Source organism: Talpa europaea (genome assembly GCF_964194135.1).
Source record: "Talpa europaea genome assembly, chromosome: 16".
In the NCBI taxonomy this organism is placed as follows: domain Eukaryota; kingdom Metazoa; phylum Chordata; class Mammalia; order Eulipotyphla; family Talpidae; genus Talpa; species Talpa europaea.
In genome coordinates this window covers 9,502,578-9,790,935 of record NC_140084.1, presented here as the reverse complement: position 1 = coordinate 9,790,935, position 288,358 = coordinate 9,502,578, and the positions used below count along the sequence as shown (strand labels likewise).

Genomic DNA, 288,358 nt, shown 5'->3' with positions numbered 1-288,358 from the left:
CCGTTGGGGTAGTGAAGTATTAAAAGTCCTGCTTTCACTTTCAAAATTATCTTGTTGGGATGATAAACTATGTGGCTAACACACACACACAGACACACACACACATATGAATTATTGTGACTCTCTTCTTTGTGTATTAAGGTTATTTAATGGAAAAATCATGTGGAGTTTCTATTAAAAATTCCTGCATAGCTCCCAGGGATTCTAATTCAGTAGGTTGGAGGTATTTTGTATTTTTAATAATAGTTGATTCTTATGAATTTTTGGCATTCATTGTTCTCCATGTTCATAAATAGAGGTGACCAAATTGCATTTTTGGACAAATAGAATTCCAGGGAGGTATGAGAAGACTCTGTAGGAAGTTTGTTGGTTGTAGACTTGCAACAAATCAGACTTTCATGAGGATCAAGAGAACAGCATACAAGTGATACTTCGAAAAAAATACCTCTTCCTCCTTCTCTTGTGAGAAGAAAGTAGATCTAGCCTCTGTTACTCTGTAATAATGAGGGAGGACAGAACCAGTAATGATCCAGCTGGAATGTTCTTCTCCAAAATGTCAAAGGTGGAGGCATTTGTGGTTTGGGGTATCCCTGGCAACTGCTGTTCTACCTTAAAACCCAATATCCGCTGCCTTCTCTCAGATCATTCTGGCTGCTTCCATCCAGGGGCTCCTGACTAGAATTTTATTGATGAGACTTTTAATATTCAGTATTGGAGATGAAAAGAATTGAGGCTGAATAGACTTATAAACATAGGAAAAAAGAAACTTGAGTATCAGGATAATTTTTTTTTTAGTTGCCATGGACTGAAGATTTCTCTTCGCCTCCCCCCACCCCATTCATATGTTGAAACATAATTCCCAGTGTGATTTTTTTTTTTTGGAGGAGGTACTCTGGGAAATGATTAGATCATGAGGAATTCTCATGATGGATTAGTGCTCTTATAAATAAGATCCCCAAGAGAGCTTTTGCCCCTCTGCCATGTTGAGGACACATGGAAAAGACTGTTGTTTCTGAGTTAGGAAGCAGGCCTTCACCAGACACCAAATCTGCTGGCACTTTGATCTTGTACTCTGTAGCTTGTTTATAAACCACCTAGTCTGATATTTTGTTATTGCAGCTACTGAGGAAGTTGGGCCATGGTTTTTTTAAAATAAATATGAGCAATAGGGCATATAGCACAATATGGCCAAACTTTAGTAAAAAAAAAGCAGTGTCACAATTGTATATATGTAAGTATGTATATTACTAAATTCTTGAAATTATTTGTACTTACCTGAATGCAACGTTAAATTGCTTCATCTTCATCGTTTGTTGTTCATATGGAAGAACTCTTCACAGTTTCAAAGTATGAAATGAAAATTGTTCTGAAGAAGCCTGTACATTCCCACATGTGCAGAATTGTCATAAAACAACTTAAGGAGGAAGCAAACATCATTACAAACCTGTTCTCTCATTTGGCCAGATTGCTTTAATTCTTAGCGTTTTTTGCTGCTTTAATCAAGAAAAACCTCTCCTGCAGATTCAGAGTTCTGAAGCACACTCCTCCTTGCTCCTGTTGCCCAAGCTTGTTGATCTCCAGGGAAAAGGTTGACATCTGGGGAGATGTCTTTGTTTCACTTTGTTCCAGCAAACTGTTTGAAATATTCAGGCTTTTTTCTGAAATTTGAGGGTCTTTTCTTCTCTCACTTAAATACTGTCTAAAATTTTTCAGTGTTTAAGAAAGGATTCCTAAAAGTTTTGTTTTTAAGATTTATTTATTTACACAAGAACTGGGGTACAGGCCAGGTTCGCGGGAGGTGAGAAAATTCACCAGAGACAGAGTGGGGAACAGAACAGGCAGATGGACCAAAGACATTGCTGAGAGGAGCAGCGAGCAAGGCAGGAGAGGTCTGCCACACCATTTGGGTTTCTCCCTGGCCGCCCTAAAATCAAACCGGTGCTGCAGAGGCTGCGGACAGCTTCATAGTGCTGCGCTCAATCTGCTGCACCACCGGGGAGGCCCTCCTAAAAGTTTTTAAAAGGATTCCTAATTAGTTGAGGGACTTCTAGGTTGAATATTACTTTATTGTTAAAAAACACCAATTAAACTTCTGTAGTTTCTAAGCTGCTGCTTGTCAATGGAAGATTCCATGCATCCCGTTTAGGTCCAGTATTCGTAAGACATTAACTCAGCAGTGCAGCAATAGTAATTTTCTTGTGATAATTTAGATGCCCATGTTTGGTGATTCTGTTTGATTGGACACCCATAGACTGAAAATGAACACAGCAGTTTGAGATTATCCAAAAGACAAATATTTGGAAAAGATTTAAAAAGTTTTAACCTTAAGGATTATAATTTCTCATCTAATGATGCAGATTTACTGGGCCTCAACAGAAATAAAAAGCATTTTCTAGAAGTAAAAATTTATGATGGATTGAAGTAACTGATTTCAGAGGAGGCCCTTAAACAATAAAATATCAGCAGGCATAGTAGACTTAAAAACACGAGGTTACGCAAACCTCTATGGATAATAGATGACATCAGAAACAGTAAATGCTAGGCACAACCATGGCCTTAAATTTTGAGTATAGGCAGGAAATAAGGACAGTCTGAACTACGGAGTACAACCAAGAGAAACAGTGGCAAGACAAACCTGGTTAAGTAATAGTTCTGATGTGTCTTTGGAAGGGTTTTATTGAACTTGAAATCATAAAAATAAGTAACCCTCTAAGAATTTTTTGTTGTTGTCTCTGATCCTGATCTAGTTTTTCAGTTCTAAGTTTTTATTAAGGTACTTAATAAGCCCTGAAAATCAGGCAAAGGCCAGGGTGACAAGGGTTTTCATTTTATACAAATTCAAGTAATACTGAACCAGAAAAAGAAATAAAGTCCATTTATGGTATTATATTTGTAGAAGAACTGGGTTATGGCAGGGGAACAGTAGTAATAATGAGCAAAGGCTCTGATATCAGATATTCATTATTTCCTCCAATTCCTTTTGGGTGGGTCTATGATTTAACCTATATGACCTTTGGTAGGCTGACAGTAGCTTTAGTAAAGCTTTAAAGCTTTACAGTAGCTTTAGTTTTTTTTTTTTTTTTTAAGTATCTGAGTGACTTCATTTTAATGTTTAAATCTTTAGTCCCAATTTTCTAATGTGGCTTTCTGTTTTACACCCCCACCCACCTTCTACCTTCACCACATCCTCTCTAATAACCCAGTGATTGTATTTATCATTGTGATTTTTGTTTGCATTTCTATGGTAACTAGTAAGATTCAGCCCCTTTTCAGATGTTTATTAGATTCTTGAATATCATGTGTGAAGTGCCTATTCTAATCACTTGCCCTTTTTTTTTTTTTTTTTGAGTTTTTGGTCTTTTATTGATCTATAATTAAAAAAGTACATTGTGGATATGAGCTGTTTGTTGGATATATGTACTGCAAATATCTTCTCATCCTGTGACTTGCCATTTAACTCTCTTAATGATGTCTTGGATGAGCAAAAGTTCTTAATTTTAAAATGTCAAATTTGTCAAATTTTTTCTTCATGTTTAGCACTTTCATGTTCTGTTCAAGAAATCTTTGTTTAACCTAGGTCTTTTTTTTTAAAGTATCTGATACTAAATCTTTAGTCCATCAAGAGATATGAGCAGGGATCCAATTTTGTCTTTTCCCAAATGCTGTTTCGTCTGCTCAAAACCATTTTAAAAATAATTCATATTTAGGGAATTTCCTATCACAATATCACAATGTCTTAATGACTTTGATGTGAAACTCTCACATTTAGCATCATTCAATAAAATATTAAAACACCAAAAGATATAGGTAAACTCAAGCATAAATATCTCAGGACTAAACAGAACAGAAAAGCAAAACAATGAATGGAGCCAAAGTCAATGGCTTTTTGTGATGTTGGTTGAAAGGCGGAGGGAAATCAGGAGTTTAGGTCCTAAGAGGTAGATCAGGAAACTTAAAGTGCTTCATCTGAACCAGGAGTGTATAGCCAGGGGCTTCTCACAAAAGAAGGCTGGGGGAAAAATATTTCTCGTCCTTATATTGGGCTGTGACTTTCAGAAAACTTCAGGATACATTTGAAGGAAGATACATTCTCTTAATTTGGACAGAATCAAGTTTCCTAGGATCTCTGGGGCATCATTAAGTGTACCACCAATATTCAACTTGGGACATGTTGGATCTACATATCATCATTAGATCTCATTCTGGATTGTGGGGGAGAGGGGTCAGGATTTATGTTGTGTTGAACACTGGGGAAAGAGAAACGAACAGGGTGGGGAGACCTTAACATAGGTCAAAACTACAGAACAGAGAAACAAGTTTACTCATCTGAAAGAAGCTGACCAAATTAACGATCAGAATATGAATTCATTCCAGACAGAACTCATTTGATGGAATTTTATAGTAAATATATTTAGGGTACATAAGTACATAAATAAGGAATAACTTCAGTGAAAAACAAAGGTGAAAAATGAAGAACTCCTTCCATAGTGAAGACCACAGTGCAGAAATGCAAGAACCTAGCAGGAAGAAATAAAATGTTGACTATAATTATTCAGAAAAGAAGTAGAAGAAAAAGTAATTGGAATAAGATAATATTGAAAGGAACACAGTTAACTTTCATAAAAGCAAATGGGGGACAGAAATGAGAAAATCTAGCAACATTAAATAAAAATGAATTAGTTTAAAAGTTTGAGAAGAAGATATATATAAGACAGTAGTTTCAATATGTCTTTCACTGTAATCTCAGGAGAGCAAAAACAACAAAACTGGACAAATATCTAAAGATGCAATTCAGACAACACTCCCAGAATTTAATTTATGAATCGGTTACATATTGTAAAGGTCATATACTGTACGTTGAACAAAATTGACCAAAAATAGTCAATCTAATTTATTAGATTACAAAAAAAGTAATAAGTGAATTCTTTAGATAGTCAAGCAAAAAGTTTAAGTCACCTATAAGCGACTTCAGTGTCATGGGTTGGGTTCTTTGAGATGGATTGGATTGGATTTCAAAAAATACCTTTGAAAGGAAAAGGAAGAAGTTCCAGCAAATTGGTCTCAGGACCACAGAGAGTATTCATTATCTCCATCCTTCATTTTTCCTTTCTACGTTCTTTACATTTGCTGCTACCTGTGCTTGTCTCTGTGACTTGTCTGGTACAATGACCCAAACTCTCATTCCCAAGGGCCTAGATCCTTGCTAATCATAACCTTCTCATACTGAAATTAATGACCTTGACATTTCAGTCACAGTTGGGCAAGAAAATACCAAGAGATACCCAGTAATATCATGAGTATCACCCGTATTTCTTTCTGCCCCATTCTGTAGCAGAAACCGTAGTTTCTTTGCTATTTGAGGTCATTGTCCTCTAACTCAGTGATGGTAACTCCTTTTGCAAGGAACTTCCAGTACTTCTGTGGCAGCTGGAGATTGTAGTTCAAAAACACCAATTTGAAGAAATTCTTGCTATATCTCCTGGTGAAATTCTTCCCTCTTTGAGTTCCAGGACTACTAGTTCTGTAGAGCCCAGGCTTATAGAAATAGAAAACACACAGCTTCCTGGCAGGTCATTAGAAGTGGTGATAAGTAGGACTCTTTCTGTGTTCACTGCTTGGTTCTTGAATCCTGTATCCTACTGAGGGCACAACACTACATACAGGTCTCTGATTCAGTGTCTATAACCATCATCTGAGGGGTGGCTCCCTATTTTTGAAGGATAGTCTTTGAGTTGGTGTATCTTCTATTCCAGTGCACTGTTAAACTGGCCATTTCTAGGTGGTTCAGTAAGTGATAGAACAGGTAGATCCCATGAGCCCACTTCTACATTCTCTTTATTATAAAGTGAATTCCCTGGTAGTATTAGATACTGTTTTGTGTGGGATCCCATACCTATGGGTCAGGTATTCCCTAAGCTGCTTTAGAGTAGTCCTGGCTGAGACCTTGGGGGAAATTAAGGCAAACCCTTATCTGGAATAGATATCAATTCATGTGAGTGAAAAACTGTTGACAATTCCAGGATGAAAAGGACCCAGTGTAGTCAACTTCCGTCTAATGGCTGCTTGCCACATTAGTGCCTCAGCATTGGTGTCTGTTTCTGGCAGTTTGGACATTTAGAGACAAGAGATCAGCTTTATTCAGTGAGAGTCCTTGCCGCTATGTCCACGTACAGTCTCCATCTCTGCCGCTCTGGTCATTTCATTCATAGGCTCAGTGTGCTGCATGGCCAGTGACAAAAAGTGGGTAACATTAACCTACTAGGTCATTTTGTTTACTGGTTATAGAGAGTAATACTTCTTGGTTAGCATTAGTGTGTGATGTAAAGATCTTCATACTATTTTTGTGTATTTTTGCTGCAAGACTCTATTCAATCTTTTAATCTAGATCCCTGACCAATAGGCCAGGCTACTAGTCACTGCCTGAGTCTATACATATTCTTACCACAAACCCCTTCTCCTGCCGTATGAAATGAACGACCACTTCCTAAAACTCTGACCACTGGGAAGGTTTTCACTCTCCACTGTCTTTGAAGTCTGCCCCTGAATGAGGCTATAATTGCAGCTGTCACCCATTTTTTTGGCTTGAGTCTAATTCATTACCTCAAAATTCAGACGTTATCACCTACCTCCTTTATATGGTTTACAAAGATGTATATAGAGATGTCATATAGAGACCATAGATATGAATGGAGGGAGAGGCTCTGCTGAATTGAAATAGAGGCTGTGGCTTTGGGGAAGGATGGGGTCTGGTTTACTTGATCATGTACCTTGTGATCTCTGTAGGTATTATTTCTGTCTTGTAATGAGTTTCTTCTGGGCCAGTTTAGCTTAATGAGTTGAATTCAACAGGTCTGCACATCCAGTCACTAGGTGTCCTGTGGTCGTTTTTGATCTCTCAGGTCTCAGTATCATGCCAGAAGTTTGTTTGATTGTTTAAGTTATGTAATTTTATATGCATATGGCATGACTTCTGCAAACCCCCCGGGTCTGTGTTGCGATTCTTGCTACAAACACACTGATTCTTTTATCACAACTGATACCTACAATGCTACCTAGCATCTGCTAGATACATGACTGAAGTGGCTGAGCCACCTCTACCGTAACTTAAACCTTCTACAGAGCTCTGTCCTGTTCCTGGCCTCATTGAAAACTGATCGCCTTCTATATTACCTGATTTGAAGGCTATTAAAGTATTCATAGTTGTGAAATGTGTTGTCTATAGAACCTGAAAATGTCTAATAGGTATTGTGCCTCCTACAAATGATGGTAGTATTACCTTTTCCTTTCCAACTTAAGAATGCCTATTTCTTTCTCTTGCCTGATTGCATCAGCTACTGTGTAATACTGCTAAATGATAATGGTAAAAATCAAACTCCTGAAAGTTTCTTGGCTTGATGCCTTTTGAGGAAGAAAGATCCCTCTTTGATAATTATTTTTTGCCTGTGTTACTTAATCCATTTAGATTTGCTTTCTCATCTAGAGGTATATTTTATTACAGTTCCCTAAAAATGTACCCATTTCAGTAATATTTTCAGATACATGTAGAGAGCTAAACAAAATAAGTTATAATTTGTTTTATGTTTCCTCTGCATTTATTTCCCAGCTTGATTTTGATAGTATTTATGTATTCCATTTTTCTTGCTTAGATTACTTATTAGCTAACTGGTTTGTTGGTGCCCTCCAATTTCTTGAGTTGGAAACTCAAACTTTCAGTTTTATGTGAATAGCTTATTAATTAAACTAAGTATTTCAAGTTGTATATTTTCTCCTGAGTGCTCTGGTAATCCTCTGCAGTTTGGTGTATGCTTATCTCTTGTCAATTTTTTTTTTTTTTTTTTTTTTTGTGGGACCCTCGCCGGCAGCCTGGGAACGAACTGGCGCTGCAGAGGCTGCAGGCAGCCTTGCAGCCCAGCACTCAACTGCTGGGCCACCAGGGGAGGCCCTATCTCTTGTCAATTTTTAAAAGGAATTGCTTAATACTGCTTTTGAGTTCCTTTTTTTCCCTAGGAGCTGTTAACATTATGAAAATATTTCCAGGGAGTTTTTCTTAATTTGATCAGAATTCTATCTATAATGTTTCTACTTCTTGAACTTTATTGATTTTTTTGAGGATTAATGTAACTTTTTTTGAATGTTCCACAGTTCTTAAGAGACAATATTGTGTGTGTCTGTTGCATAAGTATATGCATATTAGATACATATTGAACATAAATATTACCGATGGATTTTCATTATGGTGTACGAATTATTTCTTACCTTGTAACAAATTACCCCCAAACTTAGCATTATTAAACAATCAGCATTTATTTTATCACAGTTTTTGTGGTTCAGGAATCCAGGGTCACCTCCTGATTTAAGCTTCCTTTAGTGCTGGAGCTATCCAAGTTGTGTGTTGGGTGTCCACTGTGATCTTCCTCCCAGACCAGTTCTTCTGCCAAATGTCTGATAGCGTCTCATGCCAGTCTCAGCTTCTAGGCTGTGGCTGAGAAATAGTGCGGGTATGAGGTCTACAGTTGAGACAGGGGCATAAGGTCAGAACTTTTTTCTTTACTTTTTGATCATGGAACCTTACCCAGGGGCACTTCTGTTTTTTAGATCCAGAAACTTAAGCTCTGGTCAGTGAGAGCTTTCAAGTTATCTTGGTTTTGACCACGGGTGAGGATAAGTCAGGTGTTTCCCTATCATAGCCTCGGTTTACAATAGTAGTTTACAAATAGTAGTCTCTTCAATAAGGGAACAAAAGTAATCAGATCTGATTCACACTGGTTTTGGGCTCTTAACTGTTCTAGTGTAGGAGTCTCTGTCCCAAGTTAGCAATCATCACTTTGTATCATTATTTCACTAGTTGGCCAGTTGTGCACCCTCTGACCTGCTTACCAGCTCTGAGTGCCTCCTTCTCCAGTGTAGTGCCCAGTTTTATATTGTCTGATATGGACACTTGAGGTAGTAACAGCAGAGAGGCTCTGTATAGCATCTGTCCCTCCCTCTCCTGGGTTACACTACCCAGTATTGCTCCAGACATGGTTTCATTAGTTTTCTTACCCCTTTGTGCTGCAGCATTGCTCCTAATGTATGCATTACTTTTCAGATATTTCACTTGCTTTGTTGTTACTTGGTTGTGAATATGGAGGGGAGACAAACCCAGCATATTCACAATGCCACCATCTTTCTGGGTTCCTGACTTGTCCATTAGTGTTGTCTGGTTTCCACAAATCAGTGAATTTTCCAGTTTCCATCCTCTTACCAAGTCATACCATATCTTTGTGATTAGAGAAGATACTTTATATGATACCCATGTTTTAAAATCCATTCATAGTAAATTGTGGATTAATACATGGTTTATCTTGAAGAGTGTCCCATTTTCACTTGAAAAGAATGTGTATTCTGTTTTTGGGTAAAATGTTCTGTGTATGTCTATTAATCTAGTTGGTTTGTTATATTGTTCAAGTCCTCCATTTCCTTATTATCTTCTGTATGTTTATTTTATCTACTATGGAAAGTGGAGTACTTAAAGTTTCTAGCTTTAGAGAACTGTGTTCAATTCTGTCAGTTTTTGCTTCATATACTTTGATGTTGGATTTGCTGCATAAATATTCTATTTTCTTACTGCATTAAACCTTTCATTAATATATCATGTCATTCTTTGTCTATTCTATTCTTTGTCTAGTCTATTTTGTCTGATATCAGTATTATCCCTTTGCCCTCTTGGTTATTATCTGCAGGGGATAACTTTTTCCATCCTTTCACTTTCAACCTGCTTGTATTTGGATCTAAAGTGAGTCTCTTCTAGACAGCATGTAGTTGGATCATTCTTTAAAGCCCACTCTGCCGATAGCGGTCTTTTGATTTGGAGTATTTAACCTACTTCATGTAAGATAATGACTGACATGGAGAAAGTTCTGTCATTTTGTTATCTGTTATCACTATGTTCCTTACTTCCTTCATTGCAGCCTTCTTTTGTGTTTGTTTTCTTTTTTATAGTGAGATATTTAAATTTCCTTTTCATTTCTTTTTTGTATTTTTTATTATTTCAATTTTGCGGTTACTTTCACTTTTTCATATGTGCATATGTTCCACTCACCCTCCAAACCATCTATGCCAGTACCCCTCTGTCTCCCTCCTCCATCTGTCCCTGCTCCCCCCGTTTTTTTGTATTTTCTATAGCTACTTTCTTTGTATTTACCATGGGATTTACATTTAATATCTAAAGTTATGACACCCTAAGTTGAATTGATAACAGCTTAACTTCAATAACATACAAAACTTGCTCCTATGCAGCTTTTCCCTACTCCCTTTCACTAACTAAAATACAATGTTATATCGTTGTATCTCACATGAGAACATAGATGGACATTTTTTAATACATGAGTTTCTTAAATCATGTAAAAAATAAAAGTGGAGTTACAAACTAATAATACAATAATACTGACTTTTAGAACAAAACTGATTTTTTAGAAAGTGTGTTAGTCTCATCATGTTGGGAAAAGTCGAGTTTCAAACCAAAGTTAATAGTTGGCTTTGTAATTGCTGTACAGCTGTAGGGCAAACCGTTGTACAGCTCCTTATTTCTTCATATTGCTTCATGTTTTTGTCCTTTCAACCTAAAGGATGCGCTTAAGCATTTCTTGTAAGAAAGATCTAGTGGTAATGGACTCTCGTTTATCTGGAAATGTCTTTCTTACTTTTGAAGGACAGTTTTTCTGGTTAATGGAGGAATTCGTTTTTTTCCTTCACAACTTTGACTATATCCCTCCTATGGTTTCCAGTGTTTCTGGTGAGAATCTGCTTGTAACTTTACTAAGGATAACTAAATGTTGATGAGTTTCTTCTTGCTTTGAGATTTTTTTTTTTTTGTCTTTGTCTTTTGACAATTTGAGTATAATGTATCTTGTATGGGCCGCTTTGAGTTGTGCCTATTTGAAGTTAATTGAACTTCTTGAATGTTACAGTCATGTCTTTTTTAAATTGGGGAAGTTTTCAACCACTATTTCTTCAGATAATTTCTCTGCACTTTTCTCTCTTTTCTCCTAGAACTCCCAGCCTGCATGTGTGTCCTTTTGATGGTACCCCACAGATCCCAGAGGCCATTTTTTTCTTTTGCTCAGACTCAGTATTTCAGTTGCCCTGTCTTCAAGTTCACTTTTTCTTTGCTTTATCTGTCCAAATACGCTTTTGAGTCCTTGTGGATTTTTCATTTCAGTTGCTATACTTTGCAGCCATGAACTTCTGTTTTGTTTCTTTTTATGTTATGTGTCTCTTAATTGATAATTCTGTGTTCATCATTTTCTTTACTTTTCCATATCTTACTGTAGATTTTTGAAGATCTATAAGACAGTTGAAAATCTTTGATTAGTTGGCAAACCAGTATTTGTAAGAGCAAGTTTCTTTTGATTTAATTGACATTTCTGTTTATTAAACAGATTTTGTTTCCAGTCTCTGCCCATTGCCTGGTTCCAAAATCAAGGAAGCACCCCCCCCCACCCCCCGTACCATTTCCAGGCATCAATATCTGTATTATTTACCTGTTATTCTGAAACAGTGCCAAAGGTTAGTAGCTTCAAACAACAAACATATACTATCTTATAGTTCTTGTCAGCTAGGTATTGGGTGTGGCAAGTACAGACTCTTTCATAGCCCAAAAATCATATTATCAGTAGGGTTACAGTAATTTTAAGGCTCAGCTATGTGAAATTCCATGTGCAAGCTCACTTATGCTTGCATTATAAAGCCTTAGGTTCTACTGACTATTGTCCAGAGATAGCAGCTCCTTGTCATGTGGTGGGAGAAAGCCAGGAAGTATAATGGAAGCCAGAGTTTGTAACTAAATCTTCTAAGTCAGTTTTGCCCTATTTTTTCATTAGAATAGAGTCCCTAAGTCCAGTTTACATTGAAGAGGAAAAGATCACATTAGCATATCACTACCAGGAAGCAGGGATCATTGGGAACTATCTTAGAGGCTGTTGACCCCAGTGGAATATTCATTTTTTATTCTTAAAAAATTCTTTTTTCACCTTAGACTAAAGCTTTTTGCCCTCAGAGCCTGTTTATCTCAATCTTCACCAATAAGGTGTATTTTAGCAAGTTTTGTACATAATTGTCATTTTTAATTTTAATTTCTTTTAAGAGAAGTTGAGAATATTTCCTAAATTTGAAAGTCAGTAGTAATTGTTTCTGTGAAGAATCTGTTCATGTCTTTGATACTATTCTCTTGCATTATTAGTCTTTAGATTTTTTTTTTTGTATTATATGAGGAAATTAGCCCCTCATTTGGCATAAGTGTGATTTAATATTTTTCTCACTTTGTCATTCATCTTTTGATTTTTTTCATGATTTTGTGCCAAGTATTTTTTTTTTTAATTTTCATGTAGTCAAATTGATCAAGTATCTCTTTTATAGAGGGACCCTACCCTTGAAAATGGAATCTATTCATGTATATTCCTGCTAATTTATCTTTGGTATGTTGCTGTTGCCTTTTGCAGGATAAATTTGAATCTTCTTAAACTGACATACAAGAATTTTTTTTTGAATTCTTTTAAAAGATTTATTTTATTTATACATACAAGAACTGGGGTACAGGCCAGAGGTGGGGGGGGTGAGTGGATTCACAGAGACAGAACAGGCAGACTGACTGAAATACACTGCTGAGGGGAGCAGCGGGTGAGACAGGAGAGGTCTGCTGCCCCATGTGGGTAGCTCCCTGGCGGGCTGGGGATTGAACTCATGCTGCAGAGGCTGTGGATAGCTTCATAATGTTGTGCTTAACCCCTTGCACCACCAAGGAGGCCCTGCATAGAAGAATTTTTATTATCTCATTCCTACTTAACTTTTTCTTTAATCTACTAAACAAAGCCTTTACTAGAGTTCCACTGCAGTCCATATCCATACCCATTGGTGTTGTTATCTGACTCCTTCACTTATATGTGGACAGATGCATTAGGTATGACCTAAGTTGAAGGCCCAGAGCCTTTTATACTACCCGCTATGCTTACTTCATTGAATGAATGAGTGCGTGATAATAGAACAGTAGTTCAAAAACAAACAACATAACTGTGCCAACTCAACCTATCTCACAATATCATAATCTCCATAGTGTCTGAAACAAAATGCTACACAGGTTTCTTTGGCAAAGACCAATAGCTAAAGAATTCATATACCACCCTTCCTGGTAGTTAAGTGTGGCCAAGTGATTAGGTTCTGGACAATAGAATATGATTAGTAATATGTACAACTTAACACCTTTATAAAGGAAGGAACATACCCTCTCTGTACTTTCTTCCTTTCCTGTTGGCAGGAATAAGGATGTGGGGAGAGGAACTGGAGAAGCAATCCTAGACTTTCATATGGAAGCTATTTGCTAAGAATAAGACAGCAACAGGTAGGAGTCAGAGTAGCTGAAACAATGGAGCCAATTTTCAGTCCTACACTGCTAATGCTTTCCTTGGGCTGTTCTGTAACACCAACATCAGCTGCCATCTTGTTTAAGCCAATAGTTGTATCCTAACAATACAGTGCCCTTCGGTCACTTCCCACCCCTGGGATCATACCCTGCTATTCTCTTTAACAAGTCATTGTCAGTCAGTTAGGGAATTTGAAGCAAAGGAGGTTTGGATCGAGGAAATGATATCACTATCATAAAATTGAAGGAGGAAGTTGGAGGGAGGGAGAAATGAACGTCAGTGAGGTCATCACTGAAAGGCCACTTGTGATAAACTAAGCATGCTCTCCATGACTATGATGAAGAGTTACTTAGGCACTTAGGACCAGACAGGGATATGTGGCAAATGAACGTCCCAGAACAAGAAAGTAAAAGGAGAATGATATGAAATAATACAAGGAAACACAGGGGGAGGGAGACTGGATGCTAGTCTATTGCAGTAATTTAATGAGGTCTAAAGCCTGTGATTGTTAAAATAAAACAGTCAAAAATACCAGTGCGGGGTTGGGGGGGGGGGAGGGCAAAAGATACAGTCCTGGCAAAATGGACCCGGGGCTCCAATTTCAGGCACCTGGTTCCCATTAATTTCTCATCCCTGTAGACTCTTATGGAGCCTCCTGCTTCTCCCTAGCCTTGTCCTGAGCTGGTATGTAAATTAAACCAGTGGCTTTAATCTTTATAACGTTATAACAGAAGGAATGAAGATAGTAAAACTTGAAGATGGAGATAGAGTCCATTGGATCCAAATACATAGTAGCAGAAAGTGCCAAATAGAGAACAGGGACAAGAGAAAGAACTATTATAAAATGAGATTTTATTTCCTCCTTTGAACCCCTATCTTCCCTTTACCCCTTTCTGAAATATGCATACATAGGTCGTGTTAAGAAAACCCTTTCCAGTTGGCCTTTATCCAAGACAAGGGTACAGCTGGGCCGAAGGGCCACATGTTGAAGTTATTAATATGCCCATGCCCTTCTCCCCCACTGAGTACACTGATCAAAGGCCCTGCCAGAGCAGCAATGGATAGCCTCGCATAATGGGAACTGAAATTCTACTTAAGAAACCAGCTTTGCCAAAACACACTACCTTTTTAAGTGAAACATTCCATGCACATATTAACCTGATTACAGAAAGGAAGGGGGATCTTTTTTCCTTCTGTACCCTGCTAATAATTTTCTGTCAAGTCTGATTTGGCTTTAGCTGCACTCCAAGTTCTTGTGATGTGCCCCGATCATCAGTAAACTAAAAACAGAAAGTGCTGCACAAACTCTGAGACAGGATACTCTGTCCATGAATACAGATGTTACAGAATTCAGTTCCTTGCCAACAAGGAAGGCCAGTGACTTTTCTGTCTCTGACAACCAGCAGCCTGCCTCTGATTCACACAGTCAGTGAAGGAACACATGGAGAAAATTGTGGAAATAATTAAGGGTTCTTAGAGTTAACAGAAGCATCGACTCATTATACGGGGCTCCTGCCTCTAAAGGGAGTAAACCATTGTGCTTATTAGAAAAAAGAACAAACGATAACAAAGCATTTTAAAGTCCAATCAGTTCCAGCTTTGGGTTGGACAGCCAGGTTTAAGAGCTGGTTAGGTGAGAAAAAAGATTCAAAGGAAGAAATATCATTTTGCTCTGCCTGACAAACAGAAATGATTTATTTCACCATATTCCAGAATAACCTGGTTCCTGGAACCCAGTGACAAAATTGTGTCCCCAGACAGGAGATCAAAGCTCTAGATAGTATACGGTTGTCCAGATAGAGGGCCAGCCCCTGAAAAGGTCTGAGTATCGTTGTCACCTTTCAAACACATCAGAAGGCCCTTGTGTTGGGAGATAATCAGATGTGCTGACTGGCACCTTTGGGAGCCTCATGCGCTAGAATGTGACCAATTGCCACCCTGTTTTCAAGTTTTACAATCTTTCAATTCAAGGCTTACTTGCCACAATTAGAAGCAGAGAGAAATACAGACTTCTGTGCAAACAAGTACGTCTTATAAAGATATTCTGTACTCTCCAGACTTCGTTTCTTTGCACAAAATAGAAGGTGCCTAGCAATTAATATATCCTTGAAAGGGTGTAGAAGTGCCACCACCCAAAAAAAAAAGTAAATAAAAGACAGCAACAGTCTACACCAGTCATTTTTGTTTGTATTTGGCAACTGTTATGATCATTTGTTAATAAGCATAAAGGAAGATCATTTTTAGTGATTTTCTGTAAGACTTCAGACAGGTGTCCTGTCACGACACATTAAGGACCTGTAGGAGGTTTTTATCTGAAGAAAGGGGTTTGACTAGGTGATATTCCTATCAAAATTCACATAATTAAACACAGTGTTCCATTTTCCTTTAATATGTCCAGTGACTTTTCTTCTTTTTAAATATTGTATCCCATTATGAGACCCATCAGGTTAACCCAGAATCTGAATATTCCAGACTACTTGTCTTGCCTGGACATCTTTGTACTTCTATTGACATCCCTCTGGCCCTTTTTCTCACATTTCTAAAAACATTCTGTTCTTCTTAATCAGAGGAGGCCATATTCTAGATTGTCACTGTTCATCAGTTGAGAAAACAAGAACAAGGTCGTTCTTAACAATGTACATGTAGCCTTTGAATCTTGTCACTGAACAAGGAATGACCACTGATGGAATTCATAGTCCTGTCGGCCAAGAATCTGAAGTGGTTCGCTTTGCCATGGAATTCAGTAAAGAAGAGAATGACTTCCAAGTGCAGAGGCCAAGCCTAAAATGGGATAGATGAAGATGTGTTGACCTTGAGCAGTAGTCTTTAGAAGTTTTAGTTGCGATAGTTGTGTTTTAATATATTGTAATATATTGTAATCATTTGTAAATTCCTGCTAGAGAATCACAATTTCTTGTATGCTAATATATTCACATTTTACTTCTAATGGACCTTTAAATTAAAAAAAAATTACATATAAATCATTCTTTTAGAACAAAGTTAAGAGATTCAGAAAAGAGTTCATTTTCTTCAATAAATTTCTTTATCTTATGCTATTTTGTGATATGTTTTAGCATAGAAAAAGGAAATATGTCTTATGACTTCCTTGATGTATTTAAGGAAGAAATAACATTTTTAAAGTGTAAATTTATTTACACATTAGGATGCCCCCCGTGGACGTCACCACTGCAGTGCACCCACCACCATATCTTAACCCATAGTCCACCACCACTGTCCATTGTGCTTCCTTTCCTTTGCTTTTTACCCCTATGCTTGAGTTCTGCAGTCAGCTCTCAAGGGTTAGTTAGGTTTCTCTATATTCCACACATTAGTGAGGCCATCTGATATTTATCTTTGTCCTCGTGACTCATTTCCCTTAGCATTATCCCTTTCAGCTCCATAATGTTGTCACAAATGGCATGAGTTTATCTTTTTTGATGACTGAGTATTACTCTTTTGTGTATTGTATGTTCTGTTGTGTGGCAGTAAACATGGGAGTGCAAGTTTTCTCTTGAATTACAATTTTTGAAACTTTCGGGGTAGATGCCTAGGAGTGAATAGATTGTTGGGTTTTATGGCAGATCCATTTTTAATCTTTTGAGACACCTCCATATTGCTTTTGTAAGGAAGAGCATTTATAATTAGTTGCTGGAAGTAGGATCCTAAACCAAATGGAAGGAAGGAATGGAGATTGTGAGAAGGAGGAAAGAAGAAAAGGGGAAATAAAGAAAAGGCAACAGAAAAAAAACAAGCAAGTTGAAGAGCATAATTCTCATTCAGATAGGAATATGAGATAGCAAGCTATGGAGGCAAGAAACTAGAGTTGGGTGATCTGGTGGTGGTAACAAAAATAGACATCAGGAAAGAGAGGTATTCTGACCTGGATCAGTTTTAACTATTGCATGGAGTTTTCTTTCCTTCATTTTCCTAGCATTTTAACATTACTGAAATTACTAAAACCTTATTATATTACTAAACATATTACTAAATAGCATCTTCCTTCTGATTATCTAAATGATCCCTCCTATGTGTATTGCCCTTCAGAAAAGTTTCTCAAATGTTTAAAAAAGCATATAGTAATTCACTTATAACAATCCACAAGGACAGAAAATTTTAAGAAAAGTCTTAGAAATGTTAAAATCCACAAGTGTGCCAACCACCTTACAATTCTGTGCATTTGCTTTAGTGGATTTGCTTTGCCGTCATATTCTAATGGTATGGGTCGGAGTAAATCTCTAGGTTTATTGGAGAGAGATGCCATCCTCCCTAATAAACATCCAGGTCAAACCCCTAGTAGGTCAGTGACACACTTTTATTCCTTCTCAAGTCCCCTGTTATGTTCTGTTGTTCCCATAACCAAAGTTACTTTTTCATCACTTGTATGTAAAACTCTGCTGTCACCTCACTGTACCAAAACAAGAAAAATTAGGGATGTGACCTCGTTTAAAACAGCCCAAGAGGTAAGCTGTGTGTCCAAATCTCTTTTTCACTGGAGTAAACCTGAGATGGGCAACTTTTGGGGGACACTTTAATATTACCCTCATGTGTATAATATGCAGCTTTTGGGGTTTTCTAATTATTTTTTATAAAGATTTATTTATTTACACAAACACTGGGTACAGTCAGAAGTGTGGGAGGGTGAGAGAATTCACCAGAACAGGGAATAGAATAGGCAGACTGACGAAATACACTGCTGAGGGGAGCAGCGGGTACGACAGGAGAGGTCTATGCGCCATGTGGGACCCTCACTGAGGACCGGGGATTGAACCAGTGCTGCAGAGGCCGCGGGCAGCTTCGCAACCCAGTGCTCAACCGCTGCGCCACTAGGGGAGGCCCACATAATATGCAGTTTTTGTTATACTTTAAATAACATTCAAAACACATTTTGTAAAAGTAATATATTTGGTATATATAAATTCAACCAGTAAAAAAGGCAATATAATGAAAATTTAGTTCTCCCACCCTTGATCCCCCATTCCTCAAAAGCAACCCTGTGTGTCTTGTGAATCCATCAGAGGTTCTCAAAACACACACATACACACACACATACACATTGTTGTGTCTTTATATAAGCGCTAGCATAGAATGCAACCTGTTCTACATTTTGCATATTTTTAAATTCATTTTATTGTGGAAATACATGTAAAGACAAAAATAGGCTTAAAACTTAAATCTGCAGTTTAACTGAATCATATAACGGAAATACTTTTGCGGGTGGTGGGCTGAGCAACATGGCGGCGAGGAGACGCTGCGAGTAAGATCTCCCATTAAAAAAAGTTAATAGGGAGGAAAAGCGGCAGGTCCCAGTGAGAACTGGGACACGGAAGATAAACGGATGACTCCAGCAAACTACCCGAAGAAGAAAGTGGCCATAAAAGAGGACCAGAAGGGAGGGAAGCGCAGAACCCTGCTCCCCTCCCCCGCCCACAGAGGCGGCACTCTCCGACCGGCAGAGAGGAGGGAAACAACAAACCAAAACGGCCACCAAGAACAAACGACACAGCAAGCGGGACTGTGAGTGGAAAGGAACTATTGCAGCCACCACACCCCTTGAACGGGAGCTGAGGTGAACCCTGCAGGATTCGCCGCGGCGGTGAGCGAACGGCTCCGGGCGCCATTAGAGAAGAACAAAGACCCCGGGAGACATGCACACAGCCTGGGCTGCCGGTAAGCTTGCGCGGATAGCGGCGCGCTCTGCGCGCTTGAAAAGCAAGTGCAGACCAGGATCGTGGCTGCCCAGGTCCCCGCGCCTGCAACCTAGGCTTGGGAGATGACCTAGGCTTGTGGGGAGACGCGCGGAGGTCCTCACTGAGGTGAAGGTCCCTCCCTGAGTAAGCAGGAACCAGGTGCCCAGGCACGGGAGCGGTGCAAAAGGCGCCATTCCCGCGCCACTGAACTGGGCTACAGCCCGCGTCCTGGAACTGAGGGCTTTGGAACTGAGACCCGGAGCACAAAATTAGGGGCGTGGGTTCCCCACGACGGTGGGGCACAAGGCAGACACAGCACCCCAAAGCCGTTGAGGTGTACCCTACCATCCCCGCTCTGCTCCCTGTCCCACGGGGTGGAAAAACAGCTCCCCAAGGACTCTAGGAGAGATCTTTGGCGCCACCTAGCGACTTGTAGCCAGCACAGGCTCCTGAAGGAGCTAGTGGCCAGCTGGGGAGTTAGCCCACACCCGGACCCTTCCGAACAAGTAGTCTGAGCCCACAGGGAGAGCGAGCACCCACAGCCAGGGCAGACCAGGCACGCAGAAGAGTGTGCCTGACACCGGACGCGCAGGGAGTGTGTCCCACATCACCATTTTAGAACAGGGACATTTCTTCAGTAAAGACTACCTGCAGAAGGCTTCCTCAGGAGCCAGAGGTGAGCGGGGGAAGTTCGCCCACGCCAGACCCCCTCTGGCCTGCAGTCCAAGCCCAGAGGGGGAGCAGGAACCCACCGCCGGGGCAGACCAGGCGCACAGGGGAGTGTGTCCCCACATCGACATTTTAGGACAGGGACCTTTCTCCAATAAAGACTGCTTGAAACTGACAGATGACTCCTGGAGGAACCAGAGGGGAGAAGAGAAGCCCACCCAAGATGCCGGCCAGTCCCAACAACACAGTGTCCCAACGCATACGGCAAATTAGAAAACAGACAGTAGGGAGGAGAAGAACCACACGCAACCTAGCAACTCTCCAGAGAAAAAGCACACCACAAAAAGAAAACCAGCCCCCAGATTGCAACGACAGTAACTTGGAAGAACTTCTGAGCCTTCCAGAAAGAGAATTTAAAATTGCCGTGATTAAAAAACTGACAAAGGCATAAAGGAAAACAATGATAAGGGAAAAATAATCAACGATCAGAAGAATGAAATTGAGTCCCTAAAGAGGGAAGTAAAAGAAATGCAGGAGATCAAAGAATTAGTGGAAGAACTAAAGAATTCTGGGAAAAGCAATGAAAGCAGAATTGATGAAATGGAAGAACGAATAAGTGCTCTTGAAGACACAGAAATAAAAAGAACCAAAACAGAAAAGGAAAGAGAAGTACGAAGGAAAAAGAATGAAGAAAGACTTCGGGAACTATCTGACTCCATGAGGAAAGGAAATATAAGAGTTATAGGAATTCCAGAAGGAGAGGAGAGAGATGTAGGAACAGAGAAAATATTCCAGGAGATAATTGAAGAGAACTTTCCAAATGCGAAGAAGGAGCTGAAAATTGATATACAAGAAGCAAGAAGAACACCAAACTTCCACGACGAAAGGAAAAACACAGCAAGACATATAATAGTAAAGCTCCCAAGAATCCAGGACAAGGAAAAAATAATGAAGCTGACAAGAGGGAAGAAACAGATAACATTCAAAGGAAAACCAATCAGGCTGACATCAGCCTGTGTTTCTCTGAAGAAACACTACGGGCAAGGAGAGAGTGGAGGGACATAGTCAACAGACTCCAAGAAAACAGATGCCAACCAAGAATACTCTATCCCGCAAAGTTCGCTTTCCTCCATGAAGAAAGAAAGCTCTACTGAAAAAAAAAGAAGGAAATGGAGGCATCACACTCCCAGACTTCAAACTCTACTACAAAGCCATAATCATCAAAACTGCATGGTATTGGAACAAGAACAGACATACAGACCAATGGAATCGAATAGAAAATCCAGAAATAAACCCACAGATTTATGGTCAACTATCTTTGACAAAGGAGCAAAGACTATGCATTGGAGCAAAGAAAGTTTGTTCAATAAATGGTGCTGGGAAAACTGGGTCGCTACATGCAAAAGAATGAAGCTTGACCACTACCTCACACCATACACAAAAATCAACTCAAAATGGATTAAAGAACTAGACATAAGACCTGAAACCATAAAATATATAGAAGGAAATATAGGCGAAACACTACGTGATCTGCACATCAAAGACATCTTTACAGACACATCACCCAAAGCAGTGATAGTGAAGGCAAAGATAAACAGCTGGGACTACATCAAATTAAAGAGCTTCTGCACAGCAAAAGAGACAATAACAAAAACAAAGAGAAACCCCACCAACTGGGAGAACATTTTTGCACCCAACACTAATGATAAAGGACTGATCACAAAAATCTGCAAAGAGCTGATGAGACTCAACAACAACAAAGAAAATAATCCAGTCAAAAAATGGGCAGAAGAGCTAAAAAGAAACTTCTCTGAAGAGGAAATGCAAATGGCCAACAGGCATATGAAAAAATGTTCAACATCACTTGCCATCAGGGAAATGCAAATCAAAACTACCATGAGATACCATCTTACACCAGTGAGAATGGCACATATTAAAAAAACTAGCAACAACAAATGCTGGCGAGGGTGTGGAGAAAAAGGAACTCTTCTGCACTGTTGGTGGGAGTGCAAACTGGTCCAACCACTGTGGAGAGCTGTGTGGAGATTTCTGGACCTACTAAACATAGAGCTTCCATATGATCCAGCAATTCCACTCCTAGGTATTTACCCAAAGGACACAGAAACATCAATTCCAAAGAACACCTGCACCCCTATGTTTATAGCAGCACTGTTTACAATAGCTAAGCTTTGGAAACAATCCAAATGCCCAAAAATAGATGACTGGATCAAGAAGATGTGGTACATATATACCATGGAATATTACTCAGCATTCAAAAAAGATAAACACATGAAATTTGCAGCAACATGGATGGCGCTGGAAGGGATCATGCTCAGCGAAATAAGCCAAAAAGAAAAAGAAAAATACCGGATGGTCTCACTCATAGCAGGAATCTAGAAAACTTAAATAAGGGACCAGGAAAATGAATAACTATAAGAAAGTGAAAATCAAAATCAACAAAAAACTATGAACCAGAGACACTTTTAGGGGGGCGGGAGGGGAGGGATTGGGGTCAGAATGGGGGGGCTGCAATTGTATGGGGAATATAACAATAAAATTTATTAAAAAAAAAAAAAGGAAATACTTCTGCATCATCTAGGTGAAGAAATAGATCCCCAGAAGGGCAGAGATACCTCCCTTTCTCCACATGCCCCCTCCCTTAAGTAGTGGTAACCGCTGTCCTGGCTTTTATGGAAATCATGTTTTTGCTTTTCTTCAAAGTTTTACTATGTATATATTGACCTACATAGAAGAGTTTTCAGTTTGGGGACTTGCTGCTAGGAAGAATGTTTTTGTATTGTACACGTGTATCTGTTGGTGAGTTTTTCTTGAACATACAAGTAGGAACAGAATTGCTGGGTCATACGACACACACGGCTTCTCCTTTACTGTATAATGCCAAGAGCATTGTCCAGTTTACACTCCTACCAGTAGTTTAAAACAGTGTTTGTAGAATCAACTCTATTGGAACAGTTGATATTTTCATATGCTTATTGGATCTGGTAGATATGTAATAGTGGGTATCATTGTGCTTAGTCTCTCTCTCTGATTAGTGATGAGATTGAGCATCTTTTCATAATTTGATCTTTTAAATTTCTTCTTTTGGCAAGTGCCCATTTAGGTTTTCTTTGGCCATTTAACTCCTTGTCTGATGTTTTCTTAATGACTTGACTTATAGGAGTTCCTTGTGTACCTTGACTATTAGTGCTTTGCTTATATGCACATGCAAATGCTTTCTCCTACTCTATGGCTTGCATTTCAGATTCTTTACAGTGTCTTTTGATGTGTTGAAGAAGTTCTTAATAGAGTCAAATTTTTCAGCATTTCCTTTTCTCATAAATAATTGTTTATTGAACTTACGCATGGGAAAGACGACAAACAACTGACACATGGGAAAGAGGACAAGCACTGAACTTACGCATGGGAAAGAGGGCCTGTTTTCTCAAGGCCCTCTCATTCCCAGCAAAAAGTCCTCCTAGGTATTTACCCAAATGACACATTAATTCCAAGGGGCACCTGCACGCCTATGTTTTTTATAGCAGCACTATTTACAATAGCTAAGCTATGGAAGCAACCCAAATGCCCAAAAATAGATGACTGGATCAAGAAGATGTGGTTCATATACACAGTGGAATATTACTCAGCAATCAAAAGAGATAAACACATGCAGTTTGCAGCAACATGGATGGAGCTAGAAGGGATCATGCTCAGCGAAATAAGTCAGAAAGAAAAAGAAAAATACCGGATGGTCTCACTCATAGCAGGAATTTAGAAAACCTAAATAAGAGACCAGGAAAAAGACTAATTAATACAAAGTAGAAATCAAAATCAACAAGTAACTATAAACCAGAGACACACTGGGGTAGGGGGAGGTAGGGGCGGGAAGAGGAAGGACTAGGGTCAAAATAATGGGGGTTGCAATTGTATGGGGAATATAACCAAAATGAAAATGCATACATTGTGCAAAGATGAAAAATGATGTAAGAATTACATAAAATAATAAAAAATAATTGTTTAAAAAGAAAATTGCTCCTACCCTAATGCCAAAGAATATTCTGTATCATCTTCTAAAAACGTTAGTGTTTTGCTAAAAGAGATTTACATCCATAATCCACCTGAATCTGATGCAACATAGCTTTGATAGTTTTTCATACATGGATTTCCCATATTTTTTTTAGCATCTTTTATTGAAAGGACCTTCCCTGCCTCCCCACCCCCCACCCCGCCCCCAATGCTCTGAATTGCAACCTTTGTTATGAATTGAGTATACATCTGTTTGTGAGTCTGTGTCTGGTCTCTTTTTCACTGTTCTATTTGTGCATCCATGCACCTCTCTCTACTCTTTCAATTACCATAGCTCTATAACAAGTTTTGCTGCTTAGACAAAATATCAGAGACTGGGTAACTTTACTTTATTTTTTTTAAAGGTTTTTTTTTTTTAAGTTTTATTTGTTTATTTATTTATACAAGCACTGGGTACAGTCAGAAGCACGGGAGGGTGAGAGAATTCACCAGAGCCAGAGCGGGGAGCAGAGCAGGCAGAAGGACCAAAGTACACTGCTGAGGAGAGCAGCAGGCGGCAGGACAGGTCTGCGCGCCATGTGGGACCCTCCTCCAGGGGCCCGGGAGCAGCCGGGGATCAAACCAGCGCTGCAGAGGCTGCGGGCAGCTTTGCAACCCAACGCTCAACCACTGCGCCACCAGGGAGGCCCTGAGAGACTGGGTAACTTTAAATGGCAGAACTTTATTTCGCATTGTTCTGGATGTTAGAAGATCAGGATATCAGGTGAGTTGGGTGAGCACCCTCTTCTGAGTCACAGCCTTTTCACTGTATCCTCAGATAGCTAAGGAGCCAGCGACTTCTCCTTTATAAGGGCACTACTCCAAATCACCTCCCAAAAGCCCCACCTCTTAAAAACATTCATTTGGACTTTTGGTTTTTAACATGTGAATCTGGGCAGGAAACAAACATTTAGACCATAGCACTTGTATCATTTTTAAAATTAGCTTGTTGAGTGCTACAATACAGCTTAATGAGTTGATTGGTATGATAGGAAATCTTATACATCAATTAGAATTGACAATTTTGAAAAAGAACACAGCTAGAGGACTTAAGAGTACTCGGTATCAAGACTTACTATGAACCTATGATAATCAAGATAATATGGTGTGTATTTAGAGAGCAATGGTAGAAGACAGAGTTCAGAAATAGTAGTACCATTGTAGTAGTACATGATCAGTTGATTTTCAGCAGAGATGCCAAAAACAAGGTAATTCAATGGAGGTATGTCTTTTCAAAACATATTGGAACAATTGGATGTCTGTGCCAAAACCCCCCTTAAAACAATCAACCTCAACCAATGCTTCACTTTACATATACATACCTTCAAAATGAATCATAGACTTAAATCTAAACCTGATATTGTAAGACTTCTAGAAAAAAAATGGTAGGAGAAAGTCTTTGTGACCGTACATAACACAAATGCTTTGCCTAAATTACAGAAAGTGTATAAGTAGAAAAATGACAACTATGATTTGAACTTTTAAAGTTTCTTTTTTTTTTTCATGATACCTGTTCATAAAACGGAAAGGTGGGTGGTAAATGAGCACATGGCTAATCCAAGATAGTAGTCATAAGGGAAACACAGGATCACGGTGAAATACCAATACACACTTTTGGTCTGACAATAATGTACAAAAACAGACCAAATATTAGCGGCCAAATATTAGTGGATGTGCAAAACTACTGAAATCCATGTGTATTGCCAGTGAGAATGTCAAGTGGTATAATCATGTTATAAAATAGATTGACAGTGTATACTAGTTACCACTTGCTGCATAACAAATTATACATATTTAGTGGCTTAATATACACCAGTGTATTCTCTCACAACTCTTAGAGTTAGGATTCTGGGCACAGCTTTACAGTATTCTCTGTTCAGGATCTCTAAGAATGCATCAGTCATGCCTGGGGTCTCATCTGAGTTTTGGGATCTGCTTTCAAACTCATGTGATTGTTGGCAGGATTCACTACCTTGAGGGCTGTCAGACTGAGAGTTGCAATTCATTGCTGGCTATTGGTTTTCTTGTTTCTTGCTAATGAACCATTCCATATAGCAGCTTACTTCATCAGAACTAATAAGGTAAAGAGTACAGAAAGTTCGCTAACAAGACAAAAGTTACAATTATATAACATAATCACAGAATTGACATCCTATCTTCTGTGCTTTATTTTATTGGTTAGAAGCAGGTTCTGCCTGTATAAGCAGGGGGAAGATATTACACAAGAGCATAAATACCAGGAGGTTGGGATAATTGGGGAGGTCTTAGAGTCTGTCCACCACAGGTATCATTTTGTAAATGTATTCAGTACATTTACCATATGACCCAACAAGCCTATGCTTAGGTATTTACTTGAGAAAAAAGCAAGTATATGGTAGCTTTATTAAAAAGTATCCAAGACTGGAAACAACCCAAACATCCATCAGATGGTGAATTGGAAAATAAATCATGGTGTGGCCACATAATGGGAAACTATTCCATAATAAAAAGGAATTGTTGATACATGTAATACTATGGATGAATCTTCAAAGCCTTATGCTTAGTGAAATAAGTCACACATAAAAGGCTACATGTTATATAATTGTCTTTACATTATATTCTATGAAAGACAAAGTTGGGAGGTGGGGGTGGGGGGCACATTAGTGGTGTCTGGGCAGGGGAATCGGAAAGGATCGACAACAGAAGTGGGGATTTGGAGGGCATAATGGAAATATTCTATATATTGATTTTGGCGGCGGATACACAACATATGCTTTGGTCAAAATTCATAGACCAGTACATCTAAAAAGGATGATTTTTCTTATGTGTACATTAGACCTCAGTAGATTTGATTAAAAATAAGTCTTTAGTAGTCAGGGATTTTTTTTTTTTAACCCAGTAGAGCTTGAAGTTTGACTAATGCATGTATTTTATTTTGCTAATAAAATTCTGAAATTAAAAACTTTTTGCCTTTTATTCTGAATGCTGATTTCTTCTTTATAACACGAGAATGCCTCAATTTATATACCATTTATGAAACTGATTGAATATTCCGTTTATCCTTAGCCTTGTAATTTTGAGTGTTGAATGCCTATTTATGCATTAAAACATGAAACTTAAAGAAATTGGATGATCATTCTTAACATATAAAAGCCTAGTGTAATCAGTACTTCTACTTGCTTCCTGAAGAATACAAGAACTTGTAAAGACTGTAACTCCACTTATTCTCTCTGAACTTAAATGTTAATTTTTGTATATACTTTAATTCTATATATATTTAAAACTACATAATTATTTTATTCAATTAATTTTATTATTGAGATATAATTGACATGATATATTAGTTTTAAGTGTACAGCATGCAAATATGATTTATGAATATATTGTGATTATTACAATTTGTAGTTAATATCAACCACATATAAGTTATATTAAATTTTTTTTAGTAATTTCTTTTCATTTGATGAAAACTTTTAAGATCTAATCTCTTAGCAACTTCCAAATATACACTACAGTACCGTTAGCTGTAGTCACAATGTTGCATAATGCATTCCAGGACTTATTTATCCTATAACAAGAGTTTTGTCCCTTTTGACCTCCACTCATTTTCTCCACCCTACAGCCACACCTCTGCCAACCACCAGTCTGGTCTTTGTATAAGTTTGGACTTTTCAGAATCTACATATAAGTGAAAAACAATATTTGTCTTTCTGCCTGACTTTACAGGGCATAATGCCATGAAGGTCCATCTCTGCTATTGCAAATGCCAGATTTCCATCTGTATTATGAAGGAAATGGAAATAGTATTTCTGTTGTGTTTGTATCATACCACGTTTTCTTTTTATCCATTCATTCATAGATGAACATGTTGGTTGTTTTCATATTTTTGCCTATTAAAAATAGTATTGTAATTAGCATGGGGGGTACAGATTATTTTTCAAGGTAGTGATTTAGTTTCCTTTATATAAATACCCAGAATTGGAATGTCTGAATCATATGGTAGTTCTTATTTTTTATTATTTATCATATGGTAGTTTTAAATTCGGGGGGAGCCTCTATACTATTTTCAGTAGTGGCTGCACCTATTTATATTCCCACCATCAGTGGGAGAACAAGGACTCCCTTTTCTCTATCCTCGCCTACCCTTGTTACCTTTGTCTTTTGGTAATAGCCATTCTACTACGTGTGAGGTAATATCTCACTGTGGTTTTGATTTCCGTTTCCTGATGATTAGTAATGCTGAGGACCTTTTCAGGTACTTGTTGGCCAGTTGTATGGCTTTTGGAGAAAACATCAATTCCTGTTTGTTGCCCATTTTTTAATTGAATTGTATCTTTTTTCCTATTGAGTTTTTTTTTATTGTTTGATTCATTTATTTATACAAGCACTGGGTACAGTCAGAAGTGCGGGAGGGTGAGAGAATTCACCAGAGCCAGAGCGGGGAGCAGAACAGGCAGACTGACGAAGTACACTGCTGAGGGGAGCAGTGGGTGCGGCAGGAGAGGTCTGCGCGCCATGTGGGACCCTCGCCCTGTGGCCAGGGATCGAACTGGCACTGCAGAGGCTGCGGGCAGCTTCGCAACCCAGCGCTCAACCACTGCACCACCGCCATGGTGGCGGGGATGGTGGGGGGGAGGCCCCCTATTGAGTTCTTTATGTGTGTTGAATATTAACCCTTTGTCACATGTATGGTTTTCAAATATTTTCTTTCATTCTCTAGGTTGCCTTTTTATTTTGTTGATGATTATTTTTTCTGTGAGGAAACTGGTTTTATGTTGTTCAACTTGTTGATTTTTGCCTTTGTTGCCTCATTTTGGTGTCAAACCAAAAATCACCAAGTCCAACTTAAAGGAGTTTAACGGTTTGAGGTCTTATGTTCAAGTCTTTAATCCATTTTGAGTTGATTTTTGTCTATGGGGTGAGATAGTGGCCCAGGTTCATTCTTTTGTATACAGCTGTTCATTTTCCCCATTGCCATTTATTAAAGAGACTATCCTTTCATCATATTATATTCTTGACCTCTTTGTCATAAATTAATTGACCATATATATCCTGGTTTATTGTCAGGATCTCTATTTTATTCCATTGGTTTATGTGTTTTATGCTAGCACCATGCTGTCTTGATTACTAAGTTTTGTTAAATCATTTGAAATCCAGAATTGTGATGCCACCAGCCTTGTCCTTCTTTCTCAAGATTGCCTTTACAATTCCGGGTCTTTTGAGATTGAATACAGATTTTAGGATTGTGTGTCCTATTTCTCTAAAAAAATTATATTAAAATTTTTGATAGGAATTAATGTTGATTTCTCTAAATTGCTTTGGGTACTGTGGACATAATTTAATGCATCCAGTTCATGAGCTCAGAATCTCCATATATTTGTGTCTTCTACAATGATTAATTAATGCTTTGCAGTTTTCAGTGCACACATTTTTGATCTTCTTGGTTAAATTTATTTTAGTTTTTGATTCAATTGTAAATGGGATCATTTTCTTAATTTGCCTTGCTGGTAATTTGTTATTAGTGTACAGAAATGCAGCTGATTTTGTACATTGATTTTGTATCCTGCAGCATTACTGAATTTGTTTAGTAATGCTAACAGTTTTCCTGTGGCGATTACTACTCATTTAGATTTGTCTACATACAGTTAAGTATTAAATCTTTTTTTTTCCCCATGTCTTTCTACCAACTCTTCTCTCTGGGGTCATTTCCTTTCTAACTGAAGTACATCCTTTAGTTAATCTAAAAGTGATAAACTGTGTTTTTTGTTCTTTTGAAAATGATCATTTGTCTTCATGCTGAAATTTTACTTTTCCTGAGTATAGGGTTCTCTGTTGTCATTTGTTTCCTTTTGACAGCTTGAAGGTAGCATTCCACTGCCTTCTCACTACCATTGTTGCTGTTACATACTCACTTGACTACCTAAAGGATAGATCTTTGAAGTAACAAATCTGCATTCTGTGCCTACTTTGGCTTAGTTTTCTGCACTTTCAACCTCATATGGCTATGTATAGATCTTTGTCTTTCTGACTTCAAATCTCTGGATTTGTGTCTTTCATTATTTCTAGAAATTCTCAGCCATCATATCTTCAAATATTATCTCTATCATTCTAGTTCTCTTTTTCTGTGATAATGACTAAATACGTCTGATCTTTTCACTATATAATTTTTACCTATTACTCTTTCATCTGTTTATCTTTTCGCTTCTCCATTATACATTTTGAAAAAGCCATTTGATTCTGATTCAGTTATTCAGCTGTGACCAGTGTGCTGTTAAATTCATCATTGAGGCCTTAATTTATTGCATTTTTATTGTTTTTTATGTTATTTTCCTGTGCAGTGGTGATAGCTTCAAGCTTTCATCTTTTTTTCAAATGTAATCAACATTATCATTTGTTATCTCGGTTTGATAATTTCAATATCTGTATCAGTAAGGTTCTACTTCTATTGTCTGCTGTTTCTCATTCATGGAGTCTTATTTCCTTATGTCCTTGGTTATCTTTGTGCGTTGGATACTGATATTTGAAAATTATATATAAAGATAATTTTAGGTTTATGATGAATGTCTTTTCTTCTAGGGAAGTGTTACATTTGCTATGTGAGATAACTGAATCCTATAAGTCTAGCAGCCCAGGTTTAAAGCTTGAGATTCCATAGACTTCCTATGGGTTCTGAACCCAGACTATCAATCTTTAAGAGGCCAATTCCACCAATGAGTTACCCCAACCCTAAGACAGTGGCCTCTTGTGATGTTAGCTTACTGTGTAAGGTATCTAATTAGAATCCTCTTTTGTAGGGACTCTAGACTTTAATTTCTCTTTCCCATCATGATGATTTCATAGTATTAAAAATTCCTAGTCATGATCACAATTCTAATGGTCTCAAATGTCATAAATTTTAAAAATTGTAATTTGAAGTAGGATTTAAAAGTTCATATCACATTATGTTTTTAATACAGTTTTTAGGTATCTTTTAATGTTTCAAACTTTTTCACCCTCCTTGTAAAAAATCTGTGTCTTAGAGAATTTCCCACAATCTTTTTGTTTATTGCATTCCTATGCTGTATTTTAATGTGATCCCATACTGCCCATATGCCTTGTCTGTTAGTTTACTCACACTGCCGTATCAATGCCAGAGACCTAGTGGCTTAAACAATAGGAATATATTTCTCCACAGTCCTGAAGGCTAAAAATCCAAGATCAGTATACTGGAAGGATTTCTTCTAAAGGCTTCTCTCTTTGGCTTCTAGCTAGGCTTCATTTTCTGGGTTCTTCATATGATGTTCATGTGTGTTTGTGTCTTAACCTTCTCTTTAAGGGACATTTTAGAATAGGGTTTACCCCAATGCCCTGGTTTAATTTACCTCTCCAATAAAGTCACATTCTGAGATGCTAGAGGTTAGGACTTAAATTTATGTGAAAGGTGTGGGGTATTCACGATTCAACCCATAACATTCTGCAAAATGGAAGTTGCATCTAGCACTTGATCACTTCAGTTTTTTAATTTCTTTTTTTTTTTTTTGTCAAGGTAATTGCACAAATGATATTTTACTCTTCTATACATAGTCACAAAATGTTTGGTTGCTACTTATTTTTGTGTAACATTGTATGTACCACAAAAGGGCGTACAGTAAATAACATTTATCCCTAGAAATGGGCATGCCTTTTTTCTGCTGAGGGATTGAGTCAATGGTGTTAGGAGTTGACTTGAGCATACCACAGACTCAGTTTCTCTAATGGTATGCCGCTGTTGCCTTGTGTGTGATTCTCAGTTTGGGTATCAAATTGTCTTGGGTATCAGAGGGTTTTTCCTAATGTATTTGTTTTCCCCTTAGGCTTTCAGCTGCTTCTATATGCTGCACCATCAAGAGAGTTTCTTCATACTCTTGTTGCTGACTGTTTGGTGGTGGGCTCATGGGGGGTTGGGGTGGGCATCTGTGGTCTAGTCCAGCCTCAGTTTTAGGCAGGTCTTAGCACCTTGGAAGGTGCTCTTTTAGCATTCTTGCTCTTCCTCCTCTTGTCAGCTACATTCTACTTTGTCTTATATAGTCTTGGGCAGTAGTCTTCTGCTCTGTCTTTATCCACTTTGATATTTAAGACCTCTTTTCACATAAAAAGCATAAAGATGAAAGTGAATACCCTTTTCTTTATTAATGAGTCATTCAAATATTAAATGTTAATATAGGGTGGCAGACTTCTGAGGATCATCACATACATGAATCCGAGCCAAGCAGGCATTACAAGTGCTGCTGTCGGGGGTCATAAAAGGGCCTGGGCAGGCGTGTTGAGCTATCATGGAGTAAATGACATGTTAAGCCTCTAAAGGGAGAGGGAGAAAGTGTAGGGTGCATTTGGATGATAGTCTGGTTTTAGTGAGGTAAGTTAACTGCAGATAAATATAGTGGGAAAGGCATCCTGGAAGAAATCATGAGAGATTTAAAACCAGGTAATGAGCTAACACTTGAAGAATTTCACTTGAGTTTATTATATGCCCAATTTAAATAGGAGCTAGATTTAGCCAAAGTAAACATATAAACAAACAAACAAAAAAACAAAAAAACATGATTTGTGTCGAGCAAGACTAGCATCTGCTGGTGTCTTCTTTTTTATCATTCCTGTCACTCAGTGTGAATTCATCTCAGAATCAGAGCCACACTGCTAAATTAATGGATTTCTATGAGCTACATTTAGCGTGGAAAAATGATCTGAATAAAGACACTGAAATGAAGTGGTTTATTTAAAAAAAATGTGAGTAACTTTATGAATAGTGATAACTCTTACAGTTAAGGTGGAATAGCTGAAATAGTATTTTACCATCATCAGACATCTACTTCCAGGGCTAGCTTACAACTTCCAAACCACTAATAGATGTTTCCCACTCTTATGTGGGATTCTGGCAAGGCAGAAAGTAGCTAGAAGAATTCATGCATGTACTTACCTTTCCTCTGCTTCTGATCATTGTGATGAAGCAAAAGAATAAAGTAGAGACTGCTTGGAGCTGGGGAAGGGCTGCCCCCACAGCCACAGGTGAACTGAAAAGCCCCCACAAGCCAGGCCCGGTCTGCCCCCAGTCAGAGCCCAGAGGGGGATCCAACCACCACTGGGGCAGACTGTGGCGCAGGGAAGAGCCCTCCTGACTAGCCATTTTAGACCAGGGATCTTTGCTTCGGCACACACCTAGACTGTGTGGAACTGGTAAAGGGCTGCCCCCACAGCCAGAGGTGCGCTGAAAAGCCCCCACAAGCCAGGTCCCGTCTGGCCGCCTGTCGGAGCCTAGTGGGCGATTCAGCTGCCGCCAGGGTAGTCTGTAGGATGGACTGCAAGACCCACCTCTGGAATTAAATACAGAAGGAGGAGATTTTCTGTGACAGTGACCACTAACATATTCTTAGTACCACTGCCCTACTGGACATCTGGCATAACAGTTTTTGACTCAATTGGACCACAAGATTCTGACATCCCAGAAAGAGCACACCAAAAAGATGCTGGCCAGTACCAGCAACACTGTCCCAACGCATAGGACAAATTAGAAAACAAGCAGCAGGGAGAAGAAAAACTACAGGCAACCAAGCAACTCCTCAAGGAAAAGACACACCACAAAAAGAAAATCACCCAACAGAATGCAACAACAGTGACTTGGAAGAACTTCTGAGCCTTCCAGATACAGAATTTAAAACTGCGATGATTAAAAACCTGAAAGAAGTCATAAAGGAAAACAATGATAAGGGAAAAATAACCAATGATCAGAAGAATGAAAATTGAGTCCCTAAAGAGGGAAATGAAAGTAATGCAGGAGATTAAAGGATTAATGGAGGAGCTAAAGAACTCCGGGAAAAGCAGTGAAAGCAGAATAGATGAAATGGAAGAGTGAATAAGTACTCTCAAAGACACAGAAAGAACCAAAACAGAAAAGGAAAAAGAAGTACGAAGGAAAAAGACAGAAGAAAGACTTCGGGAACTATCTGACTCCATGAGGATAGGAAATATAAGAGTTACAGGAATCCCAGAAGGAGAGGAGAGAGACCTAGGAACAGAGAAAATATTCAAGGAAATAATTGAAGAGAACTTCCCAAACATGAAGAAGGAGCTGAAAATAGACATACAAGAAGCAAGAACACCAAACTTCTGTGATGAAAGGAAAAATACAGCAAGACACATTATAGTAAAGGTCCCAAAAATCCAAGACAGGGAAAATATAATGAAGCTGACAAGAAGGAAGAAGCAGATAACATATAAAGAAAAACCAATCAGGCTGCTATCAGACTTCTCCAAAGAAACAGTACGGACAAGGAGAGAGTGGAGGGACATGCCAACCAGGAATACTCTATCCCGCAAAGCTTTCCTTCCTCTGTGAAGAAAGAATAAGGACCTTCCCAGACAAACAGACACTCTGGAAATTTCATTATGACTAAATCCTCACTCCAAAAAATACTACGAGGAGTCCTAAAACCAGAACCAACAGAGGGATGAATAAGAATGAAACAAGGCAAAAAAAAATAATTAAATAATAAATAAGTAAAACCAGAGTAAAGACAAACAAAATGGCAAATACAGATGCTAACATATCAATATTAACTCTAAATGTAAACGGACTGAACTCTTCAATAAAAAGACACAGAGTTGCAGGCTGGATTAAGAAACAAAACCCAACCTTTTGCTGTCTCCACTAAACACATTTAGCTACAAAAGATAAAAAAAAAGGCTGATAGTAAAAGGATGGAAAACAATCCTACAAGCAAATGGACCAAAAAAGAAGGCAGCTATACTTATATCAGATAAAACAGATTTCAAACTCAGAAAGGTAAAAAAAGACCCAGACTGTCACTACATTATGATCAAGGGGACAATACTTCAAGAAGAAATAACACTCATTGACATATACTCACCAAATGAAGGAGCACCAAAATATATCAGACAACTTTTATCATCTCTGAAAACAGACATCAGAGAAAACACTTATGTAGTAGGAGACTTCAACACACCACTATCAACAATGGATAGATCAACGAGACAAAAAATCAGTAAGGACACTAAGGCTCTAAATAAAGATCTAGACCTCATGGGCTTAACAGACATCTATAGAACACTAAACCCAAAAAAACTGAGTACACATTTTTCTCAAGCACACACAGATCATTCTCCAGGATTGATCACATACAGGGACACAAGACAAACATCAACAGATACACCAAGACTGAAATCATACCACCCATCTTCTCTGACCATGAAGGCATCAAACTAGAAATACACCATAAAAAGAAGGCAAGGAACCCTCCTGCCTCATGGGGATTAAAACCCACACTACTGGAAGACCACTGGACTAATGAAGAGATCAAAGAAGAAATTAAAAAATATTTTGAGTTGAATGACAAGGAGGACACCAATTTCCTAAATGTATGAAATGTAGCAAAAGCAGTAATAAGAGAATAGCAATACAGGCTCACATCAAGAAACAAGAAAGAACTCAAAGAACAACCTAATCTCACATCTCAAAGAACTAGAAAAAGAACAACAACAAAAACCCCTAAAACCAGTAGAAGAAAATAAATAATGACAATCAAAGCAGATATAAATGAAATCAAAACTGAAAAAAAAAATCCAACAGATCAATGAAACCAAAAGTTGGTTCTTCAAAAAAAATAAATAAAATAGACAAACCCCTAGCCAGGCTCACAAAGGAAAAACAGGAGAAAGCACAAGTAAATAGGATCACAAATGAAAGAGGAGAAATCACAACGGACACAGCAGAAATCAAAAGAATAATCAGTAACTACTATGAACAGTTATATGCAAACAAGCTCAACAACCTAGAAGAGACGGACAAATTCCTACAACTCTACAATCACCCAAAGCTGGATAAAGAAGAAATAGAACACCTAAACAGACCAATTATAAGCAGTGAAATTGAAATGGTAATCCAAACCCTCCCCAAAAGCTAAAGCCCAGGACTGGATGGATTTACAAATGAATTCTATCAAACATTCAGAAATGAATTAGTGCCTATCCTTCATAAACTCTTCAAAAAATTGAGAAGGAAGGGATAATACCAAACATGTTCTATAAAGCCAACATTACATTAATACCAAAACCGAACAAGGACAACACACAAAAAGAAAACTACAGGCCAATCTCTCTAATGAACACTGTTGCAAAAATCCTCAATAAAATTTTAGCTATCAGAATCCAACAATGTGTCCATAATATAATTCACCACGACCAAGTAAGATTTATTCCAGGTACATAAGGATGATTCAACATCCAAAAATCAATCAATGTAATCCAACACATCAACAAAAAGAAATATAAAAACCATATGATAATAGATGCCAAGAAAGCTTTCAACAAAGTACAACGCCCATTTATGATAAAGGTCCTTGAAATTCTCAGGATACAAGGAACATATCTCAACATCATAAAGGTCATATATGATAAGCCCATAGCCAATATCATTTTCAATGGTGAAAAGCTGAAAGCATTTCCATTAAGATCTGGAACAAGGGCCTCCCCGGTGGCTCAGTGGTTGAGCGCTGGGCTGCAAAGCTGTCTGCAGCCTCTGCAGCGCCGGTTCGATCCCCGGCCAATGGGCAAGGGTTCCACATGGCATGCAGACCTCTCCTGCCGCCCACTGCTCCCTGCTCTGGCTCTGGTGAATTCTCTCACCCTCCCGCACTTCTGACTATACCCAGTGCAGTGTATAAATACCCAGTGTATAAATAAATAAATCTTAAGGAAAAAAAAAAAAGATCTGGAACAAGACAAGGATGTCGACTCTAATCACTGCTTTTCAATATAATACTGGAAGTCCTAGCCAGAGCAATAAGACAAGAGAAAGACATACAAGGAATCCAAATAGGGAAGGAAGAAGTCAAAACTATCACTATTTGCAGATGATATGATAATATACATAGAGAACACCAAAAACTCCACTGAAAAACTAATTAAACTAATCAATCAGTTTAGGAAAGAAGCAGGATACAAAATCAACATGCAAAAATGAGTAGCCTTCCTATACACAAACAATAAATCTGAAGAAATCAAGAAAACCATCCCTTTTATTAGGAAAACAAAAAAAAAATCAAATACTTGGGAATAAACCTAACAAAAGAGGTAAGGGACCTATACAAAAAAAAACTATAAAACAGTTAAAAGAAATAGAAGAAGACACAAAGAAATGGAAAGACATTCCCTGCTCATGGATTGGAAGAATTAACGTTATCAAAATGGCCATCCTACCAAAAGCAATTTACAGATTCAATGTTATTCCAATAAAAATATCAATGACATTCTTCAAAGAAACAGAACAAATATTGATGAAATTCATATGGAGTCACGAAAAACCCCGAATATCCAAAGCTCTCCTGAAAAAAAAAAAAAAGGGAATGGAGGCATCACACTTCCAGATTTCAGACTATACTACAAAGCCATAATAATCAAAACTGCATAGAATTGGAACAAGAACAGACAAATGGACCATTGGAACTTTATAGAGAATCCAGAAATAAACCCACAGATTTACGGTCAACTAATCTTTGACAAAGGAGCACAGAATATGCAATGGAGCAAAGAAAGTTTGTTCAATAAATGTTGCTGGGAAAACTGGGTCACTACATGCAAAAGAAAGAAGCTTGACCACTACCTCACACCATACACAAAAATCAACTCAAAATGGATTAAAGAACTAGACATAAGACCTGAAACCATAAAATACATAGAAGGAAATAACAAGCAACTGTAAACCAGAGACAAACTATGGGGGGAGGAGGGATTGTGGTCAAAATAAGGGGGGTGGGAATTGTATGGAGAATATAACCAAGATGAAAATGCATACATTGTGCAAAAATGAAAAATGATATAAAATATATAAAATAAAATTTAAAAGAATTAATAAATTAGTTGCACCCCTTGATCCTAAGTGAGTCAGCACCATGTCCTGTCCAGAAAAGCATTGAGAAAATCAGAATCCTATGTTAATTGAAACTTCTCTGTGTAGATAGAATTTTTAAAAAGTTATTCAGGACTCTTACCCCATATATCTACAAACTAAATGGGACTTCTGCTTGCAAGCTGAGATGGAGTAATAGAGACCATACATCCTTTCCAGCTCAAGGACAAGAAAATACATGAAAGGATGGACTCAGGACACTGACATCACACAGTGAAGGAAGTGTTCCCTGAGACGTAACAAACTGTATGAGCCCTAGAATTATCCCACCTAACTGCTTTGAGATACAGGTTTCCAGACTGTTCACAAGGTGAGGAACCCAGGTGGAGCCTAGCGGATATAAAGATCAGTCTTGGGCAAACAGGCAACAGGAATTTGGAGGACAGAGTTCCAGAGAAGAGAGAGAACTAAGGAGATCTTGATCAAGTCCACCACAAATATTCAGAAAAGTGCTCATCAGTGCATGCCTATCAGGGAACTACTCAAGAGTGAGCAGGAGGGGTAGGTAACCACCAAAAGGGAAAGAGAGAACAGTAGCTGATGGTCATGCAGGGTGGGAAACAGGTCATGGGACATTCCAGTAAAGTTCTCAGAATGGTCCATCTTCAGTAGTGCAGATTAGCCCCAGGCTAACTAGTGATTTGGTCTAAAAAACTAATAGTAAGACCTTGAGGAACCAAACTGATTCCGAGTGGTTGAATGAAGGACATCCCAGGACAAAATGGAGATTTAAAAATACAGGAATATCCTGCATTCAACAAGGTAAAATTCACAATTACTGGTATCTAATCAAAGGTCACCAAGAGCTATGCAAAGAGGCAGAAAACACAGGGCATAGTCAGGAGGATAATAGGTGAACTAATGCAGGCTCAGACCTTACACATATGCTATGGGTCCCAGAGGATGACAGCAAAGCAGTTATTATAACTATATTGTACTATGTCCAGCAGGGCAGTAGAGACATGGAAGATATAAAAAGATCATAATCAAACTTATAAGAGATAAATCACGAAAGTCTGACATGAAAAAAACACTAGATGGAATTAAAGCAGATTAGAAGAAAAGATGAGAAGATTTGAAAACACAGCTCTGGGAAGTAGCAGAAATGAAGTACCCAGAGAAAAGAGTAAATAAACTTTACTCCCCATGCCTCCCCCCCCCCCCAAAAAAAAAAGTGAAAGAACAGAGTCAGTTGTAGGTTAATTTCAGATAGCCTAAACCATGTACAACCAGAGTCCTTGGGAGGAAAAAAAGAGGGGAGACCCTCCTAAAAATGGAAAAAAATGAAAATTTTCCAATTTTGATGAAATATCCTATACATCTAAGAAGTGCAGTGACTCCCAAACAAATCCCAAAATGAGGACTATAAATAAAACTCCAAGATACATAATAATCAAAACATGATGTGGTAAAGGTAAAAACTAACAATAAAGAGAAAGAAAAAAATGAGAGAAAAATAGACATTAAAAAAGTAGAGATGGCCATAGAATAAGAAAATTTTTATACATCATACATACTACAGGGGCTAATGTCTAAGGTCTACAAACAACTCATACAGCTTAACAAAAAGAAAGCAAACCAAAAAACAAAAACAAAACATGAAGAAAAGCTCAGATACTTCTCCAAATAAGATTTACAGATGGACAACAGACACATGAAAAAATGCTCACCATCATTTATCATCAGGGATATGAAATGAGAGACCTCCTCACTCCTATGAGAATGGCCCATATCAAAAATACCAGAAACATGTGTTGGTTAGGAGACAAGGGAACCCCAATATGCTGCTGGTGGGAATACAGGCTAGTACATCCCCTGTGGCAAACAGTATGGAGGTTTCTCGGAACATTAAAAATACCTCTGCCATATGATCTAGCAGACTCTCCTAGGGAGCTACCTGGAATACAGAGACACTAATTTGAATGGATATATGCACCCCTATCATGGCAGCGCTGATCACAATAGCCTAGCTCTGGAGACTGCCCAAAGACAGACGAGTGGATAAAGACGTGGCTTATATACACAACTCAACGATTAAAGAAAAGATTTAAGTTTTGCCATTTGTACCAACATGGAGGGGATTATGCTAAGCAAAGTAAGACAGAAGGGGAAAGACAAATACCAGATGATTTCACTTATATGTGGGAAAAAAATAAAAGCAAAGGAACAAACATGAAACAAACCCTTAAGATTTGACAGCAAAACTTAGGCCACTAGGTGGGGAGGATGGAATGGCAGCAGACAAGGACAAGCAAGGGCCAGAACAGCAGCTCTTGGTGTGACAGAGGCAGAGACATGTACTGTTACCTTCCTCACTTGCTACTCCTGTTTCTTAGCACTCATTTCTCAGGCCATGCGATCTTGGCCCAAGACGAAAACAGTCCATCTCAAGTTTTCATTCCCATGTAAATAAGGGCTTCATAAGTTGAATTTACTTATTAGTCTTTGTTCCACATAAAATTAGAAATGAAGCAACCACAAAGGATCAAGAACAAATTTATTTTTTGCACCTCTCATTTTAAAAAGTGAGTAGATTGAGAGGAATCCAAACTGACTAAGACATCCTAAAAGCCTATGACGGTAGTTTAAACAATGAGGAGGAAGGACGGAAAGAGGGAGAAAGGAAAGGAGGAAGAGGAGAGAGAGGAAGGAAGGAAGGCGTAATGGAAAGCAGCCTCTGTTTTAATGACCCTGAGAACACTTAATTTCTTTGCAAGTTTTGCCAGAGCCTTCTTGGCTGGCCCACCCCCAGCAGTAATGTACAGAGACTGAGGGAGCACATCTGTCCTGCTGTAATTAAGGCTGCGGAGCAGCAGGTGCAAACTTCTCATCCTTCAACTTGACTCTTAAACTGCTTGTGCTCTTGTAACTTAAAGTCTAAACTTGTTAAAAATGAGATTTGGAAGGTCATTAGTCTATAACAGGAGCTAAGCAGTACAGACATTTCTTTAAAGCAAAATTAGAAACAGCTACCAAACGCATATCAGCCATTTTAAGATGTTGCCGTTTCACATTTTCCAGGGGAGAGATTAATTCCAAGGAGATTAATATCCACATGAGCATGATGTTGAAGCCAGGTTGGAAGACTTCTTTACCATTAAGGGAAAACAACAACAAAAAAACCAGTCGCGTACTCAACTCTCTCTGAAAGTAATTTAGGTGCTTAGAGACTTTTGATGCATCACTAAGATTGTGTCTTATTTTCTTGTTAAATATTTATCATTAGAATTTGAATTGTAGTCACCTTCTTCCAAAGAGCTGAAGCAGCAAAACCCCTCTGTAAAATTAGTTCCATTTAGAATGTTTCAGTGATCCTTCCAGACTTTAAAATAATTATAGCTTAGAAAGGCAGATGTGGCTTTGAGTCTGAACAAATTTTATCTTACTGTACTTTTTTTGTGAGCTGGACATAACTGCACAGTGACATAACTGTGTGCAAAGAAAACACACTGACAATGAAGCCACCTGTTTCTGTAGGAACACCCAACAGAAAGGTACAAGGCCTCGGGACAGATCAGGGTTTCTTTAGGGACAGTGACATTACTTGTTTAGCACAGATTCGGGTACCTGTGAGCGAAGCAATTTTTTCTTCCTGAGCACTTGTAATGCCTGTGCCAGTTGTGGAATTCTTTGAAATTTTAAATAAATAAGGCCACTGCTTCTTCACTGTCTAAGCCAACATGGGAACGTTTCATAGCTCAACCTCTGGGGTAGAAAAAAATCCCTGTTGGCCAAAGGCAGATGGCCCAGATTTTGTAAGGGAACAGCTAGCCTGCAATACTGTCCAGGTCCAGCTGCTGGTGCTTTGTAAATTATTTATCAAGTGTGGCTATAAATTAGAGAAGACTGGAGGGCCTGTGGGCCCAATCGTGGCTATTCTCTTTATTAATGATTTTTCAGGAATTTTCTGTTGTAAGGGAGGGTTCTTGAGTATTCTCTTGTACACAGAAGTTTACTAATGCTTCAGCTGTTTTACAGACTGCTCTTACCTAGATTCTATAAAAAGTACTATGCTAGGAAATGTTAGTGTAGTTCATCATCTATCTAAAATTCAACTTGCCTTTCATATCGTCATAAATACTGGATCGAATTCTTCTTCCTGAGAACTTGAACCTACCTTCTCTTCTGGTCATCTACAAAACTTCTTTTGTTAGTGGTTGTACCAAGTGTCAGAAATTCTTGTGTGACTACTTCATTAAAAATCTAGGTGCTCTTACGGCCCTATATTGCATCGAAATATTACCCAAGCCGTCAGCCTTACTCTCCTCATTAAAATAACGTGGCCATCTTCATGGGTGCCAGATGGGAAATGCAAGATCATTTGGGAATACTAGCGCGTTGGTGTACCCTGGAATGAGCTGTCTTTTACACACAACCTCAACTACCACTGTTGAAATCTACCCTTTGCCAGTCATCAACCTCTTTCTCTCTCACGCATGCATACAAAATTGGGTGACAGAGACCAAAACTTTTGCTCATATTTTTTTAATGTATCACAATGAGCAGGAAACATACTTGATGAAATATTTTCAAAGGAGTATATTCAATTACCATCTACAATCAACTTAACTATGACAACAAAGTTTTTGTGACAAATTTTTTTTTTTTTTCAGTTTGAAAGTTCCATGTGGTTCTGTTTGTTAGTCTCCATGTATTTTGGTACAGTTCGAGATCAGCATTGTTACAGTAACAAAAAAGCTAACAAGACTACATTATAGAAAAAACACCAAGAACATCATTTTTGGTTTCACTTGCTCTATTTTTTTTGTTTTTTTTTTGTTTTTTTTTTTTGTTTTTTTGTACATTGCAAAGGCTGTTCATATACCTCTTCACCTCAGGGTCATGTTCATTTATGCTTTCTTTCCTACCCAGACTTGCCCCCCTCCCCCCCAAGAAAGTAAACAAACAAACAAAAGAAATTAGTCAAAGCTTTGTTTCACAGTGGGCAGTATCTCAGCGCCAACAACCAACTCAATTTATGCTTCTATTTAAAATGTTTTAATTTAATTTATTATTTAAAAAAAATATATGTCCATGAATCAAGTGCACTGGCTTGGGTCACTGCCTCTCTCTCCTGCAACTTCCTGCCATGCCTGATAAGCTCAGGTTTAAACACATGCCGTCTGTTTTACTTTATTTTCAATCGTGTAAAACTTTGGCCACATTCATCTCTCTAAATAACTTTTAATTTTTAAAAAAACTTCCTAGATTAAAGTTTTCCACGTGTGTGTATGTGTGTGTGTGCGTTTCCTTCTTAAGTTTCTTTTTGGAAGGATGGAGGAAGGATGAATGAAATGAATTCCCATTCTGTGGGGCCCTTTGGTGCTGTGACTCAGCACAAGCCCACACTGTAGAGTATTTGACAGAAAAAAATACCAACAAAGTGTTAATGGAAGTGAAGAATTAATTTAAAAAGTGAGTTGAGATAGTCTCCTCAGCTACCTACTATGCAGCAGGCGGGAGTAAATTCTCTGAGAGACCAACCTACAATTGAGTAGTGAATTCAGGCTGTGTGAGTGAGACTGGTCATTGCCAGGGTGGAGCTGAGCCCACAGACATCAAACCAGCTCACGTCTGACCTCTAACTTTTACCATCACTGACTGCTTTGCTACTTCTGGGTTAATGCTGACAATTTTTTCTTTTCTGAATGAACATGTATGTGGGCGGTATAGTTGTAGAGGAAGCATTTAGTGTGCAACCCACTCCAGGTTGGAACAATCACATAACCCCTCTGCTGAACAATGGTGGGTGGAAGCATACTCTGCCAATCTACCCAGCCACCCTGCTGTTGCCAAACACACCCACAGGTCAAGGCGTGGCATAACAAAACAAATACCTACAGTCACTCTGCCTCACAGAGGGGGTATGGCATAGTAGCTCAAGAAAGAAAAGAAGAAGAAAAAAAAAAAACCATTGGGGGAAGGGTGGCAAAATTACAAGGAAATGAACTTAAAGTTGAGGGGGGAAGAAACGGTTTAGAAATTGCACTATTACCAAGCAATAATCATTTCGAAAAACCAAGTTTTCAGAAAAGAACTAGCAAAATTTGACAGATAAAACTAGTGTTAAATTGTTAATTGGTATCACATAGAGAACCAAAAACAAAAACAAACCTTTTTTTTTTCTATATGATACAGACACAGTAACATACAACAGTTAAATGGCAAAAAATATATATATATATATTTCATAGAGTTACAAACAAGATAAAATAATGGAAAACAAAAAACTGTACAACTTTAAAATTTAAAAATGTTCATCTCAAACACAGGGAGAAATACAAGAATTCTTGTTAAAAGAAAATAGCTTGTTAAAACAGCAAATGTTTTGCGTACTTGTTTTTGACACCGTATGCTACAACTGGATACTGGTATGAATAGTTAGATGGTATTCTTTAGTATTTCTACTTTAAAAAACAAAAACAAAAAACAAAACAAAAAAGGAGTTTGCACTGTGCATCAGCCTAGTTAGAAATATGTACAACAGTTCAGGATCTACTCTCTCGTTAAACTAGAAACAAATTCATAAAAATAAAATAGTCCCGGCTAAAAAAGAAAAAGACAGAAAGGAAAAAAAGAAAATCCGTTTTCAGATCTTGGAATGCTCCAGTCTTTTGCAAAGTCGATGAGTGGCTTCAGCACTGGGGAAAGAAGCCCGAAAGGTGACCAATGGAACCTGCATTCACAGTCTTCAAAGTTCCCTTTTGAAACATAAGGAAGAGAATGGAGGGAGGAGGAGGAGTCACACTGGGGGCGGGGGGGGGGGGGGGGGGTGTTGCTTCTGTGGATGTTTGCGTGTGAAAGTGAAAACAGCAAAGCATCTATTTGTCTCCAGAATCTACACTTTAGCAGCACAAAGTTTTCCTTTCAAAAGTTCAAACCGTGTTTTAAGATGAGAGAGGTGTGTGTGGCGTGGTGGGTGTGAGAGAGGAAGGCGGGTGCGAAGGTGACACGAGTGCCTCACGGTCGTGCCTTTTCTGCTCTCTGTCCATTGCTATCTGCTGCTTTGTTGGCTGCGCTCGGGATCTCTCGCCGCTCAGACTGCCTGACAAAACTTTGAAGTAAAAAATGTGTCTTTTGGTATATGGAAGTGTCATTAACAGTCGCCCCTCTGCTTGCAGAAGGGGCATCTAACAACCTGGGAATCTTTTGTTTTACTTCTTCTTAAACTTAAGTCTCGTTTGTTTGAATCGGAAACAAATTCTCAAGTAACAAGAACCCTTTCCCTTTTTTCCTGCGTCAGCAGTGAAAGGGTGTGTCTTTGGATTTTATTTAAAGCATGAAATTTATTTTTCTGAGAGAAAACAAAACAAAACGAAAACCAAACCCCTAACCAAGAACTTTTTTTTAGAAAAGCAAAGCACACAGTCCAATTACACAAACACATCCTTTTGTTTAGGAAAAGGATATTGGTAGCTACCAGACAAGGGGGGAAAAAGAAGGGGCGAAAGGAAAGCCCAGGGGAGGGCAAATAAAAAAATAAATGCACGAGGCTAACAGACGTAGGTAACTAGAATTATATGCCTTTAAAAAGTTTCAACTCCCCAACCAAAAATAATCTGTGAGGATCCTAATGACCCCTAGAACCCTTTGAAATTCTTTCTTTAGCTTTATAAAATAATTTTGCAGCTACCCTCCAAGAAATGAAGGCAGCTGCCTTAAGTGGGAGATTACAGGAGGGGAGACGGGAGGAGGAGAGAGAGAGAGAGGAATTAAGGGACAAAGGGGAGAAAAGCTTAGGCGAATCAACGGATTGCAATCTATCTGCTAGGGATGAACAAGACAACATCAAATGAGGAGCTGTCAGCTGGACCATACAAAAAGCTAAATGTACACAAAAGGTTTTTTTTTTTTTTCCTTTTAAATCTACCATACTGCTTCAGTTCATTTCCAATGCAACAATCTACTCAACACCAAAAATGGTCATATCTATCATAAATACAGAAAGTCAGTTTTTAAAACTTATTTTTTAAGCTACAAGTCCTCAACACTCTTTGTGTGTGGGTTTTTTTTTTTTCTCTGAAAGTGGGAGTGCTTAACTTTTCCCCTTGAAATTGGCTTCAGCAGAAAAGCTATCCTTGAAATCCCCAGAAAGCTAAAGCAGTTCACATTGTTTTTCTCGAATACTTTCTGCCCATTTTTAAATTAACAAAACAAAACAAAAAAAAAATCTTTTCTGGAACAAAAAAAAAAAAAACTGAAAAATAATATATATATAAAACAATGATTCTGAAAACAGAACAAAGTGTGAGCGATTGACCTGAGAATAAAAAGACATTACATTTCTTTTTTTTTTTTTTCTTTTAGCAAGCCATTGGTATCTGAATGCTAAGATAGCAAGGAATTTAAAACTGTGACAAGGTGGACTGCTTTCCCATACAGTGCATGCCGGGCTCCTCTGTGCTATCAACGTGGGGCGTGTATTGAAAGGGGGCAAATATACAAGGGGCTTAAGCTCCAAAGACATCGGGGAGGCCCTGCGGACTTGTGTTTCCCAGACCGATAGTACCTTCAAAAGGACGCGCTGGAACGGGGTTAAGGTTGGTTTGTTGGTTGGTTTTTCAATATTAAAAGAAGGAAAGAAAGACGAGAATGTGAAATCACCGGCATAGACAGGTATATGGGAAAACAACCCACGCTTTTTCTTTTTTTTCCTTTTTTTTTTTTTTTTTTTTTTTTGGTTAGAAGCTTTGGAATTGCAGTTAGTCTATTTTTTGAAATTGGTTTGTTATTAATTTTTTATTTAAATTCATTTGTGTGTACTGTTCATCTTCAAAGCTTACAATCTGAAGTGTCCGTCCCTAGGGTCAGACCACTGTCCTGGGGCAGCCGGGGTCCGCGGGGCCCCCCGCCGGGCTCGCCGGTCCGTCGGACTTTTGGCTGAGATCCGTGTCAGACTCCTCCGAATAGTCGTCTGTTGGCATCGAGGGCTGAACCCCTGAGGTGCTGCATGAACTTGAGGTAACCGTTGAAGATGAGGAGAGAGGAGGAAAAGAAGGGGGCTTCGCGGCCGAAGCCCGGGGGCCCACTGGCGGCCAGGACTTCCGGGGGGCGGGGGGCGCGGCGGGCGGGGGCGCGGGGGCCGGCGCGGGCGGGGGGCTGTCGTTGGCGTGAGCGGCAGACTGCGAGGTAGATGCGGTGCTAGGATCGGGGAAGCAGGCAGAGTGAGGTAATAAACTAGGGTGCTCTTTGGCGTTTCTTGCTGCTCTCGTGATTGTTCTGTGTTTGTGCAAGGCCGACTCGAGATGTTGACTCAGAGCTTCCTCCCCGCAGAGCGCGCTCTCGCACGCCAGGCAGTGGTACGCGCCGCCCCCGCCCGCGCCCCCGCCCGCGCCGCCGCCCGCGGGCACGCGAAGCACCATCTCTTGCAGGTTCGCCGCCGGCTGGCCGAAGCAGCAGAGGGACTGCAGGTGGCTCCTGGCCGCCGCCTCGTCCCCGAAGCCCGCCTGGCACTTGCGGCAGACCAACTTGTACTGCACCTTTGGAACAATGAAGGGGTCGTAGAGGGAGTCCGCACTTTTGCTTTCTGCTTCTGGCTCTTCGGGGGGTTTCGGCAGGAGGGGGGACACCTCACGGGGTGCGTTTTTCTGCTCTTCTGGTTTGGGGGATTCTTTGGCAGGGTCTTTGTCTGGGGAGGCAGCCCCCTGGGGGACTGGGGTTTGGCTTGCTTTGGGCTGCTGCTGCTGCTGCTGCTGCTGCTGCTGCTGCACTTTTTGCTGCTGCTGCTGCTGTAGTTGCCGCTGCTGCTGCTGCTGGATCGCCTCCTGCAGACTCTGCTGGTATTGCTGGTACTGCTGCAGTAGGGAGCCCGGGGACAGCCCCATTAGGGCCTGTGACAGCGCAGGGCTGTAGGGAAACAGCCCTTCCATGCCATACATAGGCTGCAGGTACCCGCTCTGCAGGGCGCCAGGGATCTGGGGGGCGTAATAAGGAGAGAAGCCTGGTACAAAGTAAGGAAGGAACTGGCTCGTGAGCAATGCTGTGGGGTCCGAAGTCAAGGCTGCCTGCAGGGCCTGCAGCTGTGCAGGGTCCACCGCATATTCCATGGCGGGCAGCGGGGCTGAGATCGTGGCTGCAGCCGCCGTGGGGGCCTCTCCTTTCTCCTTCTTGGGGACAGGCAGGGCTTCCCCTTTCCCTTTGTGTGCCTTTTCCTTCTCCTTTACCTTCTCGCCGTCTTTGTCCTTGCGTGGCTGCTGTTGCGGGAGCTGTGGCGTGGCTGGCGGCTGGGCTACTGGCGGGGGCGGCTGCACCTGTGGCTGCTGCTGAGGCTGGGGGGGTTGCTGAGGGGCCATTGCCATGGTGGCTTGTGCTGGGGTTGGGGAGCTCAGCGACGCTGAGGACGGTTTATTTGGTAATCCAGAGGTGGGGAGGCCAGGGGAAGGAACTGTTGTGCTGGGCAGACCCATCAGGTTCGGTTTGGGAGACGTTAAAGCTGAAAGGAATGGAGACAGAGAAATCACAAGTCATTCTGAGGTGGCGAGGTTGAAGCTTAGGACACTTTTACCTGTGTCACTGGCACAGAGTCTGAGATCTCAAGGGGTAAGCTTGAGGCATCCTCTCAAAACCAGTGTTTGTTTCAATGGAGGCCTCCTACTGGATTCAGGATCAGACAGCCTTGGATTCGTAATAGGACCCAGTTCTGGGTTAGGTCCCATACTTCCTCTCTGGGCTAAAAACCACCACCAATACCTTCCTTTCCAAAATGCCACACCCCTGGTTCATACTGTCTTTGCTGCGCTCCCAGCTACCATCCATTCTGCCCAATGACATCAGCCTCAAAACGAGCTCTTCCACTTGGGAACTCAAGGCCTTCGTCAAAGTTCCAATGGAAATAGCACAGCAAAGAGGCCTCACTGGAAGTTGTCCAGAGGAGAGAGGCAACGGGAAGAGAGAGCAAGATACCCGCCAGACCCCAAGGCCACGAGAACAAAAATAACAGGTCCCACACGCGCTCCTCTCCGGCCTCCACTGCTGCAGATGATTGGGTCCAGTGGGAAGGCAGAGGGTGGAGAAGGAACGGGAAGGAATTAAAACCGTCCTTTCAGGGAAAACTGCCCCACTGCCTTGGCTCAGCTGGTATCTACTTCAAGAGATCTTTTGGGAAATTTAACCAACCAGGAATAAGATTCTGGACTTTGCTGGGAACGAGCATTCTTCTCTATCTGCCCACCCGGGAAGCTAGGGCTGTGATGCTTGAAAAGCAGTCACGGGAAGAGGAGCAATGCAGTGTCAGAAATGGGAAAGCCCAAGGTGCTGGCACCACCAATTCCTAAGCAGCAATCTACCCCTGGTACAACTGCTTATGGAGAGGCAAAGGACTTTTGATTAGGTGACTAGGCCCATGTGGGGGTACAGTTCTACTGTCACACTTAGGCCTAGTCTATTATTACCTGAAAAGCCTCACCAAGCTCGCAGCCTAATAGCCTCCTTCACCCACAGCTATCTCCCCGTCTCTGTTCCGTGGTGGTGGAAGACAGTCTGCAGGTGCATTAAGCAAGGAGGTGGGATGGGACAGGGTGTGCTGACTCAGGAATTGAGTACAATTCACAGGCAGCAGGCTTTAGACATCACACCCAAAACACTGGGCAGTACTCAAGCCTTTATTTTAGAGGACATAAAAATGTAAAATCAGAAATCCTAGCGTCCCTTGCTAGTTCATCTGGACCACCTCCTGCCAGAAAGCTGGATACGGAGCACCCTGACACGGTCTTGGGAGGAACACACTCTGAAGCCCAGACCTGGGTGAAGACAATGCTGGCTACGGTGGTGCATGTTCATGGGATCATTAAGCAGCATTTTCAAACCCTCAAATTTCAGATGACGAGAGAACAAGGTTGCCTCAAATTGCCAATCCCAGAAAAACCACCATTAGCATTTGGACAGCCAAGAGTGACGCATCTCTCAGAATCACCTGGCTGTTGCTAATTTTTACTCTTCCAGTACAGAAAGGATAGCGGAGATGAAGGCATCCAGTTTCCTCAATGCACATGAGACTGATAACAGAAAATCTATCTCGACTCGGAAATATTTATAAAGGCCCACTGATTAAACTGGCACAAACAAGGCAGAGAGGGTGGGTAACGAATTCTAAACTTGGGTTATAGCTCTTGCCAGTTTTTTGCGACGGGCCTGCTCCACTTCTCAGGTTTGAGTTAGAGCCAAAACAGTAGTGGGGCCAGGAAGGAGTGTCTGGAGGTTTCTGCAGCCTGGTCGCCAGGCTTTCTGGAGTAAGTTCCAGGTCAGAAGGCCTTAAGCTGACTTTCTCGATCTGGAACTTACATTCCACATAAGACAGTCAAATTTTAAGAAACATTTACTGAACCCCTGCTAGCTCAGTACATCATCCAGAATAATTTCAGGGCCTTGTTTTCTCGTTTTCAAGATCAGAACCAAGAATGGCACCTCAAGAGTCATGCATCTCTGGAGTCAGACCGACACAATGGCTGATCCCACATTTGCCCATGTGACCCTGGATCCATTAGGTGACCTCTGGGGAATGCAGCTTTACACAGTAGCTGGTTGCAGGGAGTAAATGCAAGATCATATGGGAAGGGCTTACTATTTATATTTAGCCTGACGTATAACAGATGCTCAATATACAGCTTCCCTCCCATGCCAAATCCAGTGCTTCTGTGAGCTGTGGTACAGTCAGGTGGGCGCCTTGAGTAATTAAGAGCATATCTTTCTATCTCGAGTCCACTTTAAGTGGTCAGAACCTGAGTAGCACTAAACATATACCTGTTGACTGACTGGCTCATATTGGGTGTTGTGGAAGGAGCACATAGCACTGGGAGCCCGGAGGCCTGGGTGGGAGCTCTGGCTCCTACCCTAGCTTGCGGAATGGTCTTGACCTCTCTGGGCCTCAGTTTTCTCATCTGTAAAACAAGGGGAATAGATCAGACATTCTGATTCTAATTTTTTCACATTACGAAATGTTGGGCCTTCCCAAGCCCCTCTGCCAAGGTCCTGGGCTGCAAGGGTAATTCAGCGTCTGGCCGCTTTCCACAGCTTCTCTCCTGGCATGTGTTTAGCTGGCTTTAGCATCATTCTGTGACATTAGTTGCCAATATATGTAAGCCATGACTTCTACATCTTAATACTTCCTTTTCTTGCTCTTCTCTTTGGATAACAAACTGGGACCCAGGAATGCTGTAGCCTCGTGTTCTGTAAATACTGCCAAAATTACAAAACTTAGAATTAATTCAACCAGAAACCAGAACTACCCTGGAAAGCAGCAGGCATGCTTCCACCCCTGGGCAAGGGACACACTGGAGCACAAAGAGGCACTCCGTGGGGGTGGTGAATGTGCTGCTCAGTGCAGGCCGAAGGGAGAACTCGCTGATCTACACCCAACCCTCACGACGTCCTGGAGGTGAAGGCTCCTTGAGGAAAGACAGCTAGACCCAGAAGACTGGTGAGGACAGAGCAGGAGAAACGAGAGCGGTACCCAGAAGAACTGGGAAACTCCCTCTTTGGTGGGGCAATAGTACAAGTGTATCACTCTAAAACAGAGGGCCCGGGGAGGAGAAACGGTGATGGGCAAAAGGAAATAAATGAAAGGGTAATTGCAGAACCCTAAAAGTGACCATTAACATTTATTTTTTTGGCCTGGAGGACAAACACGTCAAAATCCCAAGCTAATCACATACACAGGCATGCTCATCAGGAACTAGCAGTCTTGCTGTCGTAGCTAGAAGAGAAGCCCAGGCCTAAGGGTGTACCACACGAGGACTTCCTCCTCATAGCGTTTCTACTGCCAGAGTTGCCCTCTAAGGTGAGGGGTGGGGGGTGGGGGCGCCTAGGGACTCAAATGGGGTTCAATAGTTGACTTAAATTTTCCATAGGGCACAATTAAGAATTAGCTGGCTTGTTCCAGTGTCTTATGGCTTCAACAAGTGTCAAGAGGGGCTCAAGATTTCCACAGGGACCAAATGGAAAGGTCTAGGATGGAAACCTTTTTCTTGAGACTATCCCAGGATCTAGTATGCCAGGACCTTCTCGTTCTTCCCTACTTCCCTGCTGGTGCTGCTCAACACAAGACAGGACAGTGGTTTCAAAGCAGATTGTTCTAACCAGCAGCTCCGGTCCCAGGAAAGCAAAGAACCACATCCATCACAGCATTAGGGGAGCTCAGAGTAAGGGACCCCAAGTTTTGTGGCTGTTAGTGAAGCACAGAAAGTGAGTTTCCTGTCTGCACAACACTCAGAAGGTCTGGGTGGGTAACTGCAGAAAACACACTACCCGGGTATCTCTAGAATGCCGAGAGAGAATGCCGAGCCCGGAGCAGAACCCACCTGTGTTGGATGGAGTAAAACCTGGCAAGGAGGGGCTGTTGAGGCCGGGGAGCAACACGGGAGGAATGCCCTGGAGCGCTGGGTATGCCGTCGGAAGGTTAAGAGCCTGAAGGGGGGCATTGTCAAACATCCCTTGCTGCTGAGCTGCCAGTCCGAGGACCTCATTGGCCTTTTTAATCCGGTCCAACTCTTGTTGAGCCATCAACTGGCGTACAGTGGCTGGGTCGAAGTATTCTTTCTCCTTGTCCAGCTGGCTTCCAATGGTGTCTTTAACTTTGGAGATATGCTGTTGGGAAAAGATATGGTCACGTACAGACAGTCGAGCGCTGTACTTGATGCCACACAAAGTGCACTCTGTTTTGGGTCCCTCGTAACTCGTTTGGTTTATACCAAAATGCTTGGCCATGCTCAACTTGGACTTCTTTTCTTTTGCCCGGGCATTCTGGAACCAGACCTGAACAACTCTCTTTGGCAGTCCAATGTCATTGCCCAGGACCTCGCACTCTAGCATGGTGGGTGTCCTGTAGTCATTAAAGCATGACTTGAGGACCTTTAGCTGCAGATTGGTCATCTGAGTGCGAAAACGTTTCTGCCCGGGCCGATCCCCGCTGTCTCCAGATTTGCCTGCCGACCCACTCGCGCCAGGACTTGGGGAGCAGGGGTCTGCGAGACTTGAGGTTTCACTGTAGTCCACGGTACCTTCATTGTCATATTCCTTGCTGTAAAAGCTCGGGGCTGGGCTGACCAGACCAGATGACAGCCGATCTTCGTACTCGGACATTGCCATCATGGCCGCTTTGGTCAGCCCCTCACTGGGCGCAGAGGAGGATTTGGTTTCAGTTGCTATTCCTGTGGCACTGTCATTGTCTGCGTTGCCCTCATCGCCAGTGGTGGTATCCGTGATCGCCGTGTTGACGGAGGAACAGTCGTCGTTATCCAGTTTCGTTTGGTCAAAGTTTAGATTAACCGAGGACATGGAGGGGCTTTCAAAGTCTTCGATCCCTTCTACCTTGATGGAAGAAGGGCTGAGAAGAGTTCTGGGAGACAACTCCATAGTTTTACTCACAGGCGAGAGGGGAACACCTTGACCGTCACTACTAGTTGGGGGAAGGTGAGAAAAGCTAGTTCCATCAAAAAGGTCTCCTTTCATCTGGAGTCCCCCATCGCAGTCTAAGAGCATTGCAGACAGAGTCAGGTTGTAGCCAGCTCTCTTGGCTTCGTGCCAATGGCGGGACCGGATGTGAGCCTCAAGGGCAGTCTTGGCTTTGAAGAGCGCCCTGCAAAAAGGGCATCTCCGATGGGCCTGGGCTGGGCCCACGGCCCGGAATTGTCCTTTTCTTTCCCGGGCTCGGGTGTTCTGAAACCAGACCTGTACCACACGCTTCTTTAAGCCCACCTCATGCGCAATGTGATCCAACATCTTTCGAGTTGGGTTGGAGTCCAGCAGATACTTCTGGTAGAGAATTTCTAGCTGTTCTGGCGTGATGGTGGTCCGCAAACGCTTGTCTCTCTGCGGTTCTTCGCCTCCCGTTCCGCTGTCATTCTCCCCGGGACTGGCGCTGGCCTTTTCCTCCAGCTTCCTCTTCAGAGTGTTCATGGTGGAGGTTGGAGTTGAAGGAGACGTGGCCGAGCTGGCTGGAATCTGAGGTATGGCCCCAGAGAGCAGCTGGCTGGCCAGGAGTGGGTTGCTAGGATCGAACAACATGAAAGGCATATCCAGTGACCTGTCCAAAAACTGGGGGTGGATGAACTGGTTCTGCGCGCTCAGGAAGTGAAGCTGCTGATGCTCTTGCCAGTGCTCAAATGATGGGAATGCCAGCTTGCACTGGTCGCACTGGTAGGGGATTAGCTGAGGAGGTAGGTTTGCCAGCTGTTGCGGGGTCGACGTGTGGAGAGGCTTGAGAGGCAAGTGGGAGAGCTGGGAAGGACTGGGACTCGACTGGGGTAAGGGACACTGAGGCGGGGGTGCTTGCGGGGGAGGCTGTGGTAACGAAGGGGGGGCATTCAGCTGTGGGAGCTTTTGCTGGGCTGTGTTTGTCTTTTGCTCAGGCTGGTCTTGCTGCTGCAGCTCTGCCTTTGGTTGTCCTTGCTTTTCTTGGGTTGGGTTTGGCTGCGCACTGAGAGGTTCAGCCTGCTTTGGTTTCTCATCACTCGCCTCCGCTTTGGAACTGAAGGGGGCCAGTTCTTCCGCCTCGGCTGTGAGCTGCAGGAATGCAGAGGAAGCCGTGTTGGCGGATGGCGCCGGGGCGCTGTAAGCTTGGGATGGCATCGGGGTGCTGCAGGAGGAGCTCGTGGGCGTCAGGATTTCCATGGCGTCCATCGAATCCTCATTTTGGCTGTCTTCCTGCCCCTCCTCATCCTCATCCTTGTAACACAGCTTCTTCTGGTGCTTGATGAGATCAAAGATGCGCTGAAACACCAGGCTACATTTTTTACACTGGTAGTTCAAGTTGCTCGTGCGGATGTACCGGTCATTCGTAAGTTCACGCCGCTCTCCGTCTTTGCCCTCTCCCTGATTCTCATAATTCTTCCGGGCCTTCTGTCGGGCATTTTGAAACCAGACCACTATGACTCGGGTCGGAAGGTTCAGTAAATTCGAGAGTTGTTCAAACTCATCGTCCTTGGGGTAAGCGTTGGCGTCAAAGAAGTCCTGCAGGACCCGCAGCTGGTAGTCCGTGAACCTCGTCCTGGAAGACCTCTTGCTCCCCCAGTACTCCTGCTTCTGCGGTTCCGGCGAGGGGGGCCGGGAGTCGATCTTGAGCTCCTCCAGGCTGGTGATGGGCGGGTTGCTGAAGTTGTAAGGGGAGTCCTTGTTACGCTGCCGCTCTTTGAAGAGCGTGTTTCTGAACCAGTGCTTGATCACTTTCTGGGGCAACCCAGACTTGTCGGCCATCTCTTTGATCTGCTCTTCACTGGGGGAGTTGTTAATGTCAAAATACTGCCGCAGCACTCGAAGCTGGTCATCCGTGATCCTGGTGCGAGGCCTCTTGTTCTGCTGCTGGAGCAGGCTGGGGTTGAGCTGATGCTGGTACAGCTGGGCCAGGTCTGCGGGCAGCGGCTCCACGGGTCCAAGCTGGGGGGGCAGCTGGGCCGGCAAGGTCTGCAGCGGCATGGTCTGCATCATCAGCGGCGAGAAGATGGGCAGCTCCATGGGCATGGAGAGCTGGGTGAGCGGGACGGAGGGCTGAGCCGGTGCGATGGTAGGGGAGGTGATGGGGGGCGCCGACGCAGGGATGGCGGGCGTGGACGCCGGCTGAGGTGGCGCTGCGGGAAGGGGCGGCGGCGGCGGCGGCGGAGGGGGCGGCGGGGGGGGCTCGGGGGTCTGGGGCCTCAGGGGGTACAGTTTGTCGTAGTGCTCTCGGTACTGTTTGGCAAACCGCTCCAGCTGTTTAAAGGGAAAGTAATTTTGGTGAACGTGCTCTTGATGACTCTTTAAAATCAAGATGTTGGAGAAGAGCTTGCCACAGGAGTCACACTCGAGCTTTTCCAGATTCTCTCCCTGCTCGGTTTTCCCGTTCTTCTTCTGCACCTTCTGCTTGTTCTCGTTGTACTGAATGACCAGCTCAAAGCCAAAGTTCTCCAGCAAGGCCTTGGTGGCGTTCCCTCTGGCATCCGAGGCGATGCGTGGGGGAAGCATGGAAGACTCAGAACTACCCCCTGGTGCCAACTCTTTCTTCTCTTTGGCCTTCAAGGCATCTGGCAGCGATTCCTTTGGTCCCGCGTTGCCTTCCCCCTCAGCACCATCCCTCTCTCTCTGGCTCTCTTTTTCCTTCTCTTTGACAACCAACTTGTTCTTCTTCTCAGGGTGCTGACTTGGCTGCAGGAGGGCAGAGTGACTCTGGGACAGAGACAGCTGGCTCTGCTGCTGCTGCTGCAGGATCTGCTGGTGGCTCTGCTGGGGGAGCTGCACCTGAGCCTTCAGATCTTCCAGCAGGCCTGGGCCAGTCCCGGTCAGTGTCAGTGCCCCACTGGTCACTGGCAGGCTCACCTCGGGGTTGAGCTGGAACTCGGCACTGGGGATGTAGAAAGGGAAGAGGAGATGCTGCTGCTGCTGCAGCTGCAGCAGGGTCTCGGTGGTCATGGGGAAGTGAGGAAGGAGGGTGGGGTTGAACAGCTGAGACTGAATCAGGGCAGCCTGCTGCTGCAGCTCTTGCTGCAAGTGAGCTTGAACTTGAGCCTGGGCCTGAGCCAGTGTCTGTGCTTGTTGCTGTTGCTGCTGTTGCTGCTGCTGCTGCTGCTGCCTGGATGCAATCATATCTGCCAACTTCTTCCGATTGGCCTCCTTGGGCTCTGAAGGGGAAGAAAGGTTGGCACCAATGGGATTACCCAGGGGCGGCATCCCTACACCTTCAGTGGGCACTTGGCTCAGTAAGCTGGAGCCTGGAGCAATGGCGGCACTGCCTGGATTGGTGGTGGTGAAGTTGTTACTACCACTGGTGCTCACAGGACTTGGGGTGGAGGAGCTCAAGGAGACACTGCTGCTGTTCCCGGTCCCATTGCTGCCGCCCCCTGCAGCCTCCAGCTTGGCCGCCCGAGCTTTGGTTTGATGCAGCACAGACCGCATGTGGATCTCCAAGGTGGAACTCTGGCTGTAGGCCACGTTACAGGTGTTACACTTGAAAGGTTTATTGTCTGGGCTGCTGGTGGGTTCTGGCTGACCAGTCGCTGATTCTTGAAGGGCTCTCTTTAACTTATGCAGGTGGGAGACAGAATTGTAGTGCACGAGAAGGATGTTCTTTTGAGTGAAAGATTCTTTGCAGACAGTACACTTATAAGGGCGAGAAGGGTCTAGAAATTTCTCCATGGTAAAGTTGGGGCCTTTTCTGAAAGGTAGCGCTCTCTTTGGCTCTGAGCCCGAGTCTTCCTGTACAGACCCAGAGTCACTACCTGTTGGGCTCTGCTTATCTTCCAAGTCACTCTCTTCCTCCTTGTCTTCCTCAACGATGATGGTGTGGTCCTCGGCTAGGGTGGGGTCTCCCATCGCCAGGAGATCACCATTGGCCAGAAGGCCGCCGTAAAGCTGCTGGATGTCGGCCTCACTCAACTCCAGGTGGCTTGTCTCGAGGTGTTTTTTCAGAGCCTGAAAAGTTCGGAAACTGCGCTGACAAAGGCAGCACATGGTGGCCGCTCTGATCACGTGGTACTGAGAGTGGAGCTGCAGCTTTTCGATGGTCTTGAAGGCCAGGCTGCACTGATTGCAGCGGTACTTGTACACGTGACGGTCTGACACAGGCAGCTGAGGCCTCTTGGCATGAACCTCATTGAAGTGCGTCTGAAGAGCGGCGGAAGTTTTGAAAACCTGGTTGCACCCCTTCTTCCAGCAGAGGAAGCCTGAATCTTCTCTCACAGAACCTGGGTCAGCAGGAGAGGGTTTCACATCTCCGCTGTGCTCTGTGCTGGCAGAGGGCATGATGCTCTTTCCCAGATCCTCTGTGGTTTCTGCAAACAAACACAAGATTCAAGCCCAATGACAAAGGCGGCTTTGTTTCAAGGGTAGCGCCCAGAGCAGTCTACCCAGCCTAGCTAGCAAAGCCGCGCAAAAATGAGGGAAATAGCCACTCTCAACACAGGCTCTCTTCACAGGCCCTCTGCATCCAGGCAGCATCTAGTACAGATCATGAATGAGAACATATGAACAGAGAGGAACATAAAGACATACAGAAAGTTTCAGAATAGGCCTGTGTCATATCACAGATCTGTCTTGAAACAATGTTTAGTTGCTTGACTCAGAATCCTGAGTTTCTCCGAAATCACTCTTAGACCGGATTCCCCTTTCATGTTTGTCAGTCACAGAGGAATCTAGCTCAGTGGATCTGAATCGTAGGATATGTGAATTAACGCTAAGTTCTAAGTTGTGGGGAACTTAGGAGAAATACTGTCTATTATCATTAAGAAGTTCTGGAATTTTTTAACGTTCATTCTTAATGTCCTGTTAGAATGTGACTTTTGATGATCCTCTCCAGAAGTAATGAACAGTCAAGTGTCCAATTATTAAAATATACCAGTAGTTTTTTGACAGTGAGATCCCACCCACAAACATTCTCATCTTTTTTAGGTCATCTGCCCCCTGCCTCATACGGAAGAATCCCAAGGACAGGGGGACAGCAGTTTGCCTGAACTCTTCCCCGCACAAGGTGAAAGATGGAGGAGAACCTCACAAGCGGGGGTCTAATGAGCCTCTCGCTGGGGGCACCAGCAGCAGTCACGTCCACCACATTCATTCCAAATGCACCCCCATGCTAATTTCTAAGGCTATCACAGAAGACTCAGAGAACAACAGTTGCAGAGGAGCCCCAGAAGAGAACTAATCCAGTGCCCCGAAATCACACAGGTACGCCACAAGTCCCTGCAATTAAGGCCTCAGTGGTGGGAGTGCTCGGCCATTGAGGATGGTGCGCCTTTCAGATGATCAGTTAGTACTGAAAAGGAGCCTTGTACCCCCACTGTGTAAAGATTCTGGCCCATAATTTCACTTTGTCTCCATTCCCAGAGATCAGGAGTAACAACACTAACCAGGCTGCTTGCCGGCCTCTTCCAAACTGGAGCTCCCGTCTCGATCTGGAACAGCCGCTGGGAGGAACATGCTGCTGGGCATCACCATCTCCGGGGTGGTCACCTGGACGGTGAGAAGCAGAGAAACAAGGTGAGTCAAATCGAGAGGAAAGAGACACAAAGTAGGGAAATGCGTAAGGAATTATTTAATAAGCAAAATTAGCCTTCACTCGTGTAAAAGCTAGAGGTGTCACTTTTCGTAGCTCACTGAAGAGTCATGTTTATTAGACAAAGCTCACATCAGTCAAAAGTGTTTCTACGGTTACATTCTGGACATAATTAGCAGTGCACACTTGAAGAATAATCTTATTATTAATATTTTTCCTTTATGCAGAATTTTGACTTTGATCACTGACAATGTTTTGTCATGGGCTGTGAAACTTCTTGTGCAACCAATTAGGTAGATAAGTTGAAAGGCCCACCTTAAGCTGCTGAAAACATAATAAGGGCCCTAATTAAATCATACCTAGTAAAGTACACTGTAATCTTGACGCAGGGAGCATTGTAGTACTGTTTTCAAATGTATTCAGGCAAGAAGAGGAGGGAGTAAGAGTGAAGGGAAGGGTAAGAAGAGGAAAGAGAACAAAGGGAAGGCTAAGGACTCGCAGACACACTGGCACTCTCTCCAGGAAACAACATTTTGTAACCCTTTACAAGCTGAGATCAAGTGTCAGCGAGCGTTTCTCATGACTCACTAAAGCCAGGATTTCTTCTGGAGCTCTTGCCCAAGGTACACAACAGCCGAAGAAACCTCTGGCCAGTGTCCCAGACGGAGCGCGCCCCGCACGGCACTCCCCAGCAGCGTCGCCCCACCTTCACCATGCCATGGCTTCCCGGTACAGCAACTCCAGAATGAGGCTGGATCAAAATAGCTACAATTTCAGGTCCGATCCTCAGCCACTTCTCCAGGCTTCCCTGCCATCTGGCTAGAAGCTTGTCCAAACAAGTTGTCATTTGCCCTCCAGCTAAGCCCTCCTACCCTCAACAGCCAATGTGAGGAGTAAGAGAATCTTCGCTTAAAAAGCGGCACTCTCTCTTCGCCTGCTATGGTGTCAGCGGTGATATGCCCAGACGAATTAGGAATGGTCTACAGTTTGAGACAGCCTGAGCTATGGACTGACCTAGATCACAGGGCCAGAAACTGCAGCCATCACTAACCTTTCTACAGGGCGCCCAGCCTCACTGGGAAACGTTATGTATGCCTGTCAAACGTGGCTATCGTAATCGCACCTCACCCCCGGTAACAAAGATTGGTCAAAATTAAATAGCATTTAAAAAAAAAAATATTTTTCCTGGCCTGCAGATCCCAGCCTTGTTCAGAGTGGCTGCTGACATGCTCACCAGAACCATCAGCGACAGGCTCGACCCTAGACGAAACCCAGACAGCTGTCTCATAAACACCAGAGGCAGCTCCCCCACGCGCTCAGGAGTATCAGAATCATCTCAGCAACCCAGATGCCAATAGGTGCAAAAATTAAGCAACAGGCACCCCAGAGAAGCGTTCTCAGAAAGCCTGTGTTTACGACGAGCAGGTGCGTGGCAGGTGAATGTGTGTGACATGAATTCCTGCTCTCAGACATCTGCACCCGCACACAAAGCTCGTCGGCAGCTGGCGAGGGCTCGCTGTTGATGAATCGTTAGGAGCGGAGCGGAGATCGCCAAACTCATTCCAGCTATTTTCTCTTTAATAGAAAGCATTTCTGACCAGTGTGGTTGGGGAGTCCAGCGGGAATCCAAGAAGTGAAAGGTCACCGATTAATTTATAGTCCTAAGCCGAGGGGGAGCACGAGGTTGGGGGCAAGACGGGGAGAAAGGGAAAGGAAAAAAGACTCCCTCCCCCCTTCTTTCTCGGCTGTAGCTGCAGGATCAGTCCTTTCCTGGGATCTTTAGGAATTATGAAAAATGAATCATGAGGAAAAAAAAAAAGCCCTACAGAGTAAAAAAGAATAAAATTATCTAACACCTCAGCTGCACATCATTATAGAAAACTGTGGGCTTTTCATACGCATTACAGTAAGGCAGACATCCCCTCTAACAGACTCAGTACGACGGATCAGTAATTGTTTTCATACACTTTAATTAGAAAAACTCAGATGGCTATGAATAATAATGGAAAAGAGAGACTTTTGCACTTGAAAGGTTGAAGTCAATCAAGTGTGAATGACGGCAAAAAAGAAAAAAAAAAAAAAAGACACCAATTCATCAGCCCTCTGTTGTCTCGCCGCGACTTTAATCATAATTCCTGATTGGGATTCAAGAAGGCAGTAAGCAGCGGTTCTTTGTCTGCCTTCACCTTCCATCAATTAACTCTCCCCGAAATATAATCATCAACCTCATATGCTCCTCTGCATCTTAATCTGGGCCACCAAACCTGTAAGTCTTGCCCCTATGTGTTTAAGTAATTACTTCCATCTACCTGCGTCTTATCTGTAGTATCCCCAACCTCCTCCAAAAAAAAAAAAAAAAAATATTCTTTTCCATATCAAGCCTTTAACAAGCTCGTAATTCCCAGGAGGCACATCCCTAAATGGAACCCTAAGGCTCTAGAAGTGCTGGTGGGGCCTCTGCGCCTGGGTGTGCACCTACGCAGCTGGAGAATGGACGCTTCCTTGCTGCACAGGCTGCCCCGCGTCAGCTCTCACACACGAAGCTCCCGTGTCCTTTCCTCTCTCTCCCACCAGCTTCCAGAGCTTTCCACGCAAATCCCTCAAATGCTTTTTGCTAAAGAGCCATAAACGTAACCCTGCCAGGAGAGCTCACTGAGGAAAAGAGGAGGTGGCCAACGGCCGAGTTCCCGCCACACCTGCTTGCAGAGCCCCTCTGTTCTCCAGTTACTGGCTACCACGCGCGGAAGGGCCAGAGAGCCCAGCCACGGCCTCCAATGGACAGGTGCGTATCTGCCTGTCCCACTGACATGCAACCGTGTGGGGCAAACTCGGTGATGTCATTCTCTCTCCGGCCTCTCCCCAGCCCTTTCCCTGTCTCCTCTTCTCCCCCAGCCACGCACCCACAGGCCAGACGAAAGATGGAGGCACGCAGGCGGTCCTCTCCACAACGACTGCAGACCATCCGCGCAGACACTTTCTCTAAAATATCTCTACACCCAACAAATGTGTTCAGGGATGCCCCCATCGTCACGAATGGACAGGGAACTGGCACTCTTGAAACAGACGTTTGATAAAAAACTAAGTTTCTCTGTAAGAAAATTTCAACTGACTTCTTTGGACTTTGGGTCTTTTAACATTGGCCTCAGCCACATAAGGGGCAGCTCCCCAGCGGTTTTTTTAGTTACCACGTGCTCCACCCCTCCTCCACCCCAGCTAAGTTGTCTGCATTCCTTCCACAGGTGACGGGGCAGAGGAAGAAACCATCAACTGAGCTGTGGCGCTGGAAGTAAGAAAACAGTGGCTCTTCTACCTTCCAAATAAGCAACGGGATCTTGTGTTAACAATACAAATAGGAGAGTTCTGCTCCAGTGCTGGAAACCTTCAAGCTTAAGCAGTTCCAGAATAGTCGTTGGGGAAGGAAGAGTCGCAAGTGACTCTTTATTCACCCATTGATTTGACCCCGCCTGCCACACATTTTACAGACTCCCTATGCTGCAAGCTTGAGAGACAGGGCAAGACAAGGTACCTGGTCTTGTCCCCGCTCCTAGGAAGCTCACAGTCTGGAATAACTAAACTTCTCATAAACTCCTCAGGAATTCTGGTGGAAGCTGCGGGTGCCTAGAAGTCTGTTTCCACATAGCCTGTTTACAGACAGTTCCAGGTACAGTACAGTGTCCCTGGCAGGAAAGACATGGATGCAAGTTCACTGTCCTTTGAACTACTAGGAGAGGGGACACAGATGCATTAAATATCTAGTTCCTACCGCCACCTACTTCGGGTCATCGTTATTCTGGATTGTGATATCACGTCAAGATTCCATGAAGTGTGTGTGTATCCTAAAGCCCCAAGGGCGCGCACACCTTATAAAACCCAGCTTCTTAAATGTGAGTTCCCCGCCAGGACATTTGGGAGGGGTCACCCACGTTTAGTCTGTCTCCGGGAAGGAAGCTGGAATTGCAGGGAGCGCTCTTCCCGCCTTGCTTTGTCTCGGTCATGGAGACAGAGTGGCCAGATACCACCCCCTGAGCAGGGAATGCTCGTGCAGATTCACCACGCGAGGCCCCTGTCTGGGTTACATACATGTAACCAACAGGCTCCACGTGCTCTCGAGAGCAAAGAGATTTTCTTTGAAAAAGTGGTTTCTCTCAGACCTTCATCCCGAAGGCTCGGACATGCCTTGCCTAAACAGGGCTTCTTCCCGAAAGGGTCACTCTTCCGAGTAGCAGTGTAGATTTGCCAAAATCTGCACCGCTGAGGAAGCCTCAGATCCTTCTCAGTGAACATCAACAGAAAGAAAAAGCTCAGGCAGAGCCCTCGTGGCAGTGACCTGGGCAGGCTCTCCAGCCCAGCGAATGAGGTGTCGGTTCTGTTCCCAAAACAAACAGGAAGTTAAAACCCAGCTGCTTGCAGAGCTGAGGGTCTGGCTAGTGTGGATCTCTAGCCGCTGCTCGCTCCCTGTCCTGGCTGCCGGGGCCAACACCTCTTAGCAGCAGAGCTGCAAGGGTCTGTGTCCCCCTGTCTTTACTACCTGCCCGCGCACAGGCTGGGGCGCTGGACTGTGGAGTGGGTCCGATGGCTCTCTCTGTACTATCTTCTGTGGGGTTGTCTATACATTTAAAAAAAAAAAAAAAAAAAAAAAAACAGGAAACCCATGAGGAGAAACTGCAGGGCCACGCTCACATTCATGTGAGTTAGAGACAAATGTAGCCCTGAACCAGATTTTTAAACTCATTAAGAATGAGAAAAACTGAAAAAGGATGTGGGTGGGAGAACAGTTTGCGCGTGTGTACACACACACACACACACACACACACAGAGAGAGAGAGAGAGGAGAGCTGAGGAGGAGAATGAATTGGAGAGAGAAGCTTCATTAGGCTCAGAGAGGCAAGCAGTGGCAGTACACCAAGGTCACTTCTAATTTAGACCATCTAATTGGCAAACAGGCTCCAAATGGCTATCATCTCACAGGGCTTGGAATTAATGAAGCCCGATTATTTTCATTACCTTCCTCTGAGATGGAGACAAAGTGAGCGAGCTGGTACCCGGGCGGGGGCAACAGCCCCAGGGCCAGTGACCACCCAAGAGCCCCAGTGGGGTGGGGGGGGGGGGAAACGGCAGCAGCCAGCTCGTCCCGGAGAGCCATTACCAGCAGCAGAGAGACACAGACCAAAAGCAGCACAGGAGACAGACTTGCTCCCAGAGGGGAGCCCACGGGCAGTGCAGGGCCAGCACAGAGCGGGGAAATCTGTGCCTGTACAAAGACCCAGAACACAGAACTGGCCAAGGGAGAAAAGCAGAGCTAGAGAAAAAGGTGTTCCTGGGTGACTCGGGAGCCATCTCCACTGTGAGGTCATATTTGGTCAAGTCATCGAAGAACAAAGACGATTTCCCCATATTAATGTTCCAGGATCCAGTGATTGTGTCCTGTCGCTCAGATGGACAGTGATCAATTGGAATAATTCAAGAGTATGGCCATGCATGGTAGGTGGTCTTCCCCAGGCTCACTTTGGGGCCAGACACGTCCCCCATGCCTGCAACTCTCCTGCCTCCAGAAATGGAAAAAATGAGGGCGCGGAACAGCAGTTACGTCCCCACCCCCGATCTGCGATCTCCACCTTCTCCGTGAACAGGTGTGAATTCGGACACCAGGGGTGGGCTGCTCACTCAGGTCTGGAAGGACACCTGTCTCCCCACCCCGAAGCTTTATAGAGTCCCCCCTTTCAGAGGACGTGACTGTAAAGACCCCATTTGGAGCGGTTTCCAGTGTGCCAAGGAGAATGAAGTGCTGGGGGTGCAGTTTCCATAGTGGAAGGCCAGAGCTGCAATTGTTCCCAGTGGAGAATATTTTTCAAGCCCCTTCATCGGTAAAGAGAAGGGGGCCCATGGAAGACACAGATATGAGATGCAGAGCATAAGCAAGCAGCTGTTACCATAGCAACAGACATATTAGACACTGCAGGTTCCTGAAAGCTGTCTGATAAGGTATTATTAAATGAAGCCTCCTCAAAACACTCTCCATTTACAACTGAACGAAAGACATTGTTTAGAAAGTAATCTATTTCCATTTATCAGGGTGGAATTTGCTTTTAGAGGGACTGAAAACCAATTCAAGCCAGATCCTGAGACCTTGGACCCAGATAGCAAAAAAATATTTGCCAGCATTTATAGCTTTAGCTACCCTGGACACACCCCATGTCTGCCAGGAATTGTCTTTTTGGTGGATTTTGCCAGCTTTTCCTTTTCTGGTGCCAAAGGCAGCTACTCCGTCAATGCCTCAGTGCCAGCCACCCCGGCCACGCGGGGACAGAGCAGACATGACTTTCTCCTCTTGGTCATCCCCCGACGACAGAGGTTAGAAAAACAGAGCTCTGGTTCGAGGGGCATTTCTCATGCCATTATCAGAGTCGCCTGCTCTGGCTGCCTATGAGCAAACAGATGGATCCTCAGAAAACCTCACCAATACTTTCCCCATGGCCAATTTTCTAATAAAATTACAACAAAATACCCTCTAGGGTGTGATTTTTAACCGCAGGTTCATTAAAATCACTTAGTTGTAAAACAAGCGCAAATTCTGTTCTAACACCAAACTTTTCAGAGGAAGGACAGTGGCATCTGTTGTGATTCTTCAAGGAAGAGACACAATTCAGTCCCTGAACATGATTCCGGGTGCTCCCTGAAGTGTGGCCACCAACTCCCCTCTGACCCTGCCCACCCAGCTCTTCCTGCTGAAGGGTCAGGTTGGTAATAATGGTTTGCTGAACTCAGCACGAACCAGCCTCACTGCTTGAAAAACTTCGGTACCAACAGCCACGCGGTCACCCCTGCCCACGCCGAGCCAGCACACGCTCACCCTTCCACACACCTGTGAGTAAAGAGCAAAACCCTCCCTGCTTCCACCGCCTGCAGCTTTCAACTTCTGAATGCATTCACTTTCTCCTGTTGCTAGCAAATCATCCTCACAACTTGCACGCACTTCAGAATTTCTAGAAAACAACTCCACTGTCTGCTGTGGGAAGATGAGGCGCATGAGCGCTTCTCTATATAAGGTGCCAAGCAGAACCCCAGCAGGACGCCTGTTTCTCCTATGTAATTACGCTGCCAGGGATTCTTCTAGAACAGGGGTTACTAACCTGGTTCCATCGCTGAACTTTAGGGAAGCCCTGTTCTCCCTGGCATTGCACACCTAATTCTGAATGTGCAGAACACTTGAGGGAGGTCTTAACTGTGGTTGTCAAATGTTAGTGTATCCACAATTAACCCAGTAACTATCCAGTAAGACTCCTGAATAGTTTTCATCAGCCTCCAAAACGGTGGAGAATCAGTACTTGAGAAGGGGCCAGATGGGGTGATACCTAGACATATGCAAGGAACCAGCAGTGGCAGCTCGCAAATATGCGAGCAAGCAGCAGTAACATCCTGCTGTTGACGACTCTGTTGGTTCATGAAGAAAGTTCCCAGTGACCGCCAGACTCACCCCTTGAAATGCACCTCACTTTCACTGTCAGGAAAATCTAACAATGGCTATTTAAAAAGAAATTCCTGCTCTAGTCCCCAGAGCTGTGTAAGTGAAACTGGCATACAGATTACTATAGCCCCCCACTTCCTAGAACAGATTTTTATATTAAGCAGTAAAAATAATCACCCGAGTAATAGAAAAACATACTTAAGTAGTGAAAATGCTCCCCTTCCCACATCTGTTCATCAGGCTCCCAAGGATCCAAGTTATCAGTGGGAAATGGGATGAGGCTTGAGAAACAACAACCCCCACCCCCACCCCAAACCTCCACCAGGTTATTTCCAAGGCTGGTGAGACCTGGAACAGAAACCCACCCATCCACAGAAGGCGGTTTGCACTTACAAAGCCTTGCAACAGAGTTCACCAGTCTTTTTGAAAATACCCATGGCAAGTGAATTCACACTTGAAAGATCTTGGAAATGAAACTCATGCTAGGTCACCTTTGAATTTCCCATTGGCTGCTAAAGTTCTCTCGATGCACCATCAATTATATGTTCCTCGCGACTAAACATCACTTACAACATTATTAATTTTGCATAACCAAATGGAATAGGAAATGCCTAGAGGTTATTATATGTCTGTGACCTGCACATTATAACTGGAATTCTGAGCAGAGCACCTCTCTGGGAATCTTCACGTGAAAAGGCAATCAAATTAACTTCTACTCACTCCACTGTTGAAATAATGCTAAGTTAGAGGTGAGAACAATTCTCTTTGGTGGTTTTTCCTCTAGTGATTAGGGAAGGGCTTGCGCAGCAGCCCCCGGCACAGATCAAAAAGTAGGACATCAGGATCCCCTGTGGTGTTGTGAAAGGTTTTCACAGTACAATTAGATTTAAATCTTTGTACCCACCTTTGGGTCATGTTTACAGAGGCCAGTTAGAGCCACACTTTAAAAATCTGCAGATGGAACAACATCATGTTCAAAATGCAAAACCCTTGTTCAGAAATCAAAGCGCGACCCCCACCTAACCACGCTCCTGCTTTGAAAAGAAGAGCACCCACTCGGTGTGTGCAGCCCACATTTTAGGGCGGTACGCCCTAAATCCCACCTGGAAATTTGATCCCACCTGGAAAATGTGGGATCCAATCTCAGTTCTGCTACTTACAAGTCAGTGAACTTCCAGTGAGCCTGTTTTCTCGGTCATGAATGCAAATGTGCCCCCCCCCTTCTATTTTTTTAAACAGGGTTGTCATGAGGCAGAAATGAGAGATGACTATAAGAGGCACCTAGAACATGACCTCCCCAAAGAAGGTTTGGGGCATCTGAATAGCGATTTCTTCGTACAAACGGCTAGCTCATCTAGGCCTCTGCACCCCTCGAGGAGAAAGGGTGACCGGGAAGGCTGAGGACCACAGGTGTGCCACGGCCACACCAGGTCTGCTGCAGGTGCAGCGGGACCAAGGCCGGCCACTTCGGACACTGCGCTGTCTCACCCAGGCGACGACGGCACCCCTGACCCCTGGGGGAACAAAGGCCACGGGTCCTGCTCCTGGCCACCTTACCGTCATAATGAGCTTCTCCACGCAGTCGGGGGCCACGCTGTGGAGGTGGGTGAGGTGCAGCTGGAGGTGGATCTTGTTGTTGAGCATGTCCTGGCACAGGGGGCAGCGAAGCATGGGCTGCACTGAGTGCTGCGTCATGGCATGCACCCGGAGCCGGTTGACGTCGGCGTTGCTGTACTTGCAGTAGGGACACTGGTACATCTGTGGGGGACACACCCAGCCCTCGGGCTGAATCTTCAGTTCCCACGAGCAAGTGCGTCTGCCCCAAACCCGCCCGCCCCAGCGGTCTCTGCCCGCGGCTACGCAGCACGGCCCGCCCGCGCCGGCAGAGTCCCTCCTGCCTCACCTGCTCCGGTTTGGTCTCCTCGGATGTTTTCGGTCGCTTCGAAGAAAGAGGAGGTTCTGCGCTACCTGGGAAGGAGATGCGTTTGGAGGTTGCAGGAGAGTCTGTCAGCTCCTTCTCTGTTTGGCTGGACGATGCTGGAAGGGAAAGGAGAGGACGTCAGACAGCAGCCAGCCCAGGCCGGCTCCCGGCAGCCTGTGCTGGGTGCAAATCAACACTCATTTCTAGCGCCGGACTTTCTTCCAACACCAGAGCTCAAGGATGCGCAACCGGACTGATGTATCGAGCACGCTGGAAAAGCAGCGTTTCTTTTCCCCTCCCTGAATTTGTGTCACTGCTTTGCCAACTGACAGCAGAAAAGAAGGTAGAGAAGGGGCCCGAAAGGCTCCGAGCCAGAGGACACCACAGTCAGTTTATGCTCATTTCCCCCCATCAAGACACCACCCGCTGCTTCCAGGCAGGAGCTGCTGGGCGCTGGGGCACTGGGGCTGAGGGGGGTGGAGAGTTTCGCCTGGGGCTTTGCCAGCCACCGCTCGACCAGAGGTGCCCCCCGGCTTTCCGCCTCAGCTGCTGGACTCTCAGCGCGGCACCTCGCAGGCAACACAGGTAAGGTGACCCGAGAAAGGCTGGGTCGCCACATGCCAGTGCACAGGGGAAGGTCAGGTTTGGGCCGAGCGGCTTGCGTTTGAGGAAGGGGGGCATGAATCCAAGTTGCCAGCTAGTCAGTACTGCAGACACAAGTTTCCTCACAGTGGGTGGTGAGCGAGAAAGTTTCCAATCTCCCCCAAACCGTGTCCTCATACCCCACTCCCCCAACAACACAAACAAAAACACCAGTTAATGAGGAGAGTCACGGGAGGCTCGAGTAGCAAACAGTGGGTATGGAAGAGCCAGTGGCAGGAGCTACCCAAAGCGTGGTCCGAGATGTGGAAGATTCTGATGCTAAGGCAGCTCCTCCACTGTCAACAAAAATCCCCACCATGGCCGGATGTGGTCCTTCCGAGGCCTGGTCCGTACAGCTGAGGGCTAGCCCTCCCACTGGTTCTGGACATGAAGTCTGTGCTCCAGGATTCTGTAGAAGCAGCCAAGGCAGGGAAAAGCCCTGAAAATGGTGTCTGAAAGCATGTATTGCCATCATCAAAAAATAATGTGACTCAGCACTGCGGGCGCTGGTTCACAAAGTTGAATTTCTACTCCTTGGTCAAACTCCTTTCAGTCTCACCCTGTCTAGTTATCTAGCTTGTGTTTCCACTTTAGGCTCAGCTTTGAAATCTGTTCTGACGTGGAGACCAAGATGCTGTCAGTACAGACGTGTGCTTTAATAAACAATTTTAGAAAATCAATTTTATTCATTAAAATCATAAGGCCACAAAATAATTTCGAGAAAAATATTGCAAAATGCAGGAAATATTCCAGGAAGTTGATGCTTTTCCCAGAATGCACATCTTGTGACCTTTAACCCCAGTATCTTGGTAACCTGGTCTCCATAACTTGGTACGACATCTATTATTTAAAAAGTCCAAGGACAAGCATATTACACACAGACCCCTCCCGCCTCCTCCCAACACACACATTCATAACAGTACTTTAATCTGTCTCGAATCGACTTCCAACCCATTTTGCTCTTAATGGGAGTTATTCATTTTCACTTGAAAGGTAATACATGACGGCTGGATATTTAATGTGATGGACTGGCTGCTGAGTAACTAGGTGCTGTGACATTCTAGGCCGGTTCCCCCATGACCCACTTCCCATCTCCTGGCCCCCCACGGACCGGAACCTGTGGAACTGTGTGTGGCGGGTTTCAGCCCCGCCAGTGTGATGGCCCCTGCAGGAACACACCCACCACACGAGTCTTTAATTAATGTTTCAGGGACTTAAGTAAGCTGCCCCTGCTCCCAGAAGGAGCTTCTTCTCCGCCATTTTTCACTTTTGCTTACTGGTTATCTCCTGTACATGAGCCTCAAGTGTATTTTTTTTTAATTTATTTATTTATACAAGAACTGGGGTACAGGTCAGATGCGTGGGAGGGTGAGAGGACTCACCAGAGACAGAGCGGGGAACAGAACAGGCAGACTGACAAAATACACTGCTGAGGGGAGCAGCGGGTGAGCCTGGAGAGCAAAGCCACGCCCTGTGGGTTTCTCCCTGGCCGGCCGGGATCGAACCCGTGCTGCAGAGGCTGCAGGCAGCTTCACAGTGTGGCGCTCAACCACCTGCGCTGCCACGGGGGCCCCTCAAGTGTATTCTACAGATGGGGTGGACAGACTCGCCAGATGATGGTTTAGAAGCTTATTTGTGAGAGCCACCCCCTCCCTTCCCTATTTCCACCTCCGACCTCTCTCTATTCAGTTAGGCTGAGGGCTGGTGGCTGGGCAAGAGCCGTGCTCTCCTTCCCCTGGAGGCAAACCAAGATACAGATTCTATGCCCAACACTCGCTCACCCTCGCCTTTTTGTTAGGCAGCCTGACCTGACACGACGCATGCCTTTATGGGACCCTGACACTACCTTGTAAATGCCCTTCATCTGCCTGCTCGTCCCCTTAGAACGGCTGTCAGCTGTGCAGCTGCTCGGCGGCGTGAGTGAATGGGCACTGAAGCCGAGACCACCCAACTCATCGCACTCACTCGGAGCTGAAAAGCAAAGCACAGTATAGAACCCAGTGCGGCGTCAGCGTCCGCGTAGGACCAAAGAGACCATCGTCTCTCCGTCGATGCCGAGCGCGTGATGAATTGTGACAAGGTGGCAGAGGTGAGAAGTCTGGTTTCAGAATCCACTATTCTTTCCCCCTGCATGGAGAGGGGAACTTTTATTACCTTTTTTTTTTCCAAACTCAAACTGCTCTGGAATTCTAAAGCTGCCTTTGTGAGCTTGAGCCAAGGAGTTCTTATAAAATGTTTTAAAAAATCAAATCAGCACTCGCTCATTCATTCCTCTTTCTCCCCAGCAACAAAAGTCCTGCTGTAATAGGAAATGCCGCATCCACTGGTGTAGCAGCTCCTGAGGTGGTTCTTCCTTCCAACCAGGACAACCTGCATTTTCACGAGATCAGAGCTCTCTAGAAGTGGACACAAGCCAGCTGGGCACACTAGCCCCTTCTCTAGAGCACAGCCATGTTAATACCCAGTGACAACCCCACCACGTTCCCCTGGGTGATACGGGGAGGCCTGGAAGAGTGGGGTTAGCCAGGCTGCCAGCCCCCTTCCTGGCTTACTGCCGCTCCTGTCAAGAGATGGCTCTGAAGTCTACGCAGTTTCTGTACACACTGGACAAACACTGGACACACGGCTGTACACACTCTCCATCAACATGCTGGACGAGGGTCACGACAAGCCACAGTCTGAGGCTTTTGCAAGCTTCTTCCCTCAACAACTTCAAAGGAGCACAGTCGCAAAGTCAATTTCTACTTCTCTTCTGCCGCTTGCGTACAGGGCAAGTGTAAGCAACTGAGGCTGTGAGGACACCGAGAGAGAAAGTACTGTGCTTTCCTGCTTTGAAAACTTTTCTAAGCTTCCATTGCCAGAGAGATACCCCCGTCTGTACAACACTAGTTAAAACATCAACTACGGGTCACTCTAAGGCTGCTATGGTGTCGCGTTGGTGAAGTGCAAGTGGGCGCGCTCCAGGGACAAGCCCCCGATGAACCGTGCTGGGCACCTTGGGTCTACACTGGCAACAAAAAGCCAAACAAATGGAAGGGTTACTACCATGATGGTTTTTACAACAATGACAAATGAACTGGGAAAATATCTAGATCTCTTACAACAGGGCATGGTTAAATAACCAACGGTGTGGCCCTTCTATTGGGTATTAGAAGACAATGAAAATGACAGCTTTCAAGCAATGTGGGGAAAATCCCTGTGAATGGTATTTGGAGGGAAAAAAGAAGATACGATGTCCATCACCCTATGATGTAGCTATGGGGGGAAAAAAAGGTATTGAAATAAAAGACTGAAAGAAAATGATGGTTATATTTAGGTGATATCCTCATGGACCATTTTCCCATTTTCTATGTTTGTCATGCAGTTATATTATTTTTAATATTATAATTAAATAGTTCAGCATTTACATTCAGCTGTCCATGAAGAAGGTGATATTTGGATCCAACTGTGCAAAACATTAGGTGGTATATTTTTACTCTGCTGGTTAAAGCAATTTTTCTCTTTTTGGCAGCTGTGTCATATGAAAATATGTGTTAAATCTCAATGAATCTCCCACAGGCACCATGCCGGGCTCCCGGCACTTCAAAGGGGATTAAAAAAAAAAAAACCTAAAAAAAACATGGCAAGGAATCACACAAGCGCATGCGTTACTGATCACACACCCCGCACACCAGGCACCCCACACATCCCAGGCAAGTGGCAGGGGGTGACGACAAAATGCTGGCTCCCGCCCCTGCCAAAACCTGATAACGTGACTCCCTGCCACACATGCTTTCTAAGGAGTGGACAAGCACCTGCTCAACTTGCTAGGACTTATGGTTGCCCTACCCAACTGGCTTCCCTGGCACTGGAAGGACTGGCAAGCCCTGGTAGTGGAGTACAGGAAATTCAAAGCCGGCTTTCTAAGCTAAAAGCCACTTCCCCCTTCACGTGTGATGGGTTGGCCACGACAACTGACGGAGAAAACTGAGACGGGCAGATCCGAAACAACGCTCTCCATTTTACCCTCTCGGGTTGCTCTGCATTCTCGGGGAAAGAATTTCATCTCAAAGGGAAACACAGGGGGCCTCCCCTGGTGGTGCAGGCGGTTGAGCGCCGCGCTGTGAGGCTGTCCACAGCCTCCGCGGCACCAGTTCGATCCCGGCCGGCCAATGAGGGTCCTACATGGTGGGGTAGACCTCTCCTGTCTCGCCCGCTGCTCCCCTCAGCAGTGTATTTCGTCGGTCTGCCTGTTCTGTTCCCCGCTTTGTCTCTGGTGAATCCTCTCACCCTCCCGCACATCTGGCCTGCGCCCGGTTCTTGTATAAATAAAATAAAAAAAATCTTTAAAAAAAAAAGGGAGGGGGGAAACACAGGTGTGTGCGTGAACACAGCCCTCCAGTTACCCTGTGCTTTTTAACATTCATTTGGAAAGTGCTTCACCTTTGAAAATAAGTACTTAAAAAGTTCCTCCTGGTATACTAATTACAGGGGCCCGGGAGGAGAGCCAGTCCGAATACATGCAAATTTGTTTGCAGTTTTCAAAACATGTCTCTATGTTCTAAACACAAAGAATAATTTTTTTAAAGGCTGGCAAAGCTTCATGTAGGAAGTGACTTACTTTTTGAGGAATAGGTAAGAAATTCTAATTTATAGGCCTTAGACAGTGGCCAAGTATGGTAGAAACGCAGCCCCTGGAACCCGACCTTCCTAGAACAAATTCTCACCCAATCCCAATCTTCCCGCTCAGACTAAAATCCAAGTCACTACAGTTTGGGCCACAGGACAGTTCAGAGTCATACGTGCATCACCACAGGCGACCAGGGACTCACTGCCTCTTTCTCCCCTGGTGACATGGTCTGGACAAGGCTGAGGGCATCAAGTTGCTACCTCATGAAAAAGAGCCCTGAAGAACAACTGGAAATGAGGTAGGACTGGAGTCTGAAGGCAGCTAGTTTTTCACTCCCGCCAATCACTGGCAGAGGCATCTCCGTGCTCTCCCAGAAAGCCTGAGCGCCGGGAGAAGTCTTTGCTGTTTCAGAAACAAAATTCATCTCGTCACTCAACACACCAGTGGGGCCAGTGGCAGGGCAGACGCTGCGTGGGTGATGTTTACCCAAGTCCTGATCCCCTTCCCTTCAGGGGTGTCAAGAAGAGTCCACTAAGGGCTGGGGGTGCTGCCTGACGCTTACTCCTAGTGGAGCAGCCCAAGGCAGCTGCTGCCTCCACTTCTCAACCATCAGACTCTTAGCTAAAGTACCACTGACAGCCCCTCCATCTAAACTTCCATCTCCCAAACCAGCAACATAATGGAGGAGCCAATTAAATGATTATTAATTCATGCTACTTTCCGTAAGCCAGAGGTTCTCATCGCCTTGCGTTCCGTAAACCAGCTTGCCACCTGCCCCAGAAATTTACAGCAATCCTTCATCTATCTCGAGACAGTGACTTGACTGGGGGGGGGGGGGGAATTCACCCAACTCCACACTCCAGGTCTGATGTGGAGGAGCTCGCCCCGCACACCCGCCACAGAAGCATCACTGGATCTGGACGGGGTCGCTCGGCTCGCAGGGAGAACGGCAGGGTGACTCCCACAGCCCTTCTCCCGCAGCGGCTCAGAGGCCCCAAACTCCCGGGGGCAGCAGTGAGCACTGTTTCCAGAGGGTAACCTGTGCTTCTGGGCTTCGCCATCTTCTTGCTGTTGTTTGCAGTGGAGCTGTCCCTGGCATTTGCTTGCCTTGGCTTCCCCAGGGCACGGGCTGGGGGCGGCACTCATCTCCTGCAGACCCACCGTGCCGACACGGCTGGCGTTCTGGCTCAGGTCTCTTCCTCCCCGAATACAGAAACCAACAGTTCCGTTAAAGGGTCTGCTTTGCTGCCAGCTTGGTCTTTAAACATGCATGGTCTCATTCTGCTTCCAACCAAGCACTTAAAGATGTTTCAAAGAAGGATCAGGGAAGTTGTGTGAAGCCAAAGCAAGCGCTGGGACACCCCGTGGGGGTGGCCTGCACCCCACGGCTGAAACTAAGCCAGGGCCTCGCCCCTCCCTGCTAAAGGTGTGGAATCGGACTTAAAGTCCAGCCCAGGAGGTCGAGACCCTTCTGTTGATAGCACAGTCCTCTTCTGAGCAAGTGCCAGCTGCGCTGCTTTGCCCATCTCTAGAAAGCACTTCAGAGAAGCACAACCACCTGCTCAAAAAGTACAAAATATGCCTCGACAGGTAGAGCAAGACATCCAAGCCTCATCAACTTATCGGACATGTCTTTTTTGTTTCCATAAAGGATTTTAAAGAAAATGCGGGTTATGCTACAAATGGGTGTAGCTGGTACTGGGGAGCAGCTAATTGTTTTTCTCTTCCAACTCAAAGATGAAACAGAGTCACACTTTGAATGTCCGGAAGATCCTAGGTGTCACTGGTATGATTTTTGCTTCTTATTTGGAAATAATTATAGATTCATAGGAAGGTCCAAGAGCAGTACAGGATGGCGCCAGGAAGGCGCCAGGTACCCTTCACCCAGGTGTGATGCTACAGTGTTTAGAGATTGTCCAGTTCTTGGATTCTCTGCTCTGTGACCCTGTCTCTCCCAACACCTCTCTCCCACTCAGAACCCCACTATCCAGGACTGCAGTGTTAAAGCTTAGAACTGGGGCCTCCTCTAGGCTTAGCCCATCCCTTAGGAAAGTTGGGGCCCTGCCCTCCAGTTAAAGGAGAGCTAGGTCTCCACACCTCATGCGCGGCACGGAGATGACAGCCCCAAGAGTCTCAAACTCAAACTTGAGTCCAAAATCCCCTGGAGGGCTTGCGGAAACAGACCATGGGACGCACCCCTAGAATAGGTCTGATTCTGAGAATTTAAGTGAGCTCGCTGGTGATGCCGATGGAGCAGTAACCACACTGAGAACCACTGGCAGAGCCAGGCTTTCTGTAACTGGTAGGAACCCTGTCGCTTTGTGGGGGGCACCAACACTTAATAATGCAGGAGAGGCCCAGCAGGCTTGAAGGACCAGCCCACCTAAAATGACTCCTGCCCACGCGGTCCTCGGAGCAGCCACACTCAGGGACGAAAGCCAAGCCTGGTCTCAAAAGGGCGGGGAGAGGTTTTCCTCCTCGGGCCAGAGGTGAAAGATGAAATAAGGCTGTCCCTCGGCGATCCTGCTCACCCCAGCGCCAAGGCGGACACAGTTCCCATGTCAGAAGCAGGAACGCCCCCTGTGCTGCCAGCGGGGGGATCCGGAACAACGACCGGCCGGCGGCCTTGCTCACGGGCGTCTCTTGGCCGGGAGCACCTCTGCGAGGAGAGGGCGGATGCCGACAGGCTCTCTCCCCTCTGCAGAGCTGCTTCCCTGGCCTCGGCACCTGCGGCACCCTTGCTTCGGCCGTGGGAAGGTCACAGAGATCCGCACTCGCCGTGGGCCTGGGGTCAGCCACCCGCAAACCACCCGCAAACCGAGCGCACGCCACACTCTGGGCCCTGCCTTCCCAGTACGCGGCCTCCGCATGGAATGGCAGGCCCAGGGCGACGGGGGGCTGCTAGAGCTTGCTCTGCATCTTTGGGGAGAAAAGAGTGCTAAGCCCTACATCAGAGGCATCCATCTGTTGCACTAATTCCTTGTTGAAATATGCATAAGGCTGCTTAACTCCACTGATGCAGGCTCCCAGAAGGTCAGGCCGCAATTCAATTCCAAAATACCTGGCTCCCTCTGTGTCAGGTTTATGAATGAACCAGTCACAGCAGAGGCACCAGGCACCACCTCGCTTTTAGACCCACATCAACCGGCAGGCTCTCTACTAACGTTTGGACACCAGGCTGCCTCTGCGAGGCCGGCTGGGGCCAAAGGGGCCGAGACCTGAGGGTGACTCCGTCAGCCTGCCTGCCTTTGCCTCGTGTCAGTTCCCCCGGAGTCCTGAGCTATGCACAGACGCCACCCTGCAGCCGTGGTCACAGTGTCCTGTGAGGACCGGTGGGAGACTCTGGGGTCTGCACTTACCACTCTGACTTCGTTACAAGAAGGTGACAACCCTGGACTTGCAGAAAACCAGAGCAGGAAGGACCTTAGGGACCCCTAACTAACAGAGGGAACATCGGCGGTGCAAGATGTAGGTCAAAACAGGAGGCAGCGTGGGTCATTCTGGCACCAGGCCAGAGTCACTGAACAACAGCTCAAGCGGTCCCCGTCGGATCAAGCATTCATTAGGCTGGCACAGACTCCCAGGAGGGACTCTGTCAGGACTCTGTCAGTTTTTTCTCCACTCTGAACATATCTTCTGCAGATGCTTTCTCAACGGTAAGACTGAAAGTGAAACTTAGGGAAAGAAACAGCATCAGCATCTGGACGCGGCCTGCAGACGCACACAGCCCTGCACTCCTCAGCGCCTTACCAGCCCGCCGAGCTTGCTTCCCACTAGTCCAGGTTTGGCCGGAGAACGCGACCGTGGGGCTCACACACCACCCAGGCCCCCCTGGCCTGGAAACAGAGTGACTCTTGACCTTCCCCTGGCGCATTAAAACATGAGGACTGGCGGGGTCTCCTTTTGGGAGTTTATACGCAAAGAGGCAAACCCCGCCCTGAGCACCACTGACATGGACGTTGGTCCGTCTTCACCTGAGCCCCCACGCTCAGTGTGCTCCTGGCACCCGCAAGGCCTGGGACAAAGGATCTGGGTGAAGCAGCGGGACGGGCTCTGGCACACCCCGCAGGGGGGGCTCTTCAGGAATGGACGCTGCCGCCGAGGCCTCGGTCCTCCACATGAAGTAACAGAAGCTCGTGGGCTCGCCGTGCCGGCCACACCTCAGGGCAGATCCTGGCTGTGTGGCCTCCAGCATCTTACTCGACTACCATGAGCTTTCCTTCCTCTCGTCTGTCAACAGGATAACGGTCTCTGCTGACAGGGTTTCGGCAAAGCTTGTGAAAGGTCAGGAACAGGACACCTACCCCAGAGACCCAGCGCACAGGCAGCGCCAGCCAGGGCTTCATTTTGAGAGCCACCTCTGGGAAATACGAGGGGTCCGTGAGAGGCCGCGCACCACAGAGTAAGGAGAGGCCCGGCTCTCGGGATAAGCACAGACACTCCGAAGTAGTCTTTTCTGTGAATCAACAGGCAGCAATCCTACTGATCCATGGCTTTGATGTCTAGAGAGCAGAAAACAGAGTAACTTGGACTTGAAAGTGTTTACCGTCTTACTGTTTTACCGGATGATTGTTAGTAAACATTCCAATAGTAGGAATCACTTGCTAAGTGCTGGGAATTACAAAAATGAGTGGAACCAGGATGCGGATGAAGAGGCAGAGCAGGGGATGTTCAGGGCCGTGGAGTTCTTCTGTGTGAGACTATAATGATGGCTGGATGTCACCACACTTTTGTCTGAACCATGGCAATGCACAACGCCAAGAGTGAACCCCATGGTAACTCGGGGTGATCATGCTGTGTAGGTACACACTTCCGGGGACTTGTGTTCATAATGGGGGAAGCTGTGCATTGTGTGGGGGAGGCAAAGGGTCTACAGGAAGTTTCCGTTTTCCTCTTCATTTTGTTGTAAACCTAAAACTGTGCTAAAAAAAAAAAAATCTTAGAATCTTACTTTTTTTTTTTTTTTTAAAAAGAAACAAAACCAAAAATGAGTGACTGTCAAATCGCCTCGACCATAAAGAGCTGACACTCACGTAGGACAGGTAAAGAATGTGAGGATTTTAAGTCTTCTCCAGTCTTCACATGAGAGCGAGGGACTATGCGGCGCCTTCTTACGCCTCATCATCTGAGACATCCCTGACCCAGAAGGAAAACCGAGGTTGGAGCCTTGTCGGCAGTTGCCCAGCTCTCTGGCCTGCAAAGCAGAGATGATGCTGGCCCAAGGCACAGAGGAGAGGGCCTCACGCGTGTGCTCTGGTCTCCCAGGAGAACGGCTCCGTGGAGGTCTTCATTTTAATCAGGACCACGATTCTAGTAAGAGAGGAGCTTCTCCCTTCAGCACAGAGCGCGCAAACGGAAGCACGGCCAGGAAGAGCCGCACAGCCTTTGGCAGGAAGAAGATGCAAATGCATAAGGTATTTTCTTGCATGAAGAAAAATGACGTGCTCCATCGCTATTTGTCACTGCCCTTTACCTATGCTGCCTTGGCGACTCCTCACACTGCGCCACGGGGGTGATTACTCAGGACGGCCCTGTGACACGGGTTTCTCACTCCCTTGGATGCCCTGCCTCTGCCAAGAGACGGCCTCGAGAAGTATTTGCTCAACTGACAAGGTCCCCGGCTCTTGCGACGTACAGAATCATTTCTCACAGTTGAGACCTCTGAATTACTGGAATTCAGGCAAGTCCAAATATACACCACACCCAGTATCTATTTTTGCTTTCCAACATGAAAACCGTCCAAATGGCATCTGGACTATTCAGACAGAATTCTGCCTGCAGTGACTTTAAGCAGCCAAGTTATACTGAAAGTGGTCTGAGGAGGCTGGGGGAAGGGGCAAGTGGAATCGGGAACAGCTGGCAGAGCCACACCATTCCCATCTGTGTGGGCAAACAGAGACCAAAACAGTTGTCCTTGTTAAGAAGGCGAGCGCGAGGGAACCAGGCCGGCCAGGCTCCCAGAGGCCCCTACCTGGCGCCCTGTCACAGAGGCAAGTGCGCATTTGGGTGAGGCGGAAAACGGAAGGAAAAGTGCCAGAAGGACGTGGAATTTGGTGAGAATAAATTTTGTACAGGTGGGTGGTGAATGGCCCCGCTTCCAGCCAACTGCAGGGCCACTCAGGCACCCCGGAGTCAGCACCTGCCCCCCCTCCCCCCGGATAAATCTTCTCATCACACCGAGCCCCGGCACACGAGATGGTCGCGGCCACACAGGGCTGGGGCCGAGGACGCTGTGGGGCTGCCTCGCTAAGACTAGCGGGCCTGACAGTAGCGTGGACCTGCTGCCTTCGGGGAAAAGCCCACGGGCCTATGGGCCTCTTTCCCCGGACTCCTGGTGCAGGCCAGCTCCCCCGCGGACAGAAAGCCTCCAAGGTTCCCTGCATTCCTTCTTTGAAAACTAAATGCTAACTAAAAATTAATGTTCTCCAAGAGTCTACACCACTGTGCCACTGTCCTCCTCCTAGTTAACATTTTTAAGGAGTTTCAGAATTGCAGGAACTCACTTAGCCCAACCTGCCCTTTCACAGATTTTGAAACTGAGACGCAGCGACCGAAGGCCACGCAGCTAATCTGAATGGTGAGACCAGGCCTCGAGCCCGGGCCTCTGACACTCAGGAGCCGCCTGTTTGTCCTAACACGTTACAACGCACCCTCCGGGCACACGCCTTCTCTCGTCCTAAGGAAAGCAACTAAAAAAGAAGTTTCGTTTTTAGCCTCTTTCCACGTCTGCCACAGATCCCATTTCAGGCACGAAGTTCCCATACAACGTCATCCCCATTTATACAAAGCCACAAACAATAGGGCGGGGTGGGGTGGGGTCACATTTCCACCAGGATGTGCCTGACCAGCTGTATTTCAGACTCTCGAAAGGCAGTGGGTCTGTGGACCTGCTCACACACAGAAAGCGTGCTCCCTAGCTTTATGTCAAACATGTCAAGTTCGACTGAGATCACGCCTGCCAGCATACACACCTTCCCCTAGCAGGGGCCCAGATCTCACCAGGCATCCCGACCTCCTGGAGCAGCCTTCCTTCCAGACTCACCTCAGGGACGCCCCATGCAGTCACTGCTCTGTTAGGTGAGCATCATGGATTTAAAAAAATATATATAATGAAATAAAATCCCTTCAGACGGTCACCCTAGTCACTAGTCAAACAACACTCAAACTACAATTTCAATTCAAAAGTTTACAAAAATACAATCAGTGGCTGTCATCTAAGGATTTCAGAAGCCTCATCATGCTGGCATTTTAAGTTGGGGTACCGTCCCATCTGCTTGTTTGCTTTGGGTGTTACAGCACCAACACCTCCAGTCATTAGTCCCACGTCAGCTTAACTGGACCCAGCTGAGGGCTGGAAACCATGGTGGTTACAGGCTGGAAATACTCATTTTGCCATGATTCTTTGCCAAGAGTGCAATTTTTTGCCCTAATTACTGGTGATAAAACATCACATTAATTGTATATTACTTAATTTATAGCAATTAATGATTGATTGAATAATCACGGCATTAATGATTGTTCAGCTGCTGACACTGGGGGCTCTTCAATGTAGAAGGCGCATTTTCAAATCCACTCTGCTGAAAGAGAACCAGGGATCGTTTTCACTGTTCAAAAGAGAAAACCACAAAGTTGGGTGGTGGAAATGGCTGCGCATTAAGGGAAGAGGCTTTGCTTCAGAGAACCTTCTAGCACCCCCCGCTGGCCCACAAGAGTGCTTCATATTTGTCTTGAGTAGATGTGACCCCTGCAGCGCTCGCCAAGGGCTTGTATATGGGCAAACAATGGCCATCATGGAAACTTGACCACGGACCACTAGTCCTCATTTTACAGATGAGGCACCCAGAGCTCCAGGAGGCCCAGCCCTGTGACCAAGCCCTATGCTGTTAGCCTTACTTCCTCAAGTCTAGAATATTCTTCCCACATCATCGACCTACTTTCAGACCGAGCACAACGGTGATGTACACATGGCGTGTTCGTGGCTGACAACTCCCCTCATTTTGGACACACAGTGGCTGTCGTGCCACTGTGACTTATCCCTGCACACTCAGGACGGAGTCAGAAACTAGACCAGAGGATTAGACTGAAAACCTCCCTTCTCGTGGAGGTGGGCGAGTACCCCGGAAGAGACTGGGTTCTGCTCTTAAATTTCAGTGAGCAGCAGAGCCCGTATGCAAATGTGAACCTGTCACTGGGCCTTTTAGCAAACTGTTTGATCGCTGCAGGGCTGTCTCCTTGCAAAATGGCAGTGTGGGGGGGGTGTTTGGGGAGGGCAGGGGTGCACTCAAGGTACCTATTTCAAGAGTGGGAGGTGAGAATCAAATGAAGCATGTATACCAGGCAGTACTTCTAACTTGGTCACATCAAGGCACATGCAGGAAAGGATGGCAGACTGGTCCAACCAGCTGAAGCTACGACAGACGCTGCCAACAGCAGCTCCAGCCCCACCTAGTGAGCCTGAAGGTGGTGAGGACCAGCGCACGCGTACCTGTGAGCTGTCATGGCGCACCTGAGGCGCAGGACAGGGTGATGCACGTACCGGTACCTGTCACTGAGTCAGAGCTCAGAGCGCTGACTGGAAAGTTGTCACACCTGCAGCGCATTCTTTCCATGCCGGTTTTGCACCCCTGGCCTACCTGCACCTCAGGGAGCCTGTGATCAGTGGGGTTCTGCCCGGCGCCCAGCACGTGGTAGGGACCCCGCTACTGACCGCGGAGGGGTTGACGTTGTCATGACTGAAATCACTATCAAGCCTCCGAGTAAAAGAGCAGACACCTAAGGAAAAGCAGCCTGGAGACGGTCACCAGCCACTCTACACAGGCGAGCAGGGGTCCCGGTCCAGGGTAAAATTAACTGAAAAATTTTCGCCCAGATCCTCCATTCCTGCACAAGCCCCCAAACGGCATAATCAATAGCTGAGAAAATGCCAATTATCCAGGCCCATTTGAAATATTATTAATCTGCATCATGAACAGCTACTAATCAACAGAACAAATTGTGAAATCACTATTTATTTATTTGCCGGGAGGAAGCCCTCCCCATCACATTTAATCAGATAGGAACAGCTCAGTTTAGGGAATAAAGGGAACAAACGCAGATATTTTTTATAAAATATGAAGGATCCAAAAGAAAGCCCAGAAGAGGCTGCTGGCACCTCCATCGATTCCAAGATCAAACTGGCCCAAGTGCCTTAATAAAGCCTGTCATTACACACTCCGACAATGTAGACAAAATTATGCTTCGGGTCAAAAGAGGATCATTTGCAGGAGTCAGGAAAGAATTTCCCTTCTCTCTTCACAACCATGCAACTGGCAAGGCGCACCCCTAATCCTGAGTTATTCCGGAGTTTTTCTCTCTCCCCACTCCCCTCTCTTTCTCTCCATCTGTCTATCTCTGGAGCTCAGACTGAGCATAGCCTGTCGCCTGAATGAATGAATGAGAAAGGATAGCCTTCCTGGAGACACTAGTGTTTATGGAGCTCACGTTAGGTTTTACGCAGCGGCCCCCGACAGCCAGGCGCGTCCACCAGCCGGGTGAAGCTGACACTCCTGCTGAATTGTGGACACTATGGATGTGATTTAGTTGAACCGCCCTGGACAAAGCTTGCCCCACACGGATGGTGTGCACTAGAGAAGCACATGAGCATGCCCAGGACAGGCAGGCCTGAGCACACAGTGGGAGCTTTGCAAATGGCGACGGCTGGTCATTGTCTTCCTAGCGCCCCCAGCACACAGAATGCAGGCAACACGTGCACCCAGCATCATCTGCACAGTCCCTCGCGGTCCTTCTGTACAGTTCTCCCTCCGCTTCTCGGAATTCCCAGAAGCCACATACTGCCTGGCAACGGTTTTACTTCCAAATGGGGTGACCAGAAGAGAAACTGCCACCCATGTCCCTCATTGTACCAAACTACCAAAACCAACCAGCTTGCTGCATGCCGGGCACTGTTCTAAGCTTCCCGTAGTCCAGTCATCCTCACAGCTATCCTGTGGCAGTTGAGTACTATTTTTAACCCCCATCTCAGATGACGAAACTGAGGCCCAGGAAGCCTGCGGGCCCTTGAGCAAGGCGGCCTCGCTAGTGAGTGGCAGAGTCAGGCTTAGGCACCAGGCACCCAAGTCATCCTGAAAACAAAAGTCACAGCCTGGAAGTCTGCTCCGCCTCTGAACTGCTATTTGTGGAATCCTCCTCCCTAGTGAACCTCTTGCAGGCAGAGAGGGGTCTGTGGCCCCACAGTTGTCCACCTCTTCTTCCTTGGGGCTCTGCCCTGGGCCTCAGTGTGGTCGCCCTACAGGGCCCAGCACCTCGGAGCCCCCGGAAAGGGGCACAGCGAGTCACAAGGACACTCGGGTCCACCCAGCAGGCCCAGCGCCACGTCGGCTGCGGTGGCACCCAGTCTCGCCCCCAGCAAAGAATGGCTGGGGGGCAGCACCTGTTCCGCTGTGTCCCTGCCTGCATGTGGGAGCTGTTATGCTGCCTCTTGAATTTCTCTTTTTGAGGCCAAAGAGCTCCCCTTTCTCCAGCCTCTTCAAAGAGGCAATGTTCCTCAGCCTGGAGCCCTCTTCACTGCTCTCCTCGGCCTCCATTCAAGATTCCCTGCCTTGGGTAACCCGTGCAGGCCAACACTGAACAGGCCTGGAAAAGTAACAAAGGCCCAACCCATAGGGGCTCCAGAAAGTAAACGTTTTCTCAAAATAAGTTGCAAAGTATTCCATTATTAATGAAGGAGAGCAGTGAGAACCAGGTTGACCAAATAAAACAATTTCTATCGTGTGTCAGACCATTTCCTCTAATTACTGTGGTGGTTTCTGAAAGACTCATCTGTCCTGGTGAGTCTTCTCAGAAACAACTTTGCTCCTCCTCAAAAAGCCTTTTTCTGAGTCTTGGGCCTTCTGGCCCCTTTCACCTTGAGGCAGTGCTTCCTCTTTCCTCAGTACCAACTTTTCCAGAAACAGCACTTCCCTCCTGGCTTCTTCATCAGCTTCTGCTTTTGCTAAGATATCCTCCCGCCTAGGCACACGACCCACCTCTGCTTCAGGGGAGACCTTACCCAGGCCCCCAGACGCAGGACGAAACCCAGCCTTCACCGCTGGCTTCTTCAGAGATGTGGGGACGACCCCCCTGCTGATGTGGGAGCAGGCAGGAGTGGGCCCTGGCTTCTCAGCAGAGGAAGAACCACATTAAAGGGCAAAAGCACCACAGAGAGGAGCTGCCAAAGAACCGTGGCCTCAAATGCATGGAGTCTCAAGGCAGAGCCAGACACCCGGATGTCACATTACAAGCTGGGCCATTAAAAATACCTGGAAGATTCTTCACTCTAAACGCAACAGAAGGACCACAAAGGTGAGCACACAGAAAAATAGTGGGTGGCCAAAACCCCCTTCCTCCTGCAGTGGAGCAAAGGCAGGAAAGTTTCCTGGGTGGATGAGGAAGCCTCGGGCTCACTGACTCATCAGCCTGGTCCCGCCAGGGGAGAGGGAGCGGGGCCGGCCACACCCTACCTGCCCACTTGCTCGGGTCCTTCTCGCCGCTGCTCTCCTGCTCTTTAGCCAGCTCCTCGGGGTCAGCAGCCGCTTCGCTGGGCCCTTCCACATCTTCAATGGCTTCTTCTGAAACACAAGATAAACGAACTGTCAAGGATTAAAAGCAGACGGGAGACAAAAGCGTCTCAAGAGTTAACGGCGCCCAGAGCAGAGGCTGCGGACGATGCCCTGAAAGGCTGACTGGATGAGGATGAGCCTGGCTCCCCCCCCCGGGCAGGGGACCGGACTCCTCGAGCTGTGCAGAGGGGTCCAGAGGGCCTCGTTTGAGTTCCTCTAAGTGAAAAGCGGTTTCTGCTGAACAACGACCTCCACCTGAGCTCGTCTTTTACATTTGAAAATGCAGCCACAAAAAAAAGGAGCCATGTGGTTGCTCCTCGCCTAGGTCCAATCCCGGGGTGTCCCGGCCGTGAACCAGACAAGCCCCAATCGTCGGCCCCTCATGGGCCTCCCGGTGCTGCACACGTGCCACACCATGCAGGGTGGACGGAGTGTTCTTTGTTCTGTCCACAGTCATTCACATTCTGAAGAGGCACCGCGTGCCAGTGATGAGACTGCCCTCCGCATGGAGAGCAGGCGTCAGATGCCATCCGTGGACATGGCAGGCTTCCGTGGGGCGAAGCTAAACATGTAAAGGGGGGAAAGTGTAACAGCACCATGTGCCTTTCTTTTGAAGGCCGCCCATTCTTCACCCGCCCCTGGGTTACCACTAACCAAGGGCGCGCTCTCCAGCTCAGCACAGTATGTTTCCAGGACGAGACCTTATACTTCGCAGAGACCCGAGGGCCCAGCTGCCCACGTCTGTCACCTGCAGCCAGTCGTGGACCAGACCACCGGGATCAGGAGGTGGGGCCCAACAGAGCACTGCGGATTTGGGGCTCTGTCCATTGTCCCCCTTGGTCCCTCCAACTTCAACTCTACTGTCAACTCAACGGTTTAAGGTGCAATGCTCAGCTACCTCCAAGAAATAGCGTCCAAACGCCATCTCACAGAGGAAACAAAAGGAGTTCTAAGTAAATTGATCTCAAAGAGTTTATAAGACACTTTGAGGAATAAAGTATCTACTTAGAGTCGGATTTTCTTACTTCTCAAAAAGACAATGGAAATTCGCGGACTGGAAAACTGAATTAGGGATCAGGAAACAGTCTTCACGGCCACTGGCAGGTTTTTGGGGCGGCCATGGGGAACAGAGATGACGTAAGACACTGCTTATTTTCGTCATGACCTGAGAGGCCTCCATATATAATTTCAGTGTCTCCTCTGTGTCCCGCTGCATAGTGAGGTTCACATCAAGCCCCGCCCCCACCCAAACACACACCCAAATGGAGAAAAACCAGGCAACCCTGATTTGAAGTCCTGCAGATACACCAGACTAGCAATAGGCCCCATTTGGCAGAGAAAACGTGTGTCGGTAGGTCCTCACCCTGCATGACATATGTACCATCTTAATTATTCCCAGGAAAATATGCTCAATGCACATTTTCAGGCTTTGGAAAAATTGCTCAACACTCTAATTAAAAAATTGTTCTTTGAATGGTAATACTAGCATTCAGTCGATCAATATTATTAAAATGTGTCCACCCAAATTAGCTAGGCCCCTTAGGATACATCCATCTGCCCCAATATACATTGTGATATAAAATATCTGTAGTACTGATACATTAATCAAATTTGATTAAGCAGTGAGAGGGCTCCATGGCCCTCCAGCTTGCACACACACGTGCTCACTCACACACACACACAATCACCTTTAACGCAGATATTCTGAGACCTACTAAACAGAGGACACCCCGATGTGGTGATGAACAACGGCTGACGGTGCTGCTTTCTCTGCAGAGGAGGGAGGAATTTGCCCACTGGGAGGCCATCTCCCAAGGCAGCGCCTGTCTCCTGTGTGCTGTCGGCCCCCAGGCACCCAGAGGGTGCCCAGCGGGCCTTTCCAAACACAGTACTCAGAAGGTGGGGGCTATGAAGGATGAGTAAGCATCACCGATGCAAGGAGCGTGGTGTCTGTGACTGTTCTCGGGGTGCCGGCTCTGGGCCTACTGAGACAGGAAGGTGAGGGCAGCGGAGTCCCAACGAGAGCACAGATGAAAGAGGTTATTTTCAGGATCTTATTTTGCTCTTTTTCTCTGTGGTTTTCTAAAGTTTTACAAATCAAGCCTCCTCTTTTTGAGTTTAATATGATCACTTGTGACTCAGTCACTAGAATGCTGTTACATGCTTGGTGGAAGAAGAAATGATTAAGAAACTTCTGGCCAAGTCAGCTTCCTTTGCAAGCCATCAGGGTCCTCACCCTGGCAGTTCCCCTACAGTTCCACCTGTGACCTACAGGTGTCGCCCTCTGCATGGCAAGGCCCACAAGGGCAGCTAGCTGCGGGAGGCAGACGCTGTCTGGGCTGCCTAACCTGAGCATGTGGAAATAATATACGTCTTCAAGTGAACTGTCTGATCCTGGGGAAATAAAATAGGACATTCATAAGCAGTTACACCATCATCATCAACAGCAAGAGGAAAAACAGCTCTTTAAAATGGATGAAAGCCCAGGCTGACAGTAACTAGAAAATTGTGAGCTCTGAATACCAATAAAGGTAGAGAAATGATTAAAAAACAAATATACAAACTGTGAATTCATGTGGACAGCCTGGGCTCACAGTGCTTTACAGGCAGGGTACGTTTTATTGGTCCCCAAAGTATAAAGAAAGCTCCCTGCCCCCCCACCCCGCCTCCAGCCCCAAGACCCAGGCTTGGCACACCCGTGGGAAGGGCCACGTCTCCCTGCACTGCAAACACGGGCACACGGTGCCGACACAGAGCTCCTGGGGCAGGCAACCACGCTCCTAGCTGGCAGGAATGCATGTCTGCCGCCCCCGGCTGACAGAGCTCGGGGCAGAGTTGTATTCTTCCCACAGATCACAGCTGGCCCCTCCCCAACCCTGGGAAGTCGGTGGCCACTGCCAGGGGTCATTACGGAAGTTGATTTTACCCTCTAGAATATGAGCTTCTGACAGATGGTGAGAACAAGTAAAGACTTGCTCGAATGACAATCCAGTTTTATCTGGGAAATCCTGTCCTCCCTCAGAAGTTGAGGTTGCTTTCTCTCACGACAGACGAGCGCCACTCTGCCATTTTTATGGCCCAAAGCTACAAATCAAAACCGCCTCCCTCCCCCAAAGAGTTGAATCACCTAATTTCAGAACCCAGCCGGGACACTCCAGGAACGCTTTCCCAAGGGCACGGCCTTTGCCCTTTCTCTTCTTGGCCAGAGGGACCCGCTCCAGTGAATTCCAACAGAAGGACTGTTTGGGTTTTTTTTTTTTTTTTTTGAAAGAAGACTCCAGATAAGGCGCCTCTAACCCCATGGAAGACTACCTGGGTGGCTACACCCCAAAGTTGCCTGAAAACTAGGTGTCCCTCCTGTCAGGCTACATTTTATGTCAAAGGAAACAGAAGCAAATCTTGAAAAGCTACAAGGTCTTTCTAGGGTCCCTTGTGTCTTCAACTGCCATAGAAAACAATGACTGAAGGCCTTTAAAAATTCTATTTCTATCACCACTCCTTGTCACAACGGCTTCTCCTAGACAGCACTCCCCAGAGCCCAGCCCGGCCCGGTCTCTCGTGTGCTTGCGGATCCTGGCTAAGGGCAGCGCTCTCGGGTGTAAAAATTGCTGCAGATGACACTGTGTGAAAAGGGAAGGGCTTGTAGGGCAGCTTAAGCTTTGGGGGTGATGCTACCACAGCCCCAGAAACCTGCCCTCCTACCAAGGTGCTTATGCTTGCCACAAATTAAAACCATTCTCGAACGAGTGCACTGCTTCAGTGGATGAACGTGTCTGCACGACTTTCCAGCCTGTGGTGAGGTCGGCTCCCAAGGCAGGCCCATGTGCCAGCTGGCAACCCCTTGGGGATTTGTAACAATTCTAAGAACAGCGTGGAAACTGGTTTGTGGAAGGAGCCCCAGGTAGAGAGGGAAATAGCGTCATCCCCGTGAAGTCGGAACTCACCACCACGGCACGCGCTTCCCGAGCGGTGTCATGCGAAAACACTTGCCAGTTGTTAAAAAATAACACTGTTCCCCAAATCACCGGGGCCCAGGGCTGTGTCCGTGGGGTGCATTTTACAAATTGCTTACAGACTTGAAGGAAGGGGAGTCAATCAATGATTAAGACTAGTCCCTCTGTTCCTAACTCTTAACAGGATAATGTAGATTAATTTAAACCTTCCTCCCAAGCTGACAAAGCCCCCATAGTGCCACGACGGAGAGAAATTTGGGAATTCTCCTAAGAATCAGGGTGTCTGTACCCAAGCCTCTCAGGCGATCGTGTTACTTAAATGATACACCAATCTGGGATCCCTGAAGAATGAAATTGTTCTTTCCTTTTTCTTTGGGAGGAACGAAGCTTGTGTGTGTGTGTTGGGGGGGGGGGGGGCTTGTGAAATAAAGTGCGTTTGCCTGTCGGCAGGCTCAAGAGCTGAGAAACATTAGCTGTCATGAACCACAATCAAATCAGGTTTGAAATATTTAGCAGTGGCTTGGAAAATGCGGCGGTGCAGCTCTGACAGGCGAGATGTGCACAGACACCCACTTTCCATTATAATGGAAATATCAGGCCTGTTCTGAATATGTATAACCCAGAAAAATGTATTGATTTTTCATTCGGCATTAAAAAAAATGAAATAGCCTGCAGCTGTCAAAAGCCTTTTGTTAAAAGCTCATCTTTCCTGGAATGAGGTTTACCAGAAACAAGTTTTAATTGTATATAGGACCTCTTCTTTGAAAAACAAAATAACCAATCTGCTTACTTTGAAGCTAGGGTTAAAGCTTTTCCTCTCTCCGTTTTCAACCTAATTAACCAAGGACAGCCACGGAAGCAGGCTGGAGGGCCCGGCGCGCTTGGGCCCGCAGGAGGGACATGGAGGGTGGCGGCGGGCACTTTTGCTGGGGTCTCTGTGGTGGGGGGTGGCATGGACGCCTCACTGGGCCTCGTCCTCTCGTTCCTGCGACTCCTGTGCATTTGCCCCGCTCTCCGAATACCCGCTGTGGGGCGCTGGGGCCAACCGGCTGCCCTCGGAGGCCGTGGCTCGCGCACCTGGAAAACACTAGGCTGCCCCGTCCTCTTGGCCTTTGTTACCCACAGAAGCCTCTCGTGGCTGTGAAGGGCCTCCAGAATATGCGCGCTGTACTGATAAACACGGGTCAAACCAAATGCTACGATGACAGCGAAGGCCTAGACCGCTTAGAGCAAGATCCAGCGAGTTAAGATTCTGCTACAACAGACACTCGAACAGGATGTGGCCTGCTGCGTGGGTGGACAACGACCCTGCTACCCCAGCGCCTCACCACTGGTCCCGTCTCCCCAGCCCAAGTCAGGGAGGAAGGGGGGGCAGTGGGACACTGGTGGCTACGCCCACAGGGCTGGGCCACCCACTATGCCTTTCTCCCTCGGGGACATTGTGGCAAGTGTGGTCTCCTGGGTCAGTGGATGGTGACTCCCCCCTGGGCTACATGCCCAGTGCAGGGGGACCCCCAGATGCAGGGGCAGTAAGCGACTCTGCATGTTCCCAAACATGCCCTCTCCCGCGCTCACGCCCTGCTTTTACTCTGAGGCATCTTTCTAGCTGACAATGTGGCCAACGAGTGACTTGGGTTTTCTGGGAGAAAACAGTGCAGTCCCAGAAATTTCCCCTCCAATCAGGTGGCTCAGCTCCCTTAACCCGCCTTACACTTAGCACCGTGGTGAGGGGCACGCACAGCTCCCGAGACAAGCACGGAGAATGGGGTATCTGCAAACCTACCTGGAAGGCCTCTGTGGTTAATTGTCTGCATGTTGTTTTTGCCCTTTTTTTTACTTGCCGGCGAACCCTGGCCAGCTCCTTTTCTACATTATGCAGGGTACAGATTAATTGAGCAAATTGCCGCATCACAAGCTGAAGGGCCTGGCATCCAAACAAGAGGTGAGCGGGACACCTTCAGAGGCTGGAACACTCGTTCACCCTTCAGGAGCATGGAGACTGCCGCCTCTCGGGGTGCTGCCACTTCCGGCAACGGACGCCAGGACGCAGTCAACTAATGGAATCTGGGATGAGTGATAAGCGCAGCCCCCCAGCTGGATAGTGGGCAAACTGGCCCCACGCCAGGCCTCCACAGAAGCCCTCTCTTTGGGGGGCTTCCAAACTGGATCTAGGGCACAGAGCATGGAAGAGGCCGAGTCTCCCCCTAGGCTGCTCACCTCTGTCATGGGCAGTTTGCATTTTCTCATCCATCCAAGTTCCTGCCGGGCGGGACCCTTCTCCACCAGTGGGAGGGAAGGGTCAGGGGGCGGCCTGGAGCTTAGCGGGGAATGCTCCCACCTCGCTAGCTTTCAAGCAACAAATGCGGCCTAACTGCTAACCAGCTTTATCTCAAAGATGACATTTATAAAAATGGATTTCAGCTCTCCAAGAGGAGAGAGGGTGGGGGCGGGGGTGCGGGTGGAAGACAGAAAAAAATCAGCCCCTCTGCCTTCCGCCACCAGTCAGCTCCTCTCGCTGGAATCCTTTCAGCGATCCTTTACCACCAGAATTCTTTTTGCCACTAGGTGCCCATTTACCAATATGCCCGGGGCTGCAGCGCCTGGAGCCTGTGGGCAGAGCGTGAAAGGCAGTGGACGGCTGCCAGCCTTCCCAGGGGTGCCGGGCAGGGCTCTGCAGGAAAACCCGGCCCTGAAGGAACTAGGCCTCCGCGCTGCCCCCACCCCGTCGACCCTGCCTCTGGCTGCCGGCTCAAGGAGTCAACACTGAAGGCAATGCCGGGTGTTATTAAAATGACTAATTGGAGAATAGAGACCATTTATGCTTTTGTATATTTGAAGATCTTGCCACTGTTTACAGAAACAAGAAAAATGGGGATTGTGCAGCAAGAAGGAGCCTGGGGAGGTCGGGAGCGCTGCTGCCTGCAGGCTGGACAAGAAGGGGTGCCTGGGGCAGTCTCCCCACTACCCTCTCTACTGAACTCCGCCTCCAGCGAGAGCTCGCATGTCATAGGTCCAACATGGCCTGGCCGGAACCGGTTTTGGCTTCCTGGAGAAAGCCGCACCCCCCACCCCACCCCACTTTAGAGGTCCCTCCTGTGTGACCAGCACCAAACAGAGGTGGAGCACAGAATGCAAAATGCTGCTGGTGTGTGCAAGGGACAGGTCCTGCCATTTTTTTTTTAACTCTCCCAGGCAAGGCCACCTGGTCATCCGAACAGTTTGTCAAAACCACACTAGAATTAAGGGGGTGGGTGGGGGTCAAGAGATGAGAAAAAGGGAGGAAACGCCTAGAGCCAGCATTGCAACAAGTTCCATTTATCTGTGTTCTCAGCAGAAGCACCTGGGTTGCCCCCTGCAGAAATGCAGAAAGGATAAAAGCAAAGGCGCAGTGACAAAGCCCACGGAGCGCAAGACGTGGCGGGCGCGCCTGGTGGCTATTCACTGGAAGGGTTTGTTGTTTTTCTTTTTTTTGAAATAACTGAAAGATGCGAGTTCCCGTTTGTAAAATACAATCCGGACCCTGAAATGGTTTCAGAATCTGCGCCCAACAAGGAATCCAGCTCTGTCCCAGAACTCTGAGGTAAACTGAATTCAGCGGGGATTAGTTCCCTTGGATTTCTCCCAAGCCATGATTGTTGCTGTTGCTTTCACACACGAAATGTAAAAAAAGGCAAATTCCCGGAGCATGTTTGTAGCGGAGCGTGATGTGATTGTGTTGTCATTTATGGGAAATAATCGCAGGCCCATCTCTTCCCTTCTCCCCCCCCCCCCCCCATTTTCCAGTCCAAATAACCATGAAAAATTACACTTCAATGTCAGGACGACGACAAAGGAGGCGCACTCTCTGGGAGCTCAGCGGATTTGCAGGGGTTTTTCCTTTCTTTGGACAAAAACTACCTTCAATTGTACTTCATTTAAAACGTGATCTAACAAATGCATTTTGACAAGTTCCTTTCTCTTTTCCTCCTTTCTTTCAAACAGTATTTTGCACAGTTTAACCTCACACCAAACTGGAATGTTCTGGAAAGAAAGAAACATGCAAAACAGAAGGTCCTTGAAGCCAAGAAGGGTGGCTCCCCACCCCCAGTGAAAAACAGGCTAGGGGAGAAAAAGGATTCACACTCGGTAAGTTACTGAGAAAGGGGAGAAGAGGGGAGACAGCAAGTGGTAAGGACTGTCTTGCAGACAGGACACCTGAGTGGCAAAGGCAAAGGCAAAGGCAAAAAAAAAAAAAAAAAAAAAGAAAGAAAAAACCCAAACACCAACACGCCAAGCTGAGCGGGAGGAGGAGGGTCTTGATGCAGGACGCAAGAAGCAGGGGTCTCGGTGCGCTCATCACCACCGTTTCGAGTATGAGAGAACAGCAGCAGAGTGTCCGGATGGACAGTCAGAACTGCGGGGTCTGCGACCAGCTGGGGGCGGCTGGGGGAGGGAGGCCTCTCTGGTGCTAGTTTCTACCCTCCTCTGCAAAAAGGGACATTTTTCGAGCAAACGGACGGCTTGAAAGCTTTTTAGCATTCCAGGTGTGAGGCCTGAGCAGCTCCTAGAGCATCTGTCTTGCAGTAACACCCTGCTTGAAATAAACACTGCCAGGGCTTCCCCGCTGGAGGGGGAGAAGACAAGGCGGATAAACACTCGTGAATGATAGAAAGAGTGTGAAAAAAAAAATTAACAGCTTCCATTAAAGCACACTGGTATTACCTCTGAGTCAAAACTGACTTGGCTTGTCAGAGAGTCATCTTAATGCTACCTTCCCCCACCCCACCCCCCAAAACCCTAGGAATGTATTTCCTTATTTATTTTTAATTGAAAAATGTGGGAAATACAGGGATGAAAAAACAAGAGTTGAGGAGGCCTGTAAGTGTCCTTAAGCGTCTATGTACAAACTAAGGTGTATGGGAAACGAACGGGGTACACCAGAAATGATATTAAATGATGGTGACTAGAACCTAATGGGTGTAAGTGAAGCCTGTGGGATGGCGCTCGGGGCGGGAACGCCAGCGGCGATGATTATTCTGCACGGGGGTGACGGCCTGGGAAGGGCGAGAGGTGGCGTGCGGACCTCTGGTCTGCTGCGCAGGGGACACACGACCTGACAGCGCTACAGGGAAGGGTGGGGTGGCCGAGGTGAGGATGAGGAACTCAGCAAAATGACGAGGAGAAACAAGGGAACATTTACTTTCTGACATCACAACGCAGGGCGCGTGCAACCGAGAAAACACAAAACCCTGGCTCTGGGGGCGACAGTCTCACAACCACTTAAGTGAGGGACTCGCATTCCCAGCCTGTTTGTTGCCTCTCTCTTCTGCCCCCCGTGTCTGAAGGGTCTCTAGCTTATTAAGAAAACAGATTTCCTCCCGTGCAGCACAAAATGCATGCAGAAATATCAGCCTGCTCTCACCAGTGGACAGCGGAGTGAGGGCGGACTGTCAATGAGCTTCATTTTGCATGATCATAAGCCACTTACATGCACAGCTGGTAAAACAAGCTGATTCATAAAAACAAAGTGCAAACAAAGGCTTACATTTTTCCAAACCAAATCTGGGGGACACACTTCAGGTCAAGTTTAGTTAGGTGACGCGGCACCCAGGACAGCAGGCTAACTCGCCCTCCCCTGACCAGCCTCAGGCCTGCACTGGGGTCACGGCATGGGGGACAGCACCACACACTCCAGGACCAGAGGCTGGCGCTCAGGAGTGGCCGGGATCAGAGCCTCCTTCCCCCAAGCACCCCTGGAGACTTCGGGTGCCTACCACACAGTCACTGCTGAGGGCAAACAGGAGAGCCTGCCTGTGCCAGGAGCATTTATGGTCAAACCAGGCATTTAAGGATCCTTCTACACACAGAGTCGAAAACTGGGCCACGTTCCAAAACCATCAAGTCCCCAAACGCACTTCAGTCTGAAACAACCGGGAGGCAGAAGCAACGTGTTTCCAGTGGCTCCTTTAGTTAACATTTCCTAGGAAACTGCGAAGGAAGTAAAGCAGGAAGCTGAGGGGCAGAGAGAAGCAGACACGCTTTCCTGCGTTCAGGGGAGAAAAGGCAGATGGAATCATTAAACTTGTCATTTTTAACATGCACTTGGTACAGCAATTCTGTGCCCAGAGAAAGGAAGAAAGAAAATTCTTGCATCTTCTTCCTTCAAAGTTATGCTGCCAGGGGTGGAGTCCAAAACCTCTGTTTTTTAAATTTGGATCCGAACAATGAAATATTCTTTTTCCAGGGTCTAGCGAAATGCCGCCACCGCCACCGCCACGCCTGTCCTTCCAGAATGACGTGCGATACTGCAGCCCCCCCTTTAAGTCTCCCAGAGCGAGTGACTCTTCTGGACTCAGCCTGAGGGCTGTGTGTGCTCTGTTCAGCTTTTCCTCTCAGATGGCACTTTTTTCCAGACCCCAGGACAGGCAGCTGTGGCGCGGGAAGCCGGCACGCTGTTACGCCTCCCCAGATCGCACGGCCCTGCCACTCAGGGCTCAGAACACACAGTCGAGATCGACCAGGGCAAACAGCGCTGGAGGAGCAACAGACCCGAGACTCGCACCCATCCTAGCGAAGGGCAGAGCGTTGCACAGCCGCCGATACAGGAGACCAAAGAGCAGGAAAGGCTGGCACGGGAAGAGGAAGCCGTCGAGGATCGGGGCAGACAGGGCAATGCAGAGGCAGAGAGCTGGCGCCTGGGACGGCGCAAGGGAAGGGGTCTGAGAAATGTGCATCACGTGCTTACACGTAAAAGTGGCTCTGGATGTTTTCATTCTTCTGTGCAGACGATGTATGGGGGAACACACTAGAAACCCAGCGACTCGGTCAGAACCCTCCGAAACCTCTAGACAGAGGCAACCTTTGCCAAGTGAACATGGACCCCAAAAGAGCGAGGAGAAGAGGACATCTGCGGCGAGTGAACCGTGTGCTCCGCCCGCGCAGGCCAAGACTCCTCGCAGGGACGCAGGGACGAGTGTGAACGAGCCCGGGAGTGACAAGTAGCCAGAGCGCGGCCAGCCTGAGGCTGAGGCGAGACGACCCAGGGATTAAACAGGAAAGAGTAAATGATTCCCATGTACTAAGAGGCATATTCAAATAGAAATAAAGGCGTATGGAGACAGCAACCAATGAGAAATTTAAAAAGAAAAACCCCAAGTAAAATTATAACCTAAACTTAAATGCATTATGGCAGGAAAAAAAAAGTCCATTTCTGTCTGAAAAGGCAGCTTACGAATGGACTCAACTTTGGTGACGGGCTGGGGAAAAGAAAACGAAACAGGAAAACATTCCAGGAGAACGGAAGCGACAGGGAACCGTGTCTTCAGGAGAAGGACTACAAAGCATGGGACAAGAACGGGAGGAGAGGAACAGGTCCACTTAAAATCTCGCTGTGCAAAATTCTGCTAGATACAGTCATGCGGTGAGATCTGAAATGCCCTTGAAGTGTTTCGGAAAATATTTTAAAGAGCATAGAAATATAGAAAATATAGGCAAGGTATTCTAAACAAGAAGGCAAAAAAGCTAAGTGTGAGGAGAACGCAGTTAGGAAGGAGAAATCTGGCCTTCAGAAGATCAGCCTTCCTGTTGAGGAATGGGGGGGAGCTGTCCACAGCACCTCAGTTTTATAGACTAGGAGACTTGGGCCTGGAGAAGGGAGGGCCTCTGAGACCACACAGTGAAGTGACCCCAAGAAGGGAACCTCAAGGCAGCGAGACACTGGCTGTGTGGGGGGACAAGCGGTCAAAGGGCCGCCACACAAGCACCGAGTGAGCAGTGGGCAGGCCAGAGGGGACAGCCGGCACCCGCCCCTGGGTCCCCAGGAATCGTCCTCGATGAAAGCTGCTGTGTGGAGGCAAATGGATTCTAGTAGCATCGCTGTTCAAAGCAACATCTAGTTCTTTGTACATTTAACTGTATTTTTTACATAGCAAGGATGGAAACGGACTCCCCAAAACCACCATCAGCCCCTAGGAAGTCCGATGCCCGTGTCTCCAGGCAGAGCAGCCTGTTAACATCCTGCTCATGGGCAACTTGGTGCCCAAATAAAACCATCCTATTTGCAGGCAGGACAAGCCACAGCCCCCTTACAGACACCCACACTCCTCCCTTCTTTCTGGAAGGGAGGGATCCCAGAAGCAGCAGAGGGCTGAGGGCTGCACCTGTTCGAGATCCCTGGAAGCCAGGTGAGGTCCAAGGGGCCGGAGCAGCCCCGAATCCCTGCCACAGAGAACTAGCAAAAGCCAAGTAATTGCTTTTTCCCCTTCCACTAATAAGCTTTTCAGCAGAGGAAGAATTCAGCTTCCTGTAGTCAACAGACCCTTTTTTCCCTGCCTCTCCTCGCTCCAAATAATCTAAAGTGACTGCAATTTCAGTGCCGGCTCTCCAGCATTCAGCTCCACGGCTGAGGTCAGAGGGTGTCAAGTGAGGGCTCGCCATTTCTTTTCTACTCTGCTTCACGCCACCCGTGCTTCTTTGTAACTGAGGCAACCCGCCTGCCCAGCCTGGCCATTGTGTGTGCCACCAGCCCACAGCACACCCCAACTCCAGTCAGGATGCCAGGGAGTGTATTGGAGGCCCAGAAAACACCGGGGGTGGGGGGTGAAGAATCCCTGTGGTGCACGACCAACCGGTGAGCAGGGATCAACACTCTGGATGCTCCGGTCCTCGGGCCACCCACTTCCTGGTTTGGAGCAGACGTCTTGCAGGAAGACTTTGTGTTTTGATAGCAGTTAAAGCATGCGGCTGGTTGTGTGGTTTTCGGTTTAGTTTTATGCAAATGACTTTGGTTCCTAAATTCTTTCCTGAAGCTCTCACGACGTATTCATGTCGTGGGTACCTTCAAGCCCGGCTGGTGTCGAATCAGCTGCCAGCAGCCAGCTCAGGGAAGCTCCGCTCCACCCCCGCCCCTGCCTCATTTCCCAGATGAATGAAAAGCGATTTCAATTAAGAAGGGCAGCACTGGAGCTTCCCCTTCTCGGTCTCCACCGAGATCTGAGCAGAGCGTGCAGACAGAACCAAAGGTGGACAAACAAACAGACAAAGGGCGATGGATTGAACGAGAGAAAGAACAGGTGTGTGCTGGGAAGGCGGGAGACCCCAGTGGCCTCCTGCCCTCAGTCTGGATGAAAAGCGGGCAGCGTGCACACGCAGGTGGCCTGCTTCTGGAAAAGCAGCTCCAAAGCAGGGCAAAGAGGCGAGCCTGGAAAGATGCCATCCTTGGGTCCCGCACCCAATGCCCGGGAGGTTCTGGGGGGAAGTACCCCGGGAGAAGGGGAACACCTACACACACCCTCAAGCCCGTCACCCGGGCCCAGAGGAGGCGCACGCTCACTCCCGGCTGCAGCCAGGCCTGTGATGGGAATTTATTTCCCTCAATTATGTGCTCTTGTCCCCAGTCTCAGTTCATCAGCACCGTGCAGCCCAGTCAATGAAAGGCCCCATAATGAAGTAATCACATGCACAGGGACAGCCCAGCACCTGCCCGCTGGGCTGCGGTCACACCTGACCCTGAACCCAGCTGACATGGGATCTGTAACCCCCACTGCCGCTCTGTCCCCCTAGGTGCCAAGTCAGGTGACCCCGAGCCTGCCCCAAAGCCTGGGTACCATTTTCTTTGACCCAATCACAAACGCAAAGAAAAGACGGGAGCAGCGAAGTGGCTACTTCCCCTTCTCCTGCCGGGGTGGCCCTCCGCAGCCCAGAGCCGGGTCCCCAGCACCAGCCCCGGGGGCCTAGAGAAGTCTCCACGAGCTCGCGACACTGGCATCTAGCAATGCTGGTAACGCAGGCACCGCTCAGCTGAAGGAGAACCACTGCGACCTCCATTTCCCACCGAGGAAACTGAGGCTTACGGAGGTGAGAGGAGAGGCCGAGGCTCAGAGGCGCAAGAGCGAAGCCCGAGGCCGCGTTCTGAAGGGACAGCTGTGGAGCCACCAGCACGGCCTTGGAGGCAGGTCCCGCTGCTGTCTGTGCCTCCCTCCGCCCACCCGCCCCACGTTCCAGCAGGGGTAAGACGGCCGGGAGGAGACAGGAGAGGCCATTCCCACAGGACAGGGAGGCGGAGCGGGGCGGAAGAGGAAGAAAGCAGCTAAAGCAGCGACTATGAGTGAAATGCTGGGGGCGGGGAGGGGCAGTCCAGGAAGGAAGAGGGCACGGAGCATCAGTGGGAAGCTCGGGGAGGGCGGCACTGGACGCCAGCCTCAAGGGAGAGAGGGTGACCCCAGGAGGCCTTCCAGGCGGAGCGGACGGGAGCCCAAAGGCCCAAAGCTGGAGGACAGATGGCTGGCTTAGGTCTCGGGGGCCAGTCCCTCATGGGTGACTGCTGGGCCAGAGGCCCTGTTGGTATGTAAGGGACTTCTGTGACGTCCTACTCAGCACCCCCTTACAGGGCAGACGAGGCCCTGGCCTCCTGGCCCTGCCGGCTTGGTACACAGGTCTGGGCAGGATGGAGGGCCTTCCGCCCGGCCCCCGAGCAGAGCGCCGTCTTTCCTGGCGGGTGGGGACGAGCTGGTCTCAAGCACAGAGGGGAAGGGGACACTGATGACCCTCAGTCACAGGCCTGGCCGCCGCGCCGGTGGTCCTGACACCCACAGACCCATCATTATAGCGGAAAGCGCCAGGACTGGCGGGAAGGACCCCAGGCTCGCAGGGGCTGCAACTGGTGCCATTCCACAGGTCTCACTGCCGAACTGCCCTGCCCTTTCACGCGTATCACTTGAAACCGGGCAAAAAACAAACAAAACCAAGAACAACATTTAACCGCCATATAAGGCCACATGACCTCAGCAAGGGAGCTAGTTCCGTTGCCTCAGCTTTGTGAACCACAAGACGAATATGGGGGGTGTGGGGAGGTTTCCTTAAATAGGTTCCACTCAGCATCACCGGAGAGGTGTCTCCCCTGGTGACACAAACACCTCCCTGTCGCCACCCCCCCCCCCGCCTTGCCACCCGCCTTGGAGCCAACATTGGGTAGCGAGGTAGAGGGAGACAGACACCAGGGCTGTCTTCTGCAGCTGGGCTGCATTTGGCCCCATTCTGGCCCAGTGGTCTCACTGCAGCCTGGGGGCGCCAAGGCAGAGAAAGCGGCCATGCCCCCACATGTGCTGGGCTCCCCTGTCCAACAGTAACGGGTCAACCAGGAGCAGCGGCAGGGCCCACGTGCTGTTTCCACGGCCAGGAGACACAAGGGAAACCATCTGAGCCAGAACGGAAAAGGAGGGGCCTGTGGAAAACAAGTCTCTAAACAGGGGCAAGTTGAGAGGGGCCCCTGGAGGGATCCCCTCAGGTATGCCAGAGAGGTCTGGCGCAAGGCCAGAGCAGGAAGGAGAAGGCACACAGGGAATACAGTGATGGGCGAGGAGTCAGAAGCCAGAAAGCGGGAGCTGGGTGAGCAGGACGCTAAACGGGCGGGCTGAACCCAGCCCAGCTGCAAGTCCAGGTGAGAGCCATCCCCAGGGACGGGAAGCCCGAGGCGGCGGTGGCGAGACAGGAGCCACGGTCCTGTTCACATCAGGAGAGCTGTGTTCTGGGGAAGGGGCCAGCACAGTGTGGGCGCCAAAACGTGGCCGCTGCCCTTCACGGTACACTTCCCAGAATAAACTGCCCCAACACTTCCTCCCTCGCCAAAAAAGGCACTGAGGGGCAGCCGGCCCCTTCCCCCACCCAGCACCTCATCCTCCCTTCTTGGGGGTGCGGGGCTCACGCCCCGGGGGATGCTGTGTGGCGTGGGGGCTGCTCCCGCACCGAGCAGTTAGGAACTTCCCGAATCATTAACCTTTCTGGAGAGCGCGCACGGAGGTGCTCCCTCTGCAGCCCATGCAGGAGCCCTATTGATCTGCTGCACACTCGGTGCCTTCAAAGTTGTTTATGATCAATATGCAAATTGCCCGTGGCATTGATCTAGTATTAATTTTCAATTAGGGAATCCACAAGGGGTCTCTGAGGGTCAATACCTAACAATGCAAAGGAAACTCCACCGAGGAGCCGCGGCCTGACGCTGATAAAAGCCTCCCTGAGCCTCCTGTCAGGAGTTGCAGGCCCTCTGGGTTGTCACCTTGGCTTTGGCTCATTTAGTTTCTGCCTCAGACCCCTTTGGCCACAGCCACCTCCCAGGCTGGCTCTGTGACTGCTGCCCTGTAGCTCCCTCTCCACCACCCCCATCCCGCCGGGTGCCAGGGGGACACTCCCTGGCCTGCCAGGGCGCTCAGTGGACACCCGCCCTGGGGAACAGATGCCCCAGGCCCTGCCTCCACCTCGCACCAGACCACGCCCAGACCCAGGCCCACTCTCTCCCCCGGCTCCCCAACCACACATACCTTCTTTCTCCCTCTCTCCCTCGCCCTCGTTTCTGCTTAGTCACAGAACGTCACCTTGGCATGCTGCCACGGCTGGAGCTGGCGAGCTGCATGGTCCCCAGAAATCTCAGGCAGTCAGGCAGAGCCGCCCGGCTGCCAGGTTATGCTTGGCAAACAACCCACTGATGTCATTTCAGAAAACCAAAGGGTAGGGGGGGAGGGGAGAGGAAAAAGGCACAGCTTCAAATCCTTTTTCCTTCTTTCTTTCTTTCTTTCTTTCTTTCTTTCTTCTAGCAAAATGCTTCCTCCTAATGAAACTCGGGGACGGGGGTCCGGGGGGATGTTAATGACTTTCCCACCGGTTCATGGTTCCCAGAAGCACCAGGCAGTGCGTGTGAGCCATGGCTGGGGGTGTCCCTGGGGACAGCGTGCCCAGCTGGGACCGCAGTGACCCTGGAGCTCTGTCATTCCATTACAGCCCCTAACAGCCCCTGGGAGACGCGCGTGGGAAAGCCGTGCACAGAAGGAGCTGGAAGAGATGTGTCCCGCTGTCCTCCCAGCAGGTGGGGTGCCCAGTGGGCCAAGCTGCATTCGGGGGTCCAGCAGAAGCCCTATCTGCCTTCTCTCTGTCAGGGGCTCTGAATGGTCCATGTTTTCTTTACTTTTTCCATGTGGAAAAAAATCCTCCAGGCTTTCAGGCGCTCTCAGGCCCCAGGATCCTGCCTGAAGACAGGATGGGGCGGCCACCTGCCCACTTTCGGCACTGCCAACTCTCCGTGCAAACGGGCACATTAGCTAGCCAGACTAATTGGTTTATGGATAACATTAATTACCATGTTGCTCATTAATGGATGAAATCTTTATTGGTGCCATTGATCAGTGGACTTGTTAGCTGGCCTCCTAACCAATGGCGGATGTAACAAGCTCTCTTATTGGCATATCAATTAATGCAATCAATTCCTGGCCAGCGGCTGCCATTCGCTTCCCTGGTCGTTCAGGGGGTGGGAGACAGAGATATGTCAGCGGGCCTTGAATTTCTAGTTTCCAACTGACTTCCAGGTGTCTGCTACCTAGCTCAGCTATAGGGGGGAAAAAAAAAAAATCACACCAACCCTTCCATCTGCAAATCACATTTTCCTATCCCACTGGTGACACAGCCAGGGCACACACACGAGAAGGACAAGTTGAAGGGTCCTGGGGGCCCTAAGCAAGAGGGTGGGAGGAGTCAAGTCGGGAGACGGTTCCAGATCAGGCACTGGTAGCAATGGTTCAGTCCCCAGCTGAGCTCTGAGCAGTACTCCAGGCAATGAGGGGACCCGCCCGAAAACAAGCCACAGTCCTCGGCCCTCTGACGACAAGAGGAAGCCTTGCCCGATGCACCACCTCACCTGCTCACCAGCGTCCTCTCACTCCACGTCCCTGACCGACAGGCTCTGGATGAAACACCAGCTCCCAGCTGCCATACGGAGCTTAGTATGGAACAGGACTTGTCACGGGAGGAAGCAGCAAGTGGCCAGCGAGTGCCGCACACGACTGGCGTGCTAACGTCGGTTCAAAGACACACGTCACATCGTCTCCACAGCACGCACATCACTGCCACGGCCATTTCTCGGGACAGCAACATGGGCTGCTTGAGGTAGGATGTTTGGGGAAAAGGCTTGGAGATGGGAAGGGGGTGGGTTCGCGGCTGGGCCCCGCCGAGGACGCATGAGGAGCGCGGGGACGAGGGGACACGCCCAGGCTTTGGGAGGGTGCGTGGGGACTGCCTGAGTCCAAGACACGCTTGGGAAGGGAGCTTGCCCCCAAAGGGAACAGCGTGAAATATTATTGCAGACTTGTTCCCAAAAGCCAAAAATAAATTAAATTAAGAAAGGCAAGAAATCACTACTCAGAGGTGCGAGCTCTATTAATAAACTTTGCAAGCACAAACATTTAACCCAAGGAGTGAGGGTGCAAGTAACAAGAACCGGTGAACAGAAGATTGGGGGGGGGGGTGCTAGGAAGGAAGCCGTTTTGGGTGGAGCTGTGATAGGGTGCAGGGGCAGACTGGGGCCTGGGGGGGGGGGCAGCATCGTCAGCGTTTGAAGTGTGACTGGGGGTTCTAGGATGAACACTAAAAAGATTTATTTTATTTGTAAATAAAAGTGACACCTCCCCCAGGCACTTCTATCAGTACTTCCACTTTCACTGGATGTAGGGGAGCAGGGTCCTATGCAGACCAAGATGGAGCCCAGAGAGAACTGTCCCAGATGGCGCCCCCTTTCAGGGTGGAGACAGGCAGGTAAGAGAGAGAGCAAGAGTCTCGGAGGCGAGGGAAGGCCTCCCACCCAGGAGAATCACTGTACATGGGGCGGCGGCTTGCGCGTCCCATGCGGCAGTCACCCACGTGGATGACCGCGAGATACCAGACGAGGGCTTCCGTGGCAGCCACGCAACACCACAGTGAGTTTCCAGCTTTGGGATCTTCCCACGGCAAGAGCCCCAGAGTCCTGGCAGGGTAGTGTCCCTGGGCTGAACTCCTCTCTGGGAGACCCCATAATGCTATAGGGAGTACTTCTGAAATTTCTGACTGCAATTTCATTTTGAATTAGCTACGAAACTCCCAGTAATCGCATGCAGTGAAAATCCAGCATGCTCAAGCGTGGTTTTGGCCAACATGTTACCACACTAGAGCCGAGGGCATCCACACGCATGGCCACGTTAACTGCTTTGTGTGTAGACCTCAGAGGAAAACTCCTGCCATTTCTGCCTCATTCAACTTGGCACTTGCAAGGCAACTGGACCATTGGGAAGCACTTCCCCGTGAAGGAGGGCCTGCCTGGAAATGGAACCAAAACCAAACACGCAAAACAGACGCTTAGTCCACGCCACTGAACGACCTCCTGTGACTCTTCACTGTGACTGACGAGTTGATCGACAAAGCTGAACTCGGTAGCTATACAGCTTTCGGTTACGACACACCACTAGCAACACCACTCTGGCATGGCGGTGACGGTGGGCCAAAATGGAAGGAGCAGAGCCACCATGGTAGGCTCACAACTGACATGGAGGAGGGTGACCTCCTGAGGAGGTCCCGTGACAGCAAAGGCCCAGTCCCTGGCCGTCTCTGGGGAGTGGCGACGGCGTTTGCTTTGATGATCCAACTAGACTGAAAGTGTCCACAACAGCTTTCTCCCCCAGAGACAGGAGCTCAGAAGTTCTTTCTCCAAGACAGAGAAGAGGAGCAGCCATCTATTTGTTTCTTTACTTAGTCATTCAGCACGTCATGAAGCCTATCGGTTTACACCTATGAGATGCCAGGGTTTGGGGCGCCCCCTGGAGGAGAAGGGCACATCCCTGGCCTCCGGGAACCTAGCCCCAGGCAGGCAGAGCTCACCTCAGATGTCACCATCACCCAACCCTGTCACTGATCCATCCTAGTAACAAGAAATGACAAGAAAATGACCTCTTCCTAGGTGTCGCCTCACGTGATGGCTGCCAAATTTGGCAGGGTCGCCAAGCCAGGGTTCTGGGTGGGTCACACTCAACACCACCGGCGAGTGAAGAGCACGGATCATTAATTAAAAACCAAACTCCATTCACTCTCCAGACCTTCATTTCCAAGACCAGGGTCCACGCACCCCTGAAGCTTCACTGGGTGATTATGTATCCAGGTTTTTCCACACCAAACACAATAATAAATCAAACCTTATCAGAATTGAGCTATAAATCTGTGAAGACTCCGATAATTTCTAGCCAAGGGAATAACACCACAAAAGTACTTTTTAAACTAATTACTCGGATTCCGAAGTGCTGCCCTAATGAGTCTGCTTCTGCCCAGAACTTACTAAGAGGAAAAACTACCTTCTGGTGCAGTAATTACTGCTTTCCCCTTCAAACTTCTAACTGGAGATCGATGCTGCATTTTAAGACCCATTGATTTACAATTAGCCTGGCTTTCCTGCTAAAGTGTTTTTTAAGCAGAGTTTACTTTTATTTTATTGTGAAATCTGTGAGATCTGGTTCTTGGATTTTACGTCCTCATGAGAGGGGACTGGAAATCTCCAAGAGGAAGATGCAGTCAGAAGAGAGATGAGCAGAGGGATGCAAAGCAGATTCAGGAGTGGAGAGGGGGGATCGCGAAGTTGGTGTGTTCTCAGAAAAAAACTCTGAGGCAAAAACTTCAGAATTTCAACAAGCCAAAGCTTGGGCCAAACGGGAAGGAATGGAGACATCCAGAGAGGAAGCAGGAGGCAGGCGGCAGGGGAGCGCGCGAGGCACACGGCCTAATAAAGTGTAGCTGCTGTCAGCGTGGCCAGAGCAGCTCTTTATTGCCTCTGCTGTTTATTAGCATCCTCGGGAAGAAAAAAAAAAATAAGAAAGAAAGAATAAGCTTTGTGCATCTTTGCAAAACAAAGCACTAGTTAAAAATAGTGTGTGCAGCAGGGACAGTGTGCTAACATGAGGGTCCTGGCAGCTCCCGCATTTGCACAATCTGTCCCAAGAGAAGAGCAGAAGTAAGCGAAGCAATTAAGAATTTCATGCTGATTGCTTCAAGCATGTTTTTCTATGCCATAAAGATAATAGCATAAAGGATGTGGCCTTGCTTCCCGCCCCCTCCCCGGACCGGCATCTCCTGCCTTCTGTCTCTGGGCTCTTTCCCTCACCTCCCATGGCTGAGGACCCGGCGCTGGTGGCTGGCCTGCCACCGCTTGATGGACTCCGGGGCTACCAAGCCCAAAGAAGCTGAGGTTGTGCAAGCGGGCCTCTCTCCGCCCCCGGCTGAGAGCAAAGCCAGAAGAGGAGACAGAAGCTGGGCTGCACTAGGGCAGCCCCGAAGATGGAAGCTGAGGAGATGTGGATACTGCCTGGGGGCCTGGAGACCCAGGCTCTCCCTCGCCCCCTCCTGCCACTCCCATGCCGGCTCCTCATGGTTGCTAGCTGCCAGGGGTGACACGCAGAAGATGGTCCTGTAGCAATGAAAGTGAAGAATGAAATGCCCCAACATTAAAATGGGGGGGGGGGTGGCGGGGAGAGACAAACACTACTAACTTTTTGCCTTTTTAAAAAAAAAGAAAGATTTTATGGCAAGATTGTATAGGCCAATTTCAAAGACTAAAATGAAAAAAGTGCAATTAAATCCTTGAAAAACTGACAGATCAGCAAAACAAAACCACCCGGAGGAGAGCCCGATTGAGCCTCATTAAGAAAGAGTTCAGCCTGTTTTTAAAACCCTTCTTAACACTTAGCTGGGTACCTCCCAGCAGCCAGGGCTCCCAATGCGGCTGGCATAATTAGTGTCAGGATGGAAAGGGGGGAAAAAAATCAACCTAGGAAATAGAAATTAAAACACAAATTTATGGGGGGGGGCTCAAATGGAAAAACCATTCTAAATTCAGCCAACAAGCTCCCATCAGTCCATGTGAGAGGATGCGGAGGTAGCGAAAGATCCTCCCCACACAGAGACAGATACATTCCAATTAAACAGGGAGAGGGCTGGGGCAGCAGGAGAAGATTTATGCTGCAATTCCCCATCTTCAACCTCTCCTCCTGCCCCCCCAAAACATATTCCACATTGTGGTCGCATCATCTCGGGGAGGCTGGGTTCATGGCAGATGGATAGCAAACTGCGCCGACCTCTCCATCAATTACAACCATCTCGCCTGACAATGGGGAAAATGAGATCTGGTGACAAATTTCCACACCTTCGGCCACCAGGACACCCCCCAGAGCGGGCGTGGACGCACGTGTGTGCAGCAGCCTGCGTGCGAGCGCGCGAGTGAGCGCACCGCACGTGATGCGGCCAGCCTGCAGCTGGGAGATACGGGGCCAGGACCCACACAGACAAGCAGCCACGGCGGAAGGAATACTCTGGAGATAGAAATGATGGCAGGGAGATGAAGCCATTTTATTAAATCAGGCAAATTCTAATTTATTCTGCAGAGACAGAGGAAAGAAAATGGATTCATTCTCATGTATCCTCTGAGCCAGCTCCTATCACCTCAGCAGAGGGAGAAGGGGAAAATGGATGCTGACAATCATCTGGAAAGCCGGGGAGGGTCTCTCCTTTTAAAAAGCAAACATTAAAACATGTCTCTTTCCCTTCCTGCACCAAGAATGTGGAAAATAATGCTTACGCCAGAGAAACTTGGGGGGCTTTCTCTGGTTTTCTGATTACTCCAGCAAGTGAAGGGGATTTCAAATTTGATTCATTGCAATAAGAAGCCAGAAAGGCAACCCCAGCCTAGACAGGATGCTGACAAGGGCAGACAAAAGGAATTGTGGAACACGTCCCCCCACGGCAGGAATACCACCTGCTACCTTCCCTGGGACTGGAACTTAAATGTTGATTTTCAAGTTAGAAAAAAAAATGGAACAGAAAGGCTGCGCATGAGAACACCAAGCACAGAGGTTGCCTTTCATTAACAAAAGGTGCTGGGGTTTAGACTGCAATTAGAAAACCAGGGTTTTAATTAAACAATTACATAAAGTTCGTTCCGCTCCCCATATGGCCCAACACTTCACCAGTGCCTTGGGGTTAGCTTGGCAATGAGTATTTTGCGCCCTGTTACAGGGGAAGGAAACTGATGACACATAGCTGGTGAACTGCGAGCGAGTCACTGGCCTGTCCGTCAGTGGTTCCCCTGCCACACTGTGGGATGCAGAAGCTGGTGGGATGGACATGACTGTGGTTAGAAAGCAACACGGCGCTACTGAGTGGTGGCACAAAAGAGAGGCTTCAAAATGCGGGGGTGGGATGGCCGCAGTGGGGGACTTCCAGATGCCCCCACCCCCCAGTGAGAAGTGCTTTGCTATCGAGCATAGGCCAAGTGCAGCTAGCTCACACAGACACCACTTTTAGCAGGGAGGGGCTCACAGGGGCTTAGAAACCTTTGAGCTTCCATATAAGATCTGGGAGATGGGAAAAAGCAACCTACTTTTTCTGCTTGCTGTTTTTATAACAACTGGGTAGCAGCTGCCCAAGGACAGAGGTGCCCTGGCCCAAGGTCCAGGGCCCCAGAGAAGCCTTTGGAGTGGATGTTCCCTAAGCTCAGGAGCTCCCTAAGCGCAGTCCTCTTTGGCTCCTGACCGTCCACATTCCCCAGGTCACTGAACTGCACGCTGACGAGAAACTGGTTCTTCCAGCATCTTCACCAGCCCTGAGAGCTGGACCCGGCTGCAAGGACAGCATCTGGGCCACCTGCACACCCCGGTGTGTAGACATGTTGTAAAGGCTGCCAGTAATGCAGTCTGGCTCATAAGAACAAGTAATGTGATGCAGTACAAGAACAAGTAATGCAATAATGCAGCCTGGCTCAGAAGAACAAGCAGGCAGATGCCAGTTTTCATCTCATGGCACCCATGTGTGTTGGCCTCCAGGGCAGGGACTGTGGGGAACTCCACACTGACACCCGCAGGCGATACTTCAGAGTGCACCTCCCAGGAACCAAATGCTTCCTCCTCTGACCAGGGCCATGGCAGGTGCTGAAGACCACGGTGGCCAGTCGGCTAACACTGACAAGACAGCTTCCTCCAGGCCTCGCGCTGGGCTATTTTTCCAGGTATTTCAAATCAAGTCACTGAAGAAAAGCCTTCGTGAGAGCTCACCAGTTGGCACATACAATACCACGGATCCCAAATGACAGGGCGATCCATATACTTTAGGTCTCAGAACGCCACCACCATTTCGGGTTCTTAAGAACAGGAAAGTCCTCAGACCACCTAGATAATGTAAAAGCTGAAAACAACAACATCGACGACTAAGGATGATAACAAAAGCAGAGGACAGCGCTTCGTCCCCAGAGCTTAGCAACTTCAGGCCTAGAGGTGTGGAAAGAAAGTGAAGGGTGATTCTGAAGGTTGTGTAACTAATTCATCCCACTGGAGCTGAAACAGCAGAGTTGCCTTCCATGTCAGAATCCTCCCTCCTCCACACAAAGAAAGGATCTTCTTGCCATTTCCACCACCTGATTGTAGGAGCGGCCTAAGCAAGCAAGGATGCGGGACCGGAGCCGCTCAGCCTGATCGCGAGCAGCCAATCAGGGCTAATCTCGGCATGGAAGTACATTCAGCATCTGCTCCAGGACCTGGCACCCAGGAGGGCTCAGGCAGCAGGGCAGGGGGTGGGCCTGTTATGTTGATGCCCCTTTCCTGTCCCCCCAAACCACCACCACCAAGGGACTTTGTGAGCAATGCCTTTCTCCACACTCAGTCATGGAAGAAATTATTTTAGATCAGGTCCAAAACTAAATCTAGAGCAATGAGTTTTGACTTTATGACTTATTTATTTATTTCTTCCTGCACGAACAGAAGGTTAATATAAGAGCAACTCCTTGGCAAGCCCTTAAGGTAATTCAAGCGACACTGATGCGAATCAATGTTCCCTTTGTGAACACATTACTTGGCAGAAACTGGCTTTTTGTAACCCCCTTAAACCTAGCCAGCAAAACAGAAAGAAGGGGGGAAAATGTCCTTCAAACAAAAGGATGAGGTGAAAATAGAGAGAGAGTCGGCTGCACTTTATTCTCTTTCATAGAAGCAAATGGATCTGGTGCTTTTATACATTAATCAATCAATATCACTGACTGTACATCAGCAGGGTAGCCAAGTTATGAATGACCTTTCTGGCAAAGAGGACACTTTTAATGCTCATAAGACTGCTCAGAGCTTAGCAACTTTCCGAATTTATGCCTGCATGATTACCCCTCGGAGGTGATTGGCCGTTAGCGCTGCGCTAAATATGGCAAGGTTAGTCGTTTCCAATTTGTGCAGAGGGAAGGAGGGATGTGGACACGCTGCCCCATTTATGCACGAGCTGCCATAACCTGGGCGAAGCAGAGGGCAGAGGCACAGGCAGCCATGGTCCCCACCTGCCGGGCAGGCTTGGCTTCCCCTCTGTAGAGCTGGCTGGGCCTCCTGTGCCACCTTAGGCCAACCCAAGCAGCAGTTTCAGGGAGCTAATCTAGAAAGCCGTGCACGGCTCAACTTCAGCTGCTGGCTGACTCTCACACTCAGCTCCTGAGTCCACCGCATTGGCAGGCAGGCTGGGCTGGCCACTTCAGGGGCCTCCCCCAGACACCCCCACATCCTCTCCCCCTGGCTTCCACCTGGGCCTCTGTGAGCCCTCCCCACCTTGGCTGGCCTCCTCCAACAAGGCGCCGTCACTTCATGTTTCAAAAAGAGAACAGGATTTTTGTGTTGTAGCTGCTTTCCTATCTTTCTTTTTTCAAAGCGATTCACAGAGAAGGGCTTTCTACCAAAATGATGACGACGCGGTCTTGCTCTCTCCAGAAATATCCAGCTCGGATAAACAAACAGTTGGGCCAGCCCTCTTTTATCTTTCCCTCTCACCAACTCAGCCATGCTCTTCATGTCCACAAGGCAGGAGAGTTCTCTGGATTCCATTCTTTGTGGGTGGAAATGGAGCAAAGGGCCATTCGTGGGTGTGGATTTCTATGACAACCATTATCTTCTGGGTGAGGCCACATGGGGGCAAGAGACAAAATCCCACCCCCCCATTACCAACTCAGCTTTCTTCTTCCAACTTCCCTTTTACATTGTGGTAAAATGCTCTGGAGATCTGTTCAGTCCATCTACAAAGCCCACTTTTTTTTTTTTTTTTAAATCTCCCATAGAGGGAAATAAAGACATCCAGGGTTTGAAAATATAGCTTTAACTTCATCTGAATGACAACAGAAGAAACCACAGGCTAAAGCTCATGGTTCTGAGGCAGAGCTGGGGCAGGAATGAGTTTTCCCAGCACCATTCTCCCAGGTGCCGGGAGCTGCCCAGTGATGTGAGCATGTGGCAGGCAACTGGTCACAGCAAATGGAGCCACTTCTGGTTAGGCACACGAGAAGACATCTATCTGCCCACTCTTGCTGTCAGCAGAGTCTGCTTAGGGAGGCCCCAACTCCAGCTGTGTTGACGGAAGCAGGGCCGCTGGGCCACGAGATGCTCAGGGGCAGGGAACCCTGGGTGGGTGATGCATAGCGCGGAATGGCGTCCCCCACAGAAGAGCGGCTTTTTATAAAGGATGTGACATGGGAATCTCTGCCGGGCTGGAGAGTTTTGTCACCTCCTCCCAAGTGGCAGATGGCGGTGACTCCTGCAGGGTGGGGGAGCGCGACTCTCCCGGCTCAGCTGAAGCAGTGCAGCCCCTTGCAGTCCTGAGTCCTCCCTCCTTGCAGAGTTCCACTCTTAGAAGAATAATGCTGGTCTTGTCGCTGATTGTTTTTAGTAGATTCGATTCCCACCCAGAAAATGTTCTTTCTGCTTGGGGCAGGAGGAAAGCACTCAGGTGGGTCAGCCCTGAGAAGTGGGGCGGGAGGGGGCGCTGACACTCGCTCCGGCCTGATCTGCTCTCATTTTGAAAGTCTCCATCTTCCCGGGGGAGGGGGCGAGTCCACATAGTTAACAGCTGTGGAAAATGCACTAACTTCGCTCTCCCCCCTTTTTACGTCGTTCAACAAATATCAAAAATTTGTCCCTCCCCACTTCCTTCCAAATCACACGCTTTGAAGTCACCGTGGGAGCTGCCGCCATGCGGCTCTCCCTCACACACAGGGCAGGATCTGGCCCAACTCTCAACCCTGCCTCCTTTCCAGAGCTGTACCCAGGCCCGGCTGTTCCTCTGCCACCTCTCAAGTCACCCCGTGCAAAGCGAAAGATTATGAATATTTTCTGTGCACAAAGTTGACTTTCTAGCTTCTTGGGGGGGGGGGAGGGCTTTCCTGAATTACAAATACCACACTCAGCACTTGCAGGCATGTACGAGCTCTGTGCTGTGGAGGTCTCCCTGCTCTTCTGGAAGTGCCTTGGCACCTCGTGTTCCTACAGCCACGGTGCTGTCTAGCTGCAGATGGCCACACAGCAAGTCCACTTTTGCATAACCAAGTCTTTCTATAAAGAATAATCTCATTATGGAAAATGGTATGGAGATTCCTTAGAGAACTCAAAATGGAAATGCCACGATCCAGCAGCTGTTCCACTGCTAGCTGTTTATCTGAAGAACAGGATATGGAAAGATAGGTATGTCCCAATGTTCACAGCAGCATTTTCCGTGATACTCAAGACACGGACTCAACACAGATGACTAAAGCAGGAGTGCTTTAGTGACCATGGATGACTAAAGCAGGAGTTGTGATACAGACACTCATTGGAGTACTACTCAGCTATTAAAAATGATGACATTGCGCCCTTTGCAACAATACGGCTAGATCCCGAAAGAGTGAAAGACAATTACTGGATAGCTTCACTCATTTCTGGGCTGTGAACAACCAAAGAAAATAAACAAACAAACACAACAAAAATAACTCAGGTGCTGCGAAAAAGTATGGTCAATACCTGAGGGGGGTCTGGGGAGGGCTGAGGGATCAGAGGGGGGGTCACGTGACAGGGTCATGACCCAGAATCTCTGGTGTAGGGAGAGTGGGGCATGTGCACGAGTCAAGAATGAGGTAGACTCCCGAATGTATATTGTTATATAAATGAATGGCAAATCAATAAAGTTTGATTTTTAAAAAAGAAAAAGAACAGCATCAGCTGAGATAAAGGGGCATCCAGTCATTCCTCTAAGCACTTAGTGGAAACTCTTACACCAGAAACAGTGGAAGGTGAGGAACCCAACCCACCAGGCCAGGGCAGACAGACCACCCTATTTTTGATGGCACAAGCACCATCTGGAGTCCCAGATGCAAGAACCAGTCTACCCTGGATCTTGGTTTAGTCCTCAAAGTCTGTAAAAAAAGAGACTATTTCCCCAGCCACATGCATATTTCATCAGACCTTAAGTCCCCAGGAATGTCAGTCTTCCAAGAGCAGGACAACCACCTACCACCCTTAAGGATGCCCGAAACATTGAACTGCATACCAGAGTCCGGGACTGGAAGACTACATCAAAGAAAGAACCATGAGCAAAAAAAAAAAAACAAAAAAAAACAAGCAAGAATGCAAAAGTCCATGATTTTTTAAATCGTGAAGAACAGATGCAATGTATAGTCTATCTACTTTTCTGCGACAATAAATTCAAGGAGTATGGAAATGTGGGATGACTTGCATTCCATGCAACCTGCAGGTAAGTCTGATCGTGTTGAGCCACTTTTAAGCTCCTCCAAGGGCTTTCCACAGCACTTAAGTTGCAAACTAGGACCTGTGCTTACAAAGGTGGGTTTGGTGATCCATGCCTTCACCTCTCCCCTCCCCAGGACTCGCTAGCTGCACTGGTCTTCCTTCTGCCCTGGCACTCGCTGGGCCTTCATAGCCCATGTTTACCATCATATCCCCCAGGCGCTGAAGATGCGGGATATGGACGCAGCTTCACTAAATACACATTAGAAAATATACAGGCACATGTACCAATGTGATTGCTTCAGTCATTTAGCAGTAGTTCCTATGTATCTGAATATAGTTTTGAGGGGTGTTTACTCCTTGTCTTAGGGACATGCAAAAGTATTCCCATGCCACTCCAATACTTTCAATAGTATATCTTAGCAACAGACTGTCACGTATCAAAATACACACATTGCACACACACATGCACACACACACAGCTTTGAAATCTTTCTGCAAACTGTGAATGAAACAGCAAATGGTGTTCTGAGAGAGGCACCTGACCTCCCAGGTGGCACATGCTCCCCGGGCCTTACTACTGCCCCCCAGTCACATTGGGGGTGCACGTTAAGACCATTGGTTCGAGTCCCAACAACCTGGGTCTAAATCAAAATCAACCAAGAATGAAGGCCATCAATCATCCCCATGGCAAGCTATTTGGAAATGTCCAGATGTTCCCGTCATGGAAATGGCGCCTAGGGCGATCCAATGGAAGCAGCATTCAGTTATGAGTTGTGATGCTGCCGGGTGAAAAATGACAAGAGTCCCCAGGAATCCTGGAGGATGTGAGCAAGGACAAAGGTCAGTGTATTTCCAGCTGTGGGAGCCCGAGCAGGCATTAGGTGAGGCAAACATTTGTCTACCCACTAGGATAAGTTAAAAAGTGGATTCTAAGTTCCTTCTTTCCCTCAGGCTAGTGACAGTCAGCTGAGCCACCTTAATGAACTATTTTAAATAGATGATGGAACATTAGCATAAGAATCTATGTAAGAAGCTCCTACTTTCTCCAAGTGAACCTGTGACTTGAGGGAGTCCTGACACTGAGGATTTGTGGGTGACTGTCAGTCACCCAGGCAGAGCAGGAATCAGATGAAAAATCTGTGGGCCAAGCCAGAAGGGGACGAGGCCAAAGGGAAAAGGTATTTGTGGCAGGACCGCTCTGAGGCCCCATCCCCATCCCGTACACTAGATGTGCTCTTACTTGCTCAACAAGCCCTCGAGTAAGTCCTGAGTAAGGTCATGAGTGTGCTTCAGGGGTGTCAGCTCCTGAGCACTGGCTCCCTGCTGGCCATGTCAGGCACCTGAGGGATGGCAACCCTCAGATGTCAAAAGGACCCAGTTGCTCCCCAAGGACTACTAAAAAGGAACTCAGATTTTGTCTCCAACCAATGTGCCAACCCAAGGGTGGGAACCAGGACCCACAGTCTACGGGGTGGGGCATAGTAGAAAGGAAAAGAGACAGGCTTTTTGCTGCTGAGATGGAGGAGGCCTGCCACCACCCATGACGGGCCACAGAGGCAGTTTTACCTGTGTGGTCAGTGTCACCTGCAACCCTTAACAAACCATCAGAGCCAGCCGGTCCTTCCCAGTCCCACCGACCAAGGCCCAGTATGTGCAGGAAGGCCCTCAGGGCAGCCGTGCACCAAGATCCAGTTATGCCACTCACGCTGGTGGGAGGCATGAAATCTGGAGCAGGGGGTCCCTTGCCCATGAGGGTAGAGGACGCACAGAACTCCAGGTCAGCTGAAGTGGGTGAGGCGACCCGCACCAGACCCCACCCACCGGAAGGAAATGGCTGCAGAAATGCAGACCAGAAAGGTAACACGAAGCTTCCGGCCCAAAGTGGAGGGAGGGGAAAAGGAACAAAGAAGTCACTGTGGACAGATGAGATGAAAATGCGGCAGGACGTGTCCCAACAAATGATCCCAAAGTGAAATGAGACCAACTGGCGCTGTTGTTTGGGGAACAGGGCGAGGGGGAGGAGAGAGCAGAGAGCATTGACTCTGGTTTCATGCTACGTATGACCCTTTTATGTGCAGTGTCTTACCTGTTCTATGAGAATTAATGACAGGCCCCCAAAATGTGCACAAGCACCCCTTCTTAAGATAACGGATACTGTAAAGGTGTGAAAATGTGAGCCCCTGGAATAAACACCCCAAAATGCTCACATACATGCACCTTTCTGGGGTGACAGATTATTTTTCTCATCAAATTACTTGAAAAGGTAAAAAAAATCCTCAGGTTATGTCATTTGACCAAGGCCAGCCAGCCCACATCTAAACTGCTGTGTGGCTTTTAAAAGCTCTCCCAACCAGGTCTGATTTTAAATTTCCAACATTGACTATGAGAGAAAGGAAAAGAACTATCCGGGGGTTTCCTGAGTGGAGGAGATGCAAAGAGAAAAGGAGAGGCCACTGGGTCTCAGCAGAGGGTCTGAGGACCTTTGCGAAGTTCTTCAAAGTAACTTTATACCTCTTTGAACTTCAACATTCAAAGTACAGGAATGACATTTTCTCATGGAACCCCAACTGCGCCCTCCCATACCCCCTCTGCTGCCACCAACAACACAGGCACGAACCCACTCACCTGCAGTCCTAGCTTTAACTAAAGTCAGTTAAATGATTTGGGAATGAATAACAGGGAAGAGCCAAATTTACTGAAATGTATTCTTTCTGGAAAGTTCTGCAAAATACAGTCAGTCATCTCTGTGGAGGGAGAGTTTCATCTTTATGGGCTGTGAATTTGCCCAACCCCCTATACAGACACTGCAGTTCTAAAAAGAAGCAGCACATACTGCTTTTCTTATTTCGGATGGGCAGCTGCTGATACGGTAATTAAGAATATGCCTCATCGACATGAATGTCTCCGAGCTGCAGGCTGAGCAAGAATGACTGGAGGGGCCAGTGTCAAGTCTCGCTCTCAAATATCAGAAACCAGAAGCTAATCCTTAATTCGACCCCGCTAGGAGTGAGTGCTGGTGGCAGGGTTGTGTGTTACGTGAGTGACTACCCTGAACAGTCACACGAAATGTTAAAAAGAAACAGCACCCGCAGGGCAACGCAGGGCACAACAGAATGGCCTTGCCCGGAACACTGGCAACGTGCACTTTACCAAATGGGGAAGCGCAGCCCACACTGCCCTGGGTGGGAAGACAAGTGCCATTTCTGCAATGCGCCCCCTTCCACCCAGAGGATGGGAAATGCTGGGAACACCTTTCAGAAGACAACACCTGCCTACACTGGAAGGTCCTGGGAAGCAACGTCATAATTCTATAAGCTAGTGCCCTCTGGAGCCAGTGACCAGTTAAACTCTTCCCTCTACTGCTGACACGGGTTTCAGTGAGTAATCCTCATTGATTTTGGTTGGATCATCTGCTTTTGCTTATAGAGTCATTTCCTGTCAAATTTCTGGCCAAGGTGAAAAGTAACGGACCCAGACAGAGTATGATCTTCTGCAGAAACATAAGAGAAGTGACATCGGAGTTGACCACTCTTTTCTCAAGGCGGCAGCTTGTCCCTTCTGAGGATACTCCTGGTCAATGCGCAGGCCCTTTCAGGTGGGGGTGTTGAACCCATGTAGAGGCAGGCAAAGCCACAGGGATACCCCAGAGTAAGTGTGTGGGACACAGCATCATGGGACCCAAAGAAATCCAGCACCTGCAGAAACAGGACCTCGACTGAGCTGCTCATCAACGGGCCAGGTCCGGGAGCAGGTGCTGCGGAAGGGGCGCGCCCTGGTCTCTGCTCCGCAGAGGTTTACAACAAGCGGATATTAAATTATCAGCCAAACAAGACTATCAGCTGTTTTTGGAACCATGTGAGATAAGCAGCGCATAACTATAATTATATGTAAGACTCGTGGTATGCGTGAAGCCTCATAGTCATTTAGGAAAATGGGAGATAAGGGGAAAGGCGTGGTTCCACCACGAGATCCTCTGCCTTCTTTCTCATGCACATCTGCGCCTTCGCGTGCTCCCTCCCACTCAACAGCAGCCCGCACACCTTGCGGCCTGCCGCAGCTGCCTCCCTCCCACATCCCCAGGCGCATCACCTACACAGCACTAAGTGTCTCGCTCTCAGCAACCCCATCCCCTCCACCCCACCAGCCCAGAGCCTCTCTCAGATTTCACAGCACATGACCTTCACTTCAAAGCCTTCCACCTTCCACTCGCGAGCAGGATGACTTGTTGGAAACAGGGAAAGGGTACACAACTTTGCTACGCAGAAGCATCTCCGGGCTCTGCGTCCACTGGAGAGGGAGTTCCCAGTTTTCCTGCTCACACAGAACAGGGCTCACCCCAGCATGGCACGGATCCTACTGCTGCCCTCTTCACCTGCTCACTCTCTGTGGCCACAGGACAAACCGCTTTGGCCTTGACACCTTGGAAACTAGGCCGTTCGCAAGTCTGCATCTGCGGCCTTTGAAGACTCTTTTCCTGTCAGGCACGTGGTGCCTCAGCACAGAGCACGTCCCGTCAGCCTCTGGGCTCCTCCGTCTCGGTCTCTTCACCAGGGGCTCGACAGACCTCGGCTCACCTGAAGAGTCGGGAGCTAGGGCCCCACTGTATGGACAGCCTTGAAGACGAGAGAAATAATTACCTCCAGAAAGGAAGGAAGGTAAGAGTGGGGCTTGGCAGGAATTACCGGAAGCAAGAAGAAGAATCAGAGAGCTGTATTTCCACTAAGGCACCAAAGAGAAAAGAGCGGCCGTGCAGAGGAAGCTGTGCCTTCGGAGTCCCCCCAGGACAGACGGACATTCTTTGTGCCCTCAGAGAAATGGGAGAAGATGGGAAAGGAGGGGAACGAGGACCCAGAATTTTTCTTAGATTTAGCCAAGAAAGGTGGAAAGCAAGTCAAATGCTCTGACTAGGTCTGACATTAGCAGCACCGCCAGACTGGAGGGACTGGACAATGCAGAACAGCGCAGCTGCTCACCCTCTACCTGCCACTCCTTCTGCGCTTGTCCACAGCTGCCAACCCCCTCAACGCCCACCCCACCGCTGTCCACTGAAGCTGGCAAGGCAGAGCCAATGCCTACCAGAGGCACCTCTTAACAGAGCATAGCAATGTGGACCGAGGGTGCTTGTTTTCCTTAAATAAAGGAATTAAAATTGAATTATGGTTTGTCTTTCTAGCGCTTCCACAATCCTAAGGCCCAGGTACTCTGTCACTGGTCGAGCTTATGCTTTCTCTTCTGTTTCCAAAGTTCCACCACCAGTGGTCAGGGACATCTTGAAAAATTTCATCTACTCTTCTGGCATGTTGAATTACTTAATCATCTAGTAAATGATCTAAAAAATTTAGAGTAAGTCAACCTTAGTGGCCATACCACATTCTTTTTACCAAATAGGTATTACCTACTTTTTAAGCACATGTTTTCCAAATCCACTTAAAAATCCAATTCCTTATTAACTAGATTCAATGTATTTTCCCATGAGATTCTCATTAAATACAGAGGGAAAAACAGTAATTTTACAATGGATAATTAACCACCATCATCACTCCTAATCACTAATGCAACAGATTCAGCACCATCGCTATGACTAAGTAATCAAAGTTGACATCATCAGGAAAGAAACAAATCATATCATGTCCCTCGTGATATGATGTTCTAGGACAAAAACAAGGATCACTTTTCTGCAGATTCTACCAAAAGGAAGGGCCTGATTCTAATCAGAAGGAAGCACAAGATAAACCCAAATTCAAGGACATTTTACAAAATAGCTGCCCTGACACTCATCAAACATGCGGGGGATCATAAAAGACTGAGGAACTGTGCTAGGTGAGTGGACATGTAAGACAGGAAGGGCTGAATGCAAATTGTGATCTGGATCTGCTTTTCACATAAAGGGTATTATTGGGAAAATGTCAGTAAGATTACCTTAGTCTTGCTATCAATGCTTATTTCCCGTTCTTGGTCATTTTTCTGTGATTCCTAAGAAACGCACACTAACATGTTTAGACATCAAAGGGCACAATGTCTAAAATTTATGCTTCAATAGTTCATTAAAAATAATAATGTATCCACCTCTCCTTCTATTCTCCATGTGCATGCAAGGAGTGGGGGTGTGTGTTGTGAGGGCGAGAGAGAGAGAAGGAGCTGGATAGAGCAAACATCCTAAAATGTTAACATTTGGGGTGTCTAGGGAAAGGCCTGAGGATTCTTTTTATTCTTTACTTTTAAAATCAAAATAAAAAATTTTAAAGGATTACAAATACATTTGGGATCCCAGTATCTCTTGTCCAATTACGTCATTTTTCTGTTCTTAAGTATTTGCAATTATACACATTCCTACATAAACACTTTAGATCGCAAATTTCATTTACCGTTCATTGCTTTCAAGTTACTAAAGAAAATGTTCAATACAAGGGCCGCTCAACAGAGCTTGCACTGGGTACTAGTCCTGCTCCTTAGCGTTCCTCTCAGTTAGGGTTCCACATATGGAATTTCTCCTTAGGAGCTGAGCTTGATTAGGACATTATGGGGAAAATGACAGGAGGTTTTATGTATCTGCTTTAAATACCTCTATGATATTCACACTTGCGATACTGTTTGGCTTTAAAAGGGCAAACCTGTGTGGCTGAGGGGGAAGTGGACAAGGGTAGGACTACAAGGGCCCGGGGTCCTTTCTCCAGCTACGATGTCCTGTTTATTGACCCCTAACCCAAGTGCTGGATCCTTTTCTTGACACCTCTGGGCTCTCTTCCTCCATCTGCTTCCACCATCCATCCTCCCAGGAACAGGGTTAGGCCTGCACAGTCATTCAACCCAAGCAGTCCTCACACCAAGAAGGCCCAGGATATTGACTGCTCTCCCCACTCTCTGGTCCTTACCAAGGGTCATCTAGAACTGTGTTACTCTTGTCTGTCTCATCCCCCCAAAGCTCCCGAAAAAGATTCTAAGCAGGGAGCATTTCTTAATTCTCTCACAGAAATTAAGTGTTTACAACTAACAGGTGCTTAATACACAGCTACAAAGTTCACCATGCCCCATTGTTTCCAAAGCAAAAATGGGGGACAGAAGCGCCAGTGAGCAGCCTTGAAAAGACGCTTGGGGAGAATGGTCAACGTTTCTGAAGTACATTTGGAGTCCCCAGAATGTAAGTTTGCCTTTGTACAATACAACTTCCCTTTCCAATGAGAACGCACGTACATTATTTCATTTTATCTTATTAGTATGATGGGATTTGTTCTTGATGAATCCACAGCAGTACAGTTACTCATCATCATTCCATTATCACTACATGTTTATAGATTTTCCCCTTTATTACTCATTTGATTTTTTCCATCAAGTATATGTCATATAAGAGGTAGTAATTACCAAGTTCTCTACTCCTTTACACTTAAAGTTTGCCGATTTTCCCCTGGTCATTAAAGCATCACATGCCTACTGCTGAAAATCTCGAAAATAAGAAAAAAATAAAATAAAAATCACCCATAATCAGTGATAACATTGCAATAGATTTCTATTTTAAATAAAACCAGAATACTTAAATCTGGCTTTGTGTCCTGCTGCCTTTTACTTACTGACCTCCTTCCAAAATCTTAAATAGCCAAGAAAATTACCTCTATTGACTACCCAGATTTCCACCACATAATCCTAACCCACTTTACTTAATTCTCTTCCCTTCTTGATCAGAGACCCCCAACTGCATTCCCAGTAACTATTGTTCCTTGTCAACAGGACACTCATTTCATTCAGCGTGATTAAAAATCTGAAGTGATCTTCTAGTCACCACTGTGGAAGACAATTCCCACAGTTCTTTAATGTCTTTTTAAAAATATTTTTATATTTTATTTTATATAATTCTTACATCATTTTTCATTTTTGCACAATGTATGCATTTTCATTTTGGTTATATTCCTCATACAATTCCCACCCCCCTTATTTTGACCCTAATCCCTCCTCTCCTTCCCCCTCTACCCCCCAAAATGTGTCTCTGGTTTATAGTTGCTTGTTGATTTTGATTTTTTCTTTACTATAATTAGTCTTTTTCCTGGTCCCTTATTTAGGTTGTCTAAATTCCTGCTATGAGTGAGACCATCCAGTATTTTTCCTTTTCTTTCTGGCTTATTTCACTGAGCATGATCCCTTCCAACTCCATCCATGCTGCTGCAAATGGCATGAGTTTATCTTTTTTGATTGCTGAGTAATATTCCATTGTGTATATGTACCACAGCTTCTTGGTACAGTCATCTATTTCTCAGGCATTTGGGTTGTTTCCAAAGCTTAGCTATTGTAAACAGTGCTGCTATAAACATAGGGGTGCAGGTGCCTTTTTGAATTAATGTTTCTGTGTCCTTTGGGTAAATACCTAGGAGTGGAAATTCCCACAGTTCTTGTCGGATTCCCAGGGAGAGTCATGTGACCAAGCTCTGGCTAACACGATGTAAGAGAAAGTAACTGGCCGGGGGGAGGGTTCTCTTTGAAGGCCAGTGAAGAGATGAACTCAGAGGGCGCACACACACTCCTCTTCCCAGCTCCGCCTGCCTGGAGAACAAAGGCAGCGCCATCTGGAGACCCTGAGAATGGCTGTGTGGACAGAGAAGCTGGGTCCCTGCTGACCCAGGGAGGCCATCCTTCCTGCACTTGGCTGCATCCTCCCAGACTGCCTTATGTGAAGAAAAAGGAATCCCCTAATTCATTTAAGTAACTCTTGGGGTATCTGTAATTCACAGATGAATGCTAAGTAAAAATATTTTTGCTTTTTTCCCCCATTTTCTAGTATCTTCATGGTCCACGAAGCTTTAAAAAAAAGGGGGGGGGGACATCTCATATACAAACCAGAATTTCTGCAGTGATTCAGTGTAACCTCAGGCAAACGGGGGCATTCAGGTCTTTCTAGCTCTCATCTAGGATCATCCGACCTGTGATTTACTCCCATCAAGATACCTGGTGGAAATGACATGGGCCTTTGCTTTTTCATCTCTGCCATTCACACGGCTCCACCTAAGACTGACCAAGAGAGCTGCCCTTCGAGGTTCAAGCTGTTCCACAAAAGAATTCCCAAATGCTGGGCTGCTCTGCCTCACTTCCTCTTGGAACAGTCAGGTGGGCACAGGAGATGCCTGGAAACTTGGGGTGGGCAGTGGACTCTGGCTGCCTTTCTCAGAGGAGAGATCTACTTTGGTCTCACCCTAATCCTGGTGGGAAGTCCGTCCATCCCACCTCCCCAGCCCCTACAAAGTAATGGATGGAAGCCTCCAGAACCCAAGGGAACCTTGATGGAGCATGTGACTGTCCACAAAGCCTGTTGGGGCCAAGTCATTCACTCACAAGTGGCTGGGAAGTTGAGTCTAGAAAGACTGAACAGACTTTCTGCTCGGTTCAAGGGCAATCCACAGCTGTCCCAGAAAGCTGCCTCTCCACTGGTGAACCAACCATTTTCCCCATAAAAATTGCAGACAGAGGCCAAAGAAAGCCAAAAGCATCAAGACAGGTATGCATCAGGGTTAAGTGAGCTACTGCTTAACTCAGGTTTAACAAGATGACAGTGCTTTCATCCCACAGCTTTAGAAAGATGGCCAGAGTGTGTAAGTCAAGTTTCCAGCCTTTGGGTATTCCACGAACACAATTTCATCATTTGCAGGTGGTGCAATACTCTGCCTGGTGGGTGCTGGAATTCCAAACACCAGTGTCTGCAGACTTTCATACGCATGGAGGGGAGGGGTAGGACGGCGGGGATGCAGGGCACACACAGCTGACTGCAGACAACTGAATCTAATTTGAAATAAGATTATGTTGCAGTCCTGAAGGAAACGTGGGCCGGAAGACCTGTTCGTCTACGACTCTAAGTACCCCCACCCTAATTTGTGGAACAGTTTCTTTGCTCAAAAATTCAAGACGATTTTTATCCCAACTTTGTTGTTTCATAAAACACAGGCACACACAAGGCTTGTGTGTCTCAGAAGCAAGCCTTCAGAAGCAAGTGTTCTGAAGCAAGCCTTCGCTCTGAGGATACGGGGTGGGAGACTCTACTGGAAGCGAATTCCACTGTTCTCTGTGGATGCCAATTATGTCAACTAGACATGGGGGATCTGGACCACTTGAGAGCCACAATGGAGTAAGTCAGCAGTCTGAGCCGCCTCACTTTCTCAGTTTCATGAAAGCCAGGAGCTCCCCATGGCAAGTGTCTGCTGGAGGTGGGCAGGAAGCTAGGGGATGCCAGCCACATGTCAGCCTGGCCACAGCCAGCCCTGCTCAGCACCTTCTCCCCATCAGGTCAGCCATCCACTTCCTCCCAGGAGACGGCATCCATTAGAGTTTCGTTAACCAAATGCTCAGGGGGTTATATTTCTATTGCCTCCTCTTTGCTCTCATCTGTTCTACCAAGGCATGTCGAAGAAAAAAAATTATGATAAACTTTAATAAAAACAAAAGTAAAATGATTAAACCTTTCCTATCCTTTAGAGATAATCTCTCTTCTGCACGCTGGTCAAATGCGGAAGAAAACAGGCAAACCACCATTGCCTGGTACTGCTCTTCAAACCACTACACCTCCAAACAGGGAGAGAGAAACAGAGACAGAGATACACACACACACACACACACACACAGAGAGAGAGAGAGAGAGAGAGAGAGAGAGAGAGAGAGAGAGAGAGACAGGGCCAGAGGGGGTAGAGAGATAGAAACAGAGAGAGAGCGTGTGTGTGTGCACGCACACAGGCAAGTGTAAAGGCTGCCCGGGGCCAAATTTTGTAAATAAATTAAACCTGTCTTCAAACACGTCAGCCAGGTGTCTGAAACAGTCTTTCCAAATATTCCTATTTACCAACATCTTTCCTCCCGGGGGTGGGGGTGGGGGTGTCTTTCAATCTGAGCCCGTCAGTCCCAGGGTTCCGGGGGAGAAGAGGACCCAACACAGTGGCAAAGTTACCGGTTTCTCAAGGAGCTGTGCAACTCCACCTTGCACACGGCGGAAGCCCTGAGCCTGGGCACCGCCCGCTGGAAACACACGGTCTGCGGCCCTGAGTAACGCGGAGCCGAGACCAACAGCACAGACTGGCACTCACTCCCTGGCCTTCTGTGCGCTAAGGAGGCTTTCACCCCCCAGGATCTGGGCGCGTGTCCTCAGAGACTACAATGACTGCAGAATTAGATCAGGCCGTCTGTGAAAGGCTGGCTAGACAGGAAGTCAGCGCTGGGTCATCAGCCCTTCTAGAACGGGATAACGACCTCTGCGCACGCAGCACTGGGGACACCACGAGAGCGAAGGCGTTAGGGCACTGAGCTTTTCCTGGATTACACCAGCCATCAGTGACACGGAATTCTTGTCCTGGAAGTATACATCGCCCTTCTATATGAAGTGGCTGTTCAGAATGCGAAGGCCCAGCAGACGGCGGAGAGACAGGCTCTGATTTTGTGTTCGTCAGTTATCCTAACAGGCGCCCCAAGCTCAGCAAGTGTCTTGTCCTTCGCGTTTGGTGTTCATGTTGCAGGAGAGCCCAGTCATCTTCCAGGCAAGAGGACCGTGTGTTGCCGGTGTTTTCACACTTAGGCAATGAGTCACCAGGGAAGGACTTGGTTTTTTGAAGAAAAAGGTAGACCCTGGGGCTAGAGCAGAGAACCCCAAATCCTTCACTGATGCCAGCAGAGGCTTCTTAGCATTTGGGGATCAGCGGGAACCCCTTCTACCGGCAGTCACCCCTCCCCCCACGTTTCTGGCAAGACTGCACACGCCTCTGTGCCTGGAAGGGCTCCTTTACTTGTGGGTGCTGGGGGGGGGGGGGACACAACTCACACCTGAACCCACAGTGGACAGGTGGGTCAGGGCTCCATAACCTGAACAGTGTACATTACTCCTCTGCTCAGAACTGCCCCATCCTGACAGAAGCAAAATCCAACCCTCCCCCAAAATCATGCAGGGCCCACAGGCTGCTGGTGCCCCCTCCCAGCAGGTTCCCTCTCTTCTGTCCTCTGCAAGCCTTCCTGCTCCTCCCCGACACATCCCCAGCCAAGGAGGCGGTGCTCACCAGGCCCTCCTACGGGATGCTCCCCCCTCAGCTCCACTGTCACCTCCCACAGACTTTTCTGGAACACCTCATGTTGAACAGCTCCCCCATCTCACTCCCCCCTACCTGGCTCTATTTTTGTCTCGCCTTGCACACCTAACATTCCACATCTATTTATCTGGTGTCTGTTGCTCCACAAGAAGGAAAAGTCCAGCCTTTGTGCACTCTCCCTGCTGGGGATTCCCGAGAGCAGCGCCTGGCCCTACTTAGACACGTCCCTGTCAGCAGGATTAAAGGACCAACTTCTGGGCCCAAGTCAGTCACATCACCACGGTTCTTTTCCAAAAGCAGCAAGACAAGTGAAATGCGATCTTTCCCCTACTTAGGTCTTCTCTACGCTGCTTCATTCCAAACCCTTCGATACCATCCTTCGTGTCCGGCCTCTCTCCCTCCCTTCTCCAGACACCTTGGCCCCAGTTTTTATATTGTTCTGACTTTTACTGCCTGCTCAGCCTTTGTTGTCATTTTGTTGATACTTAAGACCCATCAACCCAAAATCTAGCAACCATGTATTACGAAATCCCAGTGACCACCACGCAGGTGCCTGAGGTGGATACCACTTTGCAGGGCTGACGACCAGGCCACACCCTCACCATTCAGGCACCTTACAGTGGCCCGGCGCCCATGGCAGGAAGGTGCCACTGAAGCAAAGTCCCTTGCCCAAGTCCACCCAAAGAGAGCAGCCCTCTCCACACTGAGGGGTCTCCTGATGCTTCTGCGGCTCTCACAAGAAAACCACAAAAGGGTTTTTTGAAAGTTGGGAAACGATTTTCCATGCTCAGAAAAGACCAAGGCTTGCAATCTGAGGTGTGCTGAGTCACAAACAACTGTGCCCCAACTCCCCTCAGTCCCCTGACTTCTGTCCCAAGAGAATCCAACAGTAAATAGTGTTTCCTTCCATAGTGGAAGAACCCAGTGCCCAGGGCAAAGAGCGGCTTGTCCCTTGGATGAGTTGCTCAGTGCACAGCCAGGAGGCGAGCCTCCACGGGAAGCGCTACCTGGGGCCGGCCCCTGCTCGGAGGCCCAGCTTTGCACTGGCAAGAGCAGCACTGCTGTGAGAACCTCCTCTGTGAAGGAAATGCCCTCTCTCTGCACGGCCCAATATGGCAGCCACTCACCTTAAGCAGCAATGGGCACAAACCATCAGAATGATGGAAAGTAACCTGGACAGCTGAGTCATCTAAAACTGGCAAGGAAGCATGAATGCGCCTTTGTTTTATGCTCCTGTAGTAAAGAAAGGCCTTCTGGAGGCTGACCTTGAAGCCTGCAAGGCCAGGTTCTCCTCAGGAAAGGATGAGGGTTGGGAGTGAGGATGCGCCCGCCCTGCAGACACACTCAAAGCACAGGCCCTCAATCAAAGTTATTAAGGATGAAAACGGACACACTGGGATCTTTACATAATGTCAAGTCTGGCGTATTCAACACAGAGTGAGCTATAACCAAGGAATAATAAGCCCTTCAGGTATTTCCAGGAATCGAAATCCTTTGCATAGAAGAAGGTCAGGCACTTTACTCCGTATAGACTTCTACGCCACAACAGGTCCTAGGATGCGGCACGGTTCTGGGATTATTTACTCCAGTAAGGGAGAAAAACAAAAACAGGGCTACCAGACACCACCTGCGAATTGAGTGACCTCGCTTGTCCTTGAAAGCACCCGTGGGTGACATAGAGAGGGGCGACTATTTCTATAAATCTCTCCCACACAAGCCTCATACCCAACAGCATGCCAGAGCGCCCTTCAGGGCAAGATGTGTTAGATACGGTCAAGTCTCACGGGCACAAGAATATAGCTTCACCCGCTAACTGACCATTCCCTCGGTGTTTGGGGTTTGCCTGGAGGCTGTGTCAGGACAGGTGAGAAAAGTGGACACTCTGCTCTCACCCCTTTCCTACCCTAACAAATTTCTTCTAGTACTTCCATATTCCCTGGGAGCCCCTTCCAAGGAGCCCACTCTTGTCTCCTCACACGCCCAGGCCCACACTGATGACCCACAGCTGAGAACAAGAAGCCCAAGAGAGGGGCTAGCAGGCCCTGACAGAGCTGTGGCTGCTACGTCCAGAGCCCCTGCCCTCCTTCACCTCTGCTTCCACCTCCAACACGACCACAGAGAAGGAAACCAGACACTGGCCTCAGATGTCAGGAAGTCCATGCTAGGGACTGACAAGCTTCCTGCCCCAATCTCACTGTTGAAGCCCTAAACCCTGCATGTGACCTATATGAGGCAGGGTCGTTGAAGTGGTGATTAAGGTGAAATGAGGACATGAGAGTAGGAGCTTATCCAGCCCGGTGGGGTCCGTGTGAGAAGAGGAGATGACCACGCACAGAGAGACACCAGGGATGTGGAAGGACAGAAGGCCACGTGAGGAAGAGACCGGCGGCCATCTGCAAGGCAAGGAGAGAGGCCTCAGGGAAACTGAAACTGCCAATATGTGGATCTTTGCTGCCCAGCCTCTTGAGCTGTGAGAAAGTTAATTTCTGTGTCTGTGGTATTTTGGGATGGCAGCCCGAAGCAAACTATGATAGTCTGCAGGGAAAAACTGTCCTAAGCACAGAATTTTACACCAACGCAAATGGTGAGAGAGCTGTGCACACAAGTTTTTCTTGACCTCATAAGAAAACAACACTTTCAGATAAAATTTTGAGTTAAAACAGACATGTTCTAAGGGGGGGGGGGATCACATTCTGTCCAGTTTTTAATGTTTTAATTAGAGCAGAGGTCAAGGATCTTTTCAAAGCAATAAGCAGCTCTTTTTTATTCACAGATGCACAAAAGGGCTCAAGATAGTTTTGAGGTAAAAAATTTAAAAAAAAAAAAAAAAAGCCCTTTTTCACGCACTCTGAAATATACAGCCTTACAAGAGTCCTTTTGAACTCCCTCAAAACTGCTAATGGAATAAGGGCTTATAGAGGCAAAACCAAAATGAAATGCCTATCGGAAAACATTTCTCCCATCCCGAGAGAAACTGAGCAAAGGAAGCAGAGAGAGAGAAGAGAAGGCCACAAAGGGCCTAACCAGGCTGGCAGGGAGCAGGCACATGGGGCGCAGGGGCCAATGAGGACACTGTGCAGTAGGGACAACGCAGCCCAAATGCAGCCTGGGCCCCGCAGACATCTGTGGGGTCCCAGGGAGGGAACCAGTGCTACCCCCAGACCTTAAATCTGAACTGCCCGCCAAGGTAGCCACCACGATCCCACGTCACTATTAAGCACTTGACATGTGGCTAGTAGGACAGAGAGACGGGATTTTCAATTCCTATTTAACTTTAATTAATTTAAACGCAAATTGCCACAAGGGGCCCGGAGCTTCTGCGCTGGACAGGCCGGCTGATCTGAAAGGCGTCCTTGCTGCTCTCCAGGGACCTGGAAGCCCAAGAGCCAGGGAACTGTGGACAGTGCTGACACCGATGGGTGAGGCCACGGAACTTAGGCCCTTGCCAGTCTTGTTCGACAAGAAGTATTTGGGACTATAATTCTCATAATTGGGTCACAGTATGAAGGGGGTTCCTTCACATCTGTAAGTCTGTGAAAAAGCCTTTGAGCTATTTCTGTAAGCAAAGAGATGCATGCTCTATTTTCCTCCTGGCCCCCTACCAAGGTCAAGAATGAGTTTAATATAGGCTGTAAGTAGCCCGAGAAATGGATTCTTTGGACATTCCTAAAGGTGAAACAAGCACAGGTCCTTATTTCTCTTGAAAAGCAGGTTTGGACAACAAAGGTGGAGCTAAGTGCACTGGCAGAGACGGGGGTCCGCACCATGACGGAGGACAGCGCGGGACAGGCTGCAGCACTACTGTGTCACCTCTACCAGGCTCCTTCCCCCCCAGATGAAATCCCAAAGCAGAACCCCAGCCCCCACCCCAGCAGCAGCACTGACTCCGGGGCCGCTCTCCGTGTTCACCTTAGGATCAATACCCCTGTCTAAAGAGGTCTGCCTGAAATAACACTTGGGGTGGCAAGAACATTCTGTGACTCCCTTGGGGAATCTGGTTTCTGGGCTCTCTGACATTGTCAAATCCTGGCACTCACCCTCAACACACACACGCACACATTTTCCTCGTTCCTACAACCACCAGCAAGGTGTCCTTTTTTTCTTCACCTTTCTTTGCTTTGTGACATACATTGTCACTCTCCCATGAGCAGCTGCCTCTCGAGCAGGCAGTGCTGGGTGGCCAGGAGTGATGCTGCTACAGGACCTGTCCTCGGGGAAAGCATGCAAGACAGCTGGGAGCCCCCAAACAAGAGCAGGGCTGAGGACCCCGCAATGTCTGGCCTTCTAGGCAGGCTGGTGACAAGGCCAATGTGACCCCAGGTTTATATACTGAGACAAAACAACAGAACCCTGGTAGCTCTGATCACCCCACTGAAGTGAAACAGCTGGGGGAGGGGAGGCCACAATACAAAAGGGTTAATGAATAAGAGTCGCTGCAACTCAGACTACTGCAGCCAGCTCAGGGACAATTTCGAAATGCAGAAGTGTCCTGGTGAGGACGCTTGCCTCGCCTGGAGAAGACAGGGAGGAACCAGGAAGACCCACTGCCCAGCCACTATCCTGGTGACGTCACATCCTCTCTGCATGCTCCTGGTCCGCTGCTTCCTAGACCAGCAGTGTCGGACAGCAGCGAAACAGCCCTCTGTACGTGTCCACCTTCTAACAGACCATGTCATTAGCATATCTTGTAGAGAGCAAGCAGAAAAGTTTAATTGCCCTTAATTACCCAGTTCAAGAAGGCTCCTACATAATGGCTCTCAGACGTCTTGCCTGGTATTGATGTAATTTCCCTGACTCTGGCTTCGTTCTATTGCTAACTTAGAAGCAACAGCCTCTCCAAGATGCCTTTTCATAACAGACGCCGAAGTCCCAGGGAGAGCTGGGCCAGCACTACAAAGGTTTCTTGTACGAAGAGTCAGAACCTCAGCTCCACGCTGGTCTGATGCCTGGGCATGTATGCGGGGGAGGGGGGCAGAGGGGAGGGGAGGGCACACCAGTATAAACTCAGAGGAAGGACTAAGACAAGGAATATGTAATCAGAAGCCATCACAATTACAAATGTAAATGAACAGGCAATTGGCGCTGACCTTTGTAGATTGTTAGAGGACTAATTAAGGCAAATCAGGAACTCTGTTCTAACAGAAAAACAAGACAGTGTATACCCTAAGAACTACTCCCCTGTCCTCTTCATGTAGATGCAAAATGCAAGAGCAGCAGACAGTAATCAAACTACATACGCTTTATCCGGCAAAGAGAAAACGGGCTCTGGGAAGAGGAAGCAGCCCAGATTTACTTCTGGGCATATCCAGTGGTTTTCCTCATCCTCTATCAACAAGTACCACCAGTTCCTGAGCTCCTGCCATGTACCTGACATTCTATTTGATTCCATACAAATAGATGCCACCCATGAAACCATCGGAGACACCAATTACAAACTCTGAGAATGGCTATTTCAAAAGCCTTCGGAAAAATATTTTAAAACAAAAGAGGATCCAACTACATGCTATTCCGTAAGCTCTGTTTTTTCATTTAACAATATTATATTCTTTTCATGTCAATACATAATGATCTGTCTTTATCCTTGCCTTGCAAAGCATCTTTCTAAACAGCACACTGAAATTCAACATCTTTGTTCAAACAGTTCTTCATCAGGGATTGTATTTAAAACAGTTAAAGTCATATTTTCTCCATTCTTCCATAAGTGCTTAAAATTTCAGCCACCCCAAATTGTTCTGATGCACTTTTACATTTAACTTCTCTAGTTAGAAATACATTATCCCCCTGCCAGCTTTAAGGCCAGTCGAGACAAGATGTACCGTCAAAAGGAAAAAAGAAAGAACATAGCTGCTCAGTTTTACAAAAACAATGCTGCAGAGTTACAGAACTGGCCACACATATTTTAGTGCTATGAGAAACACTACCCTGAAATTGCATGTAATTTAGCTATTTACAAAAAAAAAAAAAAAAAAAAGAGTGAGATGTACTTCACATTTAGAGGTCAGCCTTATGCCAACTTTGAAAAATCAAAACAAAACAAAACAAGAAAGTTGAAAACGGTACACTTTCTTGTTCTCTTAAGTTGTATGAATTAAGCACAACTCCTAGATACTTAGTTCAAGCCAGGAAGTATGTCACTAAGAGGTAGTCACCAAACCACACTGCCTCCACCTGGAGCACTGATTCACCACCTGATTCACGACCTGGAATGACACAGATGTGTCGGTAACGGGGGTGCCATCTTCTGCTCCAACCAAAATAGCCTCTTAAACATTGAATAAGCACACCCTCTGAAAACCCGGCCACTGGCCAACTACCGCAAATGCCTGGCTGGTGCATTCACCAGAGATCGACACCAAGAACTGAGGGGAGATATCAGCTGTGTTCCCCAAAACTCAGTAAAATTCTTGTACAAAGTAGATGCTCAATAATGAATCATGAAATTACATCTGCGCCATTTGGTGATCTATGTCTATATGAAAGAAAATAAATAGCCAAGGTCAAGGTTAAGAGAAAGCAGAAGGAGGTGCAGGAGCGGGTTGATGGCAGAAACACAAGGGGATCCTTGTGTTCTCGAAGCCCAGGGCACTGACAGAGTGACATTAACTACAGTTTCCCCCAGCAGCCAGAAATGCCTTTCTAATAAGCAAACAGGCAAAGTGATCCTGCACATGACCCACCTATGAGAACTTTCTATCTGCCGAGAGCTTTAGGTCAACTAAGGGAAAGGAAGTAGTTGCTGAGAGAGGTAACCCTGTGCTTGGCCCAAAAACATAGGTTTTCTCACTTCTACCTGGATGTAGGGATAATGCAAAGACCAAATCCCCAGTAAAGCCAAGAGCTCACCTAGTCTTGCAGAAAATACACTCAAGCCAGTAGTCAAAAGACCAAGTCACAATAAAATAAAAAAAAATGCTGGAATGGGGAGAAATCTCACCTGGTTGGGGTTACTTTCTTTTCTTGGCAAGGCCTATTTCCCAGCCGTTTTTAAAATGAGACGGCCCTCCGTGTGCGTGTGTGTGTACGCGCGCGCGTGCATGCACGCACATGTATATCTGTCTAGTGTGGGGGTAGAGGTGGCAAGCATAACCACAGAGACTATCACACTAAGTTAACATAACACAGGCTGTGGACTGCTGATTACCTAGGGGTGAAGCTTGGCCACAAGCAGCACCACAAAGGGGACGGCAGCCTAGTGATGAGCGCATCAAGCCTTAGGCCTCAGGTACAGGCCAGGCCTTGGTGCTATTGATCTGCCCATCTGGGCAGCAGGCCTCTCCAGGGGCTGCATGGCCAGCAGCAGGTGCATATGTTGGAATGTTGGCTCCTACACAAAGTTCTGCAGGGCGGAGGAGACCTGACAGTCTCTCCTATTTTGACTCCTTCTCCATACTGACACAAGCATGTGGGTTGGCAGGCTACGTGGTGAATTTGACTATTTGGAAAACATGCTGACTTAGGTTAACAAGCCAAACTTGGAGTCAAGCCTGACAGCTTTGGAGGGTGCTATGGGATGATGGTCCTGAGCTCCACAAAGGACAGGAAGAGATGCCTGATGTTTTGAAAACTTCCTGGTTGTAGACAGGGAGGTGGGTAGGAAAGGACAGAGGGGAGAAAAACCACACTGAACTAGACGGTGGACACCAGAACAGAAAAAGCCAGACAGAAACACAGGCTTATGGGGTTGATAGTCAGCACAAGCAGGGCTCCCCAAAGCTGCTCGGAGGCTCCCCAGCCTTACTACGCTACATGAATAATGTCCCCAGGTGAAGACTAATGTCCTGATCCTTATGCTAAAGAGGAGAAAACTGGGAATATTTTATCAAGTCTGTGTTTACAGAATTTGAAGCTGATGACCTTCGGTGACGTCATCATACCAAGTCCATGACAGCCATTGAAGAATGCAGACGTTCTTCCAAGAAAAGTTTAGAAGTCAATCCCTGGGTCAGGGGATGATATATTTGAAAATAATATATCTAAAACAGCACCAAGGTACAGCTGAGGTCAAGATGAACATTACCCAGGAATCTGCTCCTCTTGTCATTAGCAAAGAGCATAAACTTACCAGAAAGTCTGAGTGGGAGGGGGGCGCAGGGTGAGGGAGGCGGGTGGGGAGCAAAAACCCCATTCGCAGCCCAAGACAAAACGAAAGAATTTTGAAAAACAGAAAGGAAGTCTATCATGTAGAGGAAAGTTGCTGATACACTTGGGGGGTGGGGATAATCCTAATACGCATTAAAATGAGAGAAACCCAGAAGGCAATGGTGTAAGAAAGCAATTCCAGCGCGGACTGCATAAATAGAAGTATTACATTATAAAACAGGGGACTGTTTGTTCCAGCCCATAGAGCCCGGGTGACATGGCAGCTGTACACTATTTCATCTGGGGCAGCTCATTAATAAGAAGGGACTTCTGAGCAGAGTGAAAGAAAGAATTACGAGGTTAAAGGGACCAGCTTTTAAGGGACCATTAAAACAATGACATATGCAGAGCTGGGGGGGAACCCAACCCTGAATATTGGTCTGTGTATACTGACAGAGGAAGGAAACTCCAAAGAAATGGAGTCAATAGCAGAATAATGGGGAGTGGCAGAATCAGAAGCTAAATGCCCCAGAGCAGAAAGGAACCCCAACAGCCAGATGGCACAATGGTCTCAGTCTCCAGGCACAGGCCTGTCTGTGGGTGCTGGGCCCGGACTCTCACTCCCGAGAGCATGCACCGCAGACAGATGGGTCAGACACGAAGCGAAGGCATTTGAACTTAACCCCATGAGGTGTTTGAGAAACACACGAGAAACACAGGTCTTGCGGCGACCTGGAGGGGACGCTATCCCCGTACCCAAGAGCACTTTCCTGAGGAAACTGTTCACTGGGGCCTTTGGTCTCAGATTTTGGTAAAACTCCTCATTTGTGAATCCAATTTCATTGACATGGAAAAAGGGGGCTGAGTTTCAGCCTGAGGTGGGGACTGGAGCAGGAAGGCAGGGGGCTGCGCGGCGCGCGGGAGGGAGGGCTTCAGGAGGGAAGGAAGCTGACAGAAAAACCGATACAGCAAGCCCTCGAGATTAGGAAATGTCTACTCCGGCGGAGGGTTAGGCATGAATTAATCATACGTACCTAGAAAACCAGGGAAAACAAAAAGTTGTACAAGAAGGTAAATGAAATTATAAAACTCTACATGGCTCAGCTGTGATTAATATTTATAGAGTTAGAATAATGAAAACACTGAATATTAATATAACCCCAAATTATTATTTAATCATAATGGAAGATGTAGGGAGGGGAAGACGGAGTGTGTGGGGGGGTTTGAGGAGTGTGGGGGAGTACGTGTGGTGGGGAAAGGGATATGTGGGTGTGTACTAGGGGGTATCTGCGTATGTGGTACCTGAATTTGTGGCTGGGGCACGTGTATGTGTGGTGGGGGAGTGTGCACATGTATGCACATGGGTGGGAATACATATGCGCATGGGGTGTGTGTGAGATTTTGCAGTAGTGTGCATGCCTGTGGAGTGTACACATCTGAACACACAAGTGAGTGTGACTATGTATGGAGTATGGGGGGCTGTGAGTTTCTGCACGGGGCATGTGAGTGAGTGGGTAGGCGGGCACACTAGTGAAATCTTCATCTTTCACAGTAGAAAGCCAACAGATTAGGTCTCAAACTGGAAAAAAAACAAACCACCAAACCAAGAAATGGTAGAAGCACATTAAGAAACACAGAAATAAGAAACAAAAGAACTAAAAGTTAGAAGCCGCTGCTCTGGGGATGGGATGGGGGAGAGTTAGGCCATTTTTCATTAAGAAACTTCATATAACTTTCAATGTCTAAAAACAGTTTTAAAACATGAAATTTGGATGATCTGAAGATCAAAAACCCCAGGGTGGCTCAGTGGCTAAGAGCACTGCAGGGCATGGACGGCATGGATGGCACAAGTGTCCAGCTTGGCCAGGTCATTTGACACAGTGTAGTCAGAAGGGAAAAGACGTCAGGAGGGGTGGCTTGGGGGCGCAGGGTCTCTGCGGTGGCACCGGAGCTGCTGGGAGGGCGTTTGGTAAGGCTGGGGGAGCAAAGCTTAAACTGGGCTGGGAATGGGGGCACCTGAGTGAGTCTGGTACCTCATGGGACAGGCTCAGGACAGGAGCCAGGGATGGTCATGAGGATGGTCAAGAGAAGCAGGAGAACTGGGGGCGGATGAGGGGGGGCAGGGAGCTGGAGATTTGAGAAGGAGCCACATGACAATTTTGGTGATGACAGAAAGAAAAGCATTAGGCCCCATGGGCAGCCACTGGGTTAGGTGAAGTCAGGGTCCATGGGGGCCTCCAAAATGGGGGGTGGTGCTATGGTAGGTGGGTGAGTGGGCCAGAGCTGAGCAATAAACGTTATTCTTTCAAGAATCTTGAAGATCCCCCTGAGAAGGTAGAGAGGGACACAAGATTAACAGAGCGTTTGATTATTTTTAAGGAGGTAGGAGGCTGCCCTGTGCTTCTGAGTTGAGAGGAAAAGACTGGAAGGCAGAAAATATAAGAGAGGTGGCTGTGCCAGGCGTGGTCCCAGCGGGAAGAGGAGAAAGGGCGGAACGGACAGAGAAGGTGCGTGCAGAGGAAATGACAGGGTGGGAGAAGCAGAGCTGGATCCCACCGGAAGGTCTCCAGGTAGCAGGCCGCACTGAGCCGGAACAGCCAGGGTCACTCTCAAATGCAATTAGAACACTTATAACAAGCACTTGCTGCTGTTTTGATCCTCTTTGGAGGTTCATTCTTACAGACCAGACTTGAGGCCGCTAACCTTAGCGTTCTCAGCACTGAGAGCAAGTCGTAATTGACCATTTGCTTGACGTCAATACAATAAATTGAATCTAGAGTTGATAACGCAGGAATGTGGGGATGGGGGAACCATGTCTGCTATTGGTCATGCTCCCTGGGCAGTGGTTGGTGGCGCCAAAAGAAGAGGGATGCCAGGTCTCTTTAAACCAAACCAAAACCAAAGCACAACAATCTATGCCATGTCCCTTCCAGCACGCAACATCACCTGTGAGGTCAGTCACGGACACAAGGACCAGGGACGGCGAACCCAAGTCCTCGGGTGGTCTCCCGGGAGTCAGCACCAGGCCCAGCCTGGGCCTCCCGGGTCCGCAAGGAGACTCACCTGGGTCAGAAGAGGGGCACCTGCGGATGGTGAAGATTTGCCCCAGATCCTCATCCTCCTCAGGCAGGCCCTTCTGCAGCCGCTGCAGCTTGCGCAGGCTCTCGCTGCGCTGGTGCTTCATGGAGCGCACGTGCTGGATGAGGTTGAGCTTGGCCTTGGTGGAGTAGTTGCACAGGACGCAGTGGTAGTAGCAGCTCTCGCCCTCCACACCGCTCTCGTGCTGCTGCAGGTGCTGTGGGGGACCAAGGAGAGGGACACGCTGGGTAAGCAGCTCGGACCCTGCCACCACCTCCAAGTGCCCACCCGCCCTGGTCTCGACCCAATGGGGAGACAGCCTAGGTTCCTTTCTCCAGCAGCTCTAGAGGATGAGCAGCAGCAGACGCCTGTGCCTGTCTCCCCAAGACGCCCCTCCCGTGTGGCTTTCCGAGGGCTGACAATGCTGCTGATGGACCGGCCCCACTCCAGTCATGCAGGTTGTCCTGGGCCAAAAATGAAAGGTGCCTCCTTTTGCTCTCCAAAGTGCCTGGCTTTATGTAGAACGTGGGTCAGCAAATGATGGCCTGAGGTGGGGTTCAATCTGCTTTGTAAATAAAGTTTTCATGAGGCACAGCTTACTGTGTGTCCTACCCATGGCTGCTGTCAAAACACCAGAGGTCAACAGTCACCACTGAGACACCATGGCCCACAGAGCCGATGATACTAGGTCAGCCCACCGTTTGAGATGATGCCCTACTAAGTCACGCCTCCTGTAAGGAAGCCTTTGTCACTAACAAAGCTGTTGTCTGGTTTTACCGCCGCAGGGACGACTTGTGGTTTGGTGCGTAAAACTACAGTCTATCAGGAAAATCCCCAAACAGGTTTTCCCCTGGATTAAAAAGTGAAAGAGAAATACATTTCCCCAGAAACTAGTTCCCAGTCGACACCTCATGGTCATTTGATTTAGTGTATCAGGTAGTCAAATCACACTCTCTGGTGTGGGTGTAGACACAGAGCTCAGATTCCAGAACCTGGATGGCCAGGAGCCAGCAGGAAGTTTATCCAGGACTTAAGGGAGCACGATGGGCAGTAGGAGCAGTAATGGGCATAGTCCAGAACCCTAGAAGACGCAATGTACATCCAAGGACAGAACCCACCTTCTCCTGCCTCTTGGAGAAGATGCTGAGGGCTCTGGACCCTTTCCATGAACCGCCAGGGAACTGACAAGCTCCTGGTGGAGAAACACTGTCCTCTCCAATCTCAAATGCCCTGTGAGTACACATAAGGCAGGGGAGACAACTCCCAAAAGCCTGAAAGCTTGAGCCAAGGTTACCCAGTGAGTGGAAGAGACAGGGCTGGGACCTAGTTCTTTTATCCCTCGGCACCCTCTTGTCGGAGGGAGTCCACACACAAGTTTTACGTGTGCATGTCACGACCTGTCTTTCCCTCTCACTCCCTGCCCCGTGCCCACGCCCGCCCCTGGAGCCCTGCCCACGGAGGATCTTTAGGGAGCATACGCTGAAGCCCCGGGGCTGTTTTGGTAACACTCACTGATCCTGCCTGGATATATTCTTGTCCAGGTCAGAATGGGAGCCATAAGGAGGCAGGGCAGTTGGAGCACCCTGCACCCACCCCATGGTGAAACTAGCAAAGAGGCCCACCAGTGCTTCCTGTGGGGCAATACTGCTCGGAGACTCATGGGTTCACATGTGCACCCCGCAGGACAACCTGAGAAGTGTGAAAGTTCCACAAGCATTTGTGCCTCATTGTAAGGGAAAGTATGAAAACATAAATTACGTTGCAGGAAAAAACAAAAAAGAACAAAAGGGGGTTGGCAGGGAGGGAGGAACCCAAGTCTTCAAATCCAGTAAACCATTCCAGAGTCATGCTTGCTCTGGGGTCAGCCTGCAGGTCGAATGTGAGGGACTCCATAGGACCAACAAAACAATCACCTACCCCCGCGGGTGATCTAACACACACTGAGCAAAGTCTCAGAGCAGACCAATCCCCCCCCCCCCCCCCGCCCACTGGCAGGAGCTGCCCCTGGGCAATTCCACCAGCTGGAGGAGTCCAAAGACCCAGCCAGCTCAATGCCAACTGTGGAAAGGAGTTACAACAACTGGTAGCGAAAAGCTACTTTTCTTGAAGTAAGAGTGGGCTGATTTTTCCTTTTATGGGGTATCCGCTCTGAGATAAGGGTCCCTGCGGAAGGAGTCAGGACAGAGAACAGACCCAAGCAACATCTCCTGAAGGCTAGACGGTGGAGAGCATGAGGGCTCGCTGGACAAAGCATAAAGGAAAAGGACGAACTTGCCCACGATCGCTCTCCCTGACTTCGTCACGGTCCCCACCATGCCCGGCCCTACTCCTACCCCAAGCGACCAGGATATTCATGGGGACAAAGGTTCTGGCTGGGGATGGAGGAGGGTCAGTGTGCACAAGGGCCAGGCACTGCAGCCTGGGGTCACTGTGAGCAAAAGAATTGCACTTTAAAAAGTTGCAACTAAAAGTGCCTGAAGAGCAGCCACAGGTAACAAAAGCAAAGAACTCAAAGCAGCCAGTTCTACCTCGGGGTTTTGGTGGTATCAGAAACTACAAAATCGGAAGAGGAATCACTGAAGCCTTACCCTCAAATTCCTGCTACCGTTCCTTGAAACAGGATTTCCTGGCAACAAGGCACTGAGTCTTAAACTTGAAATTTTCATATGGATACAAGGTTCTTCTCCCAACGGCTGGGGTTTCCCGCCTCTGAGCCAGAAGAGAGGCTAACACGGCCGAAAGGAATGGGAGAGTTGAGAGTTCAACTGCTTCTTCAAGAACCCCAAGTCCCGAGGTTCTTAGGGGTCAGGGTTGGCTAAATCCTGAATTGAAAATGTCACACTTGGGACCTCGTGCTGGAAACTTGCACTGGAAACACAAAAGCCCTGATATGAGGAAGACAGTTCAAGGCTACCCCACATTCCAACCCCTGGAGGTAAGTGTCCACCTCTGCTACCCCTAGGGACTCGCTTGTCTGCCATGTGGGAAACATACTGCAGACTGCGGAGGAAAGAACGAAAGGAAACGAAGACAGCCACAACCACTCCCCCTGACGCTTGTCTAGGCAGCACTCAGGGTTCTCAGAGAATTGCATCAAAATTCCAGGTCTGCTTTTGCACTTCAAGCTCATTCTCCAAGATACACACACACACAATCCAGAATAAACAATGTGTCAGTTGCTGGGACACACCTGCTTCTAAAGGTTGCACCCCAACTCAAATCTGAGCCCCCTGAGGTCAACCGGGATGTGACAAATCCTGTCCTCACCCACCTTAACTCCTCACCTGCTCCTTCTCAGGCTGTCCGACCTGCAGCCAAGAAGGACTCTAAGTGAGCAGCAGCATCCTGGCCACTGTGACCTTTCCCCAGGCCATCTGGCCCTTCGCCAGGATTGGAGATGGTCAATGCCCTGACACTTTTGGCCAGACCCTTTGCCCCTCCCAAGTGTCAATGGCCTCATGCCCCAGCAGGAGGGGGTGGACCAGTGAAGATGAGGACTTCCCCAGTGCAAGCCCGTCAGTCAAGATCAAGCTTTCCCTGCAGAAGAGAGTAGATGTTTTCATTTGGAGGAGGAGGGAGAATAATTTGTTCCTGACCTAGCTAATTAGAATACCCTCAATTGGGATCACAATGTATTTAATTAAATTCACTGTAATATATGAAGAATCCACCAAGGCACAAATCCCAGTGGACCACTCAATAAAGGAGCTGCCTTCCTAACTCAGAACTCTTGCTCTCCTTGCCAGGCAAGAAATTTTTCACCCACTCGAACCCTGCACTCCCCAACTCTTCCCCCTCGATCACAGAGCTTGTCCACCCGTCCTCCAGGAGGGCGACCCAGGTCTGGTGCTGCTTTTTCCATTTTTCTTTGTTCCACATCCAAGAGCCCAATCTGCTCACCTCTGTCCCAACCAGGGCATAGTTGAGAAAAGAAAGCAAAAAATAACCTCAACCGAGGTCACACAAGGACCCCCCCCCCCTCAAAATGGGCAGGGTTTAGTTGCGGTTCGACTCTGTCTACAGCACCTCAGACGCTATGTGAACACCCTCACAGCACAAAGCATGCCTAACCCAGGGCATTAACCTGCAGGTGACTAAGGCAGTGGTGACGTGGAGGACACGCCAAGGAGGTACGAGGAGGGTGTCCCTTTGGTTTGAATGCCATTCTGAGAACACGCAGTGGAACCAATGACAAGTACTAGCTTACTTAAGAAAAACTGGCATATGCCCATAAACCAATAATAAGGAATCACCACCCACTAGCAAATCAAGGAAGGCAGATCATCCCAACTGAAGGAAAGTGCCAAGTGAGGTTCACTCGAACGCCTTGGTCTGGCCAGTCTTCCCCTATAATCTGAAACCTGCGTAAGGTTGCTATGCTTTTCCCCCAGTTTCACTGGCTGGTTTTTAAAAAATCCTGCAACTCACTGGGGTACTGCATAGGGGCAAAAGTCTCCCTGAAACGTATACACTTTGCCATTGAGTGTATTGGCCGGAAGCGCAAAAATACAGGAAGAAACAGATGCCCGGTTTGACTGATAAACGGAAGCTGAAAAGGGGTCCAACCATTTCCAATTTCCCCAAATCGCCACCGCACAGCCAATGACTGATTCCCCCAGCTCCACCTGTTAGAATCCAGCTTAAGCACCTTAGGAGAGCGTCCAGCACCTGGTGTTGGAAACGAGGGGCGTAGACTCCCCCATACTGGCTGGAGACCTGTTCCCGTGCCTCTTTCTGATCTTACTGGAACTCTATTTCTGAAGCTGGTCTCCTCAGTTGAGCTGGGCCCTGACATGCCTATGCCCCTGATGTGGAAACATGGAATGTCCCGTAACTGCCCTGGGTCTGGTTCTAAGGAAAAACTCGGCAAAGTCAAGCCCTCGCTCCAGCAAAAGGCACCTCCAATAATGAGCCTGGCGTGGAAGGCCCAGTGCAAAAAGCAAATTAATAATTAAATCAGAGAGAAGCAAAAGGCAGCCAGCCCAAGCTACTTCGTGGGCTTCTGCCCCATTAGTATGTGGTGCTCGTTTACCCTGGCCAAGGACTGCAAGTCAAAGAGATGGAAAGAGGGCTCTTGTTAGAAAATAATTCATCGTGAAAATCAAAAAAATGTGTTCCTGTTACTTGTTTCCCAGGAAAACTAACCAACTTCTGTCAGAGGACATTGATTTCTGTAAATCTGGAGGGGCCCCGGCTCCCTCCTCCTCCAAGAACAGGAAACTTTTAACATCTGGTTCTTCATGCATGGGATGCAAAATATTGATCGGGTTTTGTCAAAGCCTCCCCTTTAAAGCAGAAATGGACAAAGTACGTCCTCTCTCACTCTCACACACACTCTCTCACACACACAATTCACAAATGAAGCTTCCTCAGAGAGTAACACCTGTTATCGTAAACACACACACACACACACACACACACACACACACACCTCCCCTCGCCTTTCCCTGCCTGCAGTGCACCTCAGTTTCAAGAGAAAAGGAAAGAGTGAAGCTCTCTGCTGGGGTGAAGCAGCTCCCACACATGCCCCCGAGCAAGTGGGCTACTCCAGGGGATACCAGAAGCCTCCTGCAAGCAGAGGAGCAGCCCCACAATGGATGCCTGAAAGGACCCAGGAGACATCTGTCCAGGCTCGGAAGCACTTCTAGGCCAAGGCAGGACGGGCCTCTCAATTCATAAACTGGAAGCGCTGCTGTTGCAGCATGCCCCGGGGTGGGGGTGGGGGTGTGGAGGGACTGCTAACCACAGCTGCCAGGGGCCCTGGCTTCTCCCTCCAGGGCCAAAACTATAAAAATCTCACCAATACTTGCAGTGAGAAGGAAAGGGAAGAAATAAGCATCCAGAATTAGTCTGCCAGATCCCCCATGAGGTAAGATGATATCGGGAAGAAATAAGTGGGTGTCAATTCACCATCATACCCACAAACAGCATTAATCACAAGGAAGGGCCTACATCCTCTCGGTTCAGTCTCGGGGGAGCGGGAGGTGCGTAATTCGGCGCCTGTCCTTGGAGAAACCCAGTCTGAAGAGGTCATGTGGCTCCCACCAAGACCTCAGACCATGTGGAAGGAGCAAACTGGAACCTGAGGCTTGACCAAAGCACAGCAGGCAGCCTACGCCGTCCTGACCACAGGGGCCTTCAAGGACAGAGATGCCACTTGTCACCCTGAATGCCTAAGAAAGAAACCGTTTCAGGTATAATGCGGCGGGAGTGTGGGCGGTTAATTTTTTAATCAGGGGTTGTGTTACAGAGTTTTTAATTTTTTAATCAGAGGTTGTGTTACAGTTCCAAATTTAATGCCACCTTCTTTGTAAGGCTTCCAGAAGGTCAAACCTAAATATATATGTATTTTCTGTGGGATGCCAGCTTTTGATCCACTCACGCCCTCCTCCTTGGCATATGCTAATTCAGTCCTCGCGCCATAGGAGCCCTGCAGACACCGTGAGACAGAAGCCCCAACCATGATTAACAAGAGAGGGTGAAAGGAAGTAAAAATGTTCCCTTAGATCATCCATTTGCGCTGCTCTGACCTATTTTCTAGTTTCTAGGCCAGGCTCCTTGTGTCCTGGAACCAGGCATGGCTGTTGGTGCTCAGGATCTGAATTCTAAGGCCTGAATGGAAACTTCCCATCCCCGCATCTTTGCCCCTACACGAAGGACAATTCCTGACTCTTAGGTCTCAGTATGAGAGTTCCTGTGACAGAAACACAGAAAACTCCGGAGTCGTAATGACAGCATAAGTCTGTCATAAGACTTATGACAGCATAAGTCAGCAACTTAACCTACGGGTTGTTTCGGTCTTTGAACCTTTTCTAGAAAAATCCAGATGTGAGTCCTGGTAGAATATCAAGGCCTTCACATAACCTTTTCCTCCATTAGGAGAATGTCAGCAAGGAGTGCAGTGTCCCCTGTATGAGGAAGGGGGGTTATCAGGGGCCCTTCCTAACAAAGGGGTGCATCAGAACCTGCGGTGACAGTAAAATTACCATGACGGTGGACTGAGGCTGGGGGCTGAGCGAGGGAGCCAGTGGGTTAAACCAACAAAGAGGATCCAGAAAGCCAACCTCATGCTGACCACTCTCCAGAAACACCCCAAAGCTCCGAGGATCTGAAGGTCACACCCTCACTAGGACAGGGAGTGCTAACAGCTGCTCTCCGTTCACTGAGCTGCGCTTCCTTCCCTGGCCACCTTCCCGGTCTCCCGGGTGCCAGGCCCCATACAAAGACAGAGGTCACCCCACACAAGACCCCAGTCTGTCCTCATTCAAATGCACGTCAAACTGTAGCTGCCGGCGGTGGCTGGCGGTACACCCTGGACGGACACAGCTTGGTGGACACCTCTCCTCGGTGCTGGCCCATCATAGAAACTGCTGGACCTGAGCAGCATCCTCGTCTGGAAGAATGGGACAAAAACACGACCAAGAGGATGGTTTCCACAGAGTGCTTAACACAGTGCCTGATGCACAGTCAGCTCTGATCTAGGCCATTATTATTACGGTCATTTTTCAAATTAGTGAAGCTACGGGGTTAGGGATGGAAATGAATGTCTCTCGGATTTACCTAACTGACAGTTCTCTCCCTCCTTACACCAACCTCTCCTGTCCCACTCTTGGCATCGCCCCAAAGAGGAATCCCGAGGGGGGGGGCAGTAAAGAAATCACGATATATAGAAATTATGACACAGAAGGGATATAGAGCACACCGGGGTGGACTTCTTCCTGTGAGAGGTGCTTACTTTTTATTCTATTTTTAAGTAATTTGCCCAAAGTCATGCCGTTGAGTAGGCAGAGGTGGCATGCAAACCCCAAAGCCCACATCTTTGCCTGTCAGGGCACCAACGCAGTGAAAATAAGGACCATGTTCTTCACTATGTCTGCCGACAGCCCCGGAAAGGGGCAAAGGCGGGCGGAGCTCAGCTGACATGGCTGGCTGACGGCGCCCCGCTTCCCCAAATCCACTCTGTAGGAACTGCTTATTTGTATCTCCAAACCCATGACAGTTGCCGCAGCAGGAAAAATACTTGCCTGGTGGTCAAAACAGGTGCGCTACTTCATCTGTAAAACAGCGATGTTTATTCTTGCCCCGTCTTCCTCGGAGGCAACTTTGAAAGCCACATGAGAAAACATATGTGAAAACCCTCCGGAAGATGCGGAGGACTACCCAAATATTTGCCACCATCACCATCCACCTATCTCGAGGCCTGGCTTGGCTTCGTCATGTCTGACTGGCAGACGTGACACCCCAGGCTCGGTTGTTAATGATGCAGATGGTGTTCTAGCTCAGTAGTCCTCTAAGTTGAGCGTGCATCACAAGCACCTGGGGGGCTTGTTAGGCCAGAGACTGTCAGGCCACCCCGAGGGCTTCCGATTTGCCTAGTCTGTGGCGCGACCTGGGAATTTGCATTTTTAACAGCTTCTGGGATGATGCCAAGGCTGCTGGCCTTGGTGTACACTCAGAACCACGGCTCCGGCCCGACAGTGATGGCCACAGAGAAGATATACACCCGAGCACAAATACACGGAGAAACACCTCCAAGGCCTAAAATCTCCTCACCTTCCTTTTCCTAAGGAAAAGGGATTTCCTAAGGCTAGTTCAGACTCGAACAAAGCACACCAGGTAACTCAGGCAATATGCCTGCTCACAAGAATTCACCTCTTTAATGAAAAAGCCACACGGAAGCAGCTGCCTGCTACTGGCCTGCTCCAGATACTTCATAAAAGTTGGAACTGCCTGATTCATCTTCCTCTCCCCTTCTGCACCTGCACTCTAACGTGTCCTGGGGTGACAGCGGAAGGCCCGAGTCATAATGGGGAGGCAGGAGGCGGCACCTTTCCTGCGTCCCGCAGAGCACACCTGTCCAGCAGGCTTGCGGGAGCCGAGGCCACGGGAGATGTCAAGCAGATAGGAAAAGAATAAAGCGCGCCTTAAAATTCCTCCCACGCTCCTGAACTTTCTGGTGGCTGCTCCTGAGAGCAGGAATTTGGTGCTCAAACCCGGAGGCTTCACCCGAGCTCTCACCATTTGCTGACAAATACCCTTATCACCTTCATTACGAGAGAAGACACGGAAACGCTCGCAAGATGGACAGGGGACAACGAGCACGTCGGGGGATCACTTCCTCCCTAGAAGAGGTGCTCAACTGGGATTTCATTTTCCCCTTGAAAGAGAAAACTGGAAAGTGATGAGGCAGGAAAAAAAAGGTGCCCCCTGCACAGATGCTTTTGATGGGGCTCTGAGACATTTCATCCTTTTTCTTGAAATACTGTGGACTTGGTTGAGGGCAGAAGGAGCCAGCCACAGCGTGGAAGGGGGACCAGGGAGAGGTGGGGCCAAGTCGGAGGCGGGAGGAGGCTGGGAGGTGGCAGCACGGACAGTCACGTGGCGAGAGGGGAGACAGTTTTGCGAACCATGACACGGCAAGTTTCTCTGCTCTGCTTTCGGGTCCCCCTCATAAATAACCCAGACAAACACCCTGTGCATTGGGTTTTGCTCTCCTTTCCCCCCCTTTTTGAGTCTCATTAAAAGCCGATATCGTTCGGCCTCAAGATGGAGAGCTCAGCATGGATTTTACTGAACGTTAAATCAACCAGCAAGCGTAGCCAGCAAACTCTGTGGCACTTTAACTTTAAATAATGCAATAATTATTGAATTTCCTTTTTATAACTGAAGTGCTGGAATGTAAACAATGGGGCTGTAATTGCAGGAAGGGGGGATCAATAGAGGCAATCGTTTTCAGCCATGTTAATTGTAAATACAATCGCTCCAAGATGTCAGCCTTGTTCTTCTTGCTCCCAGAATCATCCTAACGGATGACAGAGTCCAACTTTCCCATTACAGCTGTTCGTGCCTTTAAGAGGTTCTCAATCAGGTCTGATCAATCTGTCAAGATAATGCATGGAGTAAGTAAGACTCTTCCAAACACAGGCTCCCAATCAATAGCCCGGACCAGCTTAATGAGGTGGGGCTAAGGCCCAGAGGGAGGTAACAGCCCCCAGCTTGTGCTGGGGTTTGGCAGGCTGGCTTCCTCACATGGCCCTGATAAACAGATCAGCCCTTAATGAGGACATTAGTTATGCATGCTTCAGCAAGCAGCGAGGCACCCGTCCCTTGGGACAGACGGACAGAAAACAAAATAGATTAACAGAAAACAATATGGTGCCAAATCAGGTCTAACTGAAGACTTTCCCTCCTTCTCCTGCTTTCTTTAATTGTCCAGCAGAGCGGAGGACGTCAATTAATCATTGCACTGGGCATGAGCGCACAGACCTCGAGCATCCGTGAGCATCCACCGGGCTGGGGGATCGCGGGGTGTCAGCCAGCCTCCCTGGGGCTGTCACTCCATATGCGCGTCCAAGCTCCCTCATCCCTGTCCCCAGATTACAAGGCGAGAGCCCTCCCAGGTGGGCCGCAGCCCCAAAGGCAGGAGAGAATGAGGACAAGCTGGATCTTGAAGTCTGACGGCCACAGTGCGCAGTCAGGGACTGAAGAAGGATGAGAAGGAAACAACAGCTCCTCTCAATTAACCTTCGTCTCTGCGATCAAGTCTGCCTGTCCTCACCTGCCTCACAGGTGAGGAGGTGGAACAAGAGTCTGGAATCCCACATCACTCAGGGATAATCTAGGAGAACGCGCCTCTCCCCAGGCCCCACCCAGAGGCCACTGTGTGTCTTCACACTTGTTCCTGCTCTGGAGGGATGTGCCACTGCCGAGAAACAGCAGTTCCCACCCCTGGTGATTTATGCAGGCGTCCTCAAAGTGTGGCATCGACATACCCTAGGAACACTTGCAGACTCTGTGCTGACCTGCAGGCTGTCTGGAGGCAGTGTCTGGCATGCTGGTTTTAACCAGCTCTCCAGTGACTGCCAGGCATGCTCATGGGATGACCACTTTCTTAGAGGTTGAGTTAGGCTGGGCCAGCTCCACATAGGGATGACCACCTGGGAAGTTAGAGAGACCTGGAAGTTTGGTTCTTTCTGGAACAGAAATAGTTCCATGCTCACAACATATCGAAAAACCTGTATTTTCACTGAGGTCTGGATCCCAAGAGGAACTATTTATTCTAGACTATCACCCACCTGCTCCAGAATGCAAGACCTCTGGGAATAGTAAAGCCACAGGAACGAGGCCTGTGTGAAAACTCTATTTTATTAGTTGGATAAGACCATGGAGTAAGTCACGCTATTGAATTTAAAATGTTAACAGTCTCAGATTGTGACGAAAGTAAAATGAAAGTAGCTGGTTGGTTTGCTTTTTAAGGTAGGGCGATGAGCCGAATAGAAGAAAATAAATATACAGCTAGAAAGACCAGATGCTGCCTTTGTCTAAAGGCATAGCCCCTTCCCTGAAGCCTTCCCCAGCGCTCAGGCTCCACCTCACACTGCTGCCCACGGGTGGTAGCTTCCAGGTTGCACGTGTCTTAGTGAGTAACAAACTGCCTCTTCCTCCTCTACCCTACCACCAACAGCACCGTGCCAGCAGGGAGACCAGGCTGCATCTTTCTATCTCAATACTCAGCATAGCTCCTGGTCCAGAGCAGGGACTTACAGCTAGCTGCCTGCTGAACAGTTTTACTCTTGGTCCTTACGTTGCCATTCAAGAATTATCGTATTTAGAGCCTCCCCCTGGTGGTACAGAGGTTGAGCGCTGGGCTGCAAAGCTGCCCACAGCCTCTGCAGCACCAGTTCGATCCTAGACCGCTGGCGAGGGTCCCATATGGCGTGCAGACCTCTCCTGCCACTCCCGCTGCTCCCCTCAGCTGTATATTTCATCAGTCTGCCTGTTCTGCTCCCCACTCTGGCTCTGGTGAATTCTCTCACCCTCCCACGCTTCTGACTGTACCCAGTGCTTGTATAAATGAATGAATGAATGAATGAATGAATGAATAAGTATTTTTTTTTTAAGAAAAAGAATTACCGTATTTAGCCCAACTCCCTTCCTCCATCTCAGAATCCATCCCTCTGCTCTGTTCCACATTACACATAACACGAGACTCCTGGCAGGCCCCACCTAACCCACCAACCCCAATCTTGCTGGTCTCATGACCCTTCCAGCTTGGAAACCCTCCACCCTGTTGACAGACTGCACAGATCCCAGGTCAAACGGACAGCACATGCACGTGGAAGTCTTCGACCCCACACGCAAGTCAACTCTGTTTCCTTAACCCTGTGGTCCCCGGCAACATCAGTAAGCCAGAGTCGTTCTTTCCTGCATATGCTTCAGCTGGCTGCGCACAAGACTACACGCTTGATGACCAGGATGGGCGGTTGGGATTAAGAGAATGATTGCTAGTATCCGCTGCTGGTTTCAATAAGCTCTGAAATAAGCAATTGGCTGCTCTCTTCTTCTTTTCACATATGGATCACAAAGGCAGTTCTTCTTCCCCCTCCATCAGATAAAATGTCCAGAGTGCAACTAAGTTTGTGACTGTCCTTCTACCCTTCCACCAAACCTACATACCCGGCTATTTTTTTCCACAAGCTTAACATCACTGTGCTCTTTTACTATTAAACTGACAACAGCAAGATTGGGATATCCTGAGAAATATCTAGAAGGAGGCCACAGAAGACAGCGATAGCAGACAAAGCAATTTAGTGCATCTTTCGGCTCTAAATACGGGGTGTCTACAGAGCCAGTGGCGTGGGCTGAAGCGCAGACACGTTAAGGGAGGTGGTCAAAGGGGCATTCCTGAACCTCTGTCGGAGCAGCTTTGAGATTCCCAGGTTTTGAGTGAGGATGAGCTGACTCGTCCTGCTGAGGACTGCCACCAGTGGTACCCAAAAGAGCTGGTTACCTCTTTCACTTTTATCTCTTTTCAAAGTTTGGGACCCTGTGAAGAACGGACTACATGGGGTCAGGAGGTAAACACTTAGCTGTGCCTCTTTCTCCTTCCATCTCCTTCCAGGAGATGCCCCATCCCTTGGCTCCCCAGCCTTCTGGTAGGCTCACCAGCCCCTCACTCCTCCCCTGCTACTTCCAAGCAGCTTGGTCCAGAGATGCCACCTCATGGGTCTGCACCCCAGCTCCTAATGGAATGAGGTTACAAGGTCAGCCAGTGGGATATTTTAACTCATTTCTAAGGCTGGCTTTTCATCAGCCAGGCCACACTGACCAAACCATTCACTCCTTATAATCAACAAGTTCATTCTGTGCACCAGGCCCAAGACCCAGTGATGAGTAGTGCAGGACCTTCGGCAGACCTGCTGGTGTAGTCAATTCCTCCCAGAGCGAGGATAGTTTACAAAACCTACTAGAAAACTAAAAAGTCTCTTCTACAGTAAAATCCAAGTTTCAGAAAACTGTATTGAAAGAACTGGCAAGTGAGGTAATTTCTCTGAGCAAAATGGTGGGGTTTAGAGGGTGGTACTAGTGCCAGTTCCCAGTCAGGGAGACACCAGGGCACATGTGATGCATGTTAGTACTCAATACCAATATGCAGGCAACATCTTTTGGGAAACTCAAATCCAGCAATCTATTTTTCAAATGCTAATATAGACTCCCGATACTTGTTTAAAGTGGTATTTAAAGGCTTAAGCCCCAAAATACAAATTTTCGATGATCTTTCTAGATTATCATAATATAAGGCCAGAAGAATCAATGGCCTGTACCAGTTTCTGGTGACAGCTGAAATTTTTACAGTGGTCTTTCTTTTCGTTCTGGATTAATTCATTCCCCCTTTGTATATCCATGTTCCCGTGCCTTATTTCTTCACACAACAATGAAAGATATTCATCTTCTCTCAACATTATTTTCATTATTCTTTTTACATAGAAAGGTCCTTCATGACAGTGTCACCTCACCTCCCAACCCCTGTGTTGCCCTGTCTCCAGCCAGCTCCACAGAGTCTCGTTTCTCCCCGGTCTTACCTGAGAGCGTGCGAACGAGGGCCCATGTGCGCAGTGAGTCTCATGACTGCTTGTGCCATTCCCTCCTCTGGCTCCACTAAGCCAGATTCTGCACCCTGTCTGCAAAGCCCATTGCCCACCTTATTTCCATCTACAATGATTCTTTCTCCTCTGACCATAGTCTTGAACTCTCAGCACCATTTTTTGCACTGCTGATCAATTTTATTATGTATGGCATATTCCCCAGTGAGACTGGAAGGATCCTGAAGGCAGGGACCCCCAGACCCCCCTATCAGGCGTGCACGAGTCAGTTCATTCCACAGTGAGGACATGGACAGGGGAGTTGGAAGCCGTGCAGCAAAGGGGAGGGGGTCCTCAATTGTCAAATAATGTACTTCATAAATGATAAAGCAACATTTGGAAATGGACATTACCAGGGAATGAGGCTGGGTTGGCAGGGGCAGCTGAAGACTCTGAAAGCCTTCCTCACAATGTGATTTCATCGTGGTCCTAGGTCATAAGGAGACAAATGAATTGCTTGATCGCTGTTCACTTACCTCGCTAATGAAATCGCTGGGCTTTGCGGGGGGAGGAAGCTGTTGGGAGGACCGGCTTGCCTCTGGGTGTGAGTCCCACTGGTGCCAGCTGCATTCCCTGCGCCATCATGACTCAGGAGATGTCACACAAGACCAGGGGGCTTTCTTACTACATGACCTTCGGCAAGTCACCCTTCACTCCTGCTGCAGTGTTAAAATCCTAGGGACCTACACCTCATGGCATGATCGTGAGGAGTGACGATGGCGCACAGCTAATGGTGACTGGGAAGCACTTTGTCTTTGTGGAGAGCTATATTCCTTAACATTTAGAATAATACCCACTGTTTCAGGTTGAGGGAGCATTCAGATTTTAGCTAAACTGAAGGCTGAACACATCCGCTAATGAGCAGTGTCCTTCCCATAGAAATGTTGAAAGCTACTCAGTCTATTGAATAAAATGACTAGCAGTACATTAGCAAGAAGCTGATGCAGGTTTAGTTACCATGAAACCAGGGTCACTGCATTCAACATCTAATAAGCAAGTTCTTAAGATCACAGGAATAAGCCAGAGTCAGGCGAGCTGACAACAACTGCGTATTTAAATATGGTGTGGGAAGGGTGATTTCTCAGTCTACAGTTTTCCCTGAATTCATAAAAATACAACTGGCCTCAAAAGACACACTTTTATCCCCTAGACCAGCGCTTGGCCAATCGTTTCCTGTTACAAGTCAGTTAGTAAATGTTTGAAGCTTTGAAGGTCACAGGCCGTCCATCACAAGTGCCCACCTCTATCATCTCCCCACAAAAGCAGGGATGGGCAACATGGAAAAGAACAGGCATGGCTGAGTGCCAATAAAACTTTATTAAAGCAGGCGACTGGCCATGGTGTGCTGGCCCCTGATAAAAAACTTTCTGAACAACCTACCCCACCCTTCAGAGTATTGATGAAAAGGGACGAACACACACAGACACTGTTAAGCAAAGTAAGTTTCTCCCAACTCAAAACTCAGTAACAGCCAGGGTTGCACACTCGGTCTCAAAATAAGCTGCCTCCAAATGAAGGTCAGCAGTAATGGCTATACCATTTCACTCTCAGGAAATGAGTCTAGAACAATTAAGCTTCGCCCCTTGTTTTCAAGCTCTGTAACGTAAGAACTTGCGTGTTCATGTGCTCCTGGGCCACGCATCTCGCTCGATAACCTCGGGGAACAATGCCACGCGAGTAAGTGCTAAGGTTATACATTTACTCAGAGCTAAACAATGCCTGTAACTGATTCAACTTTCAACTAACCTAATGATGGAATTACTAACATTATCCCAAAAGTAGGTTGTTTCTATGTCCTCTGGTAGCTGAAAATAATCCAGATTTAAATAGCTGGCGAGATAAACAGAGAAGGTGAAAAATCAGGTCACCATCACCCACATCTTCCTACACGGCCTGCTCTTACTTCCTGGGCATCTGGTAAAAGGAGGGCCCCGGCACTGACCCTGACATCCGACAGTAAGTGGACAGTAAGTCAAGATTTAGAAGAATAAATTATGCTGTGTTCTCTCAACAACACTGTCCACTTGTTCCTACCTCCGAAGAGATTTCCAAGGGTTTGGCCCTTCATTAGTCGGAGTCTCACAAGTTCCTTGTGGAATGGAAGGTGGGGGGTGTCTGTCTTCGGTGTTCAGTGAACAGAAGAGGAGGTGAAGCCAGGAATGGCCAATGGGCAATGACTGGAAGCCTGATGGAGTGACCTGTGTAACCTGAGATTTAAAAAAATCCTCCACGGACGGTTAACATTTTAAAATATGCCAATTTCCCACCCGATGAAGATATTTTTAATCAATCAGTCAATAAATTAAGGAATATCTAGCCAGACTAGCTCCATATTGCCTCATATCAAGAGTCATCTGGATAAAATGTGGGATGTGCTCTCTGGCCTAGCACTAGACACCCACTTATGAAACCCACACGGCCTGTGTGCATTGGGATTTGTAACCCAATGGGTGCCACGTACGCCAAAGGATGTGCCCTGTGAGCAGGGGCATAAAGGTCTTATTGTCCTAGTCTTATTGTCAACACACACAGGGATGACCTCAGTACAGGGCCCCCCCGAAAGGCAATGCCACTGCTGGAGTTCCACACCCTAAAATACAGGGCAAAAAGCTGAGCTGCACCAGGCTCAGACAACAAGGGGCATACAGGATGAAACACGGCTCTGGTAGGGAAGCCAGCTCCATGCTGCCACAGGAGTTAATATTTGTTAATTGGTAGAAAAAGGTAAAATTAATGAGAACATTAACATAGCTATTTAAAAACAGCTCCATGTTTCTCCCATTGTAACACATGGGACTATCAGGAAGTAATTGAGGGAAAAGGACACTGTCAATTCTCAATTATCTGCATGAATGAAGCGCTCAGTGACACGGATAATCCAAGTCATTTACATTTGGATTTAGAAAGTAACATCTTTTTCCTTCGGAAAACTCACCTTCCTAATTACAGTCTGCTGAATGGAATGGTAAAAGCAGTTTTGCCTTCTCTGGCAGGAAGGAAAGCTGCTGGGGCAGGGAGGGACAGTGCTGGGGCTTCGGGCCTGCCACAGGCAACCCACAGCAGACAGATGAGGTGTTCCTAGGGGTGTAGGTCCTGGGTGGTAGCTACGAAACACGTGTGACAAGGTGAACTGCACTTAATCTAAATTGAATAAAACTTAACAGTTCAGGTCCTCAGTCATGCGGGCTACCTTCAAGGGCTTAAAAGCCAAAGGTGGCTGGTGGCTACCACGGGACCAGCACAGACAAGGGGACCTTTCCTCCACTAACGTGAGAGTTCTAGGGCACAGCGCTGAATTCTAAAGCAATGATGATTTCTGGTGCCCTGGATTAAGTACAAATTTGTTGGGATTTTCCTTTTGGGGGGGTGGAGGGAGGTGAGCAGGGTGGGGGACAGGATGCAAAAGATGCTATGCTGTCATTTTTATAGAAACAAAGAGGGAATTGTAACACCTGACCCTCTCGGCTAGTTTAATTTCAAGCCCCGGTAATGTAGACCGTCTAGGGAATAACACGAAAAAATAAGCATTCCATTCTAAGTAAAATGAGGCTTTTTAATTAACAAAGCAGAAAATGAGTGGATAAAAGGCAAGGCAGGGAAGCCTGATTTTAAGCAAACATCCACCGTTGCCTGCACCCAGCGTGGCCGCCGTGTGGCCAGACATGAGATGAAGGGTAAACAAGAGAGAGATCTCAACCCCCCAAGCCGCTCGGATGGTACCTGCTCAGGTGCCACGGGGACCAGTGTCAGGCCCAGTGTCACTTCACATCCTCATTAATTATCTTGAAAGAAGAGGGTTAGTAAACAGCAAGTTAATTAAATTCTCAGATGATGCTAATTTGGGAGGCTTCAGAACGACTGGCGAGGGCAGAGGCAATATAAATGGGACCCGAATGGGTTAGAAGTATGAGTGGAAAATAAAATTAAATGCTGGCTAAACAAACACCACTTTAAATAAGTCTTACGGAAGAGCCAAAACATGTCCGAAAAAGAATTTATTTGGAAAATAGTTGTGCTAAAATTAAAATGTTTGCAGTGTCTCAGATGCATAATCGGAATGGGCGTCTAGAAGAGCTCTTTCAAGATTTTTAATAAAAAATGTTGATGTGCACTCAGAGGAAGGTCTGCGGGAACACCAACTGTTAACAGCCGCTGCCTTCAAGAGGCGCGGCCACAGAGCAAGGGGGTGGGGGTGGGGGGCCAAGTAGCCACGTTTTACTACATATTCCACTCAATGGACGGAGTGCTTTCCAAACAAGCACATACCAGAAGCCCCAGCGGATTCATGGATAAAGCACTGGCCTCCAAACAAGCACATGTGGAGGGGTGTTTCTGTTTGGTTTTTTAAACGTTTTAGTTGTAGATGTAACAGAAGAATTACAGAGACAGATCAAAATTCCTATATACCTTTCACTCTGCTTCTCCCAACATCTGTCCGAATCAAGACATTGGCATTGGTACAAAACTATTACTAAGACTATTCAGATTTCACCCCTTTCCCACTCACATCCTCTCTGTGTTCCAGACCCCTAGTTGTGTCTTCTCCAGTTTGTGACTGTTTCTTTGTCTTTCCTCATCTTCTGTGACCTGGACACTTTGAAGAACACTGATCAGACACAGAGCATCGCTCAATTTACACAGCGCCCCTGAAGCTGGGGTAGTTTTCTCTCAGCAGACTAGGATCATGATCTTTTGAATGCACCCTTCCCATGGTGCCCTACCAGGGAATCAGGGTCACTTACTGAAGGGGGTGCCTGCCAGGCTCCTCCACACCAAGTTATCACTTCTTCCTTTCCACACTTCATTCACTAGAAATGAGGCCCTAGGTCCAGTGGGGGAGGGAAACCAATAAGCTTCGCCTTCTGGTTATTATCTCCTTAAATAAAATAAAAATATCTTGCCAAGGAGACAAACTTCTCTTCATGCAAACAGGAGGATATAATGAAATGTCTACCTAAAAGCCAAAGTTTGTTGTCTTTGTTTTGCAAACTTGGATTTTCAACATGGGGGTGGGGGGTGGCGGGGGTGAAGAAACACCCACAGCTGCAGAATCCCTGCTAAATGCCAGGCAGCACCCCACACACTTATGTAAACTAACTCATTTAATCCTCACAACAGCCCAACGAAGGTGATGTGGCAACATGAAAATGAATGACTGCAAATTACCGCCGGGGAAATGTGGAACACAGTAAGTCACTCGCTTGTGTTAAAACAGTTAATTAGTGACAGAGGCAGGATTGGAAACCAGGTCGCCTGCTCTGGAGACCATGTAGTGTGGAGAGTGCTCCGTTACAACTACTTCTCGATAGGCAACTCCAGTATTTCAAGATAGTCAAACAGCAGCAAACGTAATTCAGAGGACTTGGAGCAAGATGCCAAGAGTCAAATGGAAAGAGGCCTCTCTGGAGACACACGAACGCCTCGCTCTCCTGTGGCACTCTGAGTCTCAACGGGACCAAGAGGCCCTGTGAAGTTTTTGAGGTGGAACAGCCTTTCATCATCTTAATAGCGTGGCAAGGGATGCACAGGATACCTGAGTTGGCCACAGGAGCTCGCCGACAACATGGAAGATGGAAGATGCTCAAAACGCATGGATCCCAATGCTTTCTGATTTCTCAGTCCCTGTTTGTCACAGAGACAAGTCTGGAATTGTGCCCCCAGTAACACTTATTTTTCCTACTATTCTAAGGGTTCACTGGCAGAGACAGCAATAAAGCATGGAGGTCAGGGTAGGAGTGAGTCTGTCTGGGTTGGTGAGAGGGGAATCAACACAGAAGAGACCAACAGCCCGGGGGGGGGGGGAGGGGAACTTGGCCTCCCCAACTCCCCAGAACTACAACCTGCACCTATCAATATGTGAGCTTGTTTAATCCTAACCATTAGATATTTGAGATTCTGACATCAAAAAGAAATGAGCTGTTTCTAGAAAAACAAGAAAGGAATGGGAAAGTTTGGGTAAGAACTGCCGCTTTTCCGCCCCCAAGTAGCCCACATTCTTCAATCCCATTGAATGGTCCTAGACTGTTATCCTTGGCCTCAGAGGAAGAACGATGAAGAGGTGAGCAGAAAGCGATAAATAAACAAGTGCCCCTGTCTGCATGCCCGCCTCGCACAGCCTCTCTAAACATCTGGCCTGCATTTCTCCTCCGCTGAGCCCCACCTTGCAGTGTTCTCCAGGTTTCAACTGCAAATGCTTGTCTTCAAATTTTAATGGCACTAATAAAGAACCATGTCTCACAAATTCTTCCAACGCCACACTGATCCTCTCTCCTTAGCGAGCAGAGAGTAGATCTTCCATAAACACCTAGAATCACAGAACAGGAGACCAGAATGGGGCCCTCGGCACTCATCTCAACGTCCGTTTCCCGCATCAGGATGGCGGCTTCTGCTTAAAAATGAGTCCACCAAGCTAGATCTTAAGAGAAGAACAGAAACGCGCCCCTCCGCAAGACAGGGTTCTCAGTGTGAACTTTACAAGCATATATACTCATTTTATACAAGGCGGGGGTGCGCTGTTAATAGTAGGCAACACTAGGGTGCTTGCTGCGGGCCAGGCTGGGCTCCAAGGGTTGTTCAGAACAGCACTAACTGCCCTGTACGGGGAACGGCTCCACATTTCCACACCTCCTTTCCTATGCATTTCAGCATTTGACCTCACCCACCCGGAACACAACAAAAATCGCACTAAGGAGGGACACATTTCCCGATTTTTAATGGTATCTGAACCTGAAAATTATGAACTGGAACATTACACTGAACATTCATCTGAAATCATTAAGCAGATGTTTGTAAGCACTTGGAAAAGCAATGACTCACGGGAAGTAAACATCAATTTACCAAGCACAGAAGAAGAGACTGAAGTCTCTACTCCTTTAACTACTCCCACCCCCCAAACCTTTTTCTCGTTAGTAATGTCACTGCTGCTGTTGTTAGTAATGTCACTGCTGCTGTTAACAAATTTTTGAATTTAAGTCAATCTGAAGGAAAATGCCTAAGGTTGTTTATCATTATCTAACTGGACCCCTTGTCTACCATGTCTAGAAGATCTCAATGGAGACAGAGGTGATGCCCACGAATCCCCCCCTCCACCACACACACACACACACACACACACACACACACACACACACACACGGGAGTCTAAAAGCCACAGAAGGGGGGAAAAGTTGGTGAAATTTAAGACATTTTAAAAGATGGGCCTCCCCGGTGGCGCAGCAGTTGAGCACTGGGCTGTGACGCTGCCCGCAGCCTCTGCAACGCCAGCTCGAACCCCGGCCGCTGGCGAGGGTCCCACATGGCGCACAGATCTCTCCTGCCAACCACTGCTCCCCTCAGCAGTGTACTTCGGTCCTTCTGCCTGCTCTGCTCCCTGCTCTGGCTCTGGTGAATTCTCTCACCCTCCCGCGCTTCTGACTATACCCAGTGCTTGTATAAATAAATAAATAAAAAATCTTCAAAACATTTTAAAAGATGACTGGTGAGAATCATTCCACTTTCATACCAGACATTGCAAAACTAAAAATAATTAAAGCTGTTTTGTATGGGGCCAAGTTAAGGCAAATTAAACGCATGAAGAAAAAGTCGAGGAACAGATCCAGGTAAGAACTGAGTGTCTAGTATGGTGGCAGTGCTTAAGCAAATGGGGTGGGGACAGAACTAAACACGGAGGGACCCCTGCCTCAGCACACAACACAAAATAAACCCCAGGTGGATTAGGGCGCTTACTGTCAAAACAGGTGGGGAGAAAGGGATTCCTTACTTCAACAAAGGGAAGGGAGTAGAAATGAAAACATTTCAGTATATAGAAATGCAAACTTTGGACTCTCAGAACATATCATAAACTATAAGAGAGTGTGTGGGGGGAGAAATCCACAGAACACACACATCTGACATCTTTGATACAGATAGAGGTCGCTTTTTTATATTATGCATTCACTAAAACTTACAATAGAGAAAAACTGGAAACAATCTGAATGCCAAGCAGAGGTGACAGAGGCACACTCTACAGCTATTGAAAATCACATGGCAGGAAAATGCTGATGTAAAAAACAATCAAACGTCAGGAAGTTTTAAAACGCCAGACCCAAAATTTGTATTAATCAAATGCTACAAAATAACATAATATCACAGCTATACAGGAAAGACTAATTACATATGCCAAAATATTTAAAATTTGGATCATGAGATTAAGGATGATTTTCATTTTGCGTGTTTTTCTGCATTTCCAGAAGTTGGTTTTTTAAATAGTCAAGAAATACTTTTGAATTTAAAAACAAAAAGAAATGGGAATATGTGTATATATATATATATATATATATATAGAGAGAGAGAGAGAGAGAGAGAGAAGCAGGGCAGCCTCACTGTCACCTTTCCAGCCACCCTACACGTGAGAGAGCAGCCAGCTAATGCAGGGTAACAATGAAAATAAACAGGATGAAGGAAAATGGCACTAAATGTCAAGCCTGGCTTTTTGTCTTCAGGTTTAAGGGACAGGGAGGCCTGGATTAATCATCGAGTCCATGAAAGCAAAGGCAACAACAAGGCCCTGACCATTTCAAGAGACCACAAGTTCCATAGGAGCCAAGGGTTTGTTTTGGTTGCTTATAGAATGAAAAGTGAGTTACTCCCCTGTCCATGTCAAGGAAGGAGGCCTCCATGCAATCAACAAGTGAGCACTCATGGAGCAGACCACATCCCAGAATAAGCATCGTCACCCAGGAGACACATCAACAAGCAGCCACGTCAGGAGCAGGTGACAGGAATGGCAAGGAGTTTGGAAACCAATTTAAACAAAGAATCAGCTACAAACACCAGCGATGTGTACTCAGTCAAATGCAGAAGGCACACACACAGCACAGTGACAAACAGAGGGGGCCGTGGGCTCCATAAATGCTGGCGCCTTCATACAAGGGCGTGCCGCACAGCTATTAAAAATCACACCATAGAAAATATTTTGTGACATCAGCAAAGCACGCAAGGCCAAGTTGAAAGGAGCCAATTATGAAAAACACACTGTATCATTTAATTCTACAAATTACTAACCTTAACTTCACAAGGAAAATTCTCTTATGGGAGAGAAATCTGAAACCACAGTCTCTACTCTTACCTTACAGGTAACAAAGCAGACCGTGGACAGGGAGAATTCTAATAAAGAGGTGCTTCTGGATTCATTTATGTGAAGCAAGTGAAACATTCAGAGAAATTCAATGGGCTCTGTTTAGAGATGTTTCTATAGGATAGCCCTCCATGAGGCTCAACATTTCCTAAATGTCCTTCACGAATCTCATCAGAAACACGGAATCCCTTGTATTTTCCAGCCCAGACTCTCAACATCACATTCAGGGTGGAATCCCAGAAACTGATGGACCGTCAAGTTCAAGAAGCTTTGGAAAGGTGAACATCTTTAATAGATTGTTTTAGACATGATGACTGGTTATTTTTAAAAAGGCTAGGAGAAAAAAACAACAACAAGAAGAAAGTTAAAAAAAAACAAAAACCCAAAACCCCACAAAGTTCCATCACTAGGATGAACATGTGAGTCTCACACTGTGCTGAGGCCATCTTTCCAATTAAAAAATGTCTATGAATCATCCATTTTAACAGCTACATTGCACAAGCAAGGTGATGATTTTAACCAGTTCGTGATCCATTTGCCAAGTCAGAGCGCCTCATGGATGCATCAGCCCACTTAGATTTGGATGGGCATCAGCAGAGAAACTCCACTAACAGACATGCTCACCAGCAGACACACGTGCTCCTGGATTCTCTCATGAATAGGAACACGATCAACAAAAATAAACATTTAAGGGGGAAGCTGTGTGACTTCCTGAGTGGTCAGTTTCCCGGAAATGAAGGCAGCTTTCTGAGATTTTAAAATAGGCCCTTTCTCAAGGTGCGAAGCAGTACTCCCAAAACCTACACAGTATCGTAAGCCAAAGGCAAATTAATACAATTATTTTTTAAAATCTGCACAGTAAGGGGAAAAGGCCAAGTCAACAAGGTGCACAAGAAACACCTTTGTATCATACAAGATCATTCTTTTGCCTGCCAGCGGCAGAGCCCCACTCTGAACTGGGGCCCCTGTGATCTCCTCTCTCACCCCTGCACTCAGACAAAGGCAAGAGGCCATCAGATCAGCAAAGCTTCCAGGAGATGCAGCTTCCGGGAAGCTGGACAAGTTTTTCCTAGAGATGTAACTGTGCTTACTTCCCTCCCAGATCCATGGCCAGAAAGCAATCAACTTCTCTCTTCTTCAAAAGGCAGGAGGCACGGCTCGGGGCATGTGCGGGCTCTACCTGGTGACTATGTGGGGAGGGGAGAGGGTGCAGAACTGATAGGGGACTGACTTTGGTCTGCTCAGGTGTGCCCGGGGCAACCCTCTGAGAATAAAATCAAAGGGCATCCCATTTTCATTTGCTTTCTGAGCTATTCAGAGGGCCGCACTGAACACGTCCATGTGGCAAAGGGCCACTGAAAGTGCAGAGTCGTCCAGGGGTCCGGAGGGAAAGGGCCACGGCTGACAGCAAAGGGCGTGTGGGGCCTGGCCCTTGTGTGCCTGTGATGAGCACGGGTTCCAGGAGGTAGGCAGGTGGCGAAGGCCTTGTCCTGAGCAAGGGGAAGACAGGTGCCGGTGAGTTTCTTAGCAACCCACTCAGGCAGCAGGCAAGGCCATGCAGGGAAGAATTAAAACGGCCACATACACAAGTGGAATGCTCAAGCAGGCCCAGTTCCCAATCAGGCACTGAGAGACACAGGAGACCCCTGCCAGCCCCCAGACTGTGCGCCACCGAAAGGCTTTTTGGAGTGTGCGTTCTGGAGATGATCTCCCTCCAATCTCCTCAGTCCCTCAGCATGCGCAGCACAGCCACACCTGCGGCTCATACCCCTGCCACCCCAGAACAGAAAGCAGCCCACCACACCGCAGGAGCACCATTACCAAAGGCGCACATGTGACTCTCAGAGAACTTCAATCCCCACACAGACACCCAAAGCACAGCCTTTCCTCTCATCTCTGCCCCGATGCGCTTCCCTCTGCAGTTACTTGAACAAACCCACTGCAGTTTGTGGTCATCCTCTTCTAAACACGCTTTAGCTCCCCATCACCTCCCAACCACTGCAATTGGAGTGTGCTGTGGCCCTGCTCCCCGTGTGCTAAGTCACCAGGCTCACCAGCCCGATGTCACCATGCTCGCTGGCTCAGGTCCTTCTGCTTTCACGGCCTTCCCTTGGCCACTGTCACTTGTTCTTGCTCTCTCAGCCTAAGTTCATCACATTCTATCTGACCCACTGTGCCAAGGAATGTCAAGCGCAAAGTGAGACAAGCAAGATGAGACTGTGACTAGTCTACAGCATCTAGAACAATGGGCCAACATCAGGGCCAACCACAGGGTGACAGCAGCGGAAGTCACCTGGTGCCAGCTACAACGTGGGACTGGCGTGAAGTGAGTGCTGCGCCAGCGCGGGGGTGACCAGCATACTTTATGGACTCGTGTGAGCTCCGGAGTGCTCCGTTACCTGGTGTTGTCTCTGAAACTGTCCTCTGTGATCAGAGAGTGATCATAAGCCACTCACTTTAGACCGCTATGTGCTGTACAATCTTTAGAATGCCTCATACCCACCCCTCAGGATAGCTCATCCTAGTAACTCTGAGAGGCAAACATAGTCATTTCATAGATGGCCTGAGGGCAGCTGTCCTGAGGCTGGTAGATGTCATATGTCAGGTTCCCCCACCCCCATCTAGTTTCCTGCTCTGCCTATACCAAATTGCTTAGTCTTTAAGACCACGTGTGGTAAAATCACTACAGACACTAATCAATTATTATGTATCTAAGGCATCATAGCACAAACAAAATTCACAACAAACATGTACATACACATAAGTGCATTTATTCATATATGCTGCCTGTATATGTATGTGTGTGTATAAATAGAAAAACTGGGGGGGGGGTGTATACATATATAAAAGGCATCCAGCCAGTCAGCCATTTATCCATCCACCTATCCATCTGGATAGCAAAGAAAGAAACTACAAATACATATACCGGCATCCTTGATATAAACTCCTCACTTCATTTCTAAAACCAAAGTACTGCATCCATGATTTTCCAGGACCCTGTTTTCCCTGACCCCCATTCAGGGCTGGCAGTCAGGAGACATCACACTCCCGGTGTGGTGAAATGGAAGCAGCAGCGCGCCCAGGGATTAAGGCTGTTCAGCAGCCAGCAACACTGCTCCCCAGATCTCTGTCCTGACCTCATCAATCTCAAGTCTCCTCTCCTTGGTAGTAGACGAAGTGGGAGCTAATGAAAAAGCTAAGGAAATCAGCACCACTAAGAAAATGCCAATACTCATTCGAAATCAACATAAACAGTTGACCATTTCTGTGCTACTTTGAATTGCCTGGTCCTCCTTCCTGAAGTGCCTCCAGGCGGGACTGTCTTCACATTCCATATAACGCCTGCTCCACAATGCTATTACTCACTAAGTGTCAGATAATAATTATCCCAGATGGCGAACTCACAAGCGGGTTAGTCATCGGCTGTAACCAGGCTAGCTTGCACTTGCCCCAGGCGCTCAAGCCCAGCCATCAAAACGTTCTAAAACAGACTGTTCTTTCTTCTGGTTATTTATTTATTTTCTAACATCAAGGAGAAGCTCCCATTTTCTCCTTTGGAGTTGCTTTCCATCAGTTAAACCTTTTTGGAAACCGCATGAAACAACTGTCACTTCGTGGTTCCTGACGACAACTGGAACAACTGGGCACGTGACTGGAGGTTATGCGCAGGGCTGGCCTTTGCCCCTCCCACCCAAGGCATCTGGAGATGGTGGTGCCTTGGGAGCCACATTTCAGCAGCTTCCTAGGAAGTTTTCAAGAAAAGTCACCCCCGTGTTCCTGCCAGGACTGCCACCGACAGGAAACTACAAGGAAGGAGGAGAACCACAGAGTTCCTCGCTAACTCCCGTCTAAATCCTGGCTCTGCCTCACCCTGCACAGAGAAGCACTGCCATGGTTATGGGCTGTGCCATCAGCAGAGGGCATGGGGCTGTGTGACAAAGTCACACGGGTATTCTCAGGGGGAGGGGGAGAGGCCACTGATACAGCAGCCCGAGCAGCCCAGGGGCTGGGACTGGGGGCTGTAACTCCAAAGTCAGCTTCCAAAAGGCAACAAGCTGTTGAATGCCGAGCCTGCACTATTAATTTGCATATGACATTAATTTTGCTGTCAGTGTGTTAATGTGTGATTAATTCTGTCATGGGTTAGAGCAAGGAGAATTAGTTAATTGTCAGAAACCCTTCTCATTCACTCTCATTCACCGCCCCCCCCCCAACTTCCCCCTTTTTTCTCTTATTAAACTAACCTCCTGGGTTTTCTTCCTTGGGGCACTTTTTTCCTATGGGATTTTAATCCCATCTCCTCCTACCCTTTATATAAACACATTCCCAGCCAGGGGAAGTGAGGAGACAGATGGGTGGGGCACTCCTGTCTCTTCCCCTTCCCACAACACACACACACACACACACACATACACATACACACACACACACACACACACACGCGCGCGCGCATGCGTGCCAGTCTGAACTCTCTCCTCCTAGCAGCAGTGGGGGTGGTTTGGGGAGGACTCACCACGGGGACACACAGGTCCCATTCATATTCAGGGTCCATTGCCAATGCCGGCGATACCTGTGTGCATTGTACAATCCACTGTTTGTGTGCTATGCAAATAACCTGTGGGGCTAGAACAAGCTGGAATGCAGATTGAACACAAAGCCATCGCTGTGCTATAGAAATGGGTCACTGGGCTGCCCGTTTTCCCTCTCTGCCCACGAACATGCTGGAGTCTTCCTTGTGAACGAGCCTCGGTCACCGGCATGCAGTTTCCTGTCCGGCTCAGCCATCACCAGTCTAGGCTTTTACCCTGGCTAGCTGTACCTTTTTAAGAACGTCCAATAAAAAGAACCCCGAGGCCCCTAACTCTATGAAGGGCCCTGAGTGTCAGGAGCGGGCAGGGAGTATAGGCACGCACAGGTCGGGTCAAAGAGACCGAACCACAGCAGCATGCTGGGACACAGGCCACTGGACAAGAACGGGTGATTCTTAGGATGCCACCCCCTGCTGTGCTAAACCACAGGCCCCCCCCCCTAGAGGACCCAGCTCATTCAGTGTCCTTCCAGCACTTTCCACCTGGAGTTGAGGGACATCTTGAAGGAGTAAGATGGAGGAGGGGGAAAGGAATGAAGCCAAATACACTGATACCCCTCCCACTCTCACCCCAAACCCCACAGCCACACAGAATTCTTTTCATCCAAAGGGCTAAGAAAACAAGTGTCACCTTATGGCCTACTCCTTCCCGGACCAACTGTTCAGGGGCTGGAAGGGGCACCCGCCAAGGGCAGCCGAGACGTGTGTTACATTCCCTGGGAGACATGAATGAAATGCAAAGAGGTATGGGCTGCTACCCCCCTCTTTTTTAGCAAGTTAGAGAATATACATGAATTTGTTGAAAAGGGCCCACTTTTGTGTCTGACAGTACATTTCCAACAGTTCACTTCCAACAGTAACTGGGACTATGTATGTGCTGCAAACAACCTTTCACGATCTATTTACAAAGTACAGGGCTCTTTTTAAACTCTGCAAGTCACTGTTCGTTTTCTTCAATTTGGAAATACAAGGAACTTTTCTTTTTCTTAATTAGCAAAGTGCAATGTTCTTATAGTTCATGATTATCACAATGTCTTGCCACTTTATTTCACACACATTCCTTATAGCTAAACTCTCACAAAGCAGGCTGGAGATGGGCCGAATGTAACACCTCATACCAACTACAGAGTGCCCGAAAGAATGTGCATTTCTCTCTCTCTCTCTCTCTCTCCCCCCCCCGCCCCGCCCCCTTCCCTCCCTCTTATCCCACCTCCTACTTACTCCCTTCCCCCAGTAATAAGAGGAGATAAACCATGGAAGAAGCAGAAGAGGGAGTACGGAAATGCAGCAAGTCCACTTCTCAAACACTTGGTTATAACTTCTTGAAATCTCAATCAATACAGGAATCCATCAGGAAACTTTTCTGTGCACTCATGGAAGTTACCAGAGAAATTGCTCAGCTGGCAGCGACTCTGACCACCACAAATCTGGACCCCTCCTTCCTTTCCAGATTATGTGTTGCTCTAATTGCTTTAATATGGGCATTATTCACACATGAAACTGGAATTACTCAGCACGTGGGAAATAGGTCCCGACCACCCAGGGCCATGAAAGCTCCCATGACATTTTTGTGAGTTAGCCAAATTCTAGCACTTGCTGGAGGCACAGAAGATGACATGGCCCCTCTGTACGATGCAGAAACCAACCTGCCCACTTCTGGTCCTCGCTTAGGGTCTATCGATGATGTCATCCCAGCCAACCTCCGGGTACAACACAGCTAATGGCGAACGCTCGCTTTTTTGAGCTCTGACACTCTACATACAAAGCATCGTCAAGCGGACAATTTCTCCAGGGTTATTAACCGTAAGGTGAGGTCTCAAAGGAAGACGCTGGGGCCTAGAAAGCAGGGTGCTCAGAAGAGAACTGGAGCAGTTTAGCACGGGCGGGGGGCGGGGGCTGGCGGCACCTGTTCACACTAAAGGTAGCCTCTATCTCAGTATTTCTTCCCTTGAATTTCACATGTAGAATCTGAACATTGAGTCTTCCAGGTGTCCCCCTCTTTCACACAAACACCCAGGCTTCCCCCCTCTTCTCTCCGTCTTGTCACTTTTTACAATATACCCTTTCCTTCCTCCACTTCTCACTCTCCATCTGTCGTTTCCTTAAGAATCTCTTTTAAATCATTTTCCCACAGGGAAGGCCAAGCCCTTCCGAGGGAAACACCTGCTCTAGGTAACCTCCATGGTGGTGGGCCTCCAGGCTTGCTTTGGAATATGGAGTAAGTCAGTTCTTTTGCAGGTGCAGGCAGCAGGGGAAGTGACAGCGGGCTTTACACAAGGAGGACCACAGTGACGTGGGGGGAGTGGGGGGCGCTTGGCCACCTGTGCATCCAGTGAAAATATCCTGTGATTTGGGCCCAAAGGCAGTGGCTTTATGAGGGTGCTGGGAGGGGCGGGGAGGCACCCCGGGGGGGGCGGGGTGCTGCACAGGCCACGGGCCCCTCCAGAGCTGCCCTGGGTAACTGCAAAAGGCTTGCCACGCCAGGCACACTCCCAGCATTGTGCTCTCTCCAGCGCGCTCTCCCCACCAAAAACCCCGAGGCCTCCGGAGTGTACACTAACCACAAGCCTTTGAGTGGCTCATGTATTTACAAACTGAGGCATGTCAAAATCAAAGGGGATACCACATGACATAATTCGCATTAAAATGTCAACAGGCTGACAATTTATAGAGTCAATCCACGGAAGGTGGGGAGGACTAAGACTTAGTAATTGTTTAATTCCTGCTGAAACCCACGGCCTCTGTGCCTTCGGGAAGCCAGGACGCGCTGGGGGCCTCCAGCCTGCGCAGCGCCCCACGGGGCTGGCACCGTGCCAAGGCCAGGCAACTGGCTTAACCATTTAGGGCCCTCCAAGTGAGAGACAGGAAGAGAGACAGGAAGAGACAGACAGAGAGACATACGGGGAGAGAGAAGGAAAAGGCTTAAGTGAAGGATGGGAAGGAGAGGGGGTAGGGGGTAGAAGAGACTTTCTCCCACTTGTGTGGGTGACAAAATGGCTCAGGTTGGTTCCGAAGGAGTCGGACAGGCCCCCTTTGGTGGACCCCCACGGCAACCTTTATTTCCCACACATCCAGAAGCCACAGGTCTGAATACTTGCCAAAGCCCACCGGGCCTTGGTTCCTTGGCCACCCTGAGGCAGCAGCCTGCTCCCCAAGGGGCTCTAAGAAGGAGACCGCGGGACGTGGACCTCATTCCAACAGGCCTGCAGCCCACCTCCCCAGGGGAAGAACAACAAGGACAAAACCCAAACCAGAATCCCCCAGGTTCACATGAAACTATCCTGGGAAGTTTCTCCTACCCCTGCTCCCAAAACCCACTAACACTGCTCCGCCCCGTGGGGATAATGACATGTTCTTATCACCTGTCTCCAGCTCTCCACATTCCTCACACAGAGCTGTGGGTGCTCCTGGGTTCTGAAACTGGCTTCATGAGTGGAACTTCAAATTAATGGTCCCTTATTTGGGGAGATTCCCCTTGGGGTGTGGGGGCGGCTGGTGTAAGGCAGGCAGTTGACAAAACTTTTGGCAGAGGACTGACTGACTCCCTGGACTGCACCCCGAGCTCTGAGCCAGGCAGCAAGCTCTCTACCCTCACACGTGAAAGACACACCTAGGAAAGAGAGGGGGCATTAATAAGATCATTCGGCAAAGCTTAGGGGTAATCATCGTTATCTGCTTCCCAAAAGGTGGTTTTTTGCTCTGCGGGATTTGGCCCCCGAGGACGTTCCAGGGCCACGTGGGCTGTGACAGGGTTGTCGGCACAAGCTCACTGTCTGTGTATAAACAGTAACACCTCATTCTCTCTTCTACCTCATTAACTGAAACACATTAAAACAAGTGTGCACTGGGAGCAGAAAATGAGACTGTTAAACCAAGCTGATATAATCCTCATCAGCTGTGGGAAACGAGACTGCATCAATTAGGCCGCAGCAAGTGTGGTGGCAGAATGCGGGGCTCCCAGACCCCCCACATGAAAAGGGGCTAAACCGGCAAAGAAACCGGGGCTTGCACAACAGTACTTTTAGTACATGCTTCACACACCCTCCCCTCCCAACAGCTTCCTGCCCGCTCTCTCTATCACCCCAGGGGAGAGGCGCGGAGCCTGTTAGACTATTCCTTTAAGATTCTTCTGCACCAGAAATTTCTGCCAAACTATTTAGAATGGGGGTGGGGGGTGGAAATGAAAGTCAAGTTAGAAAGACATATGGGGAGGGGGACGGGGCGCAGACCGGTGTGGACTACTCTATGCTTTCGACTCCCAGCAGATGTGCTCTCAAAGCAGCAGGGCGGTTTATGAAGTACAGGGAACCCTGAGGCCAACGAAAGCCCTAAGTCCCAAGATCTACAGTGACCAAGAGCAAGAAAATGTTCAAAACTAAATGGCTAGGGCCTCCCCGGTGGCGCAGCGGTTGAGCGCTGGGTTGCGAAGCTGCCCGCGGCCTCTGCGGCGCCGGTTCGATCCCCGGCTGCTCCCCGGCCACCAGAGGAGGGTCCCACATGGCGCGCAGACCTCTCCTGCCGCCCGCTGCTCCCCTCAGCAGTGTACTTCAGTCCCTCTGCCTGCTCTGCTTCCCACTCTGGCTCTGGTGAATTCTCTCACCCTCCCGCCCTTCTGACTGTACCCAGTGCTTGCATAAATAAATAAATAAATCTTTTAAAAAAACTCAAAAACTAAATGGCTGGGAAGAAAGCTTTCTTTAAGTGGGACAGCCACAGAACCACACTTGCAATTGCTTTCACCTGCCATGGCCAACACTGAATAATCAGTCATAAAACTCAGGGAGGAAAACAAACATAATGTCTGTGACGTTTCCAAAATAAGGAAGATTAGGATTATACTGACAATAAATGACAGTGTCATTACCTCCATCCACATGTGTAAGAAATGCAAAGGACGTGCATATGAGAGCTATAAAATGTAAAATTTCACCCCAAGGAGTAATAATTGTGGGGTATCATATCCCACATCCTGGACATTACAATATCCTATTTGATAGTAATAATTACCACATGTGAAATGAGTGTCGGTATGCAAAACTTGCATTTGCATGTCCTCATTTGTGTTCACATTTGCAACCTTAATGTGTTACTGCCATCCATTTGCATTTCGTTTCATAGGTTCTGCCAAACCTAAGCCATGGACACACTCCTTACACACCCCTCCACACACTCAGTCCTTCAGCCCAGGAACACACTATTCTGATGACAAAGAACAGCTCTGCTTCCCAAATACACTTTGCAAGGCCGTCCTGCTGCACCTGCTGATCTAACCACGGCCGTGAACTTTGTGAGATTGTACTTGGTGAGATTGTACTTGGTAAGATGTACTTGGTGAGACTGTTCTGTTGTGCATACTTTGTACATCATTTCAGATGTTAAAGATTGTTTCCCATTAAGTTTGCTTATTTCGAATCAAGCAGGGAGGCATCCACTACTTACTGACTCAGAGCTGTTATCAGAGATCCCAAGTTTAGTCATTTGTTTCTTTAAATGAAAAAACAAACCCCCCACCCCAGCATTCCAAAGAGGTGGGGCCAGGGGAAATAGCCATAATTTGAGTAGTGAAAGAGATAAACTTCCACTGTAAAAACAGAGAAGAGGAAGAATGTAAAGAGGAAGAATGGTTAAAAAAAAAGTTTCAACTCAAGAAAATTGTGGAATATTTCAAATTAATAGCTAACAAAGGGTTACCATGGAAATGGTTTGCATACTGGAATGCAGGTGTTGGCTACAGTGCATGGAGCAGGGATGGGACAGCAGGAACACATATGTGAACACTCAAAGACGACTGGCAAGGCAGTGTTAAATGGTCCACACCACCAACACTGCAGCTTTCAATGTAAATGAACTCGCTGTGACAACATGGGTATTATGGCAGCTTCGCAGCACCAGCTAAAACTCCACTTGTGTTCAGAGGCTGATGCCCCTTGGCGACATTCTGTGGTATTGCCAAGGTTACAAGATGGATTTACGAGATGTAAATTGACAAACACAAGGCATGCAGAGATGCCAAAGTCACACGTCTTCTATTTTAACTGCAAGTAGACTTTCACCTTTTGATCTTTGCCTTCTATTCTGTGTCCTTCTGAATTATCATTTTGTTTGCTATTTAGAGTGAATGTGTGCTAGTGTTAATCTATAATTATTAAATTATATAAGTTTATTAATATAAATTATCAAAGTGTGTGTGTGTGTGTGTAGGGGGAATACAGAAAAGAGAATAGCAATCTCCCCAAGTACGATGCGTGTTCTATACCAGCCTCCAAGCTGAAATTTTTACTAGCATCTAATTTCGATCACTAAAGAAAAATAGGGATGTGCTGGTGCTTGCTGGGAAGTCCTATTTAAAAACAAACAAAAAATTTGAGGTCCCCCAGGTTACAGAAAACAATAATATAAAATTATGTGGGTGAACGTGCAGGAAACTTCTCAGACAAGGGGCCAAACAAATAGCACCAGAATTAAAGCTAGCCTTGGCCTCCTTTCTCATCTTAAGTACTTGGCTGTATCACTTCTTGTTCCCTTACATAGCACAAGGCCTGAAAGTATTTCTTTAAGAAAACAAAACAAAACAAAACTAAGCACTGCGAACACACACACTCTTAGTATTTAAAGGGGAACCGGGTGATCTCCCATAGCCCTTATCCTTCAGAAGGGACAGGACCACTGCTCAAGGTTAAATTACTTGCCCAGAGTCACTTCACTAAACACTGGTCACATTTCTCTTAAGGGAAATTCTTTCACCCTCCTCCAAACCAAAACAACCCACCAGTTTTTCTGTCCTCCAAACCAAAAGTGTGGCAATTCAAAGCTAATGAAAAGCAAATTATAAAATAACATCAATTATGTGGTCTACAAAAGACAATGGAAAACCTAATGCAGAAAAGTGGTATTCTTAAATAACATATTGTCTGGAGCTATAAGCTGACTACACTGCAGGCTGCCCGTCTATGATCTCACTTAACTTCCTAGTCCTATCAGGCAGGGCGCTGTCTTAGCCCCTCTTACAGACAACAGCAGGGATTAAGTCACAACTCCAGGGTTACACAGCTGTGGAGAGGAGCTGGGATTTGAACCCAGGCAGCCTGCCCCCAGAAAGCCTCTCCCTCTTTAAAACCCCCAACAACCACTTGAATTTCCCTTCAGATCCTTGGGCACCTGCTCTTGAAGCTTCCAGTCCACACTCTCCACCATACTGCCCAGCACCTGTGGGCATCCACAACCTCAGGTATATTCGAGAGCCAGCTGGCCTTTTATAGCCTTTCCTATGGTGCCAGGAGCTCTTGCTTGGGCACTTTTCTGCCCCCTGAGAAATGTTCACCCTTGTCTGAAGAAACAGAAATCATTCGTCGCAAGCACATCATCAAAGACACAAAGGAACACTGGTATTATTACTCTTTCCCTGCCATGGGGCGAGGCGTCTATGTGTGGCATTCACAGTGGAAGGGATACCTAATCAGTAGCTTTAAATATTTTACCCCCATGTTGTCAACATGAACATTTTCAAGCATGGGGAAGAGTTGAAAAATAATCATATAGTGGACACCTATCTATCCTCTACCCAGATGCTAAAATTAATTGTCTGCCTGTGTATCTATTCAATCCTTTATTCATCTTACATTTTTGATGCATTTCAAAGTAAAATGTAGATAGCAGTACACTTTACTCCCAATTATTTGGCATGCATAGCATTAACTAGAGCTCCATACTTGTTTACAGGGAGTTTTTCATATTTTTATTATTTTAACATCATCAAGCTTCCTTATCAGCAAAACACTAAAAAGGTCCCAATTCCAGTGATTATTAGTATGAAAAGTTTTGCTCACTATGGATTTTTTTTTTAAGTTATAGGAACTGAAAATAGATGACTGGATCAAGAAGATATGGTATATATACACTGGAATATTATTCAGCAATCAAACCCGAAAAACTAATGCTATTCGCAGCAACATGGATGGAGCTTGAAGGGATTATGCTCAGTGAAATAAACAGAAGGAAATAGAAAAATACCAGATGGTTTCACTTATAAAAATACCAGAGGAATATAGGTGATCAAGGTTGGAAAAAAATAGTAACAACAAGAAAAAACCCACAACAAAACAAAACAAAAAATAAACAGACAACTATAAACCAGAGACATTCTGCATGGTGGGGAGGGGTTGGATCAAAACAGGGGTGGGAGGAGCACAAGGGACTATGGTGATGGTGCACGGGTGAACTGGTGGTTGAAATTCTGTGGGGTTTATACCTGAGAAAAGAAAGCAAACATTGTAAGAAAAATAAATGGCGCGCAGACCTCTCCTGCCACCCGCTGCTCCCCGCAGCAGTGTACTTCGTCAGTCTCCCTGCTCTGTTCTCCACTCTGGTGAATTCTCTCACCCTCCTGCACTTCTGACTATACCCAGTGCTTGAATAAATTAATTAAAAAAAAAAAAGAAAAATATATATATTTTTTAAAGTTATAGGAACCACAAATTCATAAAAGGAAGTTCCAGTTTAGAGTTAAGGCCTCAGGTCTGTTAAGTAGAAGAAATGAATCTGCTTTTTCCTTTGCCTAGCATATCAACCTATGTGACTGCTCTCTCTTCAAAGTTTACCCAAGCCCCAGCTCTCCCCTCTTCCAGAAGGTCTGTTTGCTCTAACACTCTGGATGTGATTCCTTTCCCACCCCCAGACTTGGATGAACCTCGGGGACACATCTGACAGCTCATACTACACGCACAACACCTCTCTATAAACAGCAATGAGGTTCAAGCTCTGGGTGCGGACGCATCCACGCAATGGTCTCCACTCCGCATCTGCACCTTAGAAACCCACAGTGAACCAATCCCAACCTGAGGGTCAGTCTGGGCACATGCTTATGTGTTTTAAAGCTCTCGAGATTGCAAGTTACTGCGTTAGTGGATCTCAACATCAGTGCCACAAGTATGCTAGCAGTGCTTGTGTGAGTGACAACACAAGGAGACAGAACAGCAACTTTCAGAAGGCAGCACATGGAGTAAAGATAAAACTATTTTGCACAACTTTTGTTTCACTTTAGTAAACAAAATATCCATCAATATGTCTATGCTGGGTGACCCATGTATAATGTGTTTCCTTTTGGATCACAGGCAATAAAGTCCGGAAAATCTAGGACCAGCGCTCTAAGGTGGCTGGGAACCTTCCCCGCTCAGAGGAGGTACTCAAAGAGTGTGTGGCTTGAACAAAGGCAGGAGGAGAGAAGAGCAGACTGGAGTTCCTCCTTTACTGGGAATATATTCTGCCAGGAAGCAGAGTTCTCCTGGGGACAACCGGATCTGGGACTAATTAGCATCATTTTGACACGGACACTTGCCCAGAGAGGGAGGCAGTGTACAGTGGAGAGGCTAACGAAAAGGGGGCATGCTTTCCAGGGCTAAAGCTAAACTGAGTTCCATTTCTGTGTCTGACATTCTGATTCCGCCTTTCAATATCAAAATTTTAGTTGGACACAATGAGCCAACCTAGTCTCTTCAAGACACTGGGAGGGATACAGAGTTGGATGAAAACAAACAGATGCTGCTATTAAGGGTCTTGCTGAGTAGATGAGAAAAAGCCCACCACAAAAAGAGACTGTGATCGTAACAGGAAGTGCAATGATAACATGAAATGGAACATTAATATAAAGGACATTAATTTTCCTACCACAACATCAATTTCCACAAATGTCGTTTACCAAGAGTTGTGATTTTGTTTGGGAGAATTGGAGAATTTTCAAAATACTTGGCAAAAGCTGCAAAGGTTAACCAGGGGCATTTCTCAGGGGGTGTCAATAACCCCTGCAGACTAAACCCTGTACAAAGCTATGGAATATGACACCGCCATCAACAGCTCTGGAGTGCCCCAGCCCACACAGGACACTGACTTTACTCCAACGTGTGCTTCTGGGCTCTCGACTGTGAAAAGCCCCCCATTCAAACAGGGCTGCTCTGTCTGATACTGAGGGAGTGAAGAACTTATGGCCACATTCTCCTATTACTTTTGTCATCCAATAAATATTCAGTGGGCTAATGTCACACCCTATTCTAAGCACTAGAGAGATGGCCATCAATAAGACAACCAGGGTCCCTGATCTTTTGGAAACAAATGAACTTGTACATAAGAATAACAGATAGCTGTCATCACAGAAAAGTAAACTCAGGTGCAGTGCTGATGAAGCTACTGAAAGAAGGTGGTAACATAAGGCATGAGGACCCTGTATTTAATGAGTTGAATGTCAAAGTCAGAGAAGCACACCACAGGTCGTGGAACAGCAAGTACAAAGGCCCTGTGGTGGGCATAAGTTTGGCCACTGAAGGAAGAGCAAGAAAGCCTGTGGGTGAAGCGTAGCTGGCAGAGGGGATGGTGTTACAAGTTGAGGTTGGCGTGCTGGGAAGAGTGTCAACTGCAAAGAGGTTTGTAAACCAGATTAAGAGGTGTGGTTTTTATTCCGAGGAAGATGGAAGGCCACTGTTGGGTCTTGGCAGAGCATTTGATTCCCTGTTCATAAAAACCACTGTCTGGAGAGTAGATTGTAAGGGGCTAGAGTAGAAGCAAGGAGACCTGGAGAGAGCTAACGGGGAGGGCAGTGGAAATATATTTGGAAGGTGGCGCTAATAGGACTTACTGACAGTTTAACTGTCGAGGAATGAAAGAGCAGTCCACAAACAATTCCTAGATTTTTGACCTGAGCCAATGACAGACTGATGATGACCCGGACCAAGATGGGGGAGCCCACAGGAGAAAGGGGCTGCTCTCTAGGCCATGCTAGGTCTGAGGAGCTAATTATCAGACACTCAAATGGAAGTGTCCACTGGGGAGGAGGATGAAGGGATAGCTCAAGGCTGAAGACTAAGACTCAACAGGTGGATTCTTCTACCTACTGAACTGGACAAGCCACTAAGAGAAAGTGATAGAAAAATGGGGTGGGGGGTTGGCCATGCCCTGGGGATTCTTGATATAATTACTATTAAGTTACCGAAGGGAAGCCAGCAAGGAGACCAAGAAGGAGCACTCAGAGAGGGAGACAAGTCACAAGACAGGTTCACAGAAGCAGAGGGGGGAGATCTCTGAAAGACCAACGGGGCTAGAACATGGCCAGTGGATCTGGCTACACACAGGCCCCATCACCACACACGATCTAGCATATTGGTGGTGAAATGTGTCACTACCAGTGATTAGGAGGCGACACCATGAATTCACTCATGGGGTGGGCATCATCAAGGACAAAAAGGGGACAAAAAGAACTCGGTCACTGTGGTCTTGGGCAGGCGCCATCACCCCCACTGGGAACCAATCAATTTCCAGGAGCACAGGATGCTGGCTTGCGGGTCACGACTACCACCGACATCCTCGGTGCCACCTTTCCGTTCTGTCTGTCCCATTCCTTTCACTGAGGGGAGATGGAACAAAAACATCGGCTTCCCCTGCTTCCTGGCACACGCCCGACACCCACACACACCTTCAAGAACCCTTTTGATCATCTGATATCAAAACCTCACCGTTCGAACACTCTACAGCTGGCAGCATCACAGACGGACTTGCTGAATTTCAGCAAAGACAAGAAAGTGAAGGGGAAGAAGCTGGTAAACGCCTTCTGCTGCCTCCCCATCTCATCTTGTGCTGCTTTCTGGGGAGACATCCACAGGGTTAAGGGGTCTGCATGCTCAAGAAATTTACAAACCGGCTGGGGAAACAAACTAGCATATGACAGAGAGCCCAGCTTGGTGTCCATGTCGTGGCAGGCACTCAGGGCCGAGGCACCATCTGTGGCTGCAGTAGCTGGCGAGGGAGGGAGTTTTCTAAAAAACCAGGCATGTGTCACAGGAGAATAAAGGCTGGACAGGAAATGTGCTAACGTCTGATAAAAAAAAAAAAATTTCCAATGGGGCCCGAGCCCCTCTCTCTCAGCAACGTGGTATGTGCACATCCAAATTACAGAGCAATGAGCACTTACGATGACATCTGTTGGATTAATTAGCTGTGTAATTAGTCTCCCCCCACCGGTGGATTTGGGCTTTGTCGCTGCTGTCTGAGACTCCCCCAGGTGAGATCTCTTTCCAAATGCCATGCTCCAAAAGGAGTAAATAGCAGGTTGGGCAGAGAGGAGAAGCAGGTGACAGAGCTTATGGGAGGCAGTGGGCATGCAGAAGGGGCATCTAGAGGATTTTGAGGACCTACAGGAATTAAGCTGTCAGAAAGGTAAAGTTATCACCAGAAGAATGACTCAAGCACCCGCCACCCCAGGCCAACCCACAGAAGCCAGAGTACAAATATGGGGTGAACCCAAAGCCCCACAGGCCTGGAGATGCAGATGACTGCAGCAGGATGTGAAGAAGGATGGGGCGGGTACCATTCAGAGTTGGGGCAGTGACCCTGGACAAAGACAGAGTATTGCTCCTGGAGAAGCTGCCCAGTCTTCCCACAATGGCAGCTGCAGCCATCACTAACAGGAGCCCAGAAAGGGCAAAAAAAAATAATAGTAATGGTCAGATCCTAATCCGAGAACAGAGAGCAAACAAACACACAAGCAGATGCCTCTGGCCACATCGCTCCCCACAGTGCGTCCTGAACTACAGCTGGCTGGAGAGTCACGCTCTCTGACTAATGTCTCCGACACTGAGGAAATCACAGTCCCGGGCCCCACGCCACTTGGCTTGGCTGACTGGAAGAGTCTAGGAATGCTCCCCAAGCTCCCTCTAGCTTTAATTATTTTTGAAAAAGAGAGAGGGGGTGGTAGAAGGGAACTACAGAAAGAAAATGTGGAGGCCCAGGTGCAGGGAGTTTATGCTAATAGCAACTATTTTGGCATCGGGATTCCTCAGCTGGAGGTGAGACTTTGGAGCGGCTCTTGATCTTCCCCCAGTCCCCCCTCATCCGGGGCCCCTGTGACAATGTGCACTAAATGGAGGAAAGGGGTGATGTGGCTCAGAGATCTGTCCTGGGCCCACGGTAGTCAGTGTTTCCTGGAGCTTTCACTTCAGTGAACCCTATTTTAGTTCAGCAACACATGTCCTAAGCTGCACGGGCTCACCCCACTAGGACAGTCCCCTCCATAAAGACAATCCAGGGTCCTTCTAGCACTCCAGGACCTCCTCAGGGACTTGGGCTCCAAGCTGAGGCCCCTGGACGGGGCCAACGGTACTGAAGCAAACACGAAACCCCGAAGGAATCATTCCCATTGTCCCAGAGGCCCTAAGATGCATCTACGCAAAAGCAGAAAACAGTAAAATCTATACAAATGTCCCAGACCATGCATGCAACCACCAGCCTGGCAATGCCAGCGCTCTGATGATGAAGGGGGATGGAATTCTGCTGGGAAGGCTTGAGGTCACTCAGGAGTCTGTCCTCAGCTGTGGGAGGAGCACAGCATCCTGGCTGCAAGGAAGTATAAAGGAGATAAAGGTATATAAACCAAGAGAAAGCCCCACACAAGTATGGCTTGTTGGTTCCAAGTTTTTTGGGAAAAAATCTTTTCTGAATATGGAACCATGTGTGGTATCTGCTCATCCTCCCCTGCTGGGCTCAAGGGCACTTCAGTACAGTGAAGGTTATGCGGAAAGAGCAATGAGGAAGGCAAACAGAAATGTGTGGGGGCTGGGGGCTGCCATCACAGAACACATATGCTAGAGGTGATGTGCTGCTCACTGTGAGCTCTCTGCATTAAAAAGATATTAAAGAAACATGTTAGATTCATTAGGCAGAGTCTACATAAAATTTTTTCCCAGGGTTTGGCACAAAATCAGCCCAAAAGACATTGCTGATCCAATGGGAGAAATTCCCTTTTCATTTGCTTGGTCTCCCAAAGACGCACGAATGGATGGTTTGGGAAATTCCATGTCCTGCCACCCAACCCCACCTCCCGGCCCCAATCCAGCAGGAGGAGAGCCGATTAAGGTGACAGGTACAACAAGGGTACCACCTATGTGCTTGGTCTTCTTGAGCTGAGGGACAGGAAAACAAGGCCAACCCCAGAAGTCAGCTCAGAAGGGGTTAAAGAGACCCAACAATCCCCAAGGAGGAGCTTGTTGTCACATAGAGAGCAAAGAGGGTTTAGAAAGACTCAAAAAAGGACAAGTTGATGAGAAATTTCTTCCACAATTCCAAAGCACAAGCTGTCTCAGCAAATGAAATGTTTTAAAACTGTTGACCTAAGAGACCAGATAAGCTTTGGAGGCCCTCGTTCTGGGCCTGGGCACCTGCCCCCACTAATTAACAGGTTACAAATCAAACACTCGCAGTAGATAAACATTTCTGACCTTCTTGCTAGTTTGCTTCTACGTAGGCCCTGGAGAAAGTTCCCACCTCATTCTTGATAATTAGTTCCAATTCAACCCCACTTGCTGGCTTTGCGATTAGCTTCCTATAGATGGTGTACCCTTGGGCACAAGCACTCAGGTGCTATGAAATTCTAACACCCACACACAAATACCAACTGCAGAAGGAGGATGCAGGAGCCCCAGTGTGAGAAAGGATGGTGGAAGTTTCTGGAAAAGCTGCAGCAGACGCGAATGGGCAGCCTGACATCTAACTGGCTGGATGACATGAAAGCACTTCCATGAAAAGAAATAATGGAAAAATTATCGAAAAGCAAACTTTCACAAATAGCTCTCCAGCAAATTTCAGATTTCATTATAGGAAAAGCGCTTTGTTTAATGTAGAAATAGTGGAAATCTGATATGACAGTTTTCTATAAATAACAAAAACTGGAAATCATCATTAGAGGCATTTGTAATTTTCCTCTTTTGTTGGGAACCATTGAAAAAAAGAGGGTTTACCAACAAAGCAGCCACTTATCTCTCTTTATGTTCCTGTTGAGCCCGTTGGCAGAACACTATGAAATAATTTAGTGTGCCAGATAAGACACAGGATGACCAGTTAAATGTGAAAATCAGATAATTAAATATTTTTTCTAGGGGACACACATGTGCTAAAACATTACTTGTTATTCACCTAAACTTACATTTAACTGGATGGCCCATATTTTTATTTTCTAAATTTGGAGGCTGGTCACCAAGTCCTCCGCTGTGTGTTATTTTCCAAGTCCTCAGGGTTACAACCCCTAAAGTGGCTGGCTTCAATGCTCTCCAAGGTCTGTGAGCAACAGACCTTCCATCACTAAAAACTTTTTAACTTTCACCCTCCCTCCATCCTGATGGCTTAAAAAAAAAAGTTCTGGAAGCCTCGTTTTATTAAATATTAAAACATAAAATGACTCAGGTAGTACTATCCAAATGGTTTTCACTATAACAGCCTTTACTACTCTACACTTTAGTATTTATAGTTTGAAGTTATGTTGAAAACAGAAGAACAGGGTTCAAGTGTATTATGTAATTATTTAAAAAAATGCTTGCCTTTTCCTGACAATGCTTAATTGTTCCCTTACAATTTCCCTTTCAAAGCAAAAAACCAGAAACACCTGTTGGGACTAAATGTATTCAAATTTGCCCTTTTAAGAGCCAGTCCACAGCAAGTTGGAAGGACTGGAAATTGGTTTCAGGCCTTTGCCTGCCATTTTAGAGCTCAGGTTAGGATGCCACAGTGGATTTACCTAGAACAACTGAAACACAGAGGGTTTCCTCTGGAAGGTGGACGCAATGGCGTATTCACAGCAAAATTCGTCTAAGGGCTCCAGACCATTCCTAAGGCAGTAGATGGCATTTGGGCCAAGAATTCCACATGTTATTCCTTCAACATGTGGGTGGACTGGAAAGGACTGGCAGTTAAGCTTAAGGATCTGGGGGACTTGTGGAGCATTCAAGTATTTGGACAAAATGGCAGTTACCAGATACTCTGAAATCAGACCTCCTGGATCCTCAGGCTGAGTCAGAGCCTGATACGTCTTCTCTGAACCCTAGAAGACTTAAATCAGTAGTTGGGGACAGTTTATACTGTAAGCACGCAAGCGTGTTCATGATACCTATATGCTATCCATACTAGAAGAGACCTTAGAAGTGGGAATGTCTAGAACTTTCAGTATTGAATAACGAAAAACCTCAAACCCTCTTCTGAGCCCCTGACTCTCCTGGATATTTTGTGGTCCTGGTGATTTGATGAAGGTAAAGGACATTTCTCCCTGGGAGAATACTGGAGGGCAACAGGAAATGGTGAGAGGGAGAAACTTCACTCACATGACTCCATATGTCTTAAAAGGAGAACTGTGTCTTTCCAGTCCCTCCTCTTGCTCCTCGGTGCTTTGGACATATGATGCTATGTCACTATGTTCTGCCTGATCACTATCTGCTGAGCACTCAAGAGATGCTCTAAGATTAGAGGGCAGTGGACAATAAACACAGCTTTTCACATCCACCCAGAAATTGTTGGACACCCAGCCATCCAATAAGAAATACAGTCCTGAATCACACAGTACACAAACTAGCGTCTGTCAGTGTACCACACATTCTCACAGTGAAAGACATAAAGGGGGAGACAGGAGGTGGTAACTGAGGAACATTTTGATCTAGTCATGCCAACCTGCTTGGGTTTGGACACTAACCCCAACAACATTTATTAACACGTGCCTTGGCTTTTTCATTTCCCCTATTTGAAAACAGGCAAATTAACACATATCAGTCAATCAATATATGTAAAGTCAGTCAATAATGAAGCTCCTAGCTTATAATAAATATTGGTGGGTGTTAGCTATTATTTTATTGTTGTATAATATTGGTCAAGAGGAAGCCGCCTTGGGGGAAAAAAAATTAAAAGCACAGAGAAAAAGACACACAGATTGGACATCATACAAATGAGAAGTTTCTCTGTTAAAATGCACCACAAGCTTCAAGATGAAGCAAAGACTGAGAGAAACTCCTGTAACATGCAATGCACAGTAGGTACTGTTGGCCCTGTAAACCTCAAAGACTCCTGAAAATCAGTCAGAACCAACGGAACAAACCAAGAAAAATGAAAGGCAAAGGCCAAGATGAGGAAAGTGTTAAGTAGGAAAAAATATTTCCCTACCCAAATAATGACAGACACACATCTAAACAGTTTTGTCACTCTGAATGACAAAGACGGGGAAAAAAAGTCACATTGGTTTTCATGTGGTGGACAGAGAATCATCTAAAAGAGGAGGAAATAGTCCCCTTCCTTCTCTAGGTGATGAGCAGGTGCAGTATCTATTGGTTTTAAACCCTGAACACCAGGAATCCCAATTTAGGGACTAGAAGGGGTAGAAAGATATATGTGTACATACCTCATCGTTTGTAGCATCTAAACACTGCAAATAACCTAAATGTACAGAAGGGATAGGTTAATAGATGGAATAACATGTGGCTATAAAAAAGAGTGCAGTAGATCTGTATGCACAGACCTGAAATGACTTTCATGACAGAAAGGTATAAGCTGAAAGCTCATGTCCATAAAGATTGTGCATTTCATCAGTACAGAAAAAAGTCCCAAAGGATATATAATCTAAACAACACAGTGTAGACCTGTTTCTGGAGAGGACCTCCATTAAAAAAAAAATATAGGGCCTCCCCGGTGGCGCAGCGGTTGAGCGCTGGGTTGCGAAGCTGCCCGCGGCCTCTGCGGCGCCGGTTCCATCCCCGGCTGCTCCCCGGCCATGGAGGAGGGTCTCACATGGCGCTGCAGACCTCTCCTGCCGCCCACTGCTCCCCTCAGCAGTGTACTTCGGTCCTTCTGCCTGCTCTGCTCCCCGCTCTGGCTCTGGTGAATTCTCTCGCCCTCCCGCGCTTCTGACTGTACCCAGTGCTTGTACAAGCAAACAAACACAAACAAACAAATAAATAAATAAAAATACATGCCTCTTAAAAAAAATAAAAAATATATATATTTGCAAACACTTAAAGAGATGTAAGAAAGGGTTCATGTATAATAGCACATACATGCCACATCATTCCAATTTTGTAAACTGCCTATGCTATATGCCCAAAAAAAGTGATAAAAATATGCTGTTGTATGACAGCACTGTACTATTTATTTTCTTTTATACTTCCCTGATTTGGGATTTTTCAAATTTTCTACTACGAACATGCATTGCTTATAACAATTATTTTTTACCATAAAGAAAATAAAGAATCCACATTTTATTATTAGCTTATACCCAAGGTAAACGCTAGTCTTGTAAAAAGAATGTAATAATATTCTGAAAGAGTTCTTTACCTTCCACAAGAAGAATTCAGGAAAAGAGAACAAAAATACTAAAACCACTTGAAAGAAACAATAAAAAGTATTATGGTTAATGCTGTCAAACTGGTTTTCCAACCTGCTGCATATTTAGTACAGGACTTTTAAAAAACAGGCACGTCTACTAAGATGTCCATTCTATTTGTGTGGTGTCTAAAGCATGGAGCCAAGAGATAATACTGTCCCTACCTTCTTGACATGATGAATGGCATGCCATAGCCAGAAGGATCCAGCAAAGTTTGTGCTTAAAGTCCTCAGCTGAATGGATGTGTGCGATGAAATAATTCCCACAAAGGGGTTTCAGATCAGGGTGGGTGGGATGGGTCTGCAGAGAGGGGAGGGCAAGGAATCCCAGCAGTGAGGCAGCCCCGTCTACACTGAGCACACTGGTCATACCACAACCATGCACTCCCACCTCACACCTGGGCCCCACTTCTCAAAACCATGAGGTTAACTTTAATCGGGAGCCCTGCCTCCAAGAAAATTACATCTTTCCATCTACCTAGAGACCCTGGAAGTTAGCTGGAGGCTAGAAAGACTGCAGCGCCAGCTGGACTCTCCAGCAGTGACCACAGGGCCCACAGGCCCGGCCCCAGGAGCCCCACAAGCCAGGAGCCCAGCCGTCAAGAAGAGGAAATGAACTTCGGACCCCCAGCTGTTCCTGGAGGAGGGCATAAAGGCTCAACAGGCTCAGAGTTACCAAATATCTGGCCTCTCACACCTTTTAAATCAACCACGGGAAAACGTTCCCCTCCTTCCATTTTGGGTGAAGGCACCAAGGTATGAAGAGGAGGCAGAAGTATGCACTTATGAGTCATCCTAAAGAGGAAACAAGACTTTGTGCCTCTCCGTGCCCCACCAGGGCAGAGAGGACAAGGGGAGGGGAGTACACCCGACGGCTGGTGCTCCTTGCGTGCCAAACCAAATCTTTGATTTCCCCTCCATCTTCTGGTTTGTCCATCCACCCTAGGATAAATCTAGGGCCCCTATGGGTTGGCCGAGTGAGCACCAATGAATTTCTTCCACGTCAGGGCAAGAACTTAGAAGATAGAGTGTAAAGTGACGTGGAATCCGAAGAAGGGCTCCTGACCGCCTCCATCCCGCGTGATGCTAACGGGGTGGCAAGTGCAGGTGGAGAGTTGGGGGATCTGCTTCCTGAAATCAGTAACTTGGTGCCATACTCGACACCCTATGGAAGCCACATCAATCTAGCTGGCTTCTTCCCTGCTGGCCTAAAGAAAATAAAGGAACAAGGCTGGCCCCAGGCAGCTCACATGTGGCCAGCCCCAACAGCACGGTCCACAACCTTCTCTGTGTACAATTTAAGATGAATATGAAACCTGCAGTCTTGGCCCAATCAAAGGAACCTCGGCTGGGAACTGTTTGAGTAATAGAGTCTGGTGGGGTCTTAATCTATCAGCTGAAGTTGATGGATTTCCATTCCTTTCTCTCAGGTGAAGAAAGACATCAAAGTGAGAACCAGATTCTAATAGCTGGCAGGTGCACACTGATTTCCAACTGCCCTTTCTGCGCCACCCCTCCCCCTCCGCAGAAAACACTGGGGCTCGCTGAGAGCTCACCATGGGCGCCGCAGAGAAGAGCCCCAGCAGCTCTGAAGCCATGCTGTGTGCTCAGGATCTAGGCTAGCTGTGGAGGGTGGGTATGTGTCAGGACCGCTGTCCCCATATTTAAGACAAGAGGATTCCACGTCTCTGTTGCATGACAGGAGTAGAGGGAGAGGCCAGGGTGCAGGGCCTGTCAGAGGGGAAATGCACGTGTCACTGGAAGGAAAAGGTGCAGGATTAGTGTGCTGGAGCTTCAGGCCTGAAAATGGAGCAGCACCTGCTAGCACGCTTCCCTTCGGGCTCAACTGAACCACTAAGCACAGAATCCAAGAGTCCCACCTCTGGCCTTGACTAGGGCTGCTGGCCTTCCCGCCAGTCAATCAACAGCGGGTGCGAGGGTCAGGACAGGACCACTAGGGGCTAGACCAGACTCCACCACTATTTATGACCAAGAAGAAAATACACAAGGACTTCCATCCTGCATGCTTCCCCAAAGTAACCTGGGAGTCCAGAGGAAAAGAAACAGCTTCCATTTGATGTCTTCAGAAGAAGACACTCATCTGCTTCCAGGAGACAGGGAGGAAAAAGTCACTGATCAGGAAACTCAATTTAAAAACTGCTCTCACATAGCAATCAAAACTAGACAATTCCTGGCACAGGAGATACTATCACCAGGTTTCTTGATAATTTTTTTTTCCAAATGGCCCAAGCCTCTCATGTCTAGAAATTATCTCATGCTTTCCGACAGCCCAGCTCTAATACAGCAATGTGCATCCCAGCTTTTATGACACCAACAGAGGTGACTCGACTGATGTGAGGTCAAATAACAGACCAAGAGCCGTGGCCCTGCCCGTAGCTCTTGAGATGGTTTCTCTGTCTCCTTCAACACCAAGAGGAAAAGAGGGAACAAAAGCCTTGGTGGAGAGGCTGGGAGTCCCCTTAGAAAGTCAAATGCATCGTGGCCACTTGGGCAGGTGCAGAGAAGTCAAGCTGGGGCGTCTCCCTTACCGGCAGTGAGTAATTGGCTAGGGAGCCAGGACAGTGGGGTGGGGTTAGGTCTGGAGGTGGGGAAGGGGAAGGAAAGGAGGGTCTAGTGTGAGAAGCTGGGGGGCCCTCCCCTGGTCAGCAGCATCTGGAGCTGTTTCTCTAGCAGACAGTAAAGAACTCGATTACATCCAGTTAACTGTGCTCTAAACTGATTATGCATGTGCTGGGCTAATGGATTACATTAGCAAGAGGAAAAATAACATGCAATCAATCTCCATTTACTATAGGCCACACCAGGGCCTAGGGAAAAACGGACTCCCAAACCACCTCCAATCCCCACTCCAAATCCTGGGACAGGACAGGTCAAGCCCCGGGAAAGGGAGGCCCCCTCGGTGTCTAAAAAAGTTTGTCTTGTCACTCTGAGGCGCAAGAGGCTGGGTGTAAGCACTGCCCTGCAATGCTAAGTCCCTCCCCAGGTCACCCAGGTGGGTGGGAGGGCTCCCTGCCCCCACGGCAGAGCCCCAGCAAGCCCAGGGACATTCATTACCCAAGGGCTAATGAGACCACACTAACGACCTTCCTTTGGCTCCGAGGCTCCGAGGCAGGGAAGTCTACAGTCTACCCTGCCTGTGGGGGTTGGGGGCTGGTGACCCCCCCCACCTCCCTCCCCCCACGTGCCAGCCCACAGCATTGTTTCAACCCTTCTCCTTCAGGCACTGGCTCTCACCTTCTACCCTGCACCCCAACACGGCAGCCCTTCTTGCTATACTGCCTTTTTTTTTGAACAGGAGTTTCCTCCTACTTTAAAAATAAAAAATAAAAAATAGAAAGAAACGAAAATTAGGCCGAGGAGGATGAATATCCAGATCCAGTTCAGAAAAACACAAAGGAAACACAGAAACAGCTTTCCTCCCTCTACCCCGGATACAGCCTCCACCTGCCCAGGTGTGACCCTTGGGTCTGGTTTGGGGACCACAAAGGGATATTCTCAATGAAGCCTCTAGGTTGCAGGCCGTTCTGAGGCAAAGCCAAGGGCCTCCTCATGTACTCTGACGGCAGGAGGCCGCGGCATGGGGTCTCAATCACTGGCATGTGCGTTTTTATAAAGGGCAACTTCCCCCTCTGATGGAAGGGGCTGGCTTCACGCCACCTCCCAACCAGCACGCAACCTGCCCCGCCACACCACGTCCTTTGTGCGCCTTTTGCTGAGTCGTGCGTTCTTTGGAAATTCTTCTTTCCACTGGTTTTTCCACCAGGTTTTCTTAACCACATGGGCACCACCCTGTGGCCAGTGAGGACCTCCCACTGACGCTGGCTGCAAGGAGCCTTTTCTTTCCACAGCGGCCCAAGACTCGCCCAGCCCATAAGGGGCTTGCTCACTTAAGACAAGGGTTTGGCAGCCTGCTGTCTAGACCTTCCCCACTGCACCTCTCAGGCCCAAGTCGGCAGTTAGTTCCAGAACATTCTATTCCCACGACCTCATCCCCGCTTTCTCCTCTTTTCCCTAAAATGGCTTCCCATCCTCGTTACATAGGCCTCTTGCCAGCCTGAGAGTGAACAATTCTAAAGTGAATTAGTTATCAATCTCGGCAGAGACAGATGTGGGGAGAGGATCAAATGCCTCCCTTATTTGGAGTCCCCTTTGAAAGCTGCCATGAGTAAAAGGGGACTGAACACGCGCAGTATCAGGAGAAACTAAACACTCATTGGCGCAAAGACGTGGGGAACGGTGTGAAAGGAAGGCGGGGAGCCTGATCGTGAAAGGAGGAAAAGGGAAAGAGCGAGGGAGTGAAGGTATGTGGAATGGGGCTGGGCAGATTTATGGCGATTTGTACCTGATTGTTCATACTAAAGCCATTATGGGATGATTAGAGAAAAAGGTGAGGCTTTAAGTCCAGTGAAAATCAATAGAAACGTCTGGAGCAATTCTGCCGTGAGAGTGAAAGGACTATTTACAGTATCCGAGCACCTCCTCCTCCTCCTTTACTGTCTGTGCAGTTGAGAGCAAGACTGGAGGGGGTGGGCAGAGAGGACACGGGAGAAGAACAAGGCAAGTCCGGAAAAAGGAAGGAAAATATGATTATGAGGCCGAGAAGGGGGCAGAGAACATGGAAAGCAAAGCAGGAAAGAACAAAGGAGCCCCTTACCTGACCCGATTGGCCCCCACAGCATTTATCACCTTCTGGTCTAGTCTATTTCTTCACTATGTTCATCAACCATCCATCAAAAGAATGGGCGCTCTAGAGGGCAGGGATTCTGTGGGCTATGGCGCGCATGGATGGAGGTACGTGCCCAGAACAGCACCAAGCCCATAGCAGGTGCTCAGTGTCTGCCTGGTGAACGAACGATTGAATGAAAGAATGAAGGAAGGAACCAGCAACCCAGATGTATCCAGGGGAGCAGACACAGAAAGAAGCAATAGTATGAAGGAAGAGGAGAACAGTAAGGGTGCAGGAGAGAGGGAGGACAAGCATACAGACGCCAGAAGGACGGAGACAGCAATTATGAGGAAGAAAAAAACGTCAAATACCAAGATAGCAGGGGGAGGGCGGTGTCTAATGGGAACTATGGGACGGTATCAAGCTGCTATAAACAAAACCTGCCCCCCAAAATGCCGCACCCCACACGGCAAGCATCAGTTGCCACATGTGCTTCTTGAGGAAGCAGAGGCCAATCCCCTTCCAAGACGAGGTCATCCTCCAGCCACCAACCCAACCAGGACGTGGTCTCTCTTCATCCACGCCTGGCCTTCCCCCGTAGGCTCTTACCTTGTACAACTTCAGGCTGGCCTCGTGCCTGGAGTTGACCGTGTGCAGCCGCAGCTTCTCCAGGCTATTGGTGTAATAGTCACAGGCGTTGCACTTGAGGTGGACGGGGTTGCCGATGGCCACGCACTTGAGCCGCCACTCATTGGCTTTGCCGCCCTCCTTGATGTGGGCCACGAGCTGGTACTTCTGTACGTGCTTGTCCGTCTTGCAGTGCAGCTGGAAGTTGGCCTTGAGCTGGGTGTTATAGCGGCAGAGCTTGCACTGGTACGAGTCCCCCATCACGGCCTTCCATTCGTCCTCGGGGAGGCTGCGCTCCACATTCATGTGCAGCCCCAGCATGTCCAGGTTGTCCGTGGTGAACTTGTTGCACACGGCGCACTGGAAGAGCTTCAGCGACGGGTCGTTGGTCTGGATGAAGCTCTCACCCAGGTTCATCAGCTCCTCTGACACCAGCTGCCCGCCCCCGAGCCGCATGTCTAGGGGGATCTCACCGCCCACTGCAGGGGAAGGAGAGAAGAGAATCAGAGGCCAGGTCCGCAGCGGTACCCAGCCCTCCCTCCCCTCCGCCCAGGGTTCAAGAGAAAAGGGCGGCGTTTCAAGCATCCCCGGGCACTACTAGCTGAAAAAAATCACCAGGATAATCAACTTGATGTATTCAGATCTTTCCTACAAACATTCTGAGGATTTGTAGAAGGCTTTATGTTTTCTCTCTTTTTGAAAAGAACACCTGGAAAAAGGTCGGAGCCATTATCTCTTGAATACTCCAACTCTGTGCCAAGAAAGGCAGGAACGGGCCTCATCCACTGCACAAAGAAGAATCTGAAACTCCGGGCCCCAAAACTTGAACCCCATTCAAGATTCAAAGCCTTCATGGGGAATCAGAATTGGGCCCCGAATTTACTTAAAGCAGCAGAGTCCGAAAAACTTCCTGGGGTGAGGGGCACCTTCTGTATCTGCACCGCCCGTCGTGACTGTCTCCGGTGACATCTGGCTAGGGGACACCTGAAATACGGACACCGCGCAGCTGAGGAACGGAACTTCTACTTTCCACTTCAATCAATTTAAAGTTAGACAGCCTCGTGCGGCCAGGGGCTGCTGCACTGGCCAGCGCCGCTACAAATCACAGCTCTCGGGAACTTCGGTCGCCCTACTCCCCACCATACCCCATCACTCACTGTCCCAACCTGCCCGTCAATGGTGCCAGCTCCTCCTAAGTCTCCCCAATCACTTGACCTTCCCCTTTGCTGAGCCCTAACACTGAAATGTCGGGCTACCGAAGAACGTCGTCTTCAGTCACATACAGAGCCTCATGGGGGCCAGTGTCCCCCTCAGGGTACAGCCTCTTTAGCTCAGGGGTCTTCTCCTTGCTGACCCTCTAAAGAGTGCCCAGCTCTTCAGAGGGATGCTCAAATGTCTGCTGTGCCAGACAAGGGCCAACATGGGCCTAAATGTTAGAGGTTCAGGAAGCGGCTGGAGACAGGCAGTGAAATGCAAAGGTTAGCTCATGGCGCTGAGCAAAAGGGTGGGAGAAAGGTCTGCTCATCCCTCTCTCCCCTGTTCTTGTTCAGTCCATCACTGCCTCGCATAAAGCGGGGACGGGCTTTCAGTCACTGGCCATAAATTAATGCCGTGAGCTTGTGTTTACATCATGAGAAAGGCCCGGGAAGAGCAGCCTCCTTCCACTGCCTCGCGGCACAGGGTCAGGCAAGCCTTCTATTTTTTGCTTCTCCCCTAAACACGTGCATGCCTGAGCGATTATGTCCGTCCCTGTCCCTCCCCAACTGTGTAGTTGGGCAGTCGGGTTTTTGTTTTTGTTTTTTTTAATGACTGATTAGAATCCAAGTTAGTTTACAATCAAAGGGAAAACGTGATTTTTTATTTAACGGCTTTCTTACTTAGACGACATGAATCTCCTCCAGTGAGAAGGAGTACCAGTTCTCTGAAGCCGGCCTGCTGGCTGGGAAGCCACGGAAATCTTTTGCACGTGCATTCCAAAAGCTCAGGAAGCTTTCTGCTCATGTCTCTGGCCATCTCCCCTGGTGAGAGGAGCCACCAACTATGACATTCTTTTTAGGACAGGAGAGAAAAAGAAGAGGGGGCGGGGAGAACAGAAAAGCTCCATCCAGGAGCATCCGACAAACAGGCTGCTGTAGTGAGTGTGGAAACTGCCTGGAGGGTAAGACAAGGAGCAAACATATATTTGTTTCTGGTGCCAACCACCTGAAGCATCAGATCTTCTCCACTTTTTAAGTTTAACCCTCAGCACATCAATAAGTTCTAAAGAGAAATTCGGCTGTCACTTGCTGGATGCCTGAGTGAAAACAAGAAGTGCTCGAATACTCAGAGAAAATATGTCCCTGTTCCCACTCCAGCTCTTAAAATCAAATGCAAATCAAAGACAGAAGCAGAGAGGCAGGGAGACAAGGGCACCCGGGAAGCCACAACTCCCTCTGAGAATACCTTAGAGAGACACACCAAGAGCTTAGCTAGCCACAAATCCATTCAGCTACAAGAGAGGGAGAACCTCACCCAACTTATAGGTCCCCAGGAACAGCGCCCTGTCAGTGAGAAAAACAGGTGCTTACTGTTCAGCGGTGCTGGACAGTCTTGGGAAAGAGGGGGCCCTGCCCCTTATCCCATACCCCGGTACATAAGCCTGCCCCACCCACTAGTACATCCTCAGAGAGGCGCATAAGTCACCTTCTAGAAGCAAAGGCAGAAGCAGAGGAGCTAGTAAACCTCACACAGAAGCCCTGTGGCCAGCTGGATACATGAGAAGCTCTGGGTGCCCACAGAAACTATCCTTTGCTCAGTGTGTGCTAAACTTTGAGTCTAAAAGGGGAGGCCTGGAAAGCTGTACCGAGGACCTCAAGTCTAACAACTTTACAAATGTCCAAGGGGTATCAAGGTGTGCTGATCCCTCCCTGAAAGGCCTCCAAAAGAAAAGCATATCCCTGAATCAGAGCGTCTGATAACACAAAAGAACAGGGGCTGTCAAGGGAGGTTATGAGAACAGTGACTTTGCAAGTGGGAGTATATTTCACAAAAACTTTTGTTGTCCTGCAGAACCCTGTAACAGCTAATCTTGTGAACAGACTTCTCACAAATGGCCTGAAGAAAACTCGGCAGAGCTGCAGATGGTGCTGAGAGTTGAATCTCTTCTCGCCGGCATGTGTTGGCTTCCGCTAAGGTCACACGACTTAAATCACACGTTCTTTGGGCACTTCCTATGGTACCCACACCCACACAAGCTTCCAGCATAAAGTGTCTGCCTCTCGCTCCATCTTAATAGCTCTCATAGCCTAAGGAAGGCACAGAAGATTCCAGAAACTCACAAGCATTGACAATGGGAATTCAAGGACCCATCCTGAATTGATCTGGATAACGTCCTTAGAAGTAAGAGCTCAATTCTCTCTTGGACATAAAGCGCAGATCTTCTGTGCACTTCCAGGACACGGGGATTCATTCTCCTACTTCCTTGACATCTGCCATCTACCCGTAATGTGTGACGCCCTGCAGAGTCACAGAAACTTGGTATGAAAACAAAAATACTTCTCTACCTCTCAATTCAGGCCTCAGTCAGAAAGTTTTTTTCTGTTTCTCAAGGTAATTTTAAAAATCTTACTTTGACCCAGTATGAACCTTTTTGCTGTGTCCTCCTTCCACTTACATTATCTTTGATTTGCTCCAAGATCTGCCTCCCCAAGGTTTTTAAATCATCAGACAAGAAAATCCCAATTCCCACAGTCATAACAAAAAAGTCATAGAGTACCGAGGCTCTCCCCTGGCATGCAAGCCTTGTGGTCACTCTGGGGACAAAGAAGATCATTTGAGCCCTCTACGCATCCATGATTAACCATTCAACTGTTTGGTGATCAAGTATCAACAGGCCAAAGTCCCAAAATGGAGCTAAGAACACAGCAGCAAGGATTCAAATCTAGATGCAGAGCAGGAAAAACGAAGTGCTCTGAGATACACACTCATTGGCAACAGTTAGCACTCACACACCACACGAATAAATATGTGCCAGCTGGTGAAGTCTGGCCCCATGGCATTAACCTAAACCAAGTCAGAAGAAAAGGCACTGTTCACACTTTGGGGCCAAGAACAACTTATCCCCACGATACTTCCTTAATTCAGGCCAAGAAGTGCCCAGGGATATCAGGGAGAGGCGACAGCAGTGTCTCTCGGAGGCACAGGTAGTGGGGCAGGAGGGGCCCCATTTATCTGGGAGGATAAATCTATCCTCACAGATAGATTTATAGATTTCTTTGCCATAGAAGCTGACTCCCAATTGGTCAGAATTCATTTTATTTAAAGACTCCTGGGCCTCCCCTGGTGGCACAGCGGTTGAGCGCTGGGCTGCGAAGTTGCCCACAGCCTCTGCAGCGCCGGTTCGGTCCCTGGCTGGCCAGCAAGGGTCCCACATGGCGCGCAGACCTCTCCTGCCGCACCCGCTGCTCCCCTCAGCAGTGTATTTTGTCAGTCTGCCTGTTCTGTTCCCTGCTTTGGCTCTGGTGAATTCTCTCACCCTCCTGCGCTTCTGACTGTACCCAGTGCTTGTATAAATAAATAATCTTATATATATAAACGTGAATTAAAAAAAAAAAAAGACTCCTGGTTTTCAGCATTCAAACGGTCCCTTGGTCCCATTCTAGAGCTACTAAAGTCTGCTGGTTAAGACGCGGTATCCAGACACTGACAGCTCACCTGCTCTAACATGGGTCATTTCTCATGGGAACAGAGGCTCTTAGCCAGGATCTAACCAGTATGGGAACTTAGCTTTCACTGATATGCGCTCTTAGAATGTATTCATTTTTCAGCTATCACACCGCTCCCTATGGTGCCCCAGGGCAATTCAATTCCCAATCATACTAGTCACCAACAACTCCTGCAAAATAAGAAAGAGAATGCATTTCTCATGGAGATCTAGGAAAACTACATGGGGTTCTCCCTGCTCACCCAAACACAAACCGTGGATTCTCCGAACTAGGGACACAAAGGCTCTGGGCTCCTCTAAGGAAATGACCACCCGAATTTCAAACTCCAGCTACAGTTATCTCTAAGTTAAATATTCAATAGAACCCCAAACTTTCAGATAACTGTGGCGCTTTTCCAAATCCAGGAAAATGGCAGAGAAAGAGATTAGAACGGGAACAAGCAAGGGAGGTTGACCAGAAGAAACCCAAAGCTCAGAGAAATAAGGCCAGGGTGCCATCGAGTCCCTGTTGAAGGCCTACGGTCGTCCACGCCACAGCCAGAGTCCCAGGGGTTCCTGGGAAAGATATGACCACGAGGCACCCAAGTTTGCACAAAACCAGCCCAGCCCAAGAAAGTAAAAACCAATGGAGCCCACAGGGCTCACCAGGATCCACGGAACAACTGGCACCTCAGCCCATTGTCACTTGGCCCTGGTTTAACCCAAACCATCAGCACAAACAGGGAGTCAACCTCACCTATAGCCGGCGTCATGGGGGCCATGGGCCCGGCGGGGTCCAGCTGGAATCCGCTCATCATGAACTGCGCGTCCGAGGCGGCGCTGTCCATCTTCAGGTTGGGCAGGTTCATGTTCTGGGCCAGGTAGTACTGGTACAGCTCGGCCTCGGCGGGCGAGGGCAGGCTGCCCAGGCCCAGGTGGCGGTTGTGCTGGATCTGGGTCATGTTCTGCTGCAGCAGCATCATGTTGTGCATGTGCTTCTCGCTGGTCATGTGGATGCGGAGGTTGCGAGCCACGTTGGTCTCGTAATCGCACACCTCGCACCGCCAGGTGGGTTTGGTTTTTGGTTTGGTGGGCGAGGGGGCCCCGCAGGAGCTTCCGATGTTGGCGGCGGCGGCGGCTGCTGCGGCCGCCGCCGCCGCCGCCCCAGCCGTGTGGCTGAAGACCTGCTCCCCCCCTCCGTTCTGCAGGTTCTGCATGTTGTTGAGATGCTTGTCGGACTGCATGTGAATACTGAGGTTGCCTTTGGTAGTTGTGGAGTAGTTACACACCTCGCAGCGGAAAGGCTTGTAACCACACGTGTAGCTCTCGCCTCGCGCCAGCCGGGGGTGGGGCTGCCCGCTTTTGCAGTAGACGCAGGAGCCCCCCGGCTCCGGGTGCTTCTCCTTCATGTGCGCCTCCAGCGTCTGCTGGTACTTATAGTGCCAGTTGCACTTGGGGCACTTGAGTGTCTTACACGAGTTGCGAGAATGCATCATGGTCATGTGCCCGCCCAGCGAGCGGGAGGAGCCCAGGACCGTGTCGCATTTGGGGCACTCCACGCCGCTCCCCGAGGGGCACTCCCCCACCCCAAGCTCGCAGAGGGAGCCAGCATGCTGGTGATGGGGGACGAAGCCCCCATCGTCACCCTCTGTGCTTTCATTTGGTTCTGGTGCTGTGGCATTGTCTTTATTGGCACTTTCGTCAGCGAAGTCCAGCCTCCTGCCGCCCTCTGCCACATTGGCCCTGACGCCCTCACTGTTAAAGCTTAAACGATTCCTCCTGTTCGCACCATCAAAGACAACAAAGGAAGAAGCAGAATTAGAACTAGTAGAAGCTGTGCCCCTCGACAGGGTCTGGAGCACATTAGGCATTAAGGGGGAGTTAGAAATGCTTTGGTTTGAGAGAGCAAGGTCCTTTTTGCTGCTACTACCTGCCGTGGCCCCCGACTCCTCGTGAGGCCTGTCCTCCAGCTCCTCGTCCAGCTCGCTGGGGAAGAGTCCTTTGCAGCCCTCGTCCTCCTCGTCCTCCTCCTCCTCCTCTTCCTCCTCCTCCTCCTCCTCCTCCTCCGCCTCCTCTTCCTCCTCCTCCTCCTCCTCCGCCTCCTCCTCGGCGGGCTCTGCTTTCTCGGAGAAGCAGTCTGGATCGCCGGCTTCCTGCTTCTCTCCTTCCGCGGCCCCAGAGTCCTTGCCCTCTGAGGATTTGGTAGGACTGGAGGCCAGGGGCCCCAGGGGGACTGAGGTAATGGGGGTCTTCAGGACCGAGCTGGTGAGCCCACCAAGGTTCAGGAGGGGGCTGGGGGTCAGGATGCCAGCCTGGGGCGGCTCGGGGCCGGCGGCAGGGCCGGCTGGGAGCGCCTCCTCCCCTTCCATGCGAATGCCACTGAATTTACCGTAAAAACTGTGTCCGGGACCTATGAGGTTAGCTGTGGAGACTAAAGGGTGCTGAAAGTTTTTGTTTTTTGGTTCCAGAAAACTTACGAGGGGTTCCTTGTCTTTGCCAATCCCTTGGATGATAGCGGAGATGTTCTTATTGCTAAGAATTTTCCGCTCGTCGTCGCTCAGGGTCATCCGATGGTCGTGCACCGCGTGGGTCACAAAGGAACGGACGTAGCCGAAGGAGAGTTTGCACAAGAAACACATCAGGATGGGCTTCCTCTTGCCGTAGAGCACAAAGCCATCGAACTTGGACAGGTCCACATTGTTGGGAACATCTTTGGATACGCAGGAGCTTTTGGCAGAGCCGTCGCTGTTCAGGTAATCCTTGCTGCTTTTGTGTCGCACGTCAAACACGCGGAAGCTGTGCAGGACGGGGCTGAGCCCCGCCAGGGCTGAGGTATTCGGGAAAGCCTGGTCTGGGCCCTCAAACCACTTCCCGAAGGATGAGGCTATGTGGAAAGTGTTGATGATCTGTGGGTAGACTGGCGCGGCACAGGCGGGGTCCCCCGGCTGGCCCCCCGCGGAGGGCAGAGAGTTCAGAAAGAGCGGGGGCAGGGGCCCGCTGCCGCTGCCGCAGGCGCCCCCGCTCTGGGCCAGCTGGCTCAGGCTCTCCACAATGTAGGCCGAGCCGTCGGGCTGGTAGACGATCTCCCCGGCCAGGTTCTCCACGTCACTCTCCTCGTCTCCCTCCTCGCTGCTGTCGCTGCCACTGTCCTCGCGCAGGGGCGGCGGGGGGCGCGCGCCGGGGCAGTGGTGCTCCATGTAGGTCTGCAGGCTGGCGAAGGAGGCCGAGCACTCGTTGCAGCTGACCTCCTTGCCCGTGGGCTCGGCGGCAGGGCCGGCCGCGGCGGGGCCCTCCGCCAGGCGCTCATTGAAGGGGGCCCTCAGGCTGTCCAGGGGCCCGTGGTTCTCGCTTGTGGACTGCTCCATGCTACTGGGTTGGTCGGGGAGGTGGGTGCTGTTGAGTTCAGTCCATTGCTGGTGCTGAGGGATACCGCACCCATTGTCCTTCCCCGAGACGACGGGCGAGTCACAGCCTTCCATGGTAAGGCCTGCGTGGAGCTTTCATTGCACCCAGTACGGATCGGACCTGAAGAGCAGAGGCAAGGGGGAGAGGAGGGAGAGAGGGGGAAGAGAGAGAGAAAGGAAAGAGGTTAGGAGGGCCAAGGCTAAGGTCCCGCACAGAGACGCTACCAGGCTTCTGTCCACACCCACGAGAGGCCGCGGGGGCAGCAGGGCCCCGGCCATCGCGAGCAGGAGGCGGGCGGCACCCTCGGGGTCCTCGGCCAATGGGAAGGGGACATCAAGAGCACCCCTCTTTGTCTTCAGGCTGACCACTGTGTTAACCCTGGCCGGTTCCGGTTCTGTCCTTTGCCAACCCGCGGTATCAGGGGCAGGCCCGGCGACAGGCCACGGCGGAGGAGGCGGAGGAGGAAGAGGAGGAAAAGGAAGCGGGGACCACCCCATCTTGCCAGCCCCTGATGAGGTCACAGAACGGCGACCCCGCAACAAACTGACAGCAACACAAAGCATCACCCCCACCCGTCTGTGGTCTGTGGGCCCAGGGAACACCTGAGCGGGATGCGAGGAGGAAGGCTGGGCACCCCCAGAGCAGGCAAGGTCAGCCAGCGCAGGGACCCGCGGACAGACTGCGAGGTGAAGGCGCCACCTAGACTTGTATGGATGGTGTTTCTCATTTGAGAAGGTGATAGGAAAGGCTTCGAGGGCCGCCGACTCAGGGCAAGGACGCAAACCTGGACGTGTTACGCAAAGACCCCCGTCAGGGTCCGGGGCTACCGCCGCCTCCCCAAGCCGGAGAAGCACTGTGCTAAAGGCAAAGCCGAGGGCTAAGTCTACACATGGGCTCCCTGCTACTCCAACACAGTGAAACAGAAAAGGTGGCTCTCCCAACACCCATCCGCCCCAAACCCCAGAACACCCCTGCTTGTGGCTCAGGGGGCTTCAGGCCAGAAATGCAGAGGCGCAAAATGCAAGCTTGCTGTTTGGAGGACGAATGGATCAACATCCCCGCAGCACTGAATGTGCCCTGTCTGGAGGAGCCCCCACTGCCTTGGGGGTTTGGTCTGTGAAGGGCCTGAGGAGCTGGGATCACAAGGCCGTCTTCTAGCTATTGATAGCTATCCCAGCAGCAGCCCTTCAGCTCCTGGCCTTTTACATCGCCCACTCCAAAGTGCCAGTGAGCTGAATTTGACCTCAGGTCACCCACAGCTGCTCAGCTCCTGTGGCAACGTCACAGGGGCATTTCTCGTTCCTAGCATTGCTCCTACTGACAACTCAGCCCTTCGTCAGGCCCCAGTGGGGTTCCTGCCAATCCCTGGTTACGTCCCCTCAGCCCCCAATCCTCCTTTCTCGAGAACACTTGGCTACTTCTCCACCCACCAACTCATTCATAAGCAGCAGATAAAGGTTTTGGCTGGGCTTGGTCCCCCCGCCACCTCCCATCTGCCCATTCCTTTTTTCGTTTCTAGATTCTTGACAGCACAGTGAGCCAACAGCTCCCCCTCGGGAAAAGATGGGGAAGGCAGGTTTACCGGAAGCCTCAGGAGAAATAACTTTTTGGAAGAAGGTGTCATGTTTTGTTTCAAACACACACACACACCCTACCTCTCAGTATGTAACCTCAAACTCCATGACACCAAAGTTCTGTGTGCCTGAGAAGAGACATACTGATTTTAAACGCTAAACCAAACAGCAAATGCAATGGGACTTCCTGGGCAGGCTGAGCAGGGATACAGGTGAGAACCCAGGGCGGCGCTCCTCGAGGAGGCACCCGATTGGCTGGATGACATCTGACTGACAGCTCAGGCCAAAAAGGTTGGCAGGCCCGAAGGGGTGGGAGGGTTAACAGCCCAATTGTAAAATCAATGTCATAAATGCTTGGTAAGTTACAGGAACATGCGGGAAGGGGAGGCCACGATTGATAAAGGAGAACAGCTTTGATGCTTCACCAGGGACTTGCGAATCGACAGCCAAGCCAATCTCCTCTCAAGTCTGGGCTGGGCCAGTGAAACCTGCAAGCGTTTACCCATTAATTGGTGGGCTTTCCGTGTTCCACACTCCTCTTCCTCCTCCACTGATTATCCCACGGAAGGGCTGGAACTCTGAAAAACTTGCCCAACTTTGTTTTCTATTCCCAAGCAAAGGATGTCAAGAAAGGATGACCTCTGAACTACAGATGACCCTGTGACTGGATGACAGCCCCGTGACAGGGGATGCGTGGGAGAGCGCTCATCTGCAGGGTTAACGGCTCATTGAGATGCTGGCGGTAAAGGAGGACCCAGTTCAGGATCTGAGCTGCCTGCTCTGGGCTTGCGTTCAACACACGCTGGCCACAACAGCAGAGCCTTAGACAGCCTGGCTTTAGCAAACCATGCACAAGCAGCCTCGTCCTCATCAGGGATACTGTGAGAATGCAGGCTCCCAGGTCCTGACCCAGACAGAACCTGCATTTTTAATGCCATCTCCTGGGAATGGGAATGAAAAGCTTGAGACACTCTCTGCTTTCAGTCTTCACTGACTGCCAGCTCCTCTGAGGTACCTACACTGCAACCAGGCAGGGTCAGTCTTGGGCTCCCTCACTCCTGGGAGGGGCAGAGGTGGGGGTGCAACAAGATGTGACCAGAGCAGAGATGAGTACCTCTCTTAAACCTGCTCAATCCTTTAGTTCAAGGACCTGAGGCCTGCACTGCTCTCCAGCCCGGCTGGTCGGCAGGCCGGCCATCTAGCTCTGTTTATCAGTCAGTCAATAAGAAAAAGGTAGTTCTTACTTAAGGAGGCAGAAGTCAACTCGGCAGGTCGATCAGCACTCTGTCTGTAAACACAGTTTCCCGTAAAATCAATGATCTTCAGTTACAGAGGGCAGCCTGGGAGCCCAGCGGGTCCCCAGCTCTCACAGGCAGCTCTGCAACTAGGCTCTGTTTAGACCCCTTACTCCTCCCCAGGGTCTGTGCCCCTTCCTCATCCTTCACTCACACCAGGCCAGTTCACACATCACAAACCCTCAACTACTCCTACAGTCAGCTTCTCCTGTGCCACTTTCACCCCAAAATTGCCTTTAAACACATATGCCTTGCATTGTACTCAACATGGGGTATTTTCCTTTTATAACTTGCTTTCCATTTTAGTTTCCATAGTGAGGATGCAAGGATTTAGACAAGGAAGTCCTCAAGGAACTTACCAGGTTCCTTCCATACAGCACATCCTTCCGTAACACGGTTAAAGGGAAGACATAGCAGTGATCTATTCCCCCACCCCTTTCTCTGCTGAGTGCTTACCCCTGCCACCTGAGATGTCATCTTGTACAGAAAAGTGCCAACCACTTCATTGAGAGCCCCCTACTCTTGCCCCTCATAAGCCGACAGTTTCCTTGGAACCTCCCTGTGAACGCCCTATGGGTCTTTGCGAATATGAGTCTTTATTTCTCAAAGACTGTTTCACATGATAAAACGCCACCATGTTGGGCCTCCCTGGTGGTGCAAGGGGTTAAGCACTGCACTATGTAGCAATCTGCAGCCTCTGCAGCACGAGTTCGATCCCTGGCGGGTCAGTGAGAAACCCACATGGTGAGGCAGATCTCTCCTGTCTTCCTGCTTCCTGCTTCTCTCCTGCTTCCCTCAGCAGTGTATTTCAGTCTGCCTGTTCTGTTCCCCACTCTGTCTCTGGTGGGGTACAGGCCCCACATCTCTGACCTGTACCCCAGCTCTTGTACCCATAAATAAATCTTAAAAAAAAAAAAAACAACAAACTCCACCATGGTTCCTTAGGGCCCCCCACTAACAAAGCCCTCCAATGCCCTCTTTAAGAAAACGTGCTGTGAAGGTGTTGTCACATTCCTTTAAGTATGGAACCCGAGTACAGAGCGACAGTTATGGGGAAGTTGGGGGGGGTGGCTGCTGTTATTAGAAAGGGGAGGGGGCTCCCGCGGCTGCTTCAGCTCCCAGAGAATTAAACATGAACAGTCGCACTGTGTAATTTTAAATTGTTAATTAGCACAGGGTTAATTAGGCGGTCCTTTCACAAGAGGCTGTTTGGCAGAAAACCAAGAAAGGAAACAAAGGGGAAGGAAAGAAAAACAAAGAGAACAGAGACAGGGAGAAACTGTTGCCTCCGCGAATAACCCAGGCAGAGTCACCAGAGAAGCAGACCAGCGGGCAGGTGGGCGATGTGGGTGCTTGGGGGTGCCCTGCAGTCGCTTGGGGGTGCCCTGCGCTGCTGGGGGGCCCTGCTGAGCACCATATTCCTGAATGAAGGCAATTTGACAGTAGGCGTCAAAAGTCTCAGAAATGCACGTGCCCTTTGACTCAGCAATTCTCCCATTCTAGGCAAGGACCCAAGATAAGCATGAAAATTCGAGATTATTCATGACAACATTTATCACAGGGGAAAAGAGAAAAAGTAAAAAGATGGAAATAATCTGACGAAACAAGGGACCACTAAATAAATTGAGAGTGCGTGGAGTTTCATAGGCTGTTATCAAAGAAATCTTTTTTTTTTTTTAAAGAAACTATTTATAGGCATGGGAAAATGATTCCCCAGAACAGTAAGTCAATGAAAGGTACACTGGCATGCATAGGGAGATGCATGAGGTTGGAATCAAAGTTTGACAACAGTGATTGCTAGGGGATGAATTGGGCCACTGGGCAATTTCGTTTCCCCCTTTGTGTCTTTATTTCCGAAAGCTTTTTCAAATTAAAACGATTGTAATGGAAGCCATCACCACTTGATTCCAGCATGGCATTAAGGGCCTCAGGGGAGATACACCACCTTGATCCCCATCGCCACGCTAGAAGACAGATGCTACTTTTATGCCTGTCTGAAAGATGGGGAAGCTGGGGCCTCCCTGGTGATGCAAGGGGTTAAGCACTATGAAGTTATCCATAGCCTCTGCAGCAGGAGTTCGACCCAGCTGGCCAGGGAGCTACCCACATGGCGCAGCAGACCTCTCCTGTCTCGCCCGCTGCTCCCCTCAGCAGTGTATTTCAGTCAGTCTGCCTGTTCTGTCCCCCATTCTGTCTCCGGTGAATCCTCTCACCCCCCACACCTCCGGCCTGTATCCCAGTTCTTGTATCCATAAATAAATAAATCTTAAAAAAAAAAAAAAAAAAGATGGGGAAGGTGAAGTTGTCCAAGGTCAAGCAGTCTATATGACAAAAGCATTGTGGGGCTGTGGAGCCCATGCTCTTAGCCAGGGTACCGTGTTTTTCTTTAATGTTGGTTATCTCTGAGAACCCCAAAGTCCCCTACATCCAACACGCACATTCAGTCTTTACATCCCAGGGGATCTGTCTCAGGATAATGGGACACCAGACTACTGTGGTAAGGAACATTAGTTCATACAGATGCCCTTCTTTTTTTGGGGGGGGATAGTGGGGGGAGGTGAGTTCAAACTGGAACCCCTGTATATCTTCACACAGGACAAAGGAGACAGTGAGAGAAGCTGCCGCAGAAAACTGAAAGGTATGCTTCATATCCCCATAAACCAAAAATGTATTCGGTCCGTCACTATTTACTGTGCATCTACTATGTGTCAGATCCTAGAAAAACAATGAGAAACATCTTTACTCATATTCTTGAGTGCTTGAGGCCTCACACCAACAAGTAGGCTGTCAGGTGGTGAAAAGCACTCAGAAGGAATATAAAGTCAGAGAACCACAGTGATGTGTGTCCATCATTTGGAAAGTAATGACATTAGACTTGAGAGGATATGTTGCAGCTTATATAGCACAAGTTCCTCACAGTTTTACAACAGATTCAACAACTGTGAATAGCATCTGGAGTTGAAAAAAAAATCCTGAGAAATTAATAATTAGCTAGTCTCAGTAAGAAAACACACATAAAATAAACTGAAAAACAGTTTCACTTAGGTTCAATGATATGAGAAATTCCGTGGAGAGGATTTTTTTTTTTTATTTTAATAAGGTGTCCCTAAAGTTTACCATTTCTTTGTATCCAGGATAGCAACTGGTCTTTCAGATTATGATGCATGGTGGATTTTACAGCTGCTGGATGCCATTACATAAAGTACCCACTCAAAGGTCAGAGTGTCTATGACAGGCCTCCGGTTCCTGCCTTGTCGCTGATCCTCTCCACCGAAATCAAGACGTGAAGAACAAGACCAACATGCAGAGTACATAAAGCTAAGAGGACTAATTAATATGCTAAATGGCGAATCAAGACTAAAAAATAATCTTAACAAGTTGTAGCAAACAGGCTCAAAGGCACAATATAGAATTTTGAAAGGGTAACCATGAATTCCTATCTTTACATTCATGTTTCACTAAAACCGAAAGACGGAAGAGACTTGGATTAACAGGAATTCAAGCAAAAGAAAAAAAAAAGAAAAACAAAAACAAAAACAACCCTGTGTGGAACTTCACTACCAATGGGGGCCAAAAGCTGACATGGTGGCCCAAGATGGCAATGTGACCTGTGGTTAAAGGAGGACAGTAACCTGTAGAAACTCGGCGAGTTCCCAATCCCATCATTTTCTCTGTCTGCACTCTGGGGAATCTTGCAAGAGGGGTGCTGACAGAGAAGCCCAAGTTTCATCAGACTGGCTGGATGAATGGACTGCTCAGAGGTTCGGGAAAGAGCAGGCCCACTGGTGGGAAAGACAACTGTCCTCCAGCACGGAAGCACTGCCTGCCACATTCATTACGTGTCCACTTAGCTTGACTGGGAGTAATGAGGGGAATTTATAAGGGATTAGAGTTCAGTTCAATATAAACGAAAATCTATGTCAAGATTATCAAAGTTCCACAATGGAATGTTGACTCTGAGATACTACACTCCCTGGCTTCATGAGCGGAAAAGAAGGGGGTTTGGCTGTGGTCGGGAGGCTCCATCAGGCTGCCTCTTGGATCCTTCCAAAGGTGAAGATTCTTTTCATTTCTGGGCTACTCAGTCAGCTCTGTGATCCTGTGGCATCACGCACATGGTAGCGCACTGCAGCTCCAAGTTCTCCCTCTGCTGTAATTCTCCATTGACCCAGCTTTGCCGCTAGGCTGTGGACAGCTAGAAGCAGCTTCTGTGTCTCCTTCATCTCTGCACCCTCCACACCCAAGGTGTAGTATGTGCTTAATGAAACAATGAGGGGAATCAAGGCAGTGGGAGAAAAGATAACACTTCAAGAGGAAAAAGATGACCCCTGCTGGGTTTTTTTCCCCTCTTAGTTAAAAAAATGTCTCCCCTAAATGGCAGGACTCCTTGGAGAAATGATCAGTTCTTGGGTTTGGGGTGAGGAGGGCACAAGATGAGCCTGGAGCATCTTCTTAAGCCAAAACATAAGGAAGTGCTATATGAGTGAGGACAGCGTGCCTGGTGGGGGGGGGGGGGCGGGGGGAATGAACAGGTCGAAGGGGGTTCAACCACTGCCCACACCTGGAACAACGTGAGCCAGAAAATTAAATGAGTGTGAAGTACAATCTGATATAACGTAAGAATCCAGAATTCCCTGCTTTCCCTGCTTTCGTAAGTAAAAAAAAAAAAAAAAAAAAAAAAAAAAAGAATGTAAGAGAAGAGAAATTTCTTCCTTAAGGTAGAAATCCAGCTTTGAAAAAATGCCAAGGGAATCAAAGAGTTGGAAAACTGTCATTTGGTAGTCATCGTCATAATGACCCATTTAGAAAAGAATCAACGGATACTAAAACTGGTAGAGGAAAGTTTTAGTAGACACAGGATATTTACAGTCTCAAAGTAGCTCCCCCACGAGATACTTATTAATTACAGAAGCGAAAACAATAACTTTCCAGTGGAGAAACCTGGCACCTTCACCTCTTGATTAGACTTAACATCACCAGTTAGTATCACTGGGAGAGAGACAAACAGACATCGTGTGCCTCCTGAGAGGATACACAGAGAACACAGCATCCCTTCCCTGACATTCCTGCCAAAAACACAAAACCCAAATCTAATCATGAGGGAACATCAGTCATCCAAATTGAGGACAGTCTACACAATGTCCTATGCTCTTCAGCAATGTGAGTGTCACAGGACAGGCTGAAGAACTGTTGCAGATTAAAGGGACTCAACAAATGAATGTGACACAGAATCTGGGACTCTCCTGTATAAATGGGCATAACCAGGACAATTGGCAAAATCTCAACAAGGTCTATGAACTGGATAATAGTAGCATATGAATGTCTATTTCCTATCTTTGATAACTACAACATGATCACATAAGAGAATGTCTATTCTTTTCAAAGAAAAACACGCTGATATATTTAGAGGTGAAGGGGCATGGCTTCTGCATTTTCAAACAGTTTAGGAAAAAAGTGTGACTGTGCGTGCGTGTGCGCACACACACACAGAACTAAAAAGTCAGAACATGCAATATTATTAACGGGGTAGATTCAGCATGCAGGTTACATTTGTTCTATTATTACAACTGCCCTGTCCATCTGAAATTAGGTCTAATGAAACAAAAAAATCGACTGGTGGAAGAACTGTACATGTGGAACCCTCAAAAAAAAATGCACAAGGGCCTCCCCTGGTGGCGCAGGCGGTTGAGCGCAGCACTCTGAAGCTGTCCACAGCCTCTGCAGCGCTGGCAGGAGAGAATCCCACATGGTGCGGCAGACCTCTCCTGTCTCACCCGCTGCTCCCCTCAGCAGCGTATTTCTGTCACTCTGCCTGTTCTGCTGCCCGCTCTGTCTCTGGTGAATCCTCTCACCCTCCCGCACATCTGGCGGTTCTTGTATGCATGAATAAGCAAATCTTTTTTAAAAAATGCACATGAACAGGCCACCCACCCTGACTCCCTGACTCAGGACATACTCCCCTAATGTGGGGGAAAAGGAGATGGAAATTTGAGCGTGAGGGTAGCCACCACAGAGAAGAACTGTCACTTGTCACTATCTATAGAGGGTGACCCTTGCTGAATCGGGACTAAAATTTATTAGAGATAAAAATACACAATGAATAAATCGTCAAAATTAACTAATATGGTATGGTAACAAATACCCGAAGAAGTGAGAGCCCATATTTCAGAGTGATATGCAGCGTTGTAAACCAATGTTACTATAATTTAAAAGGAAAAAAAAAAAAGTAGAAAAGAAAAGAAAAAGGCAAACAATCATCACCACCACCTTTACCTAATGGCAACCCAGATTTTGCACTAAGTAAAAACCTCCTCCAAGGGGTAAAGAAGGGATATCCTAGTCTGTCTAGCTGGGAACCCACTCAAGAACCATGTCGATTCCATTCTAACTGGATTTGTCTATCACTGCAGCATGTAAGTCAGTATGTGTTAAACCATAAGTAGGTGAGATTCCATCTGATTGGAAGCAATTTCCCAGTAGCCTTGAGAATGACTCTGCGCTACAGCAAGGTCAGGGAACACACACAGGCTTGAGCAGGCCCCTCGCGCTCCAAGTGCCTCGAAGGGCCGGAGAATCACCCAGGCCCCAGGCTTCATGTTTGCCCATAAGTGTATCTGCGCTATTTCCAGAGTGAACATAAATCAACCTCGACGAGAAAACTGCTAGCTCAGTCCACGCTGCAGGGAATCCACAGCCGCCACAATACTCTGGTGACAGAGGAGTCAGGGAGGGAGGAGAGGCTGAGGTCAAAAGCAGGAACCCAGTCTGCGGATGCTGGATGAGACGTGCCGGCACTGAGGGAAAGAGTGTGTTTTATGTTGTTTTGACTATCTATATAGATAGGCCCACAATTTATCAACTACGAAACCCATGAGTACAATAATAAAAAGTAAAACCTCCCAGTGAATAGGTGTACTCAGCCTTGTTCTAGAAAAGAAGCTGAAGTGATTTAACCAGCTAGTCGCTTGTGTGCACCCCAACACACAGGCACTTCTGCCAGCCTCTACCTTGAGGGCCTGGCCACTCTCTCCTGAAGACCAGCATAGTGGGTCTGTTCCTGGCCTGGCTGGTTCTCCCCTGACCTGGGTTTAATCACCACAAAGCACTGCTGCCCCTCCCAAGACTGAAGCTGCACTTCTGTTCACCAAACCCAGGAGCTCTAACCACCCCCAAGCAGGCACCACCAGCCCTGGCAGGCTTCCCCACCATACCTGTGCCCGCCCCCTACAGCTTCCCTGGTGAACCTGGATATCTTCCAGCACTAACTGTAAGCCACTGCATCAATGTTTTCTTTGCCAACAACCAAACTTTTCATCTCCTCCCAATTTCCTCCAAGTTCCTCTCAAAAGATCCCATTTCTGATCTCTTGCTACTGGGCTGCTGAGCAAAATCTAGGAGATGACAGAAAAAGTACCATCTGGTCCATTACAGTTTCAATCTGGCAGCTCACGAAGTTAAATTTATGTTAAATAACTTCTCCTGCTTAAAGCACTATGAGTTCATTATTTAAAAGGGGGTGGGGAGCCGATGTGTAGAAAGACTCCACAGCTAAAATTCCACCAGCCAAGAGCCAGCAGCAGAAGAAGAGTTTTAGGTGTTTACCCCTCTGCACATCTGTAGTTACAGAGCTTCTTGACCAACCTCAGATGGTGCTTCCCAGCTGGGCTGCCCTTTTACCTTAACTTCCCATGAAAGTTTTCCTGTTCCTGTGATTAAATGCTCTTCATAAGTTAGAATTAATGGCTGCATTGATACTGTGTCCCATAGACATAGCATAGTTTCTCCAGTTTCTATTACTGGACATGTAGGCAATTCCTATTATTTTGCTGTTAATGCAGCAATAAACTCCTATCAATCTGTGTGTGTGTGTGTATCTCAATCTTTGTGTAAGTACACACACACACACACATATATATATATATATATATATATATATATAAACAAAATTAACAGAAGTAGCAGCTCCATGGCTGCCATTTAGTAGAGCCAGCCACGGTTCAAAGCACTGCTTTAAATATACATCATTTCATTCTACCCTTGCAACAGCCTCTTTTACAGATGAGGAAACTGAGGCTTAGAAGGTGAGGTACCCAAACAAGCCTCCCTCAACTACTCTAAAACCTTGGCTCTTACCCACAATTTTCTGTCTCTGTTTCCTTAGGACATGTTTCTGGAAATGGTTGTGCTGGCTCAAAACCCAGGAATACAGGAGGTCCTCTGGCATATGCCAAACTGCTCTCTAGGAAAGTCCTTCCAACTCACACTCACATTGGCACATGAGCACCATTTTTCCTGCACCCTCAACAGTGGGTATTACTATGTTTAAAAAAAAGTCATCACTTAGGCAGGAAGGAAATGAGTAGAACCCATCTGCAAATACTTATTGATAATTTATACTTCTTTTGTGAATTGCCTGCCACTTCTGGATGATTAATAAGAGGGCCTGACAGGATTTTAATGGCGGCCCCTCCCACTCTCTACCATGAGTCCACCACCCCGTGACCCCCTGGCTGAGAGTCTGACCCACTCCCTCTGCAGGGTGCACAACACTCTCTAACCTTCCTTCAGGTCTCAGCTCCTTGAAACAAGTGGACTCTGCGGACTCACTTTCTCAACAAGAAGCTTCTGGAGCTGGGGGAGCTCCTCCCCTTCTCCCCTCTTGGGGAGAGAGCCGTGCCGTGTTAGTCACACTCAGCTTGGAGCTTGTTTGTGCTGCAGAACCACTGAGGGCCTTAGCCAAGGGACACAGATGTCAGATCCCACCCAGAATATAGGCTCAGGCTCTGTGGAGGGGAGGCTGGGCTCTGCGACTGGTCCTCTCTGCGAGGTTGTCATTGCCTTTCTCGCGGGAGCCAGTGGCTTTTCCCTCCTCTGTTGCCATCTTCTCCAATCTCCCCCGTGATCAAAAGGGCTGATCTGCACAGCTTGAGATTTTCTTCCCCCTTCTCTTCTCAAGTATTTGATACATTTCCCTATCACTAAAACCCACAGAAATCTCTCCTCTCTGTTCTCCTCTAGCATTTAGCCATCATCATACGCTCCCCCCTTGGCTCTCTGTTCTTATCTCTGTACATCAACTACCTTAACTACTTCTGTGGTTTCCATTACCGAAATTATGAGTTGACTCCCAAAATGAAAATTTCCACTCCTGCCCTACGGACTGAATATGTGGCTCGTCCTTTCACCAGGCCACAAGATGTCTGTAAATGGCCAGTCTTCCACCACTCCTGTGCAAACGGAACTGCCCCTCGCTGCCATGGTCCCTCCGGATGTAATTCTAGGCACCATCTTGGATTCCAGAGAACACAAAAGAATGACGGGTCTTGCCTCCCAGTGTCATTCGTCAGGCACCTTCCCCACACGAGAACCAACCACCAGGGTATTCACCAGACTGGTTTCCAAGTATCCTAAGATACACCCCTACATTGCTATTCAACCTCACTCACTTCTCTCTGGCAGAGGATCTCCTCCCCCATCATCTGCACATTCTTATGCAGCCTTAAGCCCTTTGCTGGTCCCTTTCCTTCTACAACATTCACCCAAACCTGGGACCTTCTTTATGAATACAAACTCAAGTTTCACTTAGGCAATAAAATCACCTCCTATCATTCAAGTCCAAAAAATCTCTCTCCGTTTGGTTCTACTACAGTAACGAACATCAGCAACTGCTGCTACTCCCAAAACAATCTTCCCTTGTTTCACCTTTGTTGCTCTTGTCTTTACAACTTGAATATAAGCTGCTTGAGGGCAAAAGTCAGCCTGTCGTTCTGTACTGATCATGCAGTATGGACAAGAAAAAACAACAGCATACTCCTCCTCCGAGGTGACAAATACCATTAGTGGGAGTGTGTTGATCTCAACATTGTAGGTAATTAATCACCAAAGCCCAATCCTAAGTCTGAGGCTCAGAAACAACAGCTAAGTATTTCACAGTACTCTGGTTTATAGCTTAAATTTATCATTTCCTATTCCAAAATTATGGAAGATCTGCAAGTCTTCACTGCAGTCATTTAAAATAGTTAGGCAGGGGCCTCCCCGGTGGCACAGCGGTTGAGCGCTGGGTTGCGAAGCAGCCCGCAGCCTCTGCAGCGCGGGTTCGATCCCCGGCCACTGGCGAGGGTCCCACATGGCACGCAGACCTCTCCTGCCGCCCGCTGCTCCCCTCAACAGTGTATTTCGTCAGTCTGCCTGTTCTGCTCCCTGCTCAGGCTCTGGTGAATTCTCTTCACCCTCCCGCGCTTCTGACTGTACCCAGTGCTTGTATAAATAAATAAATAAATCTTTAAAAAAATAAAATAAAATAATTAGGCAGTGAAATGGAAGTCCAGAAAGCCAAGCAAATCCCCACATATAATTCTGCTTGGAGTTGGGGTGTCAGGTATGGACTCCAGACATGTCAAATTCTGGGGGTTCTAGCTCATGGAACACAGCATCAAAACCACGTTCACAAGTTTGACAGGAGAACAAGCCTTCTAGAGCTCCTGGATGCTTACTAGTTCTTAGTCAATACATTGAATTTGAACATCAAGCATAACTGCTGTCAATCCCGGCTGCCCAGACCCAAAAGAAAGGGAACCTGGGCAGACTCCGTGTTTGCACTTGTAGTTTCAGGAATGCAGGGAGAAGCAGCCACAGGCCTTGCACTTTCTTTCACACAGATCTGATCTGTGTGAGAACAAATGAGGAACCTGTTACAGCAGCTTTTCTCCGGTCCTGTGGCAGCTCCCGGGAAACCCCATCCAACTTTCCTGGAGAGAGAAAAGGTGTGCTCTCCAATAACGCCACCGCCTGCTGTTCCCAGGACGCCCGGGAAGCTCTAAGGGTGGGCTGAGAGGTGGCCTGGGAAGGAAAGTCTCCTGCAGTGGGTATCTCCAAAGAGCCTCTTTGAAAAAGGAGTGTTTCCCTCTCAGCAGGAAGAAAGCCACTCGGTGGGCTCACCAGGGGCAGGTTGCTCAGGCGCGAGGCTCCGGAACTGGCACCATGACAAAACAAACAAGGGTTGCCCTTCGAAGGCTCATTAATGAGGACGGAGACACACACGCACACACATACACACACGCCTCTCCCCAGCCCAGGCACAGCAAGTTCTTTAGATCTTCCCTGGCTCGTTAGCATAAACAGCTTTTCAAGCAGCAGGGAGCAAGAGGGACGATGAAATAAAGCAGTAATGAAAGCTGGCACCGCCCAGCCGTTGGCAAGGACAGGAAGAGGGGATCCCTTGCAAGGCAACACTACCACACAGGGTGTTCCCCATGCCTCCGATACCTCTCCAGGCTTCTGCATAACAGCGGCCCTCAACTTCCTGTTTGGGGACACAACAAAGCCATTCTAGAATGTCCTTCCCAATAGCTTCCTTTTACTATACTGCAGATGGGAGAACTATTACATACATCCTAGAGGCCTAAAGAGTTATTTAAAATTTCGATTCCCCTCTTTATGGTGAAGTGGGACAGTAGCAAGAGCAGCCCCTGGGACCTCAGAGAGCTTCTCTGTCTTAAACAGGGGGTTGAAGGGGGTCGGGACACAGATTCTCAATGTGTCTGAAGGACTTCCAAATCCCAAGGCCTGAAGCCCAAACAGGTGGGTGGACGTGAGGGTGGTGGGGAGGGAAGGGAGTGAAGCCTCACTGAGGAGCATTCCTCCCAGCCCCCTCTCCAGCACATTCGGGAATTAGGCAGTCCATTATTTGTACTGTTACTTTGAATCAAGAAAACCAGATTGAGACAGATTTACCATTGGCCACTTCAAAGAGTGGCCCTGGGAATTCGGCCTAACAACAAAGGAGAATTTCTGCAAGTGTAGGGGGCCAAAGGTTCACACGTCCTTAACCTTTTGGAAGCCACCGGAAGAGCCCAGTGCCCGTGGGTAAGCTACACCCTCACCAACCCAGCGAAGAAGACCCAGGTGGTCTTTCTCCTTTTGCTGCTCCAAATGGGTCAATAGCTGCTTGAAGTCTCACCGAGGCCACGTTAAATAGCGCTTGCATTAATTACGTGTGCAAGTCTCTTATCCAAGCATGGCTGAGACCAAACAATTGAGTTTGGGACTGAGTGTGGTTACATCTTTTTCCTTAATGGCTTCCTGAACACCCCGGTGAGGTCTGATCCCTGGGGGGGTGGCCAGTTCCAGTCATAAAATGTGATCAATGCAGATCAAGACCCCATGCTAAGTGTCTAAGATGAGAGCGGAGAAACGTCTGCACACATGTATACACACAGGAGAGACACTTGTCCACAGGAAGAACTTCAGTTTTCGCACATGCCTTTCTGGCCCTGGAGCTCTGCCCACTCCTGTCGTGGGCAGCACGAGAAAAGGAAGGTGAGGCAAGTGTCCTGGCAACACCAAAAGATTCCCTCATCTAAGCACACTAGACTGGAAACATCCACCCTGGTCAATTCCGTAGGCCCTCACATACTCAAGAGGCTACTGAGGTTGGCAGTTTTAAACTTCTGTGCAAAATGCTCAGTCAAAATAGTGCCTGGCTGCTCTAATGACTTTTATTCATTCATACCAAAATTATTTGAACGCCGCAATATCCGCGGCATCTCTCCTAGCAAGATAGAGTTCTATGGAGTTCTACTACCTGGCTCTCATTAGAGTCTACACCATGCCAACGAGAACCTGGAAAGTGACCTTCAGGGCACTGGTGGGGGCAGAGTCAGCACTTCAGGTGGCTGCTGGATTCACCGTATTCACACCGAGAGCTAGGTTGCTGCATCCCCCACCCCTTCCAGAGTCTTCCAGCTCTTCTGTCAGGCTCTGCCCTTCTATTAACCAGATGTGGTCACAGGATGACCTGACGCCCACTGCATTTAAAAGCTTGGTTCCACTACTGCAACACAGGCTCCGGCAGGAGCCCTGAGACCCTACAGGCTTGGGATACTCTGGCCCCCACAGGTCAGCAACTCCTGCCACATGCCCTTGCCATTCCAGTGCCTCCCAGGCGTCCCGTCCTCAACCCACAAGGGAGTCACCAATGAAAGGAACATTAGGGATGTTTGAGACTGACCATTTCCTGACAGCTCAAGACGGCTCCCCACTGGGATAAAGGGAAAGTTCTGCTGCAGATACGGGGGAGACGCTGCCAGCACCATGGGACTGGCCTGCGCACAAGCATGTCTTCTCCTTAGATCGTGTCCAGCTGACAGGGGATGAGAGGATTTCTTGTCTGCTGGTTCCTCTCGGGTCAGGTTTCCCATACCCTCACCTGCCCTGTATATTCTCCATGTCTTTGGCCTCGTTTTCCATTTAGGCTGAACTCAGTGACTTCACAGACTCCATACGCAAGCAGAATGCTCCAGAAGCAGTGTTCAACCTCCCCGGATTTTATCAAGAGTGAGGGGGGCATTGGGATGACCCCTGGGTTTGCTGCACTCCCTGAGGATATGACTTAGGCCAGCATCCCCATAACCAAACAGGGCCCTTTCATAGAGACTGGTGTTCACACACTGAACTGGGGCAGGGCAGGGGGGAGTCCCGTTCTAAACCGAAGGATAGGGTCTAGGAATTAAAATGAACCTGCTCTGAGAAATCTATTCACCAACCTTAACTCAGCTTCCAGTTGCCCCATGGATATCTGGTTCCCTGTCACAGGTCAGCGGGAGAAGTTGGAATTTCTATGCTTCCTTTGGAGTCTGTCTACATCAGACTGGGGAGAAAGCAAAGCAAGCACCAACCGACAAGTGCCCAGGGGAGGGGAGGGGGGAAAAGAAAGGACAACCACCAGGAATTCGCTTCTTCCGTCCTTTCTTTCTTTCTTTTTTTTTTTAAAGGGAATCTTTCCTAAGACTTCACTCCCCAGCCCTTTCTGCCTCTGGGATGGAAAGTGTTACTCAGCGGCAAGGCCTCTTGCTAATTGTGGGTTTTTATTTTTATTTCCTATTACCCTCTCGCACGCCTGATGAGATTATTTTACCGGAACTGACACAGCTGGAAGCAGCAGGCATACGTGGAGCCTCTGAGGAGGTGATGCAATTTCATTTTCATTGATCAGAAATCAGCAGGGCAGTAAGTGATGGGAAATTCCATTAGAAGAAAACTTGCAAGCCCTGAGCCTCAACTTCCTCGCCACACCCAGGACCCCCCAAGGGGTCTTGCCTTCCTCTGGCTTAAGTCTGGGGTGTCTGACTGGGAGAGCAACATCAGCTGGACTTCAACCACCGAGGGCATCTCAACTTTTCTCTTGGATGATAGAAAAGTTGTCCACATACTCAGAAAAAGCATCCTGCAAAACCAACCTCCAGGTCTCCTCAAAACCAAGGCTGAAAGGATCCCTTCCCAAGCACTACCAAAGAAATGAGGAGACCACCAAGTGGGTGCTGTCAGTATGTCCCCCAACCATTTGTAGAGATGACCACAGGGCACCTACCATTTATAGAGCGCCCACTGTGTGCCAGGCACTGTGCTAGGCGCTCAACCTGCAACAACTCTGATCCTCCCCTAACACTCCAGAATGAACTTTTCTCTCTCCTGGACAGACAAGGCGGCGGAGGTCCAGGGAGGTAACAGAGAGCAACGCCTCGCTGAGGGTTAGCACAGACGCAGGAACAGCAAAGGAGGGCTGGGCAAGAGTCCACAGCAAGCTCGCTCACTCATGCTTGAGTCTTAAAAAGAGGATGCACATCTGATTGCCTCACATACAGCATATGACAGCTTCTGATTCATCTGCCTCCATCATCCTAAACATCCCAACAACAGTGCTCCTGGTGTCCAAGGCTGGAAGCAGAGGTGAACACTTCGGAATGCACAGAATGGCTGTTTTAGCAGTGAAGTTTCCCCCACCCCCCACCCCAACTGTTTGCCCAGCAAATATTGCTCCACTCACCAAAGGTCTATGAAAAAACAACAACAAAAAAAACTAGCAAGGAGTTTTTTCAAGAAAACAAGTCCTGCAAAAACATCACCGACCACACAGCTCAACAGACCTTCGTACTGGTTGTTCTGCCATATAAACACGGATCAGGGTAGGGCCAGGACAAGTCATGAAAATAAAAACCAAATAAAGAAATGCATTCTGTAGGTCTCATTTGGATGCCGATTCTAATAAACCAACTGTAAAAGGCCATGGTGCGAACAATGCCGTAATTCTCCACAGTGATCTGGATTCAATGAAATTAGGAATGTGTTAATTTTGTTAGGTGAGATTATGCTTACATTAAAAAAAAAGAGATGAAGTATCAGAATTTTGATCTTAAAATATGTCCACCACGAACGAAAAGATACCACCAATCTAGAAAAAAAAAAGGAAATTGTATGTAAAAATTCTATTTTTACATAGCAATTTTTTTTTTTTCTTTAACAAAAGAAACAGGTCAAGAACAGCTTCTGATTTTAAAAGAACAGCACTGGCCAGGGCCAAGTGTCTCAGCCTTGAGCTGCCACGTTCACGGCAAGCCAAGCCTTTTTTCAAAGCGATGTGGGTCTCTCCTTTCTTTAGAAGGACTCAAGGACTTCCGAAGAATCTTTCAGACCCCCAGCTCTCTCTAAATCTTGCTTTCCAAACTCATCATCCGCTGACCCCGCCCCCACCCCCAGAACCAAGCTCCTCCACACCATTCAAGTTGAGAACTCAGGGAGAGCTGTTCTGCATCCTCCTCTGGACACAGCCCCTGACACCTTTCTACAGGCCAACTCCCACAATCATTACTGAGCAAAAATGTGCCCCAGGTAGCCACCCGCCCAAGATGATACAAGGGCTTGAGTTAGAGCTCTGAGCCAAAGCCTGCTTAAGGAAAACACACCTACGGATACATTTAAGCCCTCCACCTGTTGCGTTCATGGGTTAAAAAAAACAATTTTAAACACAGCAAAATTACAAAATAAGGCAGTATTTACCCACCATTGTTTCTCAGCTCACTGTATTTCAGTATGAATGTTTTATTAGTTTTAATTGCTTTGTAAAGTCTGAACTGAGTGGATTCCCACTGGGATGGTCCTATGCTGCTTCTCTGTAAGAGGAGGGCCCATTGATAAGTGGGCTCCTTGCCACCCACAAGCCCGCACCCACCCATCAAGACCATGCTGCAGGTTCTAAGAAATCATCTTTGCTACAGACTTTTTCACAGCAGCATTAGTATCTGACGACGAGCATGATCACATGCAGCACCGGGAGCAAGTGACAATGCTCTTCCCTCAATGAACACGGCAGTCGAAACATTTTCAAACATTCATATTCACTTCTCATTTGACCTCCAATATACCGGTTTTGTTCAGAAGCCAGGATGGGAATCATAACCCAGACTGCACAGCTTTAAAAAAATGTCATCCATGAGTCACTCTTTCCCAAGGTCACCAGCCGGTTAGCAGCAAATCCAGGACCAGGACGCAGTCTGTCCCCGGGCTTTCCACTCCCTTTTCACTGTGAAACCATCACTTCCTGAAAGAGAGTCACCATTGCAAATCCTTCCAAATGCCAACTCATCTTCTAACTAAGAGTCGAATCTGACTACACCAAAGACCCAAGAAAGTTATTTCACTGATCACACCCAGAAAGCACAGCAGATTTATAAACAATCAAATAAGGAGTTGCTCCCTACAGCCAAGAACCCTGAGGGAAGACATTAGTCTTAAACTTCTGCATAGATCAAAGTGTCCTAGGGCCTGGAAAAGGAATCCCGTCAGCACCAAATGTGGAGGAAACCCCTCCCTCTAGAGCGCCAGGCAATGCCCAGAGGTGCTACTGCAGAGTGGTCTGAACACTCAGCTCAAAAGGCTATCTGTGAAAAGGAGAGGATGACAAGCTGTTGATGTCTATGTGCTTCTCATGATTCTAGGTGAACCTCAGAAGATCTAGGGTCAACGCTGAGTTCGAGGTAAGATCAGAGAGCAATGTATCCGGTGACACGTGTGGCCACAGCCACGACTGCACCAAACCCCAAAGTGCACAAATCTACACAGAACAAATAAAAGGGCAGTTGGCCTCATTCCCACGGTGGCAGGTGCTCATCCCAAGTGGATGAGCAGTCTAGACTACCCTCTGTCATCAGGGTGGGTACAGTCCCTGTCGGGACGGAGAACACCGTGGCAGCGGTCAACCGATAACCACTGTCTGTCCTTCGAGCCTAGCTGACTGCCGGAAGTGACATTCTTAAGAAACGGCATCATGTTTACAGTAAAACTTTGCAGGCGTGGAGCCAAGACAGTTTGGACAGAGGTGCAAGGGGTCTAGAACATAAGGTGGTGACAGGGATCCCTTGCCACCCCAGGGGATGGCGGGGTGACCTCCTGGGGCGACCCCAGGAGGGAAGGCTTTCTTAAGCCCCGGCCTGGCGGAGACGCTCCAGCCGTACTCAGAGGACCCTTCCCCGCAGCTTCCCATGTGGGGGGAGGAGAGTGGCCACCGCTGCAGGGCTTCTGCCGTCCCCTGCGCAGGTCTACCTCCTCACTGCCCTGCTCACCAAACCTGTGATCCAGACCCTTCACTTCTCCACCCGGCCTCACCAAAAAGAACCTCTCGCCTTCTGTCTTGCTGCCTAGACTCTGTGACTCGGCTTCCTGGCCTGCCCCTCCTGCGCAGGAAGCTTCTGCCATGACTCCCACACACCTGTGACCATCGCTCCCCCCTCTAGCCCATACCAGCCGCACTTCCCCAAGCTCAGTCCACAGCTATCACCTTCATCACAGGTAACTGCGGGCTGCCCCCCTGCATCTGACACACTTCAAGTGCTGGCTCCCTCTTGGGCGGCCACAAGGGAGAAGGAAGCCATAGGCTGTAGCCTGGCAAGGAGGGCAGGAAGGTAGCAGATGCCAACCCAGGTCACTCTCCTTCTAGTGCAACTATTGCCACCTCCTCCTCCCCTGCTTCCTCTTCCATTCCCCAAAGATTCCTGTGAAAATCTCCCACTGAAAACACACTCATGAATGGGGCAGCTGACTTCTCATTAGCAGTTAAGGTAACAGGTTAAACAGGTGAAGTCTCTGGATATGGGGTGCAAGCTCACCCCAGACTTTCCTATATTATTCATATTTGCATGAATATTCATATGACTCATATTCATACTCACACACACACACACACATATTCCTCATGTAACCACAACAGAGAGTAGGCAAAAGGGAAAAAAGAGCAACACAGAGAGCCAGCACACCAGCGCACTCACGCCTGCCACTGGCAAGACCTTGTCCTCAAGGTCCCTTACTTACTCCTATCTCATCCCCAGCTTGGTCAAGAGGCTCCACCCCAGGTGGTCTCCCAGAGCCGGGTGCTCCTGATACTTTTGTTTCCTCGGGAGAAAAGGGAAGGCAAGCACTGGCCACACCAGAGACAGAGGCCAGCGAGGGGGCAGAGTCTCCAGCGGCACCAAAATCTACGCCCGCCATTGCCATCGCACCATTCAGCCTCTCCCTTCAGACACTCACTGGTCCAGAGGAACCCGAATCCTAGAACGAATGTTCCCAAATAAGTGGCTTCTTTCTAAAAGTCAAGTGTGGATCGCAAAACAGACGCTAAAGAAGTCCCAGGAAGGTCTGCAGGGAGAGGCCCTGCGTCCCCACGGGTTCATTTCCCTGGGGGGAGCGTGGAGGTGGAGCGGAGAGGAGCCGGGGATGCAGCCTCCAAGGGAGAATCACAGTTTTCGCTCTAGCATTCAGATCCCCCACTCCACGTTCGAAGTCCACGGCTATAATTGTTTAATATACTCGCTACAAAAAAATTTTAAAAGATGCCTTTAAAGAAGTTGCATTCGCTTCCAAATCCCGTTTAAAACCTTTCCTTCTGTGGGGCGCCTTGGGATAAAAACTGTGCTTGACTCACTGGCCAGCTGTCAAATTCCGGCACTCGCCTGGGCTGGGACGGCGCAGGCTTCCGCCCACCCGTGGAAGGCAAGGCCCCGCCAGCAGAGCAGGGGTTAATGGAAGCTGACCGCAGCACAGTTGTTAAGGTAATCAATACCGCTGAGATACTAAAGCAGCATAAGCCACAATATTGATTGCCGAGCAGATGATAAAACTGTTTATTATGATGATTGCAGGGTCCCTGCAAGATGCTCCTAGTGTTTCCTGAAGCTGTTTACAAAACTAATAAAGATTTGCCATTTCAAGGTTTTCCATCTGAATGACACCCTCCACCCACCCCAAAAAGCAGCCCTCACCCTAGGGCTCCCCCCCACCCCACCCCCCCGTCTGTCCTAGGGGTGTCAGGGTTCTGAGGAAAGGGCTATTCTCCAACACCCTCCCTGCCTCCAACTTCAGGAAAGGGAGGACGGAAGTGCAGCCGACCAGGCACTCGGGGCGTTGAGATTTCCTCCTCAGAGTCCTCCACACGATAATTACAGGGTATTATCGATAGAGGGGCTAGTGGGCTAACATCCATTTGTTATGACACATTTAAGAAACCACATCACCTTGGTTTGTAATTAAAACTTCTCTGGAGAACTTGGTGGCCATGGAACTAGCTGCACGCAGTCAAATGCCAATTCGAGAATGCATTTCCACCCACACAACTCCAGTTACCCGGCTCCCTCGTCTGGGCCCAGGTCTCAAGTTCTGTCAGACCCGAGGCTCCCGCGCAGTTTTAGCCATGGTGGAAACTGACCTCTCCTTGGTGACAAAAACAGACGTCTGTCTGGAGCCCCAACTCTTTGGATCAGTGGCACTGTCACCCGCGCGGGGATATTAAGGTCAAGAGGGACTGGATGAATGTGGAGATTCTCTCAACAGAAGTAGGCTCACAGGGAGGATCATGTTCTTCAAACAGTTCAAGGGAAAACTCACTGGGTCCTGGATTGCAGTAAGTATGATAGATTCAAGATTACAAAGCTTCGCAAATACACTGAAAGTGTGTTTTCAGAGTGTGCAAGTGGAAAAAAGGAACCCAAGTTTTGAGAAGAATCTGGCAGTCATTCTATTAACAACCAGAAGGCCAAGTCCAGGCCCCACTTACCCCTCAATATCTCATTCAACTCTCAATCCACAGCAGCCGATAGGACTTTACCTCTAACAGAACTGGACTGGACTTGGCCTTCAAAACCACCTTTGCAACTCAGAGGTCACTCCCCTGAGAGTTCATGGGACAGAGAAAGGTGAGTGGAGACAGTTTTTCTTTTCTTTTCTTTTTCAATTACAGTACGGAGAAATGGCTTGCCTGCTCCCACCCCCTTGGCTTGGGGAGGAAGCCCCTACCCTTCCAAGTCTCCCCCCTTTCAGTTGCACCAGCGGCCCCACAAGGTCACTGCCCACAGGGCCCGCCTTTAATTCTCTGACCAGCAGAGACATGCAGCTCCTTTGCAGACACCTGTCTGCTCCGCCTACTCCCAATCACACTGAAATCAGGAGACTGGAGCCAGTTTTATGTAGAGCATTATCCCCTTGCCAAAGACCTTGCCATGAACTCACAGGTACCACAGCATGGCTGGAAGGGATGCAGTGAGGTTAGTTTAACCTGGTTACCTGCTCTTACAGGAACTACTTGGCAACCAGGACCGACAGGAGAGCTGGGGTTTCCCTGCCACTGCCTTTCCTGAGCCCTACACACCAAGGCAAAGAGCAGAAGACACCAAATCCCCAACTACCAAAGTGCACACTGTAGGCCCTCCTCGTTCACATATGCCCAAGGGGCCTGTGTTAACAGACACCTCCCAGGATCTGATACCAAAAGAAAGTTGAATATTAAGTGTGACTAATTCTGCTGTTACCTTTTAACCTCACTTACACGTAGATGTTGTACTCTCAACAGTAACTTCAACAAAAAATAGTCCCTAAGAAAGAGATGGTCCACACTTGGAAACCCGCCCACAATGGCCAACCCAGCCTGCCTAAGTGCTAAGAACCATTTAGGAGCATTGTAAACCATTAGGGCCATTAGCTCTAATTTGACCTCAACAAAATAAATCAACCCACTAGGAACAAATTTAGAAGCTTTCCAAAGTCAAGTTCTGAAACCCTAAAAGGCTCTCTCCCGAGCACACTCCATGGCAGGCAGCAAATGGCCAGCCTGCCAGCTATTCTCCTGTCCTACCTTCCCTGAAGCTGACCACTCAGCGCACACTCAGGCGGGACCTGCACCCCAGATGTCTCTCAAGCCACTAGGTCGGGCTGCTGTGACCAGCGTGAGTCGGCATGCCAGCTGGAACCTACTTCCCACCGCTTACTTAAGAGAGTCACTCTTTCCTCATCGTATACAATTTCCCATCTGTAGTGCTCTACATGTCCTCTTGAAAGCACACAGGCCTGCAGACTCATCAGGGTTTCCCCAGTCTGTCTGTCACTGGGCGAGTATCATATACATTAAGGACTACGATTCCCCCACATTAATACATGTGTCAACACAATAAATAATTTCCCCCAAACTTATAACCATCAGCACACGCTAAATAAATTTAAATTGCAAAATCATCTTAATTTTTCATCTTTATTCTTCACTGATAATTACTTGCTGCATTTTTGAATACTGATGGCACAGCCTTGACGAAGCAGGAAGTGAAAATAAACTATGGCATCACTGAATTCCACCCACGATGGGAGAAGGAAGCTAAGAACAAGCCCCCAAGTCAAGCAGGCACCCACATGTATGTCAAGAACCTTTTCGTTGTTTAAGTGACAAAAGCATACGGTATTATCATTTCAGGCACCCTCACAGCACAGAAGGAAGAAATAAGAAGCAAGGATATTGGCAAAACAAGTTAGCAGTAACAGGAGAACCGGGAGGCAGCACAGAGAGTCCTATAGCCCCAGAGTCTGAATTGCTAAAAGCTGAGTAATCCTTTCCAGCTCCACCCAGCATGAATTTCCAGGTATCAAATTATATGTTAATTACACAAAGTTATATGAGGGGAAGTGGTATTAGTCAGCACCCAGGGGGTGGAAGTTCAAGAACAGGGTTTTGTAAAGCATGCTTGGTGTACAGGCCTGGGGCTCCTCTGTTTGGGGGTTAGGGTGTGGGGGGACAAGGGAGATCAGGAGTCAGAAGGAGAGAGAACATGTTCTCTTTCCCCCAACAGGACATCCACACCCAACTCGCTGGACTTCTCCAGCCCAGTTTCTTTTTTTTTTCTTTTTTTTTTTATGTGGGACCCTGGTCGGTGGCCGGGGATCGAACCGGCACTGCAGAGGCTGTGGGCAGCCTCACAGCCCAGCGCTCAACCACTGCGCCACCAAGGGAGGCCCTCCAGCCCAGTTTCTTATCTTATGAAAGGAAGGGGTATTTCTTTTCCATACGTTTGTTACAACCAAAACATGGCCCAGTCTGGGTCCGAGTCAGTCCCATCAGGTCTCAAGAGGCACGCACATGCCCCACTACAATAGTGTGGGGGAAGAAAGGTCCCACACAAGGCGACAGAAGGGAAAGGGGTCCACCTCCCCGCGGGGTCCCTCAGCAATATCAGAGGGCCGGGGTGGCATGCATCCTCCTGGGTGCCAAGGCCAAGGAGACTCAGTGTATCTGGGCAGAAATCGAACAAGGAGTTCCCAGTCTTTGTCTCAGCCGGCAAGAACTTTATCAATGTAACACATCGTCCTGGCCACCGGGACCCGCCCAGCCTATCCGCTGCATACTGATCTCCTGATGTGAGGAGGCAGAGTCCCAGGAAGTCCAGGCCTGCCCCAGCCACGGAGAAGCAAAGAACTGAGCACTCAGGACACTTCATCACAGCTGCTCAGGGAGTTCAGGAGACCCAGCCAAGGGGAACCCTCTTTTCTCTCCAATCCTTCTCACGTCAAGTGACTTTTTTCTAGTAATATGCCCAACAGTCTGACAGTTGACAGATGCTAAAATAATGCCTTGTTGAAGATCAATGACGAAAACCTCCCGTAGGCAGCAAAGTACCGACCAGGATGAAAGCACACACCTGCGGGACAGCCCAACTGGGAGGGTGTATGAGAGCAGCAAATTCTTGACCTACTTGGGGTCTGGCATACATGGAATGGGTGTGAGTCTGCCATGTGCCCTCTGTGGTCCTAAGGATTAATAAGACAGTGAAGTTCCTAGCACAGGAGGGGCTTAATACAGGTCAACTATGGACACTTACGCACACATACATACTGGGGGAGAGAGACTGGTCTTGTTTTCTTTGCATAAACTCCTCCGAAGACCACATCCTCAAGGCTGAGATGCAGAGAGGCAGGGCGGCTCACTCCCAGGCATCTACTCAGCAGAGAGCAGTGCAGCGCCTGAACACAAGCGCCCAGACTTCTGGTCCACTGGACCATCCACAAGTATGTTCCGGCACGTCCTACGAGCACCACCAGAAAGCAGAGTGTGCGAGTGGATACTTCCAGTTGGAATCCACATCTGCCTCAGGGTTATTTGAGCAGATACCCAGCTGTGAGCCTCTGGTGTCACTGCTTGGGAGGATGCTAGAACAGGTACTTAGGGCTTGAACAGGGGCGGTCATGAGAAGACAAATGGCAGCACATCGCACCAGCACAGGTGGTTAGGAGCAGAAGAAAAATGATGCCCCAAGTTTGGAGGAATCTGTCTCGTTGACCCGACATTCCCTCTCAGAGGCCGTGACTGACCTCATCTTTCCGGCAGAGGCAACCATTAAAAATCACCCACCGACAGATCCTGGTTTCCTCTGTGAAACTATTTCTTCGTTCTCTCTAGCAAAGCCAAGCCTCTCGATGAAAGGGCTTTGCCTCCGCCAGGCTTTCTGAGAAAGGCTGTGTGAAGGCTTATCAGCCTCCATGACCCCTTTAGTCATCAAGGCAGGCCTCCCTCTCCCATCCCCCCACAGCAAGGACCAGGCCGCCTGAATTGGTTCCCCAGCCTTCTCCCCCCTAATGCTTTTTTCCTGGTACAGCTATCACAAGAGGGCTGTTCAGTGAGGGGACCTCAGGCTGACCTTTGCTGACAGGCTCCGAGCTCCCTCTGTAAACTGATCTAATGTTAGGCGGGGTAATTAGCGACAGAGCAGTAATTGCAGCTTCTAACTATGCAGGGCCAAGACTGCAAAAATTCCCCAGGGGGCCCTGCCGGGGACCCCAACCCACTCAGAGGCATCTGCTCACAGCCAAAAGGAAGGACTCAGCAACATTTCTGAGGGAGGCCAGCACTTTTCCAGGTTTTAATTAAAGTGGGACCCAGCCAGGAGACAGACAGCTACAAAAGGAAATTAGTAAATAAAGGAGAGGGGTTAAGAAAGAAATCTGTGGCTTGCCTGAAGAAGCCCATTCAGGAAACTGGCAACTCTCAAGGCAGATGGCCACGAGCAAGAGACTCGCACTTCAGCCCCAGGAGGAGGAGCACAGTAAGTATCCTTAAAGAGGCAGTACAGGGAGAGGAAAAAAGGCAGGGCACGCAGTGACAGCTCCCACCAGGCTAGCCTGCTGCCCTCCCCACCGACCCCCAGCTGACCCCCACTTGCCTACTCCACTCAAAACCATTCCCCTCCCCAGACAGCTTGGAGACCCCCGCATGCAGCTTCAAAAACTCAAGAAGGCCGTGTGGTGTGCCCTAAGGGATCTGAAGGGTCAGCTACTCTGACTTGGAAATTCACCCAGCCCTGTCCAATAGGCCACCTCCGCTAGCTGCTTCAGAGGAACATGCAAAGTCCCTGCAGAGAAACAACAAGGCAAGCATTTCCACGGACACCAGACTGTCCTCATCCGGCCTCTAAAAATAAACAGCACAGCACAAAAGAGAACATGGCCAGAAAGACTGAAGCACCATCTCTCCTTCCTATGTGATGGGACAGGAGGGCATGTTCAAGTTTTCAAGCCCACCTCATCCCAGTTCGCTCTATCTGCTCGGTTTGAAAACAGTCACTGCCCTGCACTGCCGTCGCCCCTAATGCCTCACCCGCTTTCCTCAGGAGAGGCAGCCAGTGCAGGGGGCACGGCTGCTTTGGACGAGACTCTGCCAATCTGAATGACACCACAGACGTCCTCAAACATCTCTGCCTGTGTCACTGCACCGCCTGATCCCCCTGGGCGTGCAAGGTTGTGTGGATTCTCTGGGCTCAATCCAGTTGCCGAAACCTGGGTGGAAGCAGCTGATCATGCTCATTCACCCTCAATTTCCTTCTCCAAACAATTAATACACTTAATAACTCCGGTCCCAAAGACAGACTCCTCAGACACCCCTCTATTAACCTCTCCCCACGACAGGCAGTGGGTCTCCACCAGAATTCTTCTGTTCTCTATCACTTAATCATTTCTTAATCCACAACAAGAACTCCATGCCACACTGTGGTTTTGTTCTCTCTTAATCTTTTATGAGGGACCTTATCAAAAGCTTTTAGAAAATACAAGTGAATTTTGCCTACCAGGTCATCTTTATTATTTTAGAATTCTTTATGAAGAAATTACAGACTTCACTGTTGTAAATGAATATTTAAGACTCAGCATTCACTCAGACTTGCGGGTCTGACTCAGGGTCCACGGAAGGCTGTGTCACCGTCTTCCGAAAGCTCCTTGTCTGCCCCAGCTAAGACTGACACCCCTTCCTCTAGGGGGAGATTTCCTCCCCCACCCCCACCCCCACCCCGACTTTCTGGACCAGCAAAAACTGAGTATCTACTGATTATACTGAGAGGAACAGAACTTCAAGCCAAGGAATGAAAGCTGCTGGGTGAAAGGCGGCCTGGCCGTGGCGGCCCATGTGATTCCTACCTTGTCTAACTTCCCCAGGTGGGCAGCAGGGAGCAACGCAGTCTGTCTTCCAGGCAGCTGGCCCACACATCTGCAGGGAGCCAGCCACAGCTTCCTGGCACTCATACCACTTAGGTCCACTCCTCACACCTGCTTGTTGCTGCCATTACTGCTAATTAGCACTCCGCAACAAACTCGGCCCAAACGGAACAATTAGGGAGGCACAAGGGACGGGGTGTTTCCTGGTCATCAAAAATGATTTTCTTGGCAGGTTTAAAAGTATATGATCTAGTCAAACACACATCTCTTCAAGAGCTGCTTTTGGGTAGGGTTCAAAAGTTACACTGCACTTCTGAAATCCCTATCAGAACGTTGTCCCATCAAGTAAAGGAGAAGGTTAAGGCAATCTGATGACATGTGTTCCCAATCATCAGGGAAATCCTCAGGCCTCATCACACAGGTGTCAGTTTCTAATGCCACAGTGAGTCCACTCACCAAAAATGTAGACAAGGTTCCCAGACGAGGTTGTGCCTGTTATGCACAACCTCCGTAGCACAGAAGAGAAACAAACAAGTCCAGAAAATAGACAACAGACTCCAGAGTACTGAATAATTCTGCAGTCTTCGGGAGGATCGTCAATGTCAGCTCATAACTGAACATGTATTAGGAGTCACCATAAACAAACTTCCCCAGGCACAACAGGCACCTTCCAGCCCCGGGCCCTAGAGGCCAGAGCGCAAACTGCAGATCCAGTGGCTCCATTATGGCAACGCTACAAGTTCAGCCTGGACTTAATGAGCTCTTGCAAGGAAACAGGAAGTCTATAAAGTAATTTAAATAACTTCCAGTCCTGAAATAAAGGAAATTAAAGCGCTGGCACAAACCTCTCTGATGGATACCTTTTTTGTCCCTCCAATCACATCCACATCTGCAGTTGTCATATTCCTCTCCCCCAGGCCAGCCCCCACATTCCTCTAAGCGAAACACGTTCAGCTTCAGAGCTCTCCCAGCTTCTGCAGAAACTGCAGGCTGAGGGATGTGGTCTGATGTAGAGCAAGACTACAAGTAGCCACTCCCAAGGTCCATGTCCTGCCCTGCCACCCCCTAAAGGCACAATCTGGGTAAATCGCTGGGCTTCCATAACTCACCATCAATGCAGGTAGTTTTGGTCTGGACTGACAGACGACCTCTGAGATTAAGAGGGTCAAAAGAGAAAAGTGCAAACTGAAAATGCAAATAAATTTCTCAATTTTCTGTTTAAGAGGCCTTGTGCTATCCTGGCCTTCCTCTTCACTATAAGTATTTATTCACAGGTTCTCCTAAGTCCCCAAATGTACGTATTTGTGTGGACAGTAATTAGGTCAGCTAGACATGGTTGTGGGCAGGGACTCTGGTTCTGAGTCTTCCATAAACCAGTGCATGCAGCCCCCCTAGCCAGCACCAGGCAGGTCCTTCATCAAGGGTCAGAGTCTATAGCCCATGCGGTTACCCCTCAGTCCTCAAGAACCCATATGCTACCAACTACCCATCAACTCTATGAGGAGACTAACTTGGTAACGAGATTCATAACTGACTTAGCCTACAAGAGGGGTGGGGGTCTGGGCCCCTGCTTCTGCGTACAAATGGCCCCAGCACCTCACAGTAAGAGGCGCTACCCTCTGTGAAAGGGAAACCACAGTCACTATGGCGGTTTCACCTGGTGAACCCCCAGCTGCCGAGTGCTGGAGACGGCCTCTGGCCACAGTGAAGTTTACTTTATTGATAATAATCAGCCAGATACAGACTGGTCTGACCAGTACTCTGGATGTAGGATCACAAGAAAAAACAAACTTAAAAGCAGCTTTAAGGTCAAGCTCGTTTTGCTAGCCCTCTAGATATTACTACTGACAACTGGTATGTGGAACCCTTGACCCTCGGCTGGCAGAAGCCAACAGCGAGGTCAGACCCCCTGCGATGGCGTGAGAGCCTCCCAGCCTCTGGCGGGTGGGCATGAATGGGGTGCTCTTGAAAGAAAAGTGCTGGATCTTGTTCCAAAGGGGACCCTCCGCGACCACCCCCGAGAAAGGAGATTACACACAGAAATCTAACGTTGCTGTATAGAAAGGCATGCGCACCAGTGTCCTGGCAGCTTCACAGTTTCTAGGTGAAACTCCTCTGGCATCCCGTCCGCAGTGGTGGGTCAGCTCTTAAAGCGGCCGTCTGCTCCGTGGACCCGTGCAAAGAGGAGCATAGGATTCAGAGGGTCAAGAGGTGTCTTTGAACAACAGCTGTCTGCCCTTAAAGATCTTGCCCTTGAGCAAGAGTTCTTTACCCCAGCTCTTGCGTAATGCCCTTTCTTCTCACCACCACCCCCCCACCTTGGACTTGCCATGGGAGGCCCACAGCCTTTGTGCAGCTAATGGCACTCAGGCCTCCCAATATGTAGAGCAACTCATGCTGCTGGCCACAGCATCTGTCTCATCACTTTACAGTCGACTCACAGTCAGAGGGACGCAGTCTGACGCCAACTGTCTAGAGCGGGTTAATCCGAAAAGCAGACACAAACCATCTCCCATGGCGTTATTCACTGGAGCCAAACTGGACTCTCCACAAGGCTCACCAACCTAAAGCCATCTCAGATGCACGTGGGAGTTTCCCCTGGCTTCGTCAGGTTTCCTCCAAAGCGGGAGGCACACACACAGGCTTCAATTTCCTAGCAGCCATATTAAAAAGGCGAGGAAAGCAACAGGTGAAATCCACCAGAATCTAGCTTACTGACCGCAGCATGTCTACAATGCTACTTCAGATGCAATCCACCTCGTTTAATCAAGGTCTCTCTCCCCCTGGCTGTTGTACTAAGTCTCAGAAGCCTGGCATGCAGTCTGTTTACAGCACAGCTCAACATAGACCGGCCACATGGCAAGGGCTTGGCAGCCACATGGGACCGGTGGTGACCATGCACTAAAGCACTACCTACCTCTGCTTCGGAGAATCTAAAAGACAACTATGTCATCTGGCCTCACTGAAATCATTCATGCTTGGTTTTTTTTCCCACTCAAAGACTTCACAGAACTCACCCTACTCAAGATTCTTTCCCATGGCATTTACAATTACATTAAGGGTGACATGTCAAGAACTTAAGCTGGCCGCGCCGGGAGAGAACAGATTTTCAAGGAATCGAGTACAACTTATCTGGTGGATCAGATCTTCTCTCCGGGGCTGGCTCGCCCTTCAATGAGACCCCCAGGGCTTCTTGATTTAGAAATCCACGTAATCCTTTAACTTGAAAATTCAGCATCTTCACCAATGTGTGTCTTTAACTCTGTGGAGGCCACGTAAACTCTGTGTTGGTGTGTTCTCCGCAGTCAGACTTCACGTAAGAGCATGCTGAATTATTTCTGCCCTAGGTGGCACAAGATGTCCATACACACTGTATACAAACCTACACAGAATCATCAATGGAGACCATGCCTGCAGAATCCTAAGGCACAAGGAGACGTGGGACAAATCTGCAGATTTGGCTGTTACTATAAATAGAAGAGAACAATTTCCATGGAAGATAAAAGGCGGAGGCAGTGTACTGTTCGATCTGGGATGGTTCAGACCCGGGATGGCAGGCGTGACACCAAGTGACGCTAAGAATCACGGCCCAAGCACAATGATGCATCTTTTTCTGAGTGCAGAATCCCCAGCAGGACCCACAATGCTGAGGGGAGACTGGGGTCCTGAACAGCACACCCCCAAAGGCCATAAGGGGGGTCCCACATGAGCCCACCAGACACATGATCCCAGCGGCGGCCCACAAATCAGCTGCTTTCCCTACGCTGTTATCAGTCCTCTCCAGAGGATTATAGGATCTGCTCTAGAGAGCTAGAGATGCTGTGGCTCACCAAGGTAGATTCAGCCCTGAGAGAAGAACCGGTGGGGGAACTGAAACACCAAGAGAACCATTCATTTCTGGTTCGCTGCTGAGACTCCAGGGGAGAGAAGGTGCGCACACAGCTTGGAAGGAAAGACTGGAACAGGCTGAGGCTGGGATTTGATCCAGAAGCCCCCATGGGGAGAGCCCTGGCTCCTGAACCTGGAAATGCAGAGGGCTGCTGTCCAACAGGTGGAGGGCTCCCCCAGCTAAGCAATCGGGCAGGAGCAAAGAGGAGGCGCTACTCTGCTAACACCCTGCTGTTCTGGACTCCCCCAGCCAAGGATCCCTCAGCCTATCCTCAGGGCAATCGGGAGAGGAGTAGCAAGGAAGAGCATGGAGGGAGGAAGGAAGGAGGCGGCTCTTCTCGGGCACTGATGGGTGTGAGCTCCAAGCATTAATTAAAAAGCCATCGGGGAACAATGGTCTTTTCATATTTGGAGCCTGTTCGGTACAAAGCTCAGCTTGTTCTAGGGGGAGGTCTCTGCTTCAAAGTTTTTTTCTTACTCATTTCCGAGGGTTGTGGCCATGTCTGGCACCCAGCTCAGCCCACTGGAGTGTCCCTCGGCCAGAGGCTGTGCCGGCACACCTCCCGGCTCCACAGGTGGGGGTGTGCAGATCCAACACAGGATGACCCGGGGAAGCCGTTCTGTTCCGACCCGCGGGCTCCCCAGAGCACTCCCAGGCGCTTCCCTGAATAGCTACCGAACCCATGGAAACACACACTGGAGGTTTTCACGGGCCACAAGCCCGCTTCCCTCCCCAGTTATGCTAGACATGCCACACCCAGCAGACCCAGGGTGAGTCGTCATGGGTCCAGCAGACCAGCCGCCAGACACATCGAGGCCTAACAGAAAGAAGGCAGTGAGCAGAGGTGAGTCTGTGCGCGAGCTCCTCCACACTGCTCAACTCACCCTGGAGTCTCCCAGCAACCCCATGGACTGGCCTTGAGCTTAAACTGAGGAAGGGAAGCAGGTAGGGGCTGACACTTTAACAAACCATGTCCTCTCTGTCTTGCCCTAGTGGGTAGCCAGCCCCCATGGGTCCTTCTTCCTGATATGCACACCATTCTGGAATCCCCTCCTCTTCAGTGTGAGCTGGGTAAGACTCTTCCAACCAAGAGTCTACAAATGAACAAGACAAGGGAAGGTAAGTCGCTCGAGAGATGAGGTTACCAAGACTGAAGTTCCTGTCTTCTGGACCCCTGAGGGCAGCCGTCAGTGAGCTGAGACAGGAGTGAGCTCAGATGGGGTCCTGCCCCAGCCAACCTTCAGGTAAGAAGGCAGGCTAGGCCAACACCTTCACAGCAGCCTCAGGAGAGCACCAACACAGGATCTAGCTAAGCCACACCCAGATTGCTGTCCCACAGAAACTGTGAGATCATAAAGTCAGTGATTTTGAGCTGCTAAGTTTACCAGTAATGTTATGCAGCAACAGGTAATACATCCTTCCATTTTACAAATGAAAAAGAGAAAGTCTGGGCCAGTTAAGTGGTAGTGCTGGGATTCTCAGTTAAGGCCTGATTGGTCCTTTACTTACTAGCTACCTAGCTAATAGTGGGGCTTTTTATTCATAAGTGTAAAAGTTCATTGGCAATGGTAAGCCTTCCCTGAAACTACGAAATCGTACTGCTGAGACATATCGGAGGGACAGTTTTCGAAATTCCACTAATGCCTATTTCCAGACTGATCCTTTATAGCTGCCCCGCCCCAATCCATGTAACTGAAGCTATAAAGTGCATGATATGGGTCTGCAGAGTAACAAGTAACATACTCGGGCCTCCCCGGTGGCGCGGCGGTTGAGCGCTGGGTTGCGAAGCTGCCCGCAGCCTCTGCAGCACTGGTTCGATCCCCAGCGGCTCCCCGGCCACCTGAGGAGGGTCCCACATGGCGCGCAGACCTCTCCTGCCGCCCGCTGCTCCCCTCAGCAGTGTACTTCATCCGGTCCTTCTGCCTGCTCTGCTCCCTGCTCTGGCTCTGGTGAATTCTCTCACCCTCCCACGCTTCTGACTGTACCCAGTGCTTGTATAAATAAATAAATAAATATTTAAAAAAAAAAAAGCAACATACTCACTTAGGCCTACCACCTGGGATGACATACAGACACCCAAATACATGCCTTGAAATAAAAAGACATTGGATTCCTTCAGACTGTCAATGTTGAAAGTGACAAGATGGTCTAGTCTAACCTTCTTTTATAGATAAAGGAGCTGAGCTCCGCCACCAACCCCTCTCTCCCCCCAGAGACGTAATGCAGAGGTAGAACTACAGTGCTGGCCAAGATGGCATGTGACTCCAGGAAACTCTGATGTTGGGATACTGCTGTTAACATTCTGGGCCGGGATGAGGGGGTGATGTGGAGGAGAAGTGGGTGCCTCCCTGGTGGCCTAGGGGTTAAGTCTCAGTGCTATCTCCCTGACGGCCTGAGTTCGATCGCCAGCCAGGGAGGTGACCCACATGGCACAGCAGACCTCGCCTGTCTCGCCCACTGCTCCCCTCAGCAGTGTATTTCAGTAGATCCGCCCGTTCTGCTCCCCGCTCTGTCTCTGGTGAATCCTCTCACCCCCTGCACCTCGGCCTACATCCCAGTTGTTCTATGCAAAAAGAATAAAAAATAAAAAGATCCTGTGGTGGCCAGCCCCACCCTGACATTTTCCCTCTAATTTGACAGCTTCTCTATCACCTGCCCCCAAAGTCCATCTGCACAGCAGTGGGTGACAACAGAACCTTTCTCCCTTGGCTCCCACGAAAACTGAAAATTCTCATTCTTGGCTTATGCTGAGGCATAATTTAAGCATACTTGGAAATTCTAGGAGATTTCCATCAAGAAAGCTAAAATGGGCAGAGGGCCTCTTCTATCTCCTGGAAGAGTCCACAAGCCTGCACATCACTGACTAAGACTTCCATTATTTTTACAAACACATACTCTAGATACTTACAGTAAAGATCATAAATAATTAAGACTAAGTAGCCTAAGGACATTTTGTGAGGTATTCTTGCTGATTTTTTTTTTTAAGTTAGGCTCTTGCTAATTCACAAGATTAAAGAATCTCCAAAAAGTCTCCAGACATACCCACAGACCAGTGCTATTCAAGTCCTTCTACCTCTGCACTAACTTATAGGTGTACATATTTTTCACTATAAAACTAACAGCCATTATTCACAGTTCAGACAACAAAGTATTTAAAAAAAAAAGTCTCTATGTCTTTCACCTGGAAATAGCTACTTAGTAAAATGTGTCCTTTAAATGTGTATTTTCACAGTTAAACTGAAGTCCTACAGCACATGCACTCTCCTCTCATTTAATTTTACATCATTGTTTTCCCACATCCATAACCATGAGACAGGAGTTTTAAATAGCCACAAACAATGGGCCATGTGGATGTACCACAGTTTAAATCAATCCCCTGTGAGAAAGTTAGATTGGTGCTATCTTTCACTATTATAAATGTCTACAATGAAGATTTTTTATAAATTTCTTGTGCATAACCCCAGTGATTTATTATAAATGAAGCTGCTGATCACCAGTCCTGTTGCAGACATTAGGGATAAATCAGTGGGGAAAAACAACAACAACAACAAAGATCCCTGCCTCTGTGATGTTTATATTCTAGCAAGGAAGACAGTTAAGAGTATTTTTAAATTATATAATATCTTATTAGGTAACACAGGTCAGGGTTAAAAAAAAAAAAAAGGCAGGAGAGAGTAAGAAGAATCAGAAATGCATGATGAGATAAGCTAATTGTTTAAATAAACCTTATGTTAAAGTTTCCTGACACACACTGCCAAACTAGTCTCCAGAAAGGCTGCACCAACTTCCCTGTCCTCCTTCATCAAGGCTTTTGCATTATAAAATATCTTGGTTGAAAAAATGCCAAAAAGCTCAACCTCACTACTAAGCAAATAAGTTAAAGAGCCATGATTTGGCTCTTCAATGGACAGTCTGACTTGTATTCTCCATATGAACTGCCCATTTATATATTTTGCTCATGTCCCTGCTATCTCTGTCTACCACTGATTTTAGGAGCTTTTTATATGTGAAGGATATTCAGATATTTTACATTTATGTGTTGTAAATATAAAATGTTTACATGTGTTGTAAATATCTTTTTCCAGTTTGTCACATGAATTTTCCTATTAGTGCTATTAGAATACAGATTTTTTAAATGTAGAAAATCAGTCTTTTCTTCTTCACGGTGAGACTTTAGCTTGATACCCGCTAATGATATTAACCTACACTTTCTTCTAACCCTTAAGTGACTTCAGTTTTACTTGGACCACTAATTCTTTTGGGATTTATGGTAAGATGCTAGGAGAAATGGCTCTAACTTAAGTTTTCCCCCTACTTATTGATCTCAGTGTCCCATAATCATTTACCGTGGGTTTGCCTAATACATAATAGTGTGTCCAGAGGCAGGAAAGCACAGCGATGGAGACCGCCGGTCCTGCTCTGAATCAGATCAGTGTTCGAATCTAGGGGACTTCAGGCAAGTAACTTGAACTCCTTAAACCTCAGTTTCCTTATCAATAAAATGGAACAATGTGTAGTGTATACCTCATACAGTTGTTATAAAGATCAAATGAGATGAAATGATGTAAAAACTTTTAACATATGCTTGGCACATAGAAGTGCTAATAAATGAGAGTTGTTATTTTAATTCCTCTCATTTATTAGAAATGCTTTCCCAGACACATTTCTACTTGGCTCCATTCCACAGAGTGGTCTCTGTATTTTCTAACCAGGTTTTCCCAGCACATTGAGAAAGCTAATGATTTTTTCAATTTTAGTTTGTAACTGAATTCCACACTTAATTCAATTTAAATGTGTCTTGGGTATTTTAGAAAGACATTAACATCTGCAAATAATATTCACTGTTTCTTTTTAGCCATTATTTGACTTTGGTTTGCCCATGTTGGCCAACTCAATAAGGCAGGAAAAAGAAAAAAGTATACTGAGCAATCTTTGTGTTGTTCCCGATTTCATTATGCTGCCCCTTGTGGTTCATCATTAAGTAGCCAACTGTTGGGGCTGCTGGTTTCCTCGTCAAATTAATGCAATCTCTTTCCAGCTTGTATTTGTCTCCCCCCCAAAACTCAAGGAATTACAATCTTTTGAAATTCTAAGCAAACTAAGAATGTGAGTAGAAAACTACCAAACGCCCCTTTCTGATAATGTTTTCCTTCTTTGTTCTCTTTACATAATCTATTTCAAGAACAGACATTCTAATATTAGGCTCGTCTTACATTTCTGGGATAAACGCTATATGCCAGGATACTTTTAAAATATTCCTGAATTCAATCTGGACTGCTTCATTTGACATTTTTTGAGTCTCTACTAATCCCTTTTTTTTTTTTTTTTTTGTCATTTTCGTAATGATGTTGGTTCCCAAGTGGTGCTAGCTTTGTAAAATCAAATGGGATGCTTCCTCTGTTTTTCTATGCTCCAAAACAGTTCATTTAGGGGGCAATTATTTTGTCCCCTGAAGTTTAAAAGAATTTATCCATTAAACAGCTTGCATCCAGAGTCCTTTTAGGGACTTTTAAGTGTTCAGTTTTTTCCCTAGATCCTGGTTTAAAGTTTCAGACTTCTGAGTCATTTCCCTAGAATAACCATATCCCACTGAACTTTTCAAAGTTGTTGTATTTTAAGTTAGCATATTTTATTTTAAAATATAATTGCTTCAAATATAATAACTATATATAAATATAATCATTTGCTACTTCTTTTCCCATCACATCAACTGTTTTAGTTTTATGATACTTGTGTGATCTATTTCCTTGATTTTCCCCGAATATATAGCTCTGAGATTTATTAGAGTCCATATTCTGTTTTCAAATTCATTAGTATCAATTGCATCTTATTAGGTTTGATTTTCATTCTTTCAAACTTCTGAACTGAATATTTTCATTTTCTCTCATCTAACAATGAAAGAATTTAAAACTATGAATGTGCCACTGAATTTAACTTTGGCAATAACCCATATATTTAGACCAAAGGCATTCTCAATATTTCCAAATGATTCTGTGACAGTAAATTCATTTCCGATTTTCACCAGTGATTCAGAATATATTTTAATTGTCAAATAATTGGATTTCATTTCCATTTTTAATATTAAGTACTCTAGAGAGGGTAACTCACCTCTGAAATCAGATGAACAAACTGGCAAGGGAAAACATATGCAGAAAACACGACACCATGTTTAATGTTAAGTGAATATTAATTAAAAAAAAAAGAAATGCCTTACAAAATCCTGTGATAGCAGTACCCAAGGATATTCCTTACAGAAGGGATGTAACAGGTGATTCAGGAATAGAGTGACTGAGGGGCACAGACAACACAAGAGGAGGAGAAAAGCAGGATTCTTCTGCGCCTTCTGGAATTTTAAGATGTACTGCACCTTAAAAATTCATTTAAAAAGCAAAGCCATCCCTCAATAAAAGGAAAAAAACTGTACCAGATATACTGCCTAAATATATGACCAAGTAAATTTCTATACTTCCTTAGATGAAATTAAGAGATTGGTCTCATTGAGCAAGACTTGGCTCCAAGATGATAAACATCTGTCGCTAGAGAAGTGGGGAGAAAAAAAATCTTGATTTTGTAACCTCCAAGCTCAGAAGAATTGAGAGCTTGAAGGCAAAGAAGTATATATTTAAATTTAAGGGGGAGGGGGGACAGCTTAACTTGGTTTCAACCAGGGTACCATGTTGAAACCTAAAATTGATGAATGTGCTGAGAAGAGGGTGGAATTCCCACTACGAGTTCCTCATCTAGTCTTTCCTATTTCAGAAAGATAATGCACTTAGTTGTTGTGGATGTCTCTATCGTTTCTTAAAGTGAATTTCAACTCCAAATTAATTCAATTAATTTGTGGCTATAAACATTATGCCACTGTCACCTCCCGTCCTTCCAATCCTTCTTACTAACTTTGCAACATGAAGTGGAAAAAAGAATAGAAAAGAAAAAACAAACTCCATAAATCAGTTTTCCAATTTATGTTGAAGAAATCTGTTTCCCACTTTCTAATTTCTGCAACTGGGAAATTCTGTATATTATGTTACCATGTAATGAAGGATGCCAGTAAACAGAAAGCCACACAACAGATTACACTCTGTGTAATTGCAAACACTACCAAGTTATGTACTCCTGGGAGTGTTATTAGTGAGATGTTGTTATTTAATGCCTCATCTATTTTAAAAAAATTCATTCCATATGGAGGAAAAATGAGAATACTAGCTTGAATATGGGAAAAAAAATAAAATGTAATCATATATTACTTAAAATCTATACCATTTTATGCAAGGATAAGGTGGTAGTACCAAAGCCTGGGAATTCAGAACATCTCAGATGACAAGGGATTAGCTCACTGCTGGCTACCAAAACCTCCCTCTCCCCGCCTCCTCCCGCCCTGGGGCTCAAGGCAGCCAGCACAAGTTGGAGCCATTTTTGTACTTTACTTGACCATTTAAAAAGACTCATCAAGGGACAAAGCCCTTTGGGACATCCACTGACAGCACCCATGGAGGTGCACTTCTATGGGAAGGGCCCTCTGATAGCTAAGAGACTACAGGGTGCCTCTCCCTGCTGCGAATGAGCCATTCAGATACCCCAAGAGGCTGGTGAAAGTGTCCAACTCTGGGGGGAGGAGACAGCCCCACCTCCATCGACTGCCCATGTGCCTTCAGGACTCTGCAGGGGCCCCGTGCGCTGCCTCTGCCTGTGTGCACACAGGGCTGTAGCAGCCGGGGCTGCTAAAACAAAAGACAGATGACAGGAAAACCTACTGCCCTTTGGCCGTTCCCTAGCAGAGGGGAAGTGTAAAAGTGCAGAGGGGAGAGGCGGCCAGCTGCACTAATCCCTTTTTGTCCAGCAGTAATTAATAGTATAATCCACATTTAAGATGCATTAAAGTGAAAATGCTGCATTATCAGAGCTCTCGGCACGTCGCCCCGGGGCAGAACCTCCTCTGCTGCCCTGCAGAACCAGGTCACCTCATCTTAGCCTCCTCCTCTCAGGGGAGCTGACTCTAGACACCTCATAAAAGGCCTGAGCTGGCAGGGAGAGATCTCCACTCTGCAGATGTGATCCGCGTCCATCTTGTGAAACGACCCCGTCCACAGCCAAGCTCTCAGCACGCTGGCTCAGTCTGAGGTAAGGAGCCGCTCAGATCAGGTTCCAGTCTCTGGCTAACGAGGGCCAATTTAGTGTCTCAAGTCCCCGCCTGGGCTTTCAGGATTTAAACTAAGCCCCCCCACACCAACTGCTGGGATATAGCAATGAGAGTTTAGGTGTCCTGCAACACAAGAGGGTGGGATATCCCTTTTGCTGGTCACATGTTTCACATAAACACCAGGCACTGGGTTTCTAGCAAGGAATAGTAAGAAGCCAACTACCTCCTCCTTCAGCCTCTTCCACCTGTATTGACAGAGAGACCAGTCAGGCACAAAGCTACCGGGGACATTACAATCAAATGCCAGGGCCACTTAAAACTAAAGGCACCCGAAGAAGCAGTCTTCTCAACCATGCGTTGTAGCCACCCCTCCTGAGCACTTGACCTTAGTTCTCCAACACCACTGCATCCCTCAGAATAGGTCCACTGCATTCCGTGCAACTTGCCCACGCACAGGTGGCGTCCACTCAACGGCGGCTCTGGGCCATGACGGAGGACCCAGGTCCACGGCTGATGGCCGGTGGTGGCCAAGTGCTATAGCAGCAACTGGCCTTGGTCCCGCAAGTCCTCCTAGGAACTTGGTTGAAACCATTCATTCCTTTATTGGGGCGCCTGGATGTAAGAGGAAACTGAGAGAAATCGTTACCTCAAGTTCTGAGATCCTGGCCTGAATAAAATCTGGACACCCCATTACATACAGGTGTTCCAAAGGTTGTGCCTTTAAGTTCTTTACCTAGAACCTACCACAGTTCCTCCAGAATGCCACCTAAGGGAATGACTCTAACTGGACACCCAGATGGCAATGACATATAGGAATGCCCTACAGGAAAGAGCAAGGGGCCAATTACTGTATCATTTCCAGGGAAACCTGCATCCACCAGGGCCCTAGGACTATATCCCGACTCTATGAATGAGCTTTCCCGAGGCTGCAGTGACTGGACATTCACCATGTGCATGGAAGCCATGTCTGACAATGTGCCACACACCTGCCACTCATGCGGGGCATGCCACCCGGGCACAGGAGGCTGGACAGCCAGCATCCCACCACCATCACAGCTACCTATTTGTACTCTACAACTGCCCTCTAAGAGGTTGCCAGGCTCCCCTGGATCCTTGCCCTTACTCTCAGTAACAGACATTTAGATTTCTCCTCAGGCGCCATTTCCACTTTCTCTCTCAGGCACGAATACGCCCAGTGCCTCACTACAACACAACTTAACAAAACAACGTCACAATAGGTGGGAAGGAGTGAAGCTACCAAATTTCACTCCAAAGGCCTCCTCCTGATTCCCAAGGAAGCATCCTTTGCTGGACCACGTGAGTTGCTTCCAGGACAGTATTTGGTTAGCTTTACCCTCCGCAAATTCTTCCCTATGATCCTTGTGCTGGCGCTGAACTGGGTGATCTCTCCCGCCCCCGCCCCCGCCCCCACCCCCACCAGATTTCCACTTCCTCATATCTGCAACCTGGCGAAGTGTGATCTAACATGGCAACTGAGAGTCCTGCAGATGGGACCCTGGGTGAAGGATCTTGGGACAGAAGAGATTATCCTGGAACATCCAGGTGAGTCTGTGGTAGCTGCAGAGGTCCCTAGAATGATGGTGCAGGGGAAGTTAGAGTCAGACCAAGAGGAAATATACCAATGAAAAAGAGAGGTGGCATGATGTGGGGCAAGGTCACGAGCCCAGGACTGTGGGTGGGCTCCAGCATCTAGACAACACAAGGCACAGATTCTCCCCTCCAAGCCTCCTGAAGGAAGCAGACCCGCTGCCACCTTGACTTTAGCCCCCAAACTGATTTTGGACTTTGGGGTTCCAGAAATTTAGGGACAATGAATTTATGTTGCTTTAAGACACCAAGATAATGATATTTGTTATGGCATCAGTAGGAAACTAACGTGACCTTTCTGTACGGGCAAGATTGAGACAATGAACACACAGAGTGGAATGTCCCTGAACTTCAGGGCCCTCTGCTGAGTCCACACAAACTCCCCTTCTAGACTCTAACCTCTAACAGCTAGCTGAACGTTCTCTTTGCCCATCATCAAAAATCAAAGGCCCTCCAGGTCATAAGCAAATTTTGTCTTATTGCTAAATGCTCAGTGGAGCACCTCAGTATCACACAGGAAAACACTCCCCATAGGGGCCTAGTATGTTTGAGGTTCACAGATATGCACAATAAGCCATGCAAACAATAGAGAAACAGCAGTTCCAGAACAAATGTGCATGACACTTTGATTTTATCTAATAGAGGACAGGCTAAAAAAAAAAAAAAATCTACAGGGAAGAACCCCCGATCCACAGTCCCTTTTATCTACTGAACAGACGCCAGGCCAAGTCAGCCTCACCCGAAGGAGTCCACAGGTGGGCCCGCCTATGCTTCACCACGATGCCAGGCAGCCAGCTGGAAGAACTGGAAAGCCAGGGCCCGTGCCCACTGGGCTCCTGAAGACAAAGGGAGAGGAGGAAGGCTCTGGAAGGTGGTGGCATCCTGCCCACCTCAGTGATAGCCTGGAGCCACTGGATTTCACCATCTCGCCAGCACCTGAGAGGTGTGAGCCAGGCAGCCAACCACATCAGACGCTGGCTGCCAGCCGCCCCAATTGCCCAACACCTCGGCAGGAGCCAGCTTTCCAGGACTGGCGTTGACACACCACACAGGTACAGGCTACTGTGGACCAAATCAAGGGCTGGCGCCTTCAAGAACGTCCCACACAAAGACGGCCCAGACGAGATAGGAGGAGGTCTCGGTGGGGAGCAGCTCAGCGCATGTCTGCGGCACATTTATTTGCCTCTATGCAAAGCATGAGCTTGTCGTTTTCATGCAAAGGAGGATCCCACCAGGATCTTGATCCCATTCCAGTCTACCCCAGCTTTCTTTCCATCAAAACTCAGACTCCCCACCCACTTACCCTCAGGACATGATCCCACACCCATGGGAGGCAATGGCGAACATTCTCGGTTCACGTAGAGGTTACAGAGTGGCTGTAAATGGACATTCATGTACAAGAAGAGGAAATGACTGGAGTCGGAGCTCTGGTGTGAATCTAGTCCCTCTCCTAATTCCACCCTTACTATGAGTTTGCTCGCACGCGCCCAGGATGGCCCCTCTCCTTTATGTTAACAATTAACATGCAGTGTTTCCATGTTTCAGGTTGAGGTAACTGGGATGACTCAATAGGATTAAACAGGCAATGTCAGTGCACACATACAAGTGCAAGATGCTCCTTTAAACAGGGTGATGTTGTTTAAAAACAGAAGTAACCACCTTCCACAAAAGGGTTCTCTCTAGGCCTCCTGCTTAACAGAGATCCAACTTTGCATATTCAAAGTCCAAGGTGAACTCTGGCAAAACTGGCAACTCAGCCCACGATTCAAAACCTCTCTGTGACTTGAGCAGTTGCCTTTACCTCTTCGGATGCCCTCCTCAAAATAAACCAGCCCTCGAAATAGAATCCCATCTTCCTTAGCTCCGATGACTAATTTATGGCCTTCGTTTAAAGCCTTCACACCAGAGCTCCGACTCCAGTCATTTCCTCTTCTTGTACATGAATGTCCATTTACAGCCACTCTGTAACCTCTACGTGAACCGAGAATGTTCGCCATTGCCTCCCACGGGTGTGGGATCACGTTCTGATGAGAGCAGGGGTGGCTCTGGGGCGGCAGCTCTCCAGACTGTGGAAGGGCCCTGGGGAGCCTCACCGAGGTGAGCTGCCCATCCTGAAGAGTTTGGGGAATACTTGGGCCTTACCGTATCTTTGAAAAAAGGCAAAAGCATACCAAAGGCTAGGTCAGCAATTAGCAGGGCATCTCAAGACAAGATTATTTACTCAGATGAAGGGGAGTGAGAGGTCTTGTTCTGGTTTTAATTCAGGGATGCAGGTATGGAAATACGCCCCAGGAAGTACCCTCTGTTGGTCAGAGGAGGAGGAAGACTTAAAAAGAATATCTAAAGTTCTCTGAGTTTTTTCCAGCCCCCCACCCCAGCTCAATGAATCCTGGCCAGGCTATGCAGGCCTTGCCAATACTGTTTTCCATGCCCAAGTCTTGGCTGCCCTCACATCTAAATACAGCTTGGCTTCTTCTGTACTGCCCTGGCCCTTCTGATCCACCTTTCAGCTGAAATACTCCAACTGCTGAGAGCCTTCCTGCATGCAGAACCCATAGCAACAGCCATTCATTCAGGTATCCAAATTGCTAAACACTCCTGAAGGGCCAGCAACTGTCCTGTGGGCCAGGGCCAGGGCCATCAAGCAAACTCCCACAAAGAACTCACACCCAGCAGACACACCGCAGCCCCCCATCACCCGATCCTCAGTTCTTCCTCTTGTCTCTACTTCCACCCTTCTTTTCTAGAAAAAGTGTTCCCATTTTAGCTAAAAATTTCTGGAGTGGCCTTGGGAGGGGGTGGGTAGGGAGGAAAGCCCTCTATTTTCATGAGTCGTCATCTTATAAAATGTAACTTTAGGTCATCAATGCCTTCAATTTAAATTGAAGCCCAGGGCCTTCCCTGGTGGCGCAGTGGTTGAGCGCTGGGTTGCAAAGCTGCCCGCAGGCTCTGCAGCGCTGGTTCGATCCCCTGCTGCCGGCGAGGGTCCCACATGGCGTTACAGACCTCTCCTGCCACGCCTCCCCTCAGCAGTGTATTTCGTCAGTCTACCTGTTCTGTTCCCCGCTCTGGCTCTGGTGAATTCTCTCACCCTCCCGCGCTTCTGATTGTACCCCGTGCTTGTATAAATAAATAAATAAATCTTTAAAAAAAATAAATTGAAGCCCGGAGGGAGGGATCCTGATATTGTCATCTATGCTTATGGGGACTTCTGAAAATTCGCCACTCAGCTATCAAACTGTTCTCTCCAATGCTCATCTGTCATGATTTTATCCCAAAAGGACAGCTCTTCTCACATTCAAAGGTCACTGCCTCAAGCCAACCCCAAACAACTTGCTCCCCAGCTTGGCCTGTGCCCCCCAGTCAGTACTAAAGTTTCCGGTCCTACAAAGACTTTGGCCAACTTTCTAAGAACATGCTCCTCAGAGACCTTCTGGCCCCTTCCATCACAGCTACACTTCCTCACATGCTCCATGCTAGAGCCCTCACTGCACTTGAGAGCAAAACAACATGACATCTGGCAACTTCTCATGCTGCCTTGAGTCAAAGGCCCTGTGGTATCCTCCTTCAGGAAGTGGTCTGATACTGCTGAGATGGCCTTGGAATCTTCCATCAGCACCAGAGCGTGCACACACACACATGAGCTGTGTGGTGATGCCTGGGCCATCGTGTCTGGATACACCTCCAGCCTTCTCCATCACCAGAGATCTCTGCCCAGACCCCAGCCCATTCCCTCCCAGTCACACTGTGCCTCCGTGCCAACTCCCCGCCCCCCAACAGCACTCTGCCTGTCCAAACATGAACGGCCCCTGGAGACTGCACCACATCACACGCATTGCTTAGCCTTTTTCCTGGTGTAGACCTTCCTGTTCCACAGGCCATGAACCTGGAGAGTGTGAGTCACTGATACATGCAGGAAGCAGCTCCTCAATCCAAGCGGGAGCCAGTTCCTCGAGAGACTTCTCTGATCTCCCTCCCCTTGTCTCTTGTACCACTCTCAGGCTTACCCCCACCCCATCTCCATTCTCTATGACCTTCTCAAGATCTCTTCTTCCATTTACCCACAACTTGGATTGTATATTTGCTTAACTCCTTGGTAAGAAAAATGAGAGCGCTGTCTGCCACTCCTGGCAGGACAGAAACACTTTTTTAAATTACGTATATATTTCAACTTTGCTTGCTTGGGCAGTGTAGTGACCCCTTTAACCCTTCCAAGGAGCCAAGCCCATTCTGGGAGAACGAGCACCCCTCACTTCACCCTGCACATCATGCACGGATCCGTCACACTCTTGCTCTGAGAGCCGAGCGTGTGAGAGGGAAGGCGAGGCCTCACCAGGCCAGTTGGAAGGTCACTGTCACCAGCGCAAGAGGCTCCCACAAGAGCGCCACAGCAGGGCCTCCCCGGTGGCGCAGCAGTTGAGTGCTGGGTTGCGAAGCTGCCCGCAGCCTCTGCAGAGCCAGTTCGATCCCCGGCCACCGGCGAGGGTCCCACATGGCGCGCAGACCTCTCCTCCCACGCCTGCTGCTCCCTCAGCAGTGTACTTCATCAGTCTGCCTGTTCTGCTCCCCGCTCTGGCTCTGGTGAATTCTCTCACCCTCCCGCATGTCTGACTGTACCCAGTGCTTGTATAAATAAATAAATAAATCTTTAAAAAAAAAGAGCCTGACAACAGCCATGTCACAGACACACCAGGATACTTCATCTCAACTTTTTAACTAGACTGAACGAACCACATACAAAAACTGTACTTTGGAAGAACACTTCCTTAGGGATCACGACCAAATTTCAGCTCAGAGCAAAAGGATGACTGGCCAGGGAAACCGTAAGGAAGCCGATGCGGCCATCATTCTATAAAGAAAGACAGGGCTCTGGTTTTAAACAAGAACTTCAAAACAGAAGGTGTCTGTTTTATATTGTGAACAGAAAGCATTCCCCACATGGCCTGGCAGGGCAAAGTATGGTCTCACCAAATGGGACGCCTTCAGAAATAGACAAAACTGCAATGTGGGGCACATGGGACAAACCACTGTGAAACCAGCGGCTCCAGCCAGACCCACGGTATTGACCTTGGTGGTGCTTGTCAACCATGACTTGGCAGAAAAAGTTAGGGACACCGAAGTCAAGTGAGACCTCCGATGTTGAGCTCAGTTCAACGACTCTTCGATGCCCCTTGGGCACCTGACAATTTCCATTCACATCTTACTCCTTTAGAGGGGAGGCCAGGGAGTGGCAGGCATAGTCGCTGGTCCTTTTCTGTCTCACTCTATTCCAGTGGAGGTAAACTGGGCGAAGATTATGAAGCACCCGCACTGATCGTGCAACTGTTGTGCCAGGGACCTCAGCCGCACACCTTACTGTGTTTGTTTCAACCTCCTGACAACCTACTGGGTGGTACTCGCCACTGATTGCATTTTACCTACAAGGAAATCCAGGCCCAGAGAGCCCAAGTAACATTCCCAAGGCCACACTGCCGGTGAGTGTTAGAGTAAGAATCTAGATTTTTCTAACACCTGATGACATTCTTCTAGGTGGGGTAGGCACTCAGTCTGCCAGTCAACAGACCCGTCCTGAGCTTCGAGTAAAGAATGTTCATACATGAATCAGCTCCTGCCAAGGAGCGCACCTCAATTTGTCTTTCTCCTCTGCGCTTTTGAAGCTATTAGGGAGAGGCACCTTCTCCCCCCAGGAAGGGTATAGTACACACCCACTCCTGGAGAGACCATCAAAGGTTGATGACCCCCCGATATGGACGCAGGTAGTGGGGGAGGGGTGTTGGGGGGACAGGAGTAGAGTATGTCTCCCTACAATCCGCCCACATACCACTCTTCCATGGGGGTGCCCTGCCCATCCGCTGGGGTTCAAATTCAGATCTGAACCAACTGCTAGGTGAGCCTCTTAAGACATTTAGCCTGAGTTTCTCTCATCTAAAAATCTGAGGTATCCCCACCCTGCATGCCTTCCAGAACAAGTGCAAGGGTTAGCTGAAAAGGGCTCAAGGGCTTTGAAAAATGAAGCCTCTCAAATTCCTTTCCAGTTTTCCTCAGACAGATGTAGACCTCTCCCTTCTATTTAGAATTAAACAGTTAAATATTTGCGTGGCAAACTCAGAGGGCTAAACAGTGATACCGAGGAGCTGTGTAGTAGTTCAACAAAGGGTAAGATGGCTGAGGCCTAGGGCAGTGAGGAAAGACCCAACCCAAGGAGAGGGGCTGGCGGTTCTGGGGCAAAGGGTAGAGAGGGGGCTGCTGGGGAGCAAGCTCACAGGGATCTCACCTGCCAGTCATGCAAGGTCCCCCTGACTCTTCGTTCCCTCCTGCCCCAGACCCCACCCTTCAAACATATCCAGAGAGGGACCAGTTGTAGCCAGTTAAACAGGGTCCCCCCAAAATTCATGCCCACCCACAACCTGGGAATGTGACCTTCTTGAGAAATAGGACCTTTGCAGGTACAGGATTTCCCCCTTATCTGCAGGGGATACACGCCGAGAACCCCCCAGTGGGTGCCTGAAACTGAAGATAATACCAACTCCTGCATGTACTGCTTTTTCCTATGCATATAGATATGATCCGTTCGTTTCATACGTGAGCCATGATTTAAAAAACTGGCCACAATAGTGAGTAATAAACTAGGACAATTCTGTTACAATGAAACTTATGTTCCTGTAGAGAACATCATCTGACCGGGTGGACAGCAGGTAACTAAAACTGCAGAAAGTGAGACGAAGGGCCAAAGGGAGACTCTGCGCAACTAAGTCAGGATGTTGTCTTCCAAGAGGACAGGTCCCGGGGGGCACGGGAAGCAGGCCGTGTGAAGACAGCAGCAACCTGGAGGGGTTTCACCGCAAGGCAAGGACTGCCAGGGGCCGCTGGCCCAAGAAAGGCAAGGGAGGGTCCTCAGGGCCCTTCAAGTGAGCACGGCCTTGCCAGCCTTGGACGCGGACCGCCAGCCTCCGCAGCCACCAACAAGCACACCGCTGTCTCTTGAAGCCACCCCGTCTGCAGCGCTTGGTCGCGACAGGAAATGAACACACCACTGCCTGCCCCTGCACCGGGGGCTCCGGGAGAGCCGCCTCCCGCCTGCGGGGGATGCCAGCATCTCTCCTGGCCTCCATCCTCAACCTTCACCCCAGCACTGCCACCACGGGGGACCTGACGGACCCAAGTGAGCACAGTCCCCGGTGCAACAAATCCCGTGACACGCCCACCTCACCCGGAGCCGGGGGCAGCCCTCCCGTGGTCTCCATGGCCCTACAGGACCGTCCCCTTCACCGGAGACGCCAGACGCCGTCTCGCCGGCCTCCTGCTGCCGGGACTTGCCAGGCACCCTCGGAAGTCTTACAGGCCGGGTCCCCTCTGCCTAAAACGCCCACGACCACCACCTACTCCTACCAGGCCGTACGCTAAGGTGGCTCCTCAGGAGGCCTCTCCTCACCCCCCACTGAACCCGCCACGCACCACTTTCCGAGATACGCCCCAATCCTTTATTTAATTTCGTCTCCGTAGGGTTCAACATCTTTAAAATGACTGTGTTTTCTTACTAAGCGTGCAAGATTAAGGGAGGGCAGTGAGCAGCAGGGCCAAGCAGGCAAGACCACGTCTTCCCCTCCCCCGCCACCTGCCGTGCGGCCCACACCTAGAACGAGCAGTGCCTGGCACACATGACGCTCTCATGCTAGCAAGGAGTGGACCAATGGCCACGAGCAGGCGGGAGCAGGAGAGCCAGTGGGAAGAGCAGCAGGAGCACAGCCTGAAAGCCCCAATTCGTCACAGCAGCAGGCCGAGAGGAGCCACACTCACGGCGCAGGGCCTGCACCTTCTTGCAGGCAGGCAGAATGGGGAGTGCATGGCAGAGACACGCTGCAGAAGCCAACCGGCCCCCCATCAGGAGAGCAAGAGGCTGGACACAGAGCAGGGTCTCTGAACTAGAGCACTGATATTTGGAGGAGGGCAGATCTTTCAGGGTGGGGTGTGTCCTGTGCCTTGAAGGAGTTTTAGCATCTCCCTGGCCTCCGCCCACCAGCGGTCAGTAGCATCCTATGCCCCTCCCAGTTGTGACAAACACAAACATCTCCAGAACTTGCCTAAGTCCCAGGTGGTATGGGGAGGCAAACCACCACCCAGTGAGAACCACTGACATAGAGCTTTAATCCACGGCACACGGGACGATCACAGAAGGCGCAGAGGCCAGGCAGGGCACAGCGAATGAACAGGCTGGGTCTATGGTAACAGGGCAGGAGGGGGGTGGCAGGACCCCCTGGTGAATAAAGAAGCACATGCCCTTTCTAAGAGAGGCAGTTCGCTGTTGTGCTATAGCCGGCTCTTGCCTTTGAGGCCCAGGAGTGCCAAATCCCCCCATTTTTTCAAGGAAAGATTCCAATGCAGATTTTTATAGGAAATACGCCCGCTCTGCAAGTATGTGTTAAACAAACATGTCTGTGGGTCAGGTTTGCCTACAGGCTCCAACTTCGCGATCTCTGGCACAGAGGTTGCCTGCAGATGGAGAGAGATAGGCAGATGAGAGATTCAGTCAGAACCTCCTTTCATTCAGCCACGAGAGAACAGGGGCCTGGCCGAGGCCCGTGAGAGTGGAGGGCTGAATCCCAGAAACGCCAGGTAAAGTGTAAGACGCACACTGGAACAACTCTCCAGCTTTTACTAAAACATGGGCCTTTCCACAGGTGTCCGAGGAACAGCCACAGAACTTTGCAGTTTTTTTAAGACCAAAATAAATGCGGGAAATCCCACTGCTAATTCTAGAAGGCAGTGCGCCTGCGCCGCCTAAGCCTGGACCTGGTCCTAGACAAAGGCCAGGCCTCCAGATCTTCATACTGGTCAGGAGCCAGCCTGGCCTCTCGGGTGGATCTTCTAGCCATTAACCCCCACCCCCCAGACCACCAGGCAAGGAGCAGCCAGCCTGCCCCAGGAATAGGGGCCACGCCACTGCGCGATAAGCAGGCTCACGCTGCCCCGAGCACTTCCAGTGGCCTGGATGCACGCCCGTGCTTCCTCCCACTGAAGAGAGGTGTCCCCCGGGCACCCTTCACGTTGGCCCCTTGGCTTTAAAGAAAACCAGGACTTAGGGTAGGGTTCGAGTGAGCATTTAGAAGCCCGATGGAACCAGCGTGCAGGGCCACAGCCGCAAATCCACAAGCTTCTTCCTGCAGTCTTGTCACCACCCACCCGGACCCCCAAACCTAGAGGGATCAGGAGAAAGGCCTCGCCCTCAACACACACCACCATGGCAGGCCAGAGGGGACGTGGCCCTCGGGCACAGCAGACCATGGAAAGAGCCAGAGCGCCCCGAGCAACGCCGCCACTTCCAGACAGGCTGGCCGGGGAGCCACCAGCCTCTGTGGCCCCGTCCGAGCCAGGCGCCATGACTGCCTCTGCGTCTGTCTGCACGGAGAGAGGAGAGAGCTGTCCTAGACACACCGCACGTGGGCGTGCCCCTAGTCAAGCGACATGGTCCCCGGCACAGAGCCCCGTCAGCAGAGACGGCGCGACATGGAATTCCAGGTCCAGGCGCGGCTGCTGGAGGAAGATGACACCACCAGGGCCTCTGGTCTGACTTCACGCAGCTCTGCCTGCTTGGCGCGAGTGAGAACTCAGACTCGCTCAGCGGCAGCAGCAGCAGCATGAGGAGGAGGAGGGGGAGGAGGAGGGGGAGGAGGAGGGAGAGGAGGGGGAGGAGGGGGAGGAGGGGGAGGAGGGGAGGGGAGGAGAGGAAAGGAAGGAAGAGGAGGAGGAAGAGGGGAGGAAGAGGAGGAAGGGGAGGAGGAAGAGAGAAGAGGAAGAGGGGAAAGAAGGGGAGAAGGAGGAGGGGGAGAAGTCAGAGGAAGAGGGGGAAGAAGGAGAGAAGGAAGGGGGGAAGAGGAGAGGGGGGAAGAGGAGGGGGGAAGAGGGGGAGGAGGAGGGGGAGGAGGAGGAGGGAGGGGGAGGAGGGTGAGGAGGAGGGAGGAGGAGGAAGGGGAGGAGGGAGGAGGGGGAACAGGAGGAGGCAGGCAGCCGCAGAGGCTGGGTGAGTAGGGAACGGCGGGGAAGGGAAGGGACGGACGGGGAAGGCGGAGGGGAAGCTCCCAGCTCCCGGGGGATGCAGAGCTCTTCTCCACAGAGCCCCCCCCACAGGCACAGGCCTCCTCCCCCGCCACGGGCGACAGGCCCCTCCCGCTGGACACTGGCGTGAGGCCACCCAGCTCTGCAGCGCAAGCCCCGTCCTCCCCCGCCCGACCGCCCAGCACTGGGCACAAAGCGCCCCGCGGAAGGCACGCTCCAGGCACGTTTGCAGGGCGCCCCGGGCCCCGAGAACGCGGACCCAGGACGCCAGCTGCACCAGCATTCAGCAGCGCCAGAGGAGCCCGGGGGCGCAGAGGTCACCCCCAAATCGCCATGTGCTGGCTTCTGCCTTCAGGCGCCAGTGGCTCTGGTTATTCAGAGAAGGATCCAGCAGGTGTCAAACAACTTGGCCGTGGGAAACACTCCACGGAGCCGCCAGACCCCGGGCAGACAGAGTCACCTGTGGAGCTGCGGGAGAAACGGCTTCCCGGAGCTCACCCGACGGCTGCATCCCCTGAAGGCCGCAGGAGCGGGCCCTGCCCCAAAACCCAGGTGGGTGCCCCCTGCTCCCCTCAAAAAACATACTCCCTCAGAGGACTGTCCTCCTCCCCAGAGAGGACACGCAGCTCCCGCCCACATGTGATTTCCTCATGTTTCCATTTTTAGGAACAAACTTTTTTTTTAAAGCCAGAGAAGAGAAGTTCCCACAGCAGGAAGGCGCCCGCCCCGGGGAGGAGTGGAGACTGGGCCGCTCGCGGCAAGCAGCCCGGGCAGGCGCACCACGGTGAGGGAAGAGAAGGGACGGCCTCCTGGGCTCTGGACGTCCAGCAGGAGCCACTCCCCTGGGACGGCCCCACCCCAGCGCCTCCCCGAACCAGGAGGGAGCCCGGCCCCTGCGGGAGGCGCCCACGGGAGAGGCCTGGCCGGGGCGGGAGCGCCATGGCAGCCTGCAGGAGCTCCACCTCTGGGAATGGATTTGATGTCAAGTGTCAGCAAGTAAATTGCTATTGGCTTCTCAATAAGCAGCAGCAGTGAGCTAAGTGTTTCCCCGTATTGTGCAGCCTCTCGCGGACTCAATACGGCGGTATTGACAGCACAATCACGCCGTGATCCGGGCTCCGCTAATACCTGCGCTTCCTCAATGAAAATACACTTTCCACTTGGACGTCGGCCCATTAGCTTTGGGCCCGAGTCTCCGGCCTTCCCCTCCCCCATGCACCCCAGAGCTTGGCAAAGGGCACGCACCCCCCCCATCACCCCCAGGCTCCGGCCCATGGGAACACCCCAGCCAGCATATTGTCGGGGCGCAGGTGACAGATAAACAGTCAGAGACCTGCAGGAAAAGGCCCGCTCTTCCCATCGATAAATCACCAGTGGGAAGGAGAAAAAAAAAAGTGATCCAACTCTTTAAGGATAAAAATCTCAGCAGTCGCTGAGGAAAATTGATGTTCCCTTGCAACGCAAAAAGATGTTCGCTCCAAGAAGATGCATGCCTTCACGCTTTCAGAGAGACAGAGAAACTTTAACTTCCCCCAACTCGACCCCAGAAGGAGACAGACAGGGCACACAACCTCCGCAAAGCTCAAGTGCCGGGCCAGGGGCGACATTTCCACAAGGAAAACCCCATGAGAGCTGGGCTTACATCCGGGAGGGGCTGCCAACGGTATCAACACTGTGGAACTCAAACCCATCCCTTCCAGAACACTCTGGAGTGGGCCGGGCATAGACTTTATTGCAGACCAAGGAAGCAGAGACGTTCAGTGACTTACCCAAGGTCACACAGCAGGATGGCATGAGATGTGAGATTAGAACCTAGACTAGGGGTTGGCAAACTTTTCTGTAAAGAGCCAGGTAAACATTGTGGGCTTTGCAAGTATTCAGCTTTGCCACTCCAGAATGAGAGCAGCTACAGACAAAATGTAAGTAAGCAAGCCTGGCCGCCTTCCAACGCAGCCTGCTTTTTGGGGACACAAACTTGAATTCTACCTATTTTCGTGTGTCGCGAAGTACTTCTTTGCATTTCCTCTAACATTTGAAAATGTGGAAAACATTCTCAGCTCACAGATCACACAGAAACAAGAGAGGGGCCAGAGCAGGCCTCCAGGCCGTGGGGCTGCCAACCTGAGACTTCTGCCAGGCAAAAGAAGGTCGCACAGAGCCAAAAAGAAACAACAGGATCATCTCTGGGCTGGCTGCAATTTGGATCATCTCTGCAAAGTGCTTTACCATGGAAAAGCAAACATAAAGCCCAGCCCCCAGTCAGACCTCAGGACCAACACTGTCTCTTCACGGGAACTTGAGGACAAATTTCGAAGTGAAGAAACCCGCCATGAACACACAGTACCCGCCCAAGCCCTCGCTGGCTGAAAATGCTGACTGCAGACGGTATGTCCAAACCCAGCACAGCGTCCTTAAATGTTACAGTCTTGGGTGGAATCAGCCTCCCACCCCCACCCCCACACACCCCCCCATCCAGCCAAGCGGTTCTGGTCTGCCTGTATATGGTAAAGAGCAATCTGGCCAGAAAGGGGTTAACGCCCTTCCAGGCTGTGATCTGATAAATGGCTGTGCAGAAAGCAGGTTCCCTCACTTTGAGATATGATGTCACTAACCTTTATTGATCCACTATCAGAGAACTTTGCTTATCTCTCTCCCGTGATATACTGCCCCTCCTGCGCTCAACTAGTGTTTAATACACTGCCGGCCGCCCCGCGCTCCTCATCGCTCAATGCTGCCGAGGGAGGCTGCCACGGGGGCCAATATTTTACAGCCAGGCCCTGCCAGCTCGGAAGACGCCCTGAGACAGTGGCGAGGGCAGCCCCACCTCCTGCCTCCTTTGGCTGCCAAGACTCTCGCTGACAGCGGGTCTGGGGAGGACAGGATGGGGCACGGTCCCTCGAAGCATCTCCTAACTTTTTTTTTTTAAAGCAGAGCTCCGGCCTCCTAGGCTCCCCCTTCTTTTTGCCTGCCATGAAGACAGCTGTCGGCGGGCGTGCTCAGCAGACGCTCGGCACCTCAGAGTCAAACCTCCTGTTCAGAGACATGAGCTTCCTGTTTGCTCCCCTTCCACAGTCTCAACACTGCAGTCCGCCGGGAGAGGGAAACACGGCCCGCCGAGGCGCAGGAGAGCCGTCTGGGAAGAGTCATGCCAGCAAGAGTGCCGGGGCACCTACCCAGGGGTGCCGAGAGGCTCCGGTTCCGAGAGTTAACAGGGTTCCGCGGCCCGGGGCAGCATGACGCCGAAGCCGGCACACACTGAGGCGGGTGTCCCTCCCTCCTCGCAAGCCACAGGCAAGCCGGGCATGAGGCACAGCCTGACCGCACCCAGGGGTGGGAGAGTGCGCAAGTGCCAACAGACAGGGCAAGACTGCTACAACCCAAGGAACAGGGCTGGCCTCCGACGGGCTCCCTTCGCCTTCGCCAGCATCCAGTGCCTCCGAGGGACACCCACACTCGGCCGAGACCCCACCTGTCGCCCCTGGAGGAGCCGCGGACGAGGCTCTGCTTCTCCTGCCTATCCCTGAGAAGGGCCCAGTGGGCGGCCAGGGAAGGCCAGAGAAAGTCAGCACGCCCTTCCCCTGCCCTGGGGCACCCAGAATTTGCCTAATTGAACATTAACAAGTTGCTACAATAAAGTTCCTCTGTTGTGTGCTAGGAACCTTTTCGGCAACAACAACAGAAGTCTTGTTACAAACTGCTCTCAAAGCCAGGCCTCAGCCTGGACAGGTGTGAACAAGATTTAAACACCTCCTACAATACAATGCAATCCAAACAAAGGGGAAAGTCAATCCCAACCTCCTGGGGTTTCTCCTTGGCTAACATCTCCTTCTCTTCTCAGCCCAAGGGAGCCAAGCGCCGGGATCGGCTGGCTCCCCAGCTCTGATGCCAGGCTCCCTTCACCTCCTCAGGTGGCCACCACCTTGACCCCCGCCCCCCAGCAAAGGCCAGACTAGGGAGAGGGACTCTCACACCTGGTTCTGGGGTCCCAGGCACCTTCCACTCCCCCCAATTCGTGAAGGCAGCCGATGAAACCCACTGGGGAGCTTCCCACAAGCGCCTGACCCCAGCTGACCTGCCACCTCTCCCAATGAACCCAGAAGACTGGGAATTTCCCGGGTCTCAGGGTCCATCCAAGCTGCTCTCTTAAAAAAAAAAAAAAAAAGGCATCATGGGCACCATTCAACGCTTCTTTTCTCGGAATGTGGGCAGAGACAGGGGCCTCCTGGACAAGATTTCTTCATAAAAAAAAAAAAAAAAACAACAACATTGGAGTGCCGCTCGTGGGAGAAACACATGAGAAGTGTGTGTTGGACAAGGGAAGGAATTATCCCTCCCATTGATTTTTCGCTCTGGAGTATTAGAGAGAACACAGCATTTATCTGGAGATTTCTTCCCAAAGCCAACCACATCAACAGGACTTGAAAAGAGCTTATCGGACAAACAATCTGCTCCAACCGCGATCTCCGAAAGTAGGAATCGCGGCAGGGAACTCCACGAGCCCCCATTGTTGCAGCCAGGACATCTTTAAGCAGTTGTGATTGTGGCGCCACTTCAAACCAGAGAGGGAGTGGCCGAGGGGACACCGTGGGCAAAAGGCACAATGGACAAAGCCATTCATTCTCTCGCCCTCGCTCCTCTGCCCCAGCGAGAAGAATGCAGAATGACGACAAGACAGAACCCCAAAAAGCGCCACACACACGCGCATGGCTCCAGCCACGCTCCCTCACGCGCCTCTTCCCTGCCGTTCTTTCCCAGGGCAAGAGAAAGGCCGTCGACAACTTTCTTCCCTTGCGTGAGAAGCTGCCAAAAAACAGATGCCAGGGCACCCTCCACCAGAGGCTACTTTCAATTTTCTCTGCTGCCAAACCAGGAGGCAAACCTGAGGGTGCTGGTGGCCTGCAGACTTGTATAAAATGTGTAACACCCCCACGAGGGAACTTGTTTTCCAGAAATTTTTCCTAATGAACTTTGCAGCATGAAAACAGACCCCACTCGAGGAGTGAAGTTGGTTGGCTTTCCTCCACCACCCCCTTCCTTACTGCGTAGGTGAGACAGTGCCCCCGGCTCCAGGGAGGGAGCGCGGCCCGCTTGCCATGGCCACAAAAAAGGTTCAAAGGCTCCTGTTCCCTTTCCAGGTAGCTGGGAGGATGTAATTGGTGAGGCAGGAGATTAGAAATATCGGCAGCCTCTAAGTAAGACTTTAATTTACTGGCAGATCAATAGAGCCGGGGTTATATTGGCAAAGTGTCTACAGCTCTATTGACTCCCGCAATGCCTCTTATCAATTTATCAGAAATCTGGAAGTCAGAAGATATTGTTTGAAGGGAAGAGGGGAAAAAAAAAAAAAAGAAGAGGCAGAGGATGTGAGACAAGAGTCCAAGCGGTTAGAAGCCTGGGTCCCGGATGATGAATTTGGTGCAAAGGATTTTACATCACCCTAGAAAGGGTGCCAATATGATATGATTCAGAGGTAACGTGCCCCCATAAAGTAGTCCCTCAATATACTGTGAGCCCATTTTTTCTTAAACCTTTTATTTGGGGGTGGGGGAGGGGGTAAGGAATCTTACAAAAACAAATACCATTAGTCTGAGCAAGAATCAACCCCTCCTGAGCCTCCCTGGTGGTGTAAGGGGCTAAGCACCACACCATGAAGCAATCCCCAGCCTTTGCAGCACCAGTTCGATCCCCGGCCGGCCAGAGAGTTACCCACATGGCGCAGCAGACCTCTCCTGTCTTGCCCGCTGCTCCCCTCAGCAGTGTATTTCAGTCAGTCTGCCTGTTCTGCTCCCTGCTCTCTCACCACCCCCCCTCCCCCGCCATCCCGCATCTCTGGCCTATACCCCAGCTCTTGTATGCATAAATAAATCTTTAAAAAAAAAAAAAACAGAATCAACCCCTCCTTTGAGGGCTACCTCTTTGCCCCCCCACTCCCATTGTCTCATCCCAGTGCCTCTCCCCTACCACCTCAGCCATGGTTCTTAGTCTTAATTTCTTTTCCACTAATCGCCAAATGATTTTCTTAAGGATAAGAGAGCTCTATCCCAGCATCCCAGGACTCTCAAGAGGTCACAAAAGATCTATCGAACAAACAATGGCACTTGGCCTCAAGCAACATAAAAAATATATATTCAACTTCAATAAGCTACTACCTAAGGCTGTCCAAGAGTTTTCGCAAATAACCTTCATTTGAAAGGGCACTGAAACATCCCAGGCTGGTGACAAAAAAAAAAAGCCAGGAGGGTGGGGGGAATATAAGCAAACATTAACAGGTCACCAAATTTAGATGTCTATTCCAATGAAGGCAGGCCACAGGAAGACAGGAAGTTAGCAGTTATTGCTGTGATCGCTCCAGGGGCACAGGTTGAGAAGAAATTAAGGATCTGAAGCATTCTGGTGAACAGGAGGCTGAAGGGAAAAATGATTCTACTTGGTTTGGAGGAACCAAAACCTGCTTTTGACAATCCACTTCGGTTCCTGCCTCATACAACAAATTTCTGCTTAATTGCTGTTTTGCATTTCGTTGAGACATCGAGTAAACAGTACTTAAGTGTTTCCAGACAAAAACAATAACTCACTAATGACTAAGGCACTGCTAATTAAAATGCCCCTGTGACGGCGTGACTGGACTCTCCGAGCCACCACAGGGACCAGAACTGCCCAGGCACTGAACGCATGAACCAGAACACAAATGTCCAGGAGGATGGCGTCACTCCTCCCTCTGAGGCCACAATGGCCCCTGGCTGAAAAGAAGGGCGCTCTTACTGGAAGTGGGGTGTAGGGAGGAGGCATGGGAGGAGTTGGGGGTAGATGAGCAAGGAAACTGGGATTTCGGAGGGAATGCCAGCTCCCTACCAGGAAGCACACTCTCGAATGCTGTGGGGAAAGTAACCTGGCGCGGCCTGGAGTTTGAGACTCTCAAGAAAGCGTGTAAATTCTGCTAGTAGGGAGGGAAGCAAGATGGGTTTAACTGACCACCCAGATCCTGCCTCAGTTACAACACTTCTTTGCAGAGAATCCAAAAGCCTGAAGTTCAGAATTACCCCTAAAAACAGAATGACTGAGAAAGAAGGAAACAGAGGTAACCAATGCTCAACACTAAAGCATTCACCTACCCAAGCAGTCCGGATTCACAAGGACATCTGACACAGTGATAGAAAGCTTCTCTTCCTCCCCCCAGAAGAGACTGAAAACAACTAGACTTCCCCCTGGACAGACACCTCCCTCTTAAAACTTTTACTCTCTTACACTTTCCGTCCTTCCAAAGGGGCCTCCCAACATCACATATTTAAACGTCACCATTCAAGACCAAAAAGAAAAGAAAAGAAAAGAAAGGAGGCTTCCGAGTCTGGAGCTGGTGGAGGACTTTATCTCCCCCACTTCTCCACCCCACCCCCAGCTTCCTCCTGGCAGGTTAAAGACCTGTTAGCAACAGGAGGGGGTGGGGAAGTCATTGAAACCCCAGGGGCCTAGTACCCATTTGTATTCACACTCAGACCCTTTAGGGATATAAAATGGGAGAGGTTGAACTGTTTACATTCACCTAATGCTCGAGTAAACAAATCTGAGGGAGTGGAAGGGTTTCCAGGCTCGGCAGTGGCCAGACCCCCCTGCATGCAGGGGAGGGGAGGGGGGCGGGGCCATCACTTCTGGGCCCTTCCTGCCCCACCCCCAATTCCCCCAAGCCTGGGATGTTCCTTCAGCACACAAGACCCATCTTGATTGGGTCTTTCAAGGGCCAGAAGAGTGGAGGGTGGCCCTTGCTCAGGACAGCCTAGAGAAAGTGACCTGGCAGGTCATTTGGAATCACCAGCCTCAGAGAGGGGGAGCTGCCCCTCCGTGGAGACGGAGCCACAGCCACCAAATGTCACTGGGGGCCCCCAACTATCCCTCGAGCCGACCAGAGCCTCCACACAGTCCACAGTGGCCTGGAGTGAGGATGATGGAAAAAGACCTTGTCCAGAGTGTGTGACATAAGGGTTAATTAACACCCCAGGTCTGACCCAGGAAGAAGCTTCCCTCTCCTTCCAGGCTCCTCCAGGGGTTGGTCTTCAGCAACTACTGTATTGCAGAACTGCATCTCAGAGGAGCCCCCACTTCTTGTCCAGCAAACCCCCACATCATGGGGGTTGGGGGCAGAAGTGACCTAGGAGCTGTTTGAAGTCCTAGCACAGGGCAGAACCATCCCCTCTAAAACGTGAACAGTTTCAACTTGACTGGGGAATAAAGGGATGGGGGGGGGGTGTCTTGGCACTTCTTTTAAATGCAGATTTGAACTTTTCACCCGGGGTCAGACAGCTGCACTACTCTGTCCCCAGCAGAGGCCGGCGCCGGGGCCACTGGAGCTCACACTTTCACAGTTTTTTTCCTGCCTGCACAGGAGGCCTGTCTGTTAAAGGAATTAGGTTAACCTTATCCCACCCCCGCCCTAAAAATCCTAACTCATAACCGCCTCTCAGCTTACCAGGGGCACAAATCCCACTCTCCGCCTCGAGGAGGCCTAAATGGACAGAAGCCAGCTAGATACCCCGGGCACCGTGATGGCAAAGAAAAGGTGTTCCTACAGCAGGCATCGACTAAGGAATGCCGAAATCAATAGTGAGAAAACCCCAGGATGTAAACGCCGCTCCCACAGAAGGCACATCCTCTGAGCCACGTTCAATAGCCACCCTTTCCGCTAGCAGAAGCCTTCCTGCCAGGCTGATTCCTAAGAGCTGGAATGTTAGCAGATTTGAACTCATCTACGTTGGAGAAGTTGCTTCACCAGTAAGCAAGAGGGGAAAAAGATATGATGGCCTCTTTAAAAAATAAAAAAAGAAAGAAACTCTTCCTTCTCACGCTCTTTCTCCTCCTCCAAAGAGAGAGGCCCACTGGGGAAAGAGGTCTCCACCGCAAGGTGTCAAGATCCTGCCCAAAAATAAGAAATCCAAATAAACAGTGAGGGAGGCAGAAGGGAGGCCTGGTCAAAGCAGTAGCACTGGAGCCTTCACCTTGGGGAGCAGGGAGGAGGAAGCCAGGAGGCCAGCATGATGTCTGTGAGGACAATGCTCAGATGACCCACATGTCCAAGGTCCTGGATCATGCCCCGTCCTGCCACAAACCAGCGAGCAACCATGCACAGAGGGAAAGGGATGGTTTCTAGAAACTTCCTGCAGCCCTGCCAGGCTGTGTTTTCAGAAATAAAGAGGGGCAGCAGTAAGACTGTTGGCATAAGCCCACCAGAAGGCACATGGTGAGCACCGTCCCGCTGCCCTTCTCGCTGCACTGCTGGTGCCCTTCCTGGGGGAAGGCGTTCATGGCAGGTGGATACTGCATGCATGGAGCAGTGTAGAAAACTGCATAGCAGCATGACATTTTTGCCGCTTACCCATCCCACAAGGTTGTCAGGGGAACTGGGAAGTTTTGACAGAAGAAACTTCATGGAGTACACAGTCTGTATCCTTGAACCCCAAGTAAATGAAAGCAGCTGGTAACAAGAGACGATGGACATTTCTTTTGAGTTTATTAATGTGGCTACTACAACACTAAATTACATATGTGGGTCGCCTGCCCAATCTTTTTACTGGATGGTGCTGTTCTAAACTAATGTCCACCTAACTAATGTCTTCGAAAAGCCCAAGGCAGCATCCTTTTTAATGCCAGAGCTGCGCTGTCCAACAGGGAGTCAGTCGCTAGCCTCTGGGGCTACAGAGCCCCTGAAATGTGGCTTAGTCCAAACTGCCATGTGCTGTGAGGGTAAAACACACACTGGATTTCTCTTTAAAGGATGCAAAGGTCTTATTAATAGCATTCTTTCTATTGATTACATGTTTAAATGACAGCGTTCTGGGTATACTCCGGAGCTAAATAAAATATATCAAAATTAAGGGGCCTCCTTGGTAGCCGAGGGGTAAAGTCTCAGCGCCATCACCACTGCAACCTGAGTTCGATCGCTGGCCAGGGAGCTAACCCATATATGGTGTAGCAGACCTCCCCTGTCTCACCCGCTGCTCTCCTCAGCAGTGTATTTCAGTAGATCCACCTGCTCTGCTCCCCACTCTGTCTCTTGTAAATCCTCTCACCCCCTGCAACTCTGGCCTACACCCCAGTTCTTCTAGGCAAAATTAAATAAAATTACATAAAACTCTTTAAAATTAAGTTGATGGATTTCTTTTGAGTTTTTTTTTTTTTTTAATGTGGCTACTCTAACACTTTAAATTACATATGTGGGTCGCCTGCCCTGTCTTTTCACTGGATAGTGCTGTTCTAAAACCTCTGTCTGCCTTTCAATTTGCGATTCGGCCAGAGGTCAGTATTCTCCAATATAACTGAGAACTTTCTCCTCTTTTGAACATCCCCTTATAGCTACAATGTACCAATTCCCGAGAGAGACTTCTGAGCTGAGAAATCTTTCTTTCAAAGACCCACGGCCGGGCCTCCCCGGGCCTCCCCGGTGGCGCAGCGGTTGAGCGCTGGGTTGCGCGCGGCCTCTGCGCGCGGCCTCTGCGGCGCCGGTTCGATCCCCGGCTGCTCCCCGGCCACCGGAGGAGGAGGGTCCCACATGGCGCGCAGACCTCTCCTGCCGCCCGCTGCTCCCCTCAGCAGTGTCCTTCGGTCCTTCTGCCTGCTCTGCTCCCCGCTCTGGCTCTGGTGAATTCTCTCACCCTCCCGCGCTTCTGACTGTACCCAGTGCATGTATAAACAAAACAAACAAACAAACCAGCAAACAAATAAATAAAGCATGCCTATAAAAAAAAAAAAATGACAAAGACCCACGGCCATATTGCTAATTGGGGTGGGGGGCGGAGGGAAGGTGACAGGTCAGAGGGACCAGAAGCTGGACAAGGTCAGCAGAGTGGGGTCCCCACCTCCCAGGTATTATCAGTTCCTTCTGCGAACAAGAGCTTGCTTTAAAAATAATAATAAAAAGTTGTTTATTGTGGTTTAATACAAGGATTACCCATTACAAGGCTGGCAGCCTCCTCCGGTTAGATTTCTTACTATCAAGAGCAGAGCACTCTGTTTTAACTACCCTTCTCATAAAATATGCCCTGCGGGAGCCTGGCACACCCCCCTCCCGCCAACCAACAGACACGGTAAGGGGTAAGGTGGGAAAGGCAGCGGACAGAGAACTCAGACGTGGCCCCATGCCTATTAGAAAGTGCCCATCCTACCACACGGGATCACAGGCCAGTCTCATTTCTGTATGTAAATCAACTTTTTAGCCACCTCCTCAAAGAAGAAAAGCTGCACAGATGCGGAAGGCCCGTCCTGGGGCACACAATTACAGCCATCTGCATTCCTCCAGCAGCAGGATTAGCACAGGAATGTGCTTTGCAGCTTTGTGGGGGGAAAAGGAGTTTAGGAAGAAAGGAACGGGGAGGTGGGCATGTCTCCCTGGTCTGCCGGTCCAAAGCGCTGGGATGCACTTCCACTGTGTGAGAGTCAGAAAGTGGAAATAACTCCAGCTCAAGGCTTTCTAAAGAGGGGGAGGTTGAAAGGCCAGGGGGGTGGGGGAGGGGAGGAGCAGGGAGGGGGGACTGCGTGTATTAGGGGGACTGCCCCTCCTGGCGCTTTGATCCCCTTGGTCGCTAGGAGAAACCAACTTTTCTCCTTGGGTTAATCAAAACCAAATTACTCAGGAATGTGGCAGGACAGGTCTGAGCTTCCAGGCCCCTTTGTCTTTGAGGATTTAAAATGAAAAAAATATTTTTTTTTTTTAAGCAGATGGCAGTGGCTTACAGGCTAGGTAAAGCAAAAAGTCCAAAGGAAACCTAGACCACACCCCCCCAAAAGAGATCCAGAAAAGTATCCTGATCAATAAAGCAGTGATTTTTGTAAATTAAGTCCAAAAGCCAAACAAACTTTTCATATTATCCTCATTGCTCCCGCCAAGATCGCTAGAACTACACCTTGTCAAAGATTTGCCAGCTTTATGCTCCATCCAACTGCCATATGAAAAAGCAAAGCCGCCACCCTCAACCCCAGCACAGGGAGATCCTATTTCCAAGAAGTTGTCTTGGGAGTATTTTTTGGTGTAAAGTTCTTCCCAAGGAATACCGTGGTATTCAAGATCATCCAGTCACTGCTCAAAGGATCCAATTCATGGGTTTTTTGGGTAAACTTTGGGCTCTCTTTAAGCTGTCTGTAAGAAAGGCAGTCTCTGGGGAGTGGCTCAGTGGAGGGATGAAAGGAACCCACTGGGTGACCCAAGACACCAGTGCATCTCTAAAAAGGTAGGAACTCACCACCCAAATTGTCCTGTCGGCAAGGGGAGTGTGCTGGTGTGCTGGCCAGCCCGGCCAGGCCCTTTCAATAACCCTAGAGGCAACAGGAAGGGCTGACCTCAGAGATGAAAGCAGTCTGGGCTCTGAGCTATATTAAGGCCTCCACACCTCCACCCTGAGCACTCAGTTGGCAGGCAGTGGCACTGTTCGAAGATGGAGGCTGCACCCCAGGCTACTGGAACCTCAACAAGGCAACACCCCAGTGTCTGTTACTAGGAGCGACAGCGAGGGTGACACATGCTCAGGCAGTCAATGGCAGAAACAGGACCAGCACTCCGTGCATCAGGAAGGGCCTCTTTGCTCACTGCAAAAGCCCATCAGCCCCCAAGGTCCCTCCAAAAAAGATAAACAAACAGCTCCACCAGTTAAGCTACAGAGCCTGGACTCAAAAGATAAAAATGAGGCCAACTCGCAGCCCTGACTACCAGCTCCCCATAAATTGTAACTGGTCCCGGGAGTATGGTTATCTGTGAGGTTGAACTAAAGTAACTTTTAAAATACTCTTCACCTTATCTTTAGGCCCAGTCAAACATACACATACATCACCCAACTTATATCTCTGCCATTAGTATTCCATGTAGACTTTCCGAAACAAGGTCACCCCAATAGGCCCTTCCCTGTTCCGGTCACAGCTGTGGACTTTCACCCCCTTCTCCAACAAAAGGGACCTTGTACACAAAATTAACCTGAACCATTAGTCTGTGCAGTGTGAGAGAGTACACCGAGCCCTCTGAATATTTACCCTCCTTCCTGGCCAGGCCAAGGGTGCTGCCCAGAAGCCTCCCCCACAGAGACGGGGGAGCTTCCCCAGAGATTAGGGGCGGGCTCCTTCGCTCCCTAGGCCTCCACACCACTGCAGCTGTGCAGTCAAGGCCCTATTTTCCAGAGAATAAACACAAAGCCTTTTTTTTTAAAGAGGGGGGAAAAAAAACACAAAACTTTCTCCCAGACTCGGTAACTGTAGAAAATGCTTGATTTCACGGCTGGAAAGGGCCAGAATCCTCCTACTAGACAGGGGTGAACTGTCCAATATGGCAGCCGGAACATGCACACGCACACGCACACGCACACACGCACAGGCACACAGCTTCTGAGCACTGGAAACGTGCTCAACTGTTAAAAGTACAATGTCCTGGAGATATTGTGGTTCATGAAAAATATATTTCCGCTTTTATTCCACCTGTTTCTTTTTACGTTTTATTCACGTGACGGCAAGGAAACATACACTTGTGGACGGGGCTCGGTTCCATTCCTATGTGTCCAAGAGACAAAAACACCAGCCTCAAGCACCAGCCCCATGCCCATGCCCTGCAAGAGGAATGAGTCTTCAGTTTTAAATGTTAAGACTATAAGGTTCAGCAAATAGCAACATCTGACACCAGGCAGGTCCAATCAACAACTCAGAGGATGTGCAAACAAGCCTTTCTAGCTTGGAGGAAGAGGCAGAAATCTTTTTATCCAAGAGAAACAAATGCAACCTCTGTCCCTGGGGTGCTCAAGCCAGGGCGCTCGACCTCCCCTGGGAATAAGGGGCAATTCCTGGAGATGTTTTTTGATGCTCATGGGCTGGGGAGGGGAGAGGGCCTTCTCCTGGCATCCAGGGGTTTCAGCTAGGATGCCGCTGAACATGGCGCAGTGCATTAGACAGCTCCCTCTCCCAACGACAGCCGTCCATCCCCAAATGTCAACAGCGCCAATACACAACCAAGAGGCCCCAGAGCTGAGGCCCACAAAAAGCACATTTTCAATGGCCTGATTTCCAAGGGGGAGGGGACGTGCCTTTTGCAGAATGACTTCTCTGCACAGCTCAAAACTGGTAACAAGTTTGAGCCGTAGGGACAATGTGGGCAAATGAAAATAATAATGATGATTTTAAAAACATACTCATTTTCTCACCAGACTAGGGACTCTGTCAAAGGCTGGTAGGTCTGGGCAGCTTGTAGGTCAGACCAAGGCTGAAGAGCTCAAAGAAACTTGAGCAAGATCACCCCCGCCCATCCCCACCCCATGCAAGGTGCCACCTCCCCTAAAGGATGTGTCCAGTTCCCCACCCCTGACCACACAGGTTCCTGTGACAGGCAGGTACAGGAAGGAGGCAGGGCAAGGCAGGAATGGAGAGAGGAGGCCAAGACAGGAAGAGCGCCTGGAGGAGAGAGAACAGCCCCTTTCGCAGAGCCAGGCTGGGAGGCAATGGGGGGGGGGGGGCACATGATAATTAACTCAGCAAGTTGATAGTATTTGCATATAAATGCCTCCACAAATCACCACAAACAAGCCAGGACAAGTCAGGCCTATTAGCATATACAAGGAAGCCCAGGAAGGCCTCTCTAGGTGGGTCATTGAGTGGGCTGCTCACTTAGAAGGCCGCCTGCTAGCTTGGGGGGTGGGGGGAGGCACATGCGGGGAGGGTAAGAGACACTATCTATTGCAGACCCTTTCAGTCTTGAACACAGTTGCAGGACAGCAGACAGAGCTGGCACTATTCCCAGCCCATGGGGGAGAGAAGAAGAAATGCTGAACCTTTCAGCTTATTTTTGCCAGGGTGTTGGGTAACAGAAGGGTGCGGAGGCCATCAGCAGGCAAAAAGGAAAGAAAAAGGAAGTTGGAGGAGATACTAACATTTGTGGACAAGCTGCTGGATATGTGGGTTCTGTGAAGCCTGGTTTCTACTTCACTAATTGTCACTGTAAGCAGGAGCAGTTTGTGATGCCCATTTGACAGATGAAGGGAGTAAGGATCAGAGAGGTGAAAGGATTGGCCCACTCTGGCCCACACAGCCTGGCCAGAGTGGGGTGGGACCACACAACCTATGACCCCAACAGAGCTACAGGTTAAAGCAAGTAAAAAAGCAGAAATGAACCTGGTTCCCCAAAAAACAGGCTCTTTTGCTTCATCTCTGCTTCTCCAAAAAACTGGGTATGAAGAGCAGAACCCCATTTCAAGGGCTGATTCATAATTGGCTTTCTGTTCCTGAACTGGATGCTCCATTCAGTTTCCTAATTCTCTCCTACCTTCAACCCAAAAGGAAGGCTACACTCCCTCCAGTGAAACTCCTGGGCATCTGCACCACAATCTCCTCTGTCCAGGAGTGTCTCCGCTCTCTGGACAATTGTTACAGAGTCTGTAGCCAGAGTAAAATAAAATTTAAAGTTACAGGGCCTCCCCCATGGCGCAGCGGGTTGAGCGCAGTGCAGTGAAGCTGTCCGCAGCCTCTGTAGCGGGTTCGATTCCCGGCCTGCCAGAGAGATTCCCACATGGCGCGGGAGACCTCTCCTGTCTCGCCCGCTGCTCCCTTCAGCAGTGTGTTTCGGTCTGTCTGCCTGTTCTGCTCCCTTCTCTGTCTCTGGTGAATCCTCTCACCCACCCATACCTCTGGCCTGTACCCCAGTTCTTGTATAAAAATAAATAAATCTTTAAAAAATTAATAATAAAATAAAGATTAACTAGAACAACTGCTCAGAAGTGTAACTTGTCCTTTAAAAAAAAAATTAAAGTCACGGTCCTTTTCCCAAATGGAATAATGGAGAGCCTCTGTTTTCCTCAAAGACACCTCTATCTTTGGGTTGTATAACTATTAGGGGAAAAGCCAGCTTCAACTTCCAAAATAGGAGGGAGAGGAATCCCTAAATGCTTTCACTTCTGTCATTCTTTACCTGGAACTTTCTGCTTTTTATTTATTTTTTAAAAGATTTATTTATATATTTATACAAACACTGGGCATAGTCAGAAGCATGGGAGGGTGAGAGAATTCACCAGAGCCAGAGGGGGGAGCAGAGCAGGCAGAAGGACCGAAGTCCACTGCTGAGGGGAGCAGCGGGCGGCAGGAGAGGTCTGCGCGCCATGTGGGACCCTCCTCAGGTGGCCGGGGAGCAGCCGGGGATCGAACCGGCGCTGCGGAGGCTGTGGGCAGCTTCACAACCCAGCGCTCAACCGCTGGGCCACCAGGGAGGCCCAACTTTCTGCTTTTTAAAAGCCTGGTTGGGTCCAGGTAGCACGTGCTCTATCAGCTGGAGAAAGTGACAGCCTACATCAATGCCATCCTGTGGCACTCATGACGAATGAAACATGCAAGTGACATCACTGAAGAGCCTGGCAAAACGGAGGTGGCATTTAAGAGCATTACTTTAGGAATGACATCAACCTCCTAAACACATACATTGAATCCTCCCAACACACCATGCACACACACACTGAATCCACAGGCCTCTTCCTTAACTGTCTAAAAGTTGACTTGACACTTTCAGCAACCATGCAGATGTCCCAGGGACAAACACCTAGTTGTTACAAGACAAGCGAAGCCACTCCCCTGACCAGCCTGAGGCACATTAAGAACCCAGGCCCTGCGCCAAAGAGCATTTTAGGAAGCAGGGCCTGAAATGGTGGAAGAGGCTTGTACTGTTTCTGGAGCAGTTAAGAAAAACTGTTTTGGAAAAAAAATAAAGTTGCTGAGATGGAGGAAAAAAAGGGCACACGTGTTCTCTAGCATATTTCACTGGACAAGGATGTCAGGGCGAAGGGATGTCCACACCAGACCACTCAAGAGACGGTCAGTATGGCAAGAAGAGAGGCGTGTGTCCATATGTATGTGCTTTTTGGAGTCATATAGGAGTTTAAACTCTCTTGAAAAGATACTTCCATATTTGGACAGGCACTTAGATGACTGAGATGATTTTGGAGGAGGAGGGGCTGCAGGGCTGAAATCAAATATCGAATTAAAGCCCCCAGGTCTATTCTTCACTCAGCTAATCTGACTCCGGCCCCTTCAGTAAGGAGATTTGATTCAAATGAGCAGCCAGACAGCTGCCTGTGAACTGGAATTTCAACAGTGAAACACAGAGCTCACAGCAGAGATGTGCAGACAAGAGCTCTCATTCAAAAATCTCGTTCAACCAATAGCCTCGGAAGACTGTTTCTCCGGTCACATTCCCGGATGAAATGGGGTACAACCAAGAAACTAAGCAACAAGCAAATTGGCTCTTTTGCCCACAGGAAAGACCCCTGAGTTGTTGGCCCTACTTACCTCTCAAGAAGTCTACACAGTGCTTCCCCCACCCCCGGTTGCAGGCCCCCATCATGCTTAACTCCCAAGTCCTGAGCTCTTTTCTTTAAGTGAACACCACCACTCCACCAACACACACACACACACACACACACACACACACACACACACCAGCCCCTCTCTGCCCCCACCCCCACCCCACCCCCAGGGCTCAACAGTTACCACCAATTCCTGCCTCCAGAAACATGCAAGAGGGGGAAGTCTCACTCTCAGATCAAAGGCTTGTGGCTGAAATCACTTTCGGGACAGTGCGTGAAATCAGCAGCAGATGAAAATTCCACTGTCTTTTCAGATTCCAAACAGCCAGCTTTCCCAGTTCAGAGTCTCCCTACAGGCGAATGAAGATACTCCATGTTTCCCTAACTTCTGCCCCCTCCAACAGACCCACTCAAAACTGAAGATCAGATAATCATTTAAGAAAGTCTTTAAGGTCATCAGGTGACTGGCTGAAGGGGACAGGGTTCTCTCTGTGAGGGAAGGCGGTTCTGGGGCCTTGGTCTCCAATCAAGCCGCAGCCAGAAGGCGCAAAGGGTGGGAGAGGAGCACAGGTTTTGCCCACTCCTCCCTTCCAAGGAAGGCTTTAGACTGAAGAGAAGAGGATGGAAACATCTTGGAGGTGGCCCATGTGCCAATACCAAAGTTCAAAGAAGGAGCAGCTGAACCACCTAAGGACACCCCCTAACCCCACCCCCTCAGGCTCCAGAAGGCCAGTGAAGGTCTGTCTGGAGGGGTGCACATCAAAACCCCCGTGCATTAATCCACACGTTGACGAGACTGCCTGGTGACCCTCCCATGGGAAGGAGCAGGGCTCACCCAGAAGACAGATTAAGCCCAGGCGTGGTGCTAAGCGGCCCTGTCTGGGGTTAAAAATCCACAAAGCAGACTCTTGCTCTGAAATGGAGCCAAACTTGCCACTAATCAAACACTGTCTCTTTTCCCATTGTCATTCACACCCTTTTCCTTGCGACAGCAATAAAACCCAAAATAACAAAACAGAAATGAAGATGAAGTACGGTACAAACGTCCACGGAAAAAAAATCACCTTAAAAGTTGCAAACAAGAAGCCAAGGCACGGTCTTTGGGCAAGGACCTCTCCAGAAGCACCACTCGCTGCCTCCTCACCCTCCTGTCATCTGCCCCAAAGAATAAAAACCAACAGGAAACGTTCACGTTGTCTGGGCGTTTCTAAGCTTCTGCACAACCTGGTTGACAACTGCCCAGCTCCTGTCCATGCAGCAGCCATGTACCACGTTAGCTGGTGAAAGCCGACTGCATCTCCTTGTCCCTTCACACGTGTTCAAAGAGAACAATCTGGCGCCAACTTTAAATCACACAGCAGAAAGCCAGAGAGCTGTTGATTTTGCAGGTTTCTCCTTAACCTGGATTTTGAGAGTGGCTTGCCAGTGAGTCAAGATGTTTGCCCGGGTCTCTCCCTGGGGGCAATTTGACTCAATCTGAGCCTCTGTGTGTTTCTCAACTACAGCAGCCTTAGGACACAGGACGTTGTGCTTTGCACTGAGCAGGCACCCTGTAATATTTGATTGAGACCAGTCAAAGGAGTCCCCTTGCCTGGGCTCTATTAAAATGAGGTCCCCACGGTGGTTGTGAGCTGGGCTGTGATTTTTAACAATAGCCATCACAACCCAATTCCCATACCAGAGTATCTGAATACCCCTATGAAGCTCAGTGTAATGGAATCTCCCTTCCTGTTGTGTTTTTGACCAACCCACCCCCATCCTGGTTAATTACACCAGCCTAGGGAACCAGAGTCAGCCTACAGCCCCGAGCATTACAGAAATAAGGCCAGCATAAGAGCAAGCAACCATTTTAATAACAAGTGAAAATATCAAACCACAGCACATACTGTACTTCTTGAGGTTACTGATGTTCAGCGTCAGGTGCATTATCCCTGTAATACTGGCGAAAGTGGGAGATAGAGCTTGGAAGTTTCTTCAGGCCAGATCACTGCTGCCTCCCCTCCAAGAGGGGGCTAACCCCTTGGGGTTAAGAAGCAAGCAAACGAGCTACTGTAAAAGCTGGTGGAAAGACAACTTGCTTGCTTTCTCTTCAATTCCCTTCCAGCACTTGGAGCAATTCCCTACAGTTTTGTAAAAGGTTGCTTGGTCTCTTAAATATTTACTTTTTAACCTGAGACTATTGCAACTCTGCAATACAAATAATTTCCAAGGTAAGGGTCCGCTTTGGGTCCTCCAGTATTTCTAGGCTCTCATGCTAACACGTTAGAAGGGAGGAGAAAAAAAAAACAAAACACCCAAGGCCCAAAAGGGATACAGTTACAGTACAGATACCTTCTCTGGGCACCTTCTCTGAGCAGAAACATAGGAACCAAGCTAACTTATCACTGGCTCCAGATAACACTTTGCCAGTAGTCTGCAAGCTCAGATTTATTCTGATGAACGAGCCACCTCTGTGTCACCCCAAGCTAGGCCAAGCCTGTCCTGGGACTGGCTAGTAATCATCATTTCAAGTCAAAATGATGAAAACTGAGGGGCCTCCCTGGTAGTGCAAGGGGTTAAGTCTCAGCACTATGAAGCTATCCACAGCCACTGCGGCACCAGTTCGATCCCAGGCCAGAGAAGCTAACCCACATGGCGCAGCAGACCTGTTTTGTTCCCCACTCTGTCTCTGCTGAATCCCCTCACCCCCACCTCTGGCTTGTACCCCAGTTCTTGTATGCATAAATAAATAAACAAACAAATAAATAAATAAATAAAAAAGAACACTGAAATCTCGCTTAGTTGATATCCCTGTCACTGGTTAGTCCAATAAGCAGTTACATGGCAGTTAAATCCAGCCCCAGAGCAGCAAGAAGGCAGGCACTTCACTGTCCTGTTGGGATGAGCCAAACAGAGGCCTGCAAAGACAACTGTTATGGTAGGGCCCTTTCCGCCTATCCTGAGTATTCATTTGTGCAAATAAAAGGTGGAAGGGAAGAAACCAAAATTCAAGTTTCAGGTGGCTGGGGAAGCAGCTCAGATTTTTTATCTGAAAGAGTCAGCGAGTGTTTCTCAATCCTTCCTGCCCACTGGAACTGTTTTTGGGAAAACTGGTGAGCAGCAGCTCCTGGCCAGAGAAAGCACAGCCAGCCATTCAAAGGACTGGGGAAAAAAGAGGTGACCCACGTCATCAAAACAGGTCTTCTCCACGTGGCTTCATTCCTTGGGATTCCAAAAGGACTGTTTGGAAAGTGCAAAAGCCCTCGCTTCTGCATCCACCCTAGGCTGTTAAATAACACTTGTGTAATTAAACCAAACAGCAAAGTGTGACCCTGCCCCATCCTGAGAGGCACTGACATGCTCTCAGAAACCGTAACAGAAACTAAATGCTCGCCATCCCCGCAGGACGGGAGAGAGGAAAAGTTGCTCTTGGCCTTCACATCCACTCCCCTGCAAAGAAGGGGGCCTCTGGGGGACTGTGTAAAAGAGAAGGAGCACAAGTACAGGTGCGCAAACATGCAGGTATGTCCCTCTCCCCAAAGACTCCCCTCCCGAAACCTTGACATTACTGAGAAGCCGGTCTCCTGACTCCCCTCACATCCCACCTCCGTTCCCTAGCTGCTTGCTAGCTGGGGCTGGGAAGGAGGAGGATTCAGAATCTCGGGCTGCCAGCAGCTGCTCTGATAATAAGGAACAGGCCGCGTGGCTGGCCTCCGCCTCTCTCCATCAGCTCACCTTGGAAGGTGTGTGTTTTCCTCTCAAACGCAGGCTCTGCCCCAGTACTTGGGCTTCCCTCTCCAGTCCAGCACACTGGAACGCGTGATTTTTAGGGTTTCCCCTTGAAACCTGTCCAGAAACCACAGCCATTAAAAGAACATGAAGGTTTGACACCTCCTGAATTTAGGAATGAGGGGACTCCAGGGGCCAACTCTACAAACTCGCACCTGCTGCTTGATGGCACAGAGACCGAGTTCTCCGGTCCGAGAGAGCTTTAAATTATGCTCTATTTATTTAGTGACTTGCCTCCAAGGATCTCAAAGCATAAGATGAAATAAGATGACGTAAAACTTTCTCCCTATCTACCTACCAAGCTCAAGGTTGTTTCCCTGCCTTTGCTTTCACACAATCTACCAAGCAGGCCTCCAAAATGAAGGAGAGGCCTTCTCCCTAGGCCCAAGCAGGGGCCCTCCGTCCCCTGGGAGGTTGTCTGTCAGTGGCTTTTAGAGTCTTCAAAGCCGGTTAACTGACAAGCATAGAGGGCAGGGGAAGGGATGACCCTCCTGGATTCACCTGCTCTGAGGGGGAGGGGAGGCGGTACTTTAAACCAGTCGTATACCAGGAGTCACTGGCCATGGCCTTCTAGCTCTTTTCCCATCATTATAACACAAGTACGCCCAAAGCAAAAAGGGCCACTTTCCAGAAAGTTCTCTCCCCCTCTCCAAACCTATAAAGATGACTTCTGCCTGCCTCTGATCTAATCCAGGCACTCCTGCTCCCTGAACAGGACAAACATTTAAACCTCCTCGCTCTCCCTTCACAGCTCCACCTCCCGACGGGACTCTCCAGAGCGCCAACGAACTGAAAGGAGAGGGTGGAGAGGGATCTCCAGGGGTGCCTTCGGGCTCACAAGCGCAGCTGCTCACTTCATCACCCCACAACAACCGAGCTCTTCACACTGTTGGGAAGGGACAGGCGCTTCTCCAGGGCTGAAATGGGTGTATTTGCAGGCGCTCGAAATGACACCCTGGCTGCAAGTACTCAGCTGGCAGGAAGTAATCCAAAAGGGGGGAGAGGGAGGGGGGAGGGGGGAAGGAAGGAGAAAAGGAAGGAAGGAAGGAAGGAGAAAAGGAAGGCAGGCAGGAAGGAAGGGGAAGGGAAGGGAGGGAGGGAGGGAGGGAGGGAGGGAAGGGAGCGCAGGGAAGGGGGGGCGCGCGGGCCTCTCCCTCCACGCGCCCAGTGGAGCCCAGAGGCACGCACTCACCCCAGGTAACTTCCCGGGGAGTCTAGCAGTTCAAGTGCATCCAGCCCGCCCTTCCCCCACCCGCCCCGAGAGGACGGGAAGTTCAGCCGAGACTCCCAGCACCTGCCTGCAGCTCCAGGCGGCTGCGTGCGCCAGGCCGGCCGGTGGAGTCGGGAGGCGCCACTCACCTGGCACACAAAGCCTCCGCACACCTCCGGCGGGAGGAGGCACCTGCAGGTCCAGGGGCCGAGGCGTGCGTGACAATGGGAAATTCCAGCAGCACCCGAGCCCCTAACTTCCCCACCCCCGGCGGCATTCTCCCCACCCCCCGCTGCCCCTGGGACTCCGCGGAGGCTCGGGCCGGGCGCAGGGGGGCCGCGGGCGGGGGAAGGGGGCTCATCGTGGCCGCCGGGGCTCGCGGGGCGCCCCTCCCCTGGAGGGAGGGTCCCCAGGCGCGCGGCAGGGATTCACCCGCGGGCGCGGCGCGGGTCCCCGGCCTGCCCGCCGCCGGCTCGGCAGCCCGCCCGCCGCCCGGAGCCGCTTTATGTAAATGAAGCTCAACTCGCAGTTTGCAGCACGCACCGCCCGGGGAAGGGGGGCGGGCGGGGCGGGGGGCCTTCGGGGACCCACATTACACAGCAACAAAGCGGAAGGTTAATTTGAAACTCACAGCCCCGCCGCCGCTCCGCTCCCCAGGCAAAGCCTGACATCTACAGTCGTGCCGGGCGCAGGCCGGGAGCTCGGTGGCGGCCGCGCCCGCGGGGACACGGACACACGGGCGGGCGCCGAGGCCCGAGCGCTCGGGGGCGCTCCCGACGCCCGCCTCTGGGCCGGCCAGGCCGCACCGGGGACGGGAGCTGAGCCCCGAGCGGCTCGGCCTGCGGCGCCCAGGGAGCCGGCCCCGCGGGAACAAAGCCGGGCCGGTCGTCCCCAGGCACTGACCCCTCGCTCATCAAAAGTCAGGGGCTGGGCTAGAATCAGGCAAGAAGAAAGGGAAGCACCCCGGTCACAAAAAGGAGCCTGGGGCCGCCGAACCGGAGCTATCAGAGTCTGGGCCCCAGCCACGTCACAACCAGGCCACTCTAGCTTGGGGACATTAGCCAATGTGGACAGGAATTTATTTGAAACACACACCCATCCTATTAACTGCTTTACAGAGCACTTCTGTTTTTCAGCTGCAGAAACTTATAAAAACATCCCCTGCTCTCCGCGGAGAGTTTAAAGATAGAGTTTTTAATGGGAGAGAAAGAAAAAGGAGAGGAAGAAAAGAAAAGTCGCAGTTTGCAATTAAGCCTCCAATCTCTTTAACAAAACTCACCTTATAAAGCCACATCACTGCAGCCAGGGCAGAGATCACTCCCTACACAGGGAGAGTCTAGGGCTGGGGTCAAATGGGATGTGGTGAGTTACCTGGGCTGGTCACAGCATTTGCTGGCCACTTTTATCTGCCCCCAGGTTTGCCTTTTCCATTCTGATACGCAAAGGCAGCAGTACAGTAATCCCACCGGAAGTCCCCTGTGCTCCCTGCCAGCATCCCCCCCTCCAGTCTGAATTTATTTGCGATTCTGAGCACAGAAAGGCACCTGCTTTCACCCCTTCTAAAAAGCCACCCACCCAGGCTGGCCCCACAGCCTTCAGAGTCTTTTCCGACTGCACAATAATGAAGCATGCAAGTGTTAGAAATATAATAAGCTCACGAGGCGAAGAGCTGTATGTATGGAATTGTATTAGCGTTAAGCACACACTGATGCAGGAGCAAAAGAGGCTTGGCTGCTGAAAACGATCATGTCCCCATGGATAAGGTATTTTGCACAATATAATTCTGGGTGCAAATTAACATAAATATCTAACCTACTGGGTACAGACAACCCCTCTCAACATTTGAATGCAGATAAGAGACTCCAAACATTTTTTTTTTTTTTTCCTCTTTGCAGCTAGGGCCCTGGGTGAAAAGACTGCCTCTGGGGAATCGTGTCCGATTAGGGACAAAGAAGGGCACAAGCCAAATTCAGTCACACATGAAAGCATGAGGGAAGGCGGTGAGGGCGGAGAGCAAAAAAAGGAAAAGTGGAGGATGATTTTGTAAACCTGGGTACGATCACTGCAGAGCTGTATTCAGAGCACCTGACTTCGGGCCCAAGAACAGGTGGTGTTTTCAAAACACACTACTATTTATATTAGCCACATGAGTTGAGAACACCTTAAAGAAAACCAATTAATAATTTAATTGAAAAAGTGACTATGAATAATATATTAAGATGGTGATGGTGGTAATAACGCAGACAACGTGGCATGCACCATACAAAGATGTTCCTGTGAATCTCTTCAGGAAAATGAAGACTCCAGGCCCCCATTCCTTACCTGGAGGTGACCCATGGCCCATCGGATAAATTAAAGGCAGCAAGAAAAATGTGCACGCTCCCGGGAAAATCTAATTTTTCTGCTTTGTCTTAACTTTTATTAACAAGCGACAACCTCATAATCTGGTGACATCATGAAGCTGGTGGGCTGACAGATAAATATCTTCACAACAAAATAAAAGGCAGAATGTCCAAAGAAGCAGCTATTGAGTAATCTGGAAGGATGGAGGGAAACTGGGCAAATGGCCCTTTGGGCATCTGTCCTAACACAGCCAGTGTCCTAGGCATTGCAGTCGCCTCCTGCACTTCAGGGGCTTGACAAGTAGAATAGAGGGGGAGCTGGCTCCCTTTCTTTTATCATCATCGGGCACCAGCTACATACAGAGTGAGGCCTGGTCAAGTTGCCCTTTGTGACAGGTAAAAACTGAACCAGTCTTCCAGAGGCAGGTCATCTATGCCTTCTGAACCGTCATGAGTATAAAAGACCACAAAAACTGGGGTGTTATGAGACTGCTAAACCTTACTCTGTCCTGACTAAAACCAGGAAGCAATTTGTAACTCTGGCTCTTACAGATGGACTCAACCTTTTTTCAATACATGTGGTAAATTCTGTCCCCCAGCTCTGGAATGCCCTGGCTCTTCCAAGGGGGGAAGCTGCTTGATGTTAACCCTGCAGCTTCACCAGCAGTGACAGCCCGACGCTGGCTCTGTCCCCAACACTGTTAACACATAAGCCCACTCTCAGAAAAGGCAAGTCTTCTCTCTAGTTCTCCATAACTCATCTCATCTCATCTGGAAAGCGTAATTGGCAACAGCCAAAAGGATAAATATTTAAAAATAAATCAGGGAACGCTAAGCCTTTCCACACCCCTCCCCTTCCCCACTCTGAGGGCGGAGGGTGTGGGGGGGGGGGAGAGGGGGCAGCCCCTGACATTTTAGCACGCTGGTAAATTATGATGGTCACAACCAACTAGCCAAACTGGCTGTCTCTCTCCTCCACAGATATACTGTGCCCATGGCCAATGCGATATCCTGTCACTTCAGCAGAGGTAAATATGATCTCTGAGCTAAGATTCAGTCAGTAAGATTTAGAAGGCTGGACCTCAGCTCTATTTTCACAACACTACTGGTTTTAGTTGGATTTGTGTATTCTTGCAGAGCCTTCTATTTGTGTTAAATTACACATACACACTGATTTTAACACATGTGCCTAAATAACCTTCAGGTTTTAACAAAGAAAAATTCGGGGGTGGGGGGGGGGGGTGAGGTAAAAGAGAGAGTCCTGAAATAAACAAGGAAACATCTGGAGCCAAATTATGTTCCATGCCCCGAATTTACCTTATCATCTCTAGGCAGTTCTATGTAAGGGCCTGCTACCCACTGGGTGGCCAGGTTCCCATGGGGATGAGACAGTAGTTAGACTCTTCAGAACAGCCCTCACTCACCTACACAGCCACTAGAGGCTGGAGGGCCAAGGCCTACGTAGACACAGATGTTTTGATTCACATTTCTCTGACACAAACCTCAAGGCTTCCATCTATAGCTATAGTGCTAATTCCACAGATTACATTTCACCCCCAAATCAGAGTTGCGTTGATATGTAGTTTATTTTCCCACCCACCCCCTCCAGCTCCAATCTGTTCACACACACACACACACACACACACACACACACACACACGAGAAGTAACTGCTGCTGCTGGTTTTTTTTTTTTTTAACTGTTACTAGGAAGAGCTTTTCCAAATTAATTTGAAAAGGTAAAGCTCAAGTTTTAAGAAAGCAAAAATAAAGAACTTGTCTTAAAAAAGCTTTACCACATTAGGAAAAGAGCTTGCTTGCTTGCTCTCTCTTTTTAAACAAAATATTATTTCTGAAAAGGGCAAAGAGAATTTGCCATGCAAGACTTTTATACCCAAGGGGATTCTTACATTTGTGTTTCTAAACCTTGAAATTGAGAATTTTAATGAAAAGGCAGACCAATGCTTAAGGACAACATCACAATCAGAGTGCACCACCATAGGAGAGAGACGCTTTGTCAGAGGTCAGGGAGAAGTGGATTCCTATTTTGGTCTTAGGCCATCCCCACAGCCTGACACCATGCACTGCCCAATACAAACCACTGAATGCTTGGAGGGGAAGTGAGGTTGGAGGTAGAAGAAAGGAAAAAGGAAAGAAGAGGGGAAAATCAAAGGAGGCGGGGGCAAGGCAGGCCCCTTTATAAAAATCTTAAGATTCTTTTTTTTTTTAATTCTCAATAAAGCATCAATTCCACGGTAGATACCAACAGTTCCTCAGCACGTGTGTTAAGACAATCAATTACACAATATATCAGGAGCACAATAACCTGGATCCAAAAAAATTTTTTTTAATGGAGGCATTCCATTTGGGTCTGTAATTCTTTTCCATCAAGGAACCACTTTAAAGTATGGGGCCGACTCCTGCGAAGAGATAAACAAAAGCTGACCCTTTCACGCTTCCCGCCAAATGATTCTAGAATCCTGTTTTCTTATCTTTTCATTTTAGTGCATTTTTGCTCGAAATCTTGCTAATCTGACTTAAGAACCCGAAGCTGAAATTTCACATAGCCTCCAAGTCAGCCAGTGTTTTAGAATTTGGCTTTCTATTGAGGTTGTTCCAATCGCCAGTGAGGCCTACGGTAAAATGTGCTTCATGCTGTTCCATTTGTCTCTCTGCAGACAAATAGAAACTGTGAAATTTAAAGAATGGATGAAAAAAAATCTAAAACAAAGAGGTTAAAAAAATAGGACAAATGTTTTTGCTTTTGTGTCTCCCTGGAGCAATTGTTTGGGGGAGTCTGCATTGACAATCACCATGAGAAGGCCATCTAAAGGCGATGCGCACACAAGGGGACTCCTTGCCTGCTGCCTTTGGTCTGGGAGAAAAAGCACCTTAGCTCCGTTCTCCAGGAACAAAAGGCCAGGGCCACGGAAGGGGGGAGAGGTTACTGGGGCTTTCACATGGAGCCAAGTGTCAATGCAGCTTCATTTTTCACCCGTCTTAGTTGGAAAGCAGCTCAGTGAACTTCCTACTGACTGCTTTTCCCTCTCTCCCTATTATTTCTACACGTAAAAGAACAATAATATTTTTTTTAACCTAAAACCCATCATCCTATTAGAGGGAAGTCTTGAGGGCCTGCAAGGTCAGTTCTTCCTCCTTCTTTTTCCCCCCTCTACCTTTTTATTTTTATGGAGGCGGGGGGTTTCCAATTGCAGATTCCAATTACATGGGAATCAGAGACACTGGGTGTTGTGGTCATTCCTAGTAACACCAGAACAGACTTTATGTCTACAAAAAGGCAGGGAACAGAAAAAATAAATGCCTCCCCCCCCAAAATAAATAAATAAATAAATAAATAAAAGAGCAGAGAAAGAAAGTGATGTTGGGAGGCTAAGGGATACGGCCCTGGAACATTTTCTTTTTCTCCCAGAATGAAGCCACTAATGCCAGTTTCAGATTTTGCAAGATTCAAAGTCATCATAACCAGTTTGGGGGTTTGTGTGGTGTGGTGTGGTGTTTTGTTTTTTTTTTTTTGTTTTTTTTTGGGGGGGGGAGTGGAGTGGCATGGAGAAGACAGAGACAATAAAGTCGTATTAAAGACATACGCAAGGTGTGCATCTGGGGAGAGGGGGATGTGTTTCAAAGAAAGGAAGCTGGGATGAATCACTGCATGCCAGGAAAATACCAGGGCAAGTGGATGTTGGAGTGTTTAACCAGATTCAAAGCTGGAAACATCTCCCCCAGAGAGCAAACCCTAGGACTAGGCCACGCCAAGCAACCCTCAGTCTTTGAACCCAGACCCGGCAGAGCAGGAACACGTTTCCCCCTCCCCAGGCAGCCACGGGGCTCCAAGGCACCGGCAGAAAAGCCAGGCGGGGCAGGGATGAGAAGGCCCTGCAAAGAAGCACAATAAACAACTCAAATATGAACGGAAATGACATCAGCAAAGTGAAGGACCTGTTTATTGCAGATCAAAACAAAACAAACTTCCAAACCTTTTGTGTACACAAGATAACTCTATAAAAAGCCTTCCTAAAATGTCACCAGGGTTGACACATCAGCGGCCCAAGAAAACATGACAGTTACTATGTGGGGGGGTGGAGGGAGAGGGAGGGAAGACGATGGGAGGGAAGAGAAAATCAGAAGGGGACAAACACCCAACAGACTATTCCCCTCTCTCCAGAGCCTTAATATTTATTGGTGTTTATAATCTAAAAGCCTTGCTCTGTGTTTCACTTAATACAAGGCCAGACAGTGCTGTCTAATGAGGCAGCATTACAATCAGCTTGTAATACTGAATTTTTAATGCTGCCAAGGATTCTGTTACATAATAATATGAAAACCAGAAGCTGGAAAGTGGGCTCGTGGTGACAGGACACTGGAAGCTCTGGGCGAGAGGCCCCACCTTCCTCTGCCCTCTCCCACCTCCTGGCCTGCCAGGGGCCCTGACCAGGAGGGCAGTGTGCAAACCGAGAGGATTCCTCAGGAAATCCACTGTTTCTTTTCTTATTATGCTCTCTGGCCAAAAGTTTTATTTCAAGAGTTTGCATTCTAGCTTATCTGGGGTTAGAGTCCTCAAAAGAAAATTCTTTTTGTTTCTGGTTTTGTTTTGTTTTTTTTGTGGGTTTGTTTTTTTTTTTTTTTTGGAGAGGCTGTTCTGTTGACAAGACAAGGACAAGGAATACAGGCCAAGGGGTACCTCATTTTAAGCAAACCCAATAATTTGGGGGTGGAAATCACAGAGAGAAAAAGAACGAAGAAGATGGGTGAGAGGTTTGAAGGCAGCTGACCCTATTCACAGCTGCTCACTCAGTTTACATTGGTGTAATTTAAAAGCATATATACAGCCGCCGTTGCTCCTCTCTGCAATACCCCAAGACTGTAAATCTATAACCACTGCAATGATTTAGTGATTAAAAACATGATAACATATTGTGTAACTGCAAACCACAGAACCCCTGCCAACTCTCCTCCAAGATAAAGGGGGGGGAAAAAATACAGAAAATGTGTTGCTTGCAGCGATCTTCCTAAAACCCAAAAGATTTTAATGAAAGAACCTATACAGTAGACGGATCGGAAAAGGGTGAGTGAATTCTACGTGAAGCCAGCGAGGGGGGGGGGGAGAAAGGGCAGCTTTATGTGGGATTCTTTTCCTTGTACTAACAAATTACGACCTAAACATGCCTTTTCTTTTCTCTCTCTCTCTTTTTTAATAGTTTGTTGTAACTGGAATAACTGGTCTTGTGTGCTGTCTTGCATATTCAAAGCTGCTTTGTAATCGGATCTGGACACCCAACCTTATTTGCCTGAACTCAACAGGGGTGTTTTTATTTTTTTTCTTTCCCTCCCCCTCCTCCTTCGTTTTGTTTTGGACTCAGTGCTGTGGGTTTTCTGTCCGGGCTGGAGCAGACCTACGCAGGCAGCCACGCCGGTGCCTTTAAGCTGCAGAGCAAACACCTGAGAGGGTGGCACAATTTGTAACATGGCAGGAGGAGCCTAAAATATACACAAAAAAATAAAATCAAAGCAGCTGTCGGGGTTTTGGCCTGTGAACAGCTGACCTGACCCCATTCTGTATATTCTTTTATTTCCCCATGGCAGGATTCCTGCACCTTGGGTCAGATTCTAACTCAATGTGACCCTGGGAGGAAGACAGTCACTGAGCCCTGGAAAACTGCTCCATATTTAATGGGGGGAGGGGGGCAAGGGCATAGGCATTCAGATTCCCCTTGTGTGGACACCCACACAGCATGTACGGACACACATCTCACACACACACGCAAGCACATATGCGCATGCATGCGCGCGCACATACATGCACACACACACCTGTCAAGAGTGCAGGCCATGGGGCCAGTTTCAGTCCAGCTGTCTCAGCACACACCACTGAGAGCTTGAACTTTCCTTGTAACTCTCCCCAAATCTTCATGCTCACATCTCTACCTATAAACACATACACATGCACACACCCACACAGTTCCAGAGACTTTCTATGTTTAAAAAGTCCGCAGATCCAAACTGCCCCCTCTCTACCGCAGAGAGGGGGCAGTTTATTCAGAGAAATCAACAGGAAAGAGCATTTGCAAATATTTATATAAGCCCTGTGCGTTTCAGCATTAAGTAATTAAAAACTAAAACTCGGCAGGGGGAAGGGAGGAGACACACAGGCAGAGGAAGGCTGCCGGCCTACAGTGGGTTTTGCTGCCCACACCTCATCTTCCCCAAACCACAATCCTTTCAAAACTGACTCTACACTTTTTACGAAATCCTGTTCCTGCCCCATTTGCTAGACTATTTCAAAATCATCTCCAAATATGGATTCACCTACCACCAAGCTTTCAAGCCTGACTATAAGATAAGTGTCTGCAGCGTCTCTCTCTCTCTGTCTCTCTCTCTCTCTCTCTCTCTCTCTCTCTCTCTCTCACCCCCCACCCCTTACACACACAGAGCAAGCCTTACTTTTGACACTGCTTCCATCTCTGGCGTATTCCCCTCTCAATGACTTGCACCAGTTAGCTATCTCACGTTGTAACATGGGAAGTGGGCCCCTGAAGTGGCAATTCAATAAGCGAATTCCCAGCCCCTAAACATCCCCCTCCGATACGCCCTGTTCCCCTCAACCCACAGGACACCTCCACCTTCTGGGGTCAGTACCTGCAACCTCCATATGTAAACAGATTCACCAAGAACAACAATGACAGTGAGATGAAGGAGTTTTCAAACGAGCCACTATCCAGTGAACTTCCCCAACGTTGCTCCCGAGGCTGGGCCGTCAGGTCGGCTTATATTGTGTCTGTAAATCCGCCCCGAGAAGCCCAGCAAGGCAGCGGAGGGAGCACCCTGCAGCGACCGCAGACATTTACAGTAAATGTCGGTCCACCGGTGCAGCACAATGCCCGACTGATTATGCAGATCCTGATCCATCTTCACCCCCTACCATTTTCCTTTCCCAGGGCCTCCAAATAAGTTGGCCTGTCACTAGCTAGAATCGCAAAGTAGGGAGAAAAAAGTAAATTTTTTCCCAAAAAACCCATAATAAATCCTCAAGTGTCCCCACTGAAAGGGCTGAGTCTTTTTTTTTTTAATTCCAAAGTGAATTTATGTTCTGTAATTTGCATTACAGTCGACCGATCGCCCTCTGTCATATGCTTCAAAGGTACTTCACAAACCCCCTTTAAAAGTCACTAGAACTGGAGGCCAGAAAAAGGCAATCAGCCTCCTTTTTCCCGATAGTCCTTAGATCAAGTTTCAATAATTGAGACCAAATAAAAATTGTCATATTTACGCTACTTCAAAGCAACAAGGGGGGGGTTGGGGGGGTGATTTCTGAAAGCACTTGTAATCAAAGGACGTGCCGGGGGAAGCACTGCACAACATTTCGCCAAAGTCTGATTCTGAGCAACAGATTAACGCGTGGAGTAGAAGGCCTTGCTGAGGGTTCCACGCCCCCGCGAGCAGCCCCGAGCACGGAGTCCACGCGCGGCCCAAACACACCGCGTCCCGCCGCCTCGGGCTGCGCGGCGCGGCGGCTGTGCAAGGAGATGCCCGTGAACAGGCGTCGTGTCCAGAGCAGAAACATGGCTCGCGCGCCGAGGGGAGCGGGCTCGGGGCCGGAGAAGGGGCGCGGGGCAGAGTGGGGAACGGAAAGTAAACAGTCCCGGATTCGCGCGAGGGAAAAAAAAAAAAAAAAGAAGAAGAGGCGAAGAAGAAAGGGGGGGCGCCAGGGACCCTCCCGACGCCTCTCCCCGCGGCTGGCCGGGGCGAGGCCGGCCGGGCGGGTGCAGCCCCGGCGGGCGGCGCGGCCCGGCCCGGCAGCCCCCGGCGTCCAGGCGGAGCCCCCGGGCGCGCGGCGGCCGGCGGGGCGGGCGCGGGGCGGGCGCGGGCGGCGTGGGGCGGGCGGCCGCCGCGGCCCCCTCCGGCCCGGCCCGGCCCCGGCGTCCCCGGCCGGGAGCCCCAGCGCCGCGCGCTCGGCCGGCGGGCGCCCCGCGGTAGCGGCAGCAGCGGCGCCGGCTCCGGGCCGGGTGCGCGCCCCGCGCGGCGGCTCCCCCGGGGCCCGGCGCCTCCGGGGTGGGGCGAAGTTGGGGGCCGGGGCGCCCCCACACCGCGGCCCCCCCGCCGGCCGCCGCCTTTGTCTCGGCGCCCGGACCCCGGCCGCCGGCCGCCCTCCCGCCCGCGCCCCGGCCCGGCCCGGCCCGGCCCGGCCCCGGCGCTGCGAACTCCGGCCGGGCGGGCGGGCGGGCGGGCGCCTCCGCCGGGGGGCGCGGGCCGCGGGCGGGCGCGGGGGGCGGCGGCGGCGGCGGGGCCGGAAGAGAAAGAGAAAGTTTGCGCGGGGCCGGCGCGGGCCGGGCCGGGCGGGGCGGGCGCGCCCCATGCAAAGCAGCGGCGCCCCGAGGAGCCCCGCGCCCGGCGGCGGCGGCGGCGGCGGGAGGAGGAGGCGGAGGCGCGGGCGGCGGCGGCGGCGGCGGGAAAAAAAAGAGGGAAAAGTTGCCACTTACGCGGTCGCGCGGCGGCTGCGGCGGCGCGGCTGGCGGCGGCGGCGGCGGCGGGCGCTGGCGGCGCGTGGAGTCCCGGGCGGAGGCGCGCGGGCCGCGGCGCCCATCAAGGCAGCAGCGGCGGCCGGCGGGGGGCGGCGGCGGCGGAGGACGCGCGGCTGGCGGCGGCGGCGGCGGCGGCGGAGCTGGGGCGCGCGCGGCGGAGCCCGGGGCGGGAGGCGGCCGCAGCCGGGGAGCCGGAGCCGCCGCCGCCGCTGCCGCCGCGCAGCATGGTTGGCGGGAGGTGCAGCCCCCGGCGCGGGCAGGGGCCGCGGACGAGAAGCGGCGGCGGCGGCGGCGGCTCTAGGCTGTAATTGGGATGCAAAGCAGGCGGCGGCGGCGGCGGCGGCGGCGGTGGCGGCGGCGGCGGCGGCGGCGGCGGCGGCGGCCGGGAGGAGGCGGCGGCGGCGGCGGCGGCGGCGGCTGCAGCGGTCGGAGGGGACGCGCTGGAAGTGGGAGCTGATGAGTGAAAAGAAAAAAAAGTCTTTGGATCTTTATTCTGCTAATTAGTTTCCTGCAAAAAATGGCTGTGATTAATTCAGTGCGCATGTGCTTCATTACCCAGGCACGACGGGAAGGGCTAATTAGCCACCTTCTGGATCAATAAGATTCAGCAAAAAAGAGGCGGGGGGCGGGGGCGGGGCGGGGCGCGGGGGCGGCGCGGCCGGGCGGGAACCGGGCGAGGATGCGCCGGGCGCGGGGCGCGGGGCGCGGGCCGGCGCGGGCCCGGGCGGCTCCAAAAGTTTGTGCCTGTGTCACACGCGCGCTCACACGCGCCCACACGCGCACACACACGCGCGCCCACACGCGCGCCCCGAGCAGTGGCAGGAGCGGGCGCAACAATGGGAACCTGCCCCGGGATTTCTTTTTTTTTTTTAAAGATTCCCCTCCCATCCCCCTCGCGCGCGCGGGTTTTTTTTTTTTTTTTTTTAACTTCTCTTCCCTTTTCTCCCTTCCCCCGAGGGCAGCGCGTCCAGCCCACGGGAGCGCCCCGGGGCGCGCGGGGACCGGGGCTCCCGCCACGCGGGGAGGGCGCGGGGCGCGCGGGGCCGCGCCGGGGAGGCCGCTCCGGGCGCGAGTCTGAGGTTTTGTTTTATTTAATTTTTTTTTTTTTAAAGGAGGAGAATTGCCTCCTCCAGGGGCGAGGACAGATGAGGGGAAATAGGAGGCAAACTTTTAACGCAGCCCCGAGACCCCAAACACGGGCTGCGTGGACGTCGCGCTCAAGGAAGGTGCGATGGACCCTCCCGGGCCGGGCGGGCAGGACCCGGGGAGGGTCGAGCAGGAGCAAAAGGGGGAGCGTGAGTCAGAGCTGGAAGGGGCTGAGCTCGGGGGAGACCAGGAGAGGCGAAGTCGCACTTGGAAACAAGCACAACTTTCTACCTTTCTGGACTTGAGAGCACAGTGCAACCAGCTTTCCCGTGTAAAACCTGGAAAGCAGATGTTTTCAAAACACAGGAAGCTATTTTGCCATCAAAAGCAGGGATGTAATAAAGGCAGTGAAAAATAATTTCAGATTAAATTCATAAGAAAGCAAACCAATATATTTAAAGAGCGAGGAAAGGTCTAGAGTGTAGGGGGGGGGATTACATACCCCTTCCCTGATGCAAAAGAAAAAAAAGAAAAAGAAAAAGTCTCACAGCTACCTCTTAAGAGTTGGGAGCAGAGTCTTGAAGCCAAAGGGCTTGAAATGAGAGGATGGATTTCACATAAAGACTAGGAGCCGAGCATCCCAGCAGAACCCAAAGCAGATTCCCTGGAATCAAAGACAGCAGCCAGGGACTCTGCTACTGTACGGATCCCAGGACATCAAAGCCATCACTTAGGCGGGTGCACAGTACCACCAAAAAGCAAGCAAACAAACGGAGAGCAAGAGTCAGGCAGAGTCAGTGTCTCTCTCTCTCTCTCTCTCTCTCTCTCTCTCTCTCTCTCTCTCCCTTTCAAATCCTAGCTTCAGCGTCACTGGTACTGCAGTAGATTTTTTTCTAATGACAACTGTGTGTTTATGTAAGTCCTAAATATGAACTGGTATCATTGCAGTTACAACGTCTGGAGTAAAATTAAATGCAATGTGCACCTTAAGTGACCTGCAAACAAATGTAAAACCAGCATTAATGATTCTGAAGGCATTATTAGTGAACCCTGTAATATCAGGTAGAGAGCACGCACTAAAACTTATTTTTCTTAGGAAAAAAAAAATAATCTTGCCCCAGTCTAGCTGGATTATTTATTTGAGAAGGCATATGGGATATAATCAGGAAATCTGTTTGATTAGAAAGGGATTCTTCATTTTGAGAGATTTTTTTTTTTTCCAATGCTCTTAAGAGCATGCAGCTTCTTAGTCAAGACTGGGGGAGAAAACCGGTTTAGGATTTTGCAGGGTTACCTCATCTAATCCTTCTGAATTCACTCTGGGAATAATGCTGTTTTATTGGGGGGGGGGGAAGAAAATACATTTAGAAAAATCAGGGGTTTCCTCTCCATGAGCCCAATCTGGATTACCATTCAAACTTTTCCTGGCTGCTTCTCCATGCAGGACAGTTGATCAATACAGCCGAGTCCAGCCTGGCTTGCTACAGGTCTCACCAGTCAGTGCCTGCAAAACCTTTGTCATTTTCTAAATATAAAAAAGCTAAAAGTTATTGTAGAAGAAGGGGCTTTTTTTTGTCCCCTGCACAATGTGTCTTTTGTGAGGTTAATGCCATTCTGGGCTCTCGATAGCCCTGGACAATGGAAACTCTCCAGGAGCCTGCAAAGACTCTCGCTTTTTTCTCTCTTGGTTTTTTTTTTTTTTTTAAAGAGAAGGATGAAACATTCCTACAGTCCAAAAGCAACTTCTACTTTGATTAAATAAATATTTATCCTTATTGTAGCCATTGTATATTTTTACCTTCAGTTTGTCCGGTTTCTTGATTATTATTTTAAATTTTTCACTGGCAACAGTTAATCTCTTTTTTTTTTCCCTTTCAGTCCAAAGTGCAGGTCAGTGTAAAATGTAGCAGACTGGAAGAAGACTGGTTAAATTCTGAATTTTTCCATAATACATCAGGTAAGGAAAATTGTTCAGACCCTCAGGAGTATATTTGGTTCCTATATGTCTTCATGAGTCTTCATAGATCTGTTAGTTTAATTTTTTTAAGATGTAGCAGAATTAAATTTCTCCTTTGTAGATCTTGAAAATTCACTTAATTTTTTTTTTGTATTTTCTTTTAAAAATTTCAATAATACTAAAAGCGAACTTGTAGCTTGTGTCTTAATACAAAACGGCGCCGAGGCAGTCAGTATCTCCACTAGTATAGGCTTTTGGGGGGGGGGATATTCTGGATATAAATGTATTTATGTTGCAATATAGGAAAATGTCAGCTTAATCTGGTAAATACTTATGCTAATTTTACTGAGTGAATTCGTTATAAGGAGGAGAAGGACCAAGCTTGTATGACTGGATAAGGCTTAGGCGATAATTCAACATCTATATGGATTATTTTATGTACAAAATGAAAAAAAAGGAACCAAGAAATTCAAAATCTAAATCCTTCATTTAGCTGGCAAGAGGGCAGAAAATTTTAGACCATTCTGTTTTTAAGACACTTACAGAAGAGAGGAAAAGTGGGAATGTAGGGGAAATATTACAATGATGTATCTATTTCTCTGCCTCTTGCTCCAATAAATGGATATATACACAAAGATAGATGCATAAATGGGCACATAAATATACATTTGAATGCCTTTAGATGCCTTTGCATCTCGCGTGTAAGTGGATATATATGTGCACACAAATATACAAGGTGCACATAAATGCAGGTACTGTACGGAGCTGTAGGAGGGCTCGCTCGCTAGGGGTTTGTTTCCAGATCTGTTTGAAGCTTTTTTTTTTCCCTTTCAAATATAACATAGAAATGTTGATTTCATGATGAAGAGATGGCTGGTGAATTTGAGTAAGAATCTGATCCCTTGCAATTTTCATAACCTGGAGTTGCAATGTGAGCAGCTATTATTTGGTCCAAGAGCTAGCAATGCAGTGGGCCAGTCTTCAGGGAGAAGGGAGGTGAACTCACTTCCAAAGAACCTAGCTTCTGGGCCCTGGATTTTCTTCTGTTGGGGGACTGGGTGACACAAAAACAAAAACAAAAGAAGAAAAAGAAAAAAGAAAAAGGAGGAGGAAAAAAAAGAAAACCCCCGTGTGGATGCTGGGAGGTTGAAAGGACGCCTCTCCGAACTACTCCAGAGACAGATCTAAGAGAAGGGCTGCTGGGGAAGAATGTGCGGGTCCCTTTCTGAGTGTGTATTGTTATTCTAAGTCTATTGTATAGACGTGTTACTGTCCTTTCATTTGCCACGACAACATATGGATCCCATAAATGCAGACATGCCGAAGTGCATCTGTCTGGGTAGTTAACACGATCCAAACATCCCTCTTCGTTCCGCTAACTCGGGCTCTTCCTCGGGCTCCCCGGCAGTGCTCCGGGCTGCCGGCTGGTGCCCCGGGCTCAAAGTGCCCCACAGTCTCGCCCTTTTGTGGTCCTGTGGTGCGATCCAAGGTGCCGTGCCGGGGGGAGGCGGGCTGAACGCTGAGCCGGGGTCAGAGGCTCTGCTGCCTGCTGCCCCCAGCACGCGGGGAGGGAAGGGTTAAGCAGCCCCAGCCTAGGGAAGGGGCTGCGTGCATCCCAGAGTGAGGTGCAGGCACCGGCAGCTGTGATTTAGGGGTCAAGTCCGAGATCACCTTTCTCCTGCCTCTGGAAATGGCAGAAGATGAGGTAGGGAGGGAGAAACAGGAGGGAGAGGCAGCTAGGCGCCACACTTGGCACTCCATCCATCCGTCCTGTCCTCTCCCTCCACCTCCCAACCCACCCCCTGACCCCAAGACAAATGGAACAGTTCCCCTTTCTCCTAGGGTGCAGGGTGGAGTTCTGAGCATCCAGAACCCGCTCCATCTGCGGCTCTGCCCAATGGTTACACCAGTGCGCCCTGAGCCTCAAGTACCAAATCGGAAAGTTTGCTCTTAAGGTATCAGAGGGTGAGCAGCTGAGTAAAAAATGCTCCCCTTTTGCAGGAAACGAGGATGCCTTTGCAGGATGAGGCGATTGGCGCCAGCCCCTGAGACCCAGGTCACGCGCCTCACGGTCCCGAGCGCATGTACACAGTGGTGTCCATTACATGCAGCTTCTTGCTTTGTGCCCATGTTCTCAGTCAAAAGCTTTCTTCCCCCAACTCGGGCAGCCCGGAGAATACTTTTGTCAAAATATTTTTCACGCCTGAGAGATAACCAAAAACCAAATTCAGATTTGTGTCTGAGGCGTTTCACTGGAAAAGAGCAAAGCCTCTGAAGTTTCCTTTTGTTTTGGCCCTGAGCCGGGTGCAACCGGCTGTGTCTCCAGTGCCCAGGTGAAGTCCTGGGTGAGTAGGGGTGCATCCAAGGTGCCCCCCAAAGCGGCTTTAATTGAGAAAGTACTCAAATCTCCCCCCCATACACACACACACCACACAAGATTGGACATTCGGACGACAACTCTTTTGGAAAGTTAGTCCAAGAAAAAGGAGTTTCTGGGGGGAAAACAACTAGCTCAAAGTGACAGAGTGAAATGGGAACTCGCTCCCTGGGGGACAGGAGAGAGGTGGGAGGTACCGAGCGCACCTAGGGAGACTAGTGAGCAAGGAGGGCCATGTGCAAGGCGAGGTGGGCAGGGCACAGCCGGCAGGCGTGGTGATGTGCGTCCCAGACGCCCTTCCAGCTGCTAGTCTGAGGGCGAATCGCCCCGATTTCAGCTTCTGCTTCCAGGGCCAAGAGCCGAACAGCTGGTCCAGAAGGCAGCTGAGGTCTGTCTTCCTAGCCCCGCCACCCCTAACCTCACTGGAGCCTCCAAAACATGGAAATCAAACCAAATTGGCCGCTAGAGTCTAGAGAGGTTTTATCCCTGGGGCTAGGGGGAGGGAACAAACCCTTTTTTTCCCCCTTCTTTTGAACTCCCGATTCAAAAGAGCCCACAACCTACTCTTGAGTGCCATCCCCAGTACGTGGATTGTGGGTAGGTTTCATTCTTTTATTTTTTTCCCTATTTCTCAGAAGTAAAACCTTTAAAGAATTAGCCCCAAACTTGGAGCTCCTGTGCCGGGTCCTTGAAAGAGTTCCAAATGATAAAGCTTGCCCTTCATTTCAAATACATGGCGCATTGTGAAAATGCAGGGTAATTAGTCAGTTCCAAGGTCTGAGTCAGATTCCCAGTTTCCTAGGCTCCTTTGCAACCCAGGTTCCTAAGGCTCCTTTGCAATGGAAATCTGAAATCCAACCTTGGGGCAAGAGTCTGCCCGGAGCTAGAGGCTCTCCTGGTCTCTGCACCGCGAGCAGCACCGGTGAGCAGCTCCGGCTTCTCTGTTGGTGACCTGGTGCAAGAAGTTTGCACTGTATCTAAACCCCGGGGCGGGTGAGAACAGAGAGACTAACCTCATCGCCTTGCAACAAGGTGAACAACTCCAGGATAAGAGACCCTCTGTCTGGCTACGATCGCTTTAGGGATTTCCAAAGGCATAACTTGGAGGGAATAATCGAGGCTTTCTGCTTGCCAGCCAGAGGCAAAAAAAAAAAGGTGGGGGGGGGGATCCTAATCCTTGACAGTCAGGAGGGGCGTTGAGGCTGGGAGCAGGGCTGGAGGGGGGGTGGCAACTGAGACCTGGTGCCCATTTGTACCTCTAGCCCGCCAGGCTGGTGGGAAGTGGGCGCCTGGAGTAGCACGTGCATTGTTGACACAGCCACGCACGCCTGCGCTGATGGAGGGATGCGCGGCCGAGCCACCCCCCCTGCTGCACTTCTTGCAGGCTTGGCTTGTTTAATGGCCAGGGAATCGAGTGCCTTCACCCCTTCCACCCCCCCTTTTTTTCCTGAGAAATATAAAACGGTATCTATGCCATGTACATATTCTGAAGAAACGTGCATCTTTTTTTTCCTGGAGAAATACCTGGCGTCATAATATTTCTGATTTAAGGAGTGAGGGAAATCTTTGAAGTGGAGGAAATCAGTGGGGGACGAACTATCTTTTCCTGATTTTTTTGTGCCTCTCCTCAAAGCCAGTAATGGAATTTAAAATGAGTGACTCCCAGTCCTCTCCCTCCCTCCCATTCCATTTTGCTCTCTTCATCCCAGAAAACATCTGTGGTAACCAACTGCACGTCTAAGGGGACGGTTTAAAGAGAAACAAGGTTTGGGGCAGACATCAACTTTCTTTTTCTTTTTCAAATGAAGCTGAAAAAAATTCCAAGGACAATTTAAGCACCAAACGGCATCAAACAGATATTTTTCCAAAGCAAAAAATTTCCAATTCGTTTGTTTCCCATTCTTAGAAATAGAGAGAAATGCAAACCCAGTTTTCTTGCGCACGGATGACACGAAATTTGGGGCAAGTGCTTGGCTAAGGCCAGTGGGTGGAGGGCAGCAGGGCACAGTCCCACCGGCTCTGAAGGGTCTGGCGCCTGCCAGGCCCAGGGTTCGAGGGATGGGGCTTGGGTTTC

The 288,358-nt window shown here is 48.3% G+C and overlaps 1 protein-coding gene across 2 annotated transcripts; it reads right to left on the bottom strand.

Moving 5' to 3' along the window:
- Positions 1-45,548: 45,548 nt before the first annotated feature.
- ZFHX3 (zinc finger homeobox 3) lies at positions 45,549-195,661 on the bottom strand (the record flags this gene model as incomplete). Of its 2 annotated transcripts, none has more annotated exons than XM_084257332.1 (9): positions 45,549-48,165; positions 52,028-57,466; positions 58,541-58,643; positions 67,709-67,909; positions 68,055-68,188; positions 84,822-84,929; positions 136,380-136,611; positions 187,484-187,980; positions 192,940-195,661. In XM_084257332.1, 9 exons carry the CDS (start codon positions 195,659-195,661, stop codon positions 46,541-46,543), a joined length of 11,061 nt encoding a protein of 3,686 aa, XP_084113458.1. In that variant the 3' UTR covers positions 45,549-46,540. The 2 variants fall into 2 exon arrangements, with proteins under 2 accessions (XP_084113458.1, XP_084113459.1); XM_084257333.1 differs by having other exon boundaries at positions 84,849-84,929.
- Between the last annotated feature and the right edge of the window lie 92,697 nt (positions 195,662-288,358).